The 288,358-nt window shown below is 42.6% G+C and overlaps 8 protein-coding genes and 4 long non-coding RNA genes across 25 annotated transcripts in view; 5 read left to right on the top strand and 7 right to left on the bottom strand.

Annotated features, from left to right (window-relative positions):
- Window positions 1-25,618, bottom strand: part of URI1 (URI1 prefoldin like chaperone) — a 40,746-nt gene extending 15,128 nt beyond the window's left edge. The window contains exons 1-4 of the mRNA XM_040570934.1: window positions 25,141-25,618; window positions 14,461-14,495; window positions 10,331-10,409; window positions 7,949-8,084 (exon numbers count right to left, since the gene is read on the bottom strand). Coding sequence (XP_040426868.1) covers window positions 7,949-8,084; window positions 10,331-10,409; window positions 14,461-14,495; window positions 25,141-25,212 — 322 coding nt within the window. The 5' untranslated portion in view covers window positions 25,213-25,618. The remainder of the gene's footprint in view (window positions 1-7,948; window positions 8,085-10,330; window positions 10,410-14,460; window positions 14,496-25,140) is intronic.
- Window positions 25,619-73,230: 47,612 nt separating this feature from the next.
- CCNE1 (cyclin E1) lies at window positions 73,231-85,621 on the bottom strand. 2 transcript variants are annotated; one of them, XM_040570854.1, is made up of 12 exons: window positions 85,590-85,621; window positions 85,307-85,373; window positions 85,101-85,191; window positions 84,779-84,847; window positions 79,352-79,494; window positions 79,137-79,272; window positions 77,796-77,942; window positions 76,495-76,590; window positions 75,995-76,129; window positions 75,797-75,908; window positions 75,550-75,707; window positions 73,231-74,730 (listed from the first exon to the last, which is right to left on the bottom strand). In XM_040570854.1, the coding sequence occupies exons 2-12, from the start codon at window positions 85,318-85,320 to the stop codon at window positions 74,608-74,610; spliced, it is 1,224 nt and encodes a 407-aa protein (XP_040426788.1). In that variant the 5' UTR covers window positions 85,321-85,373; window positions 85,590-85,621; the 3' UTR covers window positions 73,231-74,607. The 2 variants fall into 2 exon arrangements, with proteins under 2 accessions (XP_040426788.1, XP_040426787.1); XM_040570853.1 differs by lacking the exon at window positions 85,590-85,621 and having other exon boundaries at window positions 85,307-85,497.
- Window positions 85,622-86,040: 419 nt separating this feature from the next.
- On the top strand, window positions 86,041-110,064 carry LOC121076497 (uncharacterized protein F13E9.13, mitochondrial-like). Its single transcript, XM_040570840.1, has 6 exons — window positions 86,041-86,188; window positions 87,140-87,222; window positions 93,576-93,756; window positions 101,499-101,649; window positions 103,642-103,769; window positions 109,796-110,064. The coding sequence occupies exons 1-6, from the start codon at window positions 86,116-86,118 to the stop codon at window positions 109,984-109,986; spliced, it is 807 nt and encodes a 268-aa protein (XP_040426774.1). The 5' UTR covers window positions 86,041-86,115; the 3' UTR covers window positions 109,987-110,064.
- Window positions 87,233-90,624, bottom strand: LOC121076501. The gene is made up of 3 exons (XR_005823541.1): window positions 90,375-90,624; window positions 88,836-88,910; window positions 87,233-88,484 (listed from the first exon to the last, which is right to left on the bottom strand). It is a non-coding gene; the product is annotated as an uncharacterized LOC121076501 (long non-coding RNA).
- A 20,489-nt stretch (window positions 110,065-130,553) lies between the features above and the next one.
- LOC121076498 (protein C19orf12 homolog) lies at window positions 130,554-138,592 on the top strand. Of its 7 annotated transcripts, none has more exons than XM_040570841.1 (4): window positions 130,572-131,105; window positions 131,572-131,614; window positions 135,833-136,009; window positions 137,598-138,592. In XM_040570841.1, exons 3-4 carry the CDS (start codon window positions 135,850-135,852, stop codon window positions 137,861-137,863), a joined length of 426 nt encoding a protein of 141 aa, XP_040426775.1. In that variant the 5' UTR covers window positions 130,572-131,105; window positions 131,572-131,614; window positions 135,833-135,849; the 3' UTR covers window positions 137,864-138,592. The 7 variants fall into 7 exon arrangements, with proteins under 7 accessions (XP_040426780.1, XP_040426777.1, XP_040426775.1 ...); XM_040570845.1 differs by lacking the exon at window positions 130,572-131,105 and adding an exon at window positions 131,150-131,233; XM_040570846.1 differs by lacking the exon at window positions 131,572-131,614 and having other exon boundaries at window positions 130,554-130,692.
- A 161-nt stretch (window positions 138,593-138,753) lies between these two features.
- Window positions 138,754-150,160, top strand: LOC121076499 (protein C19orf12 homolog). Of its 4 annotated transcripts, XM_040570849.1 has the most exons (5): window positions 138,754-140,104; window positions 141,120-141,302; window positions 143,806-143,850; window positions 147,834-148,010; window positions 149,599-150,160. In XM_040570849.1, the coding sequence occupies exons 4-5, from the start codon at window positions 147,851-147,853 to the stop codon at window positions 149,859-149,861; spliced, it is 423 nt and encodes a 140-aa protein (XP_040426783.1). In that variant the 5' UTR covers window positions 138,754-140,104; window positions 141,120-141,302; window positions 143,806-143,850; window positions 147,834-147,850; the 3' UTR covers window positions 149,862-150,160. The 4 variants fall into 4 exon arrangements, with proteins under 4 accessions (XP_040426783.1, XP_040426786.1, XP_040426785.1 ...); XM_040570852.1 differs by lacking the exon at window positions 141,120-141,302 and having other exon boundaries at window positions 138,754-139,021; XM_040570851.1 differs by lacking the exon at window positions 143,806-143,850.
- A 2,972-nt stretch (window positions 150,161-153,132) lies between these two features.
- On the top strand, window positions 153,133-162,910 carry LOC121076500. Its single transcript, XR_005823540.1, has 4 exons — window positions 153,133-153,609; window positions 154,242-154,398; window positions 155,504-155,596; window positions 162,756-162,910. It is a non-coding gene; the product is annotated as an uncharacterized LOC121076500 (long non-coding RNA).
- PLEKHF1 (pleckstrin homology and FYVE domain containing 1) lies at window positions 161,471-169,760 on the bottom strand. Its single transcript, XM_040570839.1, has 2 exons — window positions 169,660-169,760; window positions 161,471-163,870 (listed from the first exon to the last, which is right to left on the bottom strand). Exon 2 carries the CDS (start codon window positions 163,856-163,858, stop codon window positions 163,037-163,039), a length of 822 nt encoding a protein of 273 aa, XP_040426773.1. The 5' UTR covers window positions 163,859-163,870; window positions 169,660-169,760; the 3' UTR covers window positions 161,471-163,036.
- Window positions 169,761-182,822: 13,062 nt separating this feature from the next.
- On the bottom strand, window positions 182,823-183,910 carry LOC121076625. Of its 3 annotated transcripts, none has more exons than XR_005823629.1 (3): window positions 183,842-183,910; window positions 183,628-183,757; window positions 182,823-183,007 (listed from the first exon to the last, which is right to left on the bottom strand). It is a non-coding gene; the product is annotated as an uncharacterized LOC121076625 (long non-coding RNA). The 3 variants fall into 3 exon arrangements; XR_005823628.1 differs by having other exon boundaries at window positions 183,846-183,910; XR_005823627.1 differs by having other exon boundaries at window positions 183,628-183,719; window positions 183,819-183,904.
- Window positions 183,911-184,005: 95 nt separating this feature from the next.
- On the top strand, window positions 184,006-206,872 carry LOC121076624. Its single transcript, XR_005823626.1, has 4 exons — window positions 184,006-184,165; window positions 198,878-198,944; window positions 201,733-201,840; window positions 206,584-206,872. It is a non-coding gene; the product is annotated as an uncharacterized LOC121076624 (long non-coding RNA).
- Window positions 187,778-190,842, bottom strand: POP4 (POP4 homolog, ribonuclease P/MRP subunit). 2 transcript variants are annotated; one of them, XM_040571102.1, is made up of 7 exons: window positions 190,705-190,842; window positions 190,538-190,590; window positions 189,996-190,241; window positions 189,354-189,431; window positions 189,085-189,146; window positions 188,644-188,745; window positions 187,778-188,162 (listed from the first exon to the last, which is right to left on the bottom strand). In XM_040571102.1, the coding sequence occupies exons 1-7, from the start codon at window positions 190,825-190,827 to the stop codon at window positions 188,026-188,028; spliced, it is 801 nt and encodes a 266-aa protein (XP_040427036.1). In that variant the 5' UTR covers window positions 190,828-190,842; the 3' UTR covers window positions 187,778-188,025. The 2 variants fall into 2 exon arrangements, with proteins under 2 accessions (XP_040427036.1, XP_040427037.1); XM_040571103.1 differs by having other exon boundaries at window positions 189,996-190,219; window positions 190,705-190,810.
- Window positions 206,873-208,358: 1,486 nt separating the features above from the next.
- Window positions 208,359-228,266, bottom strand: VSTM2B (V-set and transmembrane domain containing 2B). Its single transcript, XM_040571104.1, has 5 exons — window positions 227,760-228,266; window positions 227,261-227,445; window positions 226,095-226,124; window positions 225,482-225,890; window positions 208,359-209,057 (listed from the first exon to the last, which is right to left on the bottom strand). Exons 1-5 carry the CDS (start codon window positions 227,830-227,832, stop codon window positions 208,969-208,971), a joined length of 786 nt encoding a protein of 261 aa, XP_040427038.1. The 5' UTR covers window positions 227,833-228,266; the 3' UTR covers window positions 208,359-208,968.
- Between the last annotated feature and the right edge of the window lie 60,092 nt (window positions 228,267-288,358).

Here is a 288,358-nt window from a genome sequence, read left to right as displayed (position 1 = left end):
GAATCAATTGTCCTTTGGGGTCTCACTGTTACAAAACCCTTTTAGTCTTCTGTTAATTCCTATCGATACAGTCCACGTTTTTTCTCAGCGTACAACACACTCTCCAAAGTCCAAATCAAAGAGAGATGCACTAGTTTTCCTATAGAAAGCTCCCATCTCTGCTGTCAGCTCCTGAAGGCAGTCTCAACGTACATAAATGTCTAGCTTGAGACCGATTTCCTTCAAGCTTCTACTTTACATTCACAGTAAATGTGATGCTCAGCTGTTTCTTAAACACCCCTGGTTTCTCAGTCATTCCACATCTAAACATCGTTCAGCAGTCATCCAGATCACACTTGTCCTGGAAAGCCAGCTCTCACTGCGCTCTCTGGACAGACGCGTCAGTCCGCTCTGGTACACAACACCTCACAGGTACAGCGCGCCCGGCCTCACCCTGGCCTACGACCATTACCTAATGGGCACAACATCCTGTGAGGGAGGGAGGTTATTACTCTCTCCTATTTCACAGATGAAGAAACAGACAGTGTAAGCGATCTGCCCCGGGCCACCCAACGTGGCAGCGGGACAGCTGGGATTAGGACGATGCCCCCAGCCACCGGCATGCTCCCGCGTCCCCCACAAACCCAGGCCCAGGACTCCTCGTCAGTCAAAGCGATCCTCTCTGGGGCCAGACCCACGAGGGCAGATGGCTCAGTCTCCCGGAAAAGGGTTTATGCACCTAACTGTAAGGAAAACGTGCAGGGCTTCATGTTTTAAACTTGCCACGACACATCCTAAAAGCCTCTGGCACCACTGACTGAATTTTAAAATCTACAAGATTTACAGAGAAACAATTCACTTTAAAAGCCACATTTTTTTTTGATAATGTATGTATTAAATGAGACCCCAGAAAAACATCCACAGAGTAAGAGCGGCTCCACAGTCTCCTCTTACTACCCTATGGTTTAAGCTTCTTAGAGCCTTTTAAGATGGATTGAACTAGAGGCTGTTGTCCAACTTTGTCACATCCAATAAACTCAGAGAAGTCTGACATGGCTTTCAGGTGAACCCTAATAGTTCCCATTTACATGTCTTAGTTAAACTGCCTGGAAGGATAGTTCAGCACTGTAGACAAGCTAGGATCTCTAGGACTGACTTTCAGGACTGCCAAAAGGAAAAGGAATTTGAATCATAAATCAGTACATGTGGATTTCTTCTGCACAGCAGCCCTTGAATATTTACAGGCAGCAAGATTTCTTTACATTTAGATCGTTCTTTTCCAGCTGCCTTATTAGTTGAAGGCCTGGACTGACGTCCCTTTCCCCACGATTAGCCAGTGCTGAGAAGCAGCCCTCTGCTTTCTACATATATACACTGATACAGGAAAAAATAATTGGGCAACACATTTCATACTGTTGAAATGAAGTCCACCGAAGCTAGATTTTACAAGACATGACAACACACTAACGCCAAACTGACACAAATTCTCATCTATGCATTTTGGCTTTAATGGGTTAATTAGCTTGGGTGGATACAAATTTTAATTATCTGAGTTTGACATTAATGTCCTTGGAGTGTTGTCTGTAAGGATTTGGGGAATCACAGGCATTATTTTAGTTACTTCTGGAAACTGTGTGTTATACTGGGATTTGAATAGTAAGAACAGACAAGAAAAGTGAGAACAGGCTGATCTATTTTGAAACATCAGACTTTGTGAAACAGGACAAAGCCAAGGCTTGGTCTACCTTCTAGGTTCAGTCAGCCTTTGGGCGAGCTTTGTGGATATAAGACTGCGACAACTACAGGTTTTGAAAAAAAATCTCCTTTGAGGATAGGGAACTGGACATAATTTTAGGTTAAGCGTACCACAGAATTCTGTACGTAACTGAGATTTAGAGGTAAGATCTCTTCATCTTCCAATACATTTTCTCAGGTAGAAGGCAACCAATCCTATGATGGCTTTGTACACACACAGAGTGCTCATACAAGCCAAGGGACAAACACCTACCTCACCCTGGCAGAGGCAGCTGAGACAACCTGTCGCTGAAGGCAGGAGCTCGGCGCTTCCCTCTGCCACCAAGGACTTGCTGGGCTGCCACCACCTCGCGTCAGATGCAGGGGAAGGCACATGGGGGAACCGCAGCACAGCACTGTGTATGCAAAATCTTTCATCTGCGATTTCTAGTGCAATTATGACTGACCCCTGAACAAAAAAGAATACCTACCATATAGGCTCTTAATGGAGAATATTAATACTACTGAGGATGGAGGTAAAGCATCATGCAACCTAATGAACATATCCACTTCTGAATTCTTTTCAGATGGCAGGTATTTCCTTGCAAAAGTACAGCACTACAGTACAATTACAAGTACTATTAATGGTTCGAGTTATGGCACAGTATTATAAGTGCTTTACTTATTTTCTTGTTTTTCATTGTGTAAGTAGACTAATCACCTGAGGAATTTTAAGAGTATTTCAATAAATATATATATAAAATCTACAATAAAATATTTTTAAGCCAATAATTACCCAAACTACTGCAAGTTACTTGAAATAAGTAAGATCTACAGTTCTGTAGAAACCAGTATTTACTAAGAGCTTTTCAAAATACCCATCTACATTATTCTATTCTTTTCTGTTCATTCTTCTAGAGATGCATTTGTTTTAAGATTCAAAAGAGAATCCTGATAGCTTTTTGTGTATATGGATTTAAGCTCTCTTTGTGCAACACCATAAATATATTTGTTCTTTGTAACACCAACTGCAGTAGCTCCTTACAATGCAGAATTCTGTGATAGAGCCTTTGGTGCAGTAGCTTTGCACCTTTTAAAGAGAACCTTTGTTCTGTTCTCCACATTCTCTTGGTGTCAAAACCAAAGTCGTTTGGATTTTCTTCTGCAAAAAATATGTGTAGGTAATTTGACTTTAGGAACACTAGGTAAATGCCACACATTTCTCTTTCAGGTTCACACACCTCTGTAACTGCTCAAATTCTATGAATACAGTTAAATTCCTGCTAAATGTAGGAGGCTGGCATTCAGACAAGCTCCTCTGCTGCCCAGTAAGAATTACTAACAGATAAGGGCTTCTCTGAACACAATACCTAACCAACAGAAAGGATTCTCCTTATTTTCTTCCACTGTGTTCTGGTTAAAATACCTTGACCATGGTCCTGTGAGAAACCAAACACCTCTGGGAATGGCAGAGCAAATTTAGAGCACTTAGCGCTTCAAAGAATCAGCTCTTACTTAACAAGGGTACGAAAGGAACTCATGGAGGTTACTAAACAAAAAAGTGATAATCTCAAAAAATGGTAAAATAGATTCAAAACCGCTGTGAAAAAATATTCTCCAGCATACATAAAAAACAGCAGAAAATGTTTTTGTTTGCCTTTTTTATTTTTTAATAAAGAAAAGCAACAGCTAGATTTCTTTGTAACATTACCCGCACCTTTTGTTCTTTTCCCCAAAAAGTAAGTAGGCAAGTCTGTGTTATATTCTTTAGAATATAAAGCAAGCTATTTTCACCCTTGGATGAAACATTAAAACCTCTAAAGGCCTCACTCATACACAGATGGGAAATGGAAAGCCTTCCTATCGTGTATTTTGGAGACAATATCCTTTTTTTCTGGAAATGCTGATAAGGAACAAATTCAGCCTGGTCCTCATCCGCCTGGATCATCTTATTTATTAAAAACAATGGTATCTTTTAAACCCTGTATACTAAGCTACCGGTCAATTTTGATTGACACAAATATTTGTATTAAACGTTACATACCGCAATTTACGATTGGGTACTATCACAATACTGTATGTTAATGTAATCAGTATTTTCATTTCATGAATTCATTTGCAGCATGACACTGCAAGGGTATTCTTACATATATTGAAGACACAGTTACTAAGTAGTTCAACAATTCTCCTTTAAGTGGGATTTTTTTTTATCTGATAAATTTTTAGCACAATAAAACCACTCCTAGTTTTGTGTGTGTGTTTTAATTTGCCACCTTTTAAAGTGTTTAGACACTTGGAATACCTAGCAAACTGAATTAATCCACAAATATTTACAAGAAAAATCTATTTAATTTCTTTCTATAGTAACTACCACAGGGACCATTGTAATGAAAAATTTCCCATCTTAAAGAACTAATGCGATTACTGATATAGGGAAAAAAAGTAATTTATATCATCACAAACACGTAAAAGATATAATCCCATATTCACAAAAAGAATCTTTATTCCCTCTTTGAATTCTGAGACAATACAGTCTTGCCTTGAGGAGAACAGAAATATCATGAAGTACCTTAAGCAAGATAATTGTAAGAGAAAAAACTACAATTGCATTATTGTTGTGCTAAACTGTGACATACTTAAAAAGCTAATTTCTTTTATTATAATGGAATTTGGTGTGTGTATCCTTTAATCTACTTCAATATTTCTTCACATTTTACACACAAACATACGTGTAAAGTGTTTCCCATTATCAGTATTACCTGGTTTAACAAACTGCAACAAATTTAAAACAATTAAAAATACACTAGAGAATTCCATAAAGTTCACTAGATTTCTTTTTAACAGTTTTGGAGGTAACTGAACATCTAGAGATGTCACAAAAATGTGCAAAAAATGTGAGATTTATGCAACTTAGATATTATTCAAGGAGATACAATCAATATTTTATGAAAAAGTAACATTTGATATGAGTGACTGTCCCAAATTTTACCAAATACATTTCAACCAATCACAATGCTGAACAGCTTGCATCTAAATCAAAAGCTATGCAAACAAAAATATATCCCCAAAATAGGGCTTTCTACAGCTGTGGCAGTTAAAGTGCACTTACTTTCAAAATTCAGTACAGTCACCCTTCAATTTTTCCTTTCAATCAAATAAATTTTAACCAAGAAATTCATCTGCTGTGCCTGGGCATTTCTCTATTCCACAGAAGCAAACATTTGTTCCACTCGTTCTCCTTTAAAAAGTGAATTTAACAAGACTACTAAGACAAAAAGGATGACCTAATTAGCACTATTTAAGGCTTTTATATATAGTACGCTCCTAGTGCTGCCCCTAACTTCCAAGGCTTTTTTCATACTCAATCCTATCACTTGATTTATCTGGCACACCCTGTTACTGCTTAGGCATGCAAACTCATTTTGTGCATTTTCATATTTATCTAACATCAAGGAGTCAACCTGTAAAGAAACTTTTCTGTGAACCTCAATTAAATTAATTGTTAAGTCAGGGGTGGCCTCGACCAGACGGACTGCTGGTCACTGAAGGTCTTCACTGGGTAGACCCATGGAAAACCAGTCAAGGACAACAAAGAAAACCCCCAGAACTGGCAAGAAGTTAGCTACGAGTTAGAAGTCTACGTAACAGCCAGTCTCACTAGTAAAATTAAGTTCTGAACACATGCTCCCCTACTCTTCTTACCACACCAGGTGTGCTAAGCAATTAAACTGTCTTTTATTCCTTACAACTCTTAATTTCTGTGCAAGCACTGAGTTATCACTGCTACACTAATTAAGTTCATTCTGGTTATCTGAACAGATTTGACCAGCTAGTTATGAAAAAGCACCCAATTAAATATAGTAATACTGGGTACGAAATGCAGGTCATAGTAACAAACTACCAATGAAAACAGCCAGTTTTCTGTTCAGGAAGCAGCTGCAGGACAAGCCCTTCTCTGGGCTGTTTGGGGCCTGGGCCTGAACATCGAAGCCTTCCCACACACGCAGGCCATAAGCACAGCACAGCTTCACTGCCTCAGGGACTGCTGACAGGCACATGGGGTGCTGGGGACCGCGCTCAGCACCACCCCTGCAACCCAGCGCACCCTACTCACAAAACTCTTCTCCAGAAGACTGTGCACTAAAAATCAAATCGCGTTGTCTCAGTATAACGATGGTGTTAAATGTACATCACCTTACAAAGCCGCTGTGCACACAGAATGCCAGTGAAAGCAGAAGTGACACCTATTAAAATATCTACAGTCCACTATACAAGAGACCTTAAACACCTATGAAGCACTAGTCTTTCACATTTGTGCCACAAGTGGAACACGTACTTTTTTTTTTCTAACTTGAATAAACAAATAAAATCTCCAATATCTCTAATTCACCATCATTTAATGTGGAATGGCTTTGTAAAGAAGAAAACTATCTGTAAAAGAAATACATACTTTTTGCAGAATCGTATGTACTAATATGGCTTTTATCATTCAAAACTGAGAATAGTCTTAAATAAAAAGTTTTTAGTTAATATCAGTGTTTTGGAGCCTCCCACTGGCAGCCGTCACACAGCTGAAGTGAACTATCAGCTGAATGCAGGGTTTATATCCAGGCATCAATGACTATTTTGCTTTAAAAGAAATGAGTATTTCTGAGTTCATATTTTAAATGCAATTTAAAAGATCATAAAGGAAAAGAACCCAGCATTTACTGTGTGTCTCCCAGCAGACTACTTAATGTTCAAACATCTACTATGCAAAGGTCAAATGATTTCACTGAATGTAACTGTGACAAAAATATTCTGCAGCACTGAAAAAAAAAAAAAGATGATCAAGGAGAGAGACATGGACCTGAGATCTTGCAAGACTCACAATAAATAATGTATATTCAGTTCAATAAGAAATAAAACTGCAAAGTGATGTCAGGAGAATGAGATTAAGAGAGATAATAGGTAAAACAAATTATATACTTTTGTATACTTTTGGTAATCTTCATAAAGGAATATTTTAAAGTAATACAGCAAATTATTTTTTATAAAAAACTTTTCTTACACAAATATTGTTTGCATAGAATTTAAAAAAATGTATTCAAGACAGGGAACCTCTGATGTATTCTGCTGCAAGCAGCAATGTGGATAGCTGAACTTATAAACAAAAATCCAAAGTAAACACTTATGCTGGTTGTAACATACAGAGGGGTAAAGCTGCAGGAAGCATTCATTCAGGAATGAGACAGATTACAGGTAAAATTGATGTGAAAAAAATATTTAATCAAATGCTTATCTGAAACAAACAGCAAAGGCTAATAGGCATAAATTTATTTTCCATTTGACTGTGCTTTCCCTTCCTTGGCATTTCTATCAAATATTTTAGTCTCTCATTCTTTCTCACATAAAGAAGTCAGGAAGCGTGCTGTGCACAAGGCTTGCTGGGGGTCCTGGCTTTCCAGAGCCAAGATCCCAGCAACAACTAAAAAGAGTTGGAAACAAACAAACAAAAGGAATTGCCTGTCTGCCTCTATGATAATCATCTGCTGCTGTACAGGAACTTGGTGGTCACCAATGCACTTGGATCTGGGGAGATCCAGTGGATCTCTCCATGACGATAGATAGATATGTCAAGGGCAGACAGCAGAAATGCAGCTGAGCAGTAAATCCAGAAAAATAAGCAAGAAAAAAAATAGGAATAAAGCATCTAAGAGGGAGAAGAAAGCTGGAAAATAATACAGCCAGACAAAAAACAGAGGACAAGGCAGCAAAGAAATAAGAGAAGAGACAAGGGAAGAGAACGTGGGGAATAAGGTAACTAAGAGCAAAAATACGTTGTAGTGTCCTCTTTGTGGAACAAAATACAGTATTTCTCAAATTAAACAAGTGACAGGTTTTTTGCCTGTTTTGCTGTTTTGTTTTGCTTATAATAAACAAATCTTGGCTGACCTTGTAATCTAATCTAACATCAAAACCTGCATTTTGGTAACTCAAGCAATTGTAGCATGTTAAAAAAAAAAAAAGAGAGAAAAAACAGGAATAAAGCTCTGGCTAGATGTTTAAAAAATCATACATTTGATAAAATAACAAGTAAAGATGGAAAATCAGGTGCTAAATTGATATTACAATCTAATGATATTTCTGTTAGCTAGCACACACAAAAAAGTGAACGGTGTAAATGCTACTGATTTTATATATTAATAAAGATACATAATATTGACTAATAAATTATGTTCAGAAGCATACATACGTTTTTTTCTGTGCTCAACTAGCTCAACAGCCTGCTTCGCTGAGCATTTTGAAAACCAGTTGTCCCCAAGCAGAACAGTAACCTCGTTGGTGTGGACAAGTTTTCCTGGCATGAAGGCAAGAGGACCAAAAGGTACCTGTCAAAGGCACAGAAAACAGTGTTGAAAATTGCTAATGAAAATAAACCTAGTCATTCATCTCCTAGTTCAAAAAAAAAAAAAAAAAGTAAAATACAGAGTTAAATAAAATTCTACACCAGTTATTTAATGTTAAACCCTTCAAACATATTCAAATGACCAAGTCTGCTTGAATTTAATATTTTAATTACAAAACCAGAAAAGTAGAATATAAGAAGAAAACTTGTGTTGTGACATGAAACTACAGTACAACCGAATAATAATATGGAAAGCAAATTAACTTTATCCTAACATGTAAGCTGTTCAGGTGAGTTAAGTTTTTGTTATTCACAGACTACATTCATTTCCCAGTAAAAGCAAGTTTAGCTTTCCTGACATATTTAACATTCTTAAATAGGTTCCCTAACTTTGAAATTCTTGACAAGGTATTCTTAAACGGACAACTCAAATATGAATTGCTTTTTTCAGTATATGCCTTGTTAAGAGTAAGTGCTTAGAAACCTCAGTGTAAGTTCGGGGGACTACCAGCAGGACCACAGTGCTGAACCTCGCTCTGTTTTGTCCTTCACCAGTACGCAGACCTCAGGCAATGTCCCACCAACCAACATCCATCCTCCCATGACTCCAGGCACAGGAAGCAATACTTAACACAGATTACAGCATATGGGACACTGCTTTTTATGACTTAAGACACCTTCTGCAAGCCACATTTGACACGCCTTCCAAGGGAAGTCCTATCACTTTCAGCCCTCATGCACTGCTCCTGCACCAGCCCCTGCACTTGCACCCCAACTCAGAGCAGCAGCCATCTACCTGGCTGCCTTTGGGCTTCAATCTCAAAGTCAGGAGACCAGAATTAAAATGGAGGGGGTGAAAAGCTAAGAATCTCAGCCAGCTCAAGCTTTCTTTCTTAAGATAAAAAGGTCCATCTCAGTCAGTTTGTACCAGTTCTTGCTACTTTATTCCTCTGCTGCCCCCCTCATTTCCTCGGACTAACCACTTGCTTTCCCACCGCAGTTTTGCTGAAGCAGAACACTTGGCCTGGCAGACCCGGTTCCTTGGAACGCGGTTTTCTCCAGCGTCAGCATCCAGGAGGTGCCTGTCAGTGCTTGATGCAGCTCTGCAGCAGGCAGGATCGATGCTATGACTAAGCAGAATGGGCTTTTCCTACAGATATACCCTTCCTGACTTGGTTTTCAAGAAGCAGGATGCACCATTTGCCTGTTCATTCTTTCCCCAAAATGATGAAAGCAAAACTGAAAACATATGAAAATATTTGGCGAACAGGATAGGAACTATTTATATACATTTAAAATAACAGATGTGAGTTGACATGGCTGCTTTAACTAAGAATAAGCCATATCTATTTTTTTTAGACACTATTTTTTCCGTGCTTCAAAACAACACAATCTTTTTGTTTTACATCATGTGGCCATGCATATACACATGGTCACAGGACTATACACATAACATGTAGAACTGAATCCTCAGCACTGAAGACAGAAACTTTCTCCTTTACTACCTGGGAATTGTGCTCCACTGCTGTCTTACTAACAGCCCAACTGCACGTCAAGCCAGGCTGCCAGGTAAGAAAGCAGTTAGGTTCATTGCACTGAAATTAGCTATTCAGTTATTTACAGTACAGCTCCCCCAGCTACAAAGATCTATCTAGAAACAGACCTGGGAAAAGGAGAAAAGGAGGAAGAAAAAAAAAAGAAAAGCCAAACTGATCAAAATTCTGGTGAGTGCAAGTCAACATGGTAAAGTTTAAACAGGGAGCTGTACTGTTGTTACGGAACATTCGAAGCACAAGAAAAGATCGCTATGTCAATGTGAAGATCAGTGAAACAAAAATTAGCAGCACCTTTTTATGTAAAAATCAATGTTCTGGGGCTTATTCCCATGAATCAGAAAATACTATGGCCACTTGCTTCAAAGGAAGTGACTAAGTACCATAATTCACTCATAATTATAGTTTTCTATACAATAGATTTACATATCAAATGTGTCAGGTTTTGTGTTAGCATTTATGTCATCTGTTCTCAGTTGTCAGTAACACTGTAATTTATAATAGATTTCAAAGAAAAGAGAGAGAAACAAAAGCAAAGGTTTAACTATTATCATCATAAATGTACCATTATTGAGTATTATATGGCAACCTGAGTAACACCTCCCTGCAGATGCAGATACCTGAGTTTCTGAAAGTTTTAGTCCATTATCTTATGTGAACGATACAGTGTACATACCATGATATCATAGGACAGTTTATCAGGCAACGTACGGAGTCGTTCCTGAAGAGCCTCATAATCACTCTCCACCTTCTTCCTGTTGATAAATTTAAGTTGATTCAATTTCATATCTGAAGTGAAGAGTTAAGATTTTTCATCTACTAACTCAACAACTCAAAAAATAAAGAAAACCAAACTATTTTACTCTTAAACACATTGTTTGATAAATTAATAAGTTATTTATAAAAAAGACTTGGAATTACATATAATAGCTAGACTATTTTAGAATAATGTGTATTAAAATATAAATGATTATTTTAGCTGGTGAATGTCTCTGAATTTGTTTTTTTATGGTGCTAAGAATCAGTTCTTTCACTAGGCTTCAGCATATCTCACTTCATGTTCAAGTTCAACAATTATACCACCATCAAGATTTAGAAAAAGAACAGAAAATCCAGTTTATCTTCAGAAGAGGCAAATTCTTCAAAGTATTACTGGTAATAAAGGATTCATGACCTTGGTTTGGGCTGACATAAATGGACAAAATTTTAACTGTTTCTGATTTTCACATCTACTTTCTGGGCCTACTAAGAGTCAACAGTCCTGAAAGATCATTTGACCACTCTGATTCTGTCCTGTCTTCCAAACCTGACAAACAACACAGGTGTGGAGCATTCCTTCTATTGTTTCTCATAAGCCACAAGACTGCTTTACAAGACAGAAATGGCTTAATAAACTTGGATCAATTATTCCCATGACAGATACCTGACTGCAGGATACAGCATTTTAATTGCTATGGGGATTTTCCTTTGTGTGCAAAACAAGCAAGTGTACTCCCTCTAAAAAGTCTTTTTTTCTTAAAAAAATCTTAAACACTTAAATTCTGCTGGAAAGTCTTTTTAATGGACAACTGCCATTCTGAAGATCATGAGAAATCAGCTCCTACATGAAGTATCTAGCATATAAATGTCAGGTTTGATGATATTGTTTACTTGTACTTCAAAATAGTAAACAACCTATGTATGGTAGTAAATTTTGCAATAGAAGGCAACTGAAAGCACGGAGCAGCACACTTAACAACGCTGACCCAGGATGCAAATTACAGGTTTTCTGAGGATGATTCAGGAAAGCAATCTATAAATGTGCTGAAAAATGAATGTCATAGTTGATAACACAATTCTCAAAATATTATCATTGATTTTCTTAGATTCAGAAGCAGAGTAAAATCTCCTTCAGTATTCATTATGAAAAATTATCTGCTACTCCTCTGTTTTGTCTCATTTTCTTCCATAGCTGAACTTTGCTGTAATCACACTACTTCATACCTGGAGTACTTCATATTTTAAGTTGCTGAACTGGCCACGAACAAAGAATTTAGACCACTTGGACATTAAAACTGTATTCCATGCACCTAATTTACAAAAGATGCTTGCTACTTCTTTGGTTTGATGGCAGATTTTTCCAATGCACCCAGCGAGTTTCTTTGTCCACTGCCCTCATTTCAGTGACGACGTAATTCACTTCCTTTAAAGAGGAAGGCCAAACTCATGAATCTCAACAAAGCTCACAACATGTTTTGGGGGGAAGCAATATAATGACAACTTGGTATCAGTAACAATTACTTAAGGACATTTACAAAATGCAGCCTTTGACTTGCAGAGATCTGTGTTTTCAGAGAAGAGGACAATGATGCAGACTACTCACTGAAAACCAAGTGACCCCCAAACTGAAGGCCTTGACCTCACTTCAGTGAAAAAGGACTCCACAGGAAAAGAATGGTATGGGGAAAAAAAAAAAAAAAAAAAGATCCCACTCATAGCAGGAGTAAGCACACCCATTGTTTCATTGCTCAAAGTCACCTGACATTTCTTCATTAATCGGAAAGATTCTGCCTTTAAGGTCTGACTGCTGCCCGTTACCGAATAATCTGATCCAGGTACAGCAGAAATAACTTGCTTCAGATACAGCTGGGTTTTATTGCCCTGATTCGCCACATCTTCTACACCAATGATAGCTGGAAGCAGACTCCCCAGTGTGGTGATCCATGGGGCAAGGTGAGGGAAAGAACATTTAGAAAGAGCAGAACGTGTTTCTGCACTCAGTGGAACAACCGCCTCTGGCTGGTCAGACCTCCACCACAGGAATCTCTAAGCATTGGACCACCAAGATAAAGAAAATGAAAATCTATCCATTTCATGAGCTGACGTGGAAGAATGTTACTCAAGGAAGGAAGCAGACCTTCCTCTTCATCTAGAGCACGTGTGCCGGTGGTGTGCTTGGTCACCACGTGCAGTGAGGGAGAGGGAACGTGGAGAATGGGTACTAGGCTCCAGCTATGATCATGTATCCAGAAAGGAAAATACCACGTCTAATCCCAGACCTATTATCAGATTCATGGCTTTCAAAATATACTTCAAGGTGTGCACTAAAAAGTGAAAAAGAAAATAATTTAATGGAAATATATTGAAGTTGGGCATTTTAAAACCCTATTGTTATTCACCCAATTCTATTTAACATTCTTCTGTGTCACTGACTACTTAAAAGGTCTTATATGAACAAATTATTCAAGAGAGCAAGAGCACTCAGCTCTTGCACAATCAGGATCTAAATAAGAGTAGTAAATTTTGAATACGTTTTCTTAGAGTAAAAACTGTATGGATGCTCTATAAACTGCTTTTCTACATAAAAAAACATCAGTAAGTTAGGTTTTCCTTATGACATTCTGTGACAAAATCCCCCAAATTCATAGGATCATGGCCAGAGTTTGCTCAAAACCCAATACACAAGCAACCCCTCTTCCCAATGTCTACCCTCCCACCCCATTCTACAAACCCCAGCCAATTTCCCAAACTTCTAAAAAAATGTTCCAATTTTAAGGCTGTCAATTAGTTTATTTCTGAAAAAAAAAAATTATGTCTCTTTGTGAAAGAATGTACATGCAGAACTTCACACTGTACCAAATTGGCATGGACACTGCAGAAACTCCCCCAAAAGTATGTGCATTATGGAAATTCTGACCGACTTAACTACAGCAGCACCAGTAGGCACTTCAATAATATTTCCCTTATTGAAAATTAATGCAGTCTCTGAATTTTAAACATAAATGAAACATATTAGTTTTAGATTATTTTTGCAAGCCGATAGTCAGAATTTAATATGACGATGTGTATAGATTGCCTTGATTTTTTTCCTCTTATCCTGTGCTTGCAGCCCATGTGCATTTAAACTAAAAACATTTGATATACACTAAATATAAATTATTTGCTTGCAGATCTTTCAGGCATGAAGAAAAAGCCTCTTAAAATAAATTTAAAATATTATATGCTTGATGGTGTATAACCAAAGGTTTAATCTCACCACTAAAGGGGCAGTTGCTGTGATTCTGCAATAACCCTGCAGACAATAATCAAGACAGCTCCTGTTGTTCTCTCAGTAAAATCATGGTAAACACAGCATGGATATATTGTAATTTGATATCTGTAAGATCAACTGTTATATCTCACAGTAACTCATAATATAAGATTTCATTCACCATTAAATGTACATTTTCCTCAGATGCCATAGAAAACCATTATTTACTAAGCATGTTTTCTATTAACCATAGATTGCCAACAGAGAAAAAAGTGCCCAGAGATTTTTTTTTTTTTTACATAACAAATCATTTCTTTCTAAGCATAACAAACTATGCTTTATAAGATGGTTTATTGGGGGGTAAACAGAGAAACATTACTTTCACATTGTTTGTTTGGTGTTTTTTTCCCCAAAAATGTGCTACAACAATTTCCCTACTTGCTCATAGTTAAAGAGAAAACAAGAATAACTGATTCTACTCTGTGAATACCTGTCCACCTATCAGGCCAATTCAGCATTCATCCCACAAGGTTACTTGGGGAAATATGGTGAATGAGATGGGTATTTACCATACGCTAAGGTTCAGTCTATTTGTGACTTAAAGCAATGGCATCAGTGGCAAATACAAACATCTCAGAGAGAGCATACTGCAATAATTCTGAGCTACCTCCAGTCCCCAAAACATACCTGTCCAATCTGGCTGTCATTAGAACGGACAGTAGTACAGTAAGTTTACTAGAATACAACTAGGTTACTGATCAGTATTTTAGGCATGTAATCAAACATTTTTCACTTACCAGTGCTGGATTTTTTCTTGGCAGCTAGTGACCACCTGTCATTAAAACAGATAACTCTTCATGAAAAAACAAGGCTAAGCACAGAGCTGCAATGTCAATGTATCAGAAACTAGAACAGTCGCTTTACAGACTTGGTGGTGTCTCTATATACATTTTTATTCGTCAGTGCAAAGGCTTGTGAATGGTAGTTACTAAGCTGCACACTTTATCACACACTAATGCACACTGATAACCACAGAAAAAATTACAGTTTTCAATTCATATTTTGGTACAATACCTGCTCCATAACTATTAAGTGACATATGATATAAGGTAAGCAGTATTTTGTGCGATCTGCAGATCTATTTTCAGTGTTACATGCTTGCAGAATAAGAAAACAATATAAGTTATAACATGACATCAATATAACTTCCATACTTATTCACTAAAAAAAAACAAAACAAATGAACTCCACAGCACCAAAAACATTTTTCCTTTATCAGTACGTCAACAAATGTTTCCACTAGCAGTTTTAATCTGAAAATGCACAAATTAATTTTGTGAGTGTTTAAATAAAAGGATATTTGACCATTATAAGCTGTTGACTTCCATTCTTTTCTGTCCAGATCAAAAAAAGTAGTTTTAATCTGAATATTTCACTTATTTCTTTATACTGTAGACCTTCCCAAGAGGTCAAAAATAATTTACAAAATAAAGTATATTGTTAAAATGAAATACTTTTTTTCTTTCTTAACCGTATTTTTTTGACACAGCAAACAACCAAGATGCTGAAACCTGTGCCCTTCTCTTCCATAATTATGTGGAAATTCTGCCTTTCAAAACATATTCTGATCTCTGAATAATGGTTACCAAAAATATAACACAAACAATTTCATTCAATTATATGAAATGTAATGAAGCCATGAGGCAATTAAATATGTCTAGACATCTTCACAATTTTTTTTTATTTTTACAAATTTTGTTTTTCCTGTAGCCAAAATAATGCTAACATTTGAAAGCAATTAATGAGAAAAACAATAACATACATTCAAGTACCACTGAAATCACTGGAGCAGATAATTCTTTTTTTTTTCCCCAAACAACAGAATGAAAGAATTTTTTTTTAGTTAGCATATGTGCAACTATTGCAGAACAGATCTCAGACCCTGCACTCTGTACTTATATAGGAGTAAAACAAAAACAAAAACAAAAAAATGGGGCTGCTTTGTGAGCTAGTAATTCTTTAAACAGAGTAAAGTACTTAAATGAAAAGGATCAGCTGTACATTTGTGGTTAGGCTGTTTCATAATCCATCAGGAAATTCAGCCAGGTAGCTTGCCCTGCTTATGCCAAGTTTAAATTTATCATCTGCTTTAAACTCTTATAAATCAAATTCCTAGCAAGTATTTTCCTTAATGTGCAAGCTAAATATTTTTAATGTTAAGAATAAATATACAGACTTCTGCAAGATATAAACACAGAAATCTAATTCACGCTATCAACGTTAAACCCATTTCAAGAGCAAAGTTTCCTACAAGGTGTAAATCATACGAGCGCAACTACATTTCCTAACAATGTGAGCACACAATGGAGAGCAACACTACCAAGTCAGAGAATATCCCATCAGGACATTTCACTCTTTCAGATTTGGCACTGATTGTAAACTACACAACATAATTAAGCATACAAAAATGTTTATGAAATCCTTTAAGAAAGTTCCAGTTTAATTGCCCCATTAAAGATGAAGATGGAAAAGACAGGAAGCTTCCCATTCCCAATACATGACTTCCCATGCATGAAGCAAGCTAAAAGCACAAAAAGAAAAGCCCTGCAAACCGTAAGAGCAGCATGTTCATTAACCTCTACATGATAATCCTTTCGTAGCTGCATATTAACTAGTTACATATTCATAATCATTTACATTATTTAGAGGACCTTCTATGAAAATTTCCAGGCTATATCCATTAGCTACAATGTTAAAGGTTACAGAAGATAGTCTACTTAATGTTTCCTGGAAGCTTTTTTAATTGGTAAACATGTAAATTGGGCACATATGCTTTTATGTTTTAAAAAAATAGTCCATCTTCAAAACAGCATAGGGGCATAGGCTGTTTCCATCGCCCTTTATCCCCTTAAAAAAAAAAAAAAAAGAAAGAAAAAAAGAAAATCAATAACACCAATCAATTTTAATTTAATTCTTCTTCTTTGATATAATCTCTCTTGAAGGAATACTAAAGGGTGGAACCAACAACAAACCTTTTCATTTCAGTGGCCAGAATAAAATGAGACCTTTTATAGAAGCGCTAAAATATACCACCTTGAAAATGTTTTAGACTTAACTTCTGGTACTGAACTCTATTTAAAAAAAATATATATATGTTGAAAAACAGAAGGAGATCAATTATGCATGTGTCCCTTATTAGGTCAGTCGCACTGTTTGGATAACAACTGGTTTTATCATAGCAAAGAAACAAATTGATAAATGTATACACAAATCTTTGATTCTTTGCCTTTAATCAAACACAGGAAAATCATTAGTCTATCTTCCCCACATAATTTATATTTGGAATTACAATTAAAGAATGAAAACTTCTCCCAGGGTAAATAAAATAAATCACCTGTTTGTTTGTTCATTTAAGTTCAATTTGTCTAGGCACCAGTGCCACCAACTCTGCACTGCTTCTAAGACACTAGAGTGGAAGTGGTATCAATAAAATCTGAATTCTTACCTTTTAGGCACAGCAATATATGAATTTGTGAACGCACAGTGTTATCGGTGGCTTATCTGCATGCTATAATATTTATTGAACTACTCTTGCAGCAAATCTAACATTAGGTAATCGCAAGTCTGGTTATTAAAACACGGCCCACTGTTGGCAAACACATTCCACAACCTCACAAGAAAACAAATAAGTAGGTATCTGGTTTCCTTCCTTTCCCCCACCAGCAGTTTGTTACAATCCAGCACTTCCCAAGCCCCTGCCCTGAGAGCACCACAGCTGCAAGGGCAGCTCTGCATGCCCGGTGCCCATGGCATAACGCCTTTGGGTGCAAATCCGACGGTAAAGTGCATGACGTGTTGGTTCTGCTCTCCTTGCTGCTACACACGGAGCTACTGAGAGGGAGGCGTACATTACTGCTTTTAGGGAAGCTTGAGTCTGGGTCTAACACGTGCTGTCAGAGCAGTGCAGGAAAAGCAGCTTTAGAGCTGCACATCAGCTCCCAGGAAGCCCCATTCCCACTGTCCCCACCTTAACACTGGGCAGCTGGTCGGCTAATGAGTCAAAACCACCCCAAACAACGCACACCATACAGCCACAGACACTGTCAAGCTGTCTGAGGGAAGAAAATCCCTTTTCTCCAGTGCACTTTCTTTCTGGTCTATTTATATTCCACTTTCTCCAGGATCTTCCATATGAAGAGCTCAAAACCTTTTCCATGAATTAAGGTGTACAGCACCTTGGGAAAGTGCTGCGCTGACGTTATGGGCTGAGTGACTTCACCAGGAAGGCTGCCCAGAAGCAGAGCTAGAACCAGGTGCCAGAGCCCCTGACTCAGCAGCCAGGCACTGTAGCCGCTGGCACTGCCACGCTGGGAAGGAAGATGCATGGGATGGATGCTGTAGCATGAAGCTGATTCTCACCTGTATGTGCCCACGGGTCCCTGCTCTGTTCCCCATTACTGTATGCGTATTTGCTGCTTCTCCTCAGCAGGTCCGCACCCTCATGTAAAAGGGTACCTTCTTTATACCTCATTTTTTCTTACCTGTTGCTTCTTCATGTGCTCCCCTAACTTACAGCTGAACACAGTTCTCTGTGGTGCTTCTGCTTACCCAGGCGGTGCACAGATAGTTCTGCTCTGCTCTCCAGTCCAAGACTATTTTATTTTATTTAGCTCGTTCCCTAAGGTGGAGTGCAGGAACCCGAATGCCTCTCTGAACTAAGCCGCAAGGCACTGCCTACAAAGGTGGTGGGTTTAACACATTGAGGGGAATTCTTACCTTTCTCTCTCATATTGTGAACAGCATTAAGGCAAGCTGCCATGGTTTTATTTCATTTATGTCTCGGCTTGTGGAAAGTGCTGTACCCAACTCACACTTACATCCAAGTCCCAAGAACTAGAGACTGTTATTTCCAGGATGAAAGCTAATTTCAATGGAAGATTAAAACAAAAATTCCCCATCAGGTTAGGAATAATTCTGAAACAAACAAGAGGTTACCTCCACACTTCGGGCATGAATCTCGAAATACACACAGCACAAAGTTTCCACTTTAACAGGGAGTTTGGCCTAAAAGGCCAAACATGTGCTGTTTCCATATGCATACTTGCATGTTTTACTTCAAAGCTGTGGTTCTCAATCTGGTTGGTCTTCGGAAATTAGAAGCTAGGGAAATAGATCTAATCCCAGCTCTGATTTATTCTATATGGCCTGAAGCAAATCACAACCTCTCAGTCTACATTTCTTCATCTGCAAAATGGGGATAATAGTATTAACCTACCCACCTCAGAGTGTTTAATGATGATTAATTAATGTGAGAAAAGCACTCTAAAGATGTAAGAGCACTATATAAGTGATAAAGCATTATTTACCACTTGAAAAGTAATCTGAATAAAATCAGATATGCAAGTAATTTGTTTACATGTAGCAATAATATAATTTGTGACTATTTAATCTTGAATTAGTCTCACTTTAAACATCCCTTTCAATCACATTTCCAGTTACTTAGGGAAAATGGCAGTATGGAATACTTTTTGTGGAAGCAGAGCAAGTAATGAGACAGTAATTAAAGTAAGGGTCTAATAAAGTCTAAAACCAACGATTTGCCTTTAGGAGAATGTCCCTGCCATTTGGGACTGTGTAAAGATCGCAGCGTCGACCTTGGTTCTACTGCTCAGAACCTTCTGCAAACTACAGCGAAAGCATATGCTGGTCTTCTGCAATGCAGATCCATGTTTACAAGGCTCATGATAAATCCAAGGTAATTTCCTCTACTGACCTAATTCAGATGACTCTCCTGAGTTTAACTGCTTAACCTTGTACACACAAGTATTTACTTCAGTTGATATATACACATGAGCCACCTCCATCTATAAACGTTTGCAGTATCAAGACCCATTCTGCCATACTACTCGTATGCGTAAGATTTCTGTCACACCCCAAAACCAGAAAATAAAATTAAACTTACTGATGAAATAACATAACCAGTTCACAACATGACTTTACATTACAGAAGAACACTAATGGGTGGTCAAACATTTAATCACGTCTTGGTAACAAGGATGTAACAAGCCACACGCAAAATAAACATTTAAAATGAATTTTCATTTTTTCCTCTAGGAAACCACACAGTAGTTGCCTAAAACACAGCAGTCACTGATGGAGAAAGACAGAATTAACTTTTGCACAATTGTTTTTCCTAGAGTCCCATTTTCAATCAAAAAATGAAATAAAACTATTAAAAGTTCTTCAGTCTGTTGCCACAGTGTATGATCTAAAAGGAAAGGAAGAAGGCATTTCTAAGCTTTCATATTCATTTATTAAATCATATTACTGAAAAACACTACATTTCAACAAATTATTAACATAAGTTCCCCTTCGGGTGGAAATTTATGCCTCTTCAAGAAATGTATTTGAGAGAAATACTGAAGGAAGGGAGAAAGGAATTTGAATCATGGCAAACATTTCTTTCTAAAGGAAAAAATCTTCCCGTTTAAAAATATTATCTCAGATGTTACTTATCTCTACAAGAAAGCAAGTGGAGATCTAGTGTTTTTGTATTAATTGTGCACACAATTGGCTCTCACATTTTTACAGAGAGATTAGTATGTAACTACGATTTATCAATACACCGAAACTAACCTAGGACTAAAACGACTGTTGTGAACTTAAGAATTCTACCTGAACCATCTAGGAATTATAAAGCAGGCAGAAAAATGCCTCATCTCTCCTTTGCCAGCTGTGAAATTCTGTCCTCTCAAGACTATTTTATGTTGCAATCCCTGCTGTGGCTGTAGGTCACGTAGACAAACGACTTGCAGTTACTTTGCAGTAACTCTACATGCGCGTACCGAAGCGTGGCCGCCCGCTCCGGTGAGCCAGCCGAGCAGGCAGTGCTGTGTTACATGAGGTGGCACCCTTCTTCCCCAGGTCCAACTACAAGCTCCCAGCGCCCGTTTTGCTGTTTCAGATCCCTTTGTCACTCATTTCAACTCTCAAACACAGCAAATGGAACTTTTCTGCTAGATGAGTGAGTTAAATCAGCTCTGAGCCAACCGAACTGGTGCAAGCAATGAACAAAGCGGAGCAAGGTCTTGTCTTTCCCTGGCAGCAAGGCAGTGGCTGTGTTATGTAACTTCATCTTGAGACAAACCTAAGGAACGCATAACTTAATATTTTAGCTTCCTTTGGGTGAACATAATCATGTGGCTATACCATATCCATGCTAGCTCACATACCAATACAGCAGTAGACACAAGCATGAAACTCCCACGATCTAACCTACCAAACCTCTCAGGCAGGTTTGGCAAGCTTTGATGTAGCCTATGGTGCAACAACTATGCTGCTAGCAATGCCCAAATTAACTAGCTTAAACTGCCTCACAGACATACCTTCAGGCTGTGGTTCAACGCTCAGCCCCAGACCTGAGCAAACCAGCCATCAGTCCCTCCCTGTCTCCAGCTACTCAGCTCCATTGCCTCATCCTTCCAATCCCGGCACAATCTGCTGGCACACATTTGTGATGCTGCACTTTCAACCAGATTAGGGAACCACTCTGGCTGAAAAATAATACAGGGAAAAAAAAAAAAAAAAAAAGAAAAAAAAAATCAACAACAAAGCTTGTTTTGTTTTTAAGCTGGACCAACCCAGGTCACTAAGCAGTGTCACAAATGTGCCACTCCAGAAGTGCTCAAAGGCATAAACAAGCAACCACAACAAAAACTAAGATTAAAAATCTTTCACCAGGTTAGAGTCATCTGCTTCTTGGATAACTCACATGATCATAAATAAAATTTTCAATCAGGCATCTGAGACTGTTGCTCGGAACTGCTTTGACTTGGTACAAGCACGGCTGTGGCTCCAAGGGGCAGCCCAGTTTCACCCATTGCTAGCGCAACACTTCCCCAGCCACATTCGTGCTGGCATTTGGCACTGCCGTCCTGGCACGTGTTACTGGATTCCACTTACCCCACAGCAACCTGACCACAAGTGCCGATACAAAGGTGGTGGAGGGATTCACCTTTTTATGGCAGCCAGTTCTTCAGTCTGTTTACACTGATAGTGAAACAGAAGCCTTTGTGCTAACTCATTTCACAATTCTTGTCACTATGTAAACTACTGGGTACTTAATTCATATTAACAACAGCAAAGACAAATATTGCTACTCTGGAAGATACCACAACATTGACTAAGAAAGTAAAAGGGATGATCAGTTTCGGAGGAAGCAATTGTCCAGGTTTATTTTAAATAGAATATGGCAAATGAAGCTTCAGATGGGACCTTTTAAGCAGTATGTTGAACAAAGCTTCAGACATTATGTCAGTTTTTCTCAAACAGTTAGTGTGCAAAATGAAGCCCTGCCACCCTGGTGTCTTGTATCCAGGCCTTCTCTAAATTCTGCTAACTTGAATGCAGGCTTGAAAAAGTGCGATACCCTGGGAGACGCTACACTGGAAGGCACACTGACTGACTCATCTTCTGAGTCCGCAGGCAAACAGCTTCAGGTTTCCCGTGACTCCTGCAGCAGTGGGAAGTGTACAAGAGTGTGCTCAATTTCACTGCTCCCTTTCGGGCTGCACGAACAGCCTTAACACTGCCATGTTGTTGATTTCATGGCATAGATATTACTTGAAAAAGACTTGAAAACAGAAGCAACTAGCCACATAAGTAAATCATATAAGAAGGAAAAACAAAATAAAACAGCATTAAGTTTAGGATTCTGCGATTTGTTACCACGTAACCACCTACAAGTTGTTTAACTGTTAATAAACTGCAAGTACCCAGCATCTTGAGCACAATTTAGAAATTGAAGACCATACAGTCTCCACCAACCAAATTCATAAAAATTAAGAAAGTCATAATGCACAGTGGCTACCAAGTTACAGTTAGTTATGGTAATAGCTATACTAAATCTAATTGTGCTTCGTTGTCATGATGAGTGACAGGAGAGCCACTTCCTTATCCTAATTCTCCTAAAAGGAAAATAAAAAAGTGTGTTTGTCAGTGCAAGTGAAAAAAAAAAAATCCTATTGCCAGATAACACTGGAATCCATCAGACTCTCCATGACTGTGTTTGCACTCTACAAATGTCTCCTGGGTCTAATTGGTTCTGTAATGCCTCCCATTACGCATATCTTCATTGCATTGCTCGGAAGCTATAGAACGCGTGAGCCCACTGTAAATCCACTGTCTTCAGAAGTGTTACCAAATCACACCAATCCGACTTGTCAACTTCCTATCAGATAGTAATCCCAACCCACTTGATCACAGGAATAAATATATATCAAATATTATGTTTAAGTGCAGTCTCTATAGAATGAGAATCCACCTATTTAAATATTAACTTTATAATTTGTGTACTAACTTGCATCAGATTTAACACAGTATTTTCAGCTAACATATATTGCTTTTGCAAGTAATCCATGATACATATATTATATTCTTCCAGAAATATTCAAAACTATACGCAGGCACTGTGTTTCCAATGATGGTCTTTATCATGAAAATTACTAGATATTCTTCTGTAATTTATCCCCAAGATGCACATTCTAAGTCATGTTTTTATACAAAGTGCCTTTAGTGGGAGCACTGAAAATTGCTTTTAACAGTTTGGTCTTACTATCACTACAAATTAACAAGATGAAATCTGTCCAACAGGCAAGCAGTCCTAAACAAGAATTAAAATTACTTTTCACCAGAGGTCATAAACCTGGAAGTTGCAGCCTCAATCAGATTAAAGATAGAAAGTCACGAACATCCTGTTCTTTTAATATTTTTAAACAGGAAGGAGGCCTCAGTTCGGGTGTTCTCCACAGCAGCCCTTTAGCACTTAAAATCTCAAAACTCGTAGCTAAACCAGGGTTATGCCCGGATGGTAAAATAATCAACAGTGATTCAAATATTATCTTTAATTCTGCAGACAGACAATGCTGTGTTTCACTACCATACTAAAGGTTGCCTTCAGACTAATGGGAATAAATGGGTTTCTTTATACTTAATCAAGTGTCACTAGGATAGCACAATATCACTCTGATTAAAAGAAATATATGTGCCCGCTTAAATGCCAACACATACAGATAATAGTTCTAAGTAATTGTACTATTCGTTATGATGCTGGTACTATGATTACTAGCTTACCACAGTACTAAATAACTACATCTCCCTATCTCTCTTTGTGGTAAGTCCAAAACATGAGTCTTCAAATTCAGTAATTTTGTGAGAAAAATATGAATATCTGCAAAGAAGCAGCTGAAACAAAACGACCTCCTCCATCTTAAAATACAATATTTTCGTAACTGAAAATACTGTTGTAATCCAATTATATATATTCATTGCATAGAGGGAAAGTCTACTATATCTTCATCATGACACTCCATTGTAACCAAGATATGTAGTTCTTTAGTATAATTTCATATTGAAGCTGAAGTGATCAATTTTTTTTAGCCAATTTGCAGAAATTATGTAAAGTTTCCTTATGATAAAATATAATTTTGGTACATCAGCCTAACAGAGGCTTAATTAATGGTCTCCTGGGCCTCTTTTGCACTGGAGCAGATCAGTTTAAGATCTTAAACTTGCTCACAGAGGGGTCTTACCACGAACTGGGAATAATTCCATGTGGTTATGACAGGCATCCACTTACACATTAGGCCTGACTGACAACAATGTACCAGATAAATTATTTTTCACCAAGTTCTGCCACCCTGAAAATGAACAGGCAGGTTACTATCACTGATTACCAGTCTAACAGGTTACTATCCATGCAGACTGGGCTACGCAGTGCGTTCCAGCAGATCGTCTTAATGTCCATCCACATTAACGGTCAGTCGATTACGCAGATCTTCTGGTAATTACCTGGTGTGCTACTCAAAAGCGGACACTGTTTTGTGGACAATATGCCAGGCGAGACACACGATGTACACCATGCATGAGTTATTCGGTTTTCTTAACTACAACAGGTGACAAAGCAATGCACACTGAAGACAGAAGTCCTGAACTGAGGAGCTCTACTGCATACCACAGAAACACCTTTAAACATTTTTTAATGTATAGAAAAAATAAGAAGCATGGGGACCGTGGGCAAACATGTATTTGTGGCTCTAACACACTGAATATGGCCCCGGGTGCCACCTGTGCTGCAGGGCTGAGGCCCCCCAGCCCCTCACCACACCGGCTGGGTGAGCACGGCCCACTCGCGAGGGAGCAGCACCCCACGCTCCGCGCCGCGGCACCCAGCCCCCCGCGGCTCCCCCAGCCCCTGTCAGAGGGGCTCCATGTTTGGGGACTGGGCCGCCCCCCCCGCCCGTGACGTCACCGCCATCACGTGCCCACCCGCCGCAGGCAGGCCCGACTCTGCCGTCCCGGTGTCCCCCGCCCCCCTCTTCCCCCCCCCGCCCCCCGCCCCCTCCCGGGGCCCGGTCCTACCGCCCCCGGTCCCCCCGCCCGGCCCTGCCTGGCCCGGCCCGGCCCGGCCCGGCCGTTACCTTCTGCTGCTCCTGGCGGAGGCGGCCCACCAGCGCGGGGCTGAGCGGCGAGGCGCCGCCGGGGCCCTCCATGGCCCTCGGGCCGGCAGCCCGTGAGGGCGCCGCGGGGGACGGAGGAACGGGGGCGGGGGAGGTTGAGGCGGCCGGGCCGCGCCGCGCCGTGCGGGGCCGATCCGATCTCCTCAGCAGGGCGAATGAGTCCTATAGAAATGTTTGTGCAGGGCGAAGCGCCGGCTCCAGAGCCTCATCCACGCGGGGGCCGCCGCCGCCTGGGCCCGGGGCGCCGCTGCCGGGGGAAGCATCTCACACTCGCATTCTGGGCCGCGCCGCCGCCGCCGCCGCCTGGGCCCGGCTCCCGCTGCGCCGGCGGGCCGGGAGAGCGCCAGCAGCCCGGTGCTGGCCGCCGCCTGCCGCCTGCCTGCCTGCTGCACTCTGGGTAGCCAGCCAGCCTCCCAGCGCCCGCGGGAGGCACCCGGCTGCGAGCCGCGAGAGGCGGGCGCTCCACACCCACACCCGGCCCGGCCCGGCCCGGCCCGGCCCGGCCGCACACCGCGCCTCGCTGCCGCCTGTGTCAGCGCCGGGCGGCCGAGAGAGGCTGGGAGACCGCCTCTACGCCCCCGGGGCTCCGCCACCGCGGGGCGCCGAGGGGCAGGTGCCCCCGGTCGCAGCGCAGGACCAGAGCTCGTAGGCCTCGGGTTCAGAAAATCGAAGCCCATCTGTGAGGCATTTTCCATCTGTGAAGCGTTTTGGTCGATCTACAACAATATTATACACACCTAGGCATGCATAAACACATAACTGTGTATCTTCTGTAGCATGAAGGTTATGCCACAGCAACTAATCTCACAGTGCCCATTCTCACAAATTCACAACGTGAGGATTTCTATGACCTGCAGGATGGCAAAATACTTTTAAAGATTCACTAAAATCAGTGCAGCACTCAGGCTTGCCAACGCTGAACAGTTATGCATGGCGAGCTAGTGGTGGATGGCCACTCAGAGTGCCACGCGATAACTTATATGCAGTAAATTCATTAGCTAATTTCATGAACGGTATTAGGCACGTCCAAAGTAACATGGTGGCAGTGGAATGCAGCCATACCTTAAAGCTGCACACTACAACAGCCAGCATGCCAGATCACAGTGCAGCCAAAGAGCTGAGTAACTTTGGGGGGAACTTGACTGATTGCCACAAAAAAAACTAGCAGTCATGTTTTAACTTCTACACTCTGAACACCATGTAAGTGGGTTCAGTTACACATAGACCTTTAATTTACTGCTGCACCTTTCCCTTGAGCGAATAGGGGTTTGTAAACGCCCAGTGTACAAGTTCATCAGTAGAGTAGGGGTGCTTCAGTTGTCCCCTCTCCCCACCAGATGCTGGCAGGTTTGTCATAGCATGGTGGTAGAAAGACGCATCTGCCATACATGTACATCAGGGGTTTCTCTCTCCTGCAAAAGAAGCAAGACTTCCTTTCCGTGAGCAGAACTAACCTTGTATACACCACAAAACAACTATTTATGTTATATACAAGACATAACTATGTGCTGTGCACTTTTCTAAACCCAGGTTCCCATCCCCCTTTAAGAGCTTGTAAAAGCTCCACAGATGAGGAATTGAGAAACAATTTTCAAAGCATGGTTACTCAAGCTGGAAGTTAGCTTTTAGCCAGACTTTAATACAGCTTCCAATATTGCAAATAAAAATTTGCAACTGCAGCTGGGTAGTTTGGTTTATGAAATAACTACATCCATAATCTTCAAGAATAATTGAAAGTTAGCTGAAATCTCTGGCACGTATTTGTCACGGGGGGATTCTGGATCCTTTGAACAGACAGGATACTTCTATACATTATCTTCAGAAAACAGCTCACTAGCGAACTCCTAGCAAATATCTCCCTTTCAGTCTGTTTAGAACCTCTTCTAAACCTTTTTCCAATTAACAGTGTTCACAGAGGAGATAGTACAAATACAGGTAATTTATAAATGCTTTAGTTTGATCCTGTGTCACCTCACAGTTTGATTGGACAACAAAACAGATGCACAACACGAGGATACGTATTTTAAGATTTTAACTTGTTGCCAGAGATAACAAAAAAACACTTAGCTAACAAGGGGAGCCACAAAGTAAGAATTTTATATGACAAAATATTTTTTTTATTTTCTAAGTAAAGTGAAAAAGACATGCAACCCCTTCTCTTGCATCGTGTTTCAAAGACTTCACTATTTCATGTGCCGCAAGTACATCATTCAGTCCCTAGAATGTATTGCATTGAACACTTCTGACAGTTGGCCTACATAAGAGGCTACATCATTATCAGCATAATGACTGTATGGGCTTGGTTGCACTGACTAGAGTATGGAATAGTTTACTGCATCCTTTTGTACATTTTGTTTTTCATCTGCCAAAGAAAAAATGTTGTAATAGTGACAAACAGATGGGATACGGCATTCGCCAAAAAGGAACACGAAGCCTGTCTCTGGGTCGCATTCTTTTGCACTTATAACCTGTACAAAACCATTGTAAGTGAAGCTTACGTGCTCTCTTCCAAGTGGATGACTTAGCAGTCAGCAAATACATCTGTACTGTAGCTATGGCTGCTAGCAGTGCTCTTATAAGCACCCAAGCCAGCTAGATTAGATGGCCTTTTGCAAATGATAAATTGGTGCCATATTTTTGGTTCTGGTATTAACAGGGCAGCTCTACCTGTGAGAGCAAAGGATTAGAAGCCAAGTTTTGGAAAGGCCAAGTTAAGTTGGCAGCAGAGAACTGCACACCGGGGCTCTGAAGCAAAAGACATTATTTGGTGATGAAGGCTGCACCTTACCCCATAACTCCTGAAATGTCATTCATCACTACTCCACAAAGAGGGATAGCACAACAGAAGGAGGAAAAAGGGAGAACAGAAAGAAGACAGAGAGGGGAAATGGTCTGGCCAGCCTATCTGCTGAGAGAAACAAAAGTGAACTGGGGAAAAATGATGAAATGGAGCTCATAGTTACCACACTGGAGAGTATGTTATCCTGAATATCTTCTCCTGTGAGAAGAACACATCCTCTGAAATCAAGACACAGCCTACGAAGACCACCTCTGTTGTCAGTATGTGTGGACAGTCTGATAACATGAATCATGAATGAACTCCCCAGACCAACAACAGGCTTCCTGATCTGTTTTAGGAAAAATTCAAACTCATCCTCCTGGCATAGGATATACACAACATCACTGTTGTGTTTTTTTTCTTGGATCCATCTCCAAAGTGCATGTTTTAGGTTTTTCTTTTCATTTTTAAACCACAAACATTACTGTATAGTGCGTTACTATGGTTGCAGACAACCTGCCTTCTACATGAGTGACTACAAGTCTTGAATCTTGAATCTTGCAGAGCACTAATTCTAATGGACAGTTCATGAAAAAGAATGCAGTAGTTGGAATAAAAAATACAGTATCCTCATGTTAATGCTTATTCAAAATCAAAATGTCATAAGATTAATATTATAATCATATAATTAATATTATTCTGACTGTAAAACTCTCAGTACATGCTCATTTTGAACTCCTAAAGAGACTCTTAAGTTTCTTTTAAATGTTAAGTCTTTTTTGTTGTTGTTGCTGAGACTTGACAGATGTGCACCAGCAAGAATTTTAGAACTGTCTCAGCTCTGCCAATCTAAAAGTTTTTTTCCGAACCATACCACTATCAACATTTCTAATGAACATTCTTCCTAAGATTGCAGTTATACCCTTTCGTCTCTTTTTTGAGCTTCCTCTTGCAAAAATTTATGGCCACGAGCCTCCCTCCATCAATAAATCTGGAAGAAGACCCAGTCCCTCTGGGCTCAGTGGAACTGCTTAGCCAAGTGAAGATATTCAGTGCTTGCAGAGCCGTGGTCAAAGGCTGCATCTCCTTCAGTCTAATCAGTCTGAAACTGTCAGTATTTTTTGTGTTTAGTTGATGACAATGAAGTCAAACCGCTAGACACCTTTCGTTGCCCAGAAGTAGAATGAATAAGGGTTTTAAATGGCTGTTGGTCTGAAACATCAGCATGTGATAGTGACATTAGCATGTTCAGTGGTGCCCTTTGAAGCTTGTTTTCTCTACACTGCCTTTTCTCATTAAAGATAAGAGGCTTCAGAGATGACACCAACACACTACTGATTTTTCAGTTACATGCTTAAACAGCTTAACTCCTGCTTAAAATGTAGTTTTGGGGGCACTAGGTAACAGTTAAGTATTTGTTCAACACAACCAACTTACCCTCTTCTTTGCCATCCATCCACCCACCTATCCCATGTTTAACACTAATATGTGAGAACAATCAAAACACTGCACCCTCAGGTTCAGCTCTTTGGCAGGATTGTGTGTTAAGTAGGTTGATGCTCGTTTCTTTCCAAGGGGCCTGATTTTCTGTTACATGAAGATTTAAGCTATCGCAACATAAAAGGACCTTAAAGTCTGCCAGTGTATTGGTGGTGATGTAGAGGAGCCTGAATTTGGGTTAGACAATCAACATATAGAAAATAATCAGAAATTACCCATACATATGCATACACGTATCCACACACATCTTTGAGCAGCTATTTAAGAAGAGCTGGGACTGGCTGCAAGCTTTCCTGATGGAAGCATCTGTAGAAATCTTGTTTCCTGATCCAAAACACATCTACGTAAAATATGTGGTATCTTTGGAAGGCAAGATAGTCAACTGTTAGTGTGCTCTGTTTTACTTTTATGTTTGCTAATAATAATAAAGAAATTAACATAATTTATTTTTATGATACTAGCATGCAATAAAGCTCCAGGCACCTTGCAGCAGCACAGCTGACTGTATCCTAGCTCTTATACCATGAGTGCTGTCCTGGCTGGTTTAATACATGAAACTTGGATGCTTTATTTGCATGCTTTGTAGTTGCTCCTGCCATCTTTGATTAGTATCACCTAGAAATCCTAGCTTTTCTGCATGTAGTCACACCCAAGAGGAAAGCCTGACTCAGAAAAGATTAGTGTCACTTTGCTTTTTTCCCCTCATCTTTTCTCTGTTAAAGGAGGAGAGCTTTCTGATCATGTCAGTATATTAGTAAAGATAGCCTAGATAGCTGAATACCTTAAGGGCCTCAATCTCCTCTCATATTACGAGAATTAAAGCTGGTATAACTCTGTTGAGTTCAATGGTGATTTATACCTGCATAAGTGAAAGCAGAATCAAGTTCTGAGATTTTTATGAGGTATACTATGAAATTTGTTCTTTTAGCTTGTTAAACAGACAGCACCAAGTTCATGTTTCCATTAAAGAGAAGATTGTGACATTAAGGATGGCTTTCGCCCAAACTATTTACTTCTGTATTCATTTGCAAAGGTGGTTATGAGGGTGGCAGTGCTAGAGTTGTATTTACACAAGCTCGGTGAACAGATTTAGGCATCTCCAACACTGCAAGTGCACTGGTTCTTTTCTAGTATTCGGGTACACAAACTGTTTTCAATGTAGAAGCTGGCAAATGTGCACACGGGCTGCATGCACAAAGCGGATACCACATAAAATTTGTATGAAGGTTTGCATTTCCCTTTTGCAAGCCAAAATAAAGCTTTCAAACTTTGACCCATGGCAGCGTGCTTAGGCCATGTAACACATCACATCCAGGCAGGAGCCACCTGGACCAGGCCCACAAAGAGTTCTGCACCAAAAGCGGCACTGTTAAATACTCTCTTACTAGATATATTTTTCTGCCGATTATCAATCAAGAGCAGCTTTTTGATGTGACAGAGATAGCCAGTTTGACACCGTTAAACTCTCAGGAAGCTGTTCTTTGTTTCCCAGTTCCAAGGCCCAGAAGGTGTGCCTGCTAGCTGCGTGTTTCACACAGGGTTCTTTCAAAGCCACGGAAGCGATGGTTGTCCTGAACAAGCAGAGTCTTTTCTCTGTGCTACAGCAAACCAGTGTCACAGACTTAAAATGCTTCCCAAACTTTTTACCTGGGTTTCTGAAGGTGAAGTAAATCTTGTAACTACAAAGGTTGGGTTTATCACTACTTTCTGTTAATAACTTTGTCTATCCTTTTAATTGCAATTTCTTATTCACTTCAGAGAACTATTTACATATGTTTACATATATTTATTTATATGCTTTAACAAATGTACTCATGTGAAAACAGGGCATTTCCCTGACAAGCTTAAACCTGTTTCCCTATCATCCAACGTTGCTTTTATTTCACCTTTTGTTTCTTGTTATTTATCCCACTCTGAAGTACTCTATTTTGTTGCTACAGATATCTTTGGTTTCCCGATATCCTACCAGTTGTTTAATTCTTCCCCAGTAAAATTTCAAATAGTACTAAGCATTACATTAAGCTTTACTTAAAAAATGCCACTGGAGTAAGAAGGACTAAGACAAACTGAAGGAACTGCTGCTACAAAACCAAAAAGCATTATGATTCACTCCTGGATGCCCTTTCTTAAACCTGTAATCCCATTTACTGAAACAGTCCCCATGGTTTCAGTAGAAGTACTTAGATGATTAAGGACTCTCCTCGAGGGAGTAAAATTCAGTTGACTTGTCTAAAAAAGACGAGTTTCTGTGGAGGACCTAGGCTAAGTAGGCTCGTAATACAATTTGAACTCTTTTTATGTCACCAGATCAAATCTGGTCTTGGTAATAGTGAGAAATCATTACCATCTGAATTCTAATCCATGGCATATGTAATCGGGGCTGGGTGGTCTCATAACTTCTAGGAGAGCGAGCCTCATCTCTCATAAACCACCACTGCAGGTGGCACTTAAAATGGAGGTCTCAAGGCTCAGTGATGTAAATCCAGCACTTTTTACCACTGTTGAATTCACACAATATCTTTAAGAAAATGTAACAGTCAGTTAGCTTTGCATTTTCCATCTTCTGAAGGTTTCTACTAGAAGCTTAGCGTTATTATTTAGGAAAAAAAATTACAAGTGCTTACGTTGTTTGGAATGATGTAAACTACAAATATGTGAGAAATCTCAGTGAGGTGATCCCAGTCATTTAGTCTAGCAGTCCTTGGGCCCAAAAGAGGAGAATGGTTCCAAAGATGACATCTATTTTTTCAGGTCACATGCACAGATAGAACCTATTTTATATAATACAGCAAATTAGGATTGATTAGACTCCTATGCAAAAGATGTAAGCAGATATTTCCACATCTTTTGACGTACCAAATATAGTTGATCTAGATGACTAATAGTTTGAAATATTCTAACCATTTTAATCAACCTGAACTGGGCACTATCTCAGTTTTATAAGATGAGCCTTAATCTGTTTACATTCATTTACTACTTTACACTGCAAGAAAGTTACTGCCTGACCATCTTGTTAACTCATTTCTGTTTCAAAGTACTACACAAACCCAGTCCACGCTGCTACAGCAACAGCTACCAGGCATCCTTGGGCTGGCATCTTCATGGCTTAAAATTTGCTTAGAAAATTAGTAGCTAGCCCAAAGGAGAGCCCAGCCAACAGCAAGAACATCATTACTTGTGGTAGCAGAACTAGAAGGACAGCACCTCTGAACACCCGCTCAGCAAGACTTTTGGTCAGTGGCATTAAGTAAATGAAGGGGAGATACAGCAACATTTACCATCCTTGGGAAGCAAAATTGACAGGGCTGATTCCACGTAAAGATCCCTCAACTTGGAGCAGATATATTTGCTCTCAACTAAAAATAGCCTGGCTCTCCTCTAAAAACAAGAGGTTTTGACATGAGATGGCCGTGATAGGGGAGCTGCTGTTTACATACAAAAGTGATGCTGATAAGCAGATGGGATATTATTTAGTTCAGTGAAGAGTAGATACTATTTTTACATTTGATTTCAGTGTATTTTGATTTTTTTCGAAAAGCATCTAGAATTTAGATGTGTATTTATATATAATAAATCAAAATAAGTGAGAAAGCAACAGAATAAGGAAATGAATACTTTCAATATGTTTCATTTTAAAATTACAAGAACACAAATACACAAAATCTTACAGGCCTCCAACAAAGCACATATATGTATACTTAATTTTATGTCTCCCTACAGTCATGCTTTGCTGGATTGAGGCATAATAATGGTAAACTTCTAGGCCAAATTCTGGACTGAATTCAGAAGATCCAGATGTCTTTAAAAGGAAACAATATGTGTATGTAGAAAGCACATCTCTAGACACGCATGCCTGATCACTTGCATTCATGTTCTGAAATTGTCAAAAGCATGAACATTTGTTTTCCCAGATTTAAAATGCTTCCATTATTATTTAACATAGAGCCACAGACATGCTTTGCTATGCAAGCTGAAAAAAAATGGTCTCTGCCCAAAAGATCTTTCAGTCTAGTTGTAGACAAATAGCAGGTAAAACATGAGGTTGAGGAGGGATGAGAATGGAGGAGAGCTGGAGTAATAAGCTCACACGGTTATTCATTATAGACATGTGCATTTTATGGTTGCCAAGTTATAAGTTATAAATATAGAAGTTTACTTTTATGTAGAAGTAATAATTATTAACAGAACTCAAATCTTAGAGGGCTCTACAGATCATTTTGACAATCCAGAGTAAATGGGAGTTTTGCCACTCATTTCAATAGCATTAGGCTTTTATACCGAGCCTCTGCGTTAACCCATGTGTCCCCAAAAGAGAGCACATGGAAGTCTTCACACCTGGACAGGCCTGCCCTGACCTGTATAGCTTTGAAACTTGAGTGTCAACAACCACTCGCTCCCAGCTCTCAGGATTATCATCTATAGCACAGCTGTAAGCAGCAGCAGGCCGTGCTGCCTTCCTAGCTAAGCCCCCTAATTAACCTCACCATCATCCAGAAGCAAAGGAGGAACTGACAGAACAAGAATTTCCTCTGGTACACCCCCCCTGCAGTGCTTTTTTGGAGGGCACGGCGCATGGAAGCACGGCTGCATGATGGCTGGGTAGGACCAGCACCGCAGAGGTGACGGCCTCCTCCCTCGGTACCAAGGAGAGGCCGGGGCTCATCACAAGCCTCCCACAGGAATGGGTGCCGGCACCAGTGCCAAGGGCTCTCACCCCACTTCCTGCCACAAGGAAAGTGATTTAAAACTGTCAGGCAGCAGCTCTCACTGTTAGCTTTCCATTTTCAAACAGCTGAGAGAAGTGGAGGCTTTGAGGAAGTCTGGGGCCAATTTTTATTTTTAGATAAACTGCCAGGGAGATAAATCCCACAAATGATTTTCAGTAACTTTTATAGGATAACTGACAATTCACAATCGTGACTCAGTAGTTGCTGAGTACTCTATGATATTGTGTAAGCACTTTAAGTTCATCCTTGATTAGAAGAATTCAAGCAAAATTCAAAGAGACATTGTTCCTTTAGCACTTCGGAGGTGTTTCAGCATAGTGTAAGAAATAGGTAGCAATGGACAGACTTCACCGCTTATTGAAGCAGACACTTACAGAATCATGCAAAGTTACACGAAGTTAATATTTATCTAATATTTTGGAATTTGTGCTCCACATAAAACACAGAAAATTCACTCACTGTAGAGAAATAGAAACTAGCCTTAATAAAGACATTGGTAAAGTTGGAGTAATACTTGGGCTGGTCATACTTTTGGCCTAGGTTCATGGGACTGGTTGGGGAATGAAAAAAGCTTTCCCGAAAGACTACTAGCAAAATACCTGTGTAGAACTACTGAAGAATTCAGTCCTCTAAAAAAGTAGAGGTGTTTTGTTTTTAAAAAAAAAATGTCAAAAATAAAAAATCATGTTAAAGTCAAAGAGTAGGCTATGAAGCCCATCTGAGCTGAGGCACAGACTGCATTGGGCTCCAAGCTAAGATATGGCTTTAGTTCAGTGACTTCAACCTGGCTCCACACAGTCCATTCACAGGGAAGTTAATGTAACATCTTAACCTGAATTACCTTACTTTTATCACTACCTCCATGCTATTTAGATATAGATTTTTTTAAGTTAAATGTACTTGATAAATTTTAATGTTCTTTTGAAACACTGCTGAATTCAGATACCACTATATGCAGCGTGCCACGTTGAAAGAGTCACACAACAGGAGCAGAGCAGTACTTGAGCCATGCTGAAGAAGTTTAGCTATAGCACAAGACCTCAGTTTAGGCTTGATGTAATACTACCCAGCTAATAAGCTTAACTAGTTAGCAGTGTCCCATTTTATTCTTATAAAACAGTATAGGAAGCTATGGTTGAAATGCATCTTCCCCCAGATTACCCTATAATGATCCTTTTTGCTCACTCCCACCAAGGGAGATCCTTCAGTAGCAACAGACACCCAGCTGTCTGTGCAAGACAAACATGCTCTTGTCCAAGGGACTGCACAGGCAGTTACTATCCCTTTTGCAAATGCAAGGCCGAATGCAGCCACCACTGGGCACACACAGCTGCAGAGTATTTGCAATATCACACAAACTCAGACTTTTGAGAAAATTAACTCAACATAGCAATAATAGGGGAAGCCAGATATTATTTGGGAAGGAGAAGAAATAAATGTTTAATTTGTTAATTGCAAGAGTTCTTCTTGCCTGTCAGGGTCTCTAACATGGCGCAGTTTTGTGAATATGAGAGCCATTGTGGTTTGGCCAGTGGCTAGCACAACACCTGTGTATGATCTTGCTATTGAAGGCGAATGCCTTCACAGCCTCAGTGGCGGGGGGTGCAGCATCCCAGCATGGACAGGGCACTTTGTCCTCCCTTCTTGGGAGCCAGTCACTGCCAGGATGGGTGCGACAAAGTTACCCGAGGCCACCCCCTGTCCCTCCCTGGTCCCCCTGGGGAGAGGGTGGCTCAGCTGGGGCAGCCACAGCCTCTCCCCTTGGAGGAGCACAGCAAGAGGCCAGCCCTGCACCATGCTTGAAGGCAGCAGTGCCATCACGCAAACATGGCAAGCTGGGCCGTCAGCAAGGGCTGCTCCCATTTCCCCCAAAATCCAGAGGAAGGGAAGCTTCCCAGCTCTTGCAACTAACACCCTAACCACAATACATGCCCTGTGACAGCCCCAGTGGGTCTGTGCCAAAGGGATGTGCCTGAGCTGCTGATAATCACGGCTTGCGTGGGTAAAATACTATTAGGTTCTTTGACACACGACACAACTCCTGGCATTGATGGCATCACAAATCCTGTCAAGGCTTCCCTGTTTGGCACTAAAATCATACCTATTATTTATGGATACCCCTTTTTAAAATTAGATGATTACAAATTAGAAAATACATGCCCTTAAATCTGTAAGGGCAAAAAAGGGGTTATAAATATGCTAAGTCATTCTTTTATGTGACCTGAATAATTATGGAAACTAAGAGTTGCAATTTAAAAGGATTTTCAAAACACATCTTTCAAAAGACATCAGTAGAAGGTCATCTGTGACCCCTGCATTGTGTGCTTTTTTTCCTGATGGAGTAGATAGACCTAAAGATGACAGCTGCCCTCCCATAATTATCAAGTAGGAAGCTGAAATGAACTGAAAGCCACCCAAAATATCACTATCAAAGTGCACTCAAATGGAGTCAGCTTAAAGATAAGTATTTCCCTTAAATCCTTACAAGATGCTGTATCTGAGCTGAAGGGAAGACTCTAATTTTTAATGCAGACATAATACATCTGTAATTATTATGTACTACAATTATTATAGCAGCATATGCAAATCCTACACGCTGCAGTGCGAGACTAGACGGCTCACACAGACGACTAGTTTGTGCAGTGATGGCAATCACAACACAACCGGGAGACAAAACTGCGCGCACGGCTGTATTCCCGCACTGGGAGCTGGGGCAGACCCACCCTTCTGGCCCATTAATCATGTGCCCATCAATATCACAGCTGAGCGGTGCTTATATATTCAAAAATCAGGAGTGTCAATTCTAATACTAAGGGACAAGTTCCATTGTCTTCTAGCATCTCATTTTCTTTGAAATGACTTGTCCCAGATTTTTAGATTAAAAATAACAAGTATAATTCATATATACAACATAAATTTTATATTAAAAAACTTAAAACCATACCTACAGTACTTTAGTACCTGACTTGTATATTTATGTGACTATTGTTAGAAGTGACTAATTGGGTTTGATTAGCTTCATCATTAATATTCTGTCCATAATTTAACATGCTTCAATAAAATACCCTAAAGCAGTATAATGATTAGATTTCAGGAATATGTGTTTTGCAATTAAGTTGCTCTTGATTTTGATATGCAGATTAAGAAATGGTGGTCTCATTTAAAAAAAAAAAAAAAACTGCCCTTATTAACTCAGCAGTATACTCTGAAGATTAGGTAAGAAATCCAAGATTTTCTCTTTGTATATGCTAGTTAAAATGTATTTCAATCAAGCATATGTGGGCAAATCAGATTTGATTAGTTTAAGTTCACAGTCATTCTGTCTAAATGAATAATGTGTCACCTAACATTGCAAAAATTTGATTAATAGTTTATCAGTTAATTAAAAATGGGGTTTAATTTTTCTTTTTTAGGAAAATGCAAGGTAGATATTCCTTGTCTTCATCATAAATGCAAATCATTTCAGCTTGAATCTATTGTTCCTCTTTCGCTTCTTAGCCAACTGGCAAGAAAATAAAGCTTTTAAAATGATCTCTTTTAGAGAGAAGTAGTAAAACTTTGTTTGCTTACACATATGGCTGCCAGTTGTCTCAGTTCAAGCAGGATAATATGTGCACATCCTCCTTCCTCCCCCAGCCTCTGCATGGACTTCATGGAGTAGGCCTCAGCCCATGTTTGCTCCCTCCCATGGCCAGTCCGGGCAGACGCCACGGGTAAAGCAGTTGGGTTAGGAACATCAGAGGGTCTGGGGAAAACAGAGGCATCCTCTTCTCCATGGGGAAAGATACAAGCCTCACAGGATGGGAGCTACCTGCAGCCCTGGCCAGCCTGCTGAGCTGACAGTCCTCAGCATCCCCTCTGCAAGTTAGCAAGGGTGCCGAGCCTCCCTGTTGGAAATAACTTGCTTGTAAAGAGTGATGGGAGAGGCTGCTGCCCATAGCTTATGTGATAAAGCTCCTCCGCACGCCCACACAGCAACACGGGAGGCAGTGGCCCAAATAATGCCCTCAGGGCTGCTCCCAGTCACGTCACAGGCCATCAGCCCATCACGAGCCCAGGTGGGAACCCAAATGAAGGGCTCCCACAGGACACCCTGCCCCAGCTGGCCTCCTGGCAGAGCCTCAGCACCACCCAGGCGTGGGACCCGTCGGGAGGGACCCACAGGATCACACACCAGAGCTCCCTGCAGATTGGGGGTCAGGGCTTGGGGTGCTGTGGGAGGCAGGGGACGAGCATCGGGGGTGCACAGGGCTTGCTGGGGGTGTCTACAGGCAGAACCAAACACAGGAAGAGGGAAGGATTTAGATGACCTGGGGAGGAACAAGTGCAGGAAGCAGAGGGGTAAGGGGATAAAAGTGGTCAGCCACTGGTGACAGCTGGCTGGTGGGGACTTGTCTGGCTGCGCCCTGCCTCCAAGCAGCACAGCTTGTCCTGTCCTATTAAACTCCTGACTCTGCATTCAGAGCAGAGGCTGGAGAGCCCCAGCATCCATGGTGTACGCATGAGGCAAGGGAGGATGTGGTCACCAGCAAAAATGGAGCTGGACTAGTGGGTGAGAGCAGGTGCCACGGTCCTACCCTGTTGCGAGCGCCTGTGTCTAAGTATGAGAGCACAGGAGTTCAGCTGCAGGGCCAGGGGAGTCCCAGACAGTCGCACGTGGGACCATTTGTGCTAGTATCAGGGCCTGACACGTTCCTGGGCCAGCAGCTGGGGACACTGGGATCCAGGGGCAGCTGCTGGGTGTCTGAGCCTGGCTGTTGTAGGGATGAACCTTGTACACATACACATTTTGTATATTCACTAGTGGCTGCCCATCTTGCTCAGCTAAAGGAGAGCAGGATGAGCCTGTTGGTGGTCCCTGCATTTGTGCAAGCACTCTGTGCATGTCTGATTTGTGTGGCCAGCTGTGTATAAGTATGTATGTGCTTATGTGGTGTGTGTGCTCTGCGTGCATGTGCCTGCTGGGAGTACATCTTCAGCCTGCTGCTGGTTGGACCTGGAGACAGGGAGCTGTGGCAGCCTCGCCTCTCTTAGGCTCTAAGATCCTGCTTGGTACGTTTTCCTTGCAGAACAGCTTGGGAAGGAGGGGGATTTCCTCCATCTAACAGCTTAGAAAGTTATTTACAAACACCAACATGAAATAAATGATTGCACTACTAAAATCAAGCATGGAGTCAAAGTGGCAAAGTTGAGGTTGCCTTTGAAATCTCAGTTCAGTTACTCAGAGCAGCCACATCATACAGTTTTAATTATATTCTCCCATAGTACACTTTCTACAGGATTTTACATTATCCAGTGCTCAGCATGAATAGCACTTTCAGGATTAGCAAGTGTGAAACATACATCTACACATGGCATTATCCAAGCACACAATTTAAGACATTTTGCAGAGCAACTTTTAAAGATGCTCTTACTACTCCCCATTATGCTCTAGGGAAACAACCAGAACTTGAGCAAGATCCATAGCTTCATGCTGCAGAAGACAGCCACGCAAGGTGCCACCCATCACTCAGCTAAGTGTGGGACCGTGATGCAGAGCAGGTTACACACTCACCACCATCCCAGAGTGGGCAAGACAAACAGGATGACATTTCCTTTGATAACTGTTCAGCAGCTATCAAGAAAAATGTCCTGCTTTTGCTTTACGTGTCTTCTTTTAACTTTGCATGTTAATTGCAATGTTAAAACAGTCCATATTATTAAAAATACCTACTCCAAAACAACCAGATGAACTCCGCATACATCCAAGCCTTACTCTTTGCCCCCAGTCTTGGTCACCTCTGATGCTGTCCTCTCTGGCACTTAGATGCACTGTGAAAAAAAATGTATTTGGCTTCTCAAATGGTCTGAGTGCCCAAACTGTCCCATCCTTCTCAATCCCTACAAACAAACCTCTTATTTTAGAGGTTAGAATTGACCCTTCTGTTCCTGTTGTCACCCATAGTTTCCATGCTTTCACTATAACTATTTTTTGTGCATAAGGCAACCTCCCAGAACTGATCAAGAACATTATTACCCTGTCTTCTTCTGTCTACGGCCACTACTGCTGCCACATCAGGAAGGAATCAGCTACTTAATTACAGTGTATGAGACAGATAAATGCCAGTTTCGCCTCCTATTTATAATGATCACTTAGTTCTGCAGGCATCCCACAGAGAGCAGAACCTGCATGCTGATCCCTCATATTTTCATATTGTTATTAATAATCTGAGCATGAGGGAGGGGTGAAAGAAAGAAGATCATATTTGCTGCCATACAGAGTTCTACACTGTACTAACTGTAGCACAAAAATACTGTTTATGAGCAACTAAATGCATTTCTATTAAAAAGTGTCGTGCTTTCTTGACCTTAGCTGTCTCTTTTGACTTTACGAGCCAACTTCTGATTGATCAAGCAAGAAAGCTAAAAAGGGAACAAAAAGTATTATCTGGTAACCCATTGATAAAAATGAAGAAAACTGTTAACAGTAATTAACAAATCTCCAACTGCAAGTGGAAGTGTACAATTATAGTTACATGCTCAAAGATTATATTAGAGGACTATAAGTAACCCTGAATAATGGATCCATCAGGAGACACAATTCACTTCAGTTGGAGCTAGGAATAACTCAGACTTTAAAAAAAAAAATAATCAGGCCTGTAAAGACCAACACCTAGATAGCTGTATCCCTAAGATAGCAACTAATTGGTCATGGATAATAATATAGCATGCTTGCCCTCCACCATTAATATGTGCCTATATTAATATATCATGGCGTGGTAACATGGTATGACTGGGATCTATATCAAATGATTATGTCAATGGCCCATTAAGCAAATAGTATATTAAACCAGTAGAAGGGCATTGAGTGTTTGCTCCCTAAATGGATGTATAACAGCAGGTTTAGGATTTAGCTAGGCTCTCCAATAAATGAAATACTATATAAGCTGCAGGTTAGCAACAAATTTGCTCTACCTCGTTGGTTTCTATATAGAACTAGATATGAGGAAGCATTTTCTAGCCTAAGATTTGTACTGTAGCCAATTAATATGAAATATTTTCCTATGAAAAGCCATACAAACATGAACATGTAATTCCCTTCTAACAGAAATGTTCCATTAACATTTCTGATAGAGGTCATCAATTCTTCATCATGGTATTTTCACCATGTCCAGCAGTTATCTCTAATATCAAGGACACCAAACATGCCTTCCACGCATTTTCCCCTCCAATGTTTGAGTTTAACTTGCCACAGAAGTTTAATGATGATGAAAGCTCCTGAACAGAAGCCTGTACAGCATGCCTAGAAGGAGGGTGAGCCTCCCCTTCCCATTGCACCCCCAATGTTACAAGGCAATTACCCAGCCGAAAGAAGTTTGATTTGCATGCGAGTTTCCCCTGAAGCCTTGCTATTAGGGCTTCCAAAAAGAAAAATTCAAGTCGTAACGTGGATATTAATCCATTGAGGAATGCATTAAAATTGCAACACTTGCACAGGCCACTAGGCATTTAGCACTTGGCACCAGCTCCCAGCCGTGCCAGGTGGATCCAGCCACATCCAGGTACGAGGCGTCACATACTGGGTACAGGAGAGATGCTGCCCTGAGAGCACTGGCTCCATGCTAATTGGGCACACTCTTGGCCCTGAGGCTGCTCCAGCTGCCTTTTGGGAGGTCACCAGCAGAGACCATCCAGCAAGCTTGCCTGGCCTCTCGCTGCAGCTTTCAGGAGGGATATCTGGACCCCACAAAGGCTGCATTTCTCTCCCAGAGACATCAGACCCAAGCTAATTGTAAATGAAACTTCTTCCTTCTTATAAAGAAAATACAAGATTTTTTTTTCAAACAAACAGAAAGAAAGTGCAGTTAAATTATAAAAAGCCTTAAGCACCTCCCTGTGTGTTGGCCCACCAAAGCACAGGGCTCACATCTTCAAAGTTTGGCCCCTTTCTCTGTCCTTCAGTATGCAGCTAAGTGATGGCAGCAATCACTCCCCCAGCAGCCCCATCCCAACCTAGCAATGCTGTATACAATATCAAGAGTCACCTTTCTTGTGTATCCTTTAACAAATTCATGTAAATAAAAGCCATGTGGGATTGATAGACACTATTACTCTGTAACAAAGACTTCAAAAAACAACATGGAGAGGAGACACAGAATCCAAGGTTCAACCCAGTTATTATAAACTAGAAAGGAATTCAAAAATAAACTACTGAGTCACTCGGTACAGACTGCAGCTGGGGCCAGGCCTGCATCTCCTCATGCTGCACAAGGAGCAGCGTGCAACCGCCTGCAGCCCTGTGCAAGTGCCCACACCCAGTTTGGGCACTGCTGTAGGGTCACCGCGTGGCCAGGATGTTTGCAGGCTCCAGTTGCTCATCGCCTCTTCTCTCCTCATCGCTCGCAGCGGCTGGTGGTGCTGCCAGCACAGGTCTCCCACCTCTGTCCCCAGTGCCTGCACCTCTGCTGAAGCTGCCCCATGTGTCTGCCTGGTTACTGCCAGTGGATTTGGGGATTTAGTGGCTTTGTGCTCACTTTATCCTCACTTTGTGTTTAAGCTTTCTAGTCTATGTGAAGTAAGCATAAAATGCAGTTTTAGACACTTCTGTTCAGTGTGCACAAGAGAAAAGTGCTTGAAAAGATGCAGGATAGTGGAAAAAACAGCCCAGTGCCTTTCTGCCTCACTCATGCCTGCCAATATTATTAAAAAAAAATCAAAAATCAATAGATTGCAATTTGCATTAATTTTAATACATTTGCATAAATGCAGGCAAATGTATCAAAAGCTTTGTCCCTAACAATCCTAAAGTTATGCCTGAGCACAACCCCAGCGCAGAGCCCACAAGCAGCAGCTGTGTTGCAGGACTGGTCGAGGGGGCTGGCATCACTCTCCATCCATGCAAGGCACAATGCAGGCAGCCAGCCCAGGCTCAGCTGCAGAACCTGCCCCAGCATTGCTCTTCAGAGGGACAGGCACGTCCCCAGCTAGAGCAAGCAAGTAGCTTCAGGGCAGGCTTTGCCAGGCCACCCAAGACTCAGCAGCGTGCCCACCTTGGCCATATTCTTGTTTCACTCTGGGATCATTATGGATCCGGTGTGAGGTCCCTGAGGCTCTGAGCAGCGGTGCTGCAGCAGTCACTGTGCAGTGGATAGCTCAAGGACACCAGTGAGGGCTGTCTGAAGTCAGAAGACTCAGATTTGGGCAGGCTAACAAACCCTCTCTTCCCTTGTCTAAACCTCCAGTTTAGAACCGCAAGTCCACCTACCCCAGACTCCCCCAACCATCTCCAAGCAAGGATTTATCTTTTCAGAACAGCATACATCTTGTTTCCCAGATTCATAACTGATAAAGTATAAAGTTTGCTGCCAGACATTGAGATTACTTAAAACGCCTCAGTTGGATTCAAAAACTCTAGATACCTTCCCTCAGCCTTGCAGTACAACATTGTCCCATGGGGGACCATCCCCTTGCCCCACGGATGGGAGCACACTGCTAGTGTGAGGCAACATCCACCTCTGTAGGCCAGCCCTTTGTTGGGGCAGGAGGGCCATAGCACTGTCCCCTGTGCTCAGCCCTTCCTCTTGCTTCTCAGCATAGTCTGAACAGGACTTTTCCAAGTGGGTTTTGAGCCAGGTCATTCCGCAGAAGCGCTGTGGGTGACAGTCATAGCACGGTGCCCTCAGCATTTAGCCACAGACAGTGAGTGGCCACACAAGAACCTCAACTAAGATTTAAAAAGGAAAACGTTGCTGCTTACAGGCCCAAAAGCAGAAATACAAGAGTAAAAGTGAAGTAAATAAGCACTCTTCTGCAAAACATATAAAGCAAATATCATTGAGAGAGTAAAATCTGCAGTTAGCTAGAATATAAATAACAAAAATCTCACAAATACACCAAGTCATAAAAAACTGCAGCTAGACCAAAGAGGAGCAATACATTGGAAAACATTCTTTCAAATCAAGTTCAGAGAAGCTGATTTCTGATGTTCTTCAACTCAGAGCTTAGAATAATTTTTTCCCCTGTAGGAACTTACACAAAAATGACAAAGCAGGAAAAATATATAAAAAGCCAAGAAATAATGACTTTTTAATCTTTGATGATATCTACTCAGAGGGTAACTATCTGTGAGGATTGCAAAATTTAACCTATTATTTTCATAGTGACAACAGAATTTATAGATTAAAGATTTATAGATTTTAAACATTTGGAACGAAACCATCTGGCTCCGAGATAGCCAGCCCCAGACTCAGCGCTTCAATAGCTAGAGCTCTTCTAACTGAACAAAAGCCAAACCTCAAGTCATCAACAGCATCTGGCTATGATAAAGCCTTTCTCCAACATGAAGTATTCAGCAATACAGTATTAAATTAGCAGGACGCGCCTGAGAAGCTGGACTACATAAAGGGGTAGCTGGAGATGCAGTAGGTGTCCTTTGAGAAGGCTGAACACGGTGCCAAACATGTGTCTTGCTGAACCAGGAAGAGGCCAAATAGAGCTGGGTAGACACAAAATCTGTAAGGCCGGCTCCATCAGGGGCAAACGCTGCCCAGGAGCAGTTTGTGGGAGGATGCCGGGTGACAGCCAGCTCCACACACCTGCAAAAGTTGCCCCTGTGCTCTCCACACAGACCCCATCCAGGCCTGGAGGCCCAGGACACCCCAGGGCCCAGCCTGCGGTGGAGGCCGCGGGGCTGAGGCCAGGCAGAGGCTGGTTCCTGTCACGCTGCCTGGTTTGGGGCCACTTGTGTTCCTCAACCGTAAAGTAGAAGCAAAAGGCTTAAGACAAATCTCTTTGACATCTTATAACTGCGTTTGCACTAACAAATGCAGACAACACATTTATTGACATTGTAACAACTCCTCCAGGACAACAGCATTTTTAAAAAAATGGAAGAGTAAAGATAAATCTCCCATAGATATTGCAATGAATCTTACACTGACATCATAACGGCTCCGATTCAATCCCTGAATAGGGAAGAGCTCATTAAAAATATCTTCCACAGTCTCTGCATGGGGCCTATGGCTCCTTCAGACGAACTCCAGTGACAATGCAGGCACTGTGACTCACACATGCAGCTGGTGATGCCAGACAGGAAAAATTTATGGTTTCATGAAATTGATGAAGTGACATATACGCTCAGATTAGTATGTTAGTAAGAGTTGTAAAGGTTTCAGGCCCAGATTTTGTGAACTACAAGTTTAATTGGCCCACGATTACCATGTCTGCATATGCAAATTAGATCAGAGCAATTTCACATGTAAATGGCCATAAATTGGGCATGCCAAGCCTGTTGTGGGCTCGCTGCCACTCTGTCCACATGGCACACACTTCAGCCCCGTAGCTCTCTATACCTGCATGAGCTGGTGCTGCGCTCAGGACCCCATCTACACAGCAACTCCTTAATTTCATGAGCAATATTGGACGCTATCATAAAGCATGTCTGAAAGATTAAGCACTGGGACCAGAAAAGAGCATGAGTGATGCATGATGAAGAACACAGGAGGGGGAAGGTTGGGGTTGCAACCCAAATGACAAGACAGTGACTCCCCTCTCTTGATGCAGTTCTCTCACCACTTGAAATCCTTCATGAGGGGCTCACCTCTGCTGATAACTGACCAGCAACAGGAAGGGAACTTCATCCTAAAGTTTTTTCTTACAGATTTGGCTGCTTTTAAGAATTTTCACAAGCTTTTCAGACTTTAGTACGCTCCCCTCCAAGACAGCCCATCCCTGCTTTGTCTTGGCTGAAGACAAGGTCCTGCTGCTCCCACTAGGGGTAGCTATGGAAGTTGATTGAGCCCTCAAGTTTAAGGTGATTCAGTAGGTTTTAATCTAGACTGGTACATCTCCATCCAGCACCTGAAAGGGTCGAGAGATGGGAGTTTAAAGCCTGGCACGTTCATTTCTGCCCAGGCAAAAGGCACCATGCAAGCTTTAGTCATATCACCAACCCAAGTTCTGGTCTCTGCAACGTACAAGACAAAATACACAGGGAACAACGTTACCAACGTTACCAACTACTAATGCAAATCCAACAGTGTAGTTCAGGTGGAAAACCTTTGCTGTGGATCCACATTACCATTTTGGCAGCAGAGGAGGGTGGCTGGGCAGGGGTACACGGTGGGGCAGCACTCTGCCTTCTTGTGGGGCCTTCAGATGCGCCCAGGCTTGGGCTGAGGGGGAGATGCAGCAACAGCCAGGGACACTGCAAAAGAGCCACCAGCTCCAGGCAGCAGCTTCCACTCTGTTTCCCTAAATATCTAATTTGCACACTGTATTTGTTGTTGTTCCTTTTAATGAAGAAAGACTTCACATCTTCAGCTGTAGACTTTAAGCTCTTCAGAAAATTGAAAGGATAAAAGCCTAATATTAATGAAGAAAAACAGAGCTACGCAAGCCTGAAACAACTAATAACCTATACAGAGCTATAAACTGATAAAGATTTGCTGGTCTCTAGTAGAAAGCAGAACACCAAGAGTTTTCATATAATATGCTCTTAAGGAAGACTCCAGCATTCAGTATATCTGAACAGGATGCTTTAGGCTTAGTTTGCTTTAGACTTTCGTGTCATTTATGGACCATTTCTGCATGTAAAACAGGAAATTAGTGCACTAAAAATGACTTATGCACCAAATTAGTCTGTTTTCATACCCACAAAATCCCAAAGCAGCTGTATTTAACTCTGACCCGAGCATTCACCTCAGGGGTGAATTACCTAGAGAAGCTGGAGTCAGACGGAAAAACATTCACCACTTTAGGAAGCATATTTTGCATATTCACCAATAACTTCATTTCTTGGAAAAAGAGCAGATTCTGTGTGCATCACACCACGATGCAACATGGCAGTAGCAACTTCCATAGCACCAGCTCCCCACAGTAGTGGTCCACCTGGCCAGTTCTGTTACTCTTGCATCTTTCCATTTCAGGCAAGGTCTAAAATATATATTCCAGCTTAAAAATCAAGCCCAGGAGGTATCCAGCCTCAACAAGCCACACGTGTGACAGCATCACCCTTCCCATACCTGGTGGTGGTGGTGAGTACCCTGCAAATGGATGGGCATTCAGGTTTTGGGACCACACATTGGTCTTTCTCCATCCCACCCCACACCTGATGGGAGGAGCTGAAAGGCACTGGGAAAGAAAGCTAAAACCAGGTCATGTAGTCCAACAGCCTCCCAGTCTGTGGGATCTTTTCCCATTTGTTAGCTGGGTGCTTTCCAGAAGTGTAGGGACCCTCCCAGTTTCAGCAAGAGGTACTGCTCAAAATGTTTATGCAACTGTTACAGCCTGTGGACGTGCATTACCTTAGGGAAGTTAATAGTGAGAGCTGGAATTGAAGCTTACATCCTTCGCTCCTTTTAACTCAACACAATCACCTCTGCTTACATCTGCAAGCTAGACTCAGCAAAAATATCCTGCACAGATGAACTTTACAAGTGCATAATAAATAAATAATAACAATAACAGTTTGTGTTAATATAGCACCTCTAATCTAATTATCTGAAAGCTCTTTGCAAATACTAATTAATTAAGTCTCGCAACACCCCTGTGACGTAGGTTATTATCCTCACTTTGCACATGATAAACTGGAGTCACCACAATGCTGGTTCCCTTAAGTGCATGGTTATCAGCATACCTTGGCTGCACAGCCCCCTCACCCTGTGTGCCAGCACCAGCCCTCGCTTTGCATGCATAAAACAACAATTTGAAAAAAGGCAGTGATTTTTTTTTCTTTTTTTTGGAAAGAGCATCTCACTGCAGCACCATAACAGTGGAAAGCTTCCTGGCCCTGACTGGCAGACTGAGCCCTCACATGCAGGAAGCACCATGCTCCCACTTGCTGCTTTCCTGCTCCAGAGGACTCCCCCACAGGCTTATGGATCCACACAAGAGATTATGCATTGCCTTATCTCTCTGGCCTTCAGGAGAAAGCCACTGCAGCAGAAGCAATAACTGTTTACCTTAGGTCTGCTCCAAGGCAGGGATCTCAAAACAATGAAGTGCAGGACAAGAACCCAAGTCCCAAAAGCACTTACAAGAGCACAGGACTCTTTTAGGGGCAAATTTGGTCTCTTCCAGGTGACATGAATTTAAGCATCCCCAGAAAAAAAAAATAATAATAATGTAATTTATCACAGGTGGAGCCATTTCTGTTTAGTTAGGAAATGATCTGTCCCTAAAAGTGAGGGTGGATGGAGCCTGGAAGAGAATGCTTCCAAATAGCTCTCAGACACCTTTCTGACAGCAGCTGGAGAAGGATCCAGCTCAGCACTAGCTATAAGGGCGTTTACACAAATAATGTGTGCTGAAGCCTTTTACACATCTTGGCAATTTCAATATTCATTTTATTCATCAGTCTGTTAAAAGGGACTCTATCATCAAGAAAGAAAACTTTTTTTTTATTTTTATGAAAAATTCATCATTGAAAAGAAAGAGACAATTGTTACCCACTTCTTGCTGAAAGCAGGGTAGGTTACTTTAGGTATCCAGAACATCAAGGCAAAACACCTGTGCCAGCTGCCCTGCTGTCCCCAACAGGGAAAAGGACGACATGTGTGAATGGCTTTGCATCTGTTACAACTGTTTTGCACCCACACTGCTTTAAATGAACTGCTGTTGGGTGGAAGAGCTGCCACAGCTCTTCTGACCAGCTGGCTGACTCAGGGATACTTTGGGGCATTTGGGAGGCAGGTTTGGAGCCAACCCTGGGCTGGGGCATGCACCCAAGTCTCATCAGCTGCCCTCTGATCCTGGGCACGCTCCTACCCAGGCACAGAGCCGGCTCCAGGCGCGTCCTCAACTCTGAACTTACCCCGATGCCCATGCAAATAATTTACATTCCCGTTGTATCTTTTGAGGAATATGCTGCGTTTTCTTTCCCCAGAAGAGTGTAGCTGTCAAACTGTACCATCCCTGCCACACAACGAGTCATGGGCTGCTTGGTAATACTGGGGGAAAATACCCCTTAGTCTGCAATGAAATCCATCCTCCTTGTTTTTAACATCCAAGTAATAAAATTCACACAGCTAAATGGAAGATGTTGTTAATTATTTTACAGACTTGTTGCCAATTCATTCTCTCCCGTGTTATATTGAGGTCAGTTAAGTGCTGTGGCTTGCTCCATACTTCACCAGCGGCACAGCACGTGCAATGCCGAGAAAAATGGGTGAGAAGGTGTATTTCTTTAGGTCAAAGAAGATAAAGTTTGTTTGCCAGTTGATTACTAAACCTAGGGAAGATCAAACGTCTCCAGTCGAGGAGAACTGGGTACAGCAGTTCCTAGCAAGTGCTGTGGCTAATTCCAGACCAAAGGGGAAGCAGGATAAGAGGAAATTTATGAGGAAGCTCTTGAAGTAATGAATCGAAAGTAATGCTGATTGGCCTCATTTACAGCAGTTCAAAAGCTGATCATCATTGCTGAAGTAGCGAAGGATCAACTGACAATCGGTTCCACAGCGATGAGCGGAGCTGACCTGCAGGACACAGTGTTGGGGGCTGCAGGCTGGGCTGCCACGGCCACTGGCCCCAGTGGCCCTGGCCCTGCTGGGAAACCAGCGGAGCATCCCTGGGGAGCGGGGCACACAGTGCTGAGCAATGACTGGGCAGCTCACTGGCTGGGTTTTGCCTCCATGAAAGAGGGGGACAGGAGCTGCAGGGTGGTTGGGTGCAGCTCTCGAGTGCCAGCAGATGCCTGCCAGGAGAGGAAAGCTGTGAAGCACGAGGTGTGCCAAGCGCTGGCCCAGGGCTCATGCAGGGTCCTCGCTGCCCGCCCAGCGCCACCAGGACTCTGCTCGCCTCCAGCAGCCAGTCAGCAATAAATCAAAGCAATAGCCGGTAAATCTTCAGTGATTCCAGCTCCTATTTTTAGAACTAAGGATGTTTCTCACCAGCGCATCGTTGTACGCTCACGCAGAACCAGGGCAGGGAGAGCGAGCGGCACATTTGTTACCAATATACCATCATTTTGAGACGGAGTCTGACCCGTGTCTAGGTCAGAGTTGTCCAGGAATACATTATTTGTGAACATGGAGCCATCTGGAAAACATGTGATTCGGCTGAATTTGGACAAAAGCATCTACCCATAGGTTGCACCATGAAGCATGCAGTGTATGGAAATGTTTGTCTCATCCTGGCTGAGGTACGTTGTTATGACTAATTTTTGTAGGCCACACTGCATTCAGTCAGGATGTGCAGTGAAAACAACACACCTGATAAAATTCTGTTTGAGGCAATGAAATGTATAAATTTTGAAACTGTGGGTTGAAAAATGGCATTTCCCACCCACATGTATGATCCTTACATAAGCACCAACTCGCTGCCCACAAACCCACGTGGCTGAAAGCCTGGCATTTCCCTGTGGGCTTTCTCGTAGCTGGGGACAACCAAGGGCAACGTTCAGAGCCACAATAAGTTTTTTTAAGCTCTGCGTATGAGGACAGGCTGAGAGAACTGGGCCTGTTTAGCCTGGAAAAAAGAAGACTGATGGGAGACCTCATTAATGTCTTTAACTATCTGAGGGGAGGGTGTTGAGAGGATGGAGCAGGTCTCTTTTCAGTTGTGCCCAGCGACAGGTCAAGAGGCAACAGGCACAAACTGCAGCACGGGAGGTTCTGGCTGATTATGAGGGGGCACTTTTTTACTGTGAGGGTGACAGAGCACTGGCACAGCTTGCCCAGGGAGGCTGTGGAATCTCCTTCTCTGGAGATATTCAAAACCCATTCTGTGCAATGCGCTCTAGGTGACCCTGCTCGGCAGGGGGTTGGACTGGATGATCTCCAGAGGTCCCGTCCAACCTCGGCCATTATTCTGCGCCCCTGTTTTGCCGCAGGGAGACCCAGCGCGGCCCTGGCGGCCCGCAGCCCGGCCGCCCCGGGGTTCCCCCCGCGGGTGCGGGCCCCCCGGCAGCCCCCAGAGCCACGAAGCCGGCGCTCCCCGCCCGGCGGGCGCCCGGGGAGGCGCGGGGCGGCCCCGCGGAGCCGCCAGGTGGCAGCAGACCCCCGGCAATGCGGCCGAGCGGCGGCCGGGCCCCGCGGCCGGCCCGGGGCGGCGAGCCCGGACCGAGCCTTCGGAGCGAAGGGCCCCCGCTGGCGCTGGAGCGGGGCCAAGCCGCCGCGGGGCCGGCTCCCGTCCCACAGCCAAAATCACTCGGGCGACGAGGCACGCCTGAGGCGGGAGCAGCGGCACAGGCGGTCGCTGTCCCGAGGGCAGAAGCGGCCCTTTCCCCGCGGGCTGAAGGCCCAGGCGTGTCCCGTGAGCCGCGGGGAGCCGCGGCCTCAGGCCCCGCAGTCGTGGGTGTGCAGGGCCCTCGCAGCTCCGTGGCCCCAGAGCTGAGGGGCCGAGCAGCACCACAGGGCACGGGTTGTTCACAGCCACCATGCACAGCCGGCAGCACACGCCCAAAGGGGCACCGCCACGGTTCAGCGGTGGTTGCCCCACATGGGCACCTGTGGGGCTGAAGTTTTTCTTCATAAGCTGGAAATGCAGACACTGAGCCCTGTCCACACTGATTTTTCTCCTCAAAGATCTCATGCGCGAATGGAGACTGCTCTGCATTGCCTCAATTAAGCGGCCAAGATGTGCTGAATAATGAATGAGCATGGAAAGGCCTCAGCTGCAGCCAGGCCCCAGTCCCTGGGTGGCTCCAAGTGCCGCTTTGCTGGGGAAGCATCTCTCTGATGAACGAGGGCATCACGGGTACCTTTTCTGTGCCCGTCCCACCCAGGACTGTGAGCCCACAGGCGCTGGCGGAGAGAGGATCGAGCCCAAGGGCAGCAGGGAGAGCTTAGACCCAAGCATCCCACAACCCTGTCCCTTTATCTCCCTGCTCAAGGCTGCCAGGCCCCCACTACATTTCCATCTCTTGTATATAGACCACTGCTTGCTTTAAAGGAGTTACAGCGCCTGTGTGTATGCATATGAGAATAAAGTAAAAGTCAAGCAAGACCATCAAGTGTTTGTTACAAGAAATGAGGAAAATAAGTCTTCCATTCCACTCTGTTTGTGCATTTATTTTGGGGAAAAGTGTACGCACAATGGCATTTTGCTCCCACCTTGTGCAGCAATATACCTTTGTTTAAAAGACTATAAAGAGCAGAGATGTGAAATGAGTGAATACAATTTGAGGTTATTGCTTGGGTGGGCAGGAGACCATGAAAATTTAAAACATCCCAGCAGCCTATAGATGTAGGCAAACTCCTGGCTGTTCAAGGAACTGATTGTTCAATAAATGCAAATGGACAAAGCAAAGCATCACTGAACTTGAAAGATAAAGGTCCTAACAATAGAGGCTTCTCAGAGTGGGAGTCCTTTTTTCTCTTTTTTCCCTGTTTATATAAGTAAAATGTAATTTGAGCAACCAGAGCATCAGCTCTTTGCAGTGAAAGGTAATTTGGCTGGAGCAGCCAATAAGAACATGTAAGATCCTCTAAAGAAAGCCCCAATGTGTATCCTCGTTTCATTAATAAATGGCTTGAATCCAAGCATAAAAATGATGTGACTATAATGGTTTATCCAACTGGTAGCCACATTCCTTGTTAGCGAGAGATCCCATGTGGGAAAGTTAAAATAAGACATCCCCACATAGGCTGGAAGTGATGAAACGCGACCTAGCGGCTTCAGCACGCATCAGAGGATGGAGCTTGGTAATAAAATATTCAAATAAGCAATTCAGCCCTAAATGTTTCTGTACCTGCTGGGTGTCCAGATTTTGAAACTGGGATTTAAAGATCTTTATATTTCTATGTGCCAAGTTTCCATAAGTAAATTTGAAATGAAATGTAACAAGCTGATAATTAGGAACTGATTTGTAGCTGGAAATATAACTGGATCATTTAAACCCGTATGTTGGCTTAGCCCAGGAAAACCAGCAAAATCTAGCATCTCTTTGTGAGTAAATCTTTGGCATGCCACAGGTAGGAGAGGGACCATGTGATATGGTAGGTTCTCATTTTTTGCTTCAGTAGACTCATTTTTTATTGAATAGCAGAGTAAATATTTAAGCAAAACTAGTGTAAACTGCTGGCAGGTATGCCATGCTAAGTAGCAGTCATTTACTTTTAAATAATTAAAAGTCAATATACAAGCATAGCATTCTTGTTTCTGTGCAGAGTACAGTACCGCTGCTCTGCCTACGTGTCACTTCTGAGCTTGATTTACTAATAAAACGTTTAGCTCAGCTCATTTTGAAAAAAAAAAAAAAAAAAAAAAAAAGGAGATTTTTAAAAAGCAGCCCGCTCTGTTGTGTATGATTTCAGGTATTTTGGCTACACAGACCCCAGCTATTTCTGTGTGTGAGACTGAATTTGCATTACTTGTGGGGCTGATAGGGAAAGCCTGATTTCCTTTGCATTGTGCATAGTGGAAGTGTCAGGATGGCTCTGATGGCATTTAATTAAATATTTGGCAGTGTTTAATTAATTAAATATTTAAACATTAAATACTAAATAGGATGTGATATCTGCTTAGTGGACATTATGTCTCAATAGCCATTAGTCATTAAATAGGACTCAAATTGGCCCTAGAAGACTCCCCTTAGCTAAGCAAGGTCTTAAGTACATGCACTTTCGAATCTTCATTAATAAGTAATAGAGGCCAATTCAGACTATGTAGCAACACAGATATCCCTATTAACGAAAATGTTAATGTCTCTGTTTGAGACCACGCTCTCCAGCCCAGAAAGCAGGCGAGGCGCTGGGCTCGCTGGCTGATTTATGGGCAGCTGGCCGGAGCGGGAGCGCCCGCCCAGACCTTCCCAGAGAAGAACAAAGGCTCAGAGCTCAGATGCCTGTGGTCTACCAGGCCCAGTATGTCTGTATGGGACTATTTTAGGTTAACTTCAGGGAATTTTAAATTAATTACATGGTTTAGCATTTGCACACACTTGCACTCTCTGCAAGAGCCCTGCTGCCCAGGGATCCATGTAGAGCCTCGGCGTAAATGAGAATCAGGCTCTGCACATCCTCCCTCTGCCAGATTCTCACAACCATTTGCCACGGTCGGATCCAGCCAAATGCTAACACATGCCAGCACTTTCAACACACGTTCTTCCCATAGACATCGGGAGAACTACTTACACGCTTAAAATGAAGCACGTGAGTAAGAGCTTGGATGAAACAAGGTCTATAAAAAAAGGGGGAGCTGATGCTTTAAAGATTTTCCTGTAAGATATTTTTAGCAGGGAAACAATGTTTTACAGGCCCTTGTGGTTTCAAATTTGCTATTTCATTATTCTCTATTCCCTAGACAACTGCTAGTGGCAAACACTTCATACTTTTCATCTCAGCGATATTTTTGGTAAGATTTATCATTTTTGCCACGACGCCCGAATGCCGTACTCCAGGACGTGCTCTGAGCTTCTTTCAACACCGCTCTGCTCAGCAGTGGTTTCTCAGCCCACACAGGCAGTGCCCAAGGGCTTGGCGGGTCCTGGTGGGTCAAGGCGGGGGAAGGCGGGTAACCAGCACCCCCAGCAGCCCAGGACTTCTCAGAATTGTACACTGCTGTAAGTTAAAGCAACTCTGAGATTGTTTTAAGTGATGCTGATGCCAAACCAAAACCTGGCAAGGGCATCCCTGATCAGCTTGAGGTCCCTTTTCCTTGTGGATTTGGTGCCACTTGCCACACGTGCTCTGAGGCTCAGTGGAGGCACAGCGGAGGCTCAGTGTGGGCAGAGCTTGCCTGCCCCACCTCCTGCCCAGACTCCTCCTGAGCCATCCCACGTTGGCCCCAGCTCCCAGGCTGCCAACACGCTGGTAATCAAATTGCGCTTCTGCCCGGCGGTTTTTACTTGAAGTATCATTGAGTTAGCTCTTGAGGGATTTGTGTCTGGTGACATATATATTGGTATAGAAGTCAGAGGTCTCCTATTGCAAAGATCCTCTTGATAGGATGATTACGGAAAAGCCGCTCTGGTTAGAAGACTCTCTAACTAGATTTGGTCTTCTCCCTTCAGCCTCACATTAGTGACTCCTGGTTTCTCTCTCTCTTTTAGTGATCCAATCTTTCTTCTTCTGAATTTCTCCCTTGGGACCTCTCTACACAGACATTTTAATATATCACACTATTCTCTGCAGAAATCACTTGCTCAATAAAGAGACCAGATTTTTTTTAATTTTACCATTAGCAGCACTCAGCAGCAGCCGCAGTGCCCCGTGCCTCTGCCTGGCAGGGACTGGGAGGGGCCGATCCTGGGTCAAAACCCCCTCAGGAGCGAGTCAGTCCTTGCACCCAGATGTCCACACCGCGCAGCTGCCACTGGCAGCCATCCGCCACCACTCTGTTCCTTGCAAACCCTGGCTGCGCTCTTCGTGTGTTTTAAGAAACTGTCAGAAATGGGATAGGCACTATAAAGCCAGCGACCTATCAAATATTAAGCAGCACAGCCACTTGCTGCATTACTAGCTAAGTGCCAAATGCGGATTTATTTCTCAGTTTTGATGCTTCCTGTTGCGTGATGTCAAGTTGTCAGAAGACACCTTCTGTGGAACACAAAACAAACCTCAGTGCCACACTTGGGAGTAATTCAGACAGCTTGCTCAGCACCCTCTGCCCACACCAGCTTCCAGCCAAAGCCAGGTGAGCGCGGGTGCAGGCAGGCTGCTCTGCTCCCCTCGCCTGCTGCTCACCCAGTTATTTCTCTTGGTGCTTTTGTATGCTTGTTGCGTGCTGTTAAAAGGCTTTTCATTTCCTGACAATTTATAAATATGTATTGGGCCTGAAGGATGAGGGTAAAGCAACTGCTGTTTCTTTTTTAAAGAAAATTAAACATGACAAACTTAGTTATTCATGCAAACCATCCGCCTGTTATCTCTGATTATGCAGGATCCAAATGGTGAATATGAGTGAATGAGTGCATTCATCAAAGTAAACTGTCAGAGGCAGGAACACAGTTTTAAGTTTACCCTTACCTATTCTGCTTTGTACTTACATTTCATCATCTTCAACAGGCAGTTCAGTTGCTTGGTACCACGGGCACTTATTTCACTACTATCTCTATATTTTAAAGGGATTAATTAGCCTCCAGAGAGCAGAGGAGAAACATTGCATGTAGCTCTCTCACGCTTTAAAACATCACTTCATTGGGATATTTTAAGCTCACCAGCCAGAACATATGGTATTTCAGGAACAGAAGCTGGAAGTGTAGTACCCATATATTCCTTCGCACACCCAGCACTGAAGGAGGTTAAGTATTTTGTTAAGTGCGTCTGTATGCATGCATATGGATGTACACATGAGAGAAATATGCAGAAATAAACTTCACACACAGAAAAGTGATAGAGTTATTTTCACCCATCCACCGACCTGCCCCACGGCAGCAGGGAAATCCTGGTATATGTGAACTGGAGAAAACAATATTTCATCACGCTGCCTGAAATCCATGACAAGTGCCACAGCACACCAGCCCACTTTAATCTGGAGAGGCTGCCCCAGAGGCACCCATACTTAGGAGCAGGATCAGCTTTGATGTGGCTGGGCACTGCTGAAGCATTTATGCCAGGGAATCTCCCGTTTGCCTGGCCCAAGGAGGAGGCTCCCGCAGGTGCCGCAAGATCCCCCAGGCAGTGGCCACATCCTCGTAGCATGGCCTTGGCCATGGGCAGCAGAAGGATGGGGTGGTCCTGAGGAACAGTCCGAGCTACAGCCTCTCTCTTCTGTGCTGTACAGCCGCTTGCTGCTGGTGATTGATTGCTCGTTACTCCTGCCTCGCTTGGTAACCCGTACTTGTGTCAGCCAGTGGGCGCAGCTCTAACTGGGTTGTGCTGCAACGAGGGGCAAGGCACAGCACGGCGGCGGCTGAAGCACTTCAGGGATCCTACGCTGCAAAGCTGGTCCTGTTCACAGCCTCTTCAGTTCTCTCCTCCGGGTGAACAAGGACTCCAAAATGGCCCAGAGGAAGCAGGGCACGTCCCATGACCCCTCGGCCATCCCCAGAATGCAGAGGCAGCAGGAGGACACAGGCCTCTTGGACAGACAGACACAGAAAGAAGGATGGGCTGAGAAGTGAACTAGAGGGAAAGGGCTGTGTTTTTATCCCTATTACATTGGTGTTGGCCAGACATGGAAGCCACACCTTCTGGTATTTGAATCTGGAGAGCAGGCCGGGGCCTTGCATAGGCCTAGGAGGGCCTGCGCCCACCTTCAGAGAGGCCAAGCACCAGCAGCTCGGCCACTGCTGACTCCAGACCAGCTCCTGCACGGCACAAACTCAGCAGAAGCTTTCTGTGTATCCAGCCTTGAGAACAGAGGGGAGGGAGCTCGAGGCTGCTCAGGGACAGTCCGACACATTCCCACCGCTCATCAGGGAAAGGGAGGAGGCTATGATGAACCGAGGAGGCTCGGGTGAAGACAGAATCATTTTGAGCACGCTTGCTTCAAATAGCTGACAGGCTAAAGACCACAGTTAGGCAGAAAGGCAGCGTACCACAATGCCTTACTAGCACAAACACAAACATATGCCCTGTCATTTCTGCCCGGACTGTAACAGCTTGCACCAGAAACCAGGCTCAGGCACATACACTAAGAGGCCTACGCTACTCTGGGTGTGCACAGGCAACTCTCTGTAATGTCTTTTAATACCTTTTTATTTATCTCAGAGTGCACACACACACTGGGAGGGCCAATTACTGTTTAATGTGGCACACTTGGATCATCTGTGCAAAATTTGCAAATTAATTAATTGGTTACAACTCTTCTTTTCTTCTTCCCCCCAAAACATTAACAATGGGCTGAATAGCGATACTCAGGAGACCCCAGAGACTTCCCCTCCTCCTCAACTCTGCCCTGCACCTTCCTTTCACCACTGATCCCACCCATTCTGGTGGAAACCAGGGACCAGAATTTTACATTTTTGGTGATGCTGAGAGCAGACACCAGCACTGTGGCGCTGTGCAGTGCTGGAGGGTTGAGCTGGCCAGGGGCTTCAGGGTGGGTGGAGGGCAAGGAGGGCTCTTTGCAACTTGAAATCCCTTCTGTAGTACAATGCGATGCTTCAGCACCAGGAAGAAGCCACCGCGCTCTCCACTGTGATTTACATGCTGGTTGAGTCAGTGTGACAGCGGGAGTACTTAACGCTACCCTCCGCCCCCACTGTTACAAAGTTACAACTTTAAACGCCGAGTATGAATCAAGAGTTTGCTTCCCATGCAAATCCTCCTTCTGCCCTTCTCATCTGACTCATTTCCAAGCTGACCACTGACCCTCATGCTAATTGATCATTACTAATAGATAAGGCTAATGCAGCTTTTGAACTGTACTTACTGTGTGCTCTGTACTTCTTGATTGGCACATGCTGCATTTTTTTTGCATGGACTATGGTCATCCAAAATTCAATCAGAAGCTGGTGGACAATACCTTGAGAACCCTGTTGCATGCCGGAGGGAGCTGCCATTTTGTTACATGCATTGCTAAAAATGTCTGGAAAGGCCCCCTTCCACCCAAGCCATCTGTGATGGGGTGACAAGGTAAGTGATCACTGGTTGCACTACGCTGAACCCTGTGGTGCCTCACTGGTGTTGGCTCAGGAAGCCACTCAACACCACCGATGTGCCCTGGTGAGCCATGCTCACCTGATTTTGGGCACAGTGAGCTGGAAAAAGTGCTGGTGACTCACCTAGAGTTACCGTGAGAGCCCGAGGCACAGCTCAGAGCAAGCTCAGTCATCACTGTCCATAGGCTCTGCTCCAGCTATCAGGTTATGCCAGCCTTCCACAATGCACAAACACTGCAGAGCACATTTCATACACAATTATTACTGGAATCTTGTAGAGTCACCTTCTGAGACCCTTGGGAGCCTGACTAGTTAATACATATCACAGCAGAAAGGTATATAAAGCACGCAATACAAAGACAGTGAGAAGCACATATAGAAGTGTTGAAAGGGAGAGAAGAGCTGGAGTAGTAAAACAAATCTGCATGAGATACACGACTCAGCAGATGGGCATGCAAGTTGACCATATAAACCAGATCTTCAAGCACTTCAAGGTGACATCTTCAAAAGTATCACCTCAAAACCTTCAGATTCCGACTGTTTGGCCACCAGTTTTTCCAGAAACCTGTCAATGATACAGCAATGCTCACTCCTTATCAGATCTGCACAGACAGGACAGCAGCCACACGTGTAATCGGGTGCATCACAGAGCAGTGACTTCGACACACAGCCTGCACCACTCAGCTGCTCATACTTTTCCCCCTTCATCCAGCCCTAGTGCCCAAAATGAAGAGCAGCAGTCCTTACACCCTACTTCCGCCAGTTGTGCCCTGGCAGTGAGCGCTCCAAGAACCCACTTCAGGCAAAACAGAAAATACATGAAAGAAAAAAAGAGGTTGAGTCACACATCTTACATCTCAACTATATGCCTTGCCCAAATCAGCTGTGACAAATGGTTGTACGAAGTCTGCATAAGGCTCCTAGCTGGCCAGAATACAGATAAAGCATGTGTGGGCTTCTCACACATTAAGCAGAGCTCATTACAGAGAGATGATATTCATTCTTTTAATTCTGACCACATCATTCACTTGTCGCCTCATTTAGACCACATTTTTCCCCAGTCAGGCATGTGATATGATGGCACTGGCCTTGCTACAACCACAGCTGCCCCTTGCCGGACAATCCAGCAGCAGTAGTGACCTTTGTGCTGGTGCAGCCAGGAGATCCCACCACGTAAAACTGCACAACCCCACAGAAACACCACCAGTGTCTTTGTGGGGCTGTGCAACTTCCAGTCCGTGAACACATCTCATTCAAAGCAAAGAGGACACTCTCCACCAGCAATGCCAAACACACAGATTAATAACAATGCTTTGCCTGTGAAAATGGCCTTGCTGAGTCCACACACGTTCTCCTGAGGTGCCAGATTTTGTAAGTTAGCGAAAACATTGAACTGTCTGTTTGCTTTAAACAATTATGTCAGCTCTGCAAGTGAAATATGTTCCCTCGGCTGACCTCCCCGTGCTGCCAGGTAGGGTGGTATTTGGCTGTCTCTCTAACACAGACATCAGGGGACAACTGGAGAAATTCCTTGGGAAAAGCAGGGTGCACCCAGCCAGGGAGCAGCAGAGGCACCGGAGTGCTGATGGGCTCCTGCAGCAACGAGCTTTGCTATAGGCAGGGTCATAGTGAAGCCCTCATGCCCCAGCACAGACACAAGTCCTGCTCAGGCATGGATATACTGAGGGAAGGACCACAGCCACAAACCATTTCCCCAACTGTCTCCCCACACAGCTACCTTCCCACCTTTGGACTGGATTTCCAGATATGAAAATTTCCAGAAACATCCCCCTTACCTCTTCACAAGGCTTTGACCAAAGGTGGAAGGTCTCTGCCTCCAGAGCCACCTCTGGTCACAAACCTCTCTAATGAAGACCAAGTGCCAAGTGAAAACAGACCTGTTTTGAAAAGGCAGCTCTTTGAATAGAAGGCATCTGGTGCCACGCTTTTAAAAAAAAACACATTCCTAAGATGAGATGGAGGAGGCTATTGTTACTCCTGTGAAAGAGGAGTTTCCCCCCCAAAAGGGGAACTGCTGCAGAAAGAGCGATTCAATTATTTATCCGAGGTCACGCTGGAAGTTTGTGGCAGCAGTGGGAATTGCCGAGCATCCCCTGGGTGCCTGCTTAGTACATTAAGCACAAACTCAGCCCTCTTCTCCATAGCATGAGGACCAAAGGCCAGGGCAGGCAGCCTCGCTGCTGAGGCAGCCTGTCAGCATGGGCACTGGGCTGCTGAGCAGAGAAACACTCGCTGTCTATAGCGAGGGCAGAGCAGCAATATTTATATCGGAGCTAATGGAGGCAGACACCCACTGCTTCCTGATGATTTATATCAATTTACGCCAATCTCAACTGGAGGAGCCAGGTCCCTCTGCCACCTCCCCAGAGGACATGAGGCTGTGCCCAAAAGCAGGGGGAGCCACACCAGCAGCCCCATATTGACAGCACTGGGCAATGCCACACCACAAGGAAATTTTCCCATGTAAGTGCTCACTTGATTTTTTTCCACTTTCAGTAAAATGCATCTAACGTAGCTTAACCTCAGGGCTGATAGGTAATGTAAAACCACACAAGGCTCCCAGACTGGAGGACGCACCAGAGGACCACAAGAAAAAGCACAACTGGGTGGCTACAGCCTGGAATGAACAGCACTGGAGATGAAACTAGAGGGCAACCTCGTGCCAGCTCTGGTGCACATGCATATCCAAAATATTTCTTTGTCATTATCTCCACAGCCCATCTAGGCAGCTTTCTGGCATGTGGAAGATCAGGTTTGGGGAAGCCAGAAACGTTTTGAGGGTTATGCTGAAATGGTTGATCATAGAACAAGACTTTTTTTTTTTTAATTGGGCGGGGAGGGGTAGTCCGCTTTTGCCACTGTGCTGGAGGACAGTGGGATGGCACATGTGGGGATCCCCAGACCACACAGCTCCTGGGCATAGTGGTGTTTCACATGGGGAACGCACAGGTGGCTGGTGTTTAGAGCTATCTGTCCTGCAACAGGAGCACCACACCGCCTTTCAGCTGCTAACACCAAGGAAGTCATGTCTCAGGATGCAATTGCATATAAAGCCAATGTCCATCTTGGCTGAAACACAGAAAAATGTGCACAGGGTGGTTATAGAAAGTTATTTCCCACATTGCAATCACATGAGGAGAGACCACAACTGTGTAACAAATACAAAAACTACAGCACTGTTGTCTGTGATGTTTCAGCCTCCAAGCTGTCAGCAGGTGAGAGGACAGCACAGCTTGCTCTCTCCAATATTCAGATACAGTTTAGCATCAAAAAATCTTTCAGAATGATCATAGTCCAGGAGAATACATCTAATTCCCTCTAAAATAATTTGGAGCTTCACTGAGTAGAAAATTGCTATTTCTGCTCCAATGCCAGAGAATTCCATTTTTAATTATAGAAATTTCTGTTATGCACAATTATAATATTATTTCACATTCTCTCTCGCTCTTAGTTCAAACATACTATTAGCTTTTTAAACTACTGCTATGCATTGAGCAGACAGAGGTCACTCCTGATGCACAGGAGCTCAGACATCCACGCCTCTTAGAACCAACTCAGGCCTAGCAAGAAAGTACAAAGCCTTTTTTGTATGTTCTGAGACAAATTATCCTAAATATCAATGACTTCTGGCAGTGACCAGTTTTGATAAGACTTTCAGTCAATGAAATGAAAACAGAAAAATGCTAAAGACCTTCTCCACAGTGTGGATACAGGACTGATAATGCCTTGTGCAGACATGAGTGGTCTAAGGACCCACTTCTGGAAGGAGTCACAGAAGTCAGTGAAAAATGTCAGGCCTTTGGTACCATATATGTTTGCAGGGTCATAACATAAATAAATCCCAAACTGATAAACACAAAATTGCCTTTATGCAAAAATCATCCTGTGGAATTAATCGGTCAAGTAATAATAAAATTAATTAAAAAAAAAATCTGACAGGCTGGCTGCTCTTGGGCAATAGTCTGGGATTCGCAGCTCACATCTGTCCCAGATGAAATGAAAGACTCAAAAGGCACAGGAGCTGGTCAAGACCTACATCCTGAGGATTAGTGTTTGTAAAGAGACAGAGATGATAAATCAGTTGCTTTAATGCACTGCTGCATTAAACAGATTGTCTCCGTAAGGTTAGTACCTGCTTTTTCAGTTCCGACCGGAATTTAGTACCTTTACTGATCTGAATCGATAACTTTAATTGGTAGTTTAGAGTTATGTGCAAGGCGCATTGACACTAATGAAAATTAGTTGCTTAATTCCCCAGCTGTGCCAGGGAACATGCCAGGCAGGCCACAGGGAAGGGGGAAGAAGGAGCAGCTCCGTGCCCAGACCTCGCAAGGAAGACAGGATGGGGACAGCTGCAGTCCGGCAGTGACAGGAGGGCACAAGGGCAGCTCCCCATGCACCAGCATCAGGGAGAAGTCACTCAGATGGAGACACCGCGGAGAGACGTGTCTGCCTGGTGCTGCCGTTGGTCAGGGCATAGAGTGTATGCACAAGGACACGGAGGACAGATGGACTCCTGGCTGCTCATGTCACACATGCCAGCTGTACAGCTATTCGGGGTTCAAATGCACCAAACAGATCTCTTGCTGTTTGATGAGGAAACTTTTTCTTGATGCCAAACCCAAACCCCAGCTTCTCTGCTAGGAGAGCAGCAGTGTGGACCAGCAGCCAGCCCACCATGAGTCAAGGGGCTGCAGGACCACAGGCACCATAATCCCTGCACCTCACATACACCATGTCCACTGCCCAGCAGTCTTCCTCCCTTTGTACGAGCCCTCGTGCCTTCCTGTGCTCAGAAGGGACTCCTGCACTATTACGCGGAATCCTCTGGCGTCTGTTCTGACAACAGCCACGCTCACAGAATTGAAAAGGACACACAGATTAAAAAAAAAAAAAAAAAAAAAAAGTACCTTCCAATTAAGCTGTTTTGGTATGGATCAAAAATAAAACACAGTCATCATGTAGGAGCATTTGAAGCCCTCACTAGCCAGCAAGTAAAGGGTCCAGGCTGTCCCTGCTCCCTTTGAAGCATGCCTGCTGGCTGTAGGTTTCTATAGTGTTCTCTTGCAATTACAGCTCTTTTCAACTTCTCTCTCTCTCTTTTTTAATTTAAAGAGATTGAGAGGAATTAAAAAAAAGAACCTCATCAATCAGATTTATCAAATAAAACTGTAGAGGTATGGCCAGCTGCAGCTACACATGTCAAACTCAGCTGCAGATATGAAAGGGAAGGCTGTAATTCACAGTCAGGGTGCTGTGCTTTTTAAGGGTTTTGCAGTGAAGTCAGGCCGCCTGCTCTGTTCCTAAGCCTCGAGGCGAGCCCAGTGCGATGCTGGGTGAGGGTACCCTCTGCTCAGGCTCTGTGCCTGTGTCTGGAGACCTCGCCTCAGGGAAGCAGGGCTGCGCTGCACGGGCTGCAGGCCATACACCTGTGGTGACTTTGTGGATGTCCCCACTCCTGTGGGCTTATGAAGTAGTTTCTTTCCTTGCCCTGCTCCAACATATGGATGGATACAACATTTGTCTAAGACAGCAAGCACAAGTTACTCTGGTCACAACAGTTCAAATGAAAGCAAAGAGAATAATGGCAAGACTTCTCATGGATTTACATGGGCCTGTATTTTATTGGCCTTACCCAGTTTTCCTCACCAAGGCCTACTCTTGTTGAATGCCATTAGCTGAGTGACAAGGCAGAGAAAAAAACCAAACCAGCCAGAAGCAGTTTCCCCAGGTGCCCACACAGGGATCTGGGGGACACACCAAGGTGCCTGCCCCCAGTAGGGATTGTGAGGGGAGGCTGCCCCACCACACACTGTGGGGCTGAGGGGAAGCACCCGGCTGTGCAGGGCAGCTTCCTCACTGCTCATCTGGTGAAAAGAAGTGGGCGAGCTGGAAACGATGATGAGGCCTATACATCACAGGAAGGGATAGAGTCAGGGTTGGAGCTTGAAGTCACAGTTATTACCACACAACCCCTCAGGTGTCACGGTTCTAGGACACAAGCGAGGCCTGTGGTTCTCCTGCAGGCCCTGCCAGACCCTCGTGTCCTCCAGCAGTCCCCATCTGCTGTGCTTTTATACAAACGGCTCCTGCAAGGACAAAAATACATTGAGTTGGATAATATATACTTCATCTTTTGTTTCTCTAAGCAAGTGTGTGCAATTTTGGAGATATTTTGTAAATTCAGATTTATGATTATTATTTTTCATACTGTGGCTACCACAGTGACCACAGAGAATTTATTGAGGTAATAATGTCTTCAAATAGCCAATTTTCAAAAAAATGGAACCATCGCAATGGATTAAAATTCAAACCATTAATATTCAAACATATTAAGTCACTTAAAGGTTTTTCTGTGTGTGTGGAATTTTGGGGTATATTCTCCTCATAATACACATACAGAAGATATGCTTTACTGTTGACATTTAGCACATTTTCTTTATTGCTTTTCATTTCATTATGAGTAAAAATGTTATTTGTCCACCCAGCCTTTCCTAGGACAAATGCCATCGTTTCTGTTTGTAGAGGCAACCAAAAATTAAAGGAAATATTTTAGATGTCAACATTAAATGTCAAAAAATGATTTTAAGTAATTGCTAATACCCTGGCATGTATGCATTTTATTCAGAAAATCCCTGTTAAAAATATTCATCTGGGGATATTCAAATTTATTATGTAGAACAACACAGCGTTAACGCACTAGCTTCTATTTAATGCTTTGGTTCATAGCAACAAAGATACCAATGGGAAATCATTAGACAAATACGCAATTTTTGCAGCATAATAGGTCTATGTTTGGTATCATCTGAAAAAAAAAAATGCTCACCAAGCTCAAACTGATAGAAAAAATGCAATGATCAGGCAAAGTACAGCAACATTATAAATGTTAACAGATTTCAGAAAGTGATTTTATGTTAATTCAAATGTTAATGTTGTCCGAGGCTGCTGAAAAGAAGGCAGGGCTGTGAAACGAGATAGACGTGGCAGTCGGTAGGAAAGCAACGGGAACACAAAGGGCTGGCTTGTGGTGTGGGTGTGTGAGTTTTATTAATTATATTTCCTTTAGTGCTGTAACAACAACCTGTCAGTAATCTGCACATTCAGTACTTAATTGACGTTAATGATTTTGCTGGCTCCCTGTCCTTGCCGCCATCTCCCTGCGCTGGCCCTGGCCACAGCTTGGTGAGAAGGGGTCGTGAGAAGCCCAGCCATCTCGCATGTATCTTCACCGTCCCAATTAAGTCAATGAGTGCGGTGCCACTGAGCTGGGGCTGTTATTTCCAAGCCAGGTCTCATGTGCACAGCTCCCAGCCTACTTTCTGAGTCTCTCAAGAAGCCTGCGACCCCCAGCGCAGCCCTTCACAAAGGGATGTATTCAGGCATCCCTTGCCTCGTCCCTGTGCCACAGACACAGGGATGCCCAGCAGCTCCTCCAGCTGTGGTGGTCAGAGATGCAGATGAAAGATGTCCATCCAGTCCTACTTGGTGCTGACAGCTAAGGAGAAGTCAGGAATCTCTCTAATACTCATGAGCAGCAGGTGCCAGGAAGGACACAGCCATCCCAAACCCAAAGTGTCCATTGTCCCTGCACTGCCTTCATGGTGAAGGCATGGATATCTTTAAGCACTTTGCTAAATCAGATGAGCAATTATAGAGGGTGAATTGATGCAACTCAGAATTACCCTCCACCAGGGTTGCTCTGGTATCTCCACCGATTTCCTGGTGCCACCTGCAGCTGCCAGACAGCAATACATCCCAAATTCCCCATGATTTACCTTCTCTGGAGCTGAACCCTGCCATTGCATCTACCCATGAAACAGTCTCTGCATGGGTAAGCCGGTGGGCAGCACAGCCCCCTCTGCAGCAGAAGGATCCAAACTAGCTGCAGCTACAAGCACAGCCCTGGTGCCACCAGGCTCCAGCCCTCAAGCAGCCTGTGGAAACCACAGAAGAAATCTGCAGGCTGAGCACAACTCAAGAGCATGTGCAGCATGCAGCAGAAATGACAAAGACAGGTTGTTCTGGACAAACACACAAAGGCTTCTTTTTAGGTTCAACCAAGACATTTCTTGCATCATCCTAGCACAAAGGTATGTGCAGAAGTCAAGCAAATCGGCCTATGACAGCAGGACCAACAGAGCTGTGCTCCTGCACAGTGCTCCATCCCTCCTTGGAGGGGCTCTCAGCCTCTGCTCATCCCCCTTCAGGACCCTCATTCCAGCCCCTTTGGATACCAGAATTAGGTCACAGCTGCCAGTGCAGCACCCCCGATTGCCCCCACACCCATCACTCCTCATGCTTGTCTTCCCCCCGCTTCCTACCTCTGCCCTCCCAGCACCAAACCCTGCTGTTGCTCACCCAGGGCTCTGGCCAAGCTCTGAGCAGGGTGGCCAAGCCTTTGAGCCTTTCTCTTTCCCAGATCTCATTTTTCCAGTGGAGAAAGCCAACAGACAGAGAGGAAGAAAACGAAAACCCCCATGAGCCTAGTTTTGATAGGAAAACAGGCTAAAAATTAAACATAAAAATTAGCACATTCTCACAGCAAGCAAATGCCATCTTCTACCAGAAGACTTCAGGGGGAACCATCCAGCAAGAGCCTGCGAACACCTAGGTGCTTCTCTCACTCCATGCAAAGTAGGTGGCCCAGGCAGCAAAATATTTAACAAATTGTTCTGCTGCCACTTCTCAGGGGAACACAGTTGCTTAAAAAACTCAGATGAATATGGAGTGATCTACGGGGCACTTTGTTATGTTAATGACTGTTACCAACTGTCTCTCCTTTAATATAAAGTGTTGACTCATTATCAGTGAGGGTGAGCCAAGACAGCCTGCTTGTGCCTCGCAGTCCTTCCACACTCACCCATACTGCTCATGTGAAGACACTTTAATATGAAGAGGCACTGTCTGTGGCCATTATTAATCTCCAGACTGAAGCCCAGAATACTAATAAAACTACAGAGGATAAACTAACTTTTCTTCGGTGCATTCTTCATTCTGCAAGATTTTGGCCAAAATTGAAATATTTTTCTTTGATCGTGCTAGCCTGTGGCTGACAACCAGACTGCCCAAATCAAGGCTTAGGGAGGTTTTCACTTGACTTCCACTGTGCTAAAATAACATCCTCATCCTGGCACGTCTAAGAGGGGACACCTCCAGCTTCACAAACATCAGAAACCAACATTTTGCAGATCTGGCTGAGATGAGAGAACAACTTATTTATTCTCAGGCAGACCTTAAAATGTAACAAGCTTAAAGTGTAACAACCAAATCTCACTGCAAGCTGCATGGTCCAGATATTACACGGAGAGCTGGCAGGTACTTGGAAGATGAATGTTGGGGTGAATTAAAATGGTTATTTGTGAATTCTTGTCATGGTCAATAATCCTTAAGCATACAGAAAACTGGGGCTGAGGCCCTGAGCTGCACAGGCTGGCTTCTTGGTAGAGTACTGCCTTCAATAAAGGCAAAAAACCTTGCATGGAATTATCAAATAAAGCACTGTATTACACTTTTCTCTCTGATGTTGTTACTCTGGGATTCAATCCAAAAATGTTCATGCCATTTATTCTAGCTACACGCAGGGCACGCAATAGGTGAGTTCATGTTACTGGAGTCTGAACACGATAACCTGGCAAACCGCTGTTGCTGCTTTTTGTTTTCCCCTGTGAAAAAAAAAAAAAAAAAAAAAAAAAGGAAAAAACATTCCTACAAAGCTTTATTACATCTCTACTTCCACTGCAGCAAGTGCCTAATTTCCAGACAAGCCGTTCATTTTCAGTCCTACCTGAGGTCTCTTCCACCCAGGTTTAAAACTAAAGCGACTCCTGGAGTAGAGCGCAGTGACCTGTGCCACTGGCTGGTGTGGCAGCGGCAGTTCCAGCCTCCCAGCCTTAATTGATTTCTCATCCCTACATCATCAATGTGCGTGGCCATTCCTTTTCTGAAAGCCCACATCTGTGCACAAGTTACTTTAGAAATTTTTGTTTAGAGTTCCCCTGACATTACTGAAAATAAAAGAATCTGCCTCCAGTACAGGAAAATACAACTCACCAAGCTGAGCTTTCAGTACTGGGAAAATCATGGCCGTGCTGTGTCCTTCAGCTGCAGGATTTTCCAGGAAACATCCAGGCTTGTTGCTTGCCTCTGTCAGGAAAATTGTTTAGTTCATGATTAAAACAAAAATCATTTCAGTTTCAAGGAATTTTATTATATACAGTTAGTAAACAAAAACACTTCATCATTTGATTTTGCTTTTATAGCTCGAGTCCATTAATATAAGTAGCTGAATACTGTTTTTTTTTTTTTTTTTTTTTTTTAAACAAAGTGAAGACCAACTGAAATATTGCAAGGCATTAAATGCATTTAGATTTAGAGCACCATTTCCCCACCACAGTTATGAACACTGTCCATAAATCCACTAGCTCCTCCTCTTTCCCAGGTTCATAAAAATCTAAGAAACTAAACCCTTGTTTCTGTAGCAAAGCCCAAGACAGAAGCGTAACATTTAAGACTTGCAGTACATCACAGGAATACATGCTGATAAAGTAAATATTTCCTCACTCAACAGAAGAGACAGTCTTGTTGGGTGATTGCAGGCAGTTCTTTACCCCATAGCAGAAGCTGGTGCCTGCATCCAAGTACATGCACCAGTCAGTAGCAGTAAGCCCTTTGTCTCAGGCCTAAGGGCAGAGGATTTTTGCGCTCCTCACATTAGATACACATCACATAGACAGCAGTCTCTTCAATTCAAACAAGCAGATACTTAAGAACTGAAAAGTCTGGGAAGAGGAAGCACACGTCTACGTGTCGCACATCTCCTGGACAAAGGAATATCGAGGTATGCTCTGTGCATCGCTGTTGCTTGTATCCCAGGCAATCACGTATCTCAAACCAAACAGAAACAAACCTTTCTTTTTTTTATTTTTATTTTTTCCTTTGAGCAGACTGGCTGAAGTCTGATGGCCTGTCAGCTCGTGCATCTGCTGTGCTGCTAGAGTATGCAGGGACCCTGCACCCTGGCTGGGTGCTTGGAGTGCTGCAGCCACATCCACCCAGGCCTCGCAACCAAGTGCCAACGACCATTTCCAAACCACTGGTGCTACAGCACAGGGCAGTGAGCTTTAAAGACTAAGGGGAGGAAAGTTTGTTTTGGTTAGTCAGTTTAATAGTAAACCATTGAATTTCATCCTGGAATGTTATTGCAGCCCTGTTGAAACTTCAAAAAAATCAGTACTTCATAAAATACATTTGCCTTCTCACTATACTTGTTACACAAGAACGTAGCTCGGTTAAACAAAAATAGTTTCCAAATACATACACAGTCAGTCTGCTTCTCTGAATCGCCAGCAGTTTTAGAACCAAAGCACTCTGGGATCAGAAAGTTTTTCCATTCTTCCTTCATAGCCATTTAATCTAATGTGCCCTCAAACGTACCAGCCTGCAGACTTGAAAACCCTGGTTTTATTCAGTGTACAAACAACACTTTTTCTTCTTCCAATCTCAAACTCACCATGAACAGAAATAAAAAGCTTCACATACAAACTTATTCTTTTGTGCTTGGCTTGGACTGATTATTTCAAGAGACTGAAAGAAGACAGATTACACAGTATTGAAATATTCTGCAGTCTTAATTAAATGTTTTATTAAATATAAGTTGTGTCAGTAAAAGACAATTCAAAACTTGAGATGCAGATTTTATACTTTAACAATAAGACCTAATTTGAACCATTTGCAGGTAGGATGGCTGAAAGCCAAATCTCCAAAATATTTACTGTTCAAAAACCCAAACCAAATGGCTGTTTTGTGGAGTCATCAACTTCGAAGCACAGAAGTTTCACAGACTTTCAAGAAATGCTACAATGGCAAGAAATGTACATTAAAGTCTTCACCCCGATTATTAAAGGGTATATACCCTTTACTTCCTGACATCTTACAGATAAAAGTCTGTTACTCCACCTTGGCTTTGTGTAAGCCACCCTTTGCAGGTCTGCAGGCTGGCACAGGCAGTGCAGGGGAGAGGGCAGAGGCAGTGCTGCAGCAAGCAAGCAGGGCTGCTTCCTGACCCAGCATCGTGCAACAGATCCACACGTGGTGATCGTGGCACTTGGTGCCAGGGCCCAGGCCCAGCAGGAGAGCTCTCCATCGAGGCTGCAGCAGCTCAGATCAAGCTGACCTCAACCTTGATAGCAAGGAGGAGATGTGCTTAATTCCCAGCAAATTCAAGGCTAGACAAAATCTGAGTCAACCTGTGTTATTTCACAGTATACCCTGCTGATATCACCACTTATCTCCCTCCCATTTATTTATTTATTTATTTATTTATTGGAGGTGACAGGGTTGTGGGGAAGGAAGGTTTGGAAGGGGAATGGATGAGTAATGTGATACTTTACATGCATGCTGTTAAATGCCCTGAGGAAGCGTTTTCCCAGAAATAGGAGAGGATTTATACCATCAAGCAAGGTAAAGTGGGTCCATCCCATAACAGCCAGTGCACTGCCCATCCCTCCCGCCACACTGCATATTGCTCCCCTGACAATTTACCAGTGCACGTTTACCTCATCTTGCAGTACCCTTCCTGGGTGCAATTCCCAGGAAAGTCTGGAGGAGAGCCTCATGTGGTCTTGGGCAATTCCCAAGCTGAGAACCAAGAGGAGATGCTGACCTGAGACCTAGAAACTGACAGCCTTGGGCAGATGATCCTACTGTTCTGTAGGAGACAAACCATGCAGGAGAGATATTTCTATGAACTACCATTAGATAATTGCAGCATTCTCTGCAACTTAGCATCTAACAAAACCATAGTACTACCTATGCATTTTCATCCTTTCCATTCACCATTGCTCCTGTTTCCCAAGACCAGCTCACAATTACAGCCTCCACTCAATAATTTGGGGCCGTTTCCTTCAATACAATCACAGCTACCACTAACTTTCAAGGGCAATGTTACAGTAGCAGTAAGAGAGAATTAGCACTTTCTTTTCTCTCAAAGTTCCTCCGATGTCCCCAGCTTTCAGACCAAGGTGAGGTTTTGATACATAGTTATGACAAACCTTGCAGGAGGAAGATAATCATATGCCACCTGGGTTAGCACAGAATTCAATTTCTTTTCCAGCATGCTTTACACCAGTCTATAGCTATTAAATGGAGACAGTTTCAAGCCAGAGAATGCACAGTAATGCACAGCTGAATTGTTTTCCTGCCATTCCCAAGAGCCTGCAAGCCCCAGGCTCCTGTGCCAGGAGCACGTACTATCTTCAGTAAGCAGCATCATGTGTTACTCTGGGGGTCTTCTTCCCCTGGATCCCTCCCCCCATCTTTCAGGTAATGTTCAGGTTCAAAGCAGCTTGCAGAAGCATCTTATTTCATGTCAGCTCATCTGCTGCACAAACTTCAGCCCACTTGTAAAACACACTAACCCTTTTTCTCCTGTCTCTTCAGGCAGAGCTGCCTACTTGCTTCTGCCCACCCAACAAAAATCCATCTCCCAGCTGATTCATGACTTGAGATAATCTATGAGAATAGGATTCTCAGGCAAAGAAATAGGGATAAAACTTCCTGTTTTTATTTTATTTTTTATAGGGACAGTTATTTTCCTTCAATAAATATTTTCCTTTAAAGAATTGCCCTTAAAAAAAATCCACTGTTCTTCCCCAAAGTGGTTTTTACTCTATAGCAACTAGTGCATAATTTCTTTAAAGCTACCCTAGAAAGCACAGAGACATAAGTATCTACACATAGAGCAATGTTTTAAGAATATTTTGTTTGTGGCTGTGTGAGAAAGGGACAAGAAAATAAATAATACAGTAGGTTAGCCCTCTTGGAAAGTATGGAATCGCTGGTGTGCAGCTGCATTCAGACCTGGAAAGCTCCAAGCCAAGATCTCCACACACTGAACAGACCACTTTCACAGAAATAAAGCAAGTTGACCTTTGAGGAGAGTGGAAAGAAGTTATCATATTAGCAGGATTAACATCTAAATTAGAGAAATGATTTAGAAAGAGGCCAGTTATGTGAAGAATTTTAAATATGTTTAGCAAATAGTTTTCCAACACGGCCCAAAGAACAAGGAATAGATATTGACTAGAAAGTTCTATTTTAGCTTAAACTAAAAGTTAGCGTTCATAACTGTGACACTATTACAGTTATTTTATTGAAGTTAAAAGTAATAAAGTGTAATTCTCATTTATAAGGAGTCAGTTTAAAAATGACTATTAAAAAAAAAAACAACAAAACATGGGCCTTCAACTAAGCACAGAAGTAACAGAAGAACTAGTACTGAAGTCCCAGGAAGAGGTCCTCCCTGCCTCCCCCCCAGGGTTTTGAATTCTAAATGTAAGGACAAGTACCAAAATGTGTCCTGACACTTCCTCCACTGTTAGAAACGCTTTTGATAGTGGGCAAATATAAAACTCCTTTGTCTAGGACATGTAGTACTCTGAAAAATGAAAACTTCTCTGAACCGGCAAACTTGTTGAGCTAACATTTACACTTGATCACAGACTTATAACCATTCGTTGCAAGGAAAAACAAAACAGCAGCACCAAATAACTCACTTACCATTAGTTACAGTAGGCATTTTTATTACATCAGAGCTTTAACATTTATCAGAATACTGGGTCAGGTAGAAGGGAAAGGGAGAATAACTTAAAAAAGCAGCCTCGGTGGAAACTAGCATTTAGAAAAGTTAACCATCAGCAGAGTAGGAGCTTCCAGAAATACAAATGTTCTAGCATCTACACAATCTACAGGACATGGTGAACTCTAGTAGTCTCACAGATGTTTTCAGTGTTGTTGAACAGTCCTTCAAAGCAAACATCATAAGAAAAACAAGCAACCATTTTTACATCTATTTCCCTTTTCTTCAGAAACATGACTTTCCAGAAATGGTCTTACTATGAATTCTCAGATGTTACAAAGATTAAGGACAACACTTCCTATGAAACTGTAGATTAAAAGGCACACACCATTCAGAATTGAAATTTGCACAAGTGACTAATTGTCAAAGAATATGCTGAAATCCCAAAGTTTAAGTAATCGTTTTCTTTAAACATAAGCTTCTTTCCTACTGATCACTTCTTGCTATTAAGTACAACAATCCAGACACACTGATTCAAGAAGTTCCCAACATATTTGTCATCAGCATGTGTTGGGGAAGGATTCCCCATATACTTGTCATACTTATTATCCCCTCTAGTCATTTGCAACTGAACAAGGAAAATCTAACTAGCCCAACATGAAAATTTTATCTTTAGTATCCAAAAATGATGCTTTCATTGGTAAGCCAGTAGTGGTAAATAAATAAAGTGATAGTTACTATATTCTTTGCACCCAACTCTCACGCTACTAGTGGTCACAGTCTGAAAAACCTTAGCTGACCATAATTAAAAGAAAAATAGGAATATACATAAAACCAGCTGTCTTAGACAGCATTTTTATTAAAAATGGATACACAGAGACATAGCAGCATTTACAATAAAGAGTTTTTAAAAAGGCATCAGGTTGTAAGCCAACCATTGGAAAAAAAGGCTTTGAAATGTAGTCTTCCACAGTACATTTTGCCCATGTGTCAATAGGGAACAGTATAACTGCCAATTATCCAAAGGACAAACAGGCACAGACACAGTACCTTATCTAAATTTCAAGCCCTTTTTCTGAATAGTTGGTCACATCAAGCATCACCCTCCATAGCAGCATTTGGAGCACTCTTCGGTGTGCTTTTAAGTGGCTGGTGTACTTGATCCATTTCTTTAAAATATTTTAACGTTCAATAAAAATATTTCAAATAGAAAAAAAATCTTCTGTCATGAAAAAGACAAGGTTTCCTTTTCAAATTCCATAAAAGCTTATGAACTTCACTGGCAGCCTTTCCATAATGGAGCAGAAGTTAGAACCAGCAGAACAGGCACTTCAGCAAAATTGTCTGTCAACAGTTTGTATAGTCACATCTGCTTCAGTCCGGCAGACTGTTTCTTACTACTTTGTGGTGGTGTAAGGACCCCAGTGGGGAAAGGTGAAGTCCTATTTTGCTCAGCCAATATGGCTTGTTTTGCTTGAGCTTTGTCCTGAAAGCACAGAAAAAGGGAGAAAAAAATCTTTACTTTGCTATATCAATGCAACAGATTAATGTAATTCGGTGTTTTATAACTTCATATATTAGCAATCTGGAAATGCATATATACTAGTAACTGATAAAAACATGCAATACACAATAGCCAGTGAATGAGCCCCAAGAGATTAATATTAACTTTTGGAATCTGATGGTCAGCATTATAGTATTTGTATTTTCAAGACGGCTAAATTTAGAAGCCACTGAACAGTGAGAGGTTTAACTTCTACTACAATTAAATAACCTAAATATGAGAAAAAGCCTGATTGTTTAGATTAAGTAGATTAAAAGGCACGATTGTTGGACACGATTTTGATCCTTTGCAAGTTTCTCAAATTAAGAACCACTATTGCTCAACTTCTTCTCAACCACCGTCACATAGCAGCCCCACAAGATCAGTCTCAAATGATCAGTCTTTATTTTCATTTTTTCATCAGATAAGGTTTTATTTCCTGTTTCTCCTATAGAGAAAGATCTAATGCACGATATTTGAAGTACCCCAATGGGCAGAAATATGCTTCCCATTTCTAGGGTAATTATTTGTCCTTTGAGATGAGGCTGAAATCATGATCACCTTTTTGTACTAAACACTACAAGTCAGGTCTCTTCACCTGTAATTTTGCAGCCAGAGTACCACCTTATGTCTTTTACCATCTGCACACACACAGTCTCAATCTGATAATGCTTCACTTGAACTTACTGTATGTTCTAACCAAAGAAGAAACAAGATTTAGGAGATTTTAAGACAGTTTGTCTTCATCGTGCACATACGTACCAGCAAATCCAAGCTGTTTATGTGCGTCTGTATATTGTGCAAGTCTTCAGGAGCTATACCTCTAAAGTGTTTGAGTTTGGAGCTTCCTACTTCCCGTATAGCCATAGCAAATGGAACCATCCATTTTACGCATTCCTCTATCTCACACCATTCATAACCTGGAAGACAAGACACATGCTTATCTGCCTGAATTAAGGCTTATATTTGAAAATAAATTAGACTGTCTGTAAATGCCAGCGTTACATACCTGAAACTTTCTGCATCAACTCAGATGAAGAGAAGTGGTACAAAGCAGAAGCTGCAAGTACACCATATGTATATTCCAAGCAGCCAATATCCAGCACACAGAGATCCAAGAGCTACAAGACGACAGATGTTTAATAAGTCTATTGCAAAACAACTTTTTTCAGATGAAAAAGCATTTGAAGGATGAAATCAGCCTTACCTCTGCTATTTGTACAAATATTTGTTGTGGATATTGTCGCAACAATACCTCATAAAGCTCATTTAAATATGCAACTTGCATGTAAATGTTTAGCCATGATACAACTGTCAGTGGATTTAAGTTCCAATTAAGAGCCTGAAACAGTAGACATACACAAGACTTCAGTATTAGTAAAGAACTCATAACTTAGACCATGCAACTTTATTTACTCTACATAGAAAGCTGTGATTCCAGCTGGTCAAGGCATCTTTGGAACATGCCCATCTAACCCTCTCCCATACATCCTCCTATTGACAGGGTTGATGAACAATTACTTCTGTTAAATATTCATATATTGGTGGATACTTTAAATCACTTGTTACCTAGAAGACACTATTTTTGAATTAGAAATTGAATCTCTTACCAGCACTTAGGATTAACTGAGGCTCTCTGCTTTTAGTTGATTATGCTATGCCTTTTTAAAAACCTAAAGCAGAACTAATTCCACTTCGAAATATTACCTTCATAATGATCAATTCCATACTGAGGATTTCATCTTCTGTACAAGCTCCATCTGTAACATAGGCAAACTGGTGCAACTTTGGTGGATAAATTTCCTGAGAGATAGGAGATCAAGCATTCAATATGAGGAATAGTTTGTAACTAGTCCCATGGGTTAAAAAGCAGAACAACCCACTGCCACTTCAGCATTTCAAGACAGATGGGGAAAAAAAAGAACCAACCTCCCCATCCTAACTCATTGTTCTCCTTTGCCTTTAATATACATAGACTTATTTTTTAACCTTTCTGCCCCTAGTCTTCATCTTTCACTTCTGATGGATCAGTACAGCACTCATTGTTTGACTATAGCATCACTGAGGTGGTATCATACATAATTGACATTGAGATTTATTATTTTTAAATACACCCTTTTATCCTTTGTGTTGTGTAGCTCTAATGGTCATAGACACTTGTATACCTACCAGGGTGTACAACCTTATAAAAACTGTTAGACTAATGACCTCAGGTCTTGCAAGTTGCAGACCAATACCAATTACCAATAGAAGTTCCAGTGGACGGTTAAAGGCAGTAGCTGTATCAATGCAACCACTACCCTTATTAGATTTTCCACATTAAGGTTACTGCTAACACAGAAGCTGAGATATATTGCTGGTCCAAGGTTAGCTTCAAAAGATACTGCATGGATTGGAACAGATCACACAACTCCTCAAATCCTACCATTAGAACTGAGCTGCTTTTCAACCCAAGGAGACAGCTTGGCCTAACTGCTCAACAAGTGTAAGGTTCACCTTAGTTCACTAATGAAGTCTAATGGTTTAGAAGCAAAATACTTTGTGCTTAAGAATAGACTGAATATTAATATGCCTCTTAAAAGAGGGAGGGAGAACTTAAAAATTGCTATTTTAGTTGTTCAATTTGTTCCAGTAAACAAGGAATAACTTCGACTATATTATCTGGTAGATACTCCACTGACAGTAGAATTGCAATGAGTGGTCTCTGTACAGAGCAGCCAGCCAAAAAATCATTTAGCAACAACAATTAAAAACATCAGATTTATCCTAACACTGAAGAAACTATTCTTTTAGGATTAAAGATAGATAATGCGATGTTAGCTAGTCTTAACTTTAACCACTTCTAAAATTTAGGAGGAATTTTGAAAATATTTTTTTTTTTTTTGTCTCCCACTCAAATCATAGCATCAAGCTCCATAAAGCTTGCCAAAATGCATCTAGTGTGTAATAAGTCTGCTGTCTATCCATTTACTTTTTTTTTTTTTAAGGTAAAAGCTGGAGATACTTACCTCAAGCTTTGCTGCTATGAATAAAGAAGAGATCCCAATAAGCTGTAATAGTGTTTTTACAACATTTTGTTGCGTTGCCATAAACCGATCAAAGAAATCTTGTGCTAAATAAAAAGTTTCTCTATGAAGCTTGTAGACTTCACAAACCTAGAGAGATATCAGAGGTTAAAAAGGCCAAAAACAGTGTTAGAGTCAAAAGCAGATGCTACAAATGCATTAAAAAAATCCGAGACCTAGACATAAAATTCATATTAGGTTTCTGCTTCACTGATACTGAGAACTAACAAGTTAACTAAGAGGAGAAGCTAAGCAATTTCCTTTGACTCACGAGACAACTGCCACTACAGTAACTCCTCAAAAAAACACAGATTAGAGTGAAAGCCCTTTTAAGAAACGCATGTGTTCTAATAATGTCAGAACTGCAGTTCCTCATATTCACTAACATGCATCACTCCAACACCTTAAAAGAGAAAATTCTCACAACTGCTTTAGAATGAAGAATAGAGACTATGTCAGCAAGTCATTCAAGCAGCAAAAAAAACCACTCCCATACAGACAGTGGGGTTGCAGTACATTCTACAAGCCAGTAACAGATAAAGGCTCCCCAAAGAACTTAGAGCAGCCTACCTAAAGGAGGCCTACAAGAATGCTGGAGAGGGATTATTTATCAGGGAGTGCAGGGGTAATGCACTCAGGGGAGGACAAGGGGTAACGTCCTTAAGCTAAAAGAGGGTAGATTTGAGATTAGATATAGGGAAGAAATTCTTTACTCAGAGGGTGGTGAGGCACTGGAACAGGTTGCCCAGAACAGTTGTTGACCCATCCCTGGAAAAAGTTCAAGGCCAGACAGGATGGGGCTTTGGGCAACCTGGTCTAGTGGAAGGTGTCCCTACCCATGGAAGGGAGGTTGGAACTAGATGGTCTGTACAGTCCCTTCCAAGCCAAACCACTCTATGATTCTATGTTGTGAGATGCATCTGGTCTCTAATGCAACACCCCTTCCTTCTTACAGTAACTTGCATAATCATCTGTGCAGGTTTTCTCTGCAGCATGAACTTAAAAAGCTTACATTGCAGAGCATTAGGGACTAATTGATTATTATACACTGTTAATCTAAATGAGTATCAGAATACATTGTCAGTTCATGCACCATCAACTCAATTCACTGTGTGTATACATAAATATGTTTTGTAATTTGGTGCCATTCATTGATGAACTTAAGATGACAACAAGTGTCTAGTGATAATGGATTATCCAAAGATCATGAACAGTAGTCATGGCAGTTACAGCATACTTCAGCAAAAGCACATTTGAAATACTCACAAGCACAGAAAAACTCACCTCCATTAGCCAGTCTAGAAGAATTGTTCGCATTTTAGGTTGCAGGAGAGGGTGCCTTTGCATATAAAGTTTATCCCTCACATATGTATCCTCTTTGTTTATCATGTTTTTCCATACATCATCTCTGTTGGCCCAGCTAAGACAGAGGAATATGTTTAGTCTCAAGTCATAAGGCAAAAGAAGACAGACAAGCAGTAGCAAAACAGCAGACTTACCCCAGAACTGGTAATGGTGAAGCTCTAGTTGGAGCAACATTTAGATGTATAAAGTGAGAGTAATCAACACCAACTGGATCATCATCTTTATCTGGAGTAGGAATCAGCATATGGGGATCTTTGTTAATGTTATTCCAGGACGGCTATTAAATGAGAGAAAAGATTTTACACTATGACTTTAAAATAATAATTTTAGCTACAAATAGATGATAGACGTTGGAAAGAAACTATGACAGAAACCGTGATTAATTCTTTAAACTGCACAGAATCACAGAGGCTGAAAGGGAATTTTGGAAGTCATCTTGCCCAGTGCTCCTACTGAAGCAGAGCTATCTACAGCAGGTTGCTCAGGAACACATTCAGACACCTTTTGAATATCTCCAAGGAGAAAGACTCCACAGTCTCTCTGTGCAACCTGTTCTAGTGCTCTGGTCACCTACACAGTAGAAAAGAATTTCCTGAAGTTCAGACAGAACCTCCTGCATTTTATTTTGTGCCCATTGCCTCTCGTCTTGGAGACGGGCTCTTTTCAGTGGTGCCCAGAGACATCTTATTGTATGTTCCCTTAGGTATTTATATACATTGACAAAATCCTCCCTGAGCCTTCTGTTCTCCAGGCAGAAGGGTCCCATCTCTCTCAGCCTTTAGGAGAGATGTTCCAGTCCCTTAATCATCTTAGGGAGCCTTCACTGGACTCTCACCAGTACTCATCTGGTTATGAGTCTCCCTTGTAACAGGGAGCCCAGAACTGGACACAGGACTCTAGTGGAGCAGAAAGGTGTTGCTCATTTTCACAGCAAAGTTTGCAACTAAATCTGAAGAACATTTATATTGTTTTGCTTTTGAAGGACCATAACTATACTGTGGAAGGATATTTAAGACAGTGTCTTGTATTGTCATGTCACATTTTGCCTTCAGGTGAAGAATAAGCAGATGCAACTTGAAAATCTAATTTCTGATTGTAATTATACAAATACAAGGTCAGAACTTCTGGTAAGCAATACGTAGGCAGAATGCCTGGAGTTCTTGGTTCCCTGTGAAACATCCTTGACAATGAACACAGCAAAACAGTAGTTTATAGAACTTTCCTTTTACTTGTTCTTTGTGTAGTGTTATGTTGTTAAAAAATAAAACACTTCAGTTGATCAAATTGTTTCATGAATAAAGCAAGTACATGTTAAGCAACTGCCACTAAAGCATCAATTCAACCATTTCACATAGAGAATTTTGCCAAGGCCTGCAAACATCAGACATCAGAACCTATCATAGCCTTTTTCTCTGATTTGGACCAGAATGTACATTGAGTTACTTTCCTCCTGGCTAACTTTGTTAAAGAAGCCATGGGTATACACTTTTCACATTTCCCCAGAAAAATACTATTTCTTTTATTTCACTGTAGACTACAAAGCCAGCCCCATGTCACCATGCATAAGCAAGTCAAAACTCAGCATTTCTCTTTAAGTGTAAAAGTCAGCCATCTTGCTGCAGTGATCTATTCTGCAGCAATAAAAGGACAGAAATTCTTAACAATATTCCTAATATACTCCAAAAAAAATTAAAAAAATAAAGAATCTTTAAGATGTCAGCAAGTAAAACGCTCTACCTGAAATTTTGCCCCTCTCAAAGAAGCTTCCACACCTCATTTTTACCCTGTCCTTGCTACAAGTGACATCACTTTCCAACAAAATGGCTACCTCCTAGCACCAGCTTCAGAAACAGAAACCACTGACTTCAGAAACGAAAGCCACAGTTCACTCATAATTATGACTGATTTATACCATGAGATAGATAGGTAGTTTAATCTCTTGGATTTCTCCATTCAAACATAGCATAGCTACATACTACCCAATAGTATGTAGCCCATAGCTACATACTCACCCAATTCCGTAATTCAATTTAGGCGGCATAGAAGGGAAAGAGACAGAATAGAATCTTTATCATAAAAATGTAAGATTTCTTATGAACTGAAATTTGAATAAGTGTCACATTAGCATTGCTTTAAGTTAATTTTTGCCCTCCCTCACAGCTAGACTTTAGACACACTTTGTCCTCCCAGCTGCATGACAAGCCCAGCTGCCAACAGCTTTTGGAGAAGCACTGTCTTATCAGTTAATCAGCAAACCAACAGAAAAGCCATAAATTATAATATTTAAAAGTACCTACTACGCCAGTAATATCTAAAATAAATGGGTTTTGCTCCACAGAGTTCTTTACCAAAGTAGATATCACACATACTACAAGGAAACAACAATGGCAATTGATTTAAGAGAGATTTCACTACTCACAATCTTCTATAAGGAAACAAATCAGGGTTCAAGAGCCTCTTAGATGTTTTGAGAAGGGAAAACAAAGATACTAGATTGCATAGGAGTGGGAAAGGTCTGTTGGTCTCACCCCAAAAAATAGCATCTTAACAGACATCAGTATCAACTACTAGACTGCAGCCTTACTTTGCCCATCAGAAATAGTAAGAGCTATAATTCGAGCCATTTTTCACTCACAGGAAGCATTAGAGGTTGAAGCATAGGGCTTTTCTTTGCCATTAGAAAGGGATTCCAGAAGTATCAAAAAAAGAGGAGAGAAAAGAATAACTCACATAATTAGATTGTTCCCATTCTTTTTGAATAGCATAGGAGATTCTGGTACTTTTAATTTTCAAAATGGTCTGAATATCACCCTGCCCTACATTAGGCCAAAGTCAAGCTCTCAATTTGGATATGGTTAACATTGCTAACATGCTTGTTCAAAGATTTGTGTTTCCACCCCCCCCCCCCCCCCCCCATAGAATCTTTTAAAGAATCTTTTAAGGAGATATTTTTCAAATCAGTTAGATAGAACATTCTGACAACAGTAAGACTGGATTCTGGAAAAATATCTAGTGAGAAACTCATCAAAACTATTTCTGGAAAGTTTGCTCTGTCTCCTAACTCAAAGCATTAGCTAGTTCCATCTCAAGACTTCTTACCACTTCTAGTTTCCATTCTCCACTCTAGATTGGGGAGACCATGTTCTTTGAATCATAATTGCATGGATTACTCTAATCTAGTTAGATGAATTTTGTTTTACACAGAGCCTTGGAAGTGCATGTGTCCACAGAAAGCAGCCAGAATTAATATGAGAATTGCTAGTAGAATTACAGCAGTGCCACTTCTCTGAAATCAAACACAGAATTTATGCAATATTCTGCTGTCACAAACCTGATGATATAGCCACCCTTTCATCACATAAAGGGTAATGGCATCCTAATTAAGAACTCAGGCCTTATGTTCAACAGAAGCAAACTAATGAATTGACTATGAAGATGCCGTCAAGTGGAATGTGACTATGATATTTTGCCTTATGTATAACCTAGTGTCAGTAAACAATTTATTTAATGTAGAAGTCATGTGGTACATGCTGCAGTGGATTTATAGCTACTTGCATTTTAGAATTGTTGTGCCTCAACAGAATAACTACCTCACTGGCTATCATACAAGCCTGCTATACTGCTGCTGGAACCATAAACATATTCTCATTAGTGGCCCATGGCAATTTGTATCAGAGAATAGCTTGTGTCCCACCATAGACTGAAGAGCTGCTGCTGTGCAGCCAAATGTTAGCTTTTTCAAACAGATCTGTAACAATCTGGCTACTTTGTCACAACAAAAAACCTCCTCTATGCAGGGCCTGATACACAGGTATCCATTTTTATCTGTTTTACAGGACCAAAGAGCCAAATTCCCACCAGTATCCTATGCATAACTTGAGAAATTCCTAAATAAATATTTTGGACATCAATTACTTAAATTACCTACATTCTAATATACCAGTTATTCCTGAAAATAACATTTAATAGCAGCACACAAAAACAAAGCAAAAAACCCCCACAAAATTGGAAATCTCTATCTACTTTAAAAGTTGAAGATCGATATATGCAAAATATATTTCAAGTTTCTTTCCACCATTTTCCTGGATTGGGTCCACAATAAGGGTTTTTTTTTTTTTTTTTTTTTTAAACAGTACCTTATTATTACGCAATAAACACATATGAGAAGCCTTTGCTCAGCCCAAACAGAATGAATCTTTCGGTAAAGAACTTTGGTGAAGGACAGACAGCTCTTCCTTGTCAGAAGTGAGAAATTAGTTTAATATACTGCACAAAAGAAAGACAGAAGGGAAGGAGAGATCCCCTCATTAAATGCTCACCATTTGAGCCCTGCTTAATATGTTGACTGATAACTAGTATACACAGTTGCAACAAGCAGAGGCCATTCCAAACAATGATGCCCATCTGTTATGGTAGCACTTTAGTCTTAGAACTTCCAGCTGCCACTTCTGGTTAGATGTGCCACATTATGCATAGCCTTGCGTACCAAATGAGTATGGTCTGTACTCCCTGATCATGACTTTTGCAGCTTAAGTATCACTCTGCATGTGCATTAACTGGCTGAAGTCCCAGCGACAGAGTGAGCAAGCATGTGTGTGTATACACAGGAAGAAAAAAAATGGAATAAAACTACTTCAGAAAGTAGGCTAATCTTGCTCTTTTATTTAGAGCAGGCATCTCAATATACGAGCGCATCATGCTTTCAACACCGTACACCAACATAGCATCCAATATAAATACCAATATCCAGAGCATGTCAGATTTGAAGAATACGAAAAGGGCACTTAAGGGAGTTAGAGGATGCTAGTGGAGTCCATTTTGACTTGGTAACTCAGAACATTCTGTGTCCTATTTGGGAAGACTGGCCCTGGTCACTACTAACCTCCGCTGAGTGGCCTGATTTAAGTCCTTTAGCCACAGCTTAAGTGACTTTCTAAAAGTTATCCACAGAAAAATTAAGCCTACTTCACCACCACAGCAGCATCTGATAGCATAAGCGTCAAGGTTCTAATCATGAACTTCTAGTACTCTGTCAGCCTGATAAAGACACTTGCCAATGGGAACAGAGCTGACTGTGAAAGGAACAAGTGATCTTTCCTCTCTCCCAGGTGATTTGTAAGCATAGACACAGTTGCAAAAAGATCAGTCTGAAACATGACTCAGTTTGTGTGCTAAAATGCCTCATGCTTCGGCCTGCAAGATACGGTACATAAGAAAAGCACCATATACCTGCAGGTCTCTAAATAAGTCAATGTGGAGTCCCATCATGTGGAACTAAATGCATATGAAGGCTTTTGTAAGGTGCACTCCCAGGACAGCTGGGAGTGTTAACGTACGGGTTTAGGCCAATACAGGTCTTGTCTCTTGCAGACTCCAAAGCTGTATGAACTGAAGTGTTTTGTGTTCTTCATCAGCCAGGGTTGGTAGCCCTCTTGGCCACTGCAATACAGCACATGGTAGTTGCATATCTGTGGCATTGTGTTCACAGTATTAACGTACTGCAAAATAACACTAGAGTTAAGTGAGAATGCAGGAGCATGACCTAAGGCCAAATCGGTTACCTGGTTTTCATATTGCTTTTTTCTATTTATTTCCATCTGGGCAATTTCTTCATCAGGATCCTGTAAGAACTACAAAAAGAAATATACAGTATTAGGAGCAGAAACCATGGGACAAACCACCATTTACCGCTGGAACACACACCCAGATCCTTTGGGACCACAGCCCTGTGACAGACCACCCCTCAAGCACCCCGACCACCACATGGTCGCCAGCCACCCAACAAAAGGACGCAGGAGCCCACAGACCAGGGCACGCAGCAGGGCAGGAGCTGGCCTGCGAGGGCCAAGGCGAGCCATGCTTCCTGCCCCGGCCTGCACTCACCGTGGCCACATCAGCTTTCCTCTTGCGGGCTCGCATGGCACCCTCGGCACCCCCTTCCCCCTTGGCGGGGGCCTTCTCCTCCGCGAAGTCGCTGCCAAAAAACAAGAAGTAGAAGGAGCCCGGCCGCGGGGAGCCTCCTCCCAGGTTCGCCTAATGGAGACTTCGGCCTAGGCAGCCCCAGCCCCGCGCGGGCCGGGCGGACTCACCTCTCCCGCCGCATGGTGCCTTGCCTGGGTCGGGCCGGGCCGGGCCGAGGCGAGGCGAGCAGCGGCCCTGCGAGGGGACGGGAGGGAGTCGTGAGGGCAGGGGCCACGAGGGCAGGGGCCGGCAGGGAGCCGCCGCGCAGGCCTCCGCCAGCCGGGCCCCAGCCCCCACAAAGGGCCGCGCAAAGGCCCGGCGGCGGGGCGGGAGGCTGCGGCCGGGCACCCCGGGAGGGCAGCGGGGCGCCCCCGGCTGCTCCTTCCCTGCCTCCGTCCCTCACTCACCCACCCGCGGCGGCCGCCCGGGAGCTCGGCGGCGCCCGCCCGGCGGCGGGGCGCTGGGGCAGGGCGGGAGCGCGGCGCGGGCGGGCTCCGCTGGGCGCCTCCTGCCTCACAGCGCGGCCGCTCCCGTCCCTGCGCACAGCGCGGCCGGCGCCGAGCGGGACATTTAAACGCGCGGCTGCGGGGCCGCCTCCCCGCCCGCCCGCACACGTGGCCCCGCGCCCAGACACCGGGGGACGGCGCCCGGCCGGGGCGGGGTCTACGGGGGGCGCCGCTCCGCCACCGCCGCCGGGTCCCGGGGGTGCGGGCTGCGGGGCCGGGCCGGCGGGGCGGGACCGCGGGGCGGGCCGGAGCGCAGCGGCCGCGGGGGAACCCCCGCCCCGGAGGGACGGGACGGGACGGGACGGGACGGGACGGGGCTCCCCGGGTCTCCCCGCCCGCCCCGGCGTGTCCTCAGCGGGAGGTCAGAGGGGGCCGGGCCGCCGCCATGCCCTGCCCGCCCCGCCTCTCCCTCCGTCCCCTCCCCGCCGGGCATGGGGCGGCCGCGGCTCTTCGGGCGCCTGAAGGCGGCGGTGCTCGGCGTAGTGCATGTGGGAGCACTGCCAGGTAAGCGGCGGGGCCCGGCCCGGCGGGCGCCCATCTCCTCTCCCCGCGGGTCGGGGATTGAAGGAGCCGGTGGGTAGGGCGGTGGCGAGCTCGTGAAGGGGAACGGTGAGAGAATATGGCACACGAGGCTCGGGACGGGCTGGGTGGGGGTGGAGCTCCGTGCAGCTCCGGGAAGCTGAGGGAGCGCCGGACTGGCCGCAGCCCGCCCTCCTTCCTCGGCCGCCCCTCAGCGGCTCGGGGCAGCCCGCAGCAGCCGGCCGGCCTCCTGACAGGCCGCTGCCAGGCGCTGCCCTGCTCCGCTTTCCCCGGCCTGCAGGCTTTGTGGCCAGCTCGCCGCGAGGTGTGACCATCCAACGGTGCTGCCACCGAGCTCGTCACAGCCCTCACCTCAGCGCCTGGTTGTAGGAACCGAGCATCAGAAAAGACTTCAATGAATTTCCCTTAAAATTAGCTCGGAATCCCGAGGAAATCCATGCATGCTTATTTCTGTCGTGAAGTTCTTATGCTGCAGATCAGATAACATCCACCTTGGAGACCAGAATGTAAGATTACTTCAACTGATTTAATATTAATTGGTGATTAACATAGGTATTCTGCTGACCTAGAGGTCAGGTCTTGCCATAGCATTGGATGGAGCATCACTAACACGAGATAAGCTGTAGTAAGTACAGGATTAACAAGCTAGAAACAGACATGGTACAATAAGATATTATACAGATACTTTTCAAGTTTGCAAATTAGTTTTAGGAACTAAACAGTTACAGCAGATCTGTCAAGTTCAGCTAAGGAAAGAGATGCCATTAAGGCACATCACAAAGAGATACAGCAGCCAAGTCTGACACTTCTCTCTATTTCAGCGTGCCAGTCCCTATAGATGTTTTACCAGAAAATTGTTACTGTCTGCGGTATCAGTTTGCACTTGCACTGGGGTAAACAATGTTGTTCTTGCAGGGACACCAAGAAGTTCTCTTCCGTTGACACAAATCATTGATCAAGCTTGCCAAGAAGCAGAAATTTACAAGGATGCTGGAGTTGTAAGTTTTGGTTTTCTTCCTCTTATGGCAGTATTTACACAAAGCTGCTTCTGCATAGCAAATACTTTAAATTGAGTCCAAGTGACGTAGAATTCATTAAATACGTCTTAAGCCACAGAGTCCAGAAAGACATTTAAACATACATTTTGTATTTCAACATAATGCATAGGCCTTCTAGGTTTCAAAGCCTAAACTATGCATCACATGCACCCAGAATCGAAAAACCTTGGATTCAAACTTTACAATTTAAGTTGCTTAGATAGGATTACTGTCAATTTCTAAGAATTAAGTCAATTAAAAGAAAGACACACAGAAAGTTGACTGCAACATGAACTGTTGCTGCGTTTCTAGGTATCTGAATGTAGGGTGCTTCATCATCCAGTTTGACAAGCCACTTTATTTAGCTCTGTACAACATACTCTGGTTTCATGAAGTCATGAAGGAATGGCACATGCACAGTCGTAGGTACTGAATATCTCACTTATAGGCAGCAGGGTTCCCCCACAATTAGCGTTTGTACTACAGTAGTATAGTTTATTCAGGGACCAAAATATCATCTTAGACCCCTTTTTGCCTGATTTAATCCTTCCATCCTAGCCCCCTGGGAGCAAGCGTGCCTGCTTTGCACATCTAGAAGAGAAGGCCCAAAAGGCCACTCTTGACCAGAGGAAGAGGCAGGTACTATTGCAGAACTGCCATTGGACCTAGAGTGCTGTTGTCATCTGTGTTAGGTCAGCAGAATTTAACAGGGTGTATGTCCTTTTGAAATGTTGGATGTTTTAAACATTTCATTGCCCCTTGTCTGCACATTTTGATGTGATTTTTATTTGACCTGCCTACTGTATTATTTACATTTTTGGTGTGCTAAGGTGGTGACCTGATGTCTGGGGTTTGAAAATGGCTTAAATGAACAAGTAGTCACAACTGAGCTGCTGTTTTCTGCACAACTTTAAACTGGGTTATTCTTTTTAACAGCATAAGTTACAATGATACCTTACAGACAGAGCAAAATTAAATCTAGGAGTTTAGTCTAAATTATGGAATACCAAGGTCAAAATGCAAGACAAGTCACATGAAGTAGGTTATGGACAGAGCACTTGTAAGGCTACATTAGGAAAGAGTACTGACAATGGAATTGTTGGAAGGATAAACAACAGCATAGAAGAATGAAGTTTATGTAGATGAGCTTCAGTGCACTACCGGTTAGAATAATCTCTAACTGCAAGTGGTACAGAACAAGTCAGTTTTCTTCCTTTTTATACCTGTAGAAAGAACAAGTGTGCAATTGCTCTGTGTTCTGTACTGTGACATTCTGTCTTGTCTTTGCTTTTGCTGCATCAACACTAGGTATAATGTGATTTGATCTACATCAGAAGAATAGAAAGTACTAGTCTGTTTTCCTGTGTTAGAGGAAGTGGTTACATAAGTGATCTGCAACCCAAAAGCCATTGCCCCAGATTCCAGTACTTGTTTACTGTTTTCCCTTATGTATACACTAACTATATATTAAAACCGTAGCAACAGAGAGAAAACTAAGTATATCTAAAGGTGACTGAGAGTATAGAAGCAGTTACTTTCACCACAGTTGACTGCACTCATATTTTTAAACCTACCTTTCAGGTAGACAGATGAGGTGAATGCAATCATTCTCTACATATTTGAACAAATTCAAGGCATAACTGCATTTCCTGTAGAAGTCGTAACAATATTAGTATACAGGCCAAACCAATCTTCATTCTAAAGGTCTGTACATAATAGTGTTACGGCAATATGACAAGCAAATCCTTTATTAATGCCACAGAGGTCGGAGATAATCAGGAGAGCTTCCATAAATATCACTATGGTTGCCTAACGCTTACTGCAATGCCTTTGCCTAGTTTTTCCCCAGTACTCTAAGAGAAATGTACACTTTCATGATAGATACTAAAGAGCTTCATGGCTTTTGCACAGATCCCACTCTTCCAAGTTAGCTCTCCTGATTCTGTAATGGAATTATTTGGTTTCTACCCTCCCCAGTACTCAGATTGAACTGTTAAACTGTCCATTTTCTTGCAGAAAAAGAACTAGAACTTTAAAGGATTTTATCCATGGATGTTTTTACTGTTATTTCCAACTGCTTGCCTATGGTAGCCTTTAGAAGATTTATAACCATATTGCTGCCACTAAGTGTTTGTATGTTGTCTCAAGTTGCTTGAACTGGGATTAACATTCAAAAATATGCTGTGTGGACTCGCTCACTCACTATCTATTACACTTGGAAGTAACTCCTAGTTTGTTCAGAAAAAGGTGACTTGTCTGGCGTATTAGCAACTGAACATAGTAAATATGAAAGATTTGTGATATTAGAGCACAGTAATGAAAACAAGTGAGTGCTCAGTTAGGAAGCCATCTGTGCTCAAAATGTATATGCTTTGTACTTGTGTTGCTAAACAATGGAATTCCTTAGACAAGATTTTATAAGAAACAAGCTATGAGATGTTGTGATCTCTTAGATTCTTATCTGCTTTTGTTTAAGCAAAAAACACTTGCAAAATATAATGAAGTTAACTTTTATTCATTCAATTCAGCCTGAGTGAAGCTTGCTTTATAACAGAGCACAAGTTCATTCTAGTTTCACTGATGAAACACACCTTACTAGTTGCTATTACCTAGCTGTAACTATGTGAGTAGGTGACATTGAAAATAAGATACGTAAATACGAGTATTTCTTAAAGAAATAAATATATTGCTGTATTGACTTGCAAGTATTATTATAGTGCTTCTTAATAAGCAACATTTTAGGTTTGCTTCTTTTACCTAGATTGTTCCTGGAGATGTGTTTATTACAATTCTGATCCTCCCAATCCTTCTCTTGTTTCTGTACCTGGAAGGGTGGTTGCCAGTACCTGCTCTGCATTAAGGTTCTCAAAAGCGAGAAGTTCTAAGCCTACTACCCTTATAGCTACAATAACAGTCAAAATTATTTAGAATTCAGTAACAGTTGAGACAGAGTAAGTTATCATTTCTGCTATAGAAACATATAGATAGCTAAAATTGGGATTATAGAGATTAACATTTTAAATCATAGCTCTATTACAGTAGAATAAAATAGGGAAGTCTCCCCACTGCTATCTCCTACAATATATACAGGAAAACATAAGGTCCCTACTTACCTGAGTTAAGGTAGCAATCTCTTGTTCTGGAGGTAGAGTTTTTTAAAGAAATTGTCTAGGTACAGCAAATAAATGCTTTACAAGGCTGTCTGATTTCCTTTGTCTAGAGGCAAGTGACTGTGGTGGTGGGAGAAGCTGTAATTGCTTCAGTGCACACCTGAGTCTATTTAACAATGGGTGTCACACAAAAAGCCTCTCTTCAGTAGGAAGGAACAGTTGTTTTCAGCTTGCAAAGGTTTTGATAACACATAAATGTTTGTAGGTAAAGTTTTTCTGTAAGGAAAATATTGAGGTTAAAGTTACTATAACTAAAACTTACATTACAGAGGGGGTGAAATAAAGCTTGTATGGTTGTTATACCTATTACGATTTATAGTGTTGTGGCTATTTTTTGAGGTTTTTCTGAGGTTGCATATGTGTGCACAACAAGTGTTTTAAGAGGTCACTTCTATAAATAGAGTAAAGCTAAGGAAATTGTTTTCCTATATAGTCAAAGAGGTATTTAACTGACCTGTTTTCCAGTAGCAAACTGATACAAGAGGCACTTTCTGTATATGTAGCACTCTATTTCCTTCTTACTTTGAGTGACTTCTCTAGTGTTTGAGAATTGCTGAGAATAAGACTACTTTACATATAAGCAGTACTCAAATTTTTCTAATATTCAATGGAAAAGAAGCCCAAAAGGTTTTTGCTAGAGTCTTATCTCATACTATTCAAGGGAAATCTGCTTTGGAGCGTGCAATGCAGTATCTGTTCTGATAGACTTCTACACCATAAGCTTAAATTCCTAGAACTTTAATCCAGCATAACTGTTTTCTTTCCACCATTTTAATTAGCTGTCTGATAGTATTGAAGTCTGTTTTATATATGTATAAATTCAGTAAACACAGAAATCTGTGCTGTTATATTTTTATATAAAAATATGGAAGAAAGTTTTGCGTTAATGCATCTGTGGTTTTGCTCTCTGTATTACAGAACATATGTTGTTCTTTTTTTAAATTAAACAAAACATAACTTGCCAAAGAACACAGCCTATTGGATGGCACCAAAAGAATAATGCATTATTAAAATAATACCAAAAATATTCACAGTAGCTATGGACCTTGAGGCTATGGGAAGAGAGAACTGTTAAAAAGTGAATATACTAAGTATAAGGTAGAAAAGAAAAATGCTGAAATCCTCCCGTCTGCCTGCATTCTGAACTAGTATTCGATCAGATACTTGTTTTATGCGCAGTATTATGGCTAGAGTTCCTAATTACTTTTAAAATAAATTTATTAATATATCTAATGGAGTAATTTGCTTTATTCAAATCCTGAGTTGTTAAAATAGAAACAATTCATGGAAAGCTCAGTTTCACTGTGATGCTGCTGTGGAGTTCTGCTAGTCTGTTCTGCCTTTTCAGCTCCTAGCTGAGCGTCTGAAGCTCATTTCCTAGGCCTTTTTTTTTCATACTGAGGTTGGTTCTTGACTGCCCAAAGCTTTTAGTTTGTAGATCCTAGCTCCTTGCCTTTGGTCAGCTTGGAGTTTCTAGGTTCTGGTGAAGTCTGCCAAGTTAAGCCTCCTTGAGCCAAGGATCTCATCTTCCAGGTTGTGTGGCCTCAAAGAATTACCTTGTTTTGAGGGTTCATTGTATTCTTTGGGTTTATTTTGTTTTGTTAAAATATTGAATTATTTAATCCTTCTGCCATGTATCACTACTGACCGACTTCACTTTCTCTCATAAACTGTTAACCTCTCTCATGACCTTGTATAATTTATGTATAAAGAGGGAAAAAGGCTAAGAGGGTTCTCTTTCTGTTAGTTCATTAAAAAGGATTCAGTAGCTGGGACTGAGGTGTGAGAAGACAACTTGGTCACTTCAATTTTGTGTAAGAGTGCTGACCTCATTCCAGAGAAACCAACTAAAAGTTGTTTGTTGTTGTTTTGTTTTGTTTTTTCCTGAAAATGCTACAGGTTTTCTAACTAAAAGTTGATGTATATACTATATACCGTCTTATCTTTTACTGCCAAAAGGGCTTCTACACTACAACAAAGACTGAAGAAGCGTTACATACGTGATTTTTTTTTAAAGGAAACCTTTTTTTTTTCCTTCTTCCTGATTCTCTGTTATTATTATGTGACTTTCTTTATTTCATCTCTGTCTGTCTTTTTTTTTAATTTATTTTAAAATGTTCTTCTTTCTATTCTGTCCCAGTCAGAATTTCATTGAAGTGCAGAGCCTCCATTTTAAGGATTGTGACGTGTGGTAAAACTCCAGAGAGAATAGAATTTGTTTTCTATATGTACAATTAATTTGTTTTATAAACTTTTTGTATTTTTAGATTGAAACAGGTGAGAAATTTCTGGCTTCATTTAAAATTCTCACTGCAAATGCAAAACATCAGGCTTGAAATATGTTTCAAGGCTATACTTTTACTGTTGTTATTAGTCCTTGACAAAATTACATGATTTCCAGTTGTTGAAAATGTTCTGTTATATACCATATGATTGAAAATGTACAAGGTACTATATGATGTATAAAGATTTTCAATAAATTGCATAAATTATATCAGCAGAGTATTTTATTGTCACTCCATTGTTTGCTAAATGTATGTTCATACGGAGTGAGAGGTACTGTAGATAATAAATAGCGATATCTTCCTTCAAGTAAGGCTGAATCTGGAATGGGAGAAATATCAATAGTTAATATTATGGTATTAGGCACACTGGAAATAGGCATTTAATAGTCAAACAAACAAAAACCTTTATTTTTCTAAAATAACACATTTTCTGACATTAATTGAATTGAAAATTGCCTTGATTATCTCTAAATCCTCCGTTATCTAAACATACTCAATATCCTATATTCCATTTGGATAATTGAAGTTTCTCTACACTACTTTTAATGAGGTATAAGATTTAACTCATTTGTCTATAGTTCACGTTCTAGGATGGATCAAAGGAAGACTAATTGATGAATGTATAATTAAAATCACATTTATTTCTCTTCCTGATTTCTTTGCAAATACCATGCTGTTGATGAAAGCACTTTTACAAGTGGTTATATGCATCAACATAATTTACTGAAGATAATCCACCCTTTGAAGGAAAACCTTTAAACTTGTCTTTTAATACAAAACTTAGCATAATACTAAACTAGCCATGTTTCTTAAATTCCTCTTTCAGCTTAATCAGACTTCCTTATTACGATCTCCACAGGATGGCTTGATAGTAGAAAACATGCACGATCGTCCTTACACGGTGTGTCCTGGGCCTGAAGTGACGGCAGCGATGACGGCCATCAGTGCTGCTGTGAGGCGAGCCTGCCCGCACCTCGCGCTGGGCGTCCAGGTCCTGAGCGCTGCGAATCAACAGGCAATAGCAGTTGCTCTCGCTGCAGGTAATAGAAATGACTCGCATGTTATTACTGTTGTTTGCTATGGCATTTACTCTCTGCAAATTGTGCATTGTACTAACATAGATACCATGAAAAATGAGACGTGAAAAGCTCACTGTACCCTGAAAAAGCAGAAATTAGATTTTGAGAAAGATGCCTGCTTGATTATAATAGATGATACTCGCACAGTGCTTCAGTAGGAGGCAGCTTAAAAATCCCAAGGCCACTGGTGCTGCTTTCTGGGTGAAACCTGTCTAAATGTAATGATTAGTTTAAACCTACTGATGTCTAAAAGCCACCTTTGGTGTAACTCTATTTACTTCAGTTAAATTATATTTGAAGATTAATTTAACCCACTGTGGTTAAGCATCTTGTTTCAGCATTTAATTATATGTTGTTGCTACTACAGTTATCTATTAAAACTAAATTTTCACTGCCTTTGTTCATGAATGAAGCTTTTTGTATAAAAACAAAAAATTGAGTGTACAGGTACCCAAACTACTTAAAATTAAATCACATTCAGGGAAATTAAATATAAATTAATCTATCCTTATTGCAAGAATCCTTGACTTGCTGACCTTTCTTTTCTACTCCTTACTGAAGCAATTTTAGGTTTTCATATAGAATGTTCCCTGATTCAAAGATGGAGACTGGTTTAATATGGAAAGCTTGTACTTCCTAAATACTTCATAAATTGAGGGTTGATGCCTATGTTTACCCAAATTGCATATGTAATTATAGTAAGGTTGCACATTTTGTAAATTGTACACATTTTGTAAACAGGCAGAGTTTTGTAAGAACGTAAAACTAAAAGATGCTCATACTAATTGAAACCCATACTTCGGTTAAAATAATATGGAGTAACATCTGCAGTGGCAGTTTTAATTATGTTGAATATGTTCTAAAAATCTTGAATCCCTTTTTCTTGGGGGAATTTGTTAGTCTGTGTTTGGAACACAGATTTGGTTTGAGTGCTTTAGAATCAGAAGTTGACACTTATAAGGTATGTAACTCCTTGACAAACTGACAAAACACGAGTTTTATTTCTGCGGTGGAACCTATGTGAAAAGCTAAACTAAAAAAGCTAACAGAATCCAGTTTTAACTTTGGGGGATTGTATGCACGTAGGATACTTGAGATGCATCAGCATTTTCAAAAGTATTTATGCACCTTATTTTCAAAAGTAATAGACCACTAGTGGGTTATGCTTCCTTTTATGAGCAGAATTGATCACTGTATAGGGGATGTAGTGTGGGAACAATGTGTTTCTCTTACTTCTCAGCAATTACTAATGAGGGAGAGAATTCCTGAAGGGCTTGGGTTTTGCTCAGCTCTACTACTGTTCTGCACTATTTGCTCTGTAACTGGAGAACAGCAGCTAAGAAAGGCCTGTGTTCTGTGTTTAATGCATTTCATTGCACTTCTCTAAAAATGATTCTCAAGCTCACTGAACAGGAAAGCAAAAAGAAAGAAAATCACTTCAGACAAAGCCATAGTAAAATGACTTATTTTGTAGATAGCAAATCTCATAGTAGTGACTTTAATATCAATACAACTTTAATAGTCATTAAAGGTGGCTACTAATAAAGCAAGTCCAACATGCTTTCACTACAAAGTGCTTACTGAAGGTGTTATACCCAAAAAGCATATGTAGCATCTCCTGCTACTATGCAGTCATTTCATTTTCCTTGTAGATACTCCTGTCTCTGGTAGAAATAACTTCTGAAGAGCTGCACAGGGAAACTGTAAGTGGTTTAGTGGTTTTTAGGCATAGGTAATTTTATTTTGTAAAGGGGGGGAAAAAGTCAGCAAGTTATGGTGTGACTGGAAGGAACTCATCTACAACATGTGGTTATGCTGATAAGTATATTGTAGATAGCCAAATAGTAACAGATTAAATCATTGCATTTTCCTAGCATAGAATCATTTAGGTCGGAGAAGACCTTTAAGATCAAGTCCAAATGTTAACCTAGCACAGGAAATGAGCCAGGACCTCTGTCCCAAAGCAGTCCAACTATACAATAAGCTTATAGACAGCTGGTGAATAAAAAGTTTTATATATGTGTGTGTGTGTGTGTATTTTAACCTTTGTTCATTTTTCCCTAGCTTCCTTAATTTTTACTTTGTAATACTGCAGTTCTCTTAAGGAGGGCAATTTGGAAACTACCTGAATTAATCGTAAGTTATCAAAAACTCCTAAGTTGTTCGATTCAAATATTAATAATGTTTTTGAACATCCTTTCTTTCTGAGTGAAATAAAGAATGGCAACAAATCCAGAAAGCCCTGCTGTAAACAAATTCCACAGGTATTCTCATCATTAGGCAGTAAAACAGACAGGACAGCATATTGATGGGTTACTGTTGTTTTCAGATTTATCCAATAATAAATTAATGGGGTGAAGAATCTGAGAAGGCTGAGGTGTTGGTTTTTTTTTTTTTTAATTTATTTTAGTTCTTTAGGAAATGTTTGTGAAATTAGGCACCTAAAGGAAAGAAAACACCAAAACCATGTTTGTGCTGAGAGCTTTAGCACAGATATGGGGCAGTGGCAGGGAAGTAGCAAGGGGCCTTGCAGAAAAAGGGAACAACTTTGTCTGCCCTCTTCTGACAGAAATAACTTTCAACACAAGCAGTTCTTCAGGTTACCAAAAAACATCTAGTGAGCCCAAACAGTTGCAGCCAACCTCCTCCCTGCCCTGGAAGGCTCAGCAAGCTTTTGCCTCGATGCCAAATGCGCGCCTCACAGAGGCTCGGGCTGGCGTCTGGCAGGCCGCGGCCGCCTCCTGGCACGGGCCTGGTGCCCAGCTCTGCCTCCATCCACTGCCACAGGCCGTGGGCCTGGTCACCGTGACAGAGCACGTGTAGGGATCTTCTGCTTTCACTTTTGCTTTCAAGACTTTGAATGTTGCGTGATTTATCCTTGTTTCTAAGGGCTGATATGATAATGTTAGTATGTTAAAAATTAGTATAATTATATACACAGATAGTGTGGCAGTCACATCATACTTAGATAGTGAAGTCCTCTGCTGCTCAATGTTATACCCTTCTGATGTAGGCTTTTTAATTTAAAATACAATAATACACCTAAGTAATTGTAGACCACAAAACATTGAGATAATAAAGGAATAGTACAGTTTTATATTTTTGACTGGAAGCTATCTCAATCTCAAATATTTATTCTTAGGAAAACACACCTTCTTAAAAGGTGTTTTTAATGACATCTTCCAAACACTGTATTATCTTCTTTCTTTCCTGTTTCATGGAACTAAACTGTTCTTTGTGGAGAAGCATGGCAGAAATTGTTTGCTAGGGATACTTTTCAATTGGTTCGTTATTAACAGGTGTACCATGTGATTTTTAGAGGTGTATAATCTCCTGTTTATAGTCCCTGATTTAATTAGCTACATCTGCGTAAGGCTGAAACAGAATGATATATCTAAGCAGGTCCTCCATGCATTTGTAGAGGATACAAAAATTCTCCATTACTTATGTTACTGTTTATTGCAAATAAACAGCAAATGTTACTGTTTATTATTTTTCAGTGCTCAGGAATGTTCACTAAATCTGGGTCAGATTTGGGCATCACGTTAGGTTTTCCTTATTTATTTATTTGCATACCTTGTTTCCTGAAGTTAACCACCGTTTGTGCTTGGTCTGTCTACTAAATTTCATGTAGTCGTGCTATTTGTTATTAACCTACTTCGAAATTACATGGCTTTTCTTTTACTGAAAGTTTGTTAACTGTGAAGCAATAGTCATCTTAGAGAGGACTGTTGCGTGTAAAGGAATCACCCAAAATCCCTCAGCTGTTCTCTGCCTTTTTCCTTGCATTAATGAGATGTTGTGCTTGGCTCTGATCTATCAGTGTACGTCTTTGCAGAGGAGATGCAGAGCCCTTGCAATACAGGGGATATATGATGATGACAGTCTCTTTATCCTTTTGAACATTCTGGGTGTTCTCCGTGGTAACATGCGGCAGTGATTGAAAGAAAGAACTGGCCAATCATTAATCTAATGGAGACAGACTTAATGGTGAAAAGGTTTTCAAGAAATCATTGCTTTGTGGCATATTGTCCTAGACATCTGCTGATCTTTGAGACATAAAACCATCCCCATATCTGTATCTCAACAGTGATGCAGGGAAACAGTTTGCATATTCTAGGCACCTGAGAAAAACCTGAGCATGTGGGCCAGAGGCAAATTGCATTCTTGTGGTCTGCCAGAGCTTCAATCTCTTTGCCTGGGAGCAAGGACAGCAGGGTCTACTGTAGAGTGCAGCTTGCCTATACCTGGGTGAGCTTGTGTTAGTCGTCATGAATTATGACTCAGTTTATCTTCTACCATCTCCAGCAGACTCTGAAAATGCCCTTTTTTCTTTAAGGACCACGTTTTAGAAATCCCATGCGGTCACAGTTTCTTAATTAGTCTTCAGTAATGATAACAGCACAGTTGGTAGCTGATTAAGTGAGGCTTCATATCAGAAGACATCCTAGGTACCTAGATATCTCCAGGTCTTTTATAAATACAGCTTTCCTGTCTGAGACTGTTCCTCTCCCACAGCCACCCACCAGCAGAGAGATACTCCACAGGAATTCTCTGCTTGCTACATTCAATGATACTGTTTAAGGTGGGATAGAATTAGGTTAAACTGTATGTGAAAATGTTTGCTGATTTATTATTGTTATATTTTAACTGACACCATGCTAATGCTTGCGGATGTGGGTGCATGTTTGGAAGCATCTGCAGATGCTGTGGAGCAAGGCAGCAAGTGCTGCGACTCTGACAGAGATGAGATGCTGCTGCAAGCACTGCTGGAGAAGCTGCTTCTTCCAGGCTTAGAATTCTTGCAGAGTCTGCAAGAAGCTGCTGCAAGATGATGTCCTGAGTAGAAATGGTTTTCCATAGCACAAAAACTGTATGGCTCTAGCATCAATAGCAAGCGAGGTTGATACTCCTCTGAGTTTTTATTTTCAGAACAAAAATTATTTTTTCATCTTCTTTTTGAATTAAGGCATCAAGAAGAGCTAGGATTCAGAATTTGCTGTGCATGTAAGCCAAGATTCTACCTGTAAATTCACCTGCATCATCTTAAATTTGTGTAAAGTTCAAATTTCAGCAGCAACCTGGAGCTGCAGCCTTGCAAATGCCAGATCCTATTCTGTGAAAGCAGTAAATCCTGGCTTCCAGCTTCTTTTGACTTCATAATTCAGGGAATAAAAACATATCTGAGAAAGGGCTTCTTAATGATTGTATCCAATTCACTGTTCTGTGGTATTAAAATGCACATTTGCATCATTTTAAGATGGATAATGTAAAAGTACTATTTCCTCAGTCAACTTAGTGTTGCAATACTTTCTGACCCAGCAAAGGAAATATTTGTCTGTCATTTTCTTTTTCCTTTTATTCATTAGTTATCACAGGAAGAAAAGAAAAAATAAAGCTTTCCTGTATTATTGATAAACTTTCACCGCTGCTTGGGCAGAGCTGTTTAAGTAGGATTAAAGTGTAGTAACGCTAGCTTTTGAAAAAGATACAAGATCTATATTCTTAAACAGGCCCTGCTCCAGATGGTTACCTGATTGCACATTCTTAACAGTCTTGAAGCTCTGTTTGCTAGGGCTAGGTTTTCTTAGAAACTTCCTGTTCTTGTTTTCCAGTGAGATTACAAGATTTTTTTGTTCCCATGTAAGTCAGAAAAGGGACTACCTATTAACTATTAAACAGCTATTACTTTTCAACTTGGGAAATGTGAAAATAAGAAATAGTACTGTTCTCACAATTTTATGAGCATAAAAATGAATTAATTAGCGGAGTCCAGTTATGGTTTCATAAAAACAGAAGAGTAACGATTTGGTGCCTTTGCCTATTACAACTAGTTAAAATTTGTATCTTCATAGCTCCACAAAACCCAAAGAGAGTATACAGCTCTGTTAAACTAAGGACGACATTTAGCAGAAAGTCTCAAATTCCTAAGTTAAAGGACCACAAACCAACATCAATAAACATGTAAGCAGTGAGCTTCAGTAAATGAATAGCCCTCATCCTGAGGTATCCGTTATGATTGCTGTGAAAATTTATCATATTTTTAGTCTGATTGATAGTCTTGTGAGTAGAGGATAATTATTTTTACTTATTTAACTCTGAATTATACTGTAAATCTGGATGATTTACATGAAAATATGTGGGTTTTGTTCCTAGATGCAGAAATCTCAGTCTAGCTATTTGCACTGTTTCTTTCCTACTAGCACCTTTAATTATACTTGTGACATATTCTTATCTTTGGATCCTGAGAATACTCCATGCTTTTCACCTGCTAATTTCAAGGCATAGGACAGCTCATATTTGATTTGGCACCATCTGTGATGTTTCCTGTTAGCTAGAGTCTGTGTTGCTAAGCAATAGAGGCTCTCCTCTATCAGGCATAAGCTTCTGTTTCTGCAACTTCAGGGCTTTTGGAATGAAACTGAAATTTAGCTTTTAAAATAAGCAGGCACCTTGTCATTTGGTAAATATATTTTAAAGATCCTTTCTGTTTATATTTGAAATGTGTTAGGATGAGGCCTCTGTTGCCTGAGCAGTTCTCGGGTAGGTGGGGTTGCATCCCTGATGGCTGCTTTCACATGCGTTTGTTTCCTTGGTATGTCAGCTCTAATTAAATGTGCAGCTGACTCAAAGCTGGAGGAGCAGCAGAACTTCAGAAAGGCCTGGAAGAGAGCTCTGGAGCAAACTGGAAGAACAGCAAAAGCTGCACAAGATGAGTGCTGAGTTTTTACGCGTCCTAAAGGACAGGTGAAATAAGCTTCAAGGCTACAAAAGATTGGAGAGAAGAGAGGACCACAATAAAGGAGTCAGAATTCTGTCATCTTGTGCCTAATCGTGGTGGGTTTGTTACGCCATGGCCTAAGGCATCAATATTTAAACATAAAGATATTCAAAGGCTGTGTAGGGGGAACCTGGGAGGAAATAAATGGTCTGTGGAAGTTGTTTCTATTCTTAGTCTTCCTCTTAAGTACGCATCCCACAAAACCTTCCTAATTCAAAGAAAGAATGAATATGGGGAACACTGGGTACTGAGGTAAGGTAGAGTTGATACTTGTAGTAAATTTGGAGTGGAGTAGAAACCTTATCTTTCTGTACCTTTGGCCTAGCTCTAGAAGTAATTTCTTGACGTTGCGCTGTGTAGAAAACAAGTTACATTCAGATGAAGAGTCAAATAATGTGTGTAAAGTGTTGCAGGCTGTGTTTTCTTGCTAAAGTTCCTGAAGAAAAGAAGACCTGTGCTGTTCTCTCTTTGTCCATGACCTTGTCGCTTTTTGACCTGTTGGCTAATTTCAGGCATGTTTAACAGAGGAATAGATGTTGGGAAAGAAGTAATACAATCATAGAGTATCTGGAAAAAGGTGAAACCCAAGTTAGTGCCCTTTTTTGGAGGGAAGCCACATCATTAGGACAAAGGAGCTATGCGTTGGCCTACCCACTCCTTCGTTGGCTCTTGCCTGCTGGCAAATCATGGCAGAGCGGCAGGGCAGGGTGTGCAGTTCCTGATTCTGTGCCGTGGGTACGAAGACTTAAATATGTGGGAAAGCAAGGGTGATTAGTCTTAGAGCACACGGAATACCTTGTGTCGAGACCAGATAAGAGCAGGGTAGTAGGGTGGACTTTGCTTTTAGTTTTGTTTTTCAGTCTTTGGTTCTGGCTAAGACGATACTTTTTTTTTTTTTCGTTCCTTTTTTTTTTTTTTCCAGGTCTTGATTTTATCCGAGCTGAAGGGTTTGTGTTTTCTCATGTTGCTGATGAAGGGATCATAAATGCCTGTGCAGGTAACCTGCTACGATACAGAAAACAAGTTGGAGCAGAGAATATTCAGATTTTTGCTGATGTTAAAAAGAAGCACAGGTAAATATAAGCACTATTTATGTAAGTATTAATGTAATAATGTTCTTATGTTTTTCTCATTTTTTCTGATTATTTTATGTCTATTTAACATCAACAAAGTTAATGATAAAGGGAGAGCTTTATTGTTCAAGCAAGGTCTTGCAGCACTATTAGGGGATATGTTCAAAAATAAATTTGTACCTGTAAGCTGCAGGTTGCTGCATCTGTGAAGTTTTCAGCTTAACCTTCAGGATTTATAAATGCAGACTGTAAATGTCTTGCATCTGGTATCAGGTGAGATTTTATATCCTTATATGCCTATTATGTTTAAAGAAATTATGTTTCAGGAGGTTAAGCATCCAAGGTTATTTTTAGTTATGCAAGCAGTTTCCACATACAAAGGATCCAGATCATAATATTCCATCGTTTTAGAAAGCTATTCTCTTTTTTTCTCCTTGCTGCCAATAATACTGGTTTCTTCTACTTAAAGTCAGTGCTGTCTATGTACGGATTATGTTCTGTGATTATCAAACAGAAAGAACTTATGACAGATGAACCCAGTTTTTCTGTTGATATTTTATCGTAACTGTCACACAGTACTTTTAGCTATTCATATGTCACTTTTTTTCCAGAAGAACTGCTCAAATGTTATGTATTATACATGCTAAATAACCTAATTAAAGTGTTTGTGTGTAGTACATGGGTAATCATGAAAATAACCATGTTTGGAAGATTCTAAATACCTGTTTGTGTGTTTTTTTTTTTTTTTTAATAAATTTCAAAATAGAAAAGAAAACAACGCCTTATGGTCAAATTAAGCTTTTATGGTCCTTTTGGTGTTGTTTCTTTTTAATGATTTCTTCATATATATAAAGATATACATTAGAAAGACTTTTTTTTAGACTTATAAAAATTGATGAATGTATCATGTGATTCTCTTCCTTTGTCTTATCAATTGATAGGTTAATATTTGGATTATAGTTCGGTGAGATGATTTGTGTTTTTAAGAGAGGAAAAGAGTTGTTTTTTTTTTCAGTGGGATTCCGAAGTTGAGAAGGAGATGCTGAGAGCCCTATTATTACTACCTTATTATACGTATTAGAGATTTAGGCCCACCTTTCTCCAGCTACAGAAAGGGATTTAGTATACTTTCTCTTGCACCCATCACCACTAGTAGAAAGCACTGCAGAGTAAGCATGTCCTACCACTAATACGGAACAAAACTGGGCCCCCCATGTCTGTTGTCCATCCAGGCTAATCCAGGGAAGAGGTTGATTCTGCCCCTCATTGGTGCAAAGGATTGGCCATAGCCATTATTGTTTCTATACTTCCAGTTAATTAGGATGTAAAGTCAGGTGTTGAACCAGCAAAGACTGGAATTCTTTCAAGGTTCAGGTCCGTTTAAATTAAAAACTACTATCACTATAGGTTTCAAAGTGCATCACCCATGTATCAAAGCCTGCTGTTGAAAAGCTAGTCTGCAGGTAATTGATGCTTGTAATTGCTATGTAAGATGATTCCTGTGATTATATTATAGGTAATAACTATACTTTCTGTTAGTTGGACTTCATGAGATGAAGTGGAGGGTGTTATTGCAGTTCTAAGTAACAGAATCTGATTTATGAATGACTGAACATCCACAACTCCCACTTGAAGTCAGAGCTTCTTGTGCTCAACGTTTCTGGGATACAGGTGCTTGACATGCAAGCATCTGCCTCAGTTGACACTTGGTAGTTCACACTTGACAATCGCTCTTTAGAGACAGAGGACCCAGAGCAATAGAGCGATCAGTTATGGTGCTGTGATGGAGGAGGTTGGGTCTTCTTCCTCTCGTTTGTACAGCAATTTTACTTTCCGTTTTAAAATAGGCCGCTTACCCTCTCTTTCAAAAAGCCTGAGTTTGATTGTTCTGACAGTGGGGAAGATGAAGAAATGCAGTCTAAACATTGAACAAGATGGATAACAAATGTGTGTGCCGAAAGTAACCACAGGGTACGTTCCTGCTGTTTACAGTTCTCATGCTCTGACGGCAGATGTTGGTGTGGCTGAGACCGCGGAGGCTGCCGAGCTCTTCCTGGCTGACGGGCTTGTATTGACTGGCAAGGCTACTGGGCTGCCCGCAGATCCTGAGGAGCTGAAAGGTGAGAGCTGTCACACGAAGGTCGGACAACAGGCAGTGAATCAGCTTCTGGGTTAATGTAGAAAGAAATCTATATGTCTGCTGTTCTTTAAGTAAGAAGGAGAAAAAAAAAAGGAAGAAAATAAATTTTCACTGCAGACTTTGATATGGTACAGCAAAGCTGATATGATTGAGGTTCTATTTGGATTGTCTGTGGTATGTTTCTAAACAACCATTTGACAGGACAAAAATAAAAATTATTTCAAGCTTTTATAATACTGAACGATGCTGAGGCTTACTTATTTTTTTTAAAAAAAGTATGTAAAACTTAAGTTGTAAAAATTAACCCTCCCTTAAAAAAAAAAAAAAAAAGATTAGTATAATGAAAAGTTACTTCATAGCCTTATTAAAAAAATAACTAAATAAAAATGTTTAACTCTTCAGTGGAAAGATTTAAATATTTCACAATCTAAAATAAAGTCCTGTAAGAAAAGGGTTGTTTTGATATGGCACAATTCCAAACAGTAATACCAGGGAAAACACTGCTTAGGAGGTTTTCAGAAAAAAATGCAGGTCTGTTGGAAAATAGAAAGATGTGTCATCAAAATATATTTTTTTTTAATGGTCTGGACTTTTTATTAAGGGAAAGTTGTTTGGCCTGTAAGTCCTGTCCTTTATGTTAATGTGTTTCTTCTTGGCGTAAGTTTGGGCTTTCTTCATGAAACTTGATTGCTTCCATACTTGAATGAAAATTCTAATTTCCATCACTTAATTTTAGTTCAGTTTCATGGCTTGAATTTGGGGGTCTGTCTACATAAAATAGAAAGTGTTGTTTTTAGGTTTTACTTTGATGAACATGATGTAACCTAGGTTGTTTTGAAGTTGGAGTGCAGAGTCAGTTACACTCAATTTAGTCAATCAGGGTGAACTCTAAGTTGGGAGCCCTGTTAATGTGCATTAAAGTATATTCATTTGACTAACGTGGAATTTTTAAAGCATGCTAACTGAAATGTATCCAAAGCAAATATTCTTCTTGTATAGACAAATCACAAGGACTATTAGACATCTGCATCTGCCCTTGTACAATTTCTGTTTCAAGTTGCAGTGATACCTATAAGGACCAATATTCAGAAATAATTACTGCATGTTTGGTCAAATAACAGTACCTTTTGGCAAAAATAATGTTTTTGAATGAAGGAAGATACTGGTATGTTCTCTGCTTTTTTAAGCATGTTCTGATCTAGACCATTCAGTCATTATTCCATCTTTGTTATCATACAAAAGGAGGAGGTGAATAACATGCTCTTTTTGGCATAGAGACCTAGGTCCCAACATCTTCTGGAATAAAGTGAAATATTTTAGTGATTTCAGGGCTTTGCCCATATTGTACATCTTTATCAGCATTTAAAATGAATGTTGAACTTGTCAAAATGTTTTTTCAATTTCACATATGTTAAAACAAAATGTTTTTGACAAAGAACAGATGATAAATGACTCCACTTCAGTCACCAATGTTAGAAAGAAAATGATTGCTTGGAGTGAATACTGAGCTCTTAAATTAGTTTGTTGCTCAGTACAGTAAACTAGAAATGATACGTGGGCACAGATCACCCTGAAAGCTAGGGACATATTTTAGAGACTGCAAAATTTCCTTAATCTAGAGCTCCATTTTCTGTCTGCAATTCATATTCCCATATATCCCCCTCTCTCTTAGTGCAGGTTAAATTAAGGAAAAAAAAAGAAAAATTGATGAGTCTTAGGGCAAATCCTAGTTTAAATTCTGTTTTCCAACATGCACATGCAAACTCCATTGATTTTCTGCATCTCATGAAAAGTACGGTGGCTTAAAACAGTTGAGAAGAGCTTAGAAATCAGTACTTCAGGGTGTAAGGAAATGACAAATTAGGCATATTTATGTCAGTAGATTCTTAAAAGGAATCAGATGTACAGTATACAAAGTTGGTTGTTGATATGAGTGAAATTTTTGCATTTGATGAATTTACGCAGCACTGAAAGTGCTGTACTGTGGTGATACAATTGGGCATCTTTCATCACACTGCAAAGCATCTCTTGAAAGAAGAACCAAGAGACAGATGAGGTTTTGTCATGTCTTTTTTTCAGCTTTGTTGTGTAGTAATATGGAAGTGTTTTTGCCTTTGTGTCTGTGTGTTGAATTGACTGATTTGTGATGGGGTGTGGGAAGTGAGTGTTTCCCTGTCAAGACAGAAGTGTGTTCAGCGGGGTTTTGTTTGTAGTTGGTGTCGCTGCCTTCCTGAAGGAACCTGCAGCATTTCTCCTCGCAGCCCTGGGCAGGCTTTGTGCTGGCAGCGAGCGGGGCTCCCTGAGCCTACCAGGAACCAATAGCCAAGGGAGCAAGGGGTCTGAAAATCATAATGCCAACTCCAGGCTGTTAAGGAGCAGGAATTATTGCTGAGCATTTTGAATTACAATTTAATTCTTAAAGCATTTTCATTTAAGAGGTTATATAAGTCTGTTCCAGTTTATGTGGTAAAGTGCTCTTTGGAGGATGTGAATCTATCAGGTTTTCTCTTTGGGATAAATGCTGAAGAACCTGGTTCAAATCCAGCCTGTATTTTAAGTGACCAAAGCCTGTGCGTAAGGACTGCTTAGTTATCTGTATGAACAAACTAAATGGCCTAAGCTGAGCGACTGGTGGAAAACTGGGCACATCACAAAATCCAACAGCTGGCTCTGGCTGTCACCTCATGCTTTAGTGTTCATAGAAGGGGCGTCAAGACTGATTCACCCTCCTACCTTTTGATGGTCTGTTTAGGTCAAAATAAGAGGCTGCTGCCTTTGCAGTACCCTCCTATAAATAAATGGGAGATGCAAGTCTCTGATCTGTACTTTTCTATAAGCCCTAGATTTAATGACAGAGAAAAAAGTCCTTTGAATTAAAAAGCTAAAATGGGTTACAGTGGAATATTACCATAAACATAGCATTGTGTATGGTACAGCGATTACTGCATATGAAAAAGCTGTTAAAGAAGAGTAGTCGAGCAAGTTATTGGCACAGTGGTGCTTATTTTTACGCTGCTCTTTGCCATTGTTTTCAAGCTAGGAGCATTTGGCCTTTATTTCATGTAACTTGTACATACCATAGTTCAAATGCTTTCATTGTGCTTTGCAACCAAGCACTATTTCATTTGATTTTATTAAAGACATGTCTGCAGACGTACTGTCAGAAGAAAGAGCACAGTGCCCTCTAGTTACAGTTCATTGAAATAGAGAAACATGCAAGTTCTGTAAAGTTTAGGATCTTGTTACTTTAACATCACAGAATGGTCTCATTTTCTCATTTCGTCAAAAAATATAATCAGAAGAAGAAAGCTGAAAAAGACTATAAACAAGGTTCTGTGCTTAGAGACATCTTGACAGTGACTGAATGTCACCATATGGAAGCATCTCACCACTGTTGCTTTATTTTCTTTTGCAAGTTAGAATTTGTATTAATGCAGCCAGTAGACAAATCATCCTCTACTCATCAACTATAGGCCTTGATGTGCTTGACTTAAAAGTAGTATTTGTAGCATACTTAATTAGATAACCCAGTCTCATTATAGACTGGGCACTTCCATTGCTGTTCTTCACATTGACAGTCTGAATAAATCTCCAGCACAGCAGATGCATGTGGACTGCACGTGTCACACATGGATCACAGCAGGAGTTGGATACCTTGCGATTTAGGGAAGCTTTGTGTTTTTTTTATAGTTTCACAGCAGTCTCAGGTTTTGCTGTTTCAGTCTTTGCCTAGTAGGACTAACCTATTGTCATACACCTGTGTGATCATGCTCTGTTTAATTATTTGGCTCTTCATTTTTCCTGCCGATGTGAAATAATTACAAAACAACTACCTGCTAATGTGCCTTATGCATCTGTCATAAAAACCAACATTGACTAGGAACACAGTTCCTCTGGGAATGTAGGAAAGTACAGTTGCACAAATCTGCGGTCAGTTGTAGCACCTTAATTATGCATTGGTATCTATGTAAAGCAAATAAGATTTCCAAGAGTACATAGGTGCTATATAAATAAAATTCTAATTTTTCTAGAACAGGATTTCAGTAATAATGTTATAAATAACTAAAAATGAATTATTTTGTTGCTGTAAGCAGGACAACCACAGGAATATAAAATATGCAAAGAAATAACCATAGTTTTAATCACATATATATGATTCTGCTTTGTTTGAAATTTTCAATAAGGATTGTATGGAATGTTTTTATTCTTTTATGTTAAAAATTTTGTAAGAAGCAGTTATTGTTCCTAGATGGAAAAACGGTAGGACATGAGACCTAAAAAGAAATTCAAGAGCATTTTAATTGATCCCTTTTCTTTGGTGAAGTAGCAAGGTGATACACAATTATTCTTTCCTGAAGCATCTTTAATAACTTAGGCTTCTGCTGAAATTTTATTTAAAAAAAAAAAAAAAGTCTGCTTCAAAACACTGTTTACTTACATATATGTTTTTCCTAGTTTTCTCAAGCTCTAACCATCTTGCATCAGCATATTGTCACCAATTAAAGCAATTTATATGTTCTTAAAGGTCAGAACTAATGCTTCACAACATTCCTCTACGTAAGGGATGAAGTCTTGAGAGTGACTCTTAGGATGGTCAGTTCAAAATGAAGGGATGAAAATGATACTTAGTAACTCTAGAACGAGGGCTTTTCTAGTTTTCCCAGCCAGTACTGGCTTGTGTTCTACAGAAAGTACCCTAATAACCTTTTGTGTCCATGGAGGACCTTTCCATGGTCAAAACAGTAGCACATACTGTATGCAGAAAAATTGTCTTTTTTGTTCCATTGATATTTATAGAAAGAGAAGAAGTCTTTATCAGTGCTGTCTTTTGAGTTTTAGTAAACTAGCTGGAGCTATCAATGCAGCCTATAACCACTGCTTGCTTTCCTATTTTTGTGTCCCTGAAACTTGCCATGAAGCAGAGAGCGTGTTCTTTTTCAGTTCCCTGTGAGTAAGGCCCTTTTTGTTTCTTCGGTGAAGATCTTCTGCTAGTTGTCAACATAAATTCAGCAGAGACCTGGCAGAAATACACACCAGTCCAACTACCATTATTGTGATTTAAACTGATGACTGAAGAATTGTAATGAGCACAGCTCTGCTGAATAGTTCTGCCACCTTAATGATCTCACCAGACTTGCAAAAAAGAGTGTGAGCTGATATAATAAATGGAAGCAAGAATTTCATCTTATTCTTGTGTCTATATACTGATTACTTCATAGAAAGATTGAGAAGAGGTGGTTACTCAGTTCATTTAAGGTGAGGGAAATTGAAAACGCAGTTAAAAATCCCCATAGCACATGGTAAACCCCATGGTCACTACAGCAGCAGTAAATCCTTTCTCAAGACAATGGAGCTGGTTTGTTTGGAATCTATACTAGGTGCTACTGCAACACAGTAGAAAATGATAGCTATTTTCTGCATGTGGTACCCCAACCACAGCAGAGCCACTTAAGCACAATGGTAAACAGTCACATTAAGTAGATGGGTCAGGTCTTGCTGTGCAAAAGCTTCCTGAATCCAGCATCTCTTCTTACCAGGGACGTGGAATAGAAATGAGTTTATAAAGGAATATAGTAAAATGCAGTGCACTCCCTGCCCATCATTTTCGCTTAATCTTGCTTGAATCTTTTTCCTTGAGCGCGAAAAAAAAAGGGGTACAGTTATGGGTACCAAGACTCAACTTTCATCTCTCTTGTAGCACTGAAACCATCTTCTAATATGCAGTCAGGAATATTATTCTGCAGTGTTTCATACAATAACAGAATGCAAAATTAAATGAAAGTGAGATTTTCTTAATAGTCGTTGAGAGCTAAAGGTGTTTTCTCTAAATCAGTTGTATCACTCTATTATAGAACTAAGAAATACTATGCTTATGAGTTTCTTGATACACAGTTTTTCAAAAACAAAGGTAAGTTGGAGCGTGTAGTCTTTACAGAATTTTAAAGATGGGACAGAGTTAGAGGATTTAACCCTATTTTTTTTATTTTTTTATTTTTTTTACTTCAGAGGTTCAACATGCTGTGAAGATTCCTGTGCTGATTGGGTCTGGAGTGACTATGGAGAACGTCAAGAATTACGTGGATGCAAATGCTCTAATAATTGGTTCGTATTTCAAGAAAGAAGGTTATTGGGCAAACGGTGTTGATCCTGACAGAGTAAAGAAATTTATGGATCACATAAGTAAACTGAGAGAATGAGTTTGTCAAACAGTATTCTTTTTGTGTGTATACAAGTGCAGTATGATATATCACACAGAATTAAAGCACAAATGTGCACTCGAGTGGCTAATAACTTTAAATTAAAACGCACATCATCTCCATAACTAACTGGGGAACGTGGTGACACTTTACAATGAACTGGTGCTATGATGTTTGTTACTAGGCAGCAGAATTCTGTAGCACTCAAAGCCATTGCCAAGACAAAACCAGCTCTCCAAAGGCTTTTGTAATATATTCTCTCCTATATGCAAAGTGCTTACGGAGTTTAAGAAATTGTAGTAAATACTGATTGCAGGATGAGCTGAGTTTTGCTTTGCATGTGAGTACAATAGGACACACTAAGTTTACAGCTACCAGTATTGTAAATTGGACAAGTTAATTAGCATTTCAGTTTCCCCATCTGTAAAATGATGATAATAGTACCTACATCACAGGGGGGTTGTAAGGCATAATAAATGGATGAATGTACAGCACTTTCATCTCTTCAAATGAAGGGCTCTATTAAAGTTCAAGATCATTATTTTTTCATTAGAATTGCGCATTTATTACAAAAATGTAATAATTGTATACCATACAAAAATTTAAGATAATTGGGAAATTGATTTACTTACAATACTTATTAGAGAATAAATGTAAATATTTAATTACATTTTAAGTAGAGTTGGAATTTAGTCAAAATGTTTTTGCAAAAATTGGAAACTTTATTAAAGGCTTATTGTTATTTTCCAGCAAGTTCCTACAGCTTTGTACCTCTTCAGACTATTATTAGTGATGTTTAAAACTGCCAGGTTCCTTCCAATACACAAGTTATAGTTGTGATGGAATCCTTTCCACCAAAACTGACAGGTAAACATGGATTTTCATTTTTTTCTGTAAAATGTAGAGGAAAAATGTGATGGTCTATCTATATTGCTAAAGATACCCCTTAAATTTGATCTTCTAGCTCTAAGGAATACAAAACAAAGAAAAAACAGAACAGAAACACGGCAATGAATACTTGTGTCATGGCTGTATAAAATGTGGGCATATGTTTTCATTCCTTGGGACTGCGAGCTAAGTTTACCCTCTGGGATCTCTCTTGACATGTATGCATCAGGCTTCTGCTGATGCTAATGAAAGTTATATTGTACATATCAAAGCGAGCATACAAACATATTTTTTCTGTCAGCTGGCAGAGTGCCCATGCTTCTCTGAACAAAAGATACATCCTCCTTCCAAAGACAAAAGAGATTTTTTCAAGAAATTTAGCTTCATTAACAGAATGGTGGTTCTAAAACATCACAGCATGAGATCAAGTCTTCTCTTCAGGTTCCTTTGTTCTGGACTAGTCTGTCTCCCACATGACTCCCATTAAAAGCAGACATACAACTTTAGTGCGTTGACCTCCTAGAGAAGGGGTTGTTTAGACCCTGTAACAACCTTGGCATTCTTCTGCTTATATTCCTTTCCCTTATAAGTATGCTGACAAAGTTTCAATCCATAAAAATCCTTTCAGATGTCTCTTTATTGTGGGCAGCACTACTTTTTCTGAGTCCACGTTTATACATGTGATTTAATGTTCTGAGTATTTGGACTTCCATCAAAAACAATGGTTCCATCCCAAACAACATCCAGAAAGTAGGAGCATTCATGGATTTATTTAAATAAATATATTTTTCCCCTACACACTCGTTCACCATTAGTATATTTTGATGTGTTCATCAAGTAAACCATTGATCTGGTTTAATTTATAAGTTCTTAGCATAACTAATCAGTTCCATCTTATGGCCTCTATATTATGAAAAATGCCACATTTGAAAAAAAAAAAAAGATTTAGATATTAGTAATATCAGTGTGCTTAAATTGGCACATTTTTCACTTTTGTGTATTTAGGACTGTTGTCAGGCCTTTCACAGGTTTCGTCATTGCATAGAAGACTTAGTGATGGTTGTACCGACAAATATTTTCTAATACAGTTGCCACCAACTTCATTTTCACTAAACCTGTAAGCTAGAAAGGCTGATGTGTAAGCAATGAACATTTGCCAGTGCTCTCATGCCATAAGCAAACACTGTCAAGTAGTCAGTTGAAAACTACAACCAATATACTAATAAGCATCATTCTGTGATGATAATTATATTTAAGAAACTGAATGAGTTGCCAAAATCACATTCATCTCTTTATGAAAATATAATGTGTTACCAGAATGCGTCTTGACTTGGCTTCTACTCATTCACATCCTAAAACTGCAGTGACTGGGACTCTGAGGGGCTTTCAGCTGAATAAAAGGAGTGATAAGTGAGAACTACTTCATTTAGACCTTACTTATAGTACTGAAGTAATGTCATACACAGTCTTTGTATGACAAAACCTTAATGAGTTGGTGTAATACCTCAAAACATGCAATGAATACTGTAGACAGCACTTTCACTGTCAGTATTTTATTTAACACCACTGTGTAACACTTAACAGAAAGAACAGGCTGTAATTTGGACCTGTATTATTACATAAACTGTAATTGAATTACATAAACTGTAAGTGAAGAATTTAGGGACCAGAAGCAAAGGAAAGCTGATTTTAAAGCCTGGAAATGTGATTGATCACCAGCTCTCTATCATTCTTTGTGCTGAAAGTATTTGTCTAGCAGCATTAAGCATCTGCTTGCCTGTTTCACACAGATGCTGTAAATAGAATTTGACCTTTTGTTCAGAAAGTGTTTGAATATTTAATGTAAAAAATATTAAGTTATCAGAAAGGCTGTCTCTTTTGGGAAGAGTGTTCAATTTTTATACAGTCCAAGTTCTTGACGTACTTTGGAGCATGAATAACTTTAGAGCAGAACAAAGGAGGCAGTGCTAATGTGTAGTAACTCCAGAAGTAAATAACAGCTGTTCAAGAAGACTTCTATTAAATATGTATTAATTAATTTGAAGTGCATCACTTAAATATGTGAAGAGATTATCTTGTGTTAATTTACATTAAAACACACAGCACTTATTAGCCTCATTACAGTATCCTAAGTGTATCCGAAGCTATCACCTCATCCTACATTGAACATTTTGTTGGGTGTTGATTGCTTTCGATTTGCCCTTTTAAAATGTCAGATAGTGGCCTCCCTTTCTTGTTAGATTTCTTCTTTCTCACACATTTTGCTCTTGCCTAGTTACTATACTTGTGTCCATTATGCGCTGAGCAGGAAAGAACAGATCGTGAAAATGTAACAGCAGTTACCCACAGCTCAGTTCCCTTATGTGCCCACCCAAACTTCATGCGTGGTTCTCACTGTTGACTTATGAACTAGCATTACTTTTTTTTAGTGTTATTAGTCACTAATGGACCTAATAAGATAAATGTTGTGTTTTTTTTTTTTACCCAACCTATTTCAGTGCTGAAAATACTTAGGCTTGTAAGATTTACAGATAATGTCTAGAGTTTTTCTTCCCTGTGTCGTCTAGGCAGCTGGTCCAGCTGCTGAGCTGTTCTTTGTGTTACTAGCATGTCATCTAACTCTTTTGACTCCCTGGTTACAAGCTGGAGTTCTTGTTTTTAATTTTAAGTTCTTGTTTCCTGCACCTATTCCAGCAAAATTCTCACTGACAGAAAACCAAAGAATGTAAAGGACTTGCAAGCTGAAAGGGGAAGGAAACTAAAATTTTTGGCTGTAGCAAAATCTTGAAGTCCATGACAAATTGCTACAGTGCACAATTCTCTTGAGAGAAGTGAATGGGGATGTTTATTCCTCTTGACTGTAGTTTCAGGTTGTTTGCAGCCTCTTCAGTTAAGACTTCATGAGTTTGCACCTGGGATATGTTTCCAAGATCATCTCTGCTGGTATGTGTGCTTAGGGAGACATGTTTTGCTAAATGAAAGCTGAAGTTTTCCAGGATAATTATGGCAATAAGGGATGATATCTGTAGTGAAATCTGGGCTTGGAATTCATGGCTCTTTGGTTTAGGAGCATATTTAGAGATGGTATATATGTCTTCAAAAATAAGCCACTGAAGGTTTGCATTACAAAAGCTTCACTTACTTTCAGCACCTTTGCCCTAACATCCAGGCACTGTTTACTATGCTGAAGCAATTTCTGCTCTATAAACTAGAGACAGGGAGAATTGGTTTTAGCTTGTGTGATGTTATAAGCGTGACATCCCAGACCTGGCATTGCATGTGTCGTAAAGACAAAGAACTGGTACTTAGATGTTGAGTTTAGAAACAGAACTGCCTCTCTTGGTTTTGTTTGTTTGTTTTGCTTTTGTTTGTTTTCTTATGCATTTGCAATGCTAATCTGTGAAGCCTAAATGATAAAAATGTTCAGAAAGGGTGAAGAACTGGGCTGAGATATTCTTTTGTGGCCTAATATGCCATGGTATATAGTAGAATTGAACCTCCTTCCCACTCCATTTTATGGTCCCTGCTGCAGAAATACTGTCAGAATTTAAAATCCTTCTGAGAGATACTGAGCTGCGTTTCCTCCATAGAGATGTCAGGGAAAGTTACCCAATTAGTTCCTTGTTTTTATAACAACCAGTGCTTGTACTGGGGCTTCTTTAAAAAAAAAAAAAAAAAAAAAAAAAAAAAAGTGTTGAGGTATCATGGAACTTCGCTCCGTTTGTTTCCACTCTTAACCATTGTTTGACTGCTAGTGACAACTGTTATGTGATCCTTTGAACACTTGTTCATGTTCAGAGAACTGTTGTACACCTGCAGTGAAAAGAGAAAACGGAGGCAGCAGGTAAAATGAAAGTAAGGCTAAAAGGTTTCTGGTGAAATGCTGAGACTAATACATGCTTTTTTTTTTTTTTTACCCCCCCCATGCTTTTTTTTTTTTTTTTTTTACCTCCATTTAAAAATGCATAGATAATTTGGGGGGGGTGTGGACACACAGACACTTCTGCAATACAAACAGGGAAGTCCTTCATATGAGGCAAAAGGTTTGCGATTCACAACATACTTTGTTTCTTTCCATATAGTTTGAAGCTTCAGAAGTAGTAAAGGTAGGGAGGGCCTGGAGTGTTGCTTGTTAAACACTTCAGGGTGTGAAAAGGTGTGAGGTTAATTTTCTTGATTAAAAATCTATTGATTTTATTAACAGATGGGTTTCTTTCAAGATGTCACAAAGTGATTTCACTGATTTGGGCTGAAACTGCTACTCACTTTCTGCATTTTAACTTCCTTCTTTCCTGTCACTGTCAAGTTTTCACTGTTTCACAAAGTAAATTGAGTGTCAGACAGCAAGCCTTATGTTTCACGACTTCTTTTTCCAGTGGACATCACTCTCTGAAATGAATGGGAGAGAGATGCTGCTTGATTGAGTGCAATGTTGATTTACTCGGTGTTCCTCTGTTATTAAATTCATTCCGTTGTAGCCATTTAATTGTTTTCAAAAACATCTTTCCTGGTAGCAGCAGAATGATGAACAGATGAAAATTTCAAGAAAAAGAGGTGACGAGGGTACACAACCCATTTTCTTTAAAAGAAGCACAGGTTAGAATTAGTACCAGGTTAAGCAGAAGCAATTCATATTTTGCCTGTTAGCCATAGTTCTTGAATCCTTCTCCATTGATTCATCTCTCTTTGATTTCCCTTTTGAATATTAAAATGCATGTGCAACTTCTTTTGTCCTGCTGCCTTTGCAAAGAAAGATGGAATATCTAATGTAGGGGGTAGGAGCTGATGAACCTGCTGGTATTTAGGACCTTTTTATTGCTTTGCAAACAGCATTAAGTGTAAAAGTGTAAGTTCAGTGTAAAAGAAACTTTAAATATCTAAATTTGCCAAATTGGACATGAAATTAAGTGTTCAAGATGGTAGTTAGACTTGGAATTGTTTGACTTTGTGATGCAGCTAGCGTACTGGCTGTGCCGTGTCTTACTGCTATCAGAATGAGGTCACAAAACAGAGGAGATTAAAAACATGTTTCATACAAATGTAGGAGGAATCCCAAATTCAACAGTAAACAAGTACAAAAAGGAAGGCAGCACGTTAAGGGCAAGAAAAGATGGTTAAGTTTCCTGCAGTTCCTGCCTCATTGTTTATTCCAGCTTCCTGCTTTTTCATTTTGCTTCTCAAGCCTTTCTTGTGCATACACATAGATTATAGTATACAGAAGACTAAGAATAAGCTGAAGGCAGAAACTGACTTAATGAAGACATTCTTGTGATAGAGAAAAGATTCTGTTGTCCGCAGATGCGCAAAGAAAAATAGAAAAGCAGCTGCCCTTAGAAATGGAGTAAAAGTAGCGATGAGTGCTACGTCATGATGCTTTAGTCAAAATCTGAACTGTTGAATGTCTTTACATGAGAGGATCTGTACTTTTGTACAGGCACATAACCAAGAGGAGAAACAATAAGCTTCTGCTGGAAAAATACTGATGGTCTCATGTCTTAGATACTGTCCTGAATAGCGTTGAATTTTTGTTCAACTTTCAGCTGGAGAATAAGGATAAAAGGGAATAGCTTTCAACTGTTCTGTTATGAATGACAATATTAATAATCAATTTCTTGTCAAAAGCATCGGTTTCCTCAAGACCAAGCTTTAGAGGTATAATAATGCTCTGGCATCTTCCAGAGAAAAATTCCAAAGGGCACAAAGGCCCTATCTCACTAGTTTCCTTCTCTCCTCTGTAGGTAGTTTATGTTTTCTCAAAGCCTTTGGGCAGTCAGCAGAAAGGTGATGAAAGAAGCTTATGTGGCTATTGTTTGACAGGTGAGATGAAGTGGAGGTGAGATACAGCAATCAAGGGGAGGTTTTCTGGGTCTCCTGGCCTGCAGAATTAAAAAGTAAAACAAAAAATAACCAAACAAACAAAAGAACAGGTCTGTAGTTGGTCAGTAATGAGTTAGCACCCGCACCACAGCCGTGAGGTGGTGAGTACTGGAGTTTTGATGAATTGAGATGGCTTATTTTACTCTGCAATAGGCCCCCATGCAATCTTGCTCTTCTGTGAAAATTGTCAACTGAAACATTAATGAGAGCAAGTGCAGCTGGTGGCATTTGGGCTGTGAAAATTGGTTTGTAATACTTTACTAATAGTAATTTGGGATCTTAAATAATCTTGACTAATATTTCACTTGAGTGCTGAAAACCTTCAAGTTTCTGGAAATAAGGGTTGTTTTGTTTTCTTTTTAATACAGTCTTGGTCAGAGGATTCCTCTGAAGCACTAGCCATGGCTGCAGCGACATACATGGTGAAATAGATCCGTGGTCCAATCTGCCGTGACAACTCCTATGTAACTAAAAATAGGAAAAATAGAAGAGAAAATTTGTAGGGCTGGTAGTGGCTTGTATTTTTCAATAATTTATCAAGATTCGAGAGCACAGATTTCCTTTGGGAAATATTAGTTCTTAGGTTTACAAAGTGCCTCAGTTGTAAATACCCATAAAAATGACAATTTGGTAGGTCGTATTTATTCTTAAGCGGGTCAAAGGACATTAGCGTATTCCTCCTATATAAATCTGTCAAGTACAGAATTTCTTTATGCTCCCAAATCACAAAAGCGCCTCTTACAGTCAAGGAGAAAATGTCACATTATTGCCAATCAAGGACAACAAGCAAGCATATCGATCTCTACCCAATAACTTTTGCCCTGCTCACTAAGTTTTTATCACTGTAACTGGACATATCAAGGGACCAGATTTAATCTATACATATAGTGCTGATTTATTACAGGAGGAGAAATACAGTCTGGCCTTACTCCTCGCTCAATATTTTAAGTTATTTTGTCCCTTGCACGGAAGCTTGCTATGACTTTTCCTACAGATAAGGTGCATAACTTTCAGAGATCCCTGGATGTGCACAAATCTTCAGCTTCCATAGGTATGTCAAGTGTTACATGTGCACGTGCATTCTTCATGTGGTGGTCTTAGTCTTGAGTCTTGATTTTTAAAAGTTTGTATATGTGGAAGTCTATAGCGGGGTTGTTGTTTGGTTTGTAGAGGCATAAATCAGAATTTTTCTGGGGAGAGGAGAGATGAGATCAGAGAGCACACAGACATAAAGGCCTGAGCCAGGTCTCGAGGTGTGCTGGCTCTCATTTCATTATGTGGGACTGTGTATGTAAAGCCTTATATAAAGGGGCTGTTTACCAGCCACAGGTACTGGAATGTAGCAGCATGCTAGCATTGTCCTTCTTGGTTCTTCTGTTAGCGAAGCTTCATTTTTTTTTATCACTTTTTATTGGTAACTGCAGAGGATTTGGCCTATTCCACCCACAAAGCATCTTTGAACTCTCTCAAAAGTGAAAGAGAAAAACACACAAAAAATAAAACACACAACTGAAGGGAAAGATCTTCACCACAGAATTATGGAACAGTTGAGGTTGGAAGGAGCATCATTTAGTCCAACCTGGCTCAAAGCAGAGTCAACTTGAACAGAGTACTCAGGATCTTCTCGCAACAGGTTTTGAATATCTGCAAGGAAGGAGACTCCACCACCTCTCTGGACAACCTGTTGCAGTGCTTCAGTCTTCGAGGATAAGCTTCTGAGTTAGAAACAGGCTATGTAAGTCAGCAGAAGCAGTTATCTGCTCATTTTGTTATGATAAATGTATGAAGTCAGTATCCTCAAGAGCAGCCAGCTCTCCTTTGTTGGTATATGGCTATGCAGTTCTGCTGCTTTTTTCTTTTTTTTAATATCTGGGCGAAAGGCATGAGTTTTGGTTGCTCTTTGGCTTCTTAAGAAGGCAACCCCTCTGTGGAATAAATGGGTGCAGAAGTAGCTGATGGATTTCTCACTCATGCTCACAATAATGTGTAGAGAGCTAGAAAGGTGATACCCCACTTTATTTCTCAATGGAGCAAGTAGAGGAACTTGTGCTGAGTTTCCCCAGACGTGTCCTTCCCCCACCAGAAATTTTGTCAAGAGGTTATATTCAAGGATTGTGTATGTTAGTCAAGATTTCCAGGTATTTAGTAATCCCAGATTTTCCTCGTCATGGGAGCAGATCCCTTCTACAGTACATGTATCACAAATCTGACATTGGAAATGCCCACTGCACTGCACATGGTGTGCACACTCACAGTAAATGGGATGTGGTCAGGGTTTCTGTGCATGTGCTCTACTGTTTAGTTTCACAAGCACAACAAATTGGATGTGTCCCGGATATTTTGGATTTACTGTGCATGTTCAAACCATCTGTGCAACACATGTACCACAGGTCTGACGATGCTTTAAGGGTTGGACACCATGCCTACACTACGCAGCTCCTGGTGGTACATTTCAGGATAGGAAATTTAGAACAGGATAATGGAGCACACGGAAATAATGCCTTTCACTGGGACCCTCTAGGAAGAATGCTGCCATTAGAAGAAGCTGATTTTTGGTTCTTCCATCTCTTGACTTGAGAGGTAACTGTACAGTAAGTCTTATCCTGTTTTCCACGTGCTTTGCTACTGCACAAGTTTTGAAAGGATCTCGGAAGGCGGTGGTTTTTGATTTGGGGGGAAGGGATTGTCTAGGCTGGAACGTATTCTGTTCACTTTTGTGAATTTAAGCCAGAAGAGAGGGGGGAGAGTGAGCAAGCTGGTAGTAAAGAGACAGGGAAATATGACCCAGGGTGCCCGTTATCCATTTCCAGGGTCAGGTGGAAATGTAGACCTTTGCCAGCCTTCTTCAAATCATCTTGCAGAATCAGGTCCAAAACTGAGAAAGTTACAGCTGGTCCCATGAAATTCTCACCTTTCCAGCTGAGTACGGAAAGCTGTACTTGCTAGATCAGTGATGAATTCCCTCCAAAGAGCCTTGGGCTTTTTCTCCCCTCCAAATATTTAACTTACTTGCAGGGCTGACAGAAAAGCAGTAGTTTTTTTTTTTTCAAATATCCATTTGCCTTCCCATTTATCTGCTTTGATCTAAAATATAGAACCTGATGGATGCCCTAGGTAAATCAAACATTTTCTGTCTGCCAAAATGGTTTTGCAAATGCTTATTTCATGCCATTACCATTTTTCTGTTTCTAGTAGTAAATCAAAAAGTATCACCCATTCATCCACTTTAAAAGTAATGCCTTTCCTTTGCATAATTACACATACCCAGTGGAGATCTGTATGCACAGTAAATCTATTCCTTTAAAAGGTTTCGCCTTAAGTACCACAGTGACATAAATTGGTGTAGAGCAAATTTATTTATTTAATAGGTTTATTCTTTTAACTGATCTGGTAACTGTTATACTTCCATTGTTTGATTTGGGTGGGGAGGGCTTTTATTAACGTATCAGATTTAATTCTGCAGCAGATGTTTATGTAATAAGGTCTTACTCTTTACAGGACTTGTAGTAATTGATCTGTATGTGTAATTTATTCTCATTACAAGTTTGTTCTTAACTGGTGTTCAGGGGGTCTTCACTGTATCTCCAGTAAATCCTTGAGAATTAAATAGTTTAACGAATGTAATGAGCAAACCCGAAAGAAGTGCAAATAGGGAATTGTATGTATTTGGACATTACCTCACCAAATGTGCAAATAACATAAGTTTGGTATTAAAAGTGAGAAACTGCCACAAACAAATGTATTCTGGTAACAAGCACCCCGGACAGTATTTTGGCAAAGTAAAAATTTAAAAAATGGATCTCTTCATCATTCTCATGTAAACTTGTTCATTTTTATCAGTCATGCTTGTAGCTCTCAGAGGTGTAAAACCTAAAGCAGACAAGCCCAGCTGGTGGGAGCCTGAGAGTGAAATGATGATTTTTTTTAGCAGATCCAAGTTGATTTTTAGGCTTACTAGAATTATCTTTGATTTCCCTGTAGGTGAAATTGTAGGAAGTATATTTAAATAAATAAATAAAATAGGGCACTTTACCAGAACAACAAAGGTAGCAAAACACCAGAACCTAATTGTAGCTGAGCACATAAACATATCCTGAGTGCATTTGAAATTGTGGTTACAGTGCACTCCTGCAAATATTTACGTAGACGTTCAATTTAATGCACGCAGAAGTCTTGAGACATGCACTGAGTCTAAGAATATACAAGATTGTAGGTTAGGTTGTGACATGAGTTAAGTCATAGAGAACTGAACAAAACTTCTAGTGTAACTATTCTTCTGTGGATGTATTTTCCGTGGCACTGGATGTGAAAGCGAAACTTAAGTTGGCTGCATTTCTTTAGGTTATGCATTAAAAACATGCAAAACATTCTGGGGAGAGGATGGTTCACAGTAAAGTTTCAAGTCTTGAATATCAATTAGTTAATGAGGGTAATTTTATGAATATAATCAAAATATTCAACCCTGATTTTCCACTATTAATTTCAAAATCTTATCGATTCACAACAGTATTGGAAAGAGTAACAAATGCTGGGAAGGAAGGTGGTGGCGCGGGGAAGCAGGGGAAATACCCCATGCGAACATTAAGGAGCAGATTCGGTAGTGGTGTGTTGACTTTGGCTGTTTTACATATTCTGAATGTCTGCCTGATTCTTGTTTTAGACCAATTCTAGCCATTGCATTTCATGCCTAATACTGATGTGTTACGGTAAATCACAGGTTCTCTTTAGTGTTTAGGTGTATGCATAAATACGCATGCAGCCTAGCCCAGCTGTTTCAGCTAACCTGAGCAACATATTTCCAGAGAGATGCATACCCCGAGTAGGAAGAAAAAACACTTTTAGCTAGTTTATAGTTGTTCCTGATAATTTTAAAAACAGGATTGTGTGATCTGTTTGCTTGTGATAGGAGAGACTGTCTTAGTAAGTGACGAAGATGCCTCTTTGAATCCTGTGTCCAAGGATGCGGTCAGGGGAGCTGCTAGCTGGGAGCACTGGGGGCTGCAGCCTCCCCTGATGGAAACAGCCGCCCCTCTGTTACGGGGTTGGGAACCACAGGAGCCACCTTAAAGGGTGAGAGAGTACCTCAGCTCCCAGATTGGCTCAATCTTTGTCTTCCCATGCTGTTTGCATCGATGCTAATCAATGTTAATTATGGTAGTGGGGCTTGTGATGTACTCATTATAAGAGCCATCCTATTTTTCTGTGCTTGTATAGTCTGTAACACAATAGAGCCCTGATTGGGGTTCCCTAGATGCTACAAATAGTAATACAAATAGCTGTTGTGAATACGTGGTTCATGGTGCAAGACTACCAAACCCAGTTCCTGCAGCCTACTGAAGCATCGCTTGGTGTTTCTGTCCACGTTACCCGGTATGCCATAGCGAGTGGTGTGTCTTGATAGTTGGGACATCAGCACAGTAAGCCATTTGAGCTTTTGTGTGTGTTTAAGTAGATGCTTGTTTTTAAGCTTGCACTTGTATTTGTGGTTGTTGGTGTAAATATACTTGAAGTTAAGCCTGTGCTTTAAAACTTGTCTGACTCAGGATCCTTATTCCACTGGGTTCCCATTGCTACCGCTCTGTTGACAGTGCCAAAAGTTGACGGCCGCTGCGGGGTGGCGTGCCAGGACATTTGCTTCTTTCCCAAGTCGGAGGTTAGGTACAAGAGCTGGGAGATGCCTCCTGCCGAGAGCTGAGCTAGTTGCATGCAGGTTGTAGCATGGGTGCCCACCTCCTGCTGGGCCCAGAGCAGGTGGAAGCCAGGAGCCGGGAGCTGGTACTTCCCTTTCTCAAGGACCTGTGGTTGCCTTCCCGGTCGCTGTTGCTCCGTGCTGGGCACCCCAGTACCGAGCTGCTCTCTGACAGGCACAGACCCTGTGATGGATTTGGTTCAGTTGGGCTGTTGGCCTCGCTGGGAATTTCAGAGCTATTGTTTATATGCATTAATTGGTTTAAATAATTACTATTCAGCCCTTGAGTCTGCAGCCCCAGGTTTTACCCTCTTGAATTGCAGTGACTGAAACAGACTCATAAATCTTTATCAAAGAAAGTTTTCCTCAAAGAGACCGTTTTTGCTTGTTACTTTAAAAAAAAAAAAAAAAAGTATACTGGTTCTAGTCCCATTTTTTTTCACTTCCCGCTGGATGGCATGCCTGGTTCATAGTTACCTGTGTGTGGTTTAGGTGTTTTAATTATCTGTCTAACTCTCATTAGTTGTCTGTTGTGTACAGCAGTGTGCTTACCAAGCTTGTGTAACAAAATGTTTTAAATTGTTAATGTCTGTTACCTCTCTTGAGTGTCTATGTTGTTTTTAAAAGGAATTTGAGTCAGTGTTGAGTTGTTTCTGTGTTTGTAATTAACTTAAAATATTTAGTATAGTAGCTAGATTTTTCCCTGTAAACAACTGTGCTTTACTGAAATTTCATGATCTACAGCACACTCTAGTGATATCTGGAAATCACGAAGTTAGATCCAGTCAATTTTACTTGCTCTGTGGTGATACAACACTTAGGAGTCCACTAAGCCAAGTCCACAGAAGTAAATGCCTCCATATCCAAAATGAGAAGAGGTTTGATTCCTTGGCTTATCAACAAAAAGTAGCCTGAGAAATTGAGGCTATTCTTCTGTGGAAAAAACATCTGTATAATGAGTTCCTCTGGATTTCAATCTGGAGTGTTGGACGCATTTTTACAGCAGACCACGGGGAAAAGCAGATAGTTGTCTGAGAAGACAGAACACTTGTTGGGGGGTTTCTCTGAGACTGGAGAGAGCATGGAAGGAGTAATGGGATGTGAATACAGACAGCATGGAGGAAACCTGCAGGCAGTCTTTGTAGGTCAGAAGTCTGAATGATCTTTTAGGATCTTATAACCAGAACATTACAAATTATGCTAGATATTCAGTTGCTCCTTTTGCAGAAGGTTAGGTCACTTGTTTTTTTCAGATGATGGTACCTCTATTTAGTTTTCAGTGGCTAACAGGCCCCATGTAATCCTGCAGAGGAATGTGCACCTGCTCAACTTTTAAGGTGATCTTGCACTCAGCTTCTCCTGGATTAGGATCTGTATTTCACTAATTTGATTTCTTCTTAACTGAATGCACAGAATGCTAAGGGTTCTGAATTGGCAGCTTGTTGACCCTCTGATAGCATGAGAAGAGAAAGCAGGGTTGAGAAGGACTCTAAGATGTTTATTTAAATAGCCAAGAAGGAAAGCAAATATTTATCGGAGGTGAAATCAAATTGATAATGTATGGATAACACTGAATGTCAGTGAAAACAGTAAGAGTATCAGAGAAAAGAGTATAGGTTTTTAAGTTAATGGTTGTTGAAGTTAAACCTCATGAATTCTCAAAGGGAAGCAGAATTCATCAGACAAGAGTTAACAGTACTGTAACCTCCCAACGTGTGAAAGCTGGAGAGCATCCATTGCAGATGCTGTCAAGCACTCCAGGAGGCTCGTGCCCAGTCCACTACACCTGTAGAATTGTTACCTCTGTGTGCCTAAGCTCCAAACAGCTAAGCTGTCTCAGGAAAAGCAGCGGGTTTGGCCAGGGAGCATTGCATGCCAGCGAATGAGCAGCCCTGAGGCTGTTCTGATTTTCACAAGGGGTCATGAAACCCTGACAAATGCAACGTACCACATCCCGGTACCCTTGACCAGCTTGCAGCTGCAGCTTGGCTCAACTGAAATATCTGCTTCTGTACCGCTGTTAGATGCACAGAGCACCGATTGCCTGTGGAAGGCATGCACGAAAAATCTGTAGTATTTGGGGGAAAGTTTATTCTGAAAGACCTCTGCATTTCACTCTTGTCAGGTAATCCAAACAATAAGGGAAATGAGTGTTTTGTTTTATGTAAATAAAAACAAAAAGTTTGCAATAATTTATGGTATTTATTTAAATGACATGCAAATTACTTTGTGAAACTTAGGGGGGAAAGCAGCACAACTGAAACAGCACAATTGTTTCCAAGAATGCCTTGCATTCATTTCAAATCCACATACAATATTTCATTCATGCTTAATTATTTCCCCCATGCTAGTCTAAGCATTACTAGTTCCCTTTGTCTTTTTGCTTTTGCATGCAGTGTGATTAGCAAAACTGCTTGTGCTCTACCAACTTCTGCACATATGGGGTTTAGCCTCATTGTTTGAGGGGTGGAGCAACAAGCAATATGAACGCTCATGCTGCCAAATTTGGCACACGTGAGCCCTCCAAAGTATACAGATATCACCCGTTTCATTTAAATCCCTGTCCATATTTTGCATTGCTACCAGAACAGCAACTCCATTGTCTGGGTGTATTATTTGAAGCAGCTTTTCTCCCATTGTTTGTGTACTGTAATCCTTGAGGTTTCTGTAGTCATCGTGAGCAGCTTACTTGAAAGAAATCACTTAGCTCTCACAGATCACTCTCTGAACCTGCTGGCAAAGGAACAGGCCATGACTAAAGCATGAGACCTGTGATCTTTCTGAAGAAAATCTCTTCAGTCGAGTTTATAATTTGTTGCTTTCATGGGGCTCTGTTCTCAGGGTTTGGACTCAGCGTTATCTTTTCGTCCCCCATGGATTTTTTTTCTACAAGGCATTATGGGAACATAAGCTGAAAAAAAAAAAAAAAGAGGAGTAATGCTAGCTGTGGATGTGTACCCTAACAACATTTTACACACATTTCAAATACTGGCAAAGGGAGACATCTACCGTTTGACAGAAATTAAGGATAGTTGTTTATTCTAATTGTGGCAAAATCTTAGCCATTTATTCTTCCATGGTATAGAGACTGGCATATCCTGCTGTGAGTCTTTTCAATAGACTTGAGAACTTAATGCTTGTCTGCTTAGGGCCGAATAAAAGATCCCCTGGAACTTATCACATAAAAGGAAGGGGCTGCTCAGTTCTTTCCCTTCCTACCATTCAGTCATCTGCATGGTCAGTGCCCTCTGCGCCAGTGGCACTTGCATCTCAGGGTTGTGTGTATGCACGCTGTTGTAGGTAAAGGAATTTGGCACAAGCCCTTTATAAATTTTTGTCCATTAAAGGTCTTGAATGCACATCATTTTACTCCTGAGACATCTATTTATGGGATTTTGAAGACTGGTTCCCAAAATGAGGTCTGCCGAAAGCCAGCAAAGGGCTTCTTCATAGTTTGTAAAGAATGGGTGTACTCCAGTTCTTTTTGTTTTCAAAGTCTAGATCACATCCTAGAACAACTATAAATACAGTATAAACGCTGCTCTGCTTTTCAATTAGCTTAGCTATAGCTCTTTAGACAATCTTGTAGCCACAGAGGCATTATGTGATCCCAAATGGTGACACCCTTGTGACTTCGAGTAAAGGAGAGGTAGCTGAAGAGACAGTATTAAAACATAACATGCTCAACTGTGCCAAGTCTGAAAATTCCATTTTAAGACGTTTGAGTATTTCAGAAGGCTTCTGGAAGCTGTGAATCTGGTCCATCATTGTACAGAGGGATTCAAATTCACCTTTCCATCATGTTGCCTCCAAAAAGTCACGTGAGAAAACAAAATCAGGCAGTGCAATTCGTGTCAGCTGGCCTCTTCTCTTCCCCCTCAGTGAATTTGAGCCCCTCTCCTCTTGCCTGTCACATAGTCAGAATTCACACCCAGGAAGGCTTGAGAGAATTGTTGTGTGTTCCCAGAAGAACAGGAAGCTTTGTCGAACGGCTATGTAGATGTCAGGCTCTCTTTCAGCACCCACGACGTTGGTATAAATTTGGAAGTGAAGTCAGCCATGGACCCTTCACTCTGATGGGACTTATAATCAGTTAAAATTTTACTCTTTGTGTCCCCGAAGTACTGTATATTTATGGCCAGAATTTTATGTAGCCAAACATTTACTATTCTCAGGCTCTACAAGCACTGAGTTACAACATGGATTTCTTAACTACTGAATAGTATCAAGCATGGAAATCTCACTGATGTCATTCCACACTCCTTCAAATATCATCCTTCCATCCTTGGTACTAGAATGCTTTATTCTTATCTGCATTTACTGTACACATTTTAGATCTGATTTTGAACTTTGTCTGCCTTTTTTGCCCTTTAGTTAGAGGTTTGGAGAAACCTTAGATATGTACATTCTGTAAAAAAAAAAAAAAAAAAAAAAATGTGGAGAGAAGTGGTGGTAGGAGATTCTCTTCTTTAGTTCCTCCCCAGAAGCCTCACAGATATTTTATGTAGCTCATTTTTACCAGGATTTTTCTTGCACTTCAGTGTTCAGACGTGCTATAACATATGAACATAGAAACTTATTTCAGGACACTGACTTTTACATTCAGATTCACTGTAGCTTTTTCTGAAAACATTACAAAATGGCTACTCTGTGCCAGTAAATGCAGTTATTGAATTAGGCTGCTGAGGAGGAAAAAACAAACAAAAAAACACAACCACAGCATAAATGATTATTATAGTGAGTCTAGAAGAGCAGAAGATAGGTATACTGTTTGCAGTTAAGGAAACATACTTTAATTATCTGTAACAGCTTGCTTGGATAGCACTAGCTAGCGATGTATGCTTTATTCCAAACCACTAGACTATATTTTTGGATCATCCTTCAAGAATGAGATGATAGGAGGTAATTAATAGTGTTTTGTGACCTTCTGCACCGGTAGTCCATCGTTTTGGCATTGAAACTGATTATGCCCAACTTGTCACTTCATCACTTGCAAGTGTGTGCAGAGAGACCAAAGAAGCACCTCTTAGAGCAGCAGCAGAATGATTTAGTTCAGACACTGTTCTTCACATTCACCCTGTTTCCTACAAGCTGATGAGGCAAACCTCCTTTTTGCTTAATGTCACATAAGGTACATTGAAAGGCTGTGAAGAGACAGATGTTCTATAACTTCACTTCATATGCAAAAACCTGTTATATCGTTGATTTGCATTCAATTAGAAGTCAGACCCTGATGAATATCTAACGTAGGAAATGGGGAAAAGATTTGCCGTCAAGCATATGCTTTGATTGTAGTGGATCTCTGTAGCCTCCTATTGTGTCTTCCTGTAGTGAATTGGGTAAAATTGTCATTTTTACTATATTATTTACACCTGCATGCACTGAGATGAAGAGTGCTAATAGGTGAAAATTGGAGTTAGGTTACTGCTTTTAGAATTTCTTTTTCCTTTTGTCATTACACAGAGCTCTGGAGAAAGCACGATTCCTTTTAAACAGCCATTCTGTAGCTGCAGAATTCCCCTTACAGGAAAAGCCTGGCTCTGTTCAAGTGCTGTAGCATTGCTTTTATTTATTTATTTTCTCTTTCAGCATAGGTTATGCCTCGTTTTGTGAAGTTCACAATTTCTCGCTAATCCAGAATGTAATATGAAGAAGTTAAAATTCTAAGTGTGTTGTTTTCAAGAAGGGAAGATTCAAATTATAATATGAAGAGAAGTAGCAGACTCCTTTAGAACAGATTCTTGTTCCTGTGACCCTTCAGAGCATGCATATGGTGGTTCTGTATTTATCTAGGGAGAGATACAGGTTGTGTGGAACCCCAGACATTAGACAGAGCTGAGCTGGGAGGAACTGATACAAACCTCTTATCCTTCCAAGCTTGGATATGGTCAGAAACCTGCTTTGTTACGTCTTCTGTCCCCTTTCTTCTCTGTGACCCCTCCCATTGCACATTCTAAGGAATGCATAGCATTTCTTCCTTTTTCTTCTTTCCTACATGCTTTGATGAAATAACATTGTGAATTAAGCCATCCTCACCAGTATACAAGTTAATGTGTTGGCACAGAAGGGGAATCTCACTGCATGTTTTTAAGTGCTTTAGAAACTTAGGCACGTCGATCTATATTACTTGCACACGCCTCAAGTTTTGTAGGTTTTTTTCCTGACACTGTAATAGTGAGAAATTTAGAGATTGCATGGGATAAAAAAGTGCAACTACATGAAACTACAAGTCTGCCACGCACAGTTGCCTAACCCTTGTATTTTCTCAGGGAATCTCTGGCACAGAAGAAAATTTAGAGAACCAGTGTCTTCAACTATTTTTTTTTCCCCCAACAAGATTATGTGCCTCAATTTACAAATCTGCCATGGTTTCCTGAGAAGGTAATAGGTATTTCAGATAATTGTATCAGGTATTTCAGGACAATTCCTCCAGCACTGAGCCTGCTCCTGATGGACTTTTTCTCTAGACCCTGTACAGAGCAGGCAGGAAGCCAGAATGAATCAGTCTGTTGGTAGCAACGGCCAGTCTCCAGCTGAAATCATTCCTGGCCCCTCCTTGGCCTGTCTCCGAGTATGTCAAAAGCTGTGAATTAGGGGATTTTTTTTCCTGTTTCTTTTTAGGAGTACAGAGTTCCTGGTAACCTGAAGAAGAAAAAGGCACAAAGCATCCTGCTAAAGGAAAGTAATTAGTGAGTGGATGCTGATAAAAGACAAAGAGAACCAGTACAGGAATAGAAATGCCATCTACTACTTATAAGAGCCTAGCATACTGTGGAGAATACAGTGAGATCCTCGGCAGGATCCAAGCTGCAGCAGGACCTCCTTGAACTGCTCTTACTCCACCAACTCCTAGAATTTAAAAAGCATACGGATGTTTATCTCAGGTACTAGTTATTTATTCTGTTGAAACGGGCATAAACACATGCTGGAATTACAGTGACAGATACATGTTATTCACAATCCTGTAAGAGAGAATACAGCCAGCAGAGCTATCTCATTTTTTATTCAAGATCACTGTTTCCCAAAGTGCACCTGTGGACCCGAACCCCTGAGGTGGCTAGGGGGTCGGATAGCCACCAGATGGAGCCAGCTGGGCAGTAAACGTGGTCAGGAGAAAATCTCTTGCGGGTCTTACTGCTTCAGTAAGACTAAAAACAGGAGTTTTCTGCATGGTTACTTAGCAAAAACTCACAGAACGCTTGGTGGACTGTGTGGTGTGTTGATTCATGTGTGTAGGTTAATGCTCACCAAAAAAATAGGCACACCATCAGATACTGGCTGGTAACTACATGCAGAATGAAATCTGGATCTAACTGATTACAGTGGCCAACTCCCATTGATTTTAACAGAGTCAAAATTTATTGGAGAGTGTACTGTGATTTACAGTACCACTTAGAGGATGCATTTTGCACAATTATCTCACATTTTCACTATAGTAACTTCTAGCATAGAAAAAAAATGGCATAATATCTGCTGATGTAGTCCTAATAAATTATTAGTGTTTATCCTTAGTTTGAGTTATGAGTTAATAATTCGGTTCAGGATAGACTGATAAAAATTCCCTCCTTCAGTGGTCAGCAGGCTTCATTGTTCTTAATTTTGCTCCTAGGAAAGATGCTTCCAGCTGGAATTCGGGGGGGAACTTCTGCAAACGTACGTGGCATTTTGGTTCTTTGTTCATTATAGGGATTACATTTGCTTTTTACATCCAAATCATAAAAATCAAGAGCAGCAGCAGACCTGTAACATTTTGAGTTGTTAAACAGACAGTTATTTTATGTGATCATATAAAGCATGGGGAGGTTAAAAAGTCCCCAGTGCAACCACAGGAAAGAGACCAAAATTGCAAGTTATGTTCTTTCCTCTTCGCATCCTGCTTTTTCATCTTCTCAACAAGGAACTGAGGGGAGGTGTCTGACTTTAAATCAGAGATGAAATCATAATAAAGACTTAGCTGACAAGGAAACAAAAGCCTCACAATAATCCATTCTTGGAAAACAACAGCTTTCTTAACGTTAGGCATCAACTTTTTTAGGATTGTGCTGGTGTTCAGAAGCAGCGTGGTATTTCCAGAGCCCATATGTGACACAGCTGTTTAACCCTGCCTCAGCTCCTCGTTGATTGCATGTGGTGCTGCACCAGCCTCGCACACCGCGCATTACCGAGCTGATGACTGACCCAGATGAACAGGAGGACACAAAAACACTCTCGGATGAGCCTGTTCGGACCGCGGATGCCCTGATGGTGCTGTGGTAGACAGGCCCTTCCTTCCTCTTTTCCTAAATAGCTCGGATGGGGCTAGGGGACGCTCCTGGAGACCAGCACACCCAGCGGCACGGCCGGCTTGGGGCTCGGCGGCGGCGGCCCCTGGGATGCCCGCAGAGGAGCCTGGCCCCGGGGGTGCGGAGGAGGCGGAGGAACGGCGCCCGGTGCTTGGCGCTCCCCGGAGCTCCGGGTTCGCCCTTGAAGAAAGCTGGGGCGTCGCCAAGGCCGAGCAGAGCTCCGGAGAGCTGCGGCGGGGCGCCGAGGAGTGGGCGGGGAAGGAGGGACCGGGCCCGGGGCAGCTCCGCTCCGCCCCGCCCCCCGCCCCTCAGCCGGGGTCGCCGCCGCGGGCCGCGCTCCTCCCCCGGCGACGTCTCCTGCGGGCCCGGGGCCGCCGGCCGAGGTAGGAGGTCCGGGGCCGGGAGCCTGAGCGGGTCCGAGGGAGGAGCCGCGGCCGGGGAGGGACGGGGGGGGCTCGGCGGCCGCCCGGCTTGTGTCAGCGGAGCGAGCCTGCAGGGGAGGCCGGGGGAGGTGGGCACAAGATGGAGGGGCGGCGGGCACGGGCGCTCCGGCGGGCGGCGGCTGCAGGCCCGGGGTGCGCGGGGCAGGGGCCGAGCCGGCGGCGGGCCCCTGGGTGCCGTGTCACCTCCGGGCCGCGGGCTGTGGCCTTCTGACCGCCCCTTTGGGCGTAACGTCTGGTACCGGCGTCGTAGGAGAACTGAAACAAAAAGAAACGCGAAGCGTGGCCGCGGTGGTTGCTGCAGACGGCTTGTATTTTGTGCTCAGCCTGCTGCAGTCAGAAAGATTGCAGTAAATCTTAATGCGCTAAGGGTGTGCCGATTAATTCCATTTTGTTTGTGCTTTTGTAGTGAGTCGGAGGAAGCATCCTTAAAGCTGGACCAAATTCAGAAGGTACCGCTGTAACGTGCCGCCCCAGGTGTCTCTACCAGGGAACCATCTCTGCTATTCAGCTGTTCTCCGAGCGTCAGCCCTTTTTTCTTTCCTAACTGGAAGTCTGGTCCTTTTGGCTTCAGTGCCAGCTAGCTGACGCAAGTGACCTGTAACTCCTGAATATGTTCTCTGAAATGGAAAACCTAGCTAGGAAAAGAAATAAGTTTGTGCTCAATTGATAGATTAAAAAAGACAATTGGGTAGGGCTACCGTTTTTTAAGCGTTAAGAAACTTGTGGCCAGCCCTTCACAGATACTTAATAATTTAGCCAGCTTCTACATCCTACAGGAACCTGATGCTTCACCTTTGGGTTTCTTTGCTCACAAAACGTTATTTCATGTGTATTAGAATTAGGTTGGTTTAGGAAAAGAAGCCAGTTTGAGTGGGGGTGTGTGGGGGACACATGGTGCTTGCAGGTGAACAAGAGGCTGAATTAGGCTGGAAAAAAAAAAAAAGAACAGACTTGATGCAGGAAAGAAAGGATGGGTATATAGTGTTTATTTGTTGGTTATTGATACACATGAGGTTGACTATCTGAGGTAACAATCCCATTTTTCAAATGCAGAATTGTTCATTTTTAGGAATATGCTGAGACATCTCTGTGGCAGAACAGAGTGTTTTCAACTTCTGGTAAACTTTCTGAGTTTCCTGAAGCGTTCTGTGTCATTAAGTCCTCTCAGATGGAGAACCACGGGTTTTGGTAGATGCTAACAACTGTTGCAGGTCTATCCACCCAGGTAGTTAGAGATTCTCTAGCATTTCGTTTGACTGCCAACCAAATCTTTAAACCTCAAAATAGTTATACTTTCCTTTATCCCTTCACAACAACCTGTGTATCCTCTGGCTTAGCCATAAAGCATGCAGTAAGTGTTAGGAAAGTTGAGGGGAAACCAATTGCAAAGCAGCTTTCCAGATGAAGAATAAATTCTCTTTCTGTAAGAGAAAACGTAAGGGAGAGGGAAAATCCGAAGTAGTTGCTGAACCTGGGTTTGAAAGCTCATCAGGAGCCCGGCTTGCTTTAGGTGTCAGGAAAACTAGGCTCATGTAGTTAGCTTTGATCCTCAGCAAGATCTGTGCGGTGCTGTCCTGTCAGTGCTGCAAAGCCTTCATACTGAAGAACTTTGCATGAGGAGTTCTCTGGATTTAGCCCAAAGAGAAGCAGCAAATTCAGCACTCTGGCCATTGGTTTAGTCTGAGATTGTGCTGAGCTGGTGCAGGACACACTCAAGTCGGTTTCCTTCTCGTTGGGAGGAAGAACTGGATTCTGTTCCAGTTACAGGTTCAGAGTGCTGGTGTAAATGTTATTCTGGCTGGAAACCTGGTTACTTGTTGCTGTGTTAAAAAGAAATACTTTTCTTCTTGTTTTTCAACATTACCAGACTAGTGTGCTTTCTACAAGTTGTATATTTTGTTTTTGTTTTCTTGCTGCTCCAGGAAGAACAGAACAGCCATTTGTTTATTACTTTGAGCTTGGATTTTATTGAGAGACACAATGGAAGCAGAGCGTGTCACTTTGTCACCAACCAACATGCACTGTTATTCTCATACACTGCTGTGTCCTAAGCCTGACCAAAAAAAAAAAAAAAGAAAAAAGCTACTGTGGTAAAATTAGGAACTGTGATATTTTATTTGGGCTGGCATGAAGATGAAGGAAGTAGTGAGAGGAATGCAACTATTTGAAGAATTTCCTGCTGTGTGTCTATGGAGCTGTAGAGCATATTTGCTACCTGTCCCAAAGAGCACGTTTTTGTTCACTGTCAGCAGTGCTTGGGTACTAGAAAGATTCGGATAATTTGGAGCCAGCCATTTTAGTGCAAAAGAAAACTTTCACTTTCACAATAGCTACGTTTTAATACGAAACTGTCTGTGATAGTGCTTCACTTAAACCTTACGCTGGGGAGAGCTGTTCAAGAAACCTCCTCAGCCTGAGCCAACTGTGAGTCTATTACATGCTGTGTGTGGTAAAATCCGTTCTAGAGACTGGAAAATCAAATGCTTGACTATTAGATAGGGGCAAAGTTATATGTGCAACAATAACTCTGTGCCTTCAGTGTGTATGTGATTATATTTTTAATCATGTCGTGTGCTTTCTTTCTTCCTGCAAGACCTTTCCTGATGTGTTGTGCAGAAGGAAAAGTATTTGTGTAACGAGCAAGCTTGTTCTTATTGTTCAGTGCCGAGTCCTTTTGCCTTATTTACTGAACGCTCCTTGGACTCCGCTGTCTGTTTTGAGTTTCTTCATTTCTTCTCTTCATAGGTTTTTCTCTGATCCCAGTGCTCTGAATCACGGTGTTTCATTGGTATTGAGCTTACTTTTGCAATATGAGATGAGGATATTTTTAGTATCCCTGTCCTCCTAGTATTAAAATATTTGTAAAGTTGAAAGTATCTTCTTGCTGTACCAAACTCAAAACCAAAGATTTATTTTTCAGTGTTTGTTGTGCTCAAACACTGTATGTAAACAGAGCTGTGGTTGAGTTCGGTTGTTATTATGAGGGATCAGGATTTTTGCAGATAATCTTTTCTAGATTGTAGGTTGGGTGTCTGGAAAAGTTAGAATAGTAACTTATTTCTAAAAAGTGTGGTTTAAGTGGCTGGCTTAACAGCACACAACCAGTAGTAGCAAAATAAGGGGTAGGATCTTTTTTTTTTTTTTAGGGGAGCATTCAGGTGTGTGTTGTTTTTTTTTTTTTTTTAAGGAAAGAAGCTATAGTATCTCTTCATCTAGTCACCTGCCTTGCTCACTGTACTTGCTGACACCTGCAACACTGTGCCCTGTATGTTCTTTAATATGTAATGTGTGATAATTCCAAAAAGAATTTTTGTCATCGGTGGCATTGGTGGCACTAATGGTTAGCCACACGTGGGGGGATGTCTCGGCAATGAGAGGGTTTGGGTAGTGCCAGCAAGTGAATGAGGTGGAAGAGGCCTGATTCCAGAGAGATCATTCTCTGGGTCGGGCATCTACCTTGGGCTGGAGATTTTTAACTGCATTTAACGGGGCTGTGATTCCACGACTCCTAGAGAGCCAGTGGAGGCAGTGTTTCTATTTGTGGCTCCTTTAGCATAACACAGCTGAAACTGGGAGCTCCTTCTTCATAAACAGCCACGAGCATGCTACCTGCAGCATTTGCTGCTTTGCGCAGCATCTCCTGGCTCCTGCTGAGTTTCCTGTGGCCCACGTAACTTCCACCTGGGAAGACAGAATGCCCTGGTAGGGTTGCCAGCTCACGCTCTGCTGATGGAATTTTCTGAGGAAGCATTCCTCTTGACCTGCCCTTTCTGATCTTTCCTATGCTTGTTCCTTTCCCGCCTCTGCCTCCTCGTACAAATAGAGTTGTTTTGCTTGTCTGGTCGCAGTCCCACCCCCCCGTACACTGACATCCCTGTATTTCTGATTCCTTGCTTTTGGTGTGTCCCGTTTATTCCCAGTCCCAGTTCTCTCTTCTGCCTCCTCTTTCCGTCCCCATGGCTCTTCCTGTCCAGGGCAGTGGTGAGCCACCATCCCTGGAGGTCTCCCAGAAGCATGTAGATGTGGAACTTAGGAGCATGGTTCAGTGGCGGACTTGTCAGTACTAGGTTAAAGGTTGGACTGGATGGTCTTAGGGGTCTTTTTGAACCTGAGTGATTCTACAATTCCTGCTCACTGTAGCCAGACCTTGGTTCGACAACCCCAATCTTCTGCCAACTGAAATCTTCGTGCAAGTGTTTCAACATGTAAGAAAATGGAGAGAAGTAATAACAAGCAAATAATTTATGGCAAGAATTAGGACAAAGAGAAGATACCTGGCAGATCTGTAAATTACAATCTACCAGTTATATTTGAGGCTCTGCTTGGTTGTTCTCCTGGAGCCATGTGCAAGGCTGTATAAACATAGTAATTGCTTGAGACTAAGATAATATCCTGTAGAATCAGATAGAAACTTCAATCTTTTGTTGGTATTACTTGCCCCTCCCTGTTCAGTCTTCTGGATTCATCCTCTGGTCTGTACTGTGGTTTCAGCTGCATTTTCACTACCTATAAGCTATCTGTTTTTGTGGAAAGGAAAGAGAAACTTTTTTTTTCTTCTTTTTCCCAGTGACTGTTCCTCTCCTTTATTACTCTGATAGACTCTAGAACTGTAATTCAAAGCAGCAAGAGTTGCATCAACCAAAACTTAACTTAAATATCTTTTTCAGGATCATAACCAGCCAAGATGCCCATCAGGGTTGATGATGTGATGCAGCTGCTGTGCCGTGTTTCCCAGGAGAAGGGAATGAAAGCTGCTGTGAAACACTCTGGTCGAGGAGCACTGGTGGCGGGTGCAACAGCGTTTCTTGGGGGCTTGATGGGAGGCCCACCTGGTATCGCTGTAGGTAAGTGTGTTTTGATTTAGGAGTAAGAAGTGCGGTTAAGTCCCTGAGTGAAGAAACTGGTAAGTCTTATGTAGCAGGTACAAGTTGAAGTAAAGGGGTGTGTAGTGGCAGGATTTCATGCAACCAAGCTGTTTCAAGATGGCATTTAGTATTTTAGCTGTTCAGAAGGGTGCTTTTAAGAAGGTGTGCATCAAAAGCCATGTGTAGGTGTTTCCTTTTTGGGGTGACAGAGAATTTGCTGATATAAACCCATTTGCTGAGAACAGAAAATCATAAAAAGATTATAAGTTTAGATAGTATTGGCTCCTTTGAACGAGCTACTAGAAGTTTGTTTGCTTTAGATGGGTAGTGCTGGTTCCCATATGCTGAGGTGCACCAGTGTCAGAAGTGTAGCACAAACCTTAGAGCAAGCAAACAGGCTCTGAGCTTGTTATTGTGAGCTCTGCTCCGGCACTGCAGTGAGGGAGTGGAAATGGGGGGGTGAGGCAGTGGCAGGAACGTGAGATACAGTGGTAGCAGTCATGGCGGGTGAAGAAGAGCAGCAAAATAGTGTTTTATTTCTGTATTTTAAAGCTACCTGCTGTCCGTTTCTTGGTGAACTTTCTTCCCCCATCTGGGATTCTTTCTAAAAATTACAGAAAGGTCAGAGTCTAATAGTAAAGGACTGTCTCCTCTGTACCTGTTGAACTACACTGCGCTGGGGAGTTTGAAAGGTGCCTCGGCACTGAAGTCGCATGTGCCTCAGCCCTTGAATAGTCTTTGCTCTTGTGAGCACTTCCATAAATTTACAGGGCTTATTGATATTGGAGTAAATGGCAATCTCTGGGCAGCATTGTAAATTGTGTGAGTTGCTGTTGAAAAGCATTGTTCCGTAAGTTTGGTAGCCCTTTGAAACAGAATGTCAGTGTAGGGCCGTGACACCGACATTTTGTTGTTAGTGGTCATAATCACATCAGCCATGTGGGATCGTTCATCTTGATGACCTGGAACCACGCTCCTTACCAGAGCATTTCTTGGTCAGCTGGGGTGGGGTGTTGATTTGGTAGGTGAAAGGTTGAATGTGTGTGAATAACCCCACAAAGTTGATGGTCTTAATCTCTGTTAGCTACCTTCTGAGGTGTGGACTTCGTGGGTGCAGTGGGAAGCTGTTATTTGGGGCTTAGCAGAAGCAGAAAGCTTTGATCATTCTGGGAATCTATAGTAAGAGATTATATGTTAATGGCCACTGATGAGGCAGTTGTTAGTGCTTGTGTTTTCCTTGGGGAGGGATTTAGGTAATAATAGAGCATATCCTGAGGAGACCAGTGCCTTAAGGAATGCTGTTTTGTTTCTGATTTATAGCTTGAAACTGTTAGCTTTGATTGTGTGGAGTTCCTCTGTGATTGTTGTTGATGGAAAAAGCTGTAAAAATCCTTCTTGGTGCTTTGAGCGAACATCATGTGTAAACCTTGTTGAAAGTAAACATGCCTTGTCCACACAACTCTGCACTGATTTCTTATACAGGTGGGAATGCCTGATGAGGCCTCTGGATAGCAGTTCAGGTTTTACCATTATTTGCTAGGGAGTAACATCTCTCTCTGTTTTCTAGGAGGAGCACTTGGTGGATTGCTTGGTGCCTGGATGAATAGTGGACAGTTCAGGCCAGTCCCTCAGATATTACTGGAATTGCCTCCTACTGAACAGCAGAAACTCTATGATGAAGCAATGGCTATTCTCAAGCGCTTAGACTGGACAGATGTTGTTCAGCTGACTGCTCTCGTAATGGGAAATGCTAGTCTCCAGCAGAAGTTGGCAGGAGTGGTGATGAATTACCTCTCCAGAGAGCTAAGAGCAGAGATACAGTATGGAGAATAAACCTTTCCAGATCAGGTTTTTACATTGTAATGAATTCTACTCTGGCAATTGTGATTCTTCAACGTAGTAATTATTAATTATAATTATTAATTATGAAGTTAGGCAGATCTAAGTATCTTTTTCCTTTTTTTTTTTTGTTTGTTGTTTGTGAAACTAATCTTTTTTATTATCCTGTTATGTAATTATGACTTGCCATGTAATTTTGAATTAATGTGCACCGGAATTGAGTTCAAAATCACTGAAGGGGGAGTTACACTTCTCAAATGGTAATGTAGCACTAGGTTAAAAAAAAAAGTCACTGTATTTTATTCAGGAGATGTAAAGCATTTCCACAAACAGGATTACATTTCTTCTGTAATAGCCCATAGGTGCCAAAGTAGCTAAGGAACACTGAATAATTTTATCTTTTGAGTCCTACAAAGGAGAGTTATGAGAAAGTACTTCTACTGTGAATTCAAAAATTTCAAGCCTTTATTTTTTGAGATATTTTTTCTTGAGTATTCCTTTTTGGAAGAAGTGAAGCCAATACCTAAAGAGACAAAGCAACAGGAAACTACTGTACATAATTAGTTGTTCCTGGTGTCCTAGAATGGGAAGGTATGGCAAGAAGACTATTAAAAGGGGAGGGGGGGAAATCTGCCATTTTTATACTATCTCTAGTATTAGCTTGTCATTTTAGCATCGATTTCCCACCTGAATCTGAATCATTAAAAATATTCCTAAGCATCATCATTATGGCCTATGTTTTGCTTTAGAGTAAATGAACTCTTTAAGAACTGGGCACTTAATACCTTAGCAAGTAGTTCACCATTCGTTTAAAGGCGCTTGAGAAACAAGTTTGTAAGTAGAAAAATGTGCAGATGTACCTTTTTTTTTTTTTTAATATTGGAACAAGTGAAACTGCTCTGATAGTTTTGTTTTTCCCCTAAAACAAAGATTTCTCTGTGTGTTTCTTTGAGGTTTATCAAAGTTGAATTTTCAGTGGGGAAGCTTTTAACTCAAAAGTTGCTGTTGTATACATTTGATTAATTTACTTCTGCAGGTATATGTTGTCATTAGTAAATACAGTTTATTTTCCTGCCTGGAGCGCAGGGCAATGATTCTTCTTCTTATCATTTGAAAACACTTTTTCAGTGAAGTGAAAGACAGAAGCAAATGGTAAGTGGGAACTTCCTACCTTGTAGTAGTTTCATAATACAAACCTAAAATCAGTGGGTTTTTTTCAGTTTAATTGACAGATTACACACACACTGCAATTTGCTTTTTAAGGCTTCACATGCTCTGTATACCCATAAAATACTATTTTTATGAAGGCAGATACTTTTATTTGCAATTTTGTGATTATTTCACAAATTAAGTTCACTCTTTCTAAAATAACACCCTGCTAATGGCAGCAGATGACTGAATGATACATTAAAGAGAGAGCCTGGCCCTCTTGCAATTGGCAGTTTGAACACAGACATGAAAAAATTTGACATCCAACTACGAAGTACACCGTAGAAAAGATGTTGGTTTCAATGAATTTATAGTAGTAGCCACTATTTAAACAGATCACCAGCAGATTTCACAATGGTTTCAGACATCAGGATAGTGACTTTCATTTTATATAGGTATTCATAAACTGGGGCCCAGAATTCAGGTACAGAATTCATTTGTATGGCTCATGCCAGTGTCATAGCCATGAAATGGAGCTTACATTATGTGAATACCAGTCCTGCTCTGTCCAATGTTACTCTGTTTCCTAGGGTATTCTTTCAAATGCTTTTTATTAGACACTTAGAAATGTTAAACTGTTTTTAATCACAAACTTTCAGCCTTCACTGATTATAGGGATTATAGTATAGGGATTATGAGCTAGAAGTATATGAAGAGGAACCTAGTCTAAGTTGTTTGGAATTTTGCTGGGGGCCAGTCTAGCTTATGTTAAACCTTACTGCCACTGAGCTCTTGAGGAGCTTCATACTCTGTGCTACAGAATAACATGCTCTTAGCCATTATAAATTGAACTTACACAGGTTTTCAGGTGGCTTGAAGTAGAGTCAAAAAGAAGTGATTGAATTGTTTGTTCTCTGTATGGCTATTTAATAGGTTTAATGTACATGGAACTCCTTGGAAGGTGGCAGCTACCTGTTTTCAGAGTGGTAGGAATAGGTTTGCAGCAAGATTTGCAGTTTGGTCTGAAATACTTTTCACTGCTGGTAATAGAGGAAGAAAAGAATGCAGCTCAGCTGTTCATCTCAAGTGAGTTTGGACATACAAGAAGTAGTAAATAACCATCTGTAGTTAAGGAGACCTTGATACGTAGCTACTGTGGGAGAATGGGCATGGGAACCCACAACATTCAGTGTTTTTATTTTAACAATTTATGGCAGTTCATGCTGTTGAATGCTGCAGAAAGATCAAATTATTCCATATTTTTCTGACTACGGACTCAGGCTATAGTGTCCAGGTCACCACAGTATTTGCATCTTAGCATTATTGGGGTATTTGGGCAAGTTAAAAGAACTGTTCAGCAAATTTGATCATCTGAGGAAAAGACCTGTGCGAGAATGTGTTAATATCCATCTGTTACTGTTCTTCCGTACGTACGTGGCTGTCCACCACTGCATCCCTTGTCATTATTGGAAAGAGCCACAGGCAGGGGATGACATCCTCTGAAATCCATTCCAGCTGTATAATGTCCAGGCTAAGTGTAGAACAGAGACATCACCTAGGAAACAAGGTAAAGGAGTGCCAGCAGTTTCAGGAAGCAGCTGAGAGTCACTATGGGGAGATGTACCTATTTATATAACGAATCCATCTGTGATGCTGGTTATTAACCTGTGTTGGTTGTAGATGTGACAGAATCAAGCTAGATTTTTCACTGGCAGATGGTGTATTTTTAGGTAATTTTTCTCCTCTGTTCTTTTTTTAGCTATCTGATTTAAAAATGGAAAGCGAGCATAATTATCAAGTGTTACGTTAGCAAAGAGAGGGAATTTTTATTTATATGCTTTATTTAAAAGTAATCCTGAATTCCAACATAGATTAGTCATTGAGATATGCCATCTAGTGGCAATTAGCTTAATTCAGCCTATCTCTGCTGCCTCTATGGATAACGCAGCTATTTTTTTCTATAAAAAGTGGGGATAATTTTATTTTTTCTATTAGTCTGTTAAATCCTTGGCTTCAATGAATTTGCATTAGATCACAAATATCAGCCCAGCTATGACTAGCATTCAAGTGCGTTCCCTGGTTAAGTTTTTTTCTCTTTTAGTGGTATTTATCTCATGTGAGCTATGACTGCCTGAAGTTTACTGCAGCTGTGTGTCACTTTTCATTGCAATGAGAAAGTGCCCAATCAGCAAGAGGAGGGCAGTTCTGCCCTTATGATTACTGAAGGACAGGTGGATTTTGTGAGCTGAGCACCAGCCAGTTTGGAAAGAATGAATGACTGCTGGTGAGTTGACAAGCCAGGTGAAGCCACAGGCTCTGCCTGGGCCCTGCTGCCTTAGGAACAGCGCTTACTACTCACATATGGCTGGCTGGTCTGTGCTTAATTGCTGTTCATGTGGGTCCTGCTCCCCTCTGGGCTTCAAAGCTGTCGTTTTGATACCTGCTATTATCATCAAGTCAGAAAGACTTAGGTTATAAGCAGCATTAAGTCATTTCTTGGTGAAGTTTACCAGCCACGTCTCATACTGTTTGTGGTTAACCAGCCTCTATTCCTGACAGCTTTTGTTTTGTGTAAGCCTAGTTTTCACAGCTCATGTTTTTGTTAAGTCAGTGCTTCATAGATTTCCATTGCAAGTCAAGTATTTGCTATGAAATCCAAATAAGTTACAAAAAATTTAGAGATACTAAAGACTGGGCAGTTTCTGAGAATCCTATGAAATTTCTGTGCTGCTGCATTGCCAAGTCAGTCATCCAACAGGAACAGCAGTATTAGAAAGCTGTGTGACACAAAGAGCCTCCCTCAACTGAACGCTGCTTTGGGAGAGGCTTCTGGTACAGCACTATGATGTGTCTGTTTTGAGAGGCTTGCGCGTGATTTTCCCTTTGAGCCTTCTACAATTGCTCACTGAAGATTCCAGCGTCTTTGCCAGGTTTGTTAAAATTGTTCGGTTTGTTCCTCTAGAAAGTCACATAAAAGTCACTGACAGTATTTGTGTTCATGCAGCAAAAAAGCAAAACTCATGCTTCTTTTATAGCTAAAATCAAAATTGGTTCAAACAGACAACAAGTTTAATAAACAATGATGACAGGAGCAAGGTGAATGACAGGCATCAACTTTTCACACCAGAGAACTGCTTAAAAAGGAAGTTAAAAAAAGATTTAACTGTGAACTGATTTGGATATTATTTGGTTAATAGTGTACATACAATGCAACCTGTTTATTACCCTACTATTACCTAACTAACAAAAAAACAAATATCCTCCACGTCAAAGGTAGGTAAATCATTCAAATATTGGTCTATGCTACATGCACTGCTGAAATTTTAGTTCAGTTGGCTTTTGCTTTGCAGGCCAATGTTCTGTTAGTAACTTTAGCAACTGTCAAGCCCGTTCATGATGGCAGGGCAATGCTGTTGCATAGCAATGCTCTCAAAATTCCAGCTTTGCATGTACCAATGGTGAAGAGAAGCTGAACATTGTGTTAGGTTAAGTGAGGCCCAAGAGCACCCTTGTCCTTGGCAGGCTTAAGGAGCATTTGGCTGTGAGAATTCTGTCCTTGCTAGTCGCTGTCAGAGTGCAGACTTTCTGAAGGGTCTTGTTCCCAACTGCATCTGAGACTTCTACGCTCAGCCCTCTGGGACTCTCCTCTCCAAGAGAAGAACTAGAACCAGACCTTCAGCTAAGGACAGGGAACAGGGTGCTAGAGTGGTGCACCATGGTGGCATGCTCTGCTGGCTGCAGCATTGGCTAATTATCATCATATCATATCATATATAGAATGGCTCAGGTTGGAAGGGACCTTAAAGATCATCTAGTTCCAACCCCCTGCCATAGTGTTCTGCAGGGTGTATGCCTTGCCAACAGAGAAGGGTCTGCTGGCTCAGAGAGTTTGTCTTTGTCGCATCAGTTCTCACCTCTTAGCCTAGCATGCAAGGTAACACAAATCAGCATTATGTTGGCAGTTTTTGAAGGTCATCTCCCTGTTCTTCCAGGACTGCAAACCAGTGGCTGTAAAGGGCTTTGCTGGTGAAGAGCAGTCACAAACCTGAGTCTTCATCTTTCAAATACAACTCATGAGCTGCTGACAAGAGGGGGTGCTGTGTAGCTGTCTTTGTACGGTTTCCTTCTTTCCAGGCACAAAAATAGTATCTGGGTTTCCTCTAGGTGCAGGCTGGTTCTCTTCCCTCCCTGCCTGTGCTGCAAGTGCCTTCTCACTTTGAACAAAGGATTGTTTTGGAGACAAGTTTTGCTGATCGACTTCTGGCAGTTTGTTTAAGGAAGCTGACTGATCGGCTGCAGCAAGAATTTTCTGGGTGACTTGGGCAGTCACTCAGCTCCCCCCAGTGACCTGCTTTTAGGTGGGATGGCAATGACAGTGCCAAGTTACTGGTGGAGAGCTGTGCAAGGTGACAGTTACGTCAGCATTGTGTTGTTATTATTTGATCATTTTGTGCAATATTGTTTGAGATATTTCCAGTTGTGTGGTGTGTGATACTGTCCACTATAACTTGATTATATGCCACTGTACCCTGGCAGAACTGCATTCCCCTCTTACAGCTCACGCTTCATAGCTCCTGTCATATGTGTTTCAGTGCACCAAAACACAGGTGAGTAGGAATTGGTGCTATCACCTCCTCCTGTTAACATTCATCTCACTTTTAGAGAGGAAAGCTCATGGTCCAGAGAGCTTGGGTGTGCTAGGATAGCTCTTCTTTGGAAGTGAAATTCTGCTCAGTACACATAGCGTAAAAAGCTACCAAGACTCAATGTGTTCATATTTCTTTCAGATGACAGCTATTTGATGATTGCAACCCAGTGACTAGACGATGATGGTTAGTATGCCTTTTTCCTTTTTGGTTGTCTTATAGAAAATTATTGTTATAAAACTAAGTAATAGATCTCATGGAAGGGAAAGGTGATTGTATTATTCAAAGTCACTAAGCAAGTTGATTTTATACAGTCATACTCCCATGATGTATCTTTTCAAATAGTCTGACCAGGATTGCTTCTGTATAACATGAAGGACAAGTCAAATCTTCATCTCCCAGCTTCTTCTTGATTGCCAATGATGAATTAACTTTTTGGGCTAATCTTTTATCTCCCTTAAGATACCTTTTATAATCTTTTACTATTGTTTTACTGTTAGCCTTTCTGTTATCCTGTTAGCCCGCTGGGTTAACAGAAGGAATGGCATGTGTGATTTGCTGCCACCTTTGACATCGTCTTTATATCAGAGTGCAGGGTTTTCTGTTAGCAAGAAGTCTGTTCTGTGGTCTTATCAGAGAGGGGTCTTCTGGGCTCAATGGAAACAGCACACCCTTCAACTTGATGAAAGGGCACCCCTTCTAATCAATATAGGCTTCTTTTTTAACTGATGTTCCGGTGTTTAGGTGTTTTCACACACACCTATTTCCAGTCGTACACCATTTATACCAATTTCAGTTAAAAAATATGCAATTTCATGTGGAAATTCACTTCCTTCCTTTTTTTTTTTTTTTTTTTCCCAGTTACTGCAGCAGCTTAAGCAGTGATAACAGGGGAAATATGGCCAGGTTCACAGGGTTTATCCTGTGCAGATGCATTGGTATATTGGTATGACCTATTGAGCTCTGTCTACACTAGCAGTTCAGCAGCAACAGCACAACTAGACGATGACTGCTGGTAATGTAAAAGGAATGCGTATTTTTCCCCCGGAGTAAATGCTCTTATGGAGAAAGCACTAGCTTCTTAGAAAGGCTGATGTTGCTTGACCAGCTGATATATAACTCAAGACTAATTGAACAGCAGACTTTCAGCAGGGTTAGAAAGCTTTAAAAAATAATAATAATAATAAAAAAGCTTTGTATTGCAGTGAACTAAAGCTATTAGACCCTAATTAAAACATGAGGTTTCATCTTTACCTTTCTAGAGATCACAGAAATCTATGTATTTTTCAGGGTGTAAGCCAGAAATCAAACATTCATCACATAATTGCAGTAAGTCCATGCTAATACTTCTCATTAAGTATGATTTATGAATTCCAAAAGAGCCGAAGACATAAATATATGAAATTATTCTGAAGTCTGCAAAAATGAAGGCATTTGTTTCTTTGGATGATTACGCAGCAGCTTTTGACATTTGGTAAAGACATTGCGTTTCAACATCTGTACCTTTGTGATCCTCTCAAAATGGTGTGGTTTCATCTAATATCACTGGTGATCTTTCAAGAATGATACTGTTTCATCTGTCTGCAGAGAAAGTAGTGTGGCTTGGTGGAAAGGCCCATTTTGCAGGGCCTTTGAAGAGAGGTGTTGGCTCTTCTGCTTGTTTGCTGGGTGACCTTGAGTAACTTACCGTCTCTTTCCTGAATGCATTTTCTTTACACACTTTACAATATCAATAGGAAATGGTGTGTTACAAAAAATGTAATGGTACTATTATTCGGATAATTTGGAGCCAGCCATTTTAGTGCAAAAGAAAACTTTCACTTTCACAATAGCTACGTTTTAATACGAAACTGTCTGTGATAGTGCTTCACTTAAACCTTACACTGGGGAGAGCTGTTCAAGAAACCTCCTCAGCCTGAGCCAACTGTGAGTCTATTACATGCTGTGTGTGGTAAAATCCGTTCTAGAGACTGGAAAATCAAATGCTTGACTATTAGATAGGGGCAAAGTTATATGTGCAACAATAACTCTGTGCCTTCAGTGTGTATGTGATTATATTTTTAATCATGTCGTGTGCTTTCTTTCTTCCTGCAAGACCTTTCCTGATGTGTTGTGCAGAAGGAAAAGTATTTGTGTAACGAGCAAGCTTGTTCTTATTGTTCAGTGCCGAGTCCTTTTGCCTTATTTACTGAACGCTCCTTGGACTCCGCTGTCTGTTTTGAGTTTCTTCATTTCTTCTCTTCATAGGTTTTTCTCTGATCCCAGTGCTCTGAATCACGGTGTTTCATTGGTATTGAGCTTACTTTTGCAATATGAGATGAGGATATTTTTAGTATCCCTGTCCTCCTAGTATTAAAATATTTGTAAAGTTGAAAGTATCTTCTTGCTGTACCAAACTCAAAACCAAAGATTTATTTTTCAGTGTTTGTTGTGCTCAAACACTGTATGTAAACAGAGCTGTGGTTGAGTTCGGTTGTTATTATGAGGGATCAGGATTTTTGCAGATAATCTTTTCTAGATTGTAGGTTGGGTGTCTGGAAAAGTTAGAATAGTAACTTATTTCTAAAAAGTGTGGTTTAAGTGGCTGGCTTAACAGCACACAACCAGTAGTAGCAAAATAAGGGGTAGGATCTTTTTTTTTTTTTTAGGGGAGCATTCAGGTGTGTGTTGTTTTTTTTTTTTTTTTAAGGAAAGAAGCTATAGTATCTCTTCATCTAGTCACCTGCCTTGCTCACTGTACTTGCTGACACCTGCAACACTGTGCCCTGTATGTTCTTTAATATGTAATGTGTGATAATTCCAAAAAGAATTTTTGTCATCGGTGGCATTGGTGGCACTAATGGTTAGCCACACGTGGGGGGATGTCTCGGCAATGAGAGGGTTTGGGTAGTGCCAGCAAGTGAATGAGGTGGAAGAGGCCTGATTCCAGAGAGATCATTCTCTGGGTCGGGCATCTACCTTGGGCTGGAGATTTTTAACTGCATTTAACGGGGCTGTGATTCCACGACTCCTAGAGAGCCAGTGGAGGCAGTGTTTCTATTTGTGGCTCCTTTAGCATAACACAGCTGAAACTGGGAGCTCCTTCTTCATAAACAGCCACGAGCATGCTACCTGCAGCATTTGCTGCTTTGCGCAGCATCTCCTGGCTCCTGCTGAGTTTCCTGTGGCCCACGTAACTTCCACCTGGGAAGACAGAATGCCCTGGTAGGGTTGCCAGCTCACGCTCTGCTGATGGAATTTTCTGAGGAAGCATTCCTCTTGACCTGCCCTTTCTGATCTTTCCTATGCTTGTTCCTTTCCCGCCTCTGCCTCCTCGTACAAATAGAGTTGTTTTGCTTGTCTGGTCGCAGTCCCACCCCCCCGTACACTGACATCCCTGTATTTCTGATTCCTTGCTTTTGGTGTGTCCCGTTTATTCCCAGTCCCAGTTCTCTCTTCTGCCTCCTCTTTCCGTCCCCATGGCTCTTCCTGTCCAGGGCAGTGGTGAGCCACCATCCCTGGAGGTCTCCCAGAAGCATGTAGATGTGGAACTTAGGAGCATGGTTCAGTGGCGGACTTGTCAGTACTAGGTTAAAGGTTGGACTGGATGGTCTTAGGGGTCTTTTTGAACCTGAGTGATTCTACAATTCCTGCTCACTGTAGCCAGACCTTGGTTCGACAACCCCAATCTTCTGCCAACTGAAATCTTCGTGCAAGTGTTTCAACATGTAAGAAAATGGAGAGAAGTAATAACAAGCAAATAATTTATGGCAAGAATTAGGACAAAGAGAAGATACCTGGCAGATCTGTAAATTACAATCTACCAGTTATATTTGAGGCTCTGCTTGGTTGTTCTCCTGGAGCCATGTGCAAGGCTGTATAAACATAGTAATTGCTTGAGACTAAGATAATATCCTGTAGAATCAGATAGAAACTTCAATCTTTTGTTGGTATTACTTGCCCCTCCCTGTTCAGTCTTCTGGATTCATCCTCTGGTCTGTACTGTGGTTTCAGCTGCATTTTCACTACCTATAAGCTATCTGTTTTTGTGGAAAGGAAAGAGAAACTTTTTTTTTCTTCTTTTTCCCAGTGACTGTTCCTCTCCTTTATTACTCTGATAGACTCTAGAACTGTAATTCAAAGCAGCAAGAGTTGCATCAACCAAAACTTAACTTAAATATCTTTTTCAGGATCATAACCAGCCAAGATGCCCATCAGGGTTGATGATGTGATGCAGCTGCTGTGCCGTGTTTCCCAGGAGAAGGGAATGAAAGCTGCTGTGAAACACTCTGGTCGAGGAGCACTGGTGGCGGGTGCAACAGCGTTTCTTGGGGGCTTGATGGGAGGCCCACCTGGTATCGCTGTAGGTAAGTGTGTTTTGATTTAGGAGTAAGAAGTGCGGTTAAGTCCCTGAGTGAAGAAACTGGTAAGTCTTATGTAGCAGGTACAAGTTGAAGTAAAGGGGTGTGTAGTGGCAGGATTTCATGCAACCAAGCTGTTTCAAGATGGCATTTAGTATTTTAGCTGTTCAGAAGGGTGCTTTTAAGAAGGTGTGCATCAAAAGCCATGTGTAGGTGTTTCCTTTTTGGGGTGACAGAGAATTTGCTGATATAAACCCATTTGCTGAGAACAGAAAATCATAAAAAGATTATAAGTTTAGATAGTATTGGCTCCTTTGAACGAGCTACTAGAAGTTTGTTTGCTTTAGATGGGTAGTGCTGGTTCCCATATGCTGAGGTGCACCAGTGTCAGAAGTGTAGCACAAACCTTAGAGCAAGCAAACAGGCTCTGAGCTTGTTATTGTGAGCTCTGCTCCGGCACTGCAGTGAGGGAGTGGAAATGGGGGGGTGAGGCAGTGGCAGGAACGTGAGATACAGTGGTAGCAGTCATGGCGGGTGAAGAAGAGCAGCAAAATAGTGTTTTATTTCTGTATTTTAAAGCTACCTGCTGTCCGTTTCTTGGTGAACTTTCTTCCCCCATCTGGGATTCTTTCTAAAAATTACAGAAAGGTCAGAGTCTAATAGTAAAGGACTGTCTCCTCTGTACCTGTTGAACTACACTGCGCTGGGGAGTTTGAAAGGTGCCTCGGCACTGAAGTCGCATGTGCCTCAGCCCTTGAATAGTCTTTGCTCTTGTGAGCACTTCCATAAATTTACAGGGCTTATTGATATTGGAGTAAATGGCAATCTCTGGGCAGCATTGTAAATTGTGTGAGTTGCTGTTGAAAAGCATTGTTCCGTAAGTTTGGTAGCCCTTTGAAACAGAATGTCAGTGTAGGGCCGTGACACCGACATTTTGTTGTTAGTGGTCATAATCACATCAGCCATGTGGGATCGTTCATCTTGATGACCTGGAACCACGCTCCTTACCAGAGCATTTCTTGGTCAGCTGGGGTGGGGTGTTGATTTGGTAGGTGAAAGGTTGAATGTGTGTGAATAACCCCACAAAGTTGATGGTCTTAATCTCTGTTAGCTACCTTCTGAGGTGTGGACTTCGTGGGTGCAGTGGGAAGCTGTTATTTGGGGCTTGGCAGAAGCAGAAAGCTTTGATCATTCTGGGAATCTATAGTAAGAGATTATATGTTAATGGCCACTGATGAGGCAGTTGTTAGTGCTTGTGTTTTCCTTGGGGAGGGATTTAGGTAATAATAGAGCATATCCTGAGGAGACCAGTGCCTTAAGGAATGCTGTTTTGTTTCTGATTTATAGCTTGAAACTGTTAGCTTTGATTGTGTGGAGTTCCTCTGTGATTGTTGTTGATGGAAAAAGCTGTAAAAATCCTTCTTGGTGCTTTGAGCGAACATCATGTGTAAACCTTGTTGAAAGTAAACATGCCTTGTCCACACAACTCTGCACTGATTTCTTATACAGGTGGGAATGCCTGATGAGGCCTCTGGATAGCAGTTCAGGTTTTACCATTATTTGCTAGGGAGTAACATCTCTCTCTGTTTTCTAGGAGGAGCACTTGGTGGATTGTTTGGTGCCTGGATGTCTTATGGACAGTTTAGACCTGTCCCTCAGATATTACTGGAATTGCCTCCTGCTGAGCAGCAGAAACTCTATGATGAAGCAATGGCTATTCTCAAGCGCTTAGACTGGACAGATGTCGTTCAGCTGACTGCTCTCGTAATGGGAAATGCTAGTCTCCAGCAGAAGTTGGCAGGAGTGGTGATGAATTACCTCTCCAGAGAGCTAAAAGCAAAGATACAGTGTGGATAATAAACCTCTCCAGATGAGGTTTTTACATTGTAATGAATTCTACTCTGGCAATTGTGATTTTTCAAAATAGTAATTATTAGTTATAATTACTAATTATGAATGTAGGCAAATCTAAGTATCTTTTTTGTTTGTTTTTGTGAAGCTAGTCTTTTTTATTATCCTGTTATGTAATTATGACTTGCCATGTAATTTTGAATTAATGTGCACCGGGATTGAGTTCAAAATCACTGAAGGGGGAGTTATACTTCTCTTAAGGTAATGCAGCACTAGGTAAAATTTCATTAAAAAAATCATAAATTTCATTTAAAATGTCATTATATGTTATTTAGAAGTTGTAAGCCTGTTCATGGAAATGGTTTAAATTTCTTCTGTGAATGGCCCATAAGTAGCTGAGGCATGTTGAAGAATTTTACCTGCCGAGTCCTACAAAGGAGTTATGAGAAAGTAATTCTACTTTGAATTCAAAAATCTCAAGCCTTTCTTTATTCTTTGAAATATTTTGAATATTGCTTTCTGTAAGAAGTGAAGCCAATACCTAAACAAAAGAACAGGAAGTGGAACTGTACAAAATTAAGTTGTTACTGGTGTCCTAGGGAAGGCATGGCAAGACTATTTAAAGGGGGGGGGGGGGAGGGGGAAGGGAAGGAGAGAAAGCAAATCGTAGAATCATTAAGGTTGGAAAAGACCTTCAAGATCATCTGGTCCAACCATCTCCCTACCACCAATGTCACCCACTAAACCATGTCCCTTAGCACCACGTCCAACCTTTCTTTAAACACTCCCAGGGACAGTGACGCCACCACCTCCCTGGACGACCTGTTCCAATGCCTAACTACTCCTTCCGAGATGAAATGTCTTCAGTTTTCCAACCTAAACCTCCCCTGGTGCAACTTGAGGCCACTCCCTCTAGTCCTATCGCAAGTTACCTATGAGAAGAGGACGACCCCCAGCTCCCCACAACTTCCTTTCAGGTGGTTGTAGAGAGCAACACTGTCCCTCCTGAGCCTCCTCCAGACTAAGCAACCCCAGTTCCCTCAGCTGCTCCTCACAGGACTTGTGTTCCAGATCCTTCACCAGCTTTGTAGTCCTCCTCTGGACATGTTCCAGGGCCTTGATGTCCTTCTTGCAGTGAGGGGCCCAAAACTGAACACAGTACTCAAGGTGCAGCCTCACCAGAGCAGTGTAAAGGGGGCTGATCACCTCTCTGGTCCTGCTGGTTACATTATTCCTGATACAAGCCAGAATGCCGTTGGCTTTCTTGGCCACCTCGTGCAGCCTTGAGGGCTCCTGTGCCCTCAAGCTCCCTCTTAGGACCTTCTGGAAGACTGGCAGGGCTTTGCAGTGTCCTCTAGCACCCCCTGAAGGCCTTGGGGGACTCTCCAGTGCTCTCTACAGTCCCCTTCAGTGCCCTGTGCTGTGCCCTAGTGCCCCCTACAGGCCTCCCAACACTCCCAGTGCACTCTAGCATCTGCTGCTGTTTCCCAGTGCGGCCTGGAGGCCTGCCAGTGCACTCCACTGCATCGTGGGTGCCCTCGGAGCCTCCTACTGCACCCTGGGGCCTCCCAGGGCCCCTTGCTGTAGTCTACTGCCTCTGGAGGCCTCGCAGGGCTCGCTAGTGCTCTCTAGGGCACCCTGGAGGCCTCCCAAGGCCCCGCAGGTTGCTCTAACGCCGGCTAGAGGCCTTGCGAGGCTCTCTCCAGTGTCCTCTAAGGTGCCGTAAAGGCCTTCCAGTGCTTACTACATGCCTCCCATCAATCTCCAGTCCACCCTAGAGACCACGCGTGTCTAGCAGGAGCACACAGTGCACTCTAGTTTCCCCCGAAAGCCTCACAGTGGCCCCTAGTGTCCTCTAGGATGCCCTAGAGGCCCCCCAGTTCAGCCTTCAGGCCTCTGATGGCCCTCAGTGTGCTCTAGTGTCCTCTGTAGGCCTCCCAGGGCTTCCAAGTGCCCTCTATCACATCCAAATTCTTCCCAGCCCACACCCAGTTTCCTCTAGGATACTCTTAGAGGCCACCCAGTCCTCCCCAGTGCACTCTGGAGAGCACTAGAAGCCTCCCAGTGCACCCTACATTCTTCCAGGGCCTCCCAGTGGAGTCTTGCACACCCTGAAATCCTCCCAGTGGTCCTAGGTGTGCTCTAACACTCCCTGGAGACTTTTCGGGGCTCTTCAGTGTGCTCTAGGGAACATGCAAGGCTACCCAGGGTCCCCCAGGCAGCTCCAGTACAAGCTAGAGGCCTCAAAGGGCTCCCTGCTGTCCTCCACAGGAAACAAATGCCTCCCAGTTCTCACTGGAGGCCTCCAGTGGCCCTTTGCTCCACTCTAGATCCTCCACAGGTCTACTACGGCCACCCAGTGCACTCTAGCTCCCCCTGACTATCTTCCAGTGACCCCTAGTGCACTCTAAAATGCTCTAGAGGCTTCCCAGCGCACCCTTGAGGCCTCCTGTGGCCCTCCAGTGCTCTCTAGGACCTTCTGGAGGCCTAAGGAGCCTTCTAACCCTAATTATGACCCTAACCCAACAATAGCCCCACTTAAGTCTCACATGAAATAGTGCTCACAACGGAAGCCTTTTGGTAGACCTCCACTTCCTTTGGCAGCCTTTACACAACCCCACTCACAACAGGACTCTGCGCTTTCTCTCTTTCTGACCCTAACTCTTACCCTAATTATGACCCTAAGCGGATCTGTTTTTGTTGGTTTCCATAAAAGGGGATTGCTTGCTTTTTCCCAGCCATTCTCTCCAGGAATCTGTATATAAAAATATTCATTCTATAACCACATTGAACAGTCTTCAATTGCCTGGCAGACATTTGTGTACTTGAGGCTTTCTTCAGTCTCTGAAGTTTAACTCTATAGGAGCTTGTGCAGCTGCTGAGTCTAATCCTTCCTTCAGTCTTTTGTGTCCCCAGCCCAGGCCCTGTGGGACGGACTGTTGACAGTGGCTGTAGCACATCCCACTTGAGTAAAGGTCAAAGATGAGCTTTCACTTTGTACCACTAATGATAAGTAGCAATGAGGATAATAAGGAGCTCTCTTTTAGCGCTTTACATCTTCAAAGTGCTCTAGCGATACTAATTAATCTGCCAAGTAGCCTTGTGACAAAGGTATGTATTTTTCGATGCGTAATTTAACTGTACTATATTGTTATGCAATAAAACAAAACAGGATGGTGTCTTCAGATTAGATTCAGGAAATCAATTAACCAACTATTCTTTGCTTATATCCTTGACACCCCAACAACTGAGCCAACTTCAAAGCTGTCCTATTTCTTTTGGTTAGTTTTGGCACAACTTGGGGAACCTCAAATATTCATGCAAAGCAGCACAATGCCAAGTGTTTAACAAAGTGGCTCCAGTGTTTTGCAGTAGCTCATTTCCATTTATGTACACCCATCTCTTAACACTGTCTGGTAGATGTGGTCCCAGTGCCACTGGAACCTAAGTTAAACCTGGGCACTGTGCTATGCTTAATTGAAGAGCCCCATTTTGTGTGCTAATGGTGCTTTATTGTACTTATTAGTAGTACTTATTAGTATTGTGTGTGTACTGGTCACAACAGAAACCAAGGTCACGCTGAGTGCTGGTGCTGTGCTGACCTGTCAAGTAAGAGTGCACAAGCTCTATTTTAACTGCAGGATTTCAATGCCTTTCTGCACAGCTAAATCATCTGCTCCAAGTACTCCAGTGTCTGCTATCTTCTGTCTGCGTCTACTGCTAGCATGAACTTGAGTGACTGATCAGTAGAATGGTAGGTATTGTTTAGTATTGATAAACATCCATCGAAGAAAGATAACCCTGATTATATAGTCATAATGCTGATCTCTGAAAGACCTATTTCCTCTCAGGAAAGAGCCTGAGGTCACTGTGGACAGATTTGTGAAAATATAAGCTTAGTGCTCAGCAGCAGATCAGAAGGCAAATAGAAAGGCCAGATGAGGAAGAACACCAAGAAAAAGGCAGTAAACATTGTTATGTCACTGAATAAACCCAGGTTGCAACCACATTTTGAGCACTCTGTACAGTCTGCTTGACTGTCTCTGATTAGTCCTTCTTGAGACAAAAAGAACATTATAGAGCTAGAAGAGATTCAGAGAAGGATAACGTGGTATGGAAGTGCATCTGAGTAAAGAGATTTTGAACAGTCTGAAACTGTTCAACCTGGAAAAGACACTAATGGAGGGAGCTTTAGTAAAGGCTATGAATGGTACAGAGAAGAACAAGAAGAAAAATAACATTGCATAGAAGTCAGGGTGTACCCATTGAAATGATTGAGGTAAAAGGAAGTGTTTTTTCACATGGTGGAAAAGTCAATTGTGGAACTAATTGACACAGGATGTCTAGATGCCTAATCGCTTTTTGAACACATTTTTCTTTTGGCAGATTAATGGTAGAGAGGGCCAGCAAGGACTATTAAACACACGAGTCCAGAATCAAACACTGGCTTAAGAAGCTTTCAACCACCGGTTGTCAAGAGACTAAAAGAGCGGAAGTATCACTTTGTGGTTGCTTGCTACACGCTTTCCTTAACAATTTTTGGGTAGGTGAACAGCGGCTCTGGTTCATTAAGACTACTTAGATACGTTATCCCAAACACATGCTAGCATACAATTTCTGTAGTTTTGTGGCAACATATGTGCTACTGCAAGTAAAATATGACATGTGCTGCCAAAGAAATCACATTCCGAAAACAGTGCAGCACACTTAATATTGTTTAAAATGTTTTTCCTGTAACAGGGGAAGACCTGCCCACTTGCCTTTGTGCTTGTTATTCCTTCTCAGGAGCGGAGCCTTCCTCCCTGAAAACTTTCCAGTGTATAAACAAGCAATTAGGAAAACCTAACCTTTCTTAGTCAGTTGCAGTCAGATATTTCATCTTCTCAAAATTGCATTATCAACTTAAAGATTAAAACGAATGCCTTTATTGTTTTCACCAACAAGAAAATGCCTCTGTGCCACCAGAATCAAAGTCATTAGACGGTATTTTTAAAGAAGCAAAGCTCCTTTGATTCATACCCAAGTTCAGTGGAAGTTATGTTAAAATACTGTCAGGCTGTTGCTTTGTTTGGCAGAAGGGAAAGTTGTTTTAGAGAGAGACATTACATATGGGCCATATGCTGATTGAACAGTTCTTCACACTTCTTTTTAAATGTTAAACTGTTCTCACAGAACTAATTTAAAGTGTATATAAAAAAGCTCACTCTCTTTACCTGTTTTGCTATTCTTCCAGAAACTGCAGCAAACTCTCCACTCACAGATATAGCTGTATGAGCCTCACATAAATGTAAGAGACATATTCTGCCAGACACCTAACTTCCTAAAGCACAGTGTATTTTCCACATTCCAGCATACATTCCAGGGGCCATATAGCTGTGTGAGTTTGTCTCCAGGAAAGTTCAGCCTCCAAAACACAAGAGACAAATTCTGCTGGAGGAGTGGGTGGGAGAGGACAGGCAGGGAGGAGAAAGTTCAAGTGCTCCTGGGTGGGAGGCAGAACAGTACTGGAAGCAAATCAGTCTGTTTTGGTCAAAACAGCTGTTATTACCACATCTGGTTCTTGAACTGCCTGTGGAAGTGTGTCTTGCGGGAGCTGCATGGCTCATGCTTAGATTAATGACTTGCTCCTCTGTTTGCTTCCAATACAGGACTCTTGCCCCATCTCCCAAGTGGAAGAGGAGTTGCAGTCCTTATGGTCTCCGTGCATGATTCGTGAATTTCCCAGATGATTCTCCTGAGTGGTGAGGACACTGAAATGGGGGAAGCTGTGTAGAGGAATAATTCTATTTTACCAGAATCTGTCTCTAACTTGCAACGTGTAAAATGACAAATATGTCTTTTAGAATTCCTTCTGTAATATGGTCATGTGCTGGACTTTGGTTATTGCATGTCCCTGAGGAGAGAGAGAGAATGTCAGCTTAAAATGTTGAATACTTTGTTAGTGATTGCCAGCATGCTTGCAAAGTTGAAGCTCATGTAAGGGGTGAGGTTGAGGAACAGAGGCATGATATGAGGGACTGTCCTTGCTCTGGCAGCTACACTAGCTGCATCACAGATCTCATTTTTATGAGGTAACACGTGCCTAGGGAGTATGCTTCAAATCTGAATAATCCTGCTGTGGTCACATACAGCAAGTCTGTAACTCAGTGGCTCTGCCATGTACCGAGATATCTCATGTTAGGAAGTGCCATTTCAGAAATCTTGGTCTCACTCCTCAATGCTCTGTGCTAGAAAACAAACTCCATGGGTGTGTTGTAGTCCTGCAGTGCCTCTACAATAGGAGGCTCTGGGGGCTGGGCTTGTGCCTCCTGCTTCATTCCAAGGGAGTGAGACAGAAATGAGCCAGTGGAACTCTACAGCCGAGGGCAAGTAATAAGCAGATATAGAAGCTCTGTGATTTGGTGGGGGTGTCTGAACAAAAAAATCCAGGGCTAGTTTCAACTAGCATTTCTAGTGGCCAGTTTGAACCAATTTTATTCCACCGTGGTGCAGAGATAACGATAGTAGGAAAATCCATGCTGTACATCTACTGATAGTGTTTTTCTATCATATCTCTAACTGCTGTATTATAGGAACACCCGTGGTACTGCTGAAGTCTTGAAACAGCAAGGCATGACAGTCTCTATTTGTCATCCTCTGTTCATTAACACCATAGCTCTTTACCAGTTGGGTTTTGGAGAACCTCTCATCATTAAGGCTGCTTCTGTGCAAACAGGTGTCTGCATTGTGTGACATCCCAAGTGTCTGTTGGGACCTAGCACAGATATATGGGTTTGCTCAGCCTGCTGGCCTGCGCATCTTGTATTTACCTGGTACAAGGAGAAAGAACAAACATGGAAGCAGCCTGAAACCCTGCAGGCCAAGCCCTCCCATGGCCATAGGACCAGTGCCATTGACACTGGCCCATCTCTGTTCAGGTTTGGGGGTGAATGTGTCCTCCCTTTGAGAACCACAGCAGAAAGCTCTGCTGCAGAGGCCCTTGCAGAGTTAATGCATGGCTCCACTGCTCCCTCAGCTCCACTGTTGTGATTAAATAACATCAGCTGTGCTAGGAGTGTGGCAAGGAGAGCAGGTGGATCCTGCCAAGCCAGTGAAAAACAGCATCTCCTCTGAGAAGAAACACACCTGCAAGCGGTGTGGAGCTTCCTCCTGCTGCAGGAGAGGTGCTGGGGCAGCAGTGGCTTGGGAGCTCTGCTGTCGTGCCTCTGATGATATTGCGTGTCAGGCTGCTGCTGAGGCTGGGCAAGTGTGCTTGTCCCCAGTCCTGCGGAGGAGCTGGGGGGAGCACAGAGGGCATGCAAAATCCTAAAGGAATGTACAAAATACCTGCTGGCTAAGAAAGCTGTGCACAGTAAAATCTTGCTGGACTGCCTGGCCTTTAGAGGCCATTCTGTAAACAAGGTTGCTTGAGCCTGTTTTTTGGAAGGAGCTAGAAACTCTGGTTTATCTGAAACTTGCTGCTGAGTAAACATTCTTGAAGATAGACTGATGGAAATGAAGTAGTTGCGACTCGGGTGCAGTGACCTTGGTGCTGGTTGTTCTGGTCTGTGGTTTTGGTTTGCCGTCTTGCAGTATGTTATCTGAGCCATTCAGGCTGTCAGGTCAATTAGTGGGTGCTGCTCTAAGTGCTGCTTTCCTGCCCTGAAGAGCCAGGCACCAGGCTTGCCCTGTGGCTCTGGTAAGGTTCGAGGCAGCGTCACATGTGGGGAAAGGTGCTGCTGCGGCAGGTCGCTGAGAGGGGTCCGCCACCACACGCTCACCCCAGCCGTGTCCTCAGCCCCAGCTGGCAACTTGGCCGTGCCGCGTCAGCATGGCCGTGGCAGGGAGGCGGTTACATGAGGGCCGCCTCGTCATGGGTGTGCTCCATCGGTGGGCTTCGACGGGAGTGGGAACAAGTCTGCTGAGAGGCCTCGGTGCCACCGTTATTTTTCCCTCTGGCATCTCTGGAAGAGCCTTGAGACGTGAAACCGCTACGGTGTCTGTTTTTACCTTATATGTAACCCTCCTGATAAAAGCTGCATGTGACCTTTTCTTTCTTGTTGTTCTCTGTCAGAGGAAAAGAAGCCTGTCTGGCCTTGGGTTAATGCTTTTCCTTTCTCAAATCCTGTTTTTCTAAAGTTCTCACTGAAACACTCACATTGTTTTTAGGACAAAAATATAAAGCCCAAATATGCTCTGGTGAAATACAAACAAGACGTTCCTTGAAGCGACGAGAGGCCACGCGGCACTGCCAGCGAGCCCTAGGCCGGTGCCAGGGCTTCATCGCTGGGCAGCGGCTGCTCTGTCTGGCACATTCCTCCCTCCCCTCAGGAGAAGCACTGTGTGAGAGCCCTCTTAAAGCAGAACCTCTCGTATTTAGCTCCCCTCCTTCCTGTAATAACAAATGGGGGAGATTGTGTAACTTGCCGTTGGCCGCCAACGTCTCTCTCAGAGGTTTACAGAAAACTTTCTCATGGTTTATTGTCATTGCTGGGCCTGACTGGAAATGAAGTCAAATGCCAGCTTCAAAGGGAGCTGCTCGGTGTTACTCGGTATTTGATACTTTTTTCCTGCATACCTTTTCTCCTTCAGTTGCAGGCTTGAGATCACAGCACTGATGGCTGTTTCTCTTTTGAGCTTCCACGAACAAGTGCATGGGCAGGAAAGGCTCTTTCCCGTACATGCATGCCACACTGTGCTTTCCGCCATGTGTGACACAGAGCATAAACCAGGCCTGGCTGTTGGTTGTGCCCTCAGTGCATGGCTTCACGGGAGCTGAGCACTCCTCCCCAGATGGTCAGGAGAGCACCTCCAGTGTTCAGGTCATGGTCGGTTGGCCAAGAGTCTTCTTGGAGCTGTTTTGCAATACTGTGTCCACCATGGAAGTGACAGTAAGCATAGGTTAACATCCTCTTTCTACTAACACTTTTCTTAAAAGTCCAAGGCTTGGAGCAGAAAGAGTCAGAAACAGAAGCCTCTGTTTTTAGTTTGAGATGTGTCACTTTAAGGCTCTGCTGCGGTTGGGGCCATCTGTGTTTGTTAGTTCCTTCTGTTAACCAAAAATCCCAAGCTGAGGAAAATGAAAACCTGCCTTGCAGTTGTAGTGGGATGGAATTGGCCATGGGCTGTGGCAGAGCCAGAATTCCTGCCTGGATAAAAACTGACTATTTGAGTAACTTGCAGCAAGAATTTGACTGCGAAGCTGGCTTGCTTCATCGCGCTGCCTTCAGATGTTTGTAAGTTGTGCTGAGTCAGCACTGTGCTCTGGGGCTTGTGGTGTTCCTTGGCTGTGCCTCTGGGGAGGCTGAGCACACATTTTTCACTGAAGCTCTTTGATCCTTTCTTTTCGGTTTATTCACAGTTCAAATCTCCCTGTTACCTTTCATTCTGCTTTTGTGACCGGCTGCTGCAGTAGTGTCTCTTCCTCCTTCCCATGGACTTTGGAGAGCTGATGTGGATTTCATCATAGCATAGCCATAACTGTTTTTCTGTCACTTTGTTGGAAAATCCCCAGCAGTTTCAGCAGGTCTGATGTTAACATTCGAGTTTTGTTTTCCTTGTTCAGTGCACCAATGTTCTTCTTGCTCCTGACAGCTATGGGGACTGTCCTCTGCCTCGTGTGCCCAGCTGAAAAGCAATGATTTTGTTGAGGGCCAAAAATCTCTTGCATTTTTCTAAAAGTGACTAGGTTCCAGGTTTGGCTCGAGGAACGGAAAGACCAGCTTTCAGTCAGTCTCATTTCCTGAACTAGCTTACCCCAGTGTCAGGCAAGTGCCCAGGTTGGTGCACAGTGGGGATGGCTGTACAGTGCTAAGCTACATGGGTTTTGACACCTTCAGGCAGTAGGCTGAGCAAGGAAATCCTTCTTGCAACTGATCCCCACACATCACATTTGGGAGTCTTTTAGGAAGAAGATGGGACTCCACAAATCCCCCACCTGTATGTGTTTTTTTGAACTGAGCATTCAGGCTGCTGGTCTCCCTCCTGCTGGGTTTGCAGACTTTAATGAATTCCTGGTAACAGATTTATTTAGCTAAAAAAAAAAAAAAAAAAAAAAAAGGAAATGCCCCATTAATGCACTGGAGATAGAATCAGGCTGGAAAACTCCAAGACGGACTGCTGTAATAGCACAGCCCATGATGTAAAACCCATGTGTTCAGCAGGCCAGATGCCAGGAGTCCCAGGCTCTAATCCCAGTGTTGAGCTCCCAAGCTTGGGTAATAAAATTAAAGAAGGGAAAGAAAAAGAGACCTTGTTTAAATTTCCTCATGTTTTCCTCGGCAGGCTCCTTTTACCACATGCATTATCAATTTAATAGTTGCTAGGTTTCTTAGGTCTTCTGCGTGAAGTGTTTTCCCAAATCTGCAGCAGCCCCAGCCTTTCTGGGTCTCCCTGCCCTCACTTCAGTACAGTGAGGGCTTGCAGCAGCAGCAGCAGCTGTGTGATACCCTGAAGCTCTGTCTGCATGGCTGTGTAGCTGAGAATAGCACTGACCGACAGTCTGGCAGTAATGGAAAACTTCGTGAGAAAGCATTTTAAGGTACAGGAAGCCAGCATGTCTGTCAGAAGCCTATGGAAGTGCAGATGCTAATGTGCACCTCAGGTCCAAAACACGACGTTCAGACTGATACTCAAAATAGCATCATGTGTCATGCTTGTTGCCCTTATTCTCAAGGGTGTCACAGCTTTTCTACCTTTGACCATTCTGCATACCTTCCTTCTGTAAGGAATGGGGAAGTAAGTTGTTGGAAGGTCTGTGCATTTTGGGAAATGACATGAACTATACCATGCACAAAAAAAAGTGTCTGGCTTTCATTTATTTTTTGCCACTGTGATTACAAAAAGATCTTGCTCTACAAGAAGGCATTTGTAGGAAACGTGACTGTCCTTCATTAGTGGGTAAAAACAGTTCATAGGTCTTTTGGGGCCTGATAATAGTAAGACCTTTGGACATACAAGATAAAGAAAAGCTGATCTCTGAAAGGACTAAGGAGTAGATTCAAAACTGGAATATATTTCTGGAGCCAATTACTAGGAAGAAACTTGAGAGTTTTGCCTAAGGAATACAGAATTGGAACTTAAGTTATGGATGCTGATTCAACAACCGTGCTATTTTTGGCACGTGAACTGTTCTGATGGCTGTTTATTTTTAAGGTCAGTTTCTGTTTGCATAGCATATACACCCTTCTGGTGGGTGGCAGGCATTATAAAAACAATCACCGCTGCTCAGAATTATGAACTAAACTTGAAGAGGGATGGAAAAAACAGAACTCAGTGTACTTATTACTTTTAAAAACATCTGTTTAGGTCATAAGGTTTGTTGATCCACTCTAAGCTGTGCCCCCACCAGAAAAATACTATTTCAATTAATATAGACTACTGCAGGGGATTGCAAAACACTTGGAAAGACTTGGATGATGATAAAATGGTGTAAGCAGAAAGAAAGCATCAGATTTGGCATTTTTTTTTGAACGTATTCACCTTCAGATAGTAAATAAAAAAACAGAACATTCATCCCATGGTTAAAGCGTTGCTAAGAGCTGGATTTCGTGCTGGCTAGCCGTGCTTGAATCAGCACATCTATCCCATTCCTTGTTTAAGACTCCTGTTAAATAACAACACATTTCAGTGACGTATTTTCCTGGCTTCTTTATGTTGGCCGTATCTTTATTCACACAGTCAAGTAATACAAATTCATTGGACAGTGGCAGTTTACAAAAGAAAGTACAAATGATTATTTTGAGCTTAAATTTTTTAAAAATAAAATAACTGGCCAGCTGACATGCAATGCAATGTTTGGACCAGATACTGGTATGGAAATGGTTTATAACATTGGCAGTGTACCCTCGGCTATGTTCCTTTCCCAGAATTTAAGATACACAATACAAAAATATACTAAAATAATAACTGAGTTTGTAGAAATGTCTGCTGCAATATAATTGCTGTTGTCTAAGTCTCAGTATACTTACTCCCATGCTACATTATGATAGAATATTTGAATAAACACAGTTCATTTCTAACAATTTGAACTTTTTAAGTTCATCTCAAATTAACTTGCTTGGGTTCTAATCCTGAAGACACATTAAGGACCTTAACTTTGAACTTGTGAGACTGATACAGTGAGATGAGCACAGAAATGAATGTTCAGTTCCTTGGGGTCTTGTTCAGGAAGGGAGTAGAGGCTGAAATACTGAACCTCATAGGATCTTAACTTGGGATATTTTCCTGGATTTTTGAAGACTTTTAACAAGTCCTCACTGGGCTACCCTTTTACGTGGTAGGCTTGAGGTCATCAGGTTCTGCTAATCTGGTGAAACTGCTGGGTGTTGAGATCTGGGATTCTGCACTTGATTCAAATGCAGTAAGCTTCCTCCTCCTTCCCTCCTTTCTATAAATGTACCTGTCCTTCTTCCCCTCCCCTCCTCCTTCCCTCCTTGCCTGGTATCACCAAAATTATATATATATATTTTTAATACGAAAGTGCCAAATGCTCCAGCACTTTGCTAAGGCGGCTCGCATTGAGCATCGTATGACCTCTCTTGCCTTCACAGCACCATTTCCTTAGTGTTTCCAAAGTTCAGAAACCTTGGTGTAGAAATCAAAGTCCGTGCCTATCTTACCACACGCCGATAAGCGGCTATCCAGTCAGGTTTGCACACCTGCAATGAGAATACCTGAAGTAGATCTAATGCTTATGAAAAATGCCAGCCTTGGAAGTTCTCTGTTCTCCTTGAGAAAATGCATCATGGGAAGCAAAAGCACCAGTTTTCTGCATTGCCATCTGGAGCTCCCCTTGCCTCTGAAAAAGAAATTCACCACTGGCAGGCAAGCATGTTTAAGTCAAGGATTTGCTCCTTTTTCTCCTGAGGGTAATCTCAAAGCATTTGAGAAAAAAAAAATAGTATTGTTCTATTTTTGCAGACAGGAATACTAAGGCACAGAAGGGTGAACTCATTTGGACCAAGACTGATCTGCAGGTCTCTAGTCCGGGCTCTTCACTAGGCTGTCACTCTCTGCATGTGAGACATTCTCAGAATGACTAGGGGTAACACCCCGACCCTTTGTTCCCTCGCAGACAGCACAAACAGGAACCAACATCCACCTTCCTAGACATGGCCTCCAGAGAAAATGCTAAGGAGGACATGGATTGGAGGCCAGAAGTTGGCTTCCCAGTGTTTAAATGCCGCTGACTCCCAAGGAGGTCAGCTATGGAAAGATGACCAAGATACTTCTGAGGTATAAAACTCTGTGTCTGCTGGCCACTGGTCAACTTTGTCATCGTCGGATTTGTCACTGTCATCACCGCTGGAGGGTTCGCAGCCTGGGATGGCAGAACAGTACTGCTCCAGCTGCTGGCGATCAGCCTCCGCTTCCTTCTTCTGCTCTGCCAGCAGCTGCCTGTAGCACAGGTTGCAGACCCTCAGGGGCTTGGGGGACAGCCGGGGCATCAAAAACCTCTGCCTGGAGCAGTCCCCGCACACGACAAAGCCACACTTGCGGCAGTGATGCCTTCGAGTGAGGGTGGAGAACTTGGTCTGCGTGCAGCGCATGCAGATGTCTGTCGCCTTGTCTGGGATCCAAGGGGCCGCGTGCTCCGTGGAGGGCTGCCTGCCTGTCTTTGTCAGCAGGTGCCTGATGCACTCCTCCAGATGGCTGATCCACTCCTTCCGCTCTGTCAGGGAGGCTGCAGAAACCACGAAGGACTTCTTTGAGGTTTTAATCATCCAGCGGTTCTTCATCTGCAAGGTGTCTGGCAGTGTCTCCAAAGTGACATCTTCAAGGGGGATGATGTGTTGGGAATTGTACTTCCTTTTGTTAATCACTATGCTCCCGTACACCAGGATGTCGTTGAAAAGGAAGAATATGCGAGGCTTTGGTTTCTTGCGGCATTCTTTGGTTAAAATCCCTTCTCCTAAAAGGACTCTTCCTGGCACGGCTAAGGGCTGGCCAGAAGCCCCAAAGCAGTTTTCCACAGCAGCGATGCGCTGGCTGTTGATCTCAGTGTTTGCGAGGTGGTCCACCATCTCCAGCTCACTATGAGGAGAGGAAAATAAAGAAGGAAGTGATGAAGTGCACTGAGCAAACTGTGCCAGGATGAGGCCAAGCATCAAACATATGCACAGGTGAGGAGCTTCTAATGTAGACTGGGGTTAGGAGCCATCTCCTTGCCACTCTTCATGTGAGTTTATTGCCTTTTAAGTTTTCAAAGCTTCTGTCCCCACTTTGCAACAGCTTGGTCTCTGCTGGGCTGGCTCTGTTTACAGCAATGGAAGCCCTCTAATACGGTCACCTCTTCCATTGCAACTCCGCTTTTCACCAGTATAACTGCATTGCCATATAAAAGGAGGCAGGTTGGTCTAAGTACCGCATACGTGGGTGCATTACTTGCTGTGGAGTTGCTGTACTGTGAAGCTGGAGGGTGCTAGGAGCACCCGCCGCCCGTCCTGGCCAGTGAGCGTGGCTGCAGCGCTGCACAGGCACCCTGCTGGCACATGGAGAACACCCATGGTCTTCAGAGCAAGCGTCCCATTTCTGACAGCACGCTCACCGAGGACCAGTTACAGATACACACACCTCAGAATGCCATTTTAGGCCAGAGCTCAGGCAGACTTTTGGAACAAAACAGAGTGCTCTGTTGTTTGTTCCTGCTGATCCTCCTTGCGTGACAAAAAGGAGAAAAAAGGGTGGGGCAGAAAAAAAGCATCAGCTGTATGAATAAACCCACACAAGCCAACTCCTTCCTCCATTGCCCCAGCTGCATTTCGGCTGCCTATTGCATGTTCCTCCAGCTACAAGACACATCATTCTGAAAAGTCTGATCTCTGCTGAAAGGGAAGTAGAACGCAACGCACTCACCCTTCCCTACACCTCTGCACGCTTGTTCTCATACAACCCGTTTTTTTTTTTCTTGTTTTTAAATATAGATAAAAGTAACTCCAAAGCAAAAGCAAATGTTTTGCTATTCAGTTTGTAGTAAAGAACTGCTTTATGTTGCAAGTTCTATTTTTCAGTGCACCTAATTCCCTCTGTGTTTAATGGTGATGCATCAAGACTATTCAGGCCTAACAATCCACAAGAAAGTGAGTCATTTCCTCTTAAAGCGAGGTATTTCAGAGATCACGAGGTAGCGCAGAGATCACAGGGATGTGTGTAGCCCTAGTTTCTATTAGCATTTTGTAGAATAACTAATATATAGAACCAGCCTCCACAATTTTTCCCATCCTTCTTAGACAGAGTCCCTACAGCCATGGAGCGTTGGAACCTGGGGGGGAAAGGGAAGAGAAAGAGGGTAATATGCTGAGCCGGGTATTTTGGGGATGATCATGATTTACATTCTTGTCTTGCCCTTCACCCCAGATCACCCCTTCAGAAGGCTGGAAGGGAAACCACAGAGTAGCTGTTCAAGGTTGCTGCATGCTGTTTATGTCTTGCCTAAGCTATTTAACAAACCATTCAATTCTTCTGAGTCCCCAGATTTTTTTTCTCTAGAACAGGCCAGGATGTTTAGAATTTCCCTACAGCCTGCACAAAATAAAGACACTGGTTTAGTCCTGGGGGGAACCTGAATGAAATTACCATCTCTGCAGAAATAGCTTTCAGCAAGAAGTGTTGTGTGGCCAGTGCTTCTGAAACTCTGGCTTCTGTGAGTGCAAGCATTGGGATTTCTAGTTAATCCACGAAGACAACACCCTCTGCAGCACAGGGATTGTCTGAGACTGCAAGAATGCCAGCACGGCTTCTGCCAGCCCTGTCTGTTCCATGACAATCTTTCCAAGACCCACTCAAAAGCTGCTGGGATCAGCTTGGATACCAACACGGTAAGGCGAACAGAAGCTGACAAGTTACTAAAAGAGGACAATCCCAAGGTGAATCGTTCCCTTGAACTACAGGGAGGATCGCGAGGCTTCCAACTTCCCTCTGTAAGGATGTGAATTTTCAGGGTCTTGAAGTACCAGAGCAGATCTGACAGATTTGGACAGAGCAGATTTGATGGATTTCTTTTATGTTAAACATCAACTCATGTGTGTTCTCCAGCGTGAAATGCAATTTAAAATTAACTACAATACGACTACTTACAACAAAAGCATCAGCGAGACGGTAGCAGTATAACAAAATACCTTCAGAGGAAGTCAAAGAAGTGAGCAACCAACTCAACTTTTTGGTCAACCTCTTCTCAGTGGTTTGTGGGGATAGGACAAGGGGCAATGGCCACAAGATGGAGCACAGGAAGTTCCGCACCAGCGTGCGAAAGAAATTCTTCACGGTGAGGGTGACGGAGCACTGGAACAGGCTGCCCAGGGAGGTTGTGGAGTCTCCCTCTCTGGAGATATTCAAGGCACGTCTGGACGCCTACCTGGGCAGCCTGCTCTAAGGAGCCTGCTTTGGCAGGGGGTTGGACCCGATGATCTTTTGAGGTCCCTTCCAACCTCTTCGATTCTGTGATTCTGTAACTCTGAAGTAGGAAATTTCTGATTTTTTTTTGGCTTTTTCAAGAAAAAGCGAGGGGAAGATAGCAGGCTTCAGCTGGCTGATTGCAAGAATGATCCCATGCCCCATTCTCCTGAGATCACTACTGTGCCAGCAATCTGTAGTCACGAGGTGGTCGCCATGAGCTGACGGCATGCTGAGCTACTGAGGGCGTGCTGCTGCCAGATGTGCAAGAATGCATGGGTATGGTACAATCAGCAGCAGCCCAAGGAATGCCCCAAAGAACCCGCTGTTTCAGTACTTATTACTTGTTATCAGGAGAGAAGAGAGACTCCGTTCCCTTCCTCACAAAATGCAACAAAATGCTGTAAAGAATTTTTGGCATCAGCAACACCAACTGGGATAAATCAAGCGGTTTATCCTGCTCTCGCCAATCTTGATTCCTAATGCTTGCAGATCACGGAGACCAACTCTCCTCCTGTGTCTTTTATTCTATGCATTTTACAAGCACGGTCCAAGCTCTCAAGTGAGTATGGTACTTGAGACAGCTCTATTTCTAGGGTTTTCCATGCACCAGATCCCAGTGGAAATGAAAACATTTTGTCAGATGTAAAGACTGTGCCTGAAGAGCTAGGACACACAAGCTAGCTCATTTTCAAACAGGAGTGCAAGCCCTACTGAGGTGAGAGCTTTATCTATTGGATTTCTTTGGCCTATAGGTAGGATAGAGTGCTTTTGGACTTCTCGTATCATAGAATGGCTTCGGTTGGAAGGGACCTCATAGATTATGTAGTTCCAACCCCCCTGCCATAGGCAGGGACTTGCTGCATGGGGCAAAAGGACAACAGGATAGATAGGTGATGGACACAATCCTGAAACGCAAAAGAAAGAAAAGCAAGTTTCCATTACGTGTCACACTTCCACTGGGAGGATATCTTTGTATTCCTCCATCCCTCTGAGTCATTACATACTTAAAATCCATGAGTTAACTAAGAAAAGATAACTCCATCCTAGGTAGGATTCACATTGCTTAACTCCAGGCTTAGACAAGTAACTCTATGCATCTTTGCACTCCCTTTTCAGTCAGCGGGGAGAAACAGCCATCTGTAAGGGTGACTCACCTCATCCCACCATTTGGGAGATTAATCCTGCCCTGAGTTTCTAGATAATGCTTGCTTTGACTGATCACCCACAAACTGATTTTGTTACTATTGTGACTCACTGCAAATAATGCTCAGCTTTGCTTTGGAATGGAAGTACTGCATATGACAGTTTCTGAATCTGACTATTACTGCAGTCTCCTTTACTGTGAAGTGAGCGTCTCTGCCTTTAGGAACACCAGTGATGCAATATAAAAATCAAGATATAAATTCTAATCTATTTGATTAATTTCGGTAAATATATTTTTCCCTGTTTCTTCAAGTTTGTTCTGTGATATCAGCAGGATCATGGTGCTTATTTACCAAGTGATACATGCACATATGTGTCTCGTGGCAGAAACATATACAATTTAAATGAGAGAGGGAAGATGCACTTTTATTGGTGTTCTACTTTACATGGGAGTTTTTGGCATGGCAAAGTTTTATTTTCTTTTTTTTCTTTTTGGTCAAGATCCATTGGTTTTGCACGTGATCAAATACTATGCAGTGAATATATTAACCCAATTTATACAATTGGCATTCAAAGGCAAAAATGCTATTTTGTCTTCACTCAACTCCACATCTTTCAACAATGAGCGCTTGTTAACTTGTGATTATAAATAGCCATGTTGATGCATGCCAGGCAGAGCATTTCGTCCTAAGCTCCTGGATCAGTGAGTCTGGAGTATGTTTCTCAAGGCTGTTTGTATCTAAGGCTTAGGCCTCACAAAGTTGTGAGCTGTTCTACCTGGTTCTTCAGTTCTCTCTGTCAACCCGAACTGACAGTCTTGGTGTCCCCTGCATACATAATGCATACCAAATGCAAGGGCTGGCCCACGGAGATGAGCGCATTGAGAGCAGATCTGCTGGCAGACTTCAGCAGGCAAATGCTTGGAGCCTCCTCTCTCTCCAGACCTCGCTTCCTCCTGGTTCAGCCAGCTGTGAAGCCTCTTCTGGAGTCAGAGCTGACAGGAGCTCCTCCTCACAAAGCACACTCGGCAGGAGGTGGTCACCTTTTATCCGGGCACTCGGTACCCGGGGCAGGCATTTAGAGCGATAAAAATCCTTCCACTCCTCTCCCTGCCTGATTAGAGCTTGCCTCTCCCTCCCTCCCAGGCATGCTGATAGCTGCTGAGCCACCGGGGCGCGGGAAGGCAGGCAGGCTGGCAGTGCCCTCCCAGCCACGCTCGTGGCAACCCTACTTTAGCGCTTGGACATTTTGGGAACGGCTGTCACATCAGGCCTCTGGCTGAGAAATGACACCCGTCCCAGCAGGGTACGGACTAACCGTGCTGAGCTTCTCGCATTGCTGCTCGGTGTGCCCAGGACCTCTGGCACGTGGGGCCAGAGCGGGGCAGCAGCCAAGCAGTGGCTTTAGAGGAGCTCAGACTGATGCTGTCACTGCCAGCAGTTGGTAGCTCAGGTTCAGCTGTAGCTCTTGCATGTACCGCCCGGCTCTGGGGGCATCCAAACAGCTTCGTGAGGAGGGAAGGAAAACCCCAAACTCCCGGAACGGCCCCCTTCGCCTTCCTGGCCCCCACTCTGTCCATGCACCCGCTCAAGCAGCGCAGCATGGCAGCCCTCCGCACGCCTGTCATTGTCCTTGCTGTGTCATCAGCACCAACCCGGTGACGCGCCGCCTTCCAGTGCCCTAAGAAGCCCTCGGGCCCTCCAGCAGGAGGCTGCGGCTCTAACCTAAAGGTACTTGCTCAGGCAGCCCGGGCTAGCTCGGTGCCAACGCGAAATAGGTACAGGACAGCAGCCACCCGGGGAGGAGAGCATCTCCCCCTCCCAGTGCCCCGTGCGGGCAGGCGGGCAGCACTCCCCTTACGGCTGAGCAGCAGGACGCGTGTCTGCGCGCTTGGTTACTGACCTGAGTCGGCACGCGAGGAACTCCTCCTCGCCTTGCCAGAAATCGCACTTCAATCCCCGCTCTCACCACGCTGCGGTGCCGCGCAGAGCCCCGGGCAGCGCCGAGCAGCGCCCGCCGGTGCCGCCAAGGGCCGGGGCACGCTGCCTTTTTGCCCCCCTTCCACCGCCGACCCCTCTCCCGCCCCCGGGGCTTCCCGAGCGTCGGGGCCGCCCCGCTGCCGGGAGCTGCGCGCTGCCGGCCCGCTGCGGAACGGCGCCCGCAAGCTGCCCAGCACCGCTGCGCGTTTGCCCCCTAGACAAACCCCGGCGCCTTGCCCGGAACGCGACACCGCGCCGCCCGCACAACCTCCCCCCGGCCCTTCCCGTTCCCGTTCCCCGGCCGGTACCTCCGGGCGGGCACCTCCGGGCCGCTCCCTCCGCGCCGGGCTCCCCTGACGAGAGGCGGCTCCGCTCCGCTCCGCTCCGCTCGGCGCCTGCCCCGCGCTCCCGCCGCCCCGCGCCCGCGCCACGCCTCGCCACGCCCACCCCGCGCCCGCCGCCCAATAGGCGCCGCTCGGACTCGGCGAGCCGCCGGGAGGCCACGCCCCCTGCCTGGGCGGTGGCCAATCGGGGGGCGGGGCGGGGCGCGCCGCCGCCAGGGGGCGCCCCGGGGCGGTGTCCCCGCGGGGCCGGCGGGGTCCTGGCGGCGGGGCCGGCGGCGGGTGGGAGGCTGCGGGGTTGTCACCTCCCCTGGCTCTGTCGGCGAGAGCTGAGCGGCCCGCGCCCATGCATAATTCAGGCGCTCGCTCGCTCGCCCTAATGGCTTTTCTATTTTTAATGGGAACTGATGGACCTGTCAAGGCTTTAGAAATGTTTTTCTTCCCGGGTTTTCGTTTTCTTAGGTAATGATAATGTGTGCTGGGAGCTTATGGCGCCCTTTAGAGCTGGAGTGCTCGGGCAGCTGCATGAAGTTTCCCTGCAAGGCCACAGGAAGCAGATCCTAAGGTCAGGCCGTCCACACCTTCCTGAGCATCTGGGAGGACAGACCCTGCAACGGAGACTGTTGGGCTGAGCGAGGGTTTTCAGGTTGTTTCTCAAGCTCAAGCGTGGGTCTTCCCTGTCCTTGTGGGAAGCATGCCCGAGCAGCCTGTCGGTGGTGGGAGGTGCAGAGCAGGTGCCCGTGCTGGGTACTTACGCACCTGAGTGCTGCTCCATGCTCAACCCTGGCACCAACTGGCCCAGCTGCCCCAAGAGCTGCGTGGCAGACTGGGGAGAATCTGTCCAGCTCAAGAAGTTAATCCTTGATAAAATGTTTTTGTTTTTTTTTTTTTCTTTTTTTTTTTAAATTGTAAAACTAAACCCTGAACTGAGTATGTCAGAGCCTGTCTTATCCACCACAGTAATTCAGATCTAACCAGCCATGGATTGTCACTTTTAAACCATTTTTTTTCCGTATATGCTAAAATTATTCTGAATTCACTGTCGGGTTGTCGTAATCAGAGTCTTCATCACTTGTTTCTCAGTACACTCATCTGTGCAGCAATCACTGTATGGTAATGTGTCAGCCAAAGACAGCATCGGGTGAGGCAAACAGTCTGGGGTTTGAAGGTTCTGTTTACTTTGTGCCACTTCAGTCGGGAGTGGATGTGTGTGTAGGCAGCTGCTGCATAAGGCAAGGGAAACTTCCAAGTATACACTGTGCATGCCTTCAGTGTTAAGCAGTTGCATTTGGGAGCTGACTTGTTCCTTTTTTTTTTTTTTTTTTTTTGGAAGCTATTACATCCCAGTTTGAATGCCTTGAGTTGAGACAAACTCAGAGTGTAACCAGTAATCTTAATGACCATTTGATAGTCAGGCTCAGGAGCTCCTTTTTCCTGGCGGTTAAAGTGAAACATTTGTGAGACCACTTGAAAAAGCTGCTGCCCAAATTACCAGCTTTTAAAGTCTCCTTACCTTGCTCTGGTTGCGTTATCGGATCTATTGCCTCTGGCATTGTCTCTAAAACCACTTGTTTCTCAGTAGCAGAAATACCTTGCCCAACTGGGATGCAATAATTTCAAAGCAAGTAAAGGAAACTGCAGCTGCTCAGCTGAGTCAGCCAAAGGTAAGCTCTGCAGGGGAGAAAATGGATTTTTATCATCTTCTAGTGGCAAAGTTACTACAACAGCCTGCAGGAAAAGCTTAGATTATAATACTAACAAAAACATCTGTTAAATTCTGAGCTCAGCGTATGTTTAGTGCATGTTTAAAAAAAAAAAAAAAAAGCAGATGCTTTATAAAATTATTTTGAATAAAACTCAGTGTTGAGATTCAGTTTGGGATGTTAGGAACCCACCGTGATCTTAGGATAGACAGAGGTTTTAACTAATTGAATACGTGTCATTTCGTCATCAGATAAGACAGTTTGTAGCTATGGAGACACAGTGCGATATCAAGATTTTAGTGAATTGAGCATGGAATATACTCCTATTACTTAACAAGTGAATAAGTTAGTGTGTGTTCATTATACACGTTAGCTGTAAGAATGAATAACCTCTGTCCTGTGCTCTGTGAGAGTGTGGTGTGCATCTGTCTCCCAGTGGATTCAGCTAATCAGCGTATTTTAGAAATTTTTGAATTGCTGTGGTTGATTTGTGTCATGGAAGCACTACCAGCATCGTTTGTGTGCTTTAGAAATGAGGTCCTTCCAAGTCTTGACAGTGCAAAAATCACAGAGCCATGCTTGGCTCTGTCAATACAGATCTAAACTGAAAAATATTGGTTTCCAAAATATTACTAGTTCAAATGCATTGAAAGCACTGCCAGACAAACAGGTTTCAGAGGGTCCTTTTGGCTCCTCTCTGCCCAGGCACAGGAAGTTGCCCACTTTTTGAGTTTTTCCTAGGAGCCTGGCTGCAAAATGATTGTCAGTGATGAAAGTATTCCCCAAAGCAGCCTTGAGACTTGCTTGTTCCTTTTGCTTTTGTGTTAGGAAGTAATATACGATAGATGTGCTTTTGTTTTTACAACAGCATTGCTGTACTGTGCACATGTGCAGCACTTCATTCAAAGGATCTTGAAGTGCAGCATAAATTCTAATAACCATGTGAGGGCTTGTGTCCTCCTTACAGAGAGTAAAACCGAAACTGGGTGAGTTATATATGGTCATATGCAGCTTGATCACTGAAATAGGAATAGTGGTTTATTTACCGTTGTTTTCAGCAGCAACTGGCTCTGGCTCAAAGTGAATCACAGGGAGGCTGAGGAACAGCCCCAGGAGCTCCTGACTCACAGCCCCGTGTGCCTTGCCACAGGGTTACAGTCCAGCTCAGACATCTCAGTGATCATTACAAAAGCTGTCGTGTGCAAGGAATTAAAAAAAAAAAACAAAAAAAAAAAAAAAAAAACAAAAAAAAAACCACCACCTCTCTACACTTGCTAGTTTGCATCATAAGAGCCTTTGCATTTGCTTTGCCTTGTTCTTCCCTGCTTGGATCAGCAGCCCTGTTATTCTGATCATGTATTTGTCACCACAGTCACTAGTGGGTTCTGCAGGGCTCCGTTTCAGGGCCAGTTCTCTTTAATGTTTACGTAAATGACCTGGATGCGGGACTCAAATGTGTGCTAAGTATGTTTGCAGACAACACTAAATGAGGAGGAGCTGTTGACTCCCTCAAGGGCAGAGAGGCCTTGCAGGGAGATCGTAATGAATTAGAGGGCTGGGCAATCACCAACCGTATGATATTAACAAGAGCAAGTGCCAGATTCTGCACCTGGGACGGGGCAGCCCTGGATATATGTACAGATGGGGCATGAGGGGCTTAAGAGCAGCCCTGCAGAAAGGGAACTGGGGGCTCTGGCTGATGGCAAGTTGAATATGAGTCAACAGTGCTCTGGCAGCCAGGAGGGCCAACAGTGTCCTGGGGTGCATCAGGCACAGCATTGCCAGCCAGTAGAGGGCAGGGACTGTCATGCTGTGCTCTGCGCTGGTGCGGCCTCACATGAAGTACTGTGTGTGGGTTTGGGTGCCACAATACAAGAAGGACATAAAACTATTACAGAGTGTCCAAAGGAGGGCTGCAAAGGTGGTGAAGGGCCTGGAGGGTACGGCGTATGAGGAGCTGCTTGGTTTGTTCAGCCCAGAGCAGAGCAGGCTGAGGGGAAGCCTCATGGCGGCCTGCAGCTCCCTCACGAGGGGAGCAGAGGGGCAGGCGCTGAGCTCTGCTCTCTGGGGACAGCGACAGGACCCGAGCGAACGGCATGGAGCTGGGACACGGCAGGGTCAGGCTGGGGGTTAGGGAAAGGTTCTGCACTGAGATGGTGGTCGGGCACTGGGACAGGCTGCCCAGGGCAGTGGTCACGGCCCTGAGCCTGACAGAATTAAAGGGATGTTTGGACAGTGCTCTCAGACACAGGGTCGGATTTTTGGCTGGTCTTGTCCTGTGTGGAGCTGGGCACTGGACTCCATGATCCTTGTGGGCCCCTTCCAACTTGGGATATTCTGAGTCTATTCTATGCAGTGCTGTTCCTTGACTGCTGAACAACCAAAAATGACCAAGGACGTAAATGGCATAGGTTAAATTTAAAAGCTGTGTATAAATACATAATAGCTAATTGCGCTTGGGTTCTAGGAAAAAAAAAACAAGGGTGTGTGTTCTCACCAGTAAAAAAAAAAAAAAAGACATTTGTGGTTTTCACCATTATGAGGAGGTTTTCAAACCCATTTTATCTTCAGGCTGTACACCAGTGTGTGTGTGTTAAGCTTTGACAGTTGTCTGTGCTGTGGAGGCATAAGGTGTTTTCCTTGTTCCTTCTTAATTTTCACTGATAAATAGCAGTGGTGAAACATATAGTTGGAGAGAGGAATGCTAAGGATTTCCCTGCTAAGTCAATTTCAGTGTTAATAGTTTGTTCTCTTCACGGCGGTCTGTAATTGTAATCACAGAAGTAGTTAAAAGATCTGATCCAAAGCTTGGTAAGAGTTTTAATTTCAGTGGAGTTTTGGATCAGCATGTAACATGTAGTTCCATTGAAAGCCCCCATCTTGACTGTAAAATACTGAGGGTATTTGATCACTTTTATGTTCCTTATATGATATCATCAGTGTGTACCATTCTGCCTGGTACAGTATGCTAAACACATGAGACATGCTAACACTTGAAATGTAAAACCATGAGCAGAACAATTGCGCTGCCTTGCTCTTGCGGGGTCAAGTGGAGAGTGGGCAGAAGTGTGGCAGATGTCAGGAGGGCTTGCTGGACTTCTGGCGCTGGGAATACGAGGTGATGACTAAGAAGCTGCATTCAGTGCAGAGGGGTACAATATTGGAAGAGCAACATATGAAATTAATGTAGAAAAATGACATGTCTAAAACAGCATTTTGCAGTACACTCGGAGAGAGTACTTTTTTGAAGCTTGACTGTCCTTCCCAAATAACATAATTCTGTGCATGTTCTGAACTCTTCTCCTACTGTTGTTGTATTTAAGCAGGGATCTCATATTCAGTGTGCTTTTATTGCACAATATAACTCATGGTAAACAATGAGGTATTTCAAACACTAAACTTAGTTAAATTAGGCATTTCAGATATTAAAATGGAGAAAAAAGCAGAGGGAACAAGAGTGTGATAATCATCACTTAATTTTAAAAGATGTAAATGTGTTCACTTATGATTGACTGATTAGTCGAAGACACATAAAAGAGTTTCATTCAGAAACCCTGCTTTGTCCATGGATATAGCTTCTATCTATGTGAAGAACATGCTCTGGTCTCTTTCCTTTGGAACCGTTGCCCAGGCTGTGTGTGTGTGTTGCTCAGAAAGGAAAAGTCATCTCTTTGTGAGGGACCTGTGCCTTGCCCCACATCAATGCCTTTTGTGCAGGCGGGTATCTGTTGTGATTGCCTGGGGCATCTGGGGAAGTTTTATGCATCGAGTGCATATTGCAGAGTTCTATGAAAGGGAAAGGAAAAAAAGTAAGGAAATATTTATTTCCTTTTGTGTTCTTCAAATATGAGGGGAAACAGAAATACAGCATGTTTTCAGGGTGTTCTGCTGAAATCCTGGAAACAAAAGAGTAAACTTAACTTGACTGGGATCCCCATCCATTGACATGTTGGATCTTTAAATGGAGAGGTGCTGAGCTGAAGGAGGAACCATGGGGGTTTCATATGAGGTAGGAGGAGGTTTATTGGCTTTTAGGGAGCCTGTCGCTGACTGGGCTGTGCAGCATATGAGATGTGACGTAGGCCAGAATACAGAGGATGTGTGTGAAGGATCGCACCGTAATTTATGAAGTGTAAAAAATATTGCCTGCTTGAGAAACCAGAGGGATTTCTTGTAATAGGAGGTGCGTGGCAGGCTGTTCAGGGACATCTGAAAGGAGGAGTTGAGAGTCTTGCTCTGTACATCAGCTTGAGCCATGCAAAAATTGTCCATGTGCATGTGCTACCATCCTGCCTTTTGGGGAGTGGAAGGTACCTGCAAGAGTTAATGTTTCCTGAGATTTCTCTCTTTCTGGTATACTGAGATATGCAGAAGACTTTGTTTTTGGGTATGTGTTGTTTTTTTTTTTTTTCCAGAATGAAATGCTTCATCTGTAACCTGAACCCTGAAGAGCAGTTGAGGGGAGGTAGGGGAAGGCAGTGCAATTTGGCTCTGTACCATTTGGGCTGTTTGAATTCATTAGCTTGGGAGCCCCTAGAAATGCCTCAGGCTGTGTACCTCCTCCTGCACCCAACTTGGGAGAATCTCTTACCACTACTGCATGCATTAGCCTTCATTAATACAATTAGCATAATAGTGATTAGGATTCATTATTCCCTACCAAAAGATAAAGCCAGTAAGACATATCTCAGAATCAAATTCCTTAGCGCCTTGTCTTGGGATTGCTTTATTTTGGAGTTGTTTGCCTCTTTATATCCTTCCATCTCCTAGAAAAAAGAAAGCCACTTAATTGTAAAACTGTTTAGGTCAAAGAAATGCACTGAGATGATCTTTCACGCATGCTAAATAGGTGAATTGATCTATGGGACCCACACAGCTCAGACAGCCACTCAACAGTAGAAACTGCGAACTTCATCTTCTTCAAGCACAAAAGCTACTTAGTTTCCCCATGTTGAAGACTTTTTATAATAGCAATAAGACAACTCTAGAGAGAACCATCTAATATTAACTCCAGGGAGTAATCATCTAATCACAATCTGGGGGTGATTTGAAGCACTCATCTGGACCAAATGCTTCACAACACCCCAGGAGTGGTTTTATTGCGTGATAGCAGTACCCCATTGAGCCTTATTGCTTAATTAAAAACAAATTCCCAAGTAATTTTTTTGCCTTTCCATAAAAACACAGTAGTACATAGCATGTATAAAACATCCATTAAATGATGGTAGATGCAAATTTACATTGTGAGATACAATCCGTTTCTTTACCACTTGGGGTTGAAGTTAAATGTAAAACCATTTCCTATAATCTGTGCACTGCTGCGTTTAGAGAGGAATAAATATGGGAAGGAGAGGTTCATTGTAGGATGCCTTGTTTTTATTAAGTGATATGTTTGGTCTCTTTACAAAGCAGTTTGACTCCCCGTCCATCTTACAAACACAATAGTCTATCAACAGCGTGGCCTTTTCTGCTACTTCCTGAAGATTTCCTTGGCTTGCTGTCCTGTTTCAATGGCGATCTTCAATACGAATCCTGTGTTTCTGTCTGGGGTTTCCATTTCTCTCTGGGCAGAGAGAGCAGGAACAGTGCAGGTGATGTATTTAGAATACGTCTAGCATACTGTACAGATGCTGCTCGGTGTCCTTCATGAGTTTTGTAGAGTAATGCAGATTAAGCCCAGTAGACACACAATACAGCCACTTTTGGTGGCTTTGCTGCACAGCTGAACTCTGCCTGCACCAGGTGCGTGGCTGAGATGTCTCAGCCTCCCCCAGTTTGAGTGGATCTGCTGCAACAGCTGTAGCTGCTCAGCAACAGACACAGGTGGCAAAGGGGAAGAGTAGGAAAGTCCTTTTTGTCCATGCTGAGGGGTTTTCCTGCCTCATGGTCCTAATCCACAGCTTTCTTTACACCTTTACAGAGTGCTTTCTTAGCCCTGAAGTGATTCCCAAATGTCAGGTTTCCTAAGGATTTCGGGTGTTGTCCCTCTGTTGTTGGCAGAGGAAGCAAATCCAAGGCTTTAAATGATTGTGTGAGTGCTGGAGACATTGCTCCAAAATCCTGGCAACCACACCTGTACGGACTTTAGGCCACAGTACTGAAGTAAACAAGGGAAAAAGGGCCAGTATGACTTTTTCTTCAGGTTAGTCACTCAGGGATTCCTTAATTGATTGGTGGAGATGTGCCTGCAAGTTCAATTTTTTGAAAAAAAGAGCTGAGAATTAGTAATAACTATTACTCCAGTTGTCCGCATGCCAAAGCCTTCTTGTGGCACTCACAAACTCTGGATGGAGGATGACAGATGTGTCAATCCTGCCTGCTGTGGGCTCCACTCAGTGCTGCACAAACCCTTCTGTTTTTCTCCAGCAGATGGTGGTTCACAGGGGCTGGTGGGAGCTGAAGCCTTGTGTGATGTGCGAGTACTGCTGACAGCAGGTCGCAGCATTCAGGGTTCCTACTAAAGAGGCAGCATGCTTTGTCCCATATTTAGATTTTGGAAAAAAAAGTAATTTTGTTTGTTTGGTGAGCCACTTAGCTAGAATGTTTTGCTGATTCCATTTTTAATGGCTTGTTAGGGAGATGTTAGGTGTTATGATGGACAATTTGTTAAAAAGGGGTTGTGGCATTGTAGTAATGAAATGAACAAGAGTAAGCTGCTAGCTGCTGCTCCTGCTGCCTAAGATTAGTAAGGGTGGTACATAGCATAATTAAGTCTGTCTATTTAAAACTCTTCTGTAGCAACCTGGGACACTGCCAGGTCAGGAAAGGACATGAAAGGACCTAACTGTTCTTGAACAATAAACATTTTTACCTGAAAGATCTCTGCTGGCTTTATTAGAATCGCACAACTAGAAATGCCATTATCTTGCTTTGATGTGGCTCTCTAGAGCTGGCTGCTTGTACAGCTGACACAAAGCAAGTAGCCAACAAAGGGAAGTCCTAATGGGCTTTAATACCTTTAATAAAGAGTTTCTCAACCCCTCAGCTGCATGTCATTTCACAAACGCTCATTTCATCTTCACCCAGCTTGGAGATGGCTGTATGCAGTGAGGTGAGCACATGCCCTTGGCTAAGGGACAGGGTTTTGCAGCCTTGCTGCTGTCAGACTTGCCCAGCCCTGTCACAGTGGCTCAGCGCAGGGCTGCTGGGGCATTCAGCAATGCTTTTTGCCTGCTGCAGCCCGAGTGTGTCTGTAGGACAGTGGGGGGAGCTGCCCTGGAGCGGGCCTGAGGAGCGCTGTTGCAGCCATGGTGGAGCTGCTCCCACTGCTTTTTTTACAAGTAGGTCTTGAAGCAGGATATGGGTTTTATTGGCCTGCCTAACAGTGAGAAAAAACGGCTGTACCTTTGTGGCAGCCGGTCATGCTGGGCAGCTGCATGCTGCTGGGATGAGGAAAGGCATGTTACTCAGCTGCAGGTCTCACTTTGAGTGACAGCAGCAATGCTGAAGTACAGGCCTAGCCTATTTTCTCATCTGAGCATGTATTTTAAGCTTTAAGTATAGTATGATGTTTATTCTGTGTCCTACGTTTATGTGGCTTTCAGCAAGATGAAGTGTTAAGATTCTTACTTTGATGGTTCTGGGAGATGTATGACTTCTAAGAATACATCCCCATGTGAGTGAAATGAAAGGTACGATATTTTAGCAGTTGGAAATGCCTGTCTTAGTTTGGTTCTGTTTCCTGATTTCATTTTGGCACCAAAAATAATTTAGAAAACATATTTGCAGAAAATAAAATCACTTGTTATGGAAACCTCAGAGAAAGGCAGCTGACATAGGGTAAGGCATGCACCAGATTAGCTGTACGCATAGGCATGGCAAAAAAGCAAGTTCACGTAAGGTAAGGGAGCAGTTTCTAGGCACCGTCTGCTTCACGGCTGTTTTTTCTGTTAGAACAGAGGAAAAAAAAATCCCTTTAAACCTGTGAGCATCTGGCTCCATCTGCTGGTAACAAAGCAAAATATATCGCTCTAAGCATAGAAAGAGGTGGGATTTCTATTTTTATGCTAGCTGCAACAGAAAACAACAAAAACAAAAATAGTAATAAATGAAATGCCTGTGCGTCAGAACCGAGCCACAAGATGTTAATTTAGTTTTCTTGAAGGTACAAACCATTCTGCTGCCTGGGAAGAAAGCTTTCTTTTCCTCATAAGCACATAGCCCAAAATTGGCATCTTCCAGAGCACAATACCTCCGTCCTGCACGAAAATTATGTTTGCTCAGGGCGTGGACTGTACCAGCAGAGCTTGATGCCTCTGTAGGTGATAATATTGTCCCCTGCCATACAGCTGTAGGATGTTTTACTTTGTTTCCCACTCCCCCAAAATATCTTTGACAAAATAGCTAGAATTCATGATACCTCTTCCTGAAAATGCTAGCCGGGGAGAAGGAGAGATGAACAGTTCTTTGAGATAGACTGCCAGGAGTCAAAAGAAAATAAAGCTGTTTTATCACTTCACCAAACAGTGAATGTTGTTACAGTGCGTATTGCGCATGCTTAATTGAGCTTGATTACTCAATCTGTTCACCTTAGGAACTCACTCTCTGTTAATTATGGAAGTAAGCCGTTGCATGAAAACTGAAAACCTCAGGTTTTCTAAGGTATCCTAAAGAATTGACCCAGCTTTATATCTTTTTTATTTTTATTTTTTAATTGAAGTAGAAGCAAAGGAAATTATGTTGGTGCAGTGCTGTCCAAAAGCTGTTTTTCACAAGTCATTGCAAATAGGAGGTGTTGCACCGTGAATGCAAAATAAAAAAAATATGTCTTGTATTTTCCTTATTTCATTTCCATGTATGTATGTGCTTTTTTTTTTTTTCTCTTGGAGATTGAGCCTAGGATATATGGGGCCTCGTAATCTTTGTATGAAGAATAGGTTTTCAGACCAAACTACTGCATGATAGAACTGTGGGAATGCAGGTGAGGGAATATAAATTTAATGGCTCTGCTACTTCTTGCCCTTACTGTGCCACTCTACAGCTAACATGAGTGGTGAGTTATTTGCATGCAGCACTTGTCTGAGGGGACGCCTGTTTGAAGACCTGCTTGGAAAGAACATGTTCATGTCAGTCCAGTCCTTGTATGGCAGGCAATCATTTCAAAAAAAACATCACCAAAGTGAGAACTAGCCAGGGTTTCTCATAATGGCCTCAGCAGAAAGGTTGAGGATCAAAATGAAAGGTAGAACTAATCTTTACTGTTTAGTGTCATACTTTTAAGCAGTACCAGGTGCCATGCAGAGGGAAGCATGTGGTTCCTGAGGTTTCTTCTTGAAGCTGCCTACAATTCCTACAATTCCCCCCCAACACATACACATTTAATTTTCAGCTTCATCCTGTTTCATTTCATTGGTGGTTCCAGCTTTTGAATTCTGGGGTTTGTGGTTCTGTCTGTATCCAGGGGATTATTCTAAAGGGATCCACTCACCTTTTTGAAAGATATCATAAGGGCAGCACTTTTTGCTGAAACTAACAGTAGATAAATACTACAAGCATCTTTTATTAGAAAGTTCAAAACCACAACAAATCCTGCCTGGAGTATGTTTGATAAATCAGATCTTTTGTAGACATCTGGAGATTGTGTTTGCAAATCCGCAGCCGGCTTGTTTTGTAGTCATTGTTACCATAATTCAGGTTAATGTGGTTGCCACTTTTTACTTCCTAAAACACATGTGGTGCTTTATGGCTGGGGGAAAAAAAAAAAAAAAAAAAAAAAAAAGGTGGCTGCCTTGGAACAGAAGTTCTTGTAAAAGCCTTTGTGGAAGCTTCCTGTTTGGAGAAACAAATGTCAAATCAATTGTCCTAGCTCAGAACTACTATTCTGAAAATGCAGCTGTGGAAAGAGATTACTTGGGTACTGTGATGGGGAGTGCGTAAGGGTCTAGATTGAGAACTATGAAGCAACATAGACCAAAAATAACAAACAGAACAAGTAAACTTTTAGGTTTTCTTGCAAAGATTTGCTTAAAAAATACTAGATCCCAAGTGAGAATGTTCATGCCAAGTTTGAAATCTCATTTGAATTTTTATAACTGTTATAATCTGTGACATATAACCTTGGAAATAGGGTCTCATAACAGAAATGGTGAGTCCCTTGACTATTACCTCACAAAAAAGGAGATGCTCCAATAGGTTACAATTCTGAGACAAATTTGCAGGGCTGGTTTATGTCTGCATAACACCACTCAAATGGGCCTAAGCTGAGCACTTCACATTGTTTGAAGGTATTTGTGGGTACGTGATCAGCTGTACACAGCTGTTCCAGTAATGTTAGCCTTTAAGTATAACAAGCACAATCCAACAAATCCTTTATCCACTGAAATGTTGCCGCAGGGAGGGGCATGGAGATAGGGCACAGTGTCATGAAAGTAAAGAAGAGCTTATTCTCCTTTTTGTCTCTCCTTATTCTTCTGCATTCATATGCAGAAGAAATGGAAGCTCCCAAGGAGCCCAGGCTGCAGAAAGATTCCACGTGCCAATGCTCTTTTTCCTCTTATTATCATACGCTTGCTATCAAACTCTAATTTTTGAAATAAAAAACCTGCAGGATTCTTTATTGGGATTATTAAACCTTCAATCTTCATTATTTAGGATGGCTACTTACCTTTTACTCAATGAAGTCATAATGCAACTGCTCCTATAAAAACTATTGAAATGGCTACTGTGGCAGCGAGTAGATTTTCCTTCGTGTAAAATAATCCTCTGTGAGTGAGACATAACTATCATTTACATTAATTAGGCAGCCATATAATGGGGTGTTCAATAGCTATTACATCATTTAAATTCTTCAGTGAGCACCTCAGCCACCCAAGAACTATCCAGCTGAACATTTGTAAGTCCATAATTTTGAAATAATCCTTTAGAGGAAGAATATGCATGGCAGAGTGTTGCAGACAATTTCACACACAAAAAAAATCATTTGGATTTATGGGGTTATTTTAACATTTCCAGGAGGTGTGCAATCCTATTTTTCTCTGTCCCACAAAATAACAAAGCTATTAAGTGGAATCAGTTTTGGGGCTGATACTGTGTGTACACTAGAAGCTGGTCAAGGAGCTTGTATTCAGAGGTCTTCCCTGACAGCTGGATGCAAGTTTCCTTAAACACTCCGTTACAAGCCTGGGGCCCTCGCCTGCATCGCTCAGCTGAGAAGCTGACTCACAGACAAAATGAAGAAAAGAGAAAGAAGAAAAGAGAAGCTGACTCACAGAGTGCCATCCTGCTGGTGGTTTGTTTTTTCAACTTCTGCCTTTAACAAGCGTGTGAGCGTCTTCAGCATTTGCATTCAATTTTGATTGTTGTTTTAAAATTTGTGAGATCAAAGCAAACTCCTTTGGCATTTCTGGTAATATCATACTTCCCAGGAACTATTATAATGGATATTCTAACTGTATTATTATATATTTTCACATATTTTAAGATCTGAGTCACAGTCAAAAGTTTGCACACGTCATAAAGCCAGGAGCTCATTCTGAGAGCTGAAAGAAACGAGGCTGAATTTATTAACTAATATGCCAGGAAGAGCTTTGAATTAATAGGCCTGTACTGCAAATCTTTAACATGCTGTTCAGCTGCCTATAGAAGGTGATGGTTATGAGGAGAACAGTCAGTATCTGAAATGAAAAATAGCATGTTTTAAATCGGTTTTGCTGGGCAAGAGTTAGGCCCTATGGGAATAGCTCCAAATTGAATGAAAAAAAAATCTTAAATTATTGTCTTAGGTTGTGACTTTTCATTCAGCAACCTGGTTCAAAACTGTCAGTCATGTTACTTTGGTCAATTGTATACTGGATTTTTTCTCTACTTAATGATTATAGGGTACTGTACCTCATCTGACTGATATAGTAGCGAGTAACAGAGCCTCTTAGGGGGGATAGCTCATAATTCGGTGTTAAATGTTGCTGGGACCTCTCTAGTTTTCCCCAATCCCCATCTACATGCAGACTGTAGAGAGCTAGGTGTCAGAAGCCACCTGTAGGTAGAGCACTAGGTTCCCTTGGTTCCACAGCCCAAGAGGTTTGTATTTGCCAGATGCCAATACTCCTTTCAGCAGCAGTGGATGCGTGATCCTGTATTTTTCACATTTGCTAGTTAGTTTAATTAAACCAGTACACTCAGAGAGGCTTCTGTCTTACCAAAACAATACATATTCATCAAACACTGTGGGAGATATAATTCAGAATAGAAATGACAGAATTAACAAAGGGGAATGTGAGGCAAAGGTGGGTCAAACCTCTGTGAAATTACATGGGGCTGGTCCTTGTTGCCACGTAATCTGGAATCGTACTTCTTAATCTGGTACACAGGACCATGGTCTGGTGAATGCTGACGTACGAGAAGCTTTGTAAATCCAGTTTTTCTTTCTGTTTAAGATGTATGAAGGTGGGTGTTTGTTATCTTGGTCAACTAATGTACTGTACTCACCAAGGCCCCCCATGCTAACTTACTGACTTTGGGTGCAAGAAGCAATACAGCTGGGATAAGAGGAACAGCTAATGGAGGTTAGTCATTCAAAGTACTCAGGTGTTTTCTATATCAAGAGACCTTGTTTGGAGTTTGTTGCCAAGGAGACCAATTGTTGGATATGTGCTTCAGCTGTGATGTCGTAGAAGGCTGGCCAGATACAGCTGCTCCTGGCTGTTGGGACCCTCATTTTGTGCCGGTACTGCTGAGATCTCTCCTGGAGTGTAGGCTGAAGAAGGCTGTGGGAATGCTGGTCCCAAAAAGGAGAATTCATGGGCTGCTGAAACCTTGTACTTGCATTGCCTATGGTAAGATCATTGCAGAAGCAGTGAGAGCTTAATTTCAGAAATGTTAATGTGGGCTGAGGGAGGGGTACAAATAGCAGCTGCTAGGAATTAGCCATACAGCAGTCTTCAGGGTGGAAGTGTGAGAGACTGCAGCAGGAATAATAAGGTAGCTGAAACTTTTTGTTAGTTAGAAAACCTACCTCTGTGTTTTTAGACTTGTAGGTGGGGAATGGATGTGTGTAACTGCTCTGGTAATGGGCTGAGGAATTGGCCTGTTCAGGTAAAAGCAGTGCCACTGCTGGTTTTGAGAAGACGCTGTGCCTGCTTTCTGAAAATCTGCTGCTGATGCAGAGGAGCAAGCAGTTGTTTTAGATGAATGGCTCTCACAGCACAGTGAGTCATAGCTGCTTTTTAAGGGAGTTTTAAAAGGTGTGGAAGGAGGTATGGAAAAATGTGAATTTCCTTATGTGAAATAAGGAAGTATAAAATATGTGAAAGGAAGTATAAAAACACTTCAGATGGCAAATTCTAGGTGTTTTCTTGGATGTGACTTAACTTCAAGTATTTCCTACAGTAAATTATTTTGGGGTTTGAAGCAGAGCTTGTGTTTCTTTGTTTTCCCCTTTTCTGTTTAAATGTTCAAAATGCAGTAACTGGATAGTTTAACCTAGTTTTATACCACAACTGGTGATGTAATCTGAACTGAAACAGTTGTATGAATATGTGTATCTTTATTATATACATGTAGTAATAGGAAAGCAGAAATGTGTGAGTAAGGTAGTTTGACAATATATTGTTCATTGTTGTTGATTTTATTCCCCAATTAGCTTTTTCTTTGGAGAGTCTGGGTATAAAAATCATTAAGAAAAATGTGTCCCTGCTGCATGCAATTCTGAGTTCAGTGTAAGAAGGAAGGGGTATGTTAGAGACAGCTGTGATTAGTTCCCCCAATTTGCTAGTATTAAATCCATTAAGTATTTACTGTCTCAGCTAATGAAGAGATGGGGGAATGGTGGTGAATCAGCAGGGGAAGAATGGTGAGCAGTCATTTTTGTGTTATGCAGTTTCCAAGGAAGGGAACAGGGAGTTTATTGCGTTGTAGCGAGGGATGAACACGGAGACAGCAGATAAGAGTTTGGTTTGAGCAGCCTGTGGGTAGACAGCAATACCAGTGGCGCATACAGGAGAGATTTAGCTTAAGTGATTTGTGGGGGCTGTTTGGAACACCTCACTGAGTCGTTACAGAAAGGCCTCTTCAAGTGATTTACCAACTACAGTAAAGGTGTCTTGAATGGTGTGGCTGTTCAGATCTCTTGTTAGTCTTCATTTGTCATCTGTCTTTATGTGCTACGAGCGTGCGATTACCTTGAGGAGACCTTTGAACATCTCTTCAGTACTCTTCACTGTAAATAATGAATACCTGGCTGTTATTTATCAAAAGGGACCGCTAAGCAGCATTTGTCTTCCGGTCACTGAAGTAGTTTAACAAATGGCAAGGTAGTAGCTAGGGGAAGTTGTATCCTATTTATCTGCATGTCCATATGGCAGAATATGGTATGTCCTTAGGCATGATGTTTCATTGTGCTGCAAATTCCAATTTGTATGGCATTGCCATTAATTATGTCTATTCAAGACATCCATTAATGGTCTTTCCTGTTAATTAACAGGACTATGCCAATAAAATTCTACTAGTTTCCCCCCATTAATTTAATATTATAGGCATTTAACAGATGTTTTAATTGGGTGTTACACTGATAGCTGTAAGCAAAATTAAAACTAGGTCATTGTCCTGCAAGGGAAGTTTCTACTATGATTTATGCTTTCTAGCACTTTATTTTTCCTTCTGGATTCTTGTAGGAAACTAATGGATTTCAGTGAACTTAAACCCAAGATATTACTCTTTTTTATACATTACTCTTCTACAACTTCAAGACACCTTGGTTTTGCTTCACAGATATTAATTGTAAAAAGCTTCTAGCCTTTGTCACTTTTGAATGTTATCTGTGTTTTCAAAAGCTTTTTCAGCATCTCTCCTAGTTTTCCTTTAGTGTGAAATGACTTATTTTTTCAGTCCATAAATGTTTTATTTCCATTCCAACTACTTCAAAGGGGTTGAAGCCCTGAATTCAGAGGGGGTAGAGGAGGACAGTGTTCTTTTTGTAAACAGATATTGCCTATGCTGTTATTCAAACTGATCAGAGTCTGGGTCAGTGATGCTGATCTGAGCAATCCTCCCTGGGAGATGCAACTCTTGTAACCCCCATGAGGGCTGACTGGCTTGGTCAGTGTTTTCATGGGTCTGCTAAATGGCTCCTGTGCATTATAGTGCTGCTGTAAGAGCACCACCTCTCTGCTTGAGCTATGCTCCTAACACTGGTACCAGGCTTCACTGTGCAATGTGAGAGAACAGCTACCTTCTTAAAGAAGTTTTCGTAGTTGGCTACAAACAGTGGAATGGTGGCAGGGAAAAGTTCTCCATAGATATGAAAAGGAATCCACACTTGAAACTAAATAAAGCTTTCAGAATTTTAGTGTAAATATCAGATGCATTTTTTAAAAAAAGTGATCCAAATACAGGGATTGTTTCCACCTCCCAGACAAGTCAAACCTGACTAACAGATCTGATGTGGAAGGACTGAATTGTATTTCAAAATAATCATCTGGGACTCCAACAAGGATCCTGGGAAGTACACCAAGTAAAAACAGGGTATGAAAAAAGGAGATAAAGGGATTGAGGATACTATTTCTTTTCTAATGACTTGGATTTAATTTAAGTACTGAGTAGTTCTCAGTACTTGGAACACAGAACTACTTATTTTAAGTCTGATAACTTGCTTTTCTGGTAATGCTCAACTAAGAGCCTGTTAATTTTAAACACCTCATGGACCAGAATCCAGATGATTGTTTTGGAATTCTGAATTACCATGTAAGCTTAAAAGACAACTTTAATATTTATATTTCTCCATTTAGAAATCAGAACTCTTAAAATTGCACTTAGTTGTGCTGAGTAATTTTACTGACCTTGATATTTATCAGTCCTTGCAAGTTAAATAGTGAAGCATCCCCTAGAGTTTAGCTGCAGAAAACAATCCAGAAACCTTTCTTGATCCTCTTAAAATGAATTCTGCATTGTGCTGTCAGGAAAAGATACCTTTTGCAGTACAAAACACCTTCGCTGCTGACATGCAGAAGACATTTTTCCCTAATGTTTGCATTAAAAAGTTTTTCAGAATAGCACGTACGCAGCATGAACTACTTACCTGTTTAGTACTTGGCTTTGGCTAAATGCAATTTGGAATTTCATTATGAAAGCTAGACAAACTGCTATAGCCAGTCTGTATGCTTAGATTTTTCACTTATGTACCACTTACCTACAACAATATTAACCACTGGAACAGAGATATTCAAGGTAAAACCTATCAGTTGAACCAACTTACCTGCATATACTTGTACCAGGCAAAGACGATATTCACCCAGGAGCAATGATTATAGAAAAGCAGTTTTCTTCAGTCTCCTTATATGGAGAAAATAGGCAGATGTTGCCCAGTTTATACAGAAGGCAACAGTAACATTTATCACAAAATTCAAAAGATAAAATCTTCATTGCGAATATACAATAAACTGAAACAGAAGCCAGGCAATCAGTACTAAGTTTAATAAAAGGCAGAATGTTGCACACTTATATACAAATAACACAACTAAACTCCAACAGCCTGACAGAGTGCTTTCAAGGCAACAGAAGCTAGTCTTCAGTATGAAGAAATGCTCTAGAAAACCTTCAAACAGTTAATTCCATTTTCAGTTTGCCAGAAAACCTGGTTCTCAAACTGCAAGAAAACACTAGGCATTTTTATTAAATATACTTCTGATTTGCTATGAAATCATAGGTCAATAGTTCCTTTCAGCTTGAACTTCTTTGCAGATCGCTCACTTGCTCTGAGCTGGAACTTGCTTCCATAGATGTAGGAAATGAATCCATCAATCTCCAAGCTAAATACATTGTTAAGTTTGGGAACAACTGAAAATGCAAAAGGAAAGAAATTAATGAAAAAGGACTAAAATCCCTGTTCAAAACAGATATTGATATACCACAGGATATTATTCACATGTAGGCTTCAGGTTTGCCACATTTCAAGTTTATGCTTTAAGAGAAAAAACATAACCTAAACCTCTATCTTAAATAGCAATTACTAGAAGTTAGTCCTCTTTTACAAGCATGCAGTAAGTGTTGCAGAGAACATCTAAAGTAAATCAGATGAACACACCACATGCATGTTAGGTTCACTGCAAATGTTTTCTGTTGCTCACTTCTACTGAAATACTTTTGGTAAGATACTGGGCTTTTACATTGTTGGTTAAAACATTGACTTCTACTATGCAAAGAACTCAAAGGACTGATACAGAACAATGCACTACCACACATTTGCTCAAAAGCAGTGTGAATTTAAGAAATTTTGGTTATTCAAGTTTTAAGAAGCACTGAAAAAAGTCTAGTATACCTTTTACTTTGTCCTCTTTAGTGATAATTTTGAAGACATGTTTAAATTCCTGTAGAATGATTCCTGTTATCCCAACATAAGAGGGACATTTTGCTTTTGTGACTGAAGAAACAAGAATACATATGCATTAGAAAAACTCAGCTGCAGTTTGTTTGCTGTTCTACAGTTGTCTCATGATTTCAGAAGCTCATTGTAATATTCTGAAACAATGCAGTTACAGTAATAACTGGTAGAACTCAGTTTTCTTTGCAATCAGGTTTTCAAACGCAGTTAAAAGTTAAGTAGAATTGGTTAATGGAGAAAGCATTAATCAACACAGTAACAACTATGTGATTCTAGATTCAATATCAAAAAGAATTTAAAAATAAGCATCTGAAATATAGGAGAGTCTACTTAACTTCACATTTTTTTGAGGAAAAAAACACAAAACAATCAGGATACCTGTAACAATAGCTCCATGGAGATCAGCTTTTAGCAGTTTGGCCTGAACCATCTGTGGTTGCCTTGGAGAAGAGGGTGGGATCAGAGAAGGAAAGAAAAATATATGGAGAAGAGTAGGTTTACAAAGTGTGACTGTGATTACTGAAATCATGGTCAAAACTCATAGGTGTATATATACTCTTTCTATAGCTGATACTTCAAGAAGTAAATCAGTAAACCTGAAAATAATTACTAATCAAACCCACTAATTTTAATATATCTCAACTTACGCATCTGGTTTAAGTCCATAACATAGGTCTCTGATGTACTGTTTCCACAGTTCATGCAGTGGTAAAAAGATTGCATATCTGTAGTTAAAAGGCAAAAGTTATTATACAAAACTTAATTATCAAAAAATCTGTTGCTTGATTACTGAAATAATCGATGTTAGTCTTAACTCTTTAAATATAGATGAGCTATATGATCTGCTCTAATACCTTGCATGGGAAGTAGACCACTGTAACCAACAGGTTTATTTTTATGAAAAAAATAGCCTCCTATCAACCCAAAACAGTGATGCATTAAGAGATTTCTACTCCCCTACCTCCCTCCTTACTCCATTTTACAAGGAAGGACTTCATTCAACATTAAGTTGAGAAACCTGATACAAAATCTTGATCACAGTTCAACTTTTAAAAACAGAAATCCAAGGCAACTGTATTTGGTTTTGATTTCTTGTATTTGGGTACACAAGAGGAAAGAGAACCCAGTAACAATTTTACCATATATTCAGCCAAAGTAATTGCTGTGGTTAATTGCCACAGAGTAACAGACAGACTGTATGTACTGAAGAGTGAGTAGCCACATATGTGCTCCTGGTTTTTACTTTTTTTTATGAACTTCTCACACAAAGAAAGTATTTTAGATCTTACCTCTGCTGTTCAGGTTCGATTTCAAAAAGACGCATTTCTCGCCTCTGCTTGGCAGTAAAGCTTTTAGATTTCTTCCTCTTTTGCTTTTTTCTTTTTTTGGCATAATGCTCCAGAATTACAGCTTTCCGAGATAACACATCCTGGATAGCTTCATCTTTCATTTTTGGCATGCTACGCTTCAGGAAGGCGCTTACAAAGGCTTTAGCCTCTTCTGACCTCTGAGGCTGAAGACATTTTGACGAAGCACTTTACGAAATTAATAAAAGTGAAGCAGCCGCAGCTGCCTGCCGGCCTTACCGGTGACAAATCCACCCAGTAATCCCACGAGAGCAGTACTAACATACCTCACGTGCTGAAGCCCCACCTGGCCGCCAGGCGGCCAAGCACAACACGCCCCGGGCTTTTTTTTTCCCCCACTCACCCCCACGCCCACACCTCGGGGAGCCTCCAGACACAGGCCCGGAGCCTCCGGACACGACCCCGACGCTCCCCGACGGCCCCCAGCGCCTCAGCCCCCGCCGGGTGCCCGGGGCCGGCGGTACCTGCAGGCACAGCTCCTCCGTCGCCTGGCGCGGTAGCCCGCCGTACAGCGCACCTGCACGGGGCACAGAGCGGGGCCGTCAGCCGTACGGCGCACCCGCACAGGGCACGGCAGCGGGGACCGGCGGCCCCCAGGGGGCCCCGACCCCGCTCCCCCCATCCCGCTCACCCTCCATGGCGGCGGCGCCGGGCGCAGGCCACTGACACGCCCGCGCGCGCGCAGAGGCTGCAGCCGGGATCGGCGCCCGCCCGCCGCAGCTTTTATCCGCCAGGCGGCCTCCGGGGTGCGCATGTGCGGTGCTGCGCGCGCCCACCTCCTGAGCGGGTGTGAGTGGGAGGGGTGCAGGCGCGGGGCCCCGTGGCGTTGTGGCGGACCGGCGGCGGGAGGCCTGGCCGCTGCCGTGCTTCGTTACCGGGGATAATTAAAAATAACAGCCCGCGCCCCCCGCCTCTCACAGAGCCGCAGAAAGCTGCACCGATGCATCGCTCGCTAGAGGAGCGATGCCAGGCCGTGAAAGACGTTCAAAAGACAACGCGCCTGCTGTGCCGTGTCACACAGCCGTCAGCAGCGCCCCCTCAGGCGCATGTTAAACCTATGAATTTAACATGGAAAGTTTAAAATTTTATTAAAGACAATATAACTTTGCTAATTAGTTTCACAAATTCTTATCACAAAGCAGTAATTGTGCCAGAACTATTTTCTCAGGACGGAGAGAAAATACGGGCAGATAGTGATAGGACAGGGGAGAATAACTTTACACTGAAAGGGGGGAGATGTAGATGGGATGTTATGTGCGAACAGACATAACTGTCAATAGCGGGCAGTGTAGAAAGAGCATTTGGTAGGCGGGAGACCAGTCCTTTGTCTCTGGCATTGCCAGAAGTCTGCACTGCAAGGTCATACTGGACAAAAGGAAAGGAAAGGCATCTCAAAACTTTCTGAGCAAATAGAAGTTAAAAAAAAAAAAACACAACAATTATTAGAGTCTGCTTGCTAAAAAGCTTTTTATAGAGAGGTTTTACTACTTGGCATATCAAAAGAAATACCATATTGTTACCCCACTAAGGTAGCAGATCCCAGCCTTAACCTCAAATTTCAGCGGCTATCCTGCTAGAGGTGACAAAGACTTCCTAAGTCTGGGAAAGCCTTGCTATATATGCCATTGTTTCTGGAGTACACGGCTGCTGGTGTGGCTGGAACTGGGCTTCTGCAGAAGTAAGGGTCCCATAGAGCTCCATGTGCCTTGTAAATCACAAACCAGAGGGGGCAGTCATCTCTAAGAGCAAAATAAAATAATAATAATAAAAAGAAGACAAAAAAGAGAAGTAACATTGCTTATCACAGTGATGAGGTCCTGCAAAGGAGGAAGCTGTGGCCAGGGTAGATTGTTAGATTAGCCATTTGGATTAAAGCAGATAGGAAACATTTAATGACATTAACTTCTGTTAGGCTTTTGAATAGCTACATTACTATTATTACAGCAAAGATCAAGGTGCAAAATGAACATTATTTCTAACCAGAGTCAAACATTCATATTCAAAAGACAAGGAAGATGCTACCTGCTGTGAGGTTTGCCTCTTCTGCCCCTGTTGCTGCCTCTCTACTCTTGGGATAAGACACGTCTTGCTCTTGAAACCAGTGCAGCTAATTCCTTTTCCTTGCCAGCCGAATCCCAGCTCGTGGTGCCCTCTGCTCAGACGTGTTGGTTCTCCAAATAAATAAAGTGTTTATATTCCTGTCACGGGGTGGGTATTGGCTTAGCACATAATGAAGAACTGCTTGGTAAAGAAGACGTACAGAGCGAGTTACTGAGCCAGAGTATAGGAAATACGACAATTTGTTGAGTGCTGCTGTGGAGCACAAAGGCACTGAAGTGATACCTAACGGGGAATGAAATTGTAGATATGTGTGTATGTTTGTAAAGAAAAAAGGGCCAGCCTCTTCAGAGTATTAAGTATGAGCACCGATTGATGTGTATCAGAGACGACCTGGCAGTTAAGGACATTGCCACAGCAAACAGATCTCTTGATTTTACAAAGCTGTGACTCCTTGAGTTGTCATTGCTATTAAGAAAAGATCAATTTTCATGAATGGAGTACCAGGATGAGCACTATGGGTCTTCAGGGCCGTATGAGTGCTCCTTCACTGGATTTATGCTGCAATTCCTGAGGCACTTAAGGGATTAATAGTCAAATCAGTGTTGGCGATGCTGGTGTTGTAAATCCAATGATCCAGGCTAAACTGGTGCCTGGGGAAGCCAGTCTCTTCCAACAGCTCTACGTCTTCATTTCCCAATTTATCTTCAGATACAATGGCTGAGGGAGCGAGATCAGTGCATTAGTATGTGTTCCAGGAAAATATGTGGAAATAGTGGAAATATGCGAACAGAAGAGCAAACAAAATAATTATAATGCATGTTTCTGAATGTGCAGTATCACCTACTCCACCTGTCTGTGTGTCTTAGACCTTTGAATCTTTTTACTTCTTCAAGTAAATCAGCGTGAAAGCATGCTATAGGTTTATGGTGATATAAACCCCTAATGTATATTATTTATTCCAAGTTACAGGTGCCAATGCTGGCATTTCTTATTCCATTAAATCTGTGTTTGGCATTATTTATTGCTCTCTAAATATACATATATATTTGTAAAAACCCAACACTGAACCACTATACGTGTGTACAGTAGGGGGCTATATTGCTTTAGCTGTCGGTATTGTTGAATTACAGTGTGTGATGGGAAAAGAATGTATGCAGGCCAAGTCAGGTCACAGCAGTGTCCTGGGGGAATGTCAGAGTGAATGTGGGAGCAATAATAGAAATTGCTTTATAGTCACAGTCACAGAAAGCTAGAACTTCGGGTGCAGAGTAGCCAAAGACTTTTACTTATGGTGAAACTGAATTCCTTCAAAATCCTCCTTCCACAGATAAATCTACTATAATGTAAAAGAAGATATTTGTATGACATAAGAATAGAAGATCAGGGGTTTTTGTTTGTTTGTTTTTTTAAAGAGTTATCGTGAGCCGAAGCTGGAGATGAGCACAGGTGGACTGATGTGTGTAAAAAGTGACTGGGCTATAATCACTGTTACACTTTTGCTGATTGCAGGTGATACAAGAAATAGATACTGTAATTCTTTAAAAGACTGTCTCTGCAAGCATTTGAGCTCTCAAGATCAATATAGTTTATTCCTCTTGGCCAAATTGTATTAGCAGTTGGATTTGGTCCCCGGGGACAGCTGTACTAGCGAAAATAATTTCCATTTAAAATGCTCTGATCTGATTTCCTCCATCTGAATATCAGGCAGCTACCATAACTTCCCCACCGTGTGCTGAAGCAGTGTGCAGCCGGCTCACGTACCACGGCAGTCCCGCCACCGCCACCTGCTCCTCACTGTCCTTTCTCCGCCGCTTTTTCCTTGTCCTGCTGACGGCTCCTTTCAGCCTGGCCCGGATCAGGCCCATGCCAGCATTTCAGGCTGTGGAAAAGGCCGTGCCCGGGGAATGGGGGGTACGGGCACACTAAGAATTGCTGTTCGGACAGCTGGGTAAACAGAGTATTTGGTATCAGTAGCCTGGACTTTCATTTTGTGGCACTGTAGGTTTACTAGGGGGAAGTTTGTAATGTTTATGTGTGGAAGCCCAAACTCTTGCATTATAGATTTATTTGATGAATTTCAGACGGCTGGGTTTGGTTTAAGAGTGTAATCTTATGATATACCTTCTGGTCCCACAAATGTTCCTTTTCAATGTGTTTTTCAGTAAGTTTTCTGCTTTATCAGTTTGTCTAACTCGTTGATTAGGATGAGGTATGTACTCCTGATCTGATAAACTATTCACGCTGACTGAAGGGTCATTATTACCTTAAAATCCCAGCTCCTTGTCGTCTCAAATTGCAGATGTTACTTAAGCGTGAATAAGAAGGTCTGGCTTTGCTGTGCATGAAGAAATACAATCCAAATATATCTTAATGGGTCAGAAATCGGGGGGACATACAATAACCCCCAAATGGTTTCAAAGCTTTTAATGATTTAAAAAGTTGGGCTTTAAAACGCAGGCAAAGAAAGAAGCTAGCTCTTTTGGAGTCCCAGCTGCTGCCTGCCTCACTAGGGGGCAGCACAGGACAAGGGTTGGGGAGCCTGCCTCGGCTGTCTGCGTTGCGGCATCTCTCTACGTGTTGCTGCGATCCAACTAACGGTTTAAAGTTAAAAAAAAAAAAAAAAAAGTTAAATATTGTTTCATCTTTTGGAAGAAATTTACCAGTTTGCATCTTCTTTTAGCATACAGGTTTCGAGTTCTCACATACCCCAACTTCTTTTACATTATAGTAGATTTATCTGTGGAAGGAGGATTTTGAAGGAATTCAATTTCACCATAAGTAAAGGAAGTGATTTTTTTTTTTAAACACCAATGTATTTTTAACGTCAAAATAACTAGCTATATCCTTCTTAAAATATATATATATAAAAGAATGAGTGAAACTAGAATACCTGGGGATAACTACTGCAGAAGTATCATTGCCCAGCCTCACAGAATGCTAAAAAAATCACCACTTGCTCCCCAAAACAATAATGAAGAGTCAGTAAGCTGAGGTTTTGGCAACTGATATTTGGTTTCCCTGCGTGCTGAGATCACGTATGGTTCAAACACGTCAGTATGATGGACACCACTGTACACCTGAACAGCTTGTATTTACTAATTAATAGCAGCGTTCTGCACCCATGTCTTAATCTGTGACAGTCTGTCTTAGAGGCATTATTTTTGCTGTTTCTTGGGTTTCATCATTTAATATTTTAAAGCCTAGCGAACATTGGCCTACATTGAAATAGGGTTGTATGATGCAAAATGGGTATTAAATAAAAATGATAAACTATAACATAGTAATAGTTGTTGGAGTTATAGCAGATTTAATTGTTTAATGTGGCATTTTGTTTGGTTTTGGTTAAACTATATTAAATTAACATAATTAAAAATTTAAAAGAATGCAAATAAAAAGGTTTCAAGCACCAAAAAAGTCTATTATGTTGGATGTTTCATCAAAGAAAAATTTAGACTTTTTTCCTAGGAAATGGTTGTCCAGTTCTGGAAGCCTGTTTGATATGGTTTGGTTGGGTCGACTTTGCAGTCCACCACTGGTATATAAGTTTTGGCCATACCTGTGTAACTGCAGACCACGTCACTATCTGTAGAGTGCAAAAGAGACCCGCTAACCCTACGAGCACGGTGCGGCAGTGCTGTGGCTGCAGCGGGGTGCATCGCCCACCTGCCACAGGCAGTGCCTGGCCGTCCTTCGGGTTAAAGGACAGCTGGCAGTGAGCACCTCAATGCGGAGTTGTAGACCTGTAGACTCAGCCACAGTGCTCTGAAGTGAGGCGAGGCAGTTTTGGCTAGGACTAAGGAGACAGGCAGGAAGAGGCACTGTTTGTGCAAGGCTCGTGTTAAAGTAACATGTTTCACAGAAACATCATGGGAAGGCCCTGCTCCTGCCAGATTCTTTCCAATTAATACAATTAGTCTGTCAGGAGTGAGCCATTCTTTTTAATAACATGAGTCGGCTTGTGCTGTCCTTGCCTAAGAGTTGCATTTCGAAGGCCACGCTGATGAAGCTATCAAGTGCTGAGTCACTGCCTGGCTTTAGGTCCCCCCTGTTTGACTGTTTGACTGGTCCCCCCAGTCTGTCACACTGTGCCCGTTAACGCTGAGCCCTGCCCGTTTTACCTGTGTGTCTCCAGGGACTCAGGTAGTGAGGCCCAGAGAAAAGCAAGTGAAAAGTATTTGTTTGTTGAAACTGGGCTGAACAAGATTAACAGATTGACTGCCACTGCAGGCAAGAGCTTTATGAGAGGTGGTCAGGGTGGCAGCTGCTAGCATGGCCCTAATGATGGGGCTTTGGTCTTCCGATACATAATCTGACTTCTTCCGAACTGCAGCTGTGGGATGGGGCAGTGAGGGGTTAATGCTGCTGTACTGGTTTGATAACTGAAGAAAAACCAGAAACCTCCATTTGTTTGAGTTCAGTGCTTTAGTAAGTACCTTTAAAAAAATACAACAGAATGTTGTACTCATGCAACAGAAAATATTTTGTCCATCTCTTCAGCAGAAATCTGATAAACCATGGAGAAAGGCAGGTGTCCAAGGAGATAAAAGTAATAAATGTGGCTGCAGTTCGGGAGTGAGCTAGCCTGTCAGGCTGTTAATTAAATGGTGTTCCCACTCAGAAATGCTAGAAGCTAATAGATATACATGGCAATGCCAATTCATTTGCCTCAGCAATTTATGTTAATTTTAGCATGAGCTTAACTTATACATTTTGCAGTGGGACAAAATGGCGGCAGGTGTGTGTGTGTGGGACTTTCATCCTGCTAGTGATTATTTCAGGAGGTAGAGACTATTAAGCACTTTATACTTCTTAAAAACAGAACAGCGGGTGAGAATGGGTGAGAGAACATTTTTAATTTAGGCAGATCCTCTAAACAGAATTAACTAATCACAGACTTATAACTGAGCTGAGCCATATTTGCAGCCAGCTGCCAGGGGATCCTTTCCTTTGCCACAGATCAGTAGGTGCAGAGCCCTAGTTAACAAGTAGTTTGAGCTTGAGTCACGTCTACGTTAGTGTAGTTTTAAAAGGATTTCTAAGAGTTACATTAGCGTGAAATTAGGACTGCTGCAATGGCAAATCGCACCTACAGGAAAAATAGATGCTATTTGCGACTGCTCTAAGACCAAGGCTGCTTTGGTAGCCGCACAGAGGACGTGCAGTAAAGGACTGCCTTGTGTGTAAAACTGCGCTTGTATTCAGTGACAGAATTTTGTGTGCTGTCTGGTCTTTTAATGGTAATGATTGAGTCTTTGTTCAGGCCCACGTCAGCTCGGGCAATTTGGCACTTACTGGTGACAGAGCTGCCCAGCTCCTTCTGGTATGTGGTGGTGGTTTTTGTTCCTTTTCTGGAAGAAAACCAATTCTGGGGCCAGCCAGCAATCAGCGCGGGGGAGATGTCCACCTGATGTGGAAGGCAGCAAGGGGACTGTGACCCCACTACGTGTGTGCATGTGATGTGTGCGCTTGTGTGCTACAGACCCTCGCTGAGACCATGTGTGACCCTTGTGTCCAGTTTCAACCAAAGTTGTCACTGACATCAAACTCATGTAACATCCCTGCAGCTTCCGTGAGCACAGCCGCCTGCTTCAGCAGCTGGGTGCGCTACTCACATGGTGCTCTCTTTCCCCTGAGTCCTGAATTACCAGGGCTTGCTGTTGGGGTCTTGCTGCGTGTGGCACAGCCACCACACAGGTCTTCTGCCACCGGCAGTGCGGAGAGGTTCTGCTGTGTGCATGGGGCTTGTAAAAATGAGGCTGCTATTTACACTTCCAAGTGTGGCAATAAGGGCATGACTAAAGGTGTTTCACCTCTGAAACGCACGCTGCAGCACAGCAGGCTTCTTTCTGAAAAAAAAAAAATCTGATCTGTAAAAGTATCAACATTGAGGCAACAGAAGGCAACACAGATACTCCTTTATTTTCTGCTGTCTTTGAGGAGGAATACTCCCTTGCCCTTCAGCATGATTATAGCCCATTTATCAACACTTCTTCCTGAATTTCAGACCTCTTTTGGAGCAGTCACAAGCAAGAAATGTTTCTTTTCAGAGCCTGAAGCAGTCAGTCCAAGGGTAAAGTTTATTTAACAAAAAGAATAGTTCCAGTTGAATTCACATTGTGAAATTATGGGTCCATTTAAAGCAAAATAAAAACAGTGGCAGGTTAGGGTCAGGAAGGAGGATAATGACATCTGCTGCAAAGTGCATCCAACAACAGTCTTCAAAATTTTAAGTTTCTGTAGGACACTTTTCTTTCCTTTGTATAATTACGGAAAAGAATAGAACTAAAATAAATGTACCAGACGCTGAAAGCAAGCTTCAGGCTTGCTCAGGCATATGAATTCCAAGCGGAGATGTTATAAATGATGTCTCAAATGATGACTGATTTCAGAGCTGTAGGCTCTTTCCTTCGTGTCATGGACGAGAATGGAGGTTCATGACCTGCCTGCCCACGCGTGCCCTCCCAGGACACGTCCTTCCTGCAGGGCTGGCCAGGGCAGGACCCCCAAGAGGGGGCGATTCCCGTGAGGGCTGGCCCTGGCTGCACCTTCCTTGCTTTGCAGCCATTGTCCTGATCCCACAGAAGTCACCTCAATCCCTTTTGTTCCAGAGTGCAACTTGTCACAGAGCATTTTTTTTTTAATGGGAAAGAGGGCTGCTAGCTTTCATAGTAATACGTATGCTCATAATATAGTTTGCCCTTGCCACTGTTGCTGAAGAGACTGGCTTCTGCTTTGTTTTGCAGGCGCTGCGGTAGTATCCTTCTGCCCCTGCTCTGAGGGAACCCCGTTGGTATTACAGCAGTGAAGAAGGTGAGCAAGAAACAAACCTGGGAATATTTTGCAAGCTCTACCAGTATTACCCCTGTGTGTTTGCCTGTAAGGGCTGTAAGAGACATGAAGCAGTCAGGAGAGCCTGTACTATTACACGGGAGGGGTTCCCGTGGCAGGCAGATCATCATCATTAAGCCATCCCTATGGCCTGGGGAGCTACCTACAGCCTTTTGAGATTACTGAAGACACTTGCAGGGGGTTTAAGAGCCTTCGGAGCATGCCTTAGTATATCTCTGTCTTGACACTACTGAATCCTGGTGAGCTCTTTCTTAACCTTGGCAGAGAGTTATGAAACCTCCTCTATGAAAGAGAGATCATGTTTATACCCGTCCTTTTCTTATAAGTTAACAACAAAAGATGCAAATAATGGTTTTGCACATTGTCTGTCATGTAAAAATACCAAGCTCCACAGCTGGTCTCCATTTGCTGGCCACAGACATGTAGGGTCAGGTTCTGAGGGTAGAAGAGACAGGGATGCTCAAGTTGCAAGTGAGAATACACTAACTGAAAATTACAGCTCAAATTCTGCTCCAGTTTGGTAAGACCAAGATATTTTTCTACCTTGAACTGGGGCAACCAACCAACCAACTGGTTTAAGCCCTTTTTTTTTTTCCCTGAGCTTTGGAGGAAGTGTTTATGCCAGCTGTGAGCACACCTTCAGACACAGAACAGCACTTGCTGCAGCTTCATTTCAAGGTCTTGGTGCTGTCAAGGGCTGAGAGTTTAAAACTAGCTGAGCCTCCCACGCTGCAACATGATTTACTAAACCGCTAAGATATTGGGTCAGCTTTGTAAATCATTTTAATTATTTCACTAAACAGGTTGTGGAGATGGATCAATAGAAAATATGACATTTAGGCTCACAATGCTGCGCATTCATTATGGAAGAGAAATTATATTAACTGATTTAGGAGCTAATAATAACTGAAAATAACAATTTAATGGAAGCCTTCCAATCCTGCACTTTGAAGCAGGATACCGCTGTACACAGTCTACCCATTTTAATCTCAGTCAAGTATACATAGCGATTTTTTTGACTCTCAGAAATGTCAGTCAAGTGCAAGTAACTCACAGAATTTCAGCATCCCATATATTACATTATATTAAAACAAAATCAAAGGAACTGTCACCAACCATTTTACATACAGGCAGGGTCACATAAACCAGGCACATGAAAAATGAGAAAATGCATTGCAATATAATAAAGTGGAGATCTTGCACACTGGGGCTATTTTCCACTTGCAATTAGTATTTCCACGACCATGGTTGTACTGCTGGGCTTAAAAGGTGTTTACTTCTTTTTAAGGTGTTGAGTTTTGGTCTCAAACATCTGAGTACTAAATATATGGTATGTGTCTATATATATATACACACACAGAGAAACTAATCTCTCCTGTGCAGTAAATGCCAGGTGCTACCATTCAGTAGTAAGTACCGGCATTGTCCTATTACAATTATTTCACAGTGGCGAAACTAAATTTGGTTCACTGTGTCCTGTTTTTTCCTCAATACATATACAACAGTCACCTGTGCTGTTAAAATATTTTCTTTTGAAATAAGCTGTATGTTGTGACTATTTAATGCCTAATAGCCATTGACTAACTATACTGAACCAAGCAGGCATGACTGGGGACAGAATTTAAGTTGCGATCAGGTAGTGCACCTATGTCACCTGCTCTGTAGAAAGCCTGCAGCCTGCTGATACCCAGTTGTCACAGCAGCATTGCACTCTGTGTTTTGCAGGGAGAGTTAAGCTTTTCTTTAAGCCCTCTGGCTAGATAGCATTTGAATTATGCACTTCATCGCACCCCAATTAGGTAGAGATGCATTGCGAAAATCATTATCAGTTAATTTATTTGGGAAAACACCTTATTTTGCTATTTGGTTCAGCATATAAAGAAAAAAAAACGCACCCTTTTTGACTGAGAAGAGGTTGTTTTAGAGCAGAGTGAAGCTTTGAGCTATGGGCAAACCATGCTGCTCCTGCTTATTCAGCTGTCGCCTTGAGCTCCAGCCAGCTGTTTTGGGAACACAGGCTGCTCGAATCAAAACAAATGGCTTCAGCATGACCACAGAACTGACTTGAGCACATTCCCTGCGCGGGCTGTACAGCACGGCTGTCTCCTACTTCAGAGAACCCACAGCAGGTGAATTTTAGTGTCCCCAGGTAAACAGTCCCTGGAGCTTCCCACATCACCTCCACTGCCTCCCTATTTTGTAATTGTGTTCCCGGCTGTAAACAACGGATCGGGTGGATATTTTTCTCAGGCTCTGTAAATGCTAGCAGCAACAGATGAGCACTGAATCAAGGGACACATGCTATGTCAAACGTGTGGCATTTTCATGGCACCAAGCGTGAGCAGTGCTTTCTCTGGTGCTGCTCTGTTCCAAGAAACTGGAGTGGCAAGGTCTGAATTACCCCGGGTAATGAGCCTAAGCTTAACTGACTTTTCTATGCATGGTTATGACCACACTGAAAAATACTTTCTGAACCCAGCAGAGCTCCACGTATTTCCTTTTGAGATGGTTTGTCTTGGTGAAATAGTCTAGAGTAAAAGCTGGCTGATTTCAAAATAATTAACTCTTAGATTAATAAAGAGATTTCATGTTCTTGAAAAAAACCTGAAAAAAGTTTTAAGACTTTTGACACCATAGCAAGCTGGATTTAGTTTCATTTACTCGGTCTTGCTATTAAATCATGCTACAGTTCAGATCTTGACAGGTACCTAGTGTGTGTTTCTTAACTACTATTTGCTTTCGTTTGGAGCTCCCACAGTTCTGGATGCAGAGGTGAGTCTTTGTTCTTCATCTCTCTACATGCTGAAAAATCTGCAAGGTGGCCAAATCAGCAAAACCACAACTGTTCGATGCACCAGTATGTACTTAATTTTTTTTTTTGTTGTCTTGTCGAACCCTGCTTACTTCCCTGGAGACCAAAATGCCAGTATTATTAATTATTAAAAGAGGTCATATAAAAGATTTCACTATATAAGGAGTTTGGCTGCTGACTTTAGGGGAACTGAAGCTAGCTCTTCTACAAAGTCATTAGCTCAACCAGCAACTTACCATAAACCGAGGTTCATTTTAACCAGGATTGCAATTAGCACCTTGCTGTGTATTTAACTAACTTGAGACTTTCATACCACTACACTATAAAAGTTGAAATTATATCCAAGCACTCAATAAATGGATTACACTATTATCATTATTTGTAGCACTGAATGTATTTTTACTGTCTTGCACTGAATTAGCATAAATGAATAACAAATGTGAGTGTATTTGGTAAAGATCATAAAGGAACTGATGTTTCCTTAATCAAATTGTACATTTTCATGGTCTCATTTGACTGTGTTGTCTTTAGATTCTCTTGCACACTTTTTCGAGTTTTCCTCAGGGTAGCAGGCATCACTGACAGGCATAGTTTGGTCTAGACCATCACTTAGTGTTATTCCTTCCCAACTCAGATTTAAGTGTGCACCCCATGTCCTTGTCCAAAGATTTATTAACACTCCCAAGCAAGCACAGCTCCGAGGCTCACACGCTGCTCAGCCTAGCAGCAGCAAGGCACACTGAGTAGGTGCTTTCAGCTTTCCAGAGCTCAGAGCAATGTATGTTTGTGTGTGATAAGATAAAAACGTGGGTTGTTTCAACAACATCCCAATTGCTGCTGGAGACACAGGATTGCTTCGCTTAAATAGGGAAAGCAGGCTTTAAAGTCCTGAGGCCGCTGAGGGTTCTTTCAGGAACCAAGGTGGCTTTTCCTTGTGCTCCTGCTGTCCTTGCTGGCTTGAAGCTGGCAGGGAGGTGGTGGCTGTCCTGCCAAAAGATAGCACAGGAGGCTGAACCACGCACCTTGGTGAGAGGTTTCCTGAGCTGCACCAGCCACAGCTGTGGGAGCCTGGCACGCAGCCCCTTCTGTCCTGCTTTAGTGCAAGGGGATCCCAGTAAGTTGAGAAGAAAAACAGTTGTTACCATCACACTGCTGATGCGCTGGAGATCCCAGAGGATTAATTCTCCAAGCTAATTTTTAGTGCTCTCTCCAGCTCCTCAGAGCACCGGCTATCCCCCTGCCCGAGGCTGCCCCATGTCATAGGAGGGCATGTGTCCCAAGACATAACTGAGGTATCGCGCCCTTTGCTAACAGTTGGCCAAGTGCTCATCTCTAGGTCACAGCAACCAACCAAGTTGTTCCTGGAAGCGGAGAATGAGGCAAACCAAGGGCAATGGGGGATGTCAGTGACCCAGCACTGAGCTTCCTCATACGCACCCTCACAGTGCCGAAAGTCTCCCTGTGGGGCCAGTGACACATTTTGAGATCTGCAAAGACAGCTGATTACTGACACGCTAACAGGTATCAGTCACAAAGATCAATGCTGACAACTCTGGAAACACTGATTTGCAACTGTCCAGGGTAATTAAATGAATTACAACATACACATTAAAAAGAGGCTCTGACATGGAAATTTAGAGCTAAATTTTTTTTAAAAAGAAAGAGCCCATTTTATGGGGTCAATCCCCCCCCCAGTGTAACACTCCCAAAGACATTTATCTGTTGCTTCCTATTCCAAGGGTATTAACACAAAGATGAATTAAAGTTTTGGACAGATTTGGTCATGGAACAAAACAAACAATAGCTTAACACCCTCTTTCCCATCTTCCCCAGGGTAAAAATGAAAAATGTCCTGTTAGAGAAAGCTTCATTCTCTACAGAACTTTAAGCATTTTTGAGTTATTTATTGAGACCTTGTTCATTTCATTTGTATTAAGCTGAAGATGATTTTCCATATGTGATTTTTAGAAACATTTTTAACAGTAAGACAAATCTATAGCCAGCAAATAGGGAAATCCATTAAGTAACTACAGCACAGTCCTCTTTGATTTGACTGCTAATATAACTGTGATTTGCTTAGAACGTCCATAATTACTGTAATTGTAAGGCTGGCAGTCACCAGAGGTAAAACAGGAGATTTCAATCCCTTAATTAACATTAGCATGGATCCTTCAAACAGTTTTTCAGTACTGTTTTGCATTATCAGTGATTCAGAACAGAACCAGATATCTTTCCTGGCTGGTTCTATTTACAGTCAAATCCATCTTTTACTTAAGAAGATATTCCTGGGTTTCAGAAATACGATCTGAAAAACAAAACCAGAAAGAGTGATGTCCTTTTCTTCTAGCCCCTCAAACCACATGGCCATGCCTGGAGAACGGGCTCTGCAGCAGGACAGGGCAGCACAGGAGTCCTTCACTGCTGCCCCCTTGCCAAGGCTGGGTTTCCCCCGCCATTAGTCTCGTTCCCGTTGTTTTAGGATGAGGTACTTTTCCAACGGAGTAACTGCACCTGCTTCTGTGTGGATGAAACCCACCCCTCCCATGCATGCAGCCCCAGGCTCTGCCTCAGGGCATCTTACTGGGGGAAAAAAACACCAAGCAATTTCCCAAAATTGTGGAAAAAAGACAAAATCCCATGTCCTTTCCTCCCAGTAAATGAATGTTTTACACTCTTAATCAGCAGTGATTTGCAAGTATTGGCGTTTTAGTGCTCTCCCAGGGCTTGTAGCACTGTTTAGTTCTCAGCTGGTGGCAGAGAGCCCCCAGGGTGATGCAGGCGGTGTCCCAGCCCACCAGCAGCTCGCCAGGCAGCAAGGGCTGAGCACCCTGGCAGGGCTGCGAGAGCCTCTCCCCCTCACAGGAAGGAGACTGGCATCAGAAGCAGGCAGCACACTCACTCACTGCAAATTAACATTCTCACAACAAAGTCCCCTCCAGTCAGTCTTTGCTAAAAAGCATTAATTAAGACTTTAACATTTTTGATCCCATCAATTTTCTGTTCTTTTTTTTTTATTAAATAGATGTATTGGGGGAGTTTGACTAATAACCGCCTGAAGTTTGGGGATAATGAATAAATGAACTTCGTCAGCCTCTGGCTAAGCATGAAATTTACTGTGTAGTAACAAATGCAACAGAGGCAGCTCATACATTAACCAACCTAGTTTTGACACACAAGTTTAGAAGCACATTATTTATCTACTTACTATTTCTGAGTGAGATGAGGCTCCAAAATATTTTATACAGGAAATGAAAAATGACAATTCGGACAGTCTTCTTCATTGTCCATCGAAGCATGCACCCGTTCACTCACCCATCTGCTCTCCAGTGGGTCTCTGGCCTTCTTGCCACCCACAGCTTATTTTCAGGACTGCATGCTTTACATATTTTCCTTGGGTCTTCTGCCAGGAAAGGCGCATACAAGGAACTAGGTAGGTAATTTTGCTTTTTACTTGGCTAGGCCTTGGTATTTTGAAGGTCACCTGTGTGGTAATAAAAGCTACTTTTGTTCCATGTATTTTTACATGTGCATGGCTCTGGCATCAGATCTGTTACACTGTTGTAAATCCATTCATTTCTGTTGAAATCCATTAACTTGCAGCAAATTTATAGCGGTATAACTGTGAGCAAACTATGGCTGATGGCACAGGCTGGAAATATTACAAGGAAAAGTGCAAAGTTCTATTGATTTTCTCTCAGGAAAAATGCGTGTTTCCTTATGATTGTATTACGGATGACTCAGCTCTGGCCCCTAATAGCCATCACTCATGCTTCCCAGCTCAGCCAGCTCCTGGCTTTGCAGGAGGAGCCACTGACTGTGCTGTCCCCGAGTGTAAGGGGCAGGGGCTGTCTTCCCCATGCCCAGGGATGCACCCAGCCTACTGCTGGCTCTGGAGGAGTTTTTGCCTGGCTCTGCGTGGGACTGCAGGAGACACACCGCCTTTCCAGGGCTCTGCAGTCCAAGCACTTACTCCTAATCAATTCTGACAGCAGACACCACTAGGAATGCTGAGATTTATGAAAGAGCAAGAATTGCCACTAGCCTCTGTCCATTAAGGGTACAGCAAAAACTCACTTTGCCCTTTGTAAATATAATCAGCAGAAGTGAGGCAGTTGCCCTTTTCAGAAGAAAGAGCACTCTCTAAGGACAGATGTTTTAGCAAAAGTCCTTAACGCACTCACAAGCAGTAAGGCAACAAATTCTTTAATTTTTTTTTCCATCAGAATATTTCTCATTCCTTTGAGTGCTTTTCGCAGACCAAATACTGTACCAAAAGCTGCAGCCTCCTTTTTTAGCCAGTTATTTCCCCTGCACTACACAAATACTGGGCCAAACATAGGCTGGGTGTTGTGCAATAAAGCTGGCCCAAATGTGGAAACCAAACCCCAAAAATCTGGAGGACCCATTCTGTGTGGTTTTGAAGGTAAAAATAAAGTGAAGGTAGAGGTTAGCTTTGCAATCTGCTCCATTGTTGAAGTTATCCTGTGTGCTGGGAAGGAGTTATCCCTGCATACGTGCAGTTCTTCACTGGAAGGAAAAGCAGCCTCTTGCTCTCATTAGGAGAGATCTTTCATCAGATGCTCAGGTTATTGTTTAGTAGTTCTGACATTTTATAGTGAATTAGAATAGAGAAATTTTTATTCCTACAGTAGCACACAAATGTGATCTCAAAAATCAAAAGAAAAAATTAGCCTTAGTTGCAGATTTAGTACTTTTTCACCTTTAATGTGATTAAAATCAAAAAGACCTTGATAACTCTACTCCTTTTATTGCACACAAAACTTCCAGGTGCTGCCATGTACCTATGCAGGTACAGCAGTCTACAATATGAGGGGAAGGACAAACGCAAGATGATGTATTTCCTCCTGTATTTTCTGCAAACCATGCAGTATGCAATTCAAGACATAATGTACTCTGTAAGTGATGAAACAAAAGTACCAGAGCAAAGCAGATGATTTATTTACTAACGGACCATGCTGAGGTACAGTTGAAGCTGAATAAAAACATCACTATTCCTAGACAGGCTCTGCTGCTTCAAGCTTCAGCTATTTATTCAGATAAATTTAGACATATTTGTTTCTTCCTCTTGTGGAAAAAATGTGTTTGGGCTCTCTCCCTTGGAAGAAAAACAAGTCACTGCAAAATACTTACTGCCCTTGAGAAAAAACAGCAGTGGTGATGAGCTCACCAGGACGCACAGTTCAAACCCAGGCAGGTTTCCCTTCGCTTACCAGTGATTACTCAAAAGATAAGCTCTCCTGTGCCGTTACGGGCTCCACACATACCTCTGCATTCAGCAGTCGTCCTTAAACAAGTTTCCAGCCATAAATTAAATGTCAGTATGAATTTAGGCAGGGACAGACACACAGATCTTTTTTTCTACCTGTCTTTTCCTTTCACATTACAAAAGACTCACCTCCCCCTGTACTTACAAAAACAAGGGCAGTACTCCTCCATGTCTCACACTGATGCACTTCCAGGCTTGCAAAAGCCATCTCCCCCAGGTCCTTCTGAAGAGCAATTCTACTTTTTGTGAGATGATTATGGATTATTTCCCAATCCGAATGATACAACAGGCATTAACAGGATGAACATTATTATAAAATTTTTTTTATCACCTTTGGATCCCCATGGTGAGTTTGCCCCAGTGCAAGAAGGCTTCTTATTATGTCAGTACAGTAACGTATACGGAATACAGATGTGCTCTGCTCTCACACCTAGGGAGATGTAGGCAGCACAAATCCCTTGCTGTGACTGCCAGTACTAGAAAAAGCCAATTCTGACCATCTGAGAAATTGAAAATCCCTTCCTACCCTCCTTCTAGAAGAGGACGCAGGTACGAGGTCAGGCAAGCTGCATGTCCTGCTTTTGCTCCATAGCTTCTGCAGACAGAGTCCTGCTGGCGCTGTAGCTGTACCACTTCCACAATTAAGGTCCTTTCTAAAATGCTACATAAATGACAGGATAAGAATCACAGTCAGACAGAGGAAATTTCAAAGTGCTTCACTAAATTCAGGTAAAGAAAGTTGTATTTCTTTGCCAAGTCATCCTGTTATCTCATTAAAAAAAAATCAAAAAACAACAAGCATTTTTGAAGAGAAACAGTAACAGAACCTCTGTAGAAAAGCCCTTTGCTTTATTAGAGGAAAGGTCACTTGCTAAAAAAACAAGTGACAATTATGTAACTTTAAAAATCTGAATATATTTTAAATACTGGAACCAAGTCTGAATAATGTAAAGTTCTAGGATAATGCATATCTTTTCAAAGAGGCTTGGAGAACAGCTTACCTTGGAAGCTTCACGCTGTTACACTGACCAGCTCCTGCATTAACTGCCCAGAGATAACCGGTACCAGCATAGGAACATGTAGCTATACTCTGTGACCAGCTGTCAGCACATTCCAGTAAGGAGTTTGGTAATACATGGATATGTGTATTACATAAGTGATTTCAATTTTATTTTGTCTGTGATACATCATTTTTTCAACTTTCTGTCCTGTGATGAGTTAGAGAATCCTTAGAGAGCTTCAGGACACAGGGAAAGTCACACACATCTGTAAAAACTTTATTTCAAAATCTTTTTATTCAACTGTTATTCAGCAATATACAATACAGTTTATAAACAAATGTCTTACCTTGTTTCCAATCTTCATTTAAAAATAAATATTATTGATAGTGAATATTAATTATGGTAAGATGTACCTTTTTAATTAAAATGTCTCCAAAAGAAATAATTTAATTAAAAAAAAGGGAAATCCAAAAAAAGCTAAACACAATCTACTAAAAATATTTCCTTTCTTAGGAAGGGTTTTGACCCAACATCTTTACATATTGTCATAAAGATAACTGCTCAACAGTTCGTGCAAAATGAAGAGTCAGAGGAAAGGTTCAGAAAAGAAAAAAATATTACATTAAAATAGAGAAATCATAGGTGCCATGCACAGAGCAGGGCTTTACACCATAGAGTCTGGAAACTAGATGCAGTATTTCATGTGGTTTACTTTCTGTGACATCCCCAAAAATATGTTTTTCCCCCCATGTAGAATTTATCATGCTTCTTTCAGTCTCTTTCTGTCCATCCTTAAAACTGTAGGTATTGTTTTGCCAGGGATTTGTCCTGTTTTTAAATAGGTTCCTTTTTGTTTGTCTGACGAGTAGTGGAGGAAGTAGTCCATCAGTGGTTTACTAATAAATGTACAAGCTTATGCAGTATTAACAGGAACACATATAGGAGTGGGTCTGTAGCATAAATAGGTTCTGTACCTAGAAGAGAAAGAAAAGGGAGAGGAGGAATTTTTTTTTTTTAATCTGTTCCAATATAGAAGATTAAATGCAGAAGAGAAATACAGGAAGATTTATTTTTATCACATCAGAGCCAGGCGTCAGAAGCTTAATTTTAGTAGTAAAACAGCATCCTCAAGCTATCCAACTCAGATAGCCTTCTCTTCCCCCTCCCAAGTCTAACTCCACTTAGGTCATCTGATTATGGATCACTAATGGTATGCCTAAACTTGGCTGCAGCGAAGTTACCAGCAATTGAGATTTCTATAAATACAACTTAATCTGGTATATAGTTTCTTGAGAAATGACAGGTATCAACCACCCATCTTTTAAAGGGAACTGACAAATGCCATGGCTGTACTCCTTGATTAACAGGACATGAACCCATTTCATTTGGAATGGGAACAGCAAGACCTTGACATCTTCTTTACCTTTTATAGGAAAGAGCAGGATTTTAAATTAAAAGTGCGCATAGGAGCTATAGAAAAACGGAGGTCGTACGTGAAACATCTGTTATAGTCATTTCACACGAACGGCAAGATTGCTCCCGCTGCTATGAGGCAAGCTCGAGCGGCACGGGAGCAGCCGCAGGGGAGATGCGGCCGCTATCGCAGGGAAGCGGGTGCCAGCGGCTGTGCAGGGGGGGCACAGCTCCCCCGGCAGGGGCAGCCCCTGATGCCTTTGCTCCGGCCAAGAAATGGCATCGGGGTCCGTACTGCAGCCAACCAGGCTGTCCCTGACCCACAGCTGCTTGAACTAAGGTACTTGCTCATTTTTTTTATTTTAAATTATTATTGTTACCTGTGCCAGAAAGAGAGGCATTTACTGTGTGCCCTGGTCCACTCCCTCTCCCCGGTGCAGGGGGCTGAGCCATGGGGCCGAGGTGCACAGCTCTGAGGCACTGCGAGGCACCAGGGCTGCCTGATCTCTGACACAGGTCCCTGAGGGGCAAGAACAGCCTCTTCCCATGGAGAAGTTCTGCCATCCTGCAATGGCAGTGCAGCAGGACAAGAGATCACTGCCTTTCACTCCCAAACCCTGCTGAGCCCACACAAAAGAGCCCGGGCTGGCCCACAGCAGCAGCCATTTGGGCCCCAAGTGCCAACCAGCAACACCTTTCCAAACCCGCAACGGGGACTAGCACATTCGTCATCACTAACACGACAACAGGCAGGGCTGCACACCCGTGCCTGATGTGGCCTCGGGACATTTCCACCAGTGAGTGTGGAAGCAGGAGCCCAACCAGAGCCTCGGCTGCAGCTGGCACATGCAGAGGCAGCTGGGGAGAGCTCCATCAGTGCTGCTGGCAGCAGAAGTGATCGACACCCAATGTACTGACAACTACCCAGAACAGTGACTGTCAGAACCACTTCTCAAAGTGTTAAAATAAAAAAAATAAAATAAAAAAAATAATGTTCAGTATCCTTGAGAAAGGAATGAGGCCACTTCTATTTAGGAAATTCACTTCAGGCACCCTAATGCAAATACTTTTGTCTTGGTCTCCAGGAGATGTGAGTCTCTCAGCTGTGCCATGATCAAAGGAAATACCTCAAAAAGTTCCTGAGTACACCATTGCTCTCGGGCTCACTGTTCAGGCTGCCTCATAATCTATATATGCCTCACCTGCAAAGCTAGAGTATTATTATCCAATATCAAAAAACAGTTCATGGTAATGTGGTGCACAACCGAGGAACTCAAGAAATGTCCCCATAGTGCGCTATCTCATAGACGCCTAGACTATGTGGAGATTATTTAGTTATTAAGCTTTTAATTAAATCCTTGCATGCAGACACACATGGCAAAGGGCTGCCCACTTAGCAACAGCACGTTATTAAGATGAACACAGGATTTTTCTTTTTAAAGCTGAAAACAATAAACAAACACAATCAAATTCAGGTCGTTAAAGCAGCAATAGGTTAATTTTTTTTCCAAAAAGACAAAGAGCAGCATGCCAGAAACAGTACAACAGCTACAAAAACTCACGGTGCTGGGCAGCACAAGGGACAGACTGTCACCAGCCCCAAAACTTTCTTGCTGCTCAGAGGCAGCAATGCAGGGGCTCACAAACTCAGATTTGCCTTCATCACCCCAGGATCCAGCCCCAAGACCCACGGAGCTGAGAACAAAGAGGCTGCACCCCTAGAGACCCGCAGGCAGGGTAAGCGGGTCCCTTGCTGCACTGAGAGTGAAGGCAGAGGATCCTCGCAGTGAGTACTCTGACCACTGCTGCAGTGACTGAGGCTGCCACGAACGGGTGTGAGCCTTCCCAACATTTCTCACATCTCTCCTTTCTGTAAACAAAATATCTGTTGAAGAGCAGAAGCTGAGAAATGAGTAACAAACCTCTTTGGAAATCTCTGGGCTCTTCAGAAATGAAAGGGAAACACATCAGAGTCTTCGCAGTATTGTGTTTAAATACCTCTTCATGTATGCAACACTGAAATGCTCCATCTCAGGCTTCCGACCTGCCACAGGCTGCATGCAGCTCAAGGACTTCGGCAGGCAGGACATCTGTCTCAGGAACACATGGAGAGCGGAGCACCCAGCTGACGTGTGGTGGTGCCCACCTGACCTCATGGACCCAGCTGACCCTTGCACACCGCAGCTCCATGCAATTCCCTTTGCTTCAGGCTGTCACCCTATTGCCAGCACAGAACACCAGACCCAACAAACTGGCCGTGTACTATCACATCCCCAAGGCAAAGAACTGTCCTTATGCCACTGGCTGCAGCCTGGTGTTTTGCGTGGCGTGTGGGCCTGTCAGCACGGTCTTCTGAGAGGGCTCTAAGCTCTCAGGATTGAGCAAGAACCAAGGACACTCAGCCTCACTGGCCATATCCACTAGCACAAGCACAGTTCAGATCATTGCTCCCCTGGTGCACGTGGATATGGCTCCAAACACCATGCACTTGTTTATAGGTACATGCATGAGGCTACCATGTAGTCTCATTCTTTTTCCTCAAAAATACACAGTTGATTCACAAATATATTATATTCTACAGTTTTAGCAAGGATAAAACCCTAAAATTTACCTACACCACAGAGAGAAAATAGTTTGCTGACTGGAAAGGCTGAAGCACCCCCATCTTCTGTCTTTAAGGCTGACACGCTACGTGATATCTGAAGACAGACTGCTTATTCACAAATTGCAGTCACTGACACAACAGACCCATACTTGCAGTCAACACATCCTCATTTCCAAGCTGTCAGATGGCTCTTCTCACTTCTGGGACGTGGCACAGCTGCGAGAACGCGCCCAGGTTGGTCCCCATGTGCCACCCTGCCGTGCCCAGGGATCGCAAGAAGCCAACACTCCTGGCAGCTGCACACAACTCGCAGGTGCTGAATTTCTGCCCCTTCTACACCTGCCCACCACTGCAGTGAAGATCTGGCCTTGGCTATTTGTTATGCCCAAACCTAGATGTCACAAGGACCTATTTTTCCATGCCAAAGCTCAACTTGTTCTTTCAACCACAAATCCGGTTGGAGGAAATGTTGCACTTCTGTAAGGGGGGAATTCCCCTGGAAACACTGTAAGGAACTGGACCTGGAGCGATGGACTCTTGCAGCTCGAGTGCTCTTACAACCATCATGCTGAAGGGCTGCAAGGACACCAGGTTAGGATTGCCTGTATTTTGGATGGAAAGCAGTATTAGTCACAACACTCTGTGTCTGCTGCCCAAAATCATTCCAGCTCTAACTTGATGTACCAGTTTAGTTTAGATCTCGATGCAGGACTGTGAATTAATACAATCTATTTTTTTTAATTTTCTCTTTGCAAAAATTGCTGTTATTTTTAACTTACATTTTCCACCTTCTGAATGTGGCAGCAGAATTCAGTTCAAAGTCTGTTAAAGTCTCTGAGTAGTCAAATAGAAGTAAAATGTACTTTTTAAAATTATTTTAAAGCAGTTATTCTTACTGAACACCAAATACAAGTTTCTTCTTTTTTTCCCCATACCAATTTGGTGTTATTCTGCTCTAATATATTCAGGCAGTAGAAGCAGTTACACACAACAGTACAATTCTCTTCCCTCTCAACAAAAGCAGAGGGTAAACAATTTCCATTAATTTCTCCCTGCTTAGTTAACCTGAACCATTTTCATTATAGCTAGTACTGTTTATAAACACGCTGGACTTAAGTTACCTCACTTCTGCTTTTACTGCAATAGTTTAAAACTTGTCATTGCTACATTTGCAGATGAAAATAAACAGAATGTGGTCTTGATCACCAGGGTCTGGACATGAAATCTGACCCAGATTTGAGAACAGAGCGCTACTATCCAGAGACTTTAAATCAGGAATACACAGTTACTTAAAAAGTACAAGTACTTAAAAGAAATTATTTCATTTATGTTCTGAATATTCATTTGATGTTTTGTTTCTGTAAGCTTATTCACCACTACACAGATTTATATTTTTGCTGTTAAATTATTTATATGCACATGGCTTAAAGGGAAAGTCTAGCACTAAGCAGAACAATAACAAATTGTTCTGTTCATGTATGGTGAATTGCTCTTTGGCATCACTCATCCTTCTTCTGGATTTACAACATAATAATGTTTTACTGTAGTTTTCTATTTAATAATTTGTTTTGTGCAAGCATTCATCAAAGTTGGACTTAAAGCAGTTCATCCAATTGAAAACAATCATTAATTAACCAACTGACTTGTGACACGTTAAAAATGGGATGATTATTCTACAAGCTATATTTAACCAATGGCCAGAACACAGTTTCCAGCCGTTTCCTATTCTTCTTCCTAGAAAGAATACGAACAGTCACCTGGTGTTCCTCTCTGCGATGGTAGCAAGATGCAGGGGCAGTTGTAGTAAGAAGCTGAAAGATACCAATAGTTTATTTTCCTTGAACAATGATATAATGCCTAAAATTTGACTGTGTCTTTCAGACGGAACTGAGACCCCAGCCGGTAGTATCACTAACCTGTTTCTCTGTACTGGCTTTTATGCAGTGACACTGTGAGCTTCAGCCTGTCTCCTTACAGACCAATGTTCAATTAAAACTCTCAAACCTGGCATTTCATTAAGAGGTCAGTGACCAAACTGACCATACACATTGATTTATTCTTTCAGTCCAGAAACTTTAGACTGTGCTCAAGAGATATTCTTGGAGAAACTACTCCTACTATTGTATCTCTGGAAAAAATAAGGTTTTATATGGGTTGTTGGTCACGGATCATTACAGGCAAATAACCTCTTATATAAAACAAATTCTCTCACTGACATAAATTTGGAGCACTTCACCAAACTTCAGATCTAAGAGCTTCTTGGAAGTTTTTAATTAAAAAGACACCATTACTAAAGTCACTATACACTTACTGAACTGAAGAGATAATAGCTATAGCACATCAGAATTACTCCACAGTTTGAAACTGCATCTTACAAGCTGCATATGGCCTTCCGCTCTGAGATACCTGCAGCACGACTCACACTACAGTTTTGCTATCGTGGTTTTTAACGCACACTGCGGAATTGGAGCCTTTCCCTTCCTGTTGCTCACCAAGGGCTGCTTCTCCAATGCAAGCAGAAGTGCATCCAGAGCCCGTGCTAACTTCAGCGCACGCTCCCAGACAAACTCTAGGCACCTCCTGATGTTGCTAATTCTGGCAATGGTGACCTCCTGCGTATTTATAAGCAACTGCATGGGATGGGATGTGCTCACCACTGAACCTGCCTAGAGGGCATAAATAATGACAAAATTAGTTTCCTACCCCCTACACATTTTTGTTTATGATTGGCTGAATTTTGGAACAGCCTTCCATAACTCATCTTAAAAAAACACTTCATGGAAGTCAGCACGTATTTATTTCTATGCACCAATGCAGGTATATACTAGTGATCCTGCTCTCTTCCTTCATCCAAGCCATCAAGACTTTTAGATCACCAGGGTGAAACTATTACTGTAGCCTCAAAATCTTCAGAAAACAGAAACCAGTTTTACTAGCCAGAAGACATGAGTAGTATTGTACAATTTCGTCATCATTTTAGATCTTTTCAGTTACTTTTTGTTTGCCTTCCCTTTTAAGAAACCCAGTACAATGTTCAGGCCTCTACTTAGAAATTAATTGCCAAAATACCCTCTAGCAAGGGTAACTGAAAGCTACTCCTAGTTTTGGAAAGCCAACAGGTTTTAATATTTCAAATAAGATTTGTATTTTCATTTGGAGTATACAGTCCTCCTGAAATGATCTGATGTTTGCCCATACCTGTATCTGTGTATGTGCTGGACCGAACTTGTGTGAATGAACGTGGCGGTGACATACAACAGGCTGGATAATTCCCCAGAGGCTGCATAAAGGGCAGCACAATGCCCTTTCCAGCACAGGCAGAAAAATAAGCATCTTTCTTTAAGGAATAAATACAATTCTGTGTAGCATCCTGGTTCTTTAATTTTGATTGTTCCTTATGTCACATCTGAAAAAGCCCATCTAGGACATGACTTTGGTGCTTCAGTGGTAAACTACAGCACAGGTAGCAGGAAAGGCGTGGGAATTGCAGTATTTTGAGAGGCATGACAGCAGTGCTACGGAGACCAGGGGAATCTTGTTTTCTTGTGAAACAGCATCTCCCAGCTCCCTGTACACATCTACTGACATACTTAAGCCCTCTTGAATACCCTGAAGTCCCTGCTTTAACACATTCTGTGAAAACTAGGTCACATACATCATACAGTTATGGACAGGTGAGAAAATAAAAAAAATCAGATTGCGAGGAGAGGAGTGTGTAGTCATGCAAGGAAATGATGCAGATAGAAAAGTTTGGTTCTGATACAAAGTGTAGAAGAGAAAAAGATTCCTTCTGCAGTTTTGATTTGCTGAAGTACTGCAGTGCTTTGCTGGATATCAGTCTGCCTGAGCACCCGTGGGATAGGAGGGAGACAGAAGCAGGTACAGGAGTTGGGTTTGTGTCTCTTAAGGCAATTGTAATTATTGAAGTGGATTTCTGATCACATTAGAGCTCATTTCAACCAAACCTCATTAAGGCCACTAATAAATGGAAAGGGGGGTATAGTTACAGCAGTGGATTTGATTTGATGAATGTGTGGAAATGCATACCAAGCAGAGAGCAAGAAATACTTCTACCTTTATCAAAAATTCTTGTACTTTTCAGGTTGCCAGGAAAACACGACATTTCTCTTACAACAGGCTGGTAAAAACTCATCTCCCATTCAAGTTACAAGTAGGGAGACGGAATATGGGGAACAGTTGGCACATTTTCCCTCAGCATACCGTCTTCCCTTCTGTGGCAGCCAAAGACATCCAGAGCAGTCAGTCTTACTGAAAGCCTCAATCCAGTTATGAAACTTGCCTATTGAGCTAAGGTGGTGTCCCGAGCGCTGACAGAGCGGCCGCTGAGCTGGCTCACGTGGAGCCAGACCCCCGAGTGGCTGTTCTGTGGGAACTGTCCTGAACTGGAGCCAGCCAAATGAACCACCCGACCACTCCCAGTACCTGCTCTTGGAGAAATTAAGGAAAAGCTTCAAGAAAACACCAGCACTGATTTATAACGAGCTCCAAAAGGAAACGCTGCTATGGACAGTGTCAGGGTAGAAGAGCAACGTGTCGTGAATACTTGAGGAGTCATTCATTCCATATGGATTATACAGCCTAAATACGGTATATTGGTCTGAATTTAAATAAGCCAGTCTCTACTGCAGCTGGTCTCTACTTTGTAGCACCTTCCCATAAACAGATTTCTGCTTTGGTATCTGTGAGATGACCTCTGCTTGGCGGGAAGTAAAGACTCCAAATAGCTGATGGTAGAGACCTGAAACATGCAACTGTGAATTTATTTCACTCTGGAATTTTCTGCAACTCCATGATCTAAAACTAACTTCAAAAAATCAAGCACCATTAATTTACTGCTTGACACCTGAATAATGTGAATACACAATATTTTGTAATATGATTTGGTGAAAAATGAATTTTGAGCTAAAACATACAGAAAAATAAATAACTACATTAGTGGTAGTTTAGGTGGTAAATGAGCATCCAGCCCTGCACATCCTTCTTCAGTACTACTTTGTGAGCAATTCCACAGCATACTGATGTGCACAAATAGCAAAACCAACAGCTCGAGTAACCCAAATCATGAGGCAGACTAAAAATGCTGGGATTAGGGTTTCAGCTGCTGAGCTTTGAACTGAGCCTGGGCCATATTCTCAAGTTTTTCATTATAAGCAGGAGAACTAAAAAGCCAAGTCACAAAAAGCATGCAAGCTGGATAGTAATGTGGTCCGAGTTCCAGAAGTCAAAACTTAAGAAAAGACTTGCAATAAAAATCACACTAGATGGAAACATCGATTTCACATTCTGCAGATGTGATACATGTTGTAAACATTTGCAACCCAGAAGTAAAGAACAAGACATCAGTTCTCACTTCATTGTCTTTTAGAGTATTTTTGATTTGATTACGATTAGGAGCAAGCTGCCAGTGTAGTTGCAATTATTATTCCAATCAGAATTACTAAAGCTAAACTGATAAAAGTGCAGATTATCTAAGGATTTTTTTTTCCAAAAAATAACCTCATCTTATCCATACTTAAAGAAAAGAGCTAAGACATTAGCAGAAAACATGACGATACAAGGAAAAATGCTGTATTGAGAGTACCTGAAAAAAGCAGAGCCTGTAATTTGTGTCAAGAAGAGATCACCTTTTTGCTATAAACGAACAAGGACATTTTGTGTGCAACCCACAGATACAAAGACCCTCCAAACCTTTCCACCGATTGCTACTTGCTAGATCTTAGCTAAATGAAGACATTGCCGTGCCTAAGAGAGGCAAACCTTAACAGGCTAAGCCAGCAGAGGGTTACCTGAAATAACTGTGGACACGGAATATTCCTCAGTGCCCTCCTGTATGTAAAATCTCCAGGTCCTTGGCATGAGAGGGATTCAGATTAGAAGTCTGATATTAAAATGCACACAGTAGTACAAATAAGGGGTGAATTTTATACATGACCAACAGCCAATAACACAACCAACAGATGAGGATGGCTATCAGAGGAGTTACTGACTGTGCTCTGCCTTGTGTCGAAGCTAGCTGCTGCTCCTAGCAGGCACCACAATGATGCTCTGCTTCTTAGCCACAGCTGTACAAATGCAGGGTAAGACCAGACACCCCAGCAGCACTGGGCATCCCATGCAAGCTCTGCTAGCGCAGCGCCGCTCTCCAGCCGGGGCACAGCGACCTGCCAACTGACTACTGACATGCTGACTTCTCCATGGAGCACAGTAGCTGCTCTGCCAAACTGCCGCTTTCCAGCTAATAAAATTGCCTCCCAACTGATAACAGCCTAGCAATATAAAATAGTTGGTTGTTAACTGCTGCTGTGACAAATAATACCGTTCCACTGACAACCCCATTTTTTCCAATGCAAACCTATTTGAACTGTTTATTATTGACTTATGGCACTGCTCTGCCATTATCTAATTTAAAAAGAAAACACAATGTAATAAACAGCTGTAGCAAACCTGCCAGCATTCCCACTGCTTTAGCAATGCTAAATCAAAACCCTGAAGAAACCCGTCTTATTACCAGTACAGCCCTGTCAGACTGAAACACCATCTTGACAGGATTGCCATAAGATTCATTCCCTGGCAGCTCCTGCTTTATGTCTGCTTTTCAACTACAGACCACCATGATCAGTACCCTTCTCAAAACCAGTCCCATTACGATTGCCTCAATGTTCCTTAGTGCTATGACTGCTAAGCATGCCACTTAAAATATATGGAAACTGTATAATCCACAACACAGTTCAAGTGTTAGATCATACATCAGTAAAGCTGCATCAGAGGTGGTGAAGACGTAACAATTCTCTGCCTCTCTTGCATATTATACAGACTGTTAGCTTGTACTTCAAACTCAGGCTCCATTTTGCAACCTATCAGAAAACTGTACCAAAAAAAGCCCACCAACCACTGTACACGTATATTCTTGTCCTACATGTTGTTCGTTCATGCAAAAAGACACATGGGTGCACTCAGCCTTCATCACACAAATTTCCATTAAAAAAATATTTTCACACCTCGAGTACTGTGTTCAGTTTTGGGCCCCTCGCTACAAGAAGGACATGGAGGTGCTTGAGAGAGTCCAGAGAAGGGCAACGAAGCTGGTGAGGGGTCTGGAGAACAAGTCTTACGAGCAGTGGCTGAGGGAGCTGGGCTTGTTCAGCCTGGAGAAGAGGAGGCTCAGGGGCGACCTTATCGCTCTCTACAGGTACCTTAAAGGAGGCTGTAGAGAGGTGGGGGTTGGTCTGTTCTCCCACGTGCCTGGTGACAGGACGAGGGGGAATGGGCTTAAGTTGTGCCAGGGGAGGTTTAGGTTGGATATTAGGAGGAACTTCTTTACTGAAAGGGTTGTTAGGCATTGGAATGGGCTGCCCAGGGAAGTGGTTGAGTCACCATCCCTGGAGGTCTTTAAGAGATGTTTAGATGTTGAGCTTAGTGATATGGTTTAGTGGAGGACTTGTTAGTGCTAGGTCAGAGGTTGGACTCGGTGATCTTGGAGGTCTCTTCCCACCTAGATGACTCTGTGATTCACTCACAAATGTGAAATCTCATACCAAAGTCTAAACCAATTTTACATACAGCTACTACATCAATTAGAATAACTTGCAACACTCCTTTCGTTGCTTTCATTTTCTGTTTGTTTTTAGTATTCTCTTATCAATAACTTAAAGATATTAAAGAAGTTCAACTAATAATCAAATTTCTTCAAGGACACCACACAGGCTTTCATAAAATAGATTAGTACAGTTTTGTCTGTCCTGTCCTCCAAGAAACAAGCAAGAATCACTCAAAGGAGGTTACTCAAACTGCATTTCCACAGTACAGAAACACCCTAGCACAGCTTGTTTCTGCCCTAGGTAATGAGGTGACACGCTACTGCAGTTCGTGCTTTTGTCCACAGAATCGAAGGGGTTGGAAGGGACCTTGAAAGATCATCAGGTCCAACCCCCTGCCAAAGCAGGCTCCTTAGAGCAGGCTGCCCAGGTAGGCGTCCAGACGTGCCTTGAATATCTCCAGAGAGGGAGACTCCACAACCTCCCTGAGCAGCCTGTTCCAGTGCTCCGTCACCCTCACTGTGAAGAATTTCTTTCGCATGCTGGTGCGGAACTTCCTGTGCTCCATCTTGTGGCCATTGCCCCTTGTCCTATCCCCACAAACCACTGAGAAGAGGTTGGCCAAATCCCTCTGTCTCCCACACCTCAGGTATTTATACACAGTGATAAGATCCCCTCTCAGTCTTCTCTTCTCCAGGCTGAAGAGACCCAGGTCTCGCAGCCTTTCCTCATAGGGAAGATGCTCCAGGCCCCGTATCATCTTTGTGGCCCTCCGCTGGACTCCTTCCAGGAGTTCCCTGTCTTTTTTGTACTGGTCTTTTTTGTCCAGTTCAAGAATTAATCCATACTACACACACACAAAAGAAGATATTTGACCTCACTTGTCCCCAAAGGAGTCTAATTTGCCTAGATATTGAAGTGCTAGTGATGTGTATTTAATGAGAATTCTTTTTGCGTGTTTATTATCCAGTGACATTTAGGAGGTCAGCCTGATAATTCAGTTCTGGCCTCTGTGTTTTGTTACTTTATTTAATGTAAAGGAAAATGTGATGTGACCCCAGTTGCATTTAACTACAAACAGCTATGGTATGTGAGCTCGTGTATGGTCTCATAAAAAGCATAGGGGGAGTGAAGGAGATCCAGACATTACAGAGATGGGAGCCTAAGCTGTACAACAAAATACAGACTTCCCTTTCTTGCTGTTTTGTGAAAAGCTCATCTATCAAAGACAAATGAGCTGTACTGGCTGTTGCTCAGACTAGCATGCACAGTCACTCAAATTCTGACAAAGCCAGAAGAGCCCTCGACCCAAATTCTCAGCGAAAAGTTAATCCAAACTCAACCACAGCCTCCAACAAGCCACAGCTCACCATAATCAAGAAACTACGTTCCCATCTCTAAAACTCTAAACAAAAACAAAAACCAACCAACCAAAAAATAAAAGCCACCACCAGCAGCAAAGCTGCTTCCTGGTCCCCAGTGAAGGTGTGATGCTCCCAACGTGGTCTCCTGCCTCAAGGTGGGCTGCCACAGCTCGACTTTGTGCATGCACTGTTCTTCCAAGCATCACTGGGAGCTGCTCATGCACGGGGACTGCAGAACTGGGACCTGGTGCTTTATTATCTCAGGCCATACAGCCCACAAGCAAACTTCCTTCCGCATCAGACATAAAAGGCTTGGGGGGAGGGGGGGGGAGGATAGGCATGAAGTGAAGACTTATTTTCTTCCTTGCTGTGAACACTTCATCTCTGCATAACACATGAGTTTCTCTATCCTTCCTAGAGCACTCTAAGCATAATGAAGCACAGTTTCTTGTTTCACACTCCCATTTTTGTTTATTTTATTTAAAGCTCTCACTTCAGAGCTTTGTGGCTAGAGATCAAACAAATAAAAGGGAATTTGGAAGCTGCAATGTCTGATCTAAATTCTGCTCAGAAGTTAAACTAAAAATTGCCCCCAAGCAAATACACAGGCACTCATTTTGGAGACCACTTGGTAGCATATAATACAGCCAATCTGCCTCCCCGAAGGTCAGTGCAAAGATCCTGGTTATTACCTCAGCTAACAGATGACAAGATCAGGCTCATGACTAATGCACTGAACTCAGATTTAGAAGATTTGGAAATTAACGTTCTGTGTTTAGTTTCACAGCCACCACACACTTGACAAACTCACTCATTGCTCTTCCTGCCATGTGTCCATCCTCTTCTTCATTTGGACTAAGAACTTCCTGGGACAGAAAGTCCCTCTCCTATTCCTCCCATTTATGCTGTAAAAACCAAGAACACTTCCAAGGATACTAGCACTATATGCAGTCCTTTGCTTGCTCACCCTGTTTTTACTCCTACAGTAAAGATTCAATTTGCATACAAGTATTTAATTTGAAAGCTAAGCATTTCTTCTCCTTTAGAGCCACATGGAGGAGAACTCTAACTATTAAAAACAATGACCTTACCAGCAGACCTTTACCTCCTTGCAGTCTAAATAAGATGTTTTCAGTTTCTACTTTAGTCTACCTTAATGACAGATGAGCTGTAATGTTTTCGTATCTCATGAGATCACAGCACTGAGTTTTCATACTGTAGTTTAAACATTACCAATAACGTTCTATTTGAGCAGCTGACACTTCTAGCACACTGGGCAGTTTGTCTGTCACATCAGATCTAATCCCTTATACACTGTGATGCTGATCACAACTTTTTACCAAATATGATTTCAGATTACTTGTCCCAAACTATGGATTTTCCATTTATGACCTGGTTTGTCAGATGGGACTCAATGTTCTTTAAAGCATCTCAATGACAGACACATTTATTCTAATAAATTCATGTTTCAGTTCAACAAGAAGATGTAAAGAATCACATTTTTCCACAGTGCATGCATGACTGGGACTCCAACCGAAGTCAACAAGAGCCCTGCAGGCACATCTCAAAGCAGCATTTGATCTATAATCGCATTTATTGAAATACAGCACATACAGACCCTATCTTGCTACACTGAACATATTGAACTATTGCAATGAAAATAGGATTAGATCGCAATTAATCAAGGAAATAGTAGCTAGTGCCATGCCATCAGCTTTTAGGCAGAGCTCTCCAGTGTATTATTACTGAGGGTGTTTCTTAATCACTGACAGCGAACACATTGTTTGAGCCCATTTCTACTTTTACGCAGAAGAAATATCCCCATGCACAATGAAGACTTACAAATGCTAAAGACTTTTGAGAGTTAATTGTATGAAATGATTCAATTGTTCCACACAGATTTGGTGCAAGTACTTACCTGCATCTGTGCTACTGTGCTCAAAATATGCTAATGAGTTATACGTAACATGCCACTATGCATGTCTGTAATCCATACACCAACACAGGACCAGGTCCTGCAGTCTCATACACCATACGTGAGCAAATACCTGGTTTGATCTTACGGTCCCCTACTCTGTGGAAAGCCAGCTGCTACACTGCTTTGAGGGGGTGGACTTGAAACAGGGCTTCCACTTAACCGAGAAAAAAAAAAAGCAAACAAAACCAAACAAACAACCACAGACAAAATATTTCCTATAAAGAGACAAAATTCTTTATGGAGAAAATTAACTACCACTTAGAACAGCTCTAAAAAACACCACTTCACCATACAAATGGGGAACTCTGAAGCATGATGATGCCATTTCTTTTAAGACATTTTGAGGGAAGTTTAGTACTTATCCCATCAGAGTGACAGTGCTGGAGATCCAAGCCTCCCGTTTCCTCACAAAGCAGGCAAAACCCTTGCGGTTCCTCATCATACTGACTTCCACACTGGCATTTTATCCATTAGTATATATTTATTCTGGATAGGTAGAGACACTTCTCATCTAGGGTAGATAAATCCATTTCTTGTCTCCACACCAAGCCATCTCTCTCTGCTTCAAACTAAGTGCCCAGCCCAGTCTGTCTAAATACACCGGGGATGGGGGCAGCAAGCAGCAATCTGCTTACCAAAGCAACCAGGGAGACATCCATTGGTAGTAAGGCTCAGACAGTTCTGGACCAGAAGGCACCCGAATTGGGAGATTGGAGTATCAAGTCTTCCAGTTGCCAATCTCCTGAGCCATGCTGGGGCTGATGCTTTATTTGCAAGTACTTAGAGGCAGCTGCCACAAACACAGAAATTACAGTAAGCCAAAGCAGAAGCCTGTCATCTGGGTTTTTTGATTTAAGCAGTGTAAAAAGATGTTATTTTCACAGAGGACATTAGCAAATATACAAAAGGAGTTGCCTCCCTTGTACAGAGACAAGGGCAGTTGCTGGTTTATAGCTTACTAAATTAAACAATATCAGCAAGAGTCGCGTGCTCCCTACGCCACCTTCAGCTTTGTCCCTGAAGGGAAGCCACCACAGCGTGGCAGTGTTGGCAGCTGTCAGCCAGCACTACAGCGGTGTCACAGCAGGAGGCTTTGTTTTAGCCATGCCGCAGCCCTCTTTGCATCATTCTCCATCTGGAGATCCCCACAAAATACCCTCCTGAATTTCACCACCTTTTTTAGTGATTGATGTCACTCCATTATCTCCAGTGCTGACCACAATGCTTATATTTTATTTTCAATACGTAATAAAGCCTAGAAATGATGCAGCCGTACCACATCCCTGAAGCACAGACATGTAAAATACCAGGACAGACAGCAGTTTAGATGCTCTGGGCAGGGGTCCTGCCCTAACAGACATATGCGACACACTGTCCTGGCGGCACACGCTCACATCCATCTGTTGAGATGGAGCTGAGCCCACAGAGCTTCCATCGTCCTGTTTTTAGTTTGTATGCACCATGTAAGCTCCGGGTGCAGCAGGCAGGGTGCACAGTACTGCAAATCCTAAATGAAACTTCTGTCGTTTGCACAGAAAACACTGCAAGAATACTCACTATCGGAGAGAGGAATGAAGAAACACAAAAACAGTCACCAGCCCTGGGCTCTGAGGAGGACAGCTGGTCTTTCCAATAGGAAAGAACAGATGTATTGTGGCGTTGGGTTCATTTGTTGTGGTCACTGAATTCAGCAAAAGCAACCAGAACTTTTTGATATGCCCCAAGCATCTGTAACTACACCTCAGAAATTATCACTTTGCCTTGCACTAGTTACCAGTGAACACGTAACTTACAGTCTTAGGAATAACAGACAGTAAAACCTAATTTTCACATAAACTTCTACCTGAGAAACAAACCAAATTCTTCACAAACAGCAAAAGGTCATAACCAGGGAAAACACTGCACCTGTAAAGCATTAGCAGGTCACAGCAGACCATGAGTGACAGTTTTACTTCACTGTGAGCAAAAACCTGCAAACATTTGCTCCGAGCGTGCAGAGGTGCCAGGAAGAAGTGTGAATATTCCTGCTTGAGGACTATGAATTTGCATCAGAAGAGACCAAGCAGCGAGGGGAGCTCGGGGCTTTCCCTGCGCAGCCGGTGCGGTGTGCCTGCTCCCCTTCTCCCACAGGTGACTCGGCAGAGGCGTTTGTTCGACGTGAGCCGCGAGGAGCTCCGCCTCGGCAGGAGCAGCACCAGGCGGCTAGCGGTACCTTTGCAACGCAGATTTAAGACTCTGCATTCATCGTCCCACGCTTTGCTGTCAGTAGCGTAAACGGAGCTTTCCAGCTCCCTCCCACACCTAGCCGCAGCACGGCAACGTGGCACCGGGCCCTCCCCACCACAGCACACACCGGCGGCCGAGCAGCAGCAGCGCGATGCTGCCGCCCCGAAGCCATTTCGGGCTGCGTCCCCCCCGCGTCCCGTCCTCGGGGGCCATTTCACGCCCGCTCCGCTTCCCCCCGGCCCCCGCCGCACCCTACCTGACCCGTGCTGCTGCCGGAGGATGGCGGCCTGCCCGGGCGGCGGCGAGGCCGACGAGGAGGCCGTGGCGGCGGTGCTGGCGGCGGAGGGCCGCCCGTCGGCCGGGGGGGGCGGCGGGGGCGGCGGCGGGCGCTTGTCGGGCCCGGGCCCGGGCGCCGGCGTGGCCCTGGCGGCGGGGCCGTGTCGGCGCGGGGCCGCCCCGCTCTGGATATGCGACACCGCCTCGGCCGCCTGCACGTCGGGGGGCGCGAAGCGGGACAGGACGCGCAGCAGCGCCTGGGCCTTGTGCTCCTGCGTCTCGTCGGCGCTGTAGTCCGCCACGCGGCACTCGTAGACGCCCTCGTCCTGCCGCCGCACGCCCGACAGCCGCAGCCGGTGCGAGATGTCGTTGCCCTGGACGCGCACCGTCTGCAAGAGAGCGCCCCGACGCCGCTCAGCACCCGGCCCGGCCCCCCGGCCTGAAGCCCCCCCCGAGGGGTGCTCGAGGGGCCCAGCCACCCCCCCCCCCCGGCCGTGCGAGGGGCTCCCGGAGGAGGAAGAGGTGAAGGAGGAGGAGGCGGGACCCGACGTGTACGGGAGGGGTGCGCGCCCCCCAGCCCCTGCTGCACTTACGCTGATTTTCGTTGCGTCCTTGTTTGCCACCTGCGGGAACGGAGAAGGACAAGGATCAGAGGCAGCTCCGGCAGCGCATCCCCGAGACGCTCCTCTGCCCGCAGCCCGGGGGACAGCCCTGACAGCCCCCGAGGATCGCCCCTTGCACGCCGTGCCGCCCCCCCGGCACCGAGTGGCGCCTCGGAGCCCCGGGATGCACCTCCTGGGGAGCCGGCCGTCATCCCGCAGGCACAGCCTGTCATCGTTTATTGTGAAAGCAACTCACGGCGTTTATAGGAGGTTAAAGAAGACGTTTAAATCCGAGCGATTTATTTCCCCGCCTGACAAGTGACTTACAATTTCCCCAGCCAGGCGGCACCGCATTAGCTCAGCGGCGGTACGCTCTGCTCTGCATCGCTATCCGAGCGCTGCAGGAAAACAAGCGGAGCGCGGAGGGCAGCTGGTGCAGGCGGCTGCTGCGGGGCTGGGCAGGACGTGCCCCGCGCTGCAGGGCCGGCACCCCAAATCGCCGCAGCGGGGCTGGGGGCTGCGGCACGACCTGGGGAAAGGCAGCCGAGTGCGAGGAAAGGCAGAGCCTGCCCTCCAGCCAGGCGGCTTGCTAGGGGAGGGGAGACGTGAGATGGAACTCCGTGCATTTTAATTTCTTCACCCAACTGAGTGGAAGTGTCTTGCCAAGCTCCAGGTACGGACACAGATGCATATGAGAGCCCAAGAAACCGTGTGCATTTGCATATTCAGACTGAGATGTATATAACATCCGAAGGCAGAGAGGTGTCTCCCTCATGCCTTTATCTGCTATCAGGGTGCAGATAGAGGCTCTCCCACCTCTTATGGCAATTCCCAGCAGAGCTCACAGCAGCACTTTCTGTTCCTCGTTCCCACTTCAAACTACAGCTACTTTTGACTGCCTCTCTCGAGTCTTCGTTGCTGATTTTGTAGCAGGACATTTAGCGTTTTCTATTTACGATCCTTAAAGCACTGTTTTTTTTTTTTTTTTTTTTTTTTTTTTTTTTCTGGGGTGAAGCCCCCCGGGGCATGCCCCGACCTCCCCATCCCAGTGCTTCCACCTGCTTGGCGGTACCCGCTCTCCTCTCTGGGACTGCGGGGTCCATCCTGACCACCCTGTGCGCACGCTGCACGGACACGTCTCCACAGCACCGCGTTACCTTGCTCCTGCTGCCAGGGACGCTGATGGCTAATTCGTGTGCAAGTTCTCTGGCTGGTTCTTTAAGGTACCACCACTGGATTTCCAAGGAGTACGAGGTGGATCCGCTGGCTCGGAAAGCACAAGGCATCTCAATATCATCTCCCTCCCTAACAGTCACATCTTTGGGAACTTCGGTAAAGGTAGCTGGGAGGGGAAGACAGAGTGATAAGGGCTGGTTAACGGGAGGTTCAAAGCCAAGACCAGGCTTTTTTGGTGAGCGGGAGCTGCCGGAGCCCAGGGGCTGAGCGCTTTCGGGCGGACCGGGCACTCTGCACCGGGCCAAGCCGGTGCCACGGCTCCAGCGGGCAGGAGAGGTTTGACGGGGGCCTGAACTCCCTTCCCCCCTCCCGCCCGGTCCTCCGGGGAAGCCCCCGGCCGGAGGCACTGCTGCCAGCCGCCCCCGCCGCCCTCCCGCCCCGGGTTCCCGCCGGTGCCGGCCCCGGGAGTCCCCCACTCACCGGTCACGCCGAAGAGCAGGGGCGCGTTGACCATCAGGTAACAGAGGGTGCCGAAGAGCCCCCGCTTGCCCATCGCATCGAGGGGCCGGGCTCGGGGCGCAGCCGGGCACGCCTCAATCCATCGCACGCCGCGGCCCGGCTCCAGGCTCCCGGCTCCCCGCCGAGCCTCCCGGGCAGCCTCCGCCCGGACCGGGGGGACCAGACGTAAAATCCGCGGCCGGCGGCCGAGGCTCGCTCGGGGATGGAGGCGGCGATCCTGAGAACCGAGCGGTAAAACCTCGTCCCGTGCTCGGCAGCGAGCGGGGCTCAGCTGCCCTGCGCCGAAGAGGGGCTCCCGCTGCCCAGAAGCGAGGAGGCGGCGCCGGGCTCCCCTCCGAGCCCCATCACCGCGCCGCGGCCGCTCCTCCTCGGGGCTCCCGGTGCGCTCCGACGGGGCGGCGGGGCCGCGGCTCCTCTCCCGCACCCGGGAGGCCCCGGCTCTGCCACCGCACGGCGGAGCCGCGGCACGGCCCGGCCCGGCCCGCCCCCCGCCCACCCGGGCGGCCCCCGCCGCGGCCGCGCCCGGCCCGGCCCCGCGGCCCGCCCCCGGCGGGAGGGCCCCGGACTGGCACCGCCTCCGCCGCCACGGCCTCCGCCCGGCCTCCGTCCCGCCGCCGAGGAGGTTTCCTGCCCGCCGGCCTCCTGGCGCAGGACGGTGCTTTGCCCAGAGCTGCTGTCCGACTTGCCAGCTCCCCGCGTTTGTTACTTGTTAAAATACATGACGGAAAAACCAAACGCACAACTCTGTCGATTCAGACTACCGGGTCGTAAAAAGAAACCGTTTGTGCGGCTCAGCTGTTTCTCAGGCAAATGTCCCAATTAAAAACCAGAAGTGCTCGCGAGTCAAGTCAGTAAAGTCATTACAATGAGTTATAACCACAAGCATAGTTTGATTTCTGCTGTAAGCAATGAGGGGAAACAGTATTTTAATAAACCTGAGGTGTCTTCCGCTTTTTTCTCCCCTCTGAAATTCCATTAAGCCACCATTTTATTCAGCCACAACTTTATTTAATCACTGGGATGGCATACGAAGTGGCTTTTATGACCCACAGGGAATTTCCTTTATGTTTTTTAAGGTTTCATTCCATACCTGAATGCAAAGATACACAAACACTTCTATGGAAAAATTATTTAGAAACACTCATTTTTGGAATACCTAAGGCCACTTTTTAGAAGAATGTCAGTCCCCAGCTTCCCAGCTAGCTCCCAGCCTGGCCAGGCTGCTAGAGGCTGGCACGGTTCTGCCCCTCAAAGCCCTTCCAGCTGGGCACTTCAGAACATCCATGCAATCCTGAAGGATACCGAAACTGCATCAAATTGGTACTTCCTATTGGACATTTTTTTCAGAGCATTTTCAAGTCACTTTTACTGATCATATCATGATTTGAACCCTGCAGGGGCCCTCTGGTAGGACCACGACAACTTGCCTGAAGAGCAGCTCTGTGCCTCTCCCCACAGGTTTTATTGGGAGCCTGAACCCTGCCAGCAGGCAGAGCCCAGCTCCCCAGGCAGGTGCAGCCAGGCCCAGCCAACCATAAAAGCTTTTATTGCAATATCTATTAAACACCATTTAATCAAACAGTCTAATAATCACTTACACTTTGCTTTTCCACCCAAAAGCTCAGTGAGCTTCATGCAGTAAGCAAGCATCATTTCTTTTCACATACATGGCCTTAAGCCATGTCGCAGTGCAGGGAGTTTTATCACCACCTTGCCAGCGTCCCCGTGAGTGCTTCACCTGCCAGGCCGCATGACAGACATACCTGAGAAAGGAAATCCAGCAGCGCCTACACTCGGCAGCACAAGTTTTCAAGGCAAATCCCTGGGATGGGTTAGCTGGTCCTCTGCAGGCGAGGCAGTTCCGTGACTCTGGGCTCTTCCAGAGGACTCCAGCCAGGAGGACTTTGAAACACCTATGGATAAACAAAACGCACCATCAAACTGTGAACATCCAAAGACAAATAATACATACGGGATCATAAACTGTAGCTGTGGAAAGTTGGCGGCCTTGATATGAGGATTGCTTTCTTCCGCTCTCTTACTAAGCAGACTTCACAACGTAAAATCCTTCTCTTTTTACCCCAAAGAACCAGATGTTTTCAGAATGCAGTTGCCTTTTTGTATCAAATTACCAGCTGTATACATGAAATAGTGGCAAATCATATCTGAAAAACTTTTACTTAAGTTTTATTAAAATTGATGTTTAAAAATTTCTTCTGCATTGTGAAAATTTATAAAGGTTTGGAATCAAAAAATACCCAGTTCGTGTTTAAGTGAGTTTTGTTTCTTAGATATATATAAAAAAGTAATAAAAATGAAAAGGAAAGGTAAATGCATATAAACTTAGTTCTATTTTAATAAATCTAAGGTTGTTATTGTAGTAATAGTGTTGCTGAAGTGAAGACAGTTTTATCTTGAATGTGTCCCTTGGTTTATAACGTTAAACCTTCAGTCCTCCTGTATTTATTACCCACCAAATTTGATTTTATATGTAGCAACTGAACACTCTAGCACTGATATCTTTGTATTCAATTAAAGTAAGGAATTAGGAACATGAGTGTGTTTTTCACAGTCTTAACAGAGTAGTAACAAGACTTTTTTTATGTTCTCATCTTCTACTAAAATTATAATGGGGGACTATTGTGCTGCTAGCTGACTGGCAAGTATTTGGTGCAAATCATTTTGCTCTTAGGATCATAACAACATTTGAAGTCATTTATTGATTCAATCCTGCCAGCAAAAGGGACTTCTGCAGCAGAGAAGCTATCACCTGCCTACGCTCCTGCCCTGAACAGTTGATGAAAGCAGGGATATCACAGGGAGTAGCTCCCTTTGCAGTTGCTGATCCTGCAGCATCATCCACACCAGCAGTTCTCAGTGAAATGAGGAGAACTATTCAGCGCTAAAAGTGAAGGCTCTGCTTTGTTGATGACAATATTTTTTCTGTAACTGTCACTCAGGTACCACAGTAGACTGTGTAGCATATAGGTAACATTATTTCATAACTAGGCAAACTGAAATTGGTTGTTTTTCTAGAAAAATCCTGTGGCTTTTTCATAGCTTTCCACGTCCAAATTAGATTTTAGCAGAGAAGACTCTCTCTGCTGTAGGATAAGTCAAAACACAGAGCATTTGCTCTGGCAGTAGGACTCTTAGCCACTGTATCCAAGTGACTTCATTCCTAAGCCATCCCTTAGAGAGAAGGTGGCTGGGAGAAGCTCTGAAGTCCCCTTCCTGGATCCTGAGCACCTTTCTGGGAAAGCCAGGAGTCTGAAGGGACCCTTGGGTGAAACCAGCAGAATTCCTCATGAAGGGACAGTCATCTTTGTCTTCTCTTAGTCCTAGTCTCATAGTCCGCTGTTAGCACCAAATCTCGTTTGATATGCAATGTGGGAGCATTGCTGACCTCAGGAGCTGATGGCAATTAACAACAGAGGAGTATCTGGTGCTTTAAGCAGACACTGAGACTTACAGGACTAGTAATGGGAGACTGCTCTTGCTGTTGCTGGACCATGTTTTATAGCAACTCGTGAAATCCCGTAAGTGATTCCAGCACTCTGTAGCTGCTGACATTTAAGAACATTTCTCCCTGTAATTTTTTTAAATGACTAGCAACTCCATTATCCGAATAACCAAAATACCTCCTATCGGCTGCTCGAGGAGCCTTTAATTCATACCCTGCTGTTTGGAGTTAATCCATTCAAAAATTAAAACAGTGCAGGTCGCCTTTGAGAAGGAGAATGCTGCAAAAATCATCCAGTTCTATACACATGAAGCATGTGATGAGACTTTGAGTTGGTGTAAAAGCACTGTAGCATACATGAAGAGACTCGGTAGTCCTACCGTATTTAATCAATATTCATCTCTGCCCTAAATCCTCTAGCGGAAGCAAGTCTTGTTCAGCACTCTATTCTCAGATTTTTGTCACAGTTCTTTTCTCACCACACCGATATATTTTCTTAGACACAGGGGCCAGTTTTGCTTCTGTTGATAGAAAGTAAATGCTTCTGCAAATGACACCTGGGAGGGTTTGAGGCAGCCCTGGCCCAGGGCTGGGGTGGCCGCGCCACCGCTCACAGCTCTCGGCAGTGCTCAGACAAGCTCCGGGGCTCGGGGTGCCTCCCCAGGAAGCTGCATACGCTGACGGCATGCTGAGCAGCTTCTGCGAACGGTACTGTCTCTAGAAAATAGGTGAGGGGCAGAAGTGAGCATTGGATGTAAACAAAACAAAACAAAAAAGCAAAAAGAGAGATGCTAAAATGTTCACATCTCTGCTTCCAGCACAGTGACCTTCACTGTGGAGCTTCTGCCTCGTAACAATAGACTGGCAACTGTCAGCCCAGTTGCCTTTAAAATGTCACTGGTTTAACATCAAATCAAGAGATATAATTGCATTCTTCCTTCCTTTCCTTCCCTTCCTTTCTCTCCCTCCCTCCCCCAGATCCCAGTTGCGGTCAGGCCCCAACAAATCCGACTGCCTATTTGTATTCCTGTAAGAAGTTAGGAAAGGTCGTAAGTGCTGCAAGTTCACAGGGTCTGCACTGTTCTCAGCATACATGATGGCTTTATTTCCCACCCACAAGCAGTGGGCTGCACTGCCTGGAGCTCCTCCAGGATCCAGGTGACAGGCCCAAGCCTAGCACAGTATTTGAGAAAGAACTGACTGTCTTATATTGGGAAGCTCAGGGTTAAAACTGTCAGACTGTGCTGTTTTGCTGGGTTTATTCATTGTTGTACTCTGGACATGTGACACTTCTACCAAAAAGCTTCCTTTTACTGTCCATAAAACCAATTAAGGTAGAAAAGACGTTTCTGTATTTCACCTAGGCACAGTTCTTGCTTTATGCAGCAAATGCATTTTTAATTGCCTTTAGTTTCTACTTTATCTTTCTTATTTGATATTCTTTGTTAAATGATCTAATGGTATGAGACGCTCATGCAAGAACATACAGAAAGAGAAGGCAACATATATTCATAGCACTGCAACAATAACTCATCTAGTACGCTGTGCTTACAATAAAGTCAAAATCAGTCAGAAAATCCGATTACTCCTCACTGTAAGCTGTATCTAAAATTTAAGGAGTAAGCCAGTTTTAATAGCAGACGTGACACTGACCGTGTGACATTTAGACAGGAGTAGCGTAAGCCAGCAAGATGACATGTACAAGTCGTTGTCCACCAGGACGGGCCTCGTGCAGCAGCTCGGCGCGACTCCAGTCCTGCTGCCAGGTGCTGTGCCACATGGCATGGACCTCTCGGGGCAGGCTGCCTGCTTCGCCCTTCTGTCACCCCAGCTTCACTCAGTAACGGACCCGGATACTGCCAAGCCTACCTGTGGGTCTGCACAATAATCCTCACCAACATCCCGATTCATCGCGTTCTTAAAGTGGTGTAATTAATTGGGAATTGGAGCCAAAAAAAATTAATAAAGTGCAGTTATCTTACTAAAAAGATAAATTAGGTGCAACAGAGCAAACCACTGATTTAGGCAATGCCTTTTATTTCTTACTAGGCTCAGAGAAACTAGTAATATCTGCCATACAGAAAATGGACATGCATTTGACCTTACAGAACTCACAGAATCTCATATGGAAAAAATCCATATAAGAAACCAACAGATCAGACAAGATCTGCAGCAACATCTTAAAAGCTTAGGCCTTGGTTCTGCAAGAATTTTGGTGTGAACTGCAATAAGTTTGTCAGTAATCTGTCAAGTCCTAACGAGTTGAGGAGATGAAGCTACTGTACAAGACTTTTAAGACGACGACATGTTTTCCATGTGTAAAATTGAAGAGTTTGCTTTACTTTTTAAAAGCAGTTGAGATTATTTCTCCTTTCTTTTTTATTACTTGCAGTGCCAGGATCACATCACGCTAGGCTCTCTAGTAGTACAAAGCTAAAAAACTGAAAGAATTAGAAATTCAGGTCACATCTATCCAGTTTTTCAAGAGATACTCAATGGATGACTAGAGAATTAGTATAATTACTGCAATATCACAGATACTAAGCAAATAAAGCCAGATTAACTGGAGGTGGGGAAATGAGTTTTACTTGTTTAGAGTACATTGATTTTTTTATTTTTTTTTAAGTAATAAATGCCTGATAAACTATTGGAAGAAAAAACATTGCTGTTAAAAAGTCATCTCTTGCATCCCTCCAGTCAAGGGCTGAACCTAAAGCTGGCATGAAAAACGTTTTGATTAAGCACTGTTGCATTAGGCTTCCTGATGTGGCTGCTCTGTAGCTCGCACAAACCAGCAGCTATGGCAGAGAGGATGCGGCTCTTGTTGTTTCCTGGCCTCACCACACTTGTTATCCAGGTAAGGGGTAACCTTCCTGTGCTTGGTCCTTTTGTCAGGACCCATGGTTTTACCAACAGTTTAAAATGAAATACTTTTTTTTATATATATGGCTGTATTTTTCTTGCTATATATAGTATAAATGATATTCGGAGTTAAAACAGGTTTGGACATTATTGTACTTTAAATGATTTGTAAGATTTTCTACATTAACTACATCTGTAAATGCCATTTAAGCTGTGCAAATGCAGGGGAATGCTCCAAATGGATGCAAGTTACTGCAACTGTTAGTTAGGGATTTGAGTACATAGCATGCCTCCGTGTTTGAACCATGGGTGAGTGAGAGTGAGAGAAAAGGTGTTGATAGTGAGAACCTGGTTAGTTCATATAGCTAAAATCATGACCTTTGTTAAACCACTGCAATTAGAACACGTACAGACATCCTGTTCTGGCAATTGATAACAGAGCATAAAAGAAGAGAGTGCAGGAAAAAGAAAAGTTCAAGTAGAGCAAGAATATTATGCTATATACAAAACACAGAAAATGATACGAGGCACAAACATCTTGTATTAAACACACCATATCTGGGCTGACGTATAGAAAGGCTTCTAGGTATTAATTAATTTTCCTTTAAAGCTCGAGAATGTATTTTTATTTCATTAAGGAGCTATCTGGAGCTCTCTGCCTAAACCACAAAACCCTATCCATTTAAAAAAGAATGCAGCACAACTCATCGAAGCCAACAGTTTCAAAAAGCATCCATTAATTTTGGATGCTTCTGGTTTTAGATGTCTCCCTTAATGAGCCTGAAGGTAAACATGCTCTTAATAATTCTGCCAAAACAAAGCTAATAAGTCCATATCTTCATTTATCAGCTGAAACACCTGACCCAGTGCTGTACAGATGAATTAGATGCTCTGACTTAATCATTTGTATTACTTTTCTTTTTATGAAATAAAAAGAAACTTTGGGCCAGCTTCCCTGTTCCAGTCCTGTTCCTCCCATCTGCCCTGGCCACTGCCTGAAGCCAGCCTGGATGGGGATGCCAGTGGCGCATCTCTGCAGCCTGTAGCAGCCTGCCTGAGAGGGGGTCACCTCCCCACACCCCCCAAGGCAGCATGTGTGTCTGCAACAGAGAAGGGAATGTGAAAAGACGTGCATTTTTTGGTTAGCAGATAACCCTTTCATCAATAATGTATCCTTTCAGTCTACTGGTGAATCAGCCCGCTACCCACTGTTTCAAAAAGACTGTTAGAGACTCTAGCTCCTAAATTAGAATTGAAATGACTATTTTGTTCAAGCAGGATCAATTACTTGCTAGTGTTTCCTCACTGCTCGCTGCAGTTAGAAAGCCTCGGGGCTGACACACGTGGAGGAATAAGCACTGATCTGGGACGTGGCACTGTGGAGGTTTGGGTACGGCCTGTTGATAGCATTAACATTTTATAGCCTTGGTAGGAGGGACTCAGATTGAGGAAAAATCTATCTAGAAAATTGAACTGCTTATCCTCCAAAATGGACGAAACCAGTCTGCAGGTTTATCAGGCAGAGTGACTTGTGAAGGGCTATGTCCAAAGCCTGGAAGTAGGGATCGCTCCGGCAAGTGACCTGAGAAACCGACAGGCGCGAGTGCCGCTTCTGGGCTTCTGGTGTGGAAGGTCAGAGCCTGCTCCCAGCCAGGCTGAATTTTCTCCTCTGTAATTCTTCTGTGGCCTGCAGGTCTAAAGCAATTCTTCCCAAAGGAGGAAGAGCTGTTCAGCCCCAAAGGACCAACATTTCAAGAATTTATGGGATTTAAATCACTTGCTCGGTCACAAACGGCTCAGAAAAAAGAGCCTCTCCCCACCCTCCAAGGAGACTGTGGCACCAGAAGACCTGGGCAGATGCTGCCATGAGCAAAGGGAAGAAGAGAGCTGAAAGGCAGACAGCTCTTGATTCCACACCCTTCATCTGCGAACTCTGATGTTTTTCTCACTGTTCACAGGGAAATTAGATTAAAAATAATCCCTCCTCACCTCCCTTCCACCCAGATCTGAACTGGATAACTTCTAAAAGGGTTTTCTGCATCAGCCCTTTAAACTGATTAAAATAGGGAACACCAAAACCATACCTCAGCAGCGTGCTGGGTATGTGCAGATTAGAAACTGTGCACTACAGAGTGGCAACTAATAATCGATTTTCAGCAGACAGGAGCTTGTCAACTGGAAAGAAGGTGGGCAGGAACACTGGCTACAGATGAAGCCCAGTACTCAGATCAGGCACTGAACATATGGGAAGATGGATTCAGTAAAACACTCAGGAGAGCTTGATTTTTACAAAAATTTAAATAGGTTTTGCCAGCTTAAAATACCAATAATGGCCACTGTAGAAACACAGAAGTTCCAGCAGTTAATCTGCAAAAGTGTGCAGATTACAAAGCATGCAAGAAAGTCTGCAAGACTAGAGAAGTCTGAGATGAAAGATCATCATGACATGAATCCTTTGAGGTGAGCAAAAAGTTCTAACAAAGTGTTTAATGGATAAAGAGTTCTATTTGCAGAGAAATAGAAATGCTTAGAAAACAATTGCAAGACATATTTGTTCAAAGTGGCTCCTGTTAGGGATAAGCATGTGCCTGTCTTCAGATGCTACCCTTTGAAAGCTCTGGAGGCTAATTTAGGTAACCACGAAGATAACAAAGGCTGGATGTATAAACATGCTTCTCCTTCCTAGTCTCTTCTGTGGGTAAGAGTCCTGATACTCACATACAACTTTGCTCTGATTTAAGCCTTCTACAGGGAGAAAATTTTTGAGCAGAATGACTATTTCTCAAGCTGTAATTCATTCCTGTCCAGTTCACTGTGGGCAGTCATACAAACACAGGGGCAGGTATCCAGGTGGATTGGAAAGGACAAGCTTCGTAACATGCTAGGAATTCATTTGTGTTTCTGGGCATCAGGCTGTATGGATGACATTTGTGAGGTATGCTGCTAGTGGGCAGCAGCTCTCACCCCGCTGTGCCAAGGCACCTTCTGTCCCAGCCCCTGAGAGCTGCAGGCAGCTCAGGCCAGCACCCACCTTGAGCACACTGCAACCAGAAACTGAAGGTGTGTATTTGTTTCCCCATGCAATAAATTATGTCATTAGGCAGAGAGGTATTTGAAATAAACAGTAACAACTCTATAAAAATGGTAGAATTCAAATCTTTACAGCTACTTAACTATTAAGGTCTTTATTTCACTAATCTGAGATTAATCTACCATATAAAAATAGATATTTGTTTAAATAAATTGACTACACTGCTAGATAGAGATAGAGATTTCCATTGTTCAGAAGGTCTCAGTTTTATTTTGATCTTTTTTAGGAGATAAGCCTCATAATCCCGTATAAAGTTGACTATAATGTCTGTTCTCCCTGAGAGCTCTTTATATATAGCCGAGATCCTGCTAACGCTCACCAGTTTCCACTACTGTGGCGTTTAGGTTTTCAGGAGGAACCCAGAAAGCAGTTATGAAGATGTTAACTGCAGAGACAACCAGAATTAATTCAAGCACAACACTGCTAGCAGATGAACACTGCGAGGAAGGCACTGATTAGAGTATTCTTTCCCAGCAAAATTGGTGTTTTTCTTACAGCTGTGTGTGTGGGCTCATGGTCTGTTCCAGAGCTTCCAACTTAAGCTTGGAATGTGGAAATTCAGTCTGTTTCCCCAGCATTATTATTCTGTGTACAAAAGCTCTACACACGATGTTTTCTGCTTATCTATTTTTATTGCATCTTAGTAATAAAGCCTCTCTGAGCTGTGCTTTATACCTCAGAACAAGTCCGTTGGCCAGATGGCTGCTCTAACAAATGGGGAGAAATGTCAGAAGCACTTTTGCGTACTTGGGCAGTGAGGCACACCGGTCCCGCTCTGCGCTGCCAGCACCGGCCGCAGCACGCCAGGGCTCAGCACACCTTGCTTTGTTGGCACGAGGGCGATAGCCACAGGGACCGGGACAAGCCCTCTGGGGATTGTCGATGAAAGGAGAAGAGGCTACTTGGTATTGCACTGCCCGAATTATCTGGTTGTGCTCCTGAGATCTGCTCCAGAGCCAAAATCTCACCAAAATATTTTCTGTTTTCTTCCTGGATGATGCACATCGCTTTTGCTATAAGCACTACACCAAAGAGTTCAAAGCCAGCTTTGAATGGGATTTATCAAAACCTCCACTCCTAGCTGGCTTTCAAAATCATAACCTTGCCATGCTTCATCTTACACTGATTACCAGCACTATATCATCTGCTTGATAGGGCTTCCTCTTATCATATGGGTGATGATTCCTCACTGCTGCTTATGATTTCGTACAAAAGACTTTCTGCTGTCAGGGAGGAAGTCTTTTAAAGTCCCACTTCATGGCCTTGTTGTGTTCATGAGAAATGCCAAGTCAATTAGGCAGGCTTGGTTGGCTAATGAGACTCTGGTGAAGTACATCACAGTGAATCACAGATTAGCTAACGCTTATTGAAAATCCTGATAATAACAAGCAACATTTTTTCTATTAGAAAGCTCTTCTGTTGTCTATAGTTTCTCTGTCAACGTGATACCATCAAGACAAAAACAAATCTGTGGAAACCAGAGGCTTGAAGTTGGTGATGATGGTCACGGCTGAAAGAAATAATATTAATTAATTTTCAAAATAATTCCAATGGCATGGCATGGCCCTACAGAAAGGGGAGAGGTGCTGTGGGAGGGAAGAGGGACCTGCTGGAATAACCTGTCGCTTCTGTATGTGTGGACAGTTAGGAGCACCTTCAGCAACCCAGGGGGTGGGAAAGGCAGGAAAACTTGTTTAGAAACCCCCAAAAATGAAACTCTTTGTTTTCCCAGAGAATCACTGGGGCTCACATGGGGAGAATGAAGTCCCGGAGAGCAGAAGCCCAGGAGATGCTCACTTTCTGGGCAATCCTCCCTTGTGCCAAACCACCTCGGGAGGCAGCCACAGGCAGTGACAGACAGGATGTGGGGACGTGAGGATGCAGCGGTGAGGCTGTGGTGGCCTCCCTGAGTTCTGGGTGGCTGCGCTCCCCTTGGGCACTTGCTCTGATGAAAGCTCCAACAGGTCTCACCTTTCCAGGGCTACAGTCAATACCAGAGATGATTTCAGAAGCAAGTAGATTTCTCCCTCCAATGTAATTGCTGCAATAATTTATGCTTTTAAGATACTGACATATTTATCTAGCTTTTCTTACAAGATTTTTTTTTGTTGTTTTGACTTTGGGTCAACCCCTACATAGAGCAACAAAGAATTCATTCTCTTTGGCAGTTATTTTTGACCTTTTCCTGAGCAATAGCTGATAGCTTTCCAGACTCTTTGTCTAATGGTAGAGGTTAAGCTAAGACTAAAACGTTCACCTGATTGCACTTGAACTTGTGGCTTAGCTGAGTAGAAAAAAACCTGCACTTTTGACACAGAGCTGGTTCCAAAAACATTGAACAAGTGTTTGAGTTATAACTTCATATGTTATTAAGTTGTATTGCACAGAAATCTTTCTGCCCTATTCCACACTGACAGAAAACCGCCTTTGCAGTTTATGAAATGTTAATACCATAGCACAAATTTATATAGGTGCATAATGAGAAATGGTAGCCTGGGGAAAAAAATCTTATTTATAAAATTAAACTTGTTAAATAAAAATGCAGCTAATGACTCACTTTTTACTCTTCAAATATATTAGATGACTATATTTTTATGAATTCTGCAAAGTAATTGATAGGTTTTAACATGACCCTGATACTACACAAAGGCACATTACCCAAGCAAACGTTTTGGATGCGGTGAATCCACTGTTAATTATAGAAAGGCCTTCTTACAAATCTAGGATACCATCTGTCCTAAAACTATACTTTAGCTAGCTTTCTGCCTTCAGTCTGTGCAGCTGTACTTTGCCTTTGCACTCAAAATAAATAGGAGTATGCTACAGTACAAGCTAATGAATAAATGATGAATTACTAAAACAGTCTGACCGGATTACTCAATCTCTTCATCATGAGTCAGAAATTCTACTTCTGTTTCTTCATCATCTGCATTCACATGTGTATGTTCCCACAGAGCATGCTTTTTTATTGTTATTACAGATTTTAACGGTTGGTTAGATTTGTCAGATTTTTGCAAATTCAATGAAATGCCAGATGGAGAAAGCACATGAAACACCGCATTGTTTCTGCAGAATAATTACCATTATTTCCACATTTGACTTGTGGTGTCGAGAGACAGAGGGAAGGAAGAAGGTGCTCCTGATACCGCATGCTAGTGCTACCAAACCAAATGCCAATTATTCTTCTTGTCTTGGACTCAGCAATGATTTTGGATTTATCCCTGTCTTTGTGCTGGAGATAAGATACAGTCTTTGCACAGAAGAGTAAAACCAAAGACCCACAAAACCTCGAGTTCAAAGAATCACATAAGCCTTTGTTTTAGATAAATATTAATGGCAGGGATCTATTCCTTGGGTAGGACATTATGGAAATACCAGAGTGGCACAGAGAGCCATTTTTTTCACCCAGCTTATTGTCATGGCTCACCACTCATGTGGACAATAATCTGAAATTTTCTGGTAGGTGCTTGGGCACTCAGCATTCACATTTATAAAAACTGCCTTGCTTGTGTCCGTAAGTAGGTATTATGGACACGGTCTCAGTTTCAGCACCTCCATCTCATGCTCCATTCCATGTAACAGTATCTAATCAAGGCATATATAAGTCAGTTCCGTGCCCCGGGTCATCATTTTCTCTGGTTTTGACTCTCTGTAGATGAGACCCCGTGGAGGCAGGCCCGCCTGTGCCGGGGACAGACGCAGTGATGGGCACTGCGACAAGCCCGAGCAGACCTATGCACCACCCTCGTCTCTCACTGGCTTCCCTTTCCCATGGTCATCAGCCGAGTCCATTTTTTACCCTATTGAAATGCACAAAAATACACTGTCCAATTTGACAAAACTTCTAAGTAATTATAAAGTATTTTTTGCAATTTCCTATGTAATATCCTTTCAAACTTGTCCTGTTTTCTTTCTCTTTGAATGCATATTCAGTGCAGGCAGATTTGTAGGCACACAATGAGAAACTGATTTTGAAAAGAGGTAAATAAATTGCATTGGCTGGAAAAGGGCTTCTTGCTGCCCTTTTATTATGATGTGCACACAACTTGCTACAAATTCTTTACTTTGCATTTCTATCACAAAGATAAATGAAATTGTCAATCCTGTTCACATTTCCTTTTGACAGCTATATAAAAGTAATAGCCAGGGTGCCAAAAAAAGCTTTCATTAATTCTTCTATTTATTAAAGTGAAAGGAGGACTATTTTGTAAACAAGGAGGGATAAACAGACTGAGCGCGAAATATTTGCTTTTCCCAGAGAATATACCTTCTGCATGATTCCTGACTTTAGGATGACTCTGAGCAGCACTTACAATGGATAAAAAAACTTCTACATTTCAGATTTCTGTAACTTTCTCTCAGCATTACAGCACTCCAACACTAAACAGGATAAATGAGGTGCTGTGCAGTAATGCTGAAATGTAATCCAGAGAATCTGGCTGTAATATATGTATATATATATATGTAAGTATATTGTTGCAATGGTGATCCTTAGCATTAAAAAAAAAAAAAAAAAAGTACCATTTCTTTTTATATGTGTGTGCATCCCTAAACACATGGATGTAGATATCAGGGTCATGTCATTGAAAACATCTTGGGCAAAGATGCCCCTAGTGAATCACTTTTACTGGGAGCAGTGTGGAGCAGAAGGAGCCCTCAGCACTGCCGCACAGCTGACACAGAGCCTACCCAACCTTCCTCTCCCATGGCAGCACCCCAAAATGAGTTATGGCCTGGCAGGACAGCTATCTCCAGCACCAGGAAACTGAAACAGAGGACACTTGCCATCGCTGCTACTGCCAGAGAGGAAAAAACAGACACTTGTGGCTAGGGGAGGGTGGGCGCAAGTTGCAGGAGGAGGGAAGGAAAGTAGAAAGCCCTCCTGGGGGGCAGAGGGAAGGGAAAAGCTTGACGTCAGGGAGGGAGGGCATGGAGAAGCGAGCTGGCCACCACAGAGACCAGCACAAGGTAGCCAGACACCAGACTTACCCTCCAATTCATCAGTTGTTTTGAGTTCACCAGCATCGTACTCAGCTCCGGTGTGCTCTAATTGTCCATCCCACTTGGGAAGTGTTTGAGCAAAGAGTTTGTAAATGCTCAGGTGAGGAAGAAACCTGGTTCTCTGTGGGACAGGGAAAGGGCGGTATTTCTCTGAACTCTGTGAGTCAGGATCAAGCCTGAATTACCACACTGAAGTTGCCTTGTTTGCCCTTCTTGAAAGACACAGGATGTCTCAGGACAATTAGTTCTCTCTTTATGCTTTCAGTGTGCAGCTTAAACCCCTGACCTTTTATCACATCTATTTGGTTGCATATCCATGGCTCTGGAGACAATTAAAAATGAGATGCATGTTCTGCTTGGCAGAAAAATGCAGTACTAATTCATTTTTCTGCCTACAACAGTCCAACTGTGTTTAGCTTTTCCTTTCTTCTTGCATTCATATCTAAACCTACCTCCCTTCCTCCACTGCGTTTTATACAGCTCTGCAACTACGTGTGTTTATATGTCTCTGTGTATCTTCAGAGACATTTTTTACAACACCTTGTATTAGCACAGAATACATAAGACATTCTGCAAAGGTCTTTCATGTATATATACATATATATACGTATATATTTTTAAATAAAATTCTTTTGTTAATTTAGCCTCCTCTAAATGCAGTCTTAAAGCATTCCTTCCCAGACAGCCGGTGGCCCACAAAGCATGCTACTGACTCCTCTCCTAGTGCAGCCGCATGGGGTGTTATTCACAGCCCAAGTCCTAAGCCATCTTTCTGCTCCACTTTGAAGGAATCACTCCCTTTATCAGTGAAGAAAACAGGCAGCTTGCCTACTACAACATTCAGAAACCTCCTCTTCTCTCTCTCGCCCTCTCTCAGTGGCAATATGAACATCAGAGATGGGAGAAAAATGATGCTGTGTTTCCCAAAGCAATTAATTTTACAATAGTTCAATTTTAACATCTTTGGATGTAAGCACAAACGGGAAGAAATATTAAAGCTCAGATTTACAAAGCCATGAAAAACAGCAGTAAACCACTAGCAAAAAAAAAAAAAAAGTGTTTCCTTATCAACAGCAAGCAAAGGATTTAGCCACTGGGAGATGTTTTAAAACCTGTTGTTGCTTTTTTTTTTTTTTTTTTAAGTCTACAGAAACACTATTTCTGATTCCATGTGAAATTCAGATCCAATTCCAGACAAAGGCTTAAGGGAAGCTTGAGATCTGGTTTGAAAACATGAGCTATCTGAAAGTGCAGCCTTCCCTAATGAAGCCACAATTTAAATATCAAGTTTTACAGGAAGCAGAAAGAAGAAAACTCCAAACCAATCTGCACGTTGTATCAAAGGCAGCTGTTTTTGAAGAGTTACCCTTGTTTCTCATTGCTGTGTATTCTGACAAATCTTGTGCCAGCAGTGGCTGCGGTGAGAAGTTACCTGAGACACTGACCGGCTGCACTTCTGATGTTTAGCCGAGTTATGAATGCATTCGGGAGAGAGTTACCCAGTTACAAGCTCCTGCTGAGAAAGGAGACCCTGGGAGCCAGTGCTGCTCAGCCTGTCGTGTTGCACAGGAGCACCCATCTCTGATGCTGCCCGGTCTCTCGTGGCCAGCCCTGGATCCGAAGGGCACGCACTGCAGCAGCGGCCCCCTGTCATGGCACTGGGACCCCACCGTGCCCCGTGCCGATCGCCTTGGCTGAGCCACCCCACCGGGGCGCGGGGCAGGGGAAGGGGCTGCTGCAATGGGTGCCCTGCCCCAGTGCAGCCCCGGTGTGGCACCATTGTGGTGGTGGCACCAGCTCCACGGGCCCTGACATGCCGGGGATGCTGCCTAAAAGCTCTTCTGCATTGAGACGAGAGACATTGGGCAGGTCTGGTTAGCCTGCAGCCTCCTCGAAGCAGGGACATCTTGCTGTCCATTTGCTCAGCCCTTCACTAAAAGAGCCCCTGACCATGGTAAAAATGATGATATGCAAGAACAGAGGCCCTAAAGCTTTCCCAGGTAGATTGCTTTTTCTCCTTTTTTTTTCTCTTTTCAATTTTAGACTTTTTTTCTCCATCACACTTTAAAATTATATAAATATTATGGGCTAGATTCTTTTTCTCCAAAACTTCCATTGGTATTGAAACAGCAAAGGTGTCTGTTTAAAAACATGGGATACTCACTAGCTACTCAGCTGACGGTTCTTTGCTATGCAAAGCTGTGCAATATTTTCAGTAGTGCCTATTAATGTCAGCTTTCAGGGTATGATACAGTACCTTTGCGGTTTCATATTGCATCAAGTGGAAATCCAGCATACAAATAACTAGCTCCGGAATACTTTACACAAAATTATTGAAATTTTTAAGCTGTTCCTGTTGGTACACAAGAAGTGGAATAGATTATATGGTATTAAAGCATTTTTTTTAGGAAAGTTTTTTGCTTTTTTTAAAAAGATCACTTAAACAAGGAATGTTGTATTTAGGTAATATTATACCTTTGTCCTCTGGTAATTTGCCCTCCATCACCCAAAAGAAAAAAGATGCCAGAATTGTCAGCAAAACCCAAATCTATTCATATATAGGGCTATATAGCTAATAGGGATATATTCAGACCATACAACTACCAACACACGTGAGATACCTCATTTTACAAGAATATCACTGTCTTGCCTGCGGAATGGCTCTGCACCTGATGTTCAACCATAACGTTCATTAGTGGGGAAAATCCTTCAAGAGGATCATTCTTTTTAAAAAGCCATATGCAATCGTGTGGCTAAAAAGCACAAACACCTTTAATTATACTAACCAGGCTTGCAAATTAAAGGCATAATAAGCCATTTGCATCTGTGTAAATCAGGTGCTAGACCTGAATTCAGTATTCATTTGTGTATAGCTAAGTAAAAACTAAAGGAGAAAAATAAACACAAAAGGGCAATATTTAGAGTTTGTGACAGATTGGAATGATATAAAAGGGTGTCATATCAGTAAATTAGTGATACCACACAGGCGTAAAACCATGGGAGATGGTAGATAATGGCATGAAAAGCAGGGAAATTCGCCTCTACATTTAGAGACTTTTCTCCACAAAAGCAATGGGAATATTGTCACTCATCCTTCACTTTAACAGATTTAACAAATCTGCAGGACGAAGCTTAGGAATATCTTAGAAGTAATTGGAGTACAAACCTGGCATCCTTTCCTGGATACGAAAATATCTCAAAAAAGCTTCTACTAGAGGGATCAGCATGATGATTAAACTTTCTCCTTCACATCAGGCTTCAGATTCTGGAAGGGAGCTACACTTAATGATTTTAGGTCCAAAATTCAACTCTAGATAAAAACAGTTCAAATATCTATAAGGAATGTCTGGAAATCCTTTCTCAGACGTTGTATAAGCAAGGTATTCAGGACTGGGTGCTTTGTTCTTGTGTGCTTGGTTAAAATATACAACTGCATTAATAGCAAATGAATGGATGCACTTGAAAGAGCTACAAGGAATTACAAAAGACTCCTGCTTTCTTTACATCAGCTGCATGATGCTCCACACTCCCACCTCTTGCTGAAGCTGCCATCATAAACAAATAAGCAAAGAAACCCCAGAGCTGCACAGACAACGTTCGAGACATCATTGGCCATGCTGGGGAATGAACCAAGAATCCCGACACTGGAGAGAAGCACGTGTGTTGAGTCACTGTTAAAATCTGTTCACTTCAGCCATTTTGCAAGGCAAGAAGCACGGACTGTATAAGCAAAAGGAACTATCTCAGGACACTTTTCAAGACTGTCACAAAATTGCTGCTATGATTAGTAAGTGTGCAATAAAATCCTTGCAGTTTAACAGTGCAGAACAAGAGAGTTTATAGGAGAAAATAAACTTTTCGATTCAAAATGCACTCTACAAATATTGGGCCAGCTCCTGCTGTCCTGATTTATGCAGACACTCAGGCCTTAGCTAATCTTAAGAGCAGCCCTCTCTACAGCCAGGAGGACTGCTCTGGTACCAGGCTTGGTTATTTCAGCTTTAGCTGGTCCACTTTGGGGATTGCACTGGGAAGTCCCGTTAAGGGCTTACGGTCCCAGTGCAGAAAATGCCTAAGCACAGGGAGTAGAGAGCCTCACCCAGCAGAAATTAAAAACCTGGCCCGTGTGTCTTAGCAATTGGTAACCTTGTCATGTCAGTTCAGTTTGTATTTTGTAATGGTCACACATCTGACATTGAAGTACATTTGGTTAATGGATCTGTGTGAAAGAGCACAGGCATATAAGTAATTCTTACAAGGAAAACTACTCAGAGCAGTGCTACTACTTCTACCAGATGCAGAGGGACATTACTGATTAAGGCTCATTGCTTCCATTCCCACTGGAACTATTTGCACACACTCTCTGGGGGAGACAGAGCTTGGCCTGATGACAGAAATTAGGGGAGAACATTCAACGCTTAGAGCAGGCCTGGAGGAGCTGCTTTCTTGTCTCTGGAGTTCGTATGCCTGAAGAACAAGGAGATTTTTTTCTCCCTATATCTCTTCTTCTTTTTAAAATATCTGCCTAAAACAAAATCTAGCTTTATCTGGTGTTAGGCCAATTAATATTGGTGATGGTGGAAGCTATTAGCAGCTTTGACAACAGCAGATATGGTCAAAAAATAAAGCTGGTCATTTCTGTACTCGTCTTAATTGCAGTTTTAAATCTTACACTGTTTTGCTCATTAAAATAATGCTGGAAAGAAAAGCTGTGTGTTTGGGGGTGTTGAAAAATCTTTTATTTCCTATGTTCTTTTCAAAAAGCTATAGTAATTATTTTTATAGTGACAAGAGGATTATTTGACTTAATTTAGTATAGAAGATTAAATTCTCAGGAGAAAAAAAAATCATTGTAACGTATGCAAATGGAAAAAAAATCTTAAGTTCTTGCTGTATCATCAGAAGAACTTCCCCATCCTTCTATGAGACAATCCTGCTCCGCGGTGTGCAGTGAGATTTAACATGGAGCTAAAACCAACTGGTTCCTGGAAGCACATGTGCTTGAAGAAGACCTGCTATGCTGCAGAAGTGAGCAGGCCACTTCCTCAGGGATCACTCTTTCCCCATTTTGCAGCAAGGTCATGACAGGATGAAAGGTAAAGAGAGAAGGAAGAGAGCAATTCTGTAAAACGGGGAGGGAAAACGGTGCAACAAGTTACTCCTCTCCTCCTCCATCTCAAAAGTCTCCACTCCCTCTCCGCGCCAGTTACAGAGCAAGATACCTTTCTCATTTTTATCAGCAGAACCCATGTAACCATCTCCATACACCTGGGATGACGTGGGCCGAGGGACAGTGTGTGCCACAGCCCAGGCAGGTCTGCAGAAGAGGCAGGGCATGCAGAAGATGCAGGACACACTTTTTTTTTTTTTTTTTTTCCCCAAGAGCAGTTAATATTATCCATCAGAAGGACAAAGAGAAAATAATTAAACTGCATAACAGTCCTTGCTGCAAAAAGGTGTTTCATTAGCAAAGCTTCAGCCATGAAGGAGCCTCGAGCACACTCGTGCCTGCGCCCACATGTTGATCTTCCGTCGTATGTGCCGGGAAATGTGGTGTTCCTGCAGCAGGTAGGTATCAGTGCCACAACCAGAGTCACACAGCTGCATCCGAGACCCCACACCAGCTTATGGCTCCGGACATCCCTTTACTTTTTCAAATAGTTATACACTAGAAATTCTCTAGGTTTTCTCCTTTCTAATTCAATTTTTAGAATTTCTTTTAAATTAAGTTTAGCTGTGAACTAATGGAAATAGATTAACTATGAAGTATATCGTGGTGGTCCGAGTCTTGCCATCTGTGGCGCGCTGATAAATGATCAGCATCATAAAATAGCTGTTAATAGATTTTAAAGCCAGAGGGGAAAATAATGATCATCTAATTCTGACCTACGGCACAGTGCTGCTGCCTGGACCCCCCTGCCCTGAACTCCTGTGTCAGGACCACCGCTGCTTGCTGAGCGGCAGGACATTTTTCAGCTAGATAAGCCCACTGCCCCCTTGTGAGAACTGACACAGATCCTCACCTGGTGAAGATCAGCATGGCTGCAGCACCGCATTACACCACATGAAAAGCTGGTCTGCTACTTTCTTTTTTTATGGTGCCATGAATCCTGTCCTCTTTCCTGAAGCCAGTGTTCTCCCTCCTCCTTACTATTTTTTTTTCTGTGCTATATTGTGGCATCTTCTCCTTTCTCACCCTGATCCATCTCTCCTAAGTTTTCCCATTGCTGTTATCTTTCCATCCCAGCAAGTTGTCTATCAGTCTGCACCATCTTCCCTGCAAACTGCCTCGAGGTCCTTCTCCTTTGTTAAGTCCACTTGTTGGCTCAGCTTTTTAGGGGCAGATGCCACTATCTCGCTCATGACAGCTCAATCTACAGAAGGGTCTCTGCTCGCCTTTCTGTGGGGTCTCAGAAGGGTCTCTGCTCCCTGTTGGACGTCACCTATGACAAAAACAAACGCCACGTGAGCAGACATTTAGTGGTAGCTCCACCAGCAGGTGAGGGGCACCCACCTAGGAAATGCTTCACCATTTACAAGCAAACCGTGAACAGAGACAAGGGATAAATGACTTAGCTGATCCTCTAGCAATTACTTTGCTATGTCTACTTTTAGTATTGTGAGCAGTAAAACTCTAACTTTTCAAAGTTTACGTTCTGTTCAGTTACTTCAAAATATGAAACTAAACAATCAAATTGTTCAGGTATAGTATTTTCCTGCCTGTATTTCTACATTCAGGCAAAGCTCCACTAAGTACATTCATGGCTGGCAGTGCAGCTCATTAATACTGCTATACTCTTCTCCTACTTAAAAAGTTATAATGCCCTACGGGGTTTTGAAGATGATTTTATTACTAGAAAAAGTCCCAAATGGAGTTCAAGTCCAGAGCACTTGCCTGTTTTGACTTGCTCAACACCATTCTTTACCTTTACATGCGTACAAGCCCTTACCACCCTGACAGGCCAACGTTTGCCAGCGCAGACTACCTACCACTCCTAATACATAACTATAGATAAGCAAAAAAATACAGCAGTTTGTACTGACAGAAAAGTATCTGATCTTGTTCTGAACCAGCCAGATTCATGACCTGACAGACAGCGGCGGGCGAAAGAGCGAGGTCCATCGGCTCTCCTGGCTGCAAGGGAGGACTCAGCCCCAGAAGCCCTTCCCAGAGCCCAGGGGATCGCTGAAGGGGACACAGCTGCTGAAGGGCCCTGGGAAATATTTGCAGTATTTTCTTAGGGACACAGGACTCCTGTGCAAGTGCTAGCAAACACTAGTGTACGAAGCAAAGGTATTTTATGCTTTTGCTGGCTTGCTCTAATCAAGAAGTAGGGTGACCTAAATTGATTCTTGAACGCGGCTTTCCTGGTTAGGGGTGTATAATGCCCATTACAGCACTGTCAAGCCTTGATGTGATGAGGGCATAAAGCACATTTCGATCCTGAAGAGCAAAATAAATTACTTGTCTTGGGCAGCTGGAAAAGGACACTTCTTTTCACTGCTATCTAGCAAACCAGGAGCAGAGTTTAGTCCAGTGAGATCAAAAATAGTCCAACAAGACTTACAGGCTGCTGCAATACAAATGGCTTGCACCAGCTCCTAAGCCATTTACTTTTAGAAGCTGAAAAATGGCAGCACTGGAATTTTAGGTGAACATTTCACTGCAGGTGATCATCACACTGAGCAGCGTTAACTCAGGCTCTCATCTTAAAACTGTACTCTCAGCATTTAACACCTCACTCTCCTGCCTCATTCTCCCCTCTAAAAGACCATAAAAGCCAAGCCACGGCTTCAGCGTCCAGTACAGGATCACTAACTTCAGGAACTTGTTTCTAAATCTTACAGTACATCGTCCCTGCCCTTGGAAGCAGCTGCTGATTATCACTTTCACAAATATTTACTGCTCTCTAATTCTTGAATAGAATATATTATGAAAATCTCCATATGCCCAGGCACAGCTTGACTTATCAGGTGAAAGACAACGACTCTATTTTGGATTCACACTGCTTAGAGAACACTTACTGTATTGAATTCATACCTCATTTAAAATTGCCTTTACAGATAATAAATCCAAATGTTCCTTTGATAATTATTCTGTACTAAAATTAATGCCAAATAATGTGCAAGCAAGCAGGCAGGCCTTTATGGGTATGATTACAGCATTTACTCCTCTTTGGGAACTGCTGGAACTGTCTACATAAATAATACCATGCCATTATCCTTAAAGCAGCCCATTTGTTTTACAGTGAACCCATGCAGGGAGAACTTTCATATATATACTATTGAAGCTCTCTGTGTAACTTAATCATCTATCATATCCTTAAGAAAAGATCTCCTAGAAGAGAACTCTTCCCCCCCAGCCCCACTACTGCTTCATATAAAACCATAATGGTTTTGAGGCACGCTGGAAACCTTCCCATCTTTCTAAGAGACAGTTTCTCTTTGTTCAGTCTACCTGGTTGCCTCTGTAGAGAAAAAAACTTTTACTGTGCTTTGTCTGAACTTCACGTGAGCGCATACGTTGTTACTGCACGGTGAACTGCTGGACTTTCAGACAGTGTTCCTCCCAGTCTGACATTCCTTAGTGCTTCATTGCCTCTTCTTCCTGCGTGCCATCTTTTTGCTGGGACACTTGCATGGTGGTGAGCTGCCTGCCTGGAGCACTGCCATCGTGCATTTGGCTCCTGAACTTCGTGTGATCAGGGAGCAGAAACAAAACCGGTGCCCTGTGAATCCATTTGACAAATTATAACCTTCTCCTTTTTGTTATTATCAATGACTTCTAAGTCAACGGTCATATATTCTGCTAAAGGCAACCCAGATGAGCACTAGGAATTGTGAAATAATTGCAAACAGGAGGGGCCTACCCAGCCCTGACCTCAAAAGCACCGAATTACTGAGCTGCTTCTGACAAAAGCTGGCATCAGAAAGCCAAAAATATATGGATGAAGAAAAATGGAACTCTTGCTGGAGACCACTACTGAGTAGCAATTACACTCTAATCAGAAACGTTAAAAGGAAAAGCAGGAGTAACTCAATTCAGTGGCCTTTTACTGTCAATTACACCAGACCTTTTCTAATTCACTTTGCTGGGCGGCTACTGAGTGATCGCTGACGGAGTGAAATCACGAGTGCTGCATGCCATTCAGCCCACAGCCCCAGCTCTCCCAGGCTTACCTACAGCTGCCCTTCTTACAAATCCAAATGTGATCTGATAAATTACTAAACCAGGACTCCAGGATTCAGATTGCATTATGACTGGATTTATATTCTTGGCCCTTTCTTCACCACACAGACAAGTAGAAAAATTTCGGTTGCATTACTTAACTTGAGTCTATTTTCTCTGCTAGATCTTTGCTGGGAGATGCTCCCCAGCAGGTGATGTGTCACTGCCCTCCTCTGACATATTTCTGTGCACAGTTCTCTGAAATATTGAGCCCATCTCTGCTTTGCAATGGAAAAAGAAGATTCAAAACCTAGGAAAACTCATCATACACAAGAGCTTTACAGCCTGGCCTTGTCTCCAGGTACGTCCTGCTTTGCACAGCGCTGGACCACTCGGTAACCCCAGCACGTAACCAAGAGCTGACGTGTCCATCAGGGCAGGAATACTGGCATCACTGATAGAGTGTCACTGCTGAGCAGCATGGAGAAGCCCTTTGCAATGCCCAACCCCAAAGATAAAGAGGCAGCCCTAGGGTAGGAGCTGAGAACAGCTTTTCCCTTCACTTGTTTTTATTAAAAAAAAGAACTTTGATGATTGCACCTCTCCCTTGTTTTTCCTCTACAACATACATTTGGGTTTCTAGATTTCTGAACTCTCACGAATGGGCACCTTCATTTTTCTTACAGGGTAGTAAAGTATGAGGATCAGTTGCAAAGGTTGGTCAAAACAGTGACCTTTCTGTGCCAATGGAAGTAGGAGTTCTCCAAATATTTTGTATTTTTCAGTAGAGTGTGCCTGCCTGCAACAGAGGCAGGGGATGCAGCAACACATGCTCCTGAGACATAACATAGTATCATTTTTAGTAGAATATTTAGGGTTGGAAATTTTCTGGCCCGAGACCAGGAATTATTAGGTAGACATTTCCATTCCCAACAAAAGTAGCATCCAGAGGCTCCTGTTGGCCTGGTGGTATCATTAGCTATGGGAGTCTAAACCCGTCTTGTGGTCAACCATGTTATGCTTAAAATGTCATCATTTGCCTCTGATAAACCTGCACTGGCTCCCAGCGACCTGCACCGGGACTGGCGATGAGTCAGGAGGATTGCCTGGGAAAGCTGGTGTAGTGAATCACAGAATCACAGAATCATTTATGTTGGAAGAGACCTCCAAGATCACCGAGCCCAACCTCTGACCTAACACTAACAAGTCCTCCACTAAACCATATCACTAAGCTCTATACCTAAGCGTAGCGAAAGCATAGTAAAAGGCAGCAAAAGTATTTGCATCTCCCCTGGTGCCCATCTGCGCTGCAGCGGCTACTCCTGGACCGTGACACTGCAAAGTCCTTGTCCTCCACCACCCCTGTGTTGAGCTGGGTGCTGCACCTGCCACCAGGGAACCAAACCAAACATTTGCCTTTGGGCAACAGTAGAGTGCGAGAGCAGCTGGGTGCTGCGTGAAGGCAGGGGACGGCAGATGCTCCCTTCTGCGCTGCTGCTGCAGCTAGCTACAAGCCAAAAGCCCCAGAGGAGGGTAAGGCATGGCCACAGTAAGTACAGCAGGGCTTGAAAAGGGTTCTTTGTGGTTCTTACACAAAGGGCAGCAAACCCAGGGACTGTCTCTCCTGAGAATGAGAAATACACACACTGCCACAGGTCAGAAAAAGCAAACAAACTGCCAGGATGAGACAGTGAAATATAGCGTGTCAGTGAGGTGGCTGGAAATAGAAGACTTGAAATCCAAGAGGAAATAGTTGCCTCTGTGTTGTGAAGCCTGAAGGAAATGGACAACAACTGCACAGACTCAAACCAATTAGGAAAAAAGATCTAATTTAATTACTTTCCACAGATCTTGGCCTCTGAGAACCAGTCAAATGCAGAGATAGAAAAGAAAAAGGGCTGCTTTAGGGGTGAACATTTTCAGCAGAAGGCATCTAAAGGAAATGCAGCTGAACAATATAGGAAAATCCATGCAGAAGAAGATAAATTTCTCCTCCAAGTTTACTTGCTCTTAAGTATTTGCCAACTTTTTTCAATTAGTTTTCTCAGCTGAAAGAACTCTGCAAATGCGAAGCCTTACAAAGACACATGATTAAATTGACTTAGACAGGTGATGTCCAGAGCTTGCTAAAAGGTCATACAATTTAAACTGACAGGTACCGCAGAAGACAACCTGACTAGTCCAATATATTTCCCCTGCTAGAAAAGCCATGGACTTGCAGGCAACACATTATCATGGATGCTGCTACCAACAGTTATTTAACGCCGAGAGTAAATAGCAGCTCTGGATCTAGAGAGCTAGTGACACCACAACTGGCCGCTGAGCCAGCCACTGCCTACATACTGGGACATCACCCCATATGTTCTGCCCTGCTGTTCTTAAGCCCCTTGCAGACTGTCTAATGCCAGGAATACCAACCGCCTGACACACAGATTTCAGATGCAGCACAAGTACCTGAATTGGGAGTCACAACAGACAGCCCACTCGGGCCCAGGGTCTGCCTCTCTGCCCGTGTTCATACCCCAGTAATAATCTAACCAGCCAAAGAATCAAAACTACTCAAGGTTTATTAGAAAAACCCTAATTTTGTGATACACCCTACTTTGTAAAATATCACCATCTCTCAGAACAGGGACGCAGCTATAACCTTGGCAAAAAGACCAAGGAGAGAGATGTGCAACCTTTGACAGATGGGATTCCTTGGTGGACCAACAGCCCAACATCTCCCAACAGCCCCAACAAGGTGAGCTTCAATGCCCTCCAGAGATGCCCCCTGAAGTGTAATAATTAGAGGGCAATACCCTTGGAGCAGCACAGGACGCTCCTCCTCACCTCAGTGTGACCAAAGCAGCAGCAGCAGGAGCTGGTGACGAGAGAGCTGGATAACTGAGAGCTGCTTCACAGTTGGCCTATTTTTGTATTTTGTGGACAAAATAATCAGGTGGAACAAACACGCCTGCTTTCCCCAACTAGAATGCAATTTTCATTAGGTGTTTTTATTTATAGACAAATAATACATTTAGTCACTCTAGACCCCAAGTGGCAGACAAAATGTTCTTTCAGAGGATGAGTCAGACTGCACTCCTCGTAGCGCTAAATTACAGAGGGATTTTCACTACACACTGATTCCAGCAATATGAAAGGTCAGTACACACATATCTTCAGGTGCGAATGTGAGATGAGGAAATGCTTAAGCTTTTATCTTGTTTCAGAGTGCTTTGGGTTAAGCCTTACAGCTTTCCTGAAAGCTTTAGTGGCTTATATCTGCTGAATGATTGTGTTAAATCATGACTCTACTGATGTCCTGCACAGCACTGTTCATAGCCAACTCGCCCCCACTGCCCACTTTTTAGAAGAGCATGAGGAGGTAATAGGATTGGAAGCAGTGTCCCTATCATCTCCACCTCCATGCAGTGAAACAGGAGCAACCATCCATGCACGCTTAGTGTGCTAAGGCGCTTATGCCACTTTTGGAGGAGAGGCACGGCAGGCTGCTTGGAAGCTAACAGGAACAGAGGGGAAAGTAGAGAAAACAAAGCTTAAAAAAGGCATTTAACACTGCTGGAGAGACAAACAAATGCAGATGCAACTCCAGTGACAAAGCTGAATGATGTAAGAGTGCACACGAGCCACTGGAAATTGAAATCAATATGACCAAAGGATCTTAGCCTGACAAGGAGGGACTGAGGGAGGGAGGAACGTGTCTCACTGGGGAGCTTCCCTGTGTTTGTGCCATTTTGCTGCTGAGATGCAGTGTGCTTCGGGCCAGTGAAACTGGTCACTGTTCACATTATCAATTGGGGAAGTCATACTTTTCTGGTGGAGAGGCAGCAGAGCACTACCACTCCACCTTGTGCAAACTCACACAGTCAGTGCCAAACTAGGAGGAGCAGATTTGCCAGTTGCCCCTCGATGCCATGAAGCCCCAACCTGGCTGTTCATTCTGCCCCTGAACATTCAGCTCTGCTGCGTTCACTGTTTGTCCCTGCCCTGCTCCTTCAGGTTCTGACTGCTGCCAGATTTTGTGAAGCACAAGTTTAAAACAAAGAAAAAGCTTTCCTAAACTTTTGGAAAGAAGTGAAGCAGAATAAACCTTTCTTTCCTGATTACAACAGCAGTGGCATTCCTTACTGATTGCACTCACCTTAGAGATCTTGCGTTTCTGTTATTAGCATCACTGGCTCTTTTGTTGTATCTTTACATTTCAGTCCTCGGTTATACCACTGGGACTACTCAAAATTTCTGCCTTTTTTCCATGTCATAAATAAACATGCATGGGAGCAAAATCCCCAAGCACTCTCTATATGCATGAAATGGATTTACCAACAAAGAACAACTTTGCCATGAGAACTGGTATTATTTCTTTCTGACACTGCCTCTGCACCAATAGACAACACTGACATTTTTTTGGGGGGGATGAGGAGGGATATTTTTCACTAATGCCATTATGTGACGTAGCTTTCAGTAGCCCACTAAAAATTGCAAAACCTCACTGACATTTGCTTTATGGTAATAATACAAGTGATTACACTTTCAAAACCCAAATAACAAGAGCTCAGAAATCTTCTAGGTATCTGAACTAAGTTTTTACTCGCAAGCTTTCTCCCTATCACCAACACCATGACAAGAAGCAATGCGGGTGACTTTCAAACATCAAATCGCTTGTTTCAAACTTTCCAGAAACTAACTTACCAGTTGAACTAAGTGGTAAGGCCACAAACTAAATCTGCACTACATATTCAAATGCAAAACCTAGATGTTCTACTCACCTCAGTTTTCCGAACAGTATTTCCTCAGGTGTCAGTAGCTTTTAACAAAACACTAAACTGAAGGAAAAAAAAAAAGTAGAAAAAAACCTCAGCAGTTTTTCCAGACAGACAGATCTCTGTTCTGACCAGTCATTGGCAGCGCAGTTCCTTTGACTGGGGGTAAGCTGCTCCTATTTCTGCTGACATAAAAGAAAGAAGAATGAGCCCACCTTTCAATCAGTACATGATGGATGATGCTCGGTTGTCTCTGCTGTTCCCAGAGTGACTTGCTTGTCAAAAATGGGGAACACCAAGAAACTCCTGCTAATGCGATGTCCACACAGGCCTTACCCAGCACAAAGAAAGCTGCATCCTCTCTCTGCTAGGCTTAACCTCTGCTGCTTGGCTGCAATAGCACAAAGAAAATAAAAGGACTGAAAACAAGGTGAGATCCAGCTCTTCCCTGTAACAAACCCACAGGCTGGTGTGTAATCTTCACACACATTCCCAGGGCTGAATTATACTGTCACCTTTGAGGTGAGAAAGCACTGTACGCTAACAGGATTATTAATCTGTCGGAACGAAAAGACAGTGAAAGGAACCAATACCAGGGAGTTGAAGCCAGACAAAGTCAGATCAAAAGCCAGACATGTCCTTGTAAACACCAAGGGAGATGAAATGAATGAACACGCTATTGACGGATGGAGGAGCATCATGTTCTTAATGTCTTATGATCAGTGTGACTGCCTTTCTTTGCAATCTTTTTTTCAGAAGCCGGTCTGTTCCTGGAAGACACACGTTACAGGAAACCACTGCGCTCTCTGCAGAGGAGAGAAAAGCTGAGAAAGAGACAGCAAGTTTGCTCCACCGTGGGAGGCAGGAGGACAAACCTGCTCGCTCTCTTCCCCATGGCAGCAGGGCTATGCCTGCATGCTGGCTAGGGGAATAACCAACTTTTGCTACTGTTCTCCCCTGCCCAATAAAAGCTGCTCACCAGAATAGCATTCCCAAGACTTGGAAGGGGAGCTCTGGGAAGCACAAGTTACCGAGACTGTTTCCCAACATGCGGTGTGAGCCAGCAGCTCTGGGCATCTTCCCAGCACCGCTCCGGGCTGGCCGGCTGCGAGGGGACAGCGGAGAGGAATTCTGCTCCTGGGGAGAAAGCCCTGGGCAGTGGGAGCACCAGGAGCCTCCTGGCACAACCGTGAGGCATTTAACACAAGTCCCTTCCTCTCCCTTTCTGCAGAAGGAACAATGAAATCTGCAGTGCAATGTAGTCAGCAAAGTTTGAATGATAAATGGTGATGGCGCTTCCACTCACCGTTAATATTAAAAAGCTGGGGAAGACTCCCTCTCTCGAGGTGAACCAGCGCATATCAGGAATATTTTAAATCAAAAGAGACTCAGGGCCAACTTGCAGTGAACTCTAAATTGCATTGAATTGACACGTGCTGAATTTACAGATTCCGTTTAGCCCAGCATCGTCTGCATGGTGCGGTGAAAGATTTAACGCCACGCCACGGTTTGATTACAGCCGATTTCCTTTCTGGCAGGATCTGACAACCCTCACATTTTCATGTTTTGTGCAGAGATATTTCAAACCTTAAGCAGAAGAGAGCTCACAGCTGTCCTTGTAAAAACAGTATCTTTACAATACTGAGAAAATACAAATTCAAAAAACATTTTTTTTTTAAATAAGTCAAACATTCATCTTTGTATGGAAGTGGGTATGTGGATGTACTAAAATTGTATATACTTTACTGAACACGGCTTCTTGTACACTGCATGAAGATACGCATGCTACAAACACAGAACAGAATAACAGAAAAGAGGACTGCTTGAAAAAAAAAGAATTTTAAGCTTCCCCACATAGTCACCAGCACATATCAACAGCTTTTCATCTGAAGGATATGCAGGGACCTTTTCAAGGCTCTTCCCCCAAGGAGTTAGGATTGGAGATGAATTTCCTCATCACTCCTCATCACAGGTCTAGCCTATTAGTTGAAACCTGTACACAGAACAAGTCTAGAAACGTAACACACTGCTCGCAACCTGAGGATGTCTCAGCAGGACATCCTGCCACGAGCCCTGCCCCTCACTGGAGCTGAACCCAGCGCCAGGGCTGCCCGGACAGCCCTTCAGCCATGCCACAGCCCTGCGCTTACCTGGACCGAGCAACCCTCTCACGGGTCCTTAGTGTTGCCTGGGGCGGCCACCCTGCTGTGGGGCCTGCAGGGTGACAGCACCCAGCTCACGGGCTCTGCAGCCACTGCTGGCTGCTGTATGGCTGCCCTGACTTCACACGGGGTTGAGCCCAACCCTGGTGGCAGTCCCGGCTATCGCAGGGGTACGCCTTCTGCTTTCACCTCCTCCGCCGGTCCCTGCAGGCACTTCCCATCCCAGTTGGTCTTCCTGATGTTAGCACCATGTCCTGAAAGTTAAGTTCATAACATCAGTCTAGGATAGCCTTAGGAACAATGCTCAAGGAAACCTCAGGACAAAATTGACCCAAACCCCTTTATTTCTATGGATTTTTTATTTTTTTATTTTTATTTTTTATTTTTTGCAGCTGATCCTGAACCTTGGAGAAGCACACAATGAAGAGGAGAAATGACAATATAGAAAAAGACTCGGGAGATGTTTTAAAGGTAAGATCAAGGAGGTCTGTACAGAGTGAATTCACTTTTTTTTCAGTCTTCTGTCATACAACTTTTTAATTCTTCCAGTTTCCTATGCCTGAAATGTACTTGTGTATACAATATTTATAACAGATGTTTTTACCAGAGAGAGTTAATTAGAATAATTTTCACTGACACTGCTGAAATATGCCATGAAGACCTTCATGTTGCAAGCTGTGGTTTAGAAGAAATTCTGGTCTTGGGGACTCCAGCAAACCAGAGAAACTCCACAGCTCTGTGGTATTTCTGATTCAGACGGTGGCAACTGAAAGTGTAAGCCAAGCTATTACCTCTAAATGGCTCAAGGGCTAGAAAAGAAGAGGAGGAGCTGCAGGGACATACGTTGCTAGAGATGGAGAAGAAGAAAGGAAAGCTGAGCATTACCATTCAACAAGCAGGTTTTAGAATGCGTGGAAATTACAGAGGTGATAGTACCAATGTTTTCTGTATCTACGAGAACCACAGAAACCTTCTCTACAAAGAACTCTGAAAAGGTGAAAAAAGGTGCAAGTGGGAGGTGCCATTTTGTTTATGACCACGAGCCCTTGGACCACACTCATCAAGTTTAGCTTTTACGTCCATTTTGAAGTCTGAGAAGGAAGAAGGAGGCTCTCTTACACTCAGGGCTTATTGACAACACTGCTGAGCAACTTTCTGCAAAGGGCCAGCACAGGTGCTCACTCAGAGAGGCACAGAGAGGCCAGGAGGATGCTGTGCTCCTGGGGGCTAAACTGAATTCAACCTTCAGAGGTGTTGCCATTTGGTCCAGTGTGACTGCTGTACTTGGTTTCCATAGGGTAAAGAGCAAAACAGAAATGCCTCAGCACGATACTGAAAACAGCACGCTGTGCAGGGAGCTGGCTACAGCAATTTAGTGAAGAGCTTAGTTCAAAGTATTAGAAAACCAATCCTCTGCAAGGCCAAAGAGCATTTCTGGGGGATGCAGGGAGCTGCGGCTTGGACAGGCTGCCTGGAGTCCACCCCAGTGTGCAGGCATGTGTCCTCTGTAGATGTAGTCAGGGCTGCTCTAAGGGGAATAAAACAAAGGACCTCCAAAAGTCATCGAATTTCTGAGCAAGCCACTCAAACTAACACAACTCAGACAAGGAAAATGGACCTGAATCCTTTACCGTGATTTGCTGCATTCACCTTTGGATGATCGATCAGCAAATATTCACCAAAAAAAAAATTGGAGCCACTCGCTCACTCACATGGGAAGAAAGAGACTGTAAAACTGCCACAATTTGGGCCAGTTTCTAAAGATTAACTTCTGTCCAAGAGGAGTGGGCTTGAAGACAGGAGGTGGCACAAACTCTAAATGGAAACATCTCTTCGCACAGTCCCATCCCACTGAGCAGCCCCTCGTGTCGCAGACCCTCACGTCCCACCCAAATGCCCAGGGAGGTGACTGCTTCCCCACAGCCCAGCTCATGCAGGGCTGCTCTCTCCAGAGTCACCAGGCTGAATTTAAAATGTACATTGATGACCTGGTCAAACTGTTTTGTCTGAAGAAGCCCCATTTCCTCAGAGTTCAGCCATTAATCCAGTTAAGTGTAATTAATGCATTTGCACAAGTCTGAACTAATTTCTCTGTTTACAGAACAGATTGGATAAATATCCCTGTGAGAGGCAGAAAATTCATTACAGCAACAGCTTAGGTCCCTGTATTTCTAAGCTGTCTTGATATGAGGAAATTACTTCGGTACCCTAACATAAATCTATCCTTTCAGTAAGCTCTTAATGTAAAAGCACTGTGGAAATAATGTCAACAACCTCGTGATGACTAATAAATAGACTAATGTACATCCAGCTGCACATAATAAACCTACAGAGAGCCTAATGCCATCATAAGCCACAAGAACAGGTATCACAAGATTACAGCTGAGGTTTTGCACACATGCACAGCACTTTGTTCATATTAATATTTGTTTTATTTCTCCCCTTACCGTCCCTGGTTTGCTGCCCTTGCTGGCTACAATGCTAGCCCTCTGGGCTGGCGGTCACCGCGCTTCCAGCCCTCTCCAGCTGCCTCTCAGCACTGACCTTTCTCAGCAGCAAATCCTGGAGCTGCCACCTTGCCGGATTAAGCTTTTTGTTTAAATCTTAAACAGAATTTTGTCATCCTTGGTGCTTTGTGAGAAGCCAAGGGCAGTGTTAACTCAAACGCCCAGAGCCCCAGTCAGCCAGGAGGGGCAGGGAGGAGGCAGCTGTGCTCCTGACAGTCCTTGCTCAGGAACCAGGACCCCTGAGCCACAGGGGATTGATGGAGCTGGAAATCATCCCATGTGGCTTTACGCAGCTAGCAGGGGGCCTGATTCAGGTGGGAGCATAGTCACTTCTGTCTCCCTCTGTAGCCAAGGGAAGGAGATAGAAAGCCACAGGAGATGCTGCTGTCAGCTTCTTGAGGTTCCTGCATGACAGGCTGTGGCTGGTTGAGATGTAATGAGGTCCTTACATCTCTGCACCTCAGGTCCTACCTGCAAACCAGGGTAATGGCACGACCTTCTTCACGAGCAGGCAATGAGAGCAAATACACTAACTGTTAGAAGCTACTCATCCCCTCACACCAGAGATGACAAAAATAACCAGGACTGGTGATGGCAAAGTAACCTTCATTGTACAGCTTTCCTACAGGCTCAGATGTGACTTAGGGGTCGGTCACCAGGTACCAACTGCCAGCTGTCTTGGCCTCAGCAGGGGCTGGTATTGTCATGCAGGCATTTGCCCACTGAGAGCTGAAACACCACCCAAACCCCACATCGGCCACCAGAACAGGAACGATGTTTCAGTTCTGTCTCTTGCCTCAAGACAGTTGTTTTAGACGATCTCTATGCTAATTACATACAAGACAAAGATGCTAGTTAAAAACTCAGCTGTGCAATTTTGATTCTCACACAGGAAAAACAGACTCTCAGTGCTTTGTCCCCTAACTGAACTTACAGCTCTGCTGAGGGTGTCAGCGTGATTACAAAAATACTAAACTGATCTGTGCTACAAAACCGCGTAATGTGAGTTGTAAGCAGATACAACCATGTGGTGCAACTTTAAGGCCAGGAGGTACTAAAAGTGGAAGAACATCTCTCAGTACCAATCTTCTGAGCATCCAAAAGTGCACGTTTGAATTCAACACAGCTGCAGATTAGGGAATTAGAAAGGATACTGGCTGTCAGTTTACATTTTTTAAATGACTGATATTTTTTTCCTATAAACATCTGCTGGTAAATGGGTTTCATTATGGCACAGACTTTTGGATGGGAGAATGTTCTCAAATTCTATTTCCTTTCCAAGTTTCTGTTGGGTATTAACAGATCTGCATACGTTCCAACGTCACGGGCAAAATCCATTTGAGTAACAATTTCTTCTGTCCTTGCTTTAAAAAACCTTGAATAAATACAGCTACCATTGCTGATCAGAAACAAACACTTCTTTATTTGTATTCTTCAGCTTTAGTCCCCTGGGTGTTACAATATGGTAAAGCAGAACGGCTCTAGCTCTTGCTACCATTCCACACAATTCTCTTGTGCTTCCTATTTCTACAGCTCCAGATCGTGTCCTCACTCCTGCTGATTCCTACATGTAGGAGGTTACAGGAAAGGATTCTGCCTCCCAAAGCAGACAGCCATCATGCTGTGCTCCCTGCTTCCCAAGATTTTCCTGTTCTTGATGTGGGATAGTATGGTAAAAGCCCAGACAGTAACTTAGTGTTTGCAGGTTTGTATTTTCTGCCACCTTATTTCTTACCCAAATGCACTGCTTGAGATGTGAGCCCACAGCCAAGCACAGAGGAGTCCTCGTTAGGAGATGTGGTCTTGGAGAAGGATGATTTTGTAGTCTCTCAGCAACCAGATTACATTGCTGCTCAAGCACCCTTGCAATTCCAAAATTACTGTCTCTTTAGTTTGCATACAATAAACACATTGACAAAACACACCACGCACAGAGACAGCCAGCACAGGAAAGACCATGGCAGCCCTTGAAGTCCTTGAAGTAGCAATTGTACAACCTCTTTATTTATCCATTTAGGTCCATATCTCAGTTCACCACAGGAATCCTAGAGAATTTTAAGCAACTCTCGTTAATACACTGGAAGGGATAGGCTGATTACCTTGTGCTCATTAGAAGTGTACGAGGCTACCAGAGATAATTGGAGAGCTCTGTGAAATATTTGCCTTTCTCAGGTCACAAATATTGCAGTTCCTCATTAGTTTACCCTGCTATTGCCTACTGCCTCACTAAACAGGGGTTTGCAACCTGAAAGGACAGTGGAGGAATTCCTAATAAAACAGGGCAATGTACTGCTTTTTGCTTCTGGAGTTTCAGTACAATGTGCTATGTTAAGCAAGCTTTATGGTATTGTTTTGTCTGTGCAAGAGACAAGGCACTGTAAGTAAGGAAACTGATGTAAAAAAGGATGTGACAATGCCATGTCAACAGTGGAAAGATATCAAAACGGTCTTTGCAAACCTTAAGAAGAAAATCAGCCATTAAAACTGCTCTATTTCGTATTTAGATGTTTCATCGTTTCATGCAGAAGTGCAGTGAAATGAGTCAAGCTTTGTATCAAGGCTTGTCCATGGACCGCACCAACACCTTCAACGGAGGTTCAAGTATCAGAAGAGCTTGGTGCATTCCCATCACTGTGGAACCCATCCTGAGCACCGCTGCAAGGAGTCACAGCGTACACTGCACCACATGACAGCAACACACTGCAACATCTCTTGGGAAAAACAGCGCAACCAGCTTGGCGCTAGGCAGCGAGGAATCTGCTCCTTTTCACTGATGTCTTCTAAGAGCGTCGCAGACGTAAAGGCAGCTCTCTGCCACCCTCCCACAAAGCCATGACACAAGGCTCCCCAAAGAACATATTGGTCTACCAACTGACTGACTGCTTCTCAAAGAAAGTACCAATTGCACCGAAGTACCAAAGTAGCTTGTGTAAAGCAGCCTTCCCCTGTGGATTTTCAACAGACACGCTTCAGCTTACACCATCTCACCTAAAATACTGGAAGTCAAACACCTGCATCTGATTTCAGTGCCACTGCCTGGTTCTGAATTACAGCAGGTATTTGAGCATAAACACTGATGTTGATTAGTGTCAAACTTCTGATAGAGGAAGCAGTGGAGTGGGGCTCTCAGTTGAATTGAAAGTTTTTGTAATTGGCCTGTGGCAACTGCTTTATAAAGAAAAAATCTTAAAAACAACTTTCCAGAAATGCCAGTACCACTTTGAAAAACCCTCTAGTTTCATGGCACAATTTAGTTCTCAATGATTATATAATTACATTTGTGAATGTAATCCTGTGGGGTATTATTCTAATTATAGACCACAATCCTTCTTAGCAGCTTTCAGAGAAATAATTTGCGCAATGAAATGAAGGTTTCCAGCTGCAGGAAACAAACCAATCTCAAACCTTTTTTGTAAATGACAGGGTATCCTTAATGGTGTGATCAAACTTGGATCAATCCGCTGACAGAATGCTGTATCTGGCTGGATTTGAGAGATTCTTATTCTAGAGTAGAAAAATGGCTGAGGACAGCAATGCTACCTACTGAACCTCCAGATGTTGTCTGTGATGATAAATTTGGAAAAAAAATAATTTAAAACCGAGGCCACAGCCATTCCGTCCAAGCGTGACAGCACCACCACTCCAAGTGTTGAACACAGAGGTTGAAGATGAGAGATTTCTGGCCCTGTGGACATGCAAATTTTGAAGAGCCAAATGGAAATTTTGCTCAAAGAAGCTTTTATCCATTCGCACAGAGCTGCATCACAGAACAACAAATACAGCTGAGAAGTAAGTAAACCCACAGGAACTCTGAATAGGTGCAGCAGCTGAAAGCAGATCTTTGCAGATGCTAAATGTCTCTGTAGATGCTCCAGTGTCACTCAGTAGTGCTTCATGATACTTGAACATTAGCTGTGCTGTGGACTAAAATCTATTCACTCTTTCAAAGCCATTATCAGTGACTTGCTGACACAAACGGCACCTACAAGCATCGTGTTACCACTGCAAGCCGTCCTTCAGGGTTATCTGTGTGCCTCACACAATATCAGCCCTCTTGCTTGTCCGCTGTAAGTTTCCTGATATTTTTTCCAGCCTTCCTTCTATTGCTCTTTATACAACACCTCTGAGGCACCAGCAGAACCACTACCCTGCATACAAGGTAACAAGATGGATAATGCCAATGCAGAAGCACTGGAGCGTCCTGTGAAGAGAGACAATTACAGCAGCTAGAAACGTGAAGGAGCCACCAAGCCAGTAAGCCTACCTTCCTGCAGGAGGAGGATGTAGGTCTTTGATGAAGGGTGCACTGGAATATTAGGTAACTAATAATAAAAAAAAATAATAACAGGAAATAATTATTTAAAAAATAATATTTTCTCTACATTATTTTGCTTGCACAATAAAATCCAGATTCTGAATTGGACCAATTTCTGGGAAGGGACTATCTAATCTAGATAACATGCACTGATACAGCCAGTCAAAATCCTAAAGTGCATTTACTGAGGGCAGGGATTCTTTCCAAGACTGCTAGTACTTCAGATAATCACCTTCTGAGCTGGATTTACTTAAAAATGAACTCTCTCTAAACATATGGATACATGAACATAATCTTATTCATTTCCATAGCGAAGAGCCAGTGTCCTCTTTACTGTCCAAAACTGGAATTTGATGCAATTCTTGTAATGAGAATCAATCACCATTATTTCTGACACTAAAATTAATTTTGGAAACTACGCCGTACAAGAGGATGCGGTTACTCCACTCAGAAGTCTGTGTGGTGTGGATAGGACAGAACTGGCCTGTGTGCTGAAAACATCCATGCTGTCTTGTTTCCAGACCCCCCCTCGGGGGAGCACCACCCTTGGCTCATTTTCAGAGCTCTCATTACATATTGAATCAAGAGAAACTCAAACCTGGGGCTGTGGAAAGATTCTGTTTGATGCACTACACATCCCTGTCCCTCGGCACACATAACAAACATCTTCCCACAGTCTAGAACTGCGCATGTGATTCTCTCCTTTACATTTGTTTTGGAAAAAGTACATTTTCTGCACAGACTGGAAGCAGAAGCAACTTCTGATACAAGCACACACTATCACTATAATGCAGAATTAAAGCAGGGCTTCAAAGTGGGCCCTGAGAACCATGACAAGCCCCTCACCACCACACCTGCAGAGTCAGTGGCTGTGAAGCTGGCCAGCATTCTGGAGAGCAGCCTAAAAAGCATCAGTTTCAGGACAGGACAGGACAAATGACAGGGAGCTCTGAAAACTTTCAAATGCAATTTTACTCCCTCTTTTTGAAATCCCCTCGTTCTTCAAATTTGATTCAGAATTGAAGTTTCCTGGTTTTCCACGGGTCTTAGACTTCAGTTGCAGACATCAGGTAAAGCACTGGTTTCAAGAGGGACATACCAAATTTTCAAGCCCAGCTTCCTCTAATGTACTATCTGACAGCATTTGGAAACAGCAGGCAACCACGTGGAAATGACCAATTTTAAGTGGGGTATTGTTGCAAGCGAGCACAATCCCAGCTGGCCAGCTACAAACAAACGCAGCCCTACTGGTTGCTCCCCAGTGCGCTTTACACAAGCACACTGTGGGCACCCATCCTGGCAACTCTCAGCCTGTTGCATATGGATAGCACCAGCGGCCCTGCCTCCACCTCCTAGAGTGACAGTGGCTTGTAGCTACTGCAAAATAGTGTGACCTGGTGAGCTAAATTACATGCTACACTGGGCTGACAGACAGCATTGTATGTTCCACTGTATGCAGCTTGTATGGGACAAAGAAAGGTGTCATCACCTATCTGTTGCAATTGCTCCTTTTTAAAGACCTTTATTCTTATCTTTGATTCTCAGGCATTTTTCTCTCCCCTTTCCCAGAGATCATCCAAAGTAGTCAAGGTATGAAGCAACATTTCTTATCACGTATACACCTCCGGGAGGTTTGGAACTTGAAGATGTGCTATTCCTGTACATAAGGAAACAGCAAATGTTGGAGAAATACAAGAAATCCCATCCTATTTATTGCTATGGTTTTGAATACATGAGGTTCAAACAGACAATACAGGAAATGTCGTGTTAGTTTTGGCAATGCTAGCCCTAGCTGATGGGTTTTAGGAGGTCTCCCAGGCTGGACTTGGTGCTCGCTAGGCCTGTGCCTTCCAATAGCACTACAGATAAACGCAGCAGCTGGGCAGATAACACACATATCCCTACGGTACACTACACTGAGAAAAGATGAGCAGGGAATGCTCACAGAAACAGAGGCTGTACCTGCTCAGTGTGACTGCTATGTTTTGGGCTGAAGCTTAAACATTGATGTGCTGGGAGACTGCTACAGCTAAGCCAGCTTGCATAAAATTAGTTATGTTGTACTACTCCTTGGTTCTTCTTTAGACTTGCTTGTTCTTCCCTGAGCAACCAACCAGTAGGTTATTGATCACTTTGTTTTGACTCAACATTACCATAAATGTTGATTACTGGTGTTATCATTATTTATGACTACGTATGCTTTGATCAGCTATAAAATAGAAATAGTCAGTCACACTAGAATCAACATGAGGTATGGCTGTGCCTGTGCAGTCCAAGATGAAGGCTCATGACACAAGAACATCTGAGAATGACCAGTGCCTGCTGTAGTTCTAGTCAGGCATGTTCACTGGGCCAGGGAAAGAAAACAGATATGTCTATTTTATGTTGCTCTTCTTTTACAATAATAGTGTTTGTAAAATCAGTAGTCAGTTTGAATTGTGTTCTGTACATTGCATTATATATGTAAATTAATTCCTATTAATCTTTATAATGTTAAGCTACTGCTAAAAATGTTCATTTAAGAACTGCCTTTGTTCTTCTGTCTCCCTAATTTCAATTCCCTTCAGTCTCTTTTCTGTGTATATTAAAGTACTTTATTAATTTTGTCACGTTAATCTGATCAGCACTAAACACGCTACCATTTCTAAAGACCTACAACATGAAGCTAAGCTATAGTGACATGCAAACAAAAAGCCTAATGTGCAACAGGCAAAGCAGCTCTCGGTGCGCCTGGCCCAGGAGAAAGTGACAATCGCTGCTCTACTTCTGGCTGAGCCCACCCAGCCTCTGTGGCCCTACAGCCAGGAGCCAAGAGGAGCTCTTGTCCAGAACAGAGAGGGCAGGGGAGATGAATCAGGACACGCAATTAAAACCTCATTAAAATAACAGGAGGGTTAACTGTGTCATCAGAAAAGAAGGCAAAAAAAAAACCTAACAATGGTAAAACCACCAAGCTGTCTGTATCATTCCGCATATTTTTGAATGGAAGGCCTGAAGCAAAGAGGATTATCTCTGAATGTTGATTACCCAGACATTATATGCCAAAACATAGTACTAGGTCTATGGGAACTGGGATTAATTCTGAAATAGATAGGATTAAAACAGGGAAATAACTACCAAATGGCATTGTCTTTCCCATTGCAGGATGGACATGTTAATAAACTGAGGTTCTGTTCTGAGGTCTTATGCCAGGAAAAAAAAAAAAAAGAGCTGCAAAGAAATCAGGACCAGAATTCATGACAGCGTATGTACTTACAGGAACAAAATCCTATTTTAAGATTCATTTCCTTCCTAAAAATGTAATAGTCAAAAAACTGTTGCCTGTTTAAACATTTCAGTACTTCACTAGAAATTTCTTTTCTCCTTTCATTTGTTTGGTAAATTCTTGCAGGATCTTACCAGGTGTAACATCTGATGAAAATGTAGAGGATTTAATATTCAGGTGATACTGAAATGGTGGTGTGCAATAAACCTTGCCTGGAGCTCCAGAGAGAAGCAACAGCAGGCACAAGCAGATTTCTCTGACCAAGTATGTTTTTTCTCATTATGTAACTGTTGATTAAGTTATGCCTAACAGGTAGAATGCAATTGATCTCATTGACTAATTCCAAAAAGAAGTAGCTATTTTTCATTAATAAACATGCAAAGTCTGAAACTGAATTTCAAAACTTGGTGATTCACAAACAATCCACAGCTTGCCAGGTTTTTGCTTGTAGTATTTATCAAGTATTTCTGAAAGCAGAATAGATTAGGAAATTGTGGAGTTGTTTCACAAATGCCATTAATCCCACAGAGACTAAAACTTATGAAAATGATCAATATTCTCTACAAATTAGCCATTCTATGACAAAATTATTTTCTCCTCAATCACAGAACCAAATTCTTATCTTGAATACTTCCAGTCCATTAAATTTCATTAACATTAATTGGGAACTGTATATCAAGAGGCAAGATTTGCCTTGCAGGAAGCACAGATCCTCATTTCATTTTTCAATTCATTTTATTTTGAGAAATGAAGAAAGGGAAGAAAAGGAAACTGAAAGTGATGTGGCTCAATGACAATGATGGGCAGCAAAAATAAATAGGACATGAAAAACTAACAGATAAAGTGCAGCAGCCCAGTATGTATACTCAATATTAAGGAATACAGAGATGCTCAGAATAAATTTGCAAGGCTCTGGGCGTACCACTTTGTGATCTAGGGGTAATCAAAGAATGAACTTATGATAGTCCTACAGAAGTTGATCCTCCGAAAGATATGTTGAGCAGACAATTCACCTATATATTCTACGCATAGTTTTGACACATCATCTAGATACTCACTGCCTGCTGAAATACAAAAAAAAAAAAAAGGCAGCATGTGGTAAGGAATTCCCTTCCCTGTCTCTGGATCTAAAAGACCATTCCTAAATAAAACATTTTCAAGTTCAGCTCAAACCAGAAAGATTTACATTTCTTCTATAATTTTATGCAGTCAGACAGACTCAGAAAGCATGACTATACCATTTCACTTAGAAAGGGGGTATTTTTGTAAACTTTAATTCTTTGTTCAAAAAGCTTTCAAATCACTGAACGTTTGAGAAAGAGGGGAAATTGGTTTGGATTAGTAGTTAAAGGCTTTGGCCACAGTCCCCGGTCTTGTTGACTTCTTGACAGCGTGGTCATGGCTGACTGAAAGGCCCCAAATCATTCCGTATTCTCATCAGTACTTACGGTGGAACCAGGCTGAATTGCTCAGCCACTCCGACTGCTCCGCATAGGGCTTGACAGAAGTTTAATTCTACAGTCTAGGAAAAGTTTCTGGTGCATATGATGAGCACAGGGGTCACTAATCGCTGTTAAGCCTGGATCCTGGGCTGACGCAAGCACAGCACACTTGGGACTGGCACTTTCCCCTCCGGCTCGGTCAGGATAAAAGAGAGCACAGCCATACATTTCTGACGTACCGCTGAACAACTTTTATGTTTGCTTGCAGTTTGAAAGACATATGTGGTACAGTGGCAGTAAAGAAAAACAAAATAACACTTGGATTTTGGGACTGCACAAAGCAGGAAATGGACACCTAGACCAATTTTACAGAGAAGGATTTTTAACAGATCAAACTCAAAATCCAGCCCTTGCATGCTGCAGCACAGGGTGCAGCCTCCGTGACAAGGGAGCACTGGCACTGTGGGGAAGGGAAGGGGATGTGCTGCCATCTCCTCAGAGCTGGTACCTGATGATGATAACGCGGGAACATGGGGATGGCATCACTTGCCAGCCTAAGGAGACACCAGGAGGGCAGATGTTATCAGCAACACCAGGTCTGTCTGGCATTCCTGGGCAGAGCACCTCTGCTGGGAGCATTCCCCAGCACAGTCTGACTAGTAGCTGGTGGGCCCCAGACTGGCCTGGACCTCCCCTCTAGTTTAAGAGGGAGCCCTGTCCTGCTCAGCACGTGCTGCAGCACCATGCTGGTCAAGGCTATGCACACATGGAATCCACCGTGTCATAATTCTTTTTTTTTTTTTTTTTATGATCTGCCTTGTAAGTAAAAATCCTGTGCTTTAAACAGCTGTTGGTCAACACCACTGGTAACAGGTGTTCCAAGAGGATACCGAGATCATCTCTTTTAAACTTGAATTTGCTTTTCCTATGTTGCTGGATCCATGGGAGCCAGGTAAAACTGTGTTGTGGTACTGCGGATGTTTCAAAGCTAAAATCATCCCATCTGCAAACACTCCATAACCGTACGAGCATGCAACATTTTCCCATCATAATGCTTTGACTATTAATGCAAGAATATTCTGCTAAGATAAATATGGAAACTAGCATTTAGCTTCAAACACTTGAAAAAAGACTCACTACATGCCTCCTGGCACCCCTACAACTCAGAAGGTATATATAAGCCCAATCCAAACTATGAGACTGTGCCAGGGATGCAAAAAATGGGGCAGCAGCAGCTTAAGCATTATTACATATTTCTCAAAGGTGCACAGTGGGTTTCTGAATCCTCAGTTTCTGTGGAAACTAAGCTATAGATTTCTTGCCTTTTGTCAGTCTAAGTCCTATTAGAGACGTAATTTCATTGCAGCTTTACCTGTTTAGTGGAAACTAATACATTTTGCAAAGTTTAGAGAAGTTGAGCTCTGAAAACCTTAAAATAATTATCTCCATATCTTGTAGACTTATAAATATACAAACTGTGAATATATAAAGCTCCGTAGCAGTTACTGCTACAATGATAATGGTGATGACTGAAATCATCTTCAATCTTCCAGTGAGAAGACTGTCATCAAGGCACGTTGGCCATAAAGGTTAAGCAAGTCTTGACAGAACTATAGAATATTTACAGTCGAGGCCAGTAACCTCAGAGATGAGGATGTGTCAGAGGAAAGCCGTGTCCTCCTTCTGCAGCCACGTGATTGAGATTCTGTCCGGCTCTTCACATATTTGATAGTTTGATTTATTTCCTGGGAGCCCCTTCATTTCAGATGGTATTCTACCTCTTTATCTTTTTTGTGCGCATTTTAACTTGTTTACTGATTTACTAAGCAACTTTATATTAGCTCCCACCCAAAGGACTACTGAAAATGCTCTAAGTATTTACTTTCAATCAGACAGCTTTTCTCTTCCATTTGTTTTCCTGACATTATCAGTGCATTCATATGAAAGAAGAAGCTCCGGCAGTGCAACTCTATCACAACAGCTACACATTTTAATCAGAAAGCAGAGGAAACAAATCTGAAAAAAAAATAATATAAATAGGATACTTGAACTTTATACCATGACTCTCTCACAGCTTTATGTCAAAGACACTAACTACTGAAACAGAAAAAAATCATGCTCAATGAATAATTGGAGAATAATCTTCTGATGGCCTTTCAGAGTCAATTTACAGAATGCAGCTGTCCTCCCCCCAGCTCAAAGTCCCTGGTAAAATGCCCCCCTGATTCTGTTTCTGATATGATCTGCTGTTCAGCTTTGCACTGAGGGGTACTCTGATCCTCTCAGCCCAAAAGCGATCTGCCTGGCGATGGGAAAGGTCTACATGGAGAACATTGACTCTCAGTCAAAGATGATTTATCGCAACAGTTACATATTAATATTATATCTGATTCCACAAAGTTCAACTTAATGACGATAGCTAGTCTGGGTTGGTTTCTCTGTCTCTCTCTCTCTCTCTCTTTTTTTTTTTTAAGAAAAAACCCTGCCTGCTAAAATTCTTATGGATTTCACTGTTTCCTCATCCCATTTGGTAAAGTAATTAACTCAAATACAGACAAATAATAATGAATAAGGAATCACTGCTAGACCTCAGAGCCAGCTCACATAAGGCAACTGGATTAAAGAAGCCTGCACTTAACAGATTCAGATCAAGGAAGGCTAAGCTGTACCAGTTTCCCTGATTTCACACCTAGAAAGGTTGTCTTTACAACCCTGAAAAAAATTTTGTAAAAAAAATGCATTCTGTCTCCACAAACTCAACATAGGCCAAGGGAATTATATATATATATATACTGGCTCTATTCTTCATAACACAGTTCTGAGCTACAAGCATATTCACAATTTGCTATCACTACTTTCTTATCTACTGTTCGTATGTACAGTTTGAAAAATCCTTTGATTTCACGAGTGCATTTCCAAGCTATTTTCAGGTGAAATCACTGAAGAGCCAAAGGCAAGCATTAAATATCTAGTACCAAAGAATGGCATCAACTTCAAGCTAGGCGTCCATCATCCCCAGACACTATTGGGAATGCAATGAGCTTAACATATTAGGTGGCATGCAGGTAGATAACTAAACAGACATATTGGCTCTACTGAAATTAAACTTACTGTGATTCCAGCAGAGCCAGAGCAGTACCTATGGTGCCCAACTCCAGGCTTGACTGGCATTGCTACTCCTAATTCAAACCACGAGAAAGCTGACACAAACCTCAGAAGCTGTAAAACCCTGGCTCCTTCTCCCACTAAAATAATAATAATAATAAAAAAGCAACAACAACAACAACAACATAAACAATTCCGATGTTCCTGAATTTCTATAGCTGATTTGTTGGTGACATTTTTCATCCTGACAGCACATTCAGGAAACATGACAAATTTAGGCAACAGTCTCACACTGAAAAATGTTCCTGCAAACTTTTCCCAGTTAGGCTGCAATGAATTTGCTTAGCAAAAAAACAAAAGGCTTTTCCTCAGCTTAGCTTCCAGTTGCTTCGATACATGATGTTTCAAATAGTTTTAAAAAATGGACAGCCTATGAGTTTTGTATTAGTTCTTAAAGCTCAGATCATCTTTCAAGATACTGTGCCATTTCTCACTGCTAGATCTGAAAGAGGAGTGCGAGCTTTTGCAGTCCCAAGGCATCATCACTACCCACTTCCCCAGAGCCTAATTTTCCAAAGCATCCTTTCAGTTTGTGGCAGCAACTCAGTGTGTGACATCACCCATCTCTGCAACTGCAGAATTGCTGCATAACGTGATTTTGTAATTGTCAGGTGTTAGAGCTCTGGCTAAGCAAACAGGGGGATCTATCTGTTGATTTTCAGAGCATTCAGTGATGAGTTGGTTAGTCCCAGGGAGGTCTTGTGTCTGAAATGGAGCCGTAAGTCCTGTGACAAAACAGAGAAATAAAAGCTTTGGCAAGCAGTGAACAATTGGAGTGACTGATGCCCTGTGAGGGTCACAGACAAGACGGCTGGGTTTGGCAGAGCAGCTGGATAGGATACCCGCAGTATTTTATGGATTATTATTCGAAACAGAAAATACAGGCTGGCATGTTCATGTTGCAGGCAGAGTAAGAGGGTGAGGAATTGCACGTTGCGGTAGGCATACAGGAGGCTCTAAGCCAGCTGCACTCACAGCCTCAGCAGCCAAGAGCCTTTTTATCCTCTCCTGCGTGCATAACCTCTCTCTACCTCATGAATGGGAATTCAACACCAAGAATTCTCAGGTCACCTTTTGGTGAATGTTCAGCTTCACAACTGTGCTTTCTACACAGCTTTCCCTTGTCCACGGGGCTTCAATGAGCTCTGTAGTGTAAATACTGTTTCTGAGACATCTTCTCGCTCTGGTGCATGACCATGTTACCGTGAATCGTTAGAGCAAACAGAGTTTCTTTGTATTCATTCTGAGATCAACAGCAAAATTGCAGCTCCAGGGTCCTTTCAAACCATATCTTAAAGCCCCCTGGATATTCCCAATGGTTATAAGCTGCCACATACAAAAGCCTTACTGTAAATCTCAAGAGCCTTTGGGATTGTGCTAGCAGCACTGAATTGAAATGAACGGTACTTTTGGCTAGACCACAGTACACAAAAACAGCTTTTTTCTGAGGTAGCATTTGTTTGCACAACAAAAACCAGCAAGGAAGAAATTGGAAATCAACTACCATATAGAATAGGTACAAAAATGTTTTTTGAGTGTTAAGTACAATGAGAAATGGAAACCAAACTGCTGTAGGATAACAAGCATTTTGTTATCTACCATCGAATTATCTGAGCACACCCCCAGCCTGGAACAGGACAAAGAACACACACACAGGAGAATTTTATGCTTAATAGTGTTCTTGTAGGAGACAAATGTTACACAAACACCACAGATGCCCAACTTCGTCCTTGAGTAGCGAAATGTTTACTGAAATGGGATGTAGCATGTATAACGCTAAAATAGTCTGTGGGTTCTAGGGAACATCACAGTGCAATGCCAGGTCTATTGACCATAAGTTTTGAAAATTCCTTTTCTGTCAGATAGGGTTAGGTTAGCAACAGATCTATTAGTTCCATCACTACTCGTGAAATGACCAGTGTACTGAGCTGTAAGTACTGTGCCTGTGGGACCAGATGGTTTACTCTTGCTAACTGTGAGCAACTCTAGAAGGCCAACTTGTAAACAAAAAATTTAGAAGCTTTAAAAATAGAAGACTGGAATCAGAATTAAGCATCTGCAATACATTTATGGGAAATTAGGATCTCTGTTTCTAAGAGCTTCAGGCACATTGGACAATTGCTGGCCTTAGATCTCCAATGAGATGTAGAATTTGCTCAGCTCTTCCATCCACAAGTCTTCCTAATTTGCATCCACAACTGTTAAACCTTTAAGCACATACTGCAAAATGCAAATGGGCTAGGAAATGCTCATCTGTGATCAGCGCCTAACGATTTGAGTGATCTGGATTTGGAGAATATCATGGAAGCATAATAATTGGACATGCAAAAGACCCGAGGCTGTCTTTATGTTACCTAGTTAGTGCAGCAGTGAGCCTAGACTGATTACTTTTGACCAACCTCATCTTGCAGAGAATGCGTTAAGGATATTCCACTCTTGAGAGCTTTTCCCAATAAACCAGATCTTGTTTTTAAAATATTCATCTTGGTAACATATATCTGCATTTTCAGTAGTCTACTTCTTTTCAATACTAGGCACACATTGTCTTGCTTTACAGAAAGGTATATTCAGCTTTATCAACTATTTATGGACAACTGACTGGCAGTTAAGATTTTGTTTAGTCACACTGCTCTCCATGTGCTCATCTTTTCAAGGCTTTAAACCACAAGGGCATTCCTCCAGTATTTCCTGTACAAATTTGGTCCTCCAGAAAAATCTATAAGAAATGATAAATTTTAATAGAAAGAGCCTATGAAATCCCCACTAGACCGCACAGATGGCCAGAAATCATGATTGGGATCATTCATACATATTTCAGAGTGATATACTAGAAAAAGATACATGGCAAGATGAAAAAACAGCAAAGAAAACTGAAACCCAGGATGCACTTTGGCTGAAACCAGGTTGATGCTTCCCCTAAACATCCATTATACAATCTGATTGGAAATGCAACACCTGAAGTAAACAGATGCAAGTGAAGCTGAACAGGACTTTTAAAATTTTTATTATTATTATTATTATTAAGAACCAAGACTGCTACAGCTTGATTATATATCCTATTTTTAGCCACATTACTAAATATATGAGCAGCAGGCCAATTCTGCTAGGTATGTACTACCCAACAGAACATATATAAGTACATTGTGAATTAGAAAAAGCAAACAATTAATCCAGACTGTAAGGTTGCACCTCAATATTCACACTACACTGTAATTGATATTGTGTACATAAAAAATAAAGATTAAGATGCTTGCTGTGGCTCACCCAACACACTGGTTTTGTTTTAATGGATGCATCAGGCTAGTGTTAACATACATATCAACTAAAAAAATATATAATATCGTAGATTTAGAAAGGGGGAAAAAACAGAAAATACGCGGAGAAGTAGGAAGATAGCTAAATATAGCTATTCCATCATAAAAGATTTTACTGGTGTCAGTTAAGAATGATTTGCTCACTCATATCTCTAGTACATTTGTGCCAATCTTGCAGTTTTTGTGCTTTCATGCTCCGCCCTCCCCCAGCTCCCGCCAAGTACATCAGACTTTCCCCTCCCTTTGGAGGGCACCCAAGGAAAATGTATTCCAGTCGCAGGACTGGATGAGGCATTGCTGTAAGCCAGGGCTTCTGCATTTCATTCCCATTTTTTTTCCAAATCTCTGTGCATATGCCCTGCCAAGTCATTGTCTCCAGAAGTAGAAAAAAAAAAAAAAAAGAGCTAATAAAGCTGTGTTGGTATATTCAATGTGCTTCAGCACTCTCTGCTGAGCCTCCTGTTTCACTAGCCTGAAATTCCAGACATATTCCAGTGCTTAATCATGCTGAGACAATACGTTTTGCGGAAATGTTACTGGGGAAGTTTATTCTGTAAAGAACACAGAGCAGGTAGCACGTAAGTGTGCACAGAATATCAGTGACTCACTGTGAGGACAGTATTTGCAGCATCAGGGCTGCAGTTAACAACCTGAAGTGATGATTTGGACTGGTTGGACTTCATGGGGATTGCTCCTGATATGTCAGTGGTGGGGAAAGAGATAAATAGCCTTTGAACACACAGGTGACATTTCCCATGGCTTCTTTCGCTGCCAGGACTTCTGAGAATACCACTGTGCAGAGGAGGGAAGTCTCCACTAGGTTGAAAATAAATTATTTTATTAAAAATATTCTAATCTGATGTTTAACAAAAGCCAGGTGGCCTCCGTTATCTACATAGTAGCAGCCCACTAGGGATCCAGGGCTGTCTTTTCTAGTAGCTCTGCATACTCCCTGGCCCCGGGTACGCTCCCTGTGTATTAGCTTCTCAGGATTCTCTGAACCACTCCTTGATCCACAGTACGCTCCACTCTGTTGTGCACTCACTGAACCATTTTTAAACTCAGGCTCCTGCTGAGAGCTAAATGCACTGTTTGTATTCTAATCTTTGTACCTACTGCAGCTGAAGTATAACGGTTCCACAGCTAGAAGGCAATAGCTAATGCAGGGGAAATATAATTAAGAAAAATAAAAAATGATTGATAGAAAATACAGCACATTGCTCTAGACATATTAATTTAGTGCTTTCTGAGTGACTTGAACAACTAATTTATTAAAATTACCTGGAAGCATCTTATGATTACCCCAAGATAAGCATTCTTTAATTTGCCTCTGCTTCTATTCCTGGCAAGACAGTCCACATTTTGCATGTTCAATATACAAGACACATGAAAACCAATTAATGCTGTTGACCTATACAAATAGGATAACACCAGCGGACTTGATCACCATCAGACAAGTGCAGATAACTGGTAAGTAAAGGACCTGGTCCTCATTTATGAAGCCAGAGTTAAAACATGCTGAACTCTCCTTGGCTTCCATGGGAGACGTGAACAATTAGCATCCTGTGCCACACTGAGATGCTACAATCCATCAATGTTTTGACGCTTTAGAAGTTCATTGTAGTAGCTACTAGAGAATGAACTCACAGGAGGGAGAGGAGGCTACGAGTAGCAGAATACCACTGACTTTCACCCCAGGCTCATCCCTCGCAGCTCACTGCCTCCCAAAGCTCTCCTTGTGCAGAGGTGGGCTGCAGGTCCTACAGCTGAGCTAATGTCATGGCACAGGCTGGCTGGGGCCATTGGCTCAGAGCACACCATCACAGGTTAGGCTCCTTCATAGAACTAAAACATTTCGGAGGCTCAGTCACAAAACTCAGTGAAGGCCTTGACTTCTCACTCCATTGGTAAATATGTTTCCTATTATCAAACTTAATGCTGGGGGAGCTTTCCACTGTGGTTTCTCAGTGTGTGTCTCATCACCTAGCTCCCACGTGCTTGCCCAGAGATGTCAGTAGGATGAAATCCATGAAGTCTGAACAGGTTCATTCATGACATCACAGAGAAGAGTTTCTATAAAAGCAACAATCAAGTCTAATAGGTGACTGGAGACATCAGACACAAGTTTGAAACCTCTTTAGAGAATTTACTTTGGCGGAACATTGAAGAATGTTTTATTCAATGTCCCTGATCAGAAAACAGTGATAAAAGGGGGAACTGATAAAGAGGTCATATTGAAGGGACAACAGATGAGCCCCAGCATGACTGGTGCAGTGCAGTTCCACTGCATTCAAACCTGGTGAAGAATATCTGACCCTGTGTTGACTTTTGGGAATGCAGATGTGATGCCTGAGTTGCCCAGAAGAGAGACCTAATGGAAAAGAAGAAGAGAAACGCTGGAGATTTACTGAGTCCTGACAGAAATTCACCGCTGCCATGGCTGTGTTTCAATTCGTAAGAGTACCAGTAGGTGTTAACCTCCTCGAGTTTCTGGTAGATCAAGCAGCACCTCTTCCCCGGAACTACACAGCCACTTGAGGCTGCTAATCGATGCTTCACACAAAGGTCACATACATGTTTTGTCACCACACAATGCCACACAAACAGAATGCAAACTACGTCTGACCTATTTCTGCCTTTTCCACTTTCAGGCACCAGTGAAAAGCTCCTTCTGGATTGCCCAGCTGCTCCAGGCTGTGCTCCTCCCCAGTCACCACCAGTGGCGCCGCCCTTTTGGAGGCTGTGGCCAGCCTGTCCTTCATCTGATGAAAGGATGGGCACAGCTTCCTGGTGATAAATGCCACGGTCCGTCATTACTGAGCAAAAATGCCGTGGGGGCGTGGAGGGGAATGCTGTGCTGACCTCTACTTTCAATAGTTGCATCTTTGGGAGAGGCTCCAATTCACAGAAATCATGAGCCAAATTCAGCTATGGTGGTTCTTCAGAGAAGTGAAGGGGATTGCGTCAAGGAAGGGTTTTGGACCTAACTGGAATACAGCAGCAGTGCTGCTAAAACAACCCACTGTGCTGTGTGACAACTGCTGTGGGTCAGTGAAAGTTGCATCTTTTGTTAAGGTACCATGGCACAGCTATAAAGCCTGGTGTTACCATCTCTCTGTGATTCTTCCTGAAGTTCATTTTCTGAATGAATACTCAGCATATGATTGTCTCAGCACTGTGTCTCTTCTGACAATTCGTGTGCTGCCATTTCGGCCTACATGGACCTTCCCTCAGTTCATAATGGGAAAGATATTAATTACGTTTAGGGAAAATTGAGTTTCACGACTCCCAGAGGAACACGCTACAGCCTCCATGAAACAACTACTTTCCACCTTTTTATGTCAAATACAACAGACTCTGCATAAATGGTGCAAGACATCTTTATGAGTTACATCTTGAGTAGAAAAGAAGAGCAATTATTTCAAACTGCCTGGGTGCATTAACCTTGTTTCTGAGGAGCTAGCATGATTTTCTGGAAGCGAAGTTAAAAAAGATACTGCCCAAGGAAGAGTCCGTCACTTTGATCCCCCTCCTTCTCTTTTGCCTGCAGTTCCTTGTGGTGGTCATACCCCTGCCTACTGGAGCACTGAAGAGGGTTCTAGCTGCTGAGTAAAATTTGCAAGCACTAAAGATAGGCACTTAAGTTCTTACGCTGAAGGACATTTTAAAAGGTCGGAGAGAAAAATGAACCCAGTGTACATTATCTGCACTGCAAACTAATTTTGTCCGGCAACTTGCACTGGAGAATGAGTCTTTGTTCCAACAGGCAAACATTTCTTATTGCTCTTATCATGACAACATCCTTCCGAAACATGAGATCAATACAAGGTTCCAGTTCTGCAAGGGTTGGGGAACACCCTTAAAAATCTAGTCCCCAGTTTTGTGGTAACAATTTAAAACATGAACAGCTTTAACAGATTCTTGAAAATGCTGGATTCCAGCGTTAGTAAAATCTTATTCTTGATTAAATGCTTCATAATTGAAAGTGGTGTGTGATTTCTCATCATAATTAATCTGCTGTAATACCTGTAACAGGCTGTCAAACCACTGTTGGATTGAAATACTGTTTTCCCCTTTCTGCCCATTCAATCATACATTCCATTTTGGATTTCTTCGCTTTCTATACAAAGACTTCTGAGCTCAACATCAGAGACAGTCTGGCAATAAAAACATTCAAGCAGTATATGGACAGCTGGGAATTTGTTGCATCAGGATTTGTTTTTAAAATAAAGGTTTCTCCTGATAAACTAATATTGTCATCTGTTCTGGTGGCAGTCCATACTGCAAACAGCAATTTTCCCCCAGAGAAAAAATGTCAGATTGTGATTTATGATCAGGGAGTCACTAAAGAGTATGATTTCACTCTAAATTAGTAATTCATCAAGTAAAGAACCACAAGCAAATAGCTGAATATTGGTGCCTTAAAGGGTCAATAGGCTTCTCACAAACTTTTGCTTGAAGCACAAATAACCAAAGAGACTCCTCCAAGGGAAAACTGTTCTGGTGAATGACCTAGCAAATGAAAACATTTAAGTCTAAGTGTTGAGGAAAGCATTCCCAATGTGACCTTTGGGTGTCCATACAGAGTTCAGTGGAGCCCCACTCAAGGGGACTGCAAAAAGCTGCTAAACTTAGCAACTCCATCAAAATGTGGCAGTACAGATCAAGAGGAGGTAGCAGGGAGAAGGGGGAGAAAAAGGGGAAACAAAGCCATCTGAAAAGGTGAATGTTCTTTTTCAACCTTAATTACTTGCCTGAAATGAAGCAGTTGATTTCCATGTACAATGAACTATTGGAAATCACTATGACACAAATCAACAGAACAATTGCTTTGTAAAATCCTCTTACAGGCCAATGAAATGAGTCTCCCGACATTATCCATCTGGGAGAAGGGGATTGCCTCTATCTCTGTGCAACTTAAGCAGGAAATATATACTACCAGCTCCCAAAGCCACTGACATGGATGTGAAACAATTCAGCTAGGGCTAGAAGCAAGCCAAGCAAGCTCAACGTGTTATTCCCTAGTCACTCTCAGGCATTTTTTCTGCAGGCTTCCCATCCCTAATTCCCAAGAACTTCAGCGATTTGTAACTTTGTTGACCTAGCAACTGCATGGCATTCAAATTCATACTACTCTTAATGTTACAGAATGAAGTATAGGTCCTTTACCCCAAATACCATATCAGAGATGTAAATGACTGGACATGGGCCCATGATTTCCACAAAATTAGGCAATTAGAATTTTATTTGAGGCAGTTTAAGTGCATCAGTAAAACTGCTACTAGCAGTGTCAATAGAACAATTTATGGTAGTGTGCTGCTAGATCCAGACTATTAGAATATTTCATGGGGCATCAATCCATGACTGCCATGAAAATGGATGTTTATTTTACTGGTTAGATGTCAGCAATCTGTTCCTTTATACAGCACAGCTGGATTTAATAATGAACAAAGGACTTCATTTCTTACCTACTAAAAAAAAAAAAAAAAAAAGTCCATGTCCATTCAAGAACTGGCTCAATTGGTATCTCTTCTATCAATTCAGTTCCAATGTCTCCTAGAAATTTGTATAGGTCTGCATCTCTTTTTGCTTCAAATCTAATGACCATACCAATAACCAGAACAAGCAGGAAAAAGTGCTCCAAACTTTCCAACTCTCATTGCAGAGCAGAAGGGTATTGGATATATTACTTTCCTGATACAATTCTTTTCTCAGCCTTTGTAGTGATGCTAAAACTTCCTTGGGTGACAGTAGGGTCTCTGTTCTTTCCAACAGCAGAGATGAATGTAGCAGTTATTAGGTGTGTGGAGAAGTGATGGGCATGCAAAAGAAAAAAATCGTTGAATCACGGGAAATTTAGTGAGAGACAGGCAGAAACAATCACCTAGATCGCTGTGAATGATAAATGCTCAATTCCGATCCTGAAAAGTACTAGAAAGGAAGCCTCGTATCCATTCTAGCTTGCTTGAATATTCACATCAACCACGATTGTTTCAGTTTGGCTTTCTGAGAAATAAGCTAGTTGGCTTATTCAATGATAGAGTTAGTTCATAGGTCAAGTACTCTCAATGGATTTGGCTTTAATGATCATAATAAATATGCTTTGAAAAAAAAAGAATTAGTACTTAATCTACTTGGAGAACTTAGGTATTTCTTCTTTAGATATCATGGTGGTTAAAAAAAAATGCATCTAGGAGCTGGGGGTTGCAGTGGCACTTTACCAGATGCATTGCCAAGTCTGGCAGAGCAAGTCTCACATATGCCAGTGGTATCCTCCTCTATGTTTAAACTTTGGCCCAAGAACTGAGTCTGAGGCAACCAAATTCACACTCAGGGGAAATGGACAACCAACATCAGCAGGAGAGGCCAAAATTCAACTCTGACACAAAACTTACTAAAAATAGAGCCTGAATAATGGACATGCAGCCTAGAGTACTTTCTACAGAAGCCTGCTGTAGCATTCTTGCATCAATTGCCCAAAACAACTGCACTTGTACACATAAGAGCTGCTACGAGTCATTAACCACAGACAAGCCAGTGAGTTAATGATCACTGGCCGTGCAGAAGTACAAAAGGAGAGAAGCCGTTATTTCATTTTGCTGTCTTCAGAAGAGAAAGCATTGAGCCTGAGCACCTGCAGCCAAAGGATTTTGGAGCAGGTGGGAGGGCTCTAGCAAACGGCCTGCCCCCTTCAGGCAATTCGAAAAAGCGGAGGGGTCAGTGCCAAGGCCAAAAAACTGATTTATGTGAGATGGTCTCTCTCAACCATGAACTTCAGCCGCTCACAACTCAGTGCTGACGTATTTCAATCAAAGCATGTCTGAAGCTAAACTTAATAACTGGCCAGCCTATCAAGTGGTGGACGCTAAGCAATTCCAAATCACCCCAAGAATTTTAAACTGGCAATGGCTTGCTGCAGGACTGCAGAGAATGACCCATCTGTCAGATGCAGTTGTATCTGTGGCTGACACAGACGTCAAGATTCCTGCTCCCCCCATAACAGTGCTGTGATGCTGTAAAATGGAGAGGGCCATCTGGGATCACTGCCCTACACAGGACATCCAGAATCTGTCCTACACAATCTTTCCTGCATTTTTCCAGCAATGACATTTCATCACTTTTGAATGAAATAAGTTCTTTTGCAGTGAAATTACATCTTTTTCTGTCAGCCAGAGGTCAGTCTGCTTAAAAGTAAAACAAAAACGTCCCCTTTTTTATTCTTTTTTATTATTATTATTATTTTTTAATAAACAGAGCAAATGTTGCAACTCTTTTAATTTGACTATCTAAATTTATTTACTTGCTTATGAAGACACTGTTTTTTGCGGTGGGAGCTGTCCACTGAATTCCTATAGCAAGCATTTAAGTCAACAAAGTAAATTCTGATAATCCCTTGTTTTTAAACCAGTTCATACTACACTGCCCTGGACCACCAGACTTGTTTTTGACACACAATATGCACCCTCAGCCTTTAACATAGATTGAAGCTGCCAAGCAGCTGTATGGGAAGCTAAATAAACAATAGGTGTCACATTTAAAACTGCTTTTATCTGACAAAAGTCATGGGAATTGATTTATGCCGAGAGAAACAGGAACTCCAGCTTCTGTACCCCTTCAGTAATGTCCTTGGAGAGCCCTGGTGGACATGGGAGCTGGCGATGTAAGGAGCTGCCTGCAGGGAGCTGGCAGAGGCCATATCTGCCCTCTGGAAGCATCATTTTATAGCAACTTCCACATGTATGTTCTCATCCCATCTCACCACCTCCCCAGATAACAGATCATCACAAAACCACAATGTCTAAGAAGCTTTACTGAGGACTTCTTCAGGGTAGAGCCAAGTAGCAAGAAGTATTTATGCTGACAGTCTCAGACACCTCAGCTTGCTTTTGAAGCACACACTGGTTAAGGTGCGTATGATGAACACAAACCTCTGCTCATGTCAGCGCTGCTCTGTTAGTAGTTTTCACACAGTCACAAAAGCAATCAGAAATACGGCATTCGCTAGTAGACAATAAAGCGAACAAGGATACAAAACACAGGTTCTGCCTGTTCAGAATGCAGTGACAGAGCCTGGGTTGAAAGAAGAGATGAGGAAAGCTGGGGTATAAAAGGAGAGAAAAAAAAAAATCAGCTCCCAACAGAAGGCAGACTGAGGTAACTGTCTTGATATCAAGAAACTCTCAGTCAAAGTGTAAAATACAAGCTTTTTTATTTTATTTTATTATTTTATTTTTTTTTAAATCTGTAATAAAATCCTGACCAACAGCTTCCCATCAACAATGACCTAGGGAACAAGCCAGCACAGAAACCTTCATTCAGCAGCTTGCTGCTCAAGTCCTCCTTGCTCACAATAGCACACAGCTCTCCAAAAGCTGCTTGCAGTAGCAGTTGGGTCAGGTTTGCTGTCAGAAGGGACCGAGTACAAACGCACGCTCTTCACACGAGAGCTCGCCTGTAAAGCCCATGGACAGACAGAACAACTTGAATGCCTCGGGAAGTTCCTGCTGATATCGCCTGCTGAGACAAAACATCATGGAAAGCCTAATTTTTATTTCAATTAGTTATAAAACTAGCATTTACCCTGTCAACATTATAATTTTATAGAAATAGGGAGATTTTATTTGAGCCAGACAACTCTGTTCTCACATATTTTTCTTATAATAGACTCTATGCCTGCATCTACTTTCTTGCATTACAAGACTTTTTCCCTTAATATTTTATACAGCAGGAATTTTTTTATAATCCCTAAAGAGTTCATTAATTAAATGAAGGAGGGCATTAGTGGAGTCCAGGTACGGGCATACGAGTCAAAGAAGGGGAGAGCAGAGGGAGTCACTTAATTGTTTTTTAATTTAGTATTATACCAGCTAGGTTTAGGAAGAGGTAGCAAAGCTAAGCTTCATTTCTTGCATATTCCTCAAACATTTTCTGATTTAGGATGAGTATGGACTTTACAGCCTGCATTCACTTTTCAGGAAATTATGAGTCATCCTTCTAAGTTAAAAAAAAAAAAAAGGAAAAAAAAAAGAAAGAAAAAAAAGAAAAAGCACTTGGGAGTTCTACTCCTTGCATAATCATTACATATATATAGGATAAACTTCATAAATTAATAAAAATATATAAATAAAATATATGTATATAGAGATAGTCACCTTTGTCTTCTCTAGCCATGATGGATGCTGGGTCAGAATAAAAGCTTGAACAAAAAAAGTACTGTTCAGCTTCATTTCCTGCATAATTTTTGAATACTCTGACATTTTGGGTTGTGGAATCGTATATTTATAACTGAGCCCAGGATTAATGTTTTGATTCAGAAGAGGAATTGCTCAACCCTGTAACTTCTCGTAGTTACTGTAAGCGCCTGCAGAAAGCTCAATGAAATGAGCAACACCCCCTGCCCTGAAACCAAGGAGGACAAAGCCGAGGCTGCCTCAAGTGCTTTCAGCAACTCCTGCCTGACCGGGGCCGCTGCCAGTCCTGACGGCTAGCAGCAGGCCAAGAGCTCTGGTACCCCTTCTGCCCTGTCGCCACAATACCGGTGCTCACCCCACGGCTGGCAGGAGGAAAGCCTCAGCAGGTTTTCCATGGTCATCTGTTGCTCAGAGGAGGGTGAAGTTTCTCTGTGGGAGTGTGGCCATGAGGGTCGAGAAGCCCCATAGTTGGTGATAACATCAGACTCTTAACAATGAGGCCATCAGGAACGAAAAGAGTTTAGGGGGAACAAGGAAGGGTGATTCAGGAGACACCTTGCCGTCTCGGGTTGCTTGTTCTCCAGCCGTTAAGGCATGGAAGTTGCTGGGGGTTTGTGGTTGCCGGGCAAAGTTGTTGACCAATGAATGGTGAGTGGAAAAGTACTGCCGTGGGGCGAATGGTATAAGAATGGAGCCTGTCCTCAATATAGGAGAATGCAACAGGGATAATGAAGGTATGTCCTCAATGTAAGAGATGAAGTTAGGCCCTCAGTAAGAGAGAACTGAAGTTATGCCATCAATAAAGAAGTAGCAGTTACTGATCCTAAAAGAACCCTGGTGTCCGTGTGGTCATTACGCCACATTTCTCAAATACCCTCTTGGCACCAATGCCCATGATACATACAGAACAGGGCAGGAATATGGAATTGGCCGCACCACAGCCGATTCAGCTGTAGGGTTGTTTAACTCCATGCCCCTCCCAGACCAAGCCAGGCACACTGAAAGAATCGGATACTTCACCCACTTTTTCAGGAGGGGCTCACAAACACAAATGATGCCTCAGTGATTCTTCCCTGAATGCAGGGAAGTGGAATGGGTTGAGATTAACTTTCATCTTCCCTCCATGCCACAGGTAGGAAACAGAAAGAGAATATTAAGCTTCTTTCATTCCATAACAATCCCCTGATCTAAAGTATTTTACTCCTTACAACTAAAAATGTGTGAAACGAGTGGAATTAGAACAAAATCAGCTCCACTTCAATATGCAGATATCCTCCCAAGTTGAGAACTCTGACATAGTACCATGAATACAAATATACTTCATTTGAACTTAAAGAGACTTTTTATCAATACAGAAGATACGAACAAATCCCCATATTGGGTGAAGGGAGGCTCTCAAGATACAAGGTCTTGAAAGTGCACTTTGGACTTATCTTTATTCTTAATGGAGGGCCCTTTCCTGCAGTTTTTAGGGAAATCTCCCAGCAGAACCACTCCAAAGGAGCTCTGCTACAAGGAGAACTTCACACACCTTCAAGGTGCAGTGTGCTTTTCAGATAAGTATTTTTATTGCCTTTTTTAAGCAACAGAAAATGTGCTTTCCAGAGGAAGAAAAAAAAAATGGTTTACGTTATTCAGATCAAAAAATATCATCCTGAAATATCATCCTGTTCAATATAAAATCTCTAAATACACCTGCCTTGCCAGCATAGCCCATCTCAGAGAATGGATCAAATTTTTAGCATCAATAATTTTGCAGGGGTGATGTATTATCTCCTGCAACTGTTTACCAACAGGAAAATAATCTGGGGAAAAGGCATGAAAATACCAGAAACTCAAGTGCTGATTGCTCCAGCTAACAATCCCCACCAATTTTCTCAGTGGAGGGTGGTTAAATGGATCAAGCCCTTGTCCCAGCTCTTAGCAGGGCTGGCACAGCTAGACATCCTCTTGCCTCTGATCCGGCATTGCCTATTGTGTGTCTTACATGCCATCTAGAAATTTATTAAGAAAAGGCAGATATGCTTACGTTGATGTTCCTGAGTACACCTGGTACCTACATTCTGCAGTTTGAGAGCTTACAAAACTTGTGCTGGTTATATATAGGTAGAGGAAAATAGCATATTGTCATGAAATACTGTGCTACTATTTAGCTGTTATATCATTTTACAATATAAAGTGATTGTGAGGATTTCTCTTGTAATGCATACCATGCTATAAATAAGGGAGCCTATTTCACTCATAGCTTTCTGAGGTAGTAATTTCTGTTAAAACAGCTTCTTATTAAAGTTGTATTAAATCACCTTTCCATCAGGAATGTTGGCATTGTTTTCTTGCCAGATCTGAGTAACAAGTTGAAATGTCATAATTTACAGCCAATTGAGATTTCAGAAATATTTGCTTTCAGGGGGATCAAAATGCCTTGTTTCCAGAAGGATTTTTCAATTTTCACTGCTGAATAATTAAAACAAAATGCTGTATGCTAGCTTGGACACAAAAGATTCCAATGATTTCCCACAGCATTCTGATAAAACTTGATTCATTTTTGTGAAGTGTTCCCATTTTTCAAATCAGTATTATCAGCCAGAAAAAAGCATCAACCAGCACCACTCCGTCACCTCTGGGTTTGATTTCATTTGTTCCATTGCTGCACATACTTTTTTTTTTCCTCACTTTTTATCAACTGAACTTTGTTCATAGGATTTCAAAAGTGTTTTCCCAATAGTATCTTTAGAAAATACAAGAAAAAAGGTTCTCGGCTGGTGGAGCCTGGCAAAGCTCCAGCCAAGTCAATGGGCCTCGGCTGAGGCACTGGCCCTTTGTGAGTGTTCACAGAGGCTTTTTATATAC

This window comes from Cygnus olor, chromosome 12, assembly GCF_009769625.2.
Source record: "Cygnus olor isolate bCygOlo1 chromosome 12, bCygOlo1.pri.v2, whole genome shotgun sequence".
Taxonomy (NCBI): domain Eukaryota; kingdom Metazoa; phylum Chordata; class Aves; order Anseriformes; family Anatidae; genus Cygnus; species Cygnus olor.
Note: the sequence above shows the minus strand (reverse complement) of the source record. Positions and strands in the feature narration are given on the sequence as shown.

Excerpts from the sequence above, each read along its gene's own strand:
- CCNE1 (XM_040570854.1), bottom strand. Across the intron at positions 76,130-76,494 it reads TGGAATTGATCATTATGAAG|GCTCTTAATTGGAACTTAAA; the intron begins GTAATATTTCGA and ends CTACTGTTTCAG. Across the intron at positions 74,731-75,549 it reads TAAACAGCTTGGATTTGCTG|GACAAAGCTCAAGCAAAACA; the intron begins GTACGTATGTGC and ends CTGTGCTTTCAG.
- LOC121076497 (XM_040570840.1), top strand. The coding sequence starts at position 86,116 with ATGGGGCGGCCGCGGCTCTTCGGGCGCCTGAAGGCGGCGGTGCTCGGC. Across the intron at positions 86,189-87,139 it reads GCATGTGGGAGCACTGCCAG|GGACACCAAGAAGTTCTCTT; the intron begins GTAAGCGGCGGG and ends TTGTTCTTGCAG. Across the intron at positions 87,223-93,575 it reads TTTACAAGGATGCTGGAGTT|GATGGCTTGATAGTAGAAAA; the intron begins GTAAGTTTTGGT and ends CGATCTCCACAG.
- LOC121076498 (XM_040570846.1), top strand. The coding sequence starts at position 135,850 with ATGCCCATCAGGGTTGATGATGTGATGCAGCTGCTGTGCCGTGTTTCC. Across the intron at positions 136,010-137,597 it reads CCCACCTGGTATCGCTGTAG|GAGGAGCACTTGGTGGATTG; the intron begins GTAAGTGTGTTT and ends TCTGTTTTCTAG.
- LOC121076499 (XM_040570852.1), top strand. The coding sequence starts at position 147,851 with ATGCCCATCAGGGTTGATGATGTGATGCAGCTGCTGTGCCGTGTTTCC. Across the intron at positions 148,011-149,598 it reads CCCACCTGGTATCGCTGTAG|GAGGAGCACTTGGTGGATTG; the intron begins GTAAGTGTGTTT and ends TCTGTTTTCTAG.
- PLEKHF1 (XM_040570839.1), bottom strand. The coding sequence starts at position 163,858 with ATGGTGGACCACCTCGCAAACACTGAGATCAACAGCCAGCGCATCGCT.
- POP4 (XM_040571102.1), bottom strand. The coding sequence starts at position 190,827 with ATGCGCACCCCGGAGGCCGCCTGGCGGATAAAAGCTGCGGCGGGCGGG. Across the intron at positions 190,242-190,537 it reads CGGAGGAGCTGTGCCTGCAG|TGCTTCGTCAAAATGTCTTC; the intron begins GTACCGCCGGCC and ends AATTTCGTAAAG. Across the intron at positions 189,147-189,353 it reads TATGGACTTAAACCAGATGC|GCAACCACAGATGGTTCAGG; the intron begins GTAAGTTGAGAT and ends CTCTTCTCCAAG.
- VSTM2B (XM_040571104.1), bottom strand. The coding sequence starts at position 227,832 with ATGGGCAAGCGGGGGCTCTTCGGCACCCTCTGTTACCTGATGGTCAAC. Across the intron at positions 227,446-227,759 it reads CCTGCTCTTCGGCGTGACCG|CTACCTTTACCGAAGTTCCC; the intron begins GTGAGTGGGGGA and ends TTCCCCTCCCAG. Across the intron at positions 226,125-227,260 it reads TCCCTGGCAGCAGGAGCAAG|GTGGCAAACAAGGACGCAAC; the intron begins GTAACGCGGTGC and ends CCGTTCCCGCAG.